Source organism: Maylandia zebra, linkage group LG4, assembly GCF_041146795.1.
Source record: "Maylandia zebra isolate NMK-2024a linkage group LG4, Mzebra_GT3a, whole genome shotgun sequence".
Taxonomy (NCBI): domain Eukaryota; kingdom Metazoa; phylum Chordata; class Actinopteri; order Cichliformes; family Cichlidae; genus Maylandia; species Maylandia zebra.
The window spans coordinates 21,738,215-22,026,572 of NC_135170.1; the positions used below are offsets into that span (position 1 = coordinate 21,738,215).

Sequence of the window (288,358 nt, forward strand, 5' to 3'; positions counted from 1 at the left end):
CAAACAATTGCATTGAAATAAGGCCACTGAGGAAGGATTTTGGCTCTGTAAAATGTAGCCTTGATGACCTAGTTTCAGCAACTACCACCACTGCCTGTGTGCGTGAGTGTGTTTGATCATCTTCACCAACTATCGCTAATCACAAAGTTTACCATTAAATATGCAACAGCTCTAAACGCAGGCTCATAACTCTTCGTGAATTAAAGGAATGCCTTTCAAGTCATTCTGCCGTTGTAATTTGCTGCAGTGATGAAGCATAAAAGATTGGGTTTAATTGTGTGCTTTACCTAAAAAAATATTCTCAGCCTCTTTGAAATCGGCTCCTCAACAGTTTCTGTCTGATCCTCCTGATCAGACCCTTCTGTAGCGCCCCAATCTCAACCAGGGCTGTTTGATGTTGTCTGAGCTGATGTGTGTTTGTTTGCAGTTGGACTTCTCCTATTGATCACAGCAGATTGGACCCAGTTATGTTTGCTCAAGTGTGCAGACATTAGAGGACCTCCTCATTCTGATCACACCGCTGAGAGAAATATGGGCCGTAACAGCAGTAATGATGGGAAAACTCTCCCTTTTGTTTTTAGTCAGTATCAAAGGGATTCTGCAATAGCTCTCAGGTTTCCTTTATACTTTCCGTTTAGCATGGATATAAGCTGACAGCAGTTCAATCAAAGAAACATCACAGAACAAAGACTTACATATCTACAAATTCCTATAAATAATTCAGTAACACATATGTTTTAATTAGTTCTATGTATTAGAAATACTAAACTCCTCTAATCTATCACTTTGGTTTGAAGCAAGTGATTTACTTTTTTGCTTCACATCCTGCTGAGGAGTCAATCAGGAAAAGGCGTGCACAAGGCATCCTTTTCAGACGTCTGAAACACCTCAACTTGCTGCTTTCAATATGGAGGAGCAGCGGCTGTACCCCGAGTCCCTCTCGATCAGCTGACCTCCTCCTATCTCTAAGGGAGAACCCAGCCACCCTTCAAAGGAAACTCATCTTGGCCACATATATCCACAACCTCATTCTATCGGTCACTACCCAGAGCTCGTGTCTATAGAAGAGGGTCATAGGAATGTAGCTTGACTACAACAGATCTGCCCCAATCCACCTGTCAATCTTACCCCTCACACTCACTTATTAAATAATATTCCCAAAATATCAGCCAAGCACAAAAAAGAAAGAGCAAATCTGTCTTGTTATTTAGCTTCTGGTATCAGTCACTCAAAAACCAAACAAAAAAAGAAAAACATCCATTGTGTGGTTCTTTTGATTGACAGATGGCCCTGCTAGGCTTCAGCTCCACTACTTTGAGTCATTCAAAATGGACCTCATCAGAGTGTGTATGTGTGCTGCTGTTGGTGTCTTCTCAAGCATTTCTATTGGATCCTTTGATTACTATCATTGCCTGATGTCAGGTGGAGACTGTCTAAGACACAGACGCTCCACTTCACTTTTGCAGTTCTTTGTTGTCTTAACTTCACCACTCGACGTTGCTGTTTAGGTAGTCGAGGCCCAAAGATTATGTCACTCATAATATCTTGATGGCAGTGAAACGTGTCTGAAATAAAGCCTTTAAAGAAAAATTCTTGGTATTTCTTATATTCTGTTCAGTATCTCATTTATTAACAGGCTTTTAAGTTCATCGGCACTATTCACTCTCACTTTGTCTTTCTTCTCCTTTATTTTATTTTTTTTTTTTTTAAACTTCAGGCCTGTATTGTCATCTTAGTCGCCTGTGCTTCTGGTGTAGTTTTTGATGGTTTTATTCTTCAACTTCATTGCTATCTATCCGCACACCCAGGCTCTGTCTTGTCTCACAGCACCCTCTGGTGGTTGTTTTCAGTCATCGGACTCGGTACAAGCTGTAAACAGTGAGGGAGTCAGGGAAGGAGTGGGCAGGCGCGGATGTAATCAGGACTCGTTATTTTGGATCGACAGGCCCGATCCGTCTGCGAGGCCGCTGCGTGTCTCAGAACAACCGAGGCGAAGGAGCATCAGCCGGGCCGGCTCCTCCATTCAGTCCGGGGCGGTAAGTACGGAGCAGCACTGCTGCTGTGGTTGTTGTTAATGTTCGTAGAATTTCTCCTTCAGGCCTGCTGAGACACCCCGCCATGAAAACAGTGACTCTGCTACAGTGTAGCATCATGTAGGTGCCCAGCATCCTGTTTACTAAAAGGCGTAGATGCTGCTTTATATCGGTATTTGTTGCAATACCAACCATGTACCTCTAGAAAGAAGCATAAAAAGCCAAGACTGTACTAATAGAGCCATTAACGTGCTACCGAAAGCATATTGTTGTTTATGTTGGGCAGAGGCAGATGTTTGTTTATAAGTGCATTTTATGGGTTGGGCCCACGTTTGTCTCCAGAGCTGCTTTTTCTTCGTGTCATAGATTCAACATGTTGACATGATAGCATCACGCATTTGCTGCACATTTGTCAAATGCACATACATGATGTGAGTCGCCTCTTCCACCACATCCCAAAGGTGCTCTATTGGATTGAGATTATTGTGGAGGCCATCAGAGTACAGTGAGTCATTGTCATGTTCAAGAAACCAGTTTGAGGCGATCAGAGCTTCGTGACGTGGTTTGTTATCCTGCTGGAAGCAGCCATCAGTAGATGGGCACCCCGTGCCATCTACACCGTGGACATAAAGGGATGAGAAGCAACAATACTTAAGTAGACTGTGGTGTTTAAATGATGCTGGGTTTGTACTTGTGGGCCCAAGGTATGCCTATAAAATATTTCTAACACCATGGCACGACCAGCAGTAGCTGTAAGCTTTGATACAAAGCAGGAGGGATCCATGCTTTCATGTTGTTTCTGGCAAATTCTCACACAACCGTCTAAATGTCGCAGAAGAATCCAGACTCAACATCTCTAACCAGTTTCTCTAGCAGGTTGGTAGTGCTGTTGTATGCTCGCTTCAGAGAGCTCCCCAAATGAAGTGCTTAACTTTATAAAGAACCAGTGAGCCAGCTGCGGCCACTACTGCGCAATAACTGAGTGAACTACAGCTTCATAACACCCAGGCAGCGATTTTCATTCTTTCTAACTGACTGCGGCCTTCTAAAACATTAAACAGTGCCTACTTCTTTCTCTTCTGCATGTCCTTCTACTGCTTAATGTCTTTTCCCAGAAATCCTCATGCATCAAAAACTCTGCTTGTCTCTGTGTCTTTCTGTACAGCGGTCCCTGCATCACTGACACATTGCCTCAGAGCTGGGATACACTTCAGTGACACCATGCACTTCGTGACCACACCTGCTGCGGTGCTGTGTCTGCTGGCTGGGGCATCGGTGGCCATTCACGCCCCTGAGACAGGTAAGGAGGGCAGCATGGAGCCAGGGGACTCCACAGGGCTCAACAGCGGTCAGTTGTAATAAAAAGCAAAGATTTAAAGGTCAGGTTTGTGAGAGCAGACAGCAAATAACATGTCAGAGGGATTCAGTGCTAAGAAAGTCAGGTCAGTCGTTTTATGGAGCAGACGTCTTGGCGCTGGGTCAGTGAGATGCTGCTTATTTGGCTTATATTAAGTTAATGGTTAATGATCTGTTTAGTACTTCTAAGCTATATTGAGTCTTTGATGCTATGATATCTGAGACCTTATGTGTCCCCTCAGTTTTTTTGGACAAGGAGCAGGCAACCTCCTTAATCTCCCGTCAGAAGAGAAATACACCTTCCACTCTGGAGCAGGCTTGCATGGAGAAGGTGTGCAGCTACGAGGAGGCCAGAAAGTTCTTCCAAGACACATACCGCACGGTGAGCCCACTGTTAATCCCCTCCTCATTTCCTCAAACCTCCTTTGCGCCTCTGTTTGTAAAGAGAAAGCCACTGTGCAGCTCCAGATGTTTACTTGTGCCGTGTTATTTCTTCTCCAGGATATCTTCTGGTCAGTCTACGTTGGTAAGTGCATTATTAAAAGGATTGTCCATTACTGCCTATGCATTAGCACTGCATTACAGCTTATTAACTTCTCCGTGTTCAGATGGAGATCAGTGCGCAGAGAAGCCCTGCAAGAATGGAGCCATGTGTTCAGACAGCGTTGGAGGCTTTGATTGTGTCTGTAAGTCGGGTTTCACTGGAGCCCTCTGCGAGAAAGGTGAGAAGGAGACGGCAGGATTTCGCACATGAACATCATTTTTGATTTGCTTTTCAAGTTCTGCAAGCTTTCCACTTTGTTTTCACAATGCAGACGAGACTCTGTGCACTCTGGAAAAGGACCAGGGCTGCTCTCAGTTCTGTAAACCAGGCTACATATCCTACGAATGCTCCTGCGCCCGTGGGTGGAAGCTCAACACAGACAAGAAACAGTGTGTGCCTCAAGGTACGTCTGTCATGTATTGAAATTACTTTTTTCTGCATGTTCTTTGTTCGAGTTTGAAAAAAAAAAATCCGTGTTTTATGCCTGTGTCTATTATTTACTGAATAACATGGCAGATTACTAGTTGCCAGTGATTGTGGGTGGTGGAAAACCTTTGGCAGTACATCAAAACAATACATAAAGGTTATCCATCCATCTTCTGCCACTTATGTGGGTCTGCAATAAAAGCAGTCTAAGCATAAATGCACAGACCCACTCAGTGAGCCACCTCCTCCAGCTCTTCAAAGATCACTAAGGCCAGCTGAGATATATATAATAAATAATCTCTCCATCGTGTTCCTCTTTGTAGGAAATAACAGAAATACTTCACCTAGGAAGCACCACAGTAGATATACTAAGGACTCCTCGATGTGGAGTGGTAGTGGCTCCACTCTGTGGCCCTCCTGAATGACAGAGCTCCTCTTGCTGTCTCTAAGGGAGAACCCAGCCACCCTGCCGAGGAATCTCTTTTCCATTCTTTGCATCCAAAATCTCATTCTTTCTGTGACTACAAAGATTTTGTGGCCGTGTGTGAGGGCGAGAATGTAAATCAATCAACACTTAACTGTGACACTTGGCTCTCTCTTCAGATATACTCATTTTACTTTCACTGCTGAAACTGCACCAATGCATCTGTCAGTCTCCCCGCTCCACCCTTATGAACAAGACCCTGACATATTTGAACTCCCTCTCTCAGGTACCAGTTTTTCCCTGACCTGAAGTGGGAATCGTGGCCTCAGACTAGGAGGTGCTATCTGTCATTTTTGCTGCTTCACACTTGGCTCCTAACTGCCCCAGTGCGAGATGCATGTCACCTACTAATGAAGCCAGAAGAGAGGTGATGCTGAGGCCACCAAAGGGCAAGTGGTGGAGGCCACCCTCCACCACTTGGCTGTGTTTAGAAATTCTGTGACCATTTTTACACTGCATAAAAATGAGGTCACACCAGGGTACCGCAGTCGATTTAGCATCTCTGCTTAATCTGACAATCTGTCTTTGGGTTGTGGGAAGAGGCTGGAATACTGGGGAAAACCCACAGGGACAGTGAAAATATGCCAGCTTCACACAGCCTCCAACCAACCAGCATTGTTGCCTCAAAGCAACATTGCTGTTATTAGGTACTATGGAGGACCCCTACACCTCCATAGTGCCTCATGAAGAGCTGAATTTATTACAGCACAAGGGTTTGAAGTGAAAATGGCGTTTAGAGCAGGAAAAAACAGTTTTCTCTTAGAGGGCATAGACAAGAGACCCATCTGCCCATGTTTGTTTACTTTTTCAGTCATTTTTCTAACATTGTATCGCTTACATGATGCTGTCAAAGATATAATCAAGACACCCATCCAGCCAGCTCAGATGAAAAGAGGATTTCTGATATTTCCCCACAGACTGCTTTTGACTACAAAAACTATTGCTAGATATGCCCGTCGTACTTCAAAAATAATGTAGTCAAAGAAATAATCATAATCATCTCCTTCTGTCAGTCGAGTACCCCTGCGGTAAGGCGGTCCGTCTACAACAGTTGCAAGGCAAATTGTCCAGAATCAGCACCAGCAACCCTGAAGGAATTGCCTGTTTGTCATCAGAATGTCCGTGGCAGGTAGGAGGACACTTGTTAACATAAAGACACAATGATTTCAGTGTGTGGGTGTGCGTTTCTCAAAGGTATGAAAAAGAGATGCAGGGTCTTAACTGTCGTGCTGTTTGCAGGCTGTTCTGGTGAGTTCAGAGTCTGCAGGTTTCTGTAGCGGAGTCATACTGAAGGAGAACTTTGTCCTGACTACAGCTCAGTGTGCCAAAAAATACTCATCCTTCCAGGTGGTTGTTGGTGAGTAAACAAAGATTATACAAACACTGCAAGTAGGTAGTGATTGATATGTATTGTACATTTTATAATACACAATTAGTTTTCCATTGCCCCCCAAAAATGTAATCTAAAATAATAATAAAAAATGTACATAATATGTATACAAAATGTTTAAGTATAGATTCAAAAGGGGGGTGTTTGCATTTGTAATGATTTCCATCCTGTATGAAGGAAATCCATAACATATCCTCCTGAGAACCAGCCAATTAGTTTATGTCCTCTGTAATGGACATTTGTTTTCTGTCTTTATATCTTCAGACTCATTTAAGCTATCCTACTAAATCCTGATGTGTTAAATAGAGGACATCTTGGGCTTTCCATTGATATCTAATGTGTTTGGGTGACCTCTTTCAGCTCCAAAGAGGAAGGACATCACAAAAAAATTAAATCCAACAATTAATTTTCCCCTCGGTTCTCAGGAGGATAAATAATAACAGTACCATAGATGTTACTGTGTGTGGAGGGACCTATCCAAGCTTTCCTTTCAGATTCAGAACAAATTTGTCTCTTTTTTGGTTTATGTTACATGTCCACCTGTGATGATATATTATAATTTTTTAATGGCATGAAAACACATACATGTCAGCACATTGTATAGAAGCCAGCATGTGCCTTAAAATATAAATATTTAAGTGAAAAGTCTTTTCAGTCAGCAGACGCAGCACAGTTTAGGTTTATAACTGAAGAAAGCACAAGACTTCTGGAAACAGACTAATAAGATAAAGGTGGAGATAACTGGCCAGAATGCACAGCATTGTGTTTGGTGAAAACCAAACACAGCATATCAGCACAAACACTCACAGTAAAAACTGTAAAAACTGTTTTATTATCAAAGACCGACATTTATTTAGCTCACATTGTCTGCTCAGAACAAATAGCATTTACCTAAATAAACACAAATCCACAAATTGAAAAATTCTACCATTTTATAATCGTTGTTAAATAAAATTACAGAATAAATCGATCAAAAAAAGAAGTTTCCAAAATTGTCATTTTATAAATCATGAATATTACATCAGCAAATTAGTGTTCATTTAAATATGGTTTCTTTTGCTGTTTTAAAATGTAATAAAATAATTATAATCTAATAATTATAATAATAATAATAATAATAATAATAATCAAGCTATTAATATAATTATTGCAACAGCTCTGCACTGAACTCGAGCACAGAAGTGCAGTAAATCTTGTGCTGCATGCCGGTTTTTCGATTTTTAGAACTTTTAACATCATCGCCCTTCCTTATCTCCTGCACAGGTAAAGACAGCAGCAGTAATACTGACCAACAGACGCTGTATGTTAAAGTGATTCATGTCCACCCGCGCTATGTGGAAGGTCGCCCTGAAAACGACCTGGCTGTGATTGAGCTCCGCGACCGCATCATCTTTAAAAGACACATGATTGCTGCCTGTCTGCCAGAACGAGACTTTGCTGAGAGCGTTTTGATGGCAGGTGACTACACAACGGTGGTCACTGGCTGGAAGGAACCACAGCAGGGGTCTGCTTTCCAGGGCTCGCTCACTCTTAACACCCTGGTGTACAACAAGCTTCCCATGTGTCTGGAAACTCACGGAAACTTGATGACCAACAAGATGGGCTGCACTGCACCTCGTGAGAACGCCGGCTGCACCATGAGCTCCGGCAGCCCCCTGCTCACCCTGTACAGGGACGTGTTCTTCCTCACTGGTGTGGTGAGTCAGCCAACAGGGGCCGACTGCAGCAAAGGATACATCTTCCAGAAGGTGTCGCGCCACCTCGGCTGGCTGCGGCAAAGAATAGGTTCACGTTAGGAGCGGTAGTCAGAGAGCACACTGAGGTTATTGATCATGGAATAGGATAATACAGGTTAATAAATAATAAAACAGGGAAACTGAATATTTTCCTCCTTCTAACTTAGTCTCTTCTTTATCCTTGTCCTTGTGTATTTAAAAAATTTTAATAACTAACATAACATATATGCTGTCATCTCCGTTCCTCTTTGGTGTGTCTCGTTTATCCACAAGGTGGCTCTCTGGTTACATAAAGACAGAAGCTTTCATTACATGTATCCTACAACTACAGCAGAAACGGTGAGAGATGTGTGAATTATTCAGCATGTGTTTTGTGATGTGGACGTACCGTTTTAATAACCTCTGAGCGCTGTACTCGTTGACATGCACCTTATAAGACTATTACTCATCACTGTTGTATGAATGTAATAAAGTGTAACACCACACCTACTGTCAGCGTTGTCATTGTGGTTATAAGAGGTTATAATTATTTCAGAACTTTACATATAAAGCTTGAGATGTGTCATAGTTTGTGGGAGATCATCAAACACAAGAACGTGGGCATTACTATTAATGTCAAATGAATATACACGACTGTGCAAAAGTCTTGGGCTGATCCCTGTTTCTTTATTATTCTTCAGCACAGTCTGAACTCTCTTAGGCTGTTTCTTCTAATTTCTTTAAGGAGTGTTCAGGAATAGGTCTCCAGGTTTCTTGAAGAACATTCAAAGCTCTTCTTTGGATGTTTGATTCCTTTTGTTCCTCTATCTGTCAAGAAGATAGCAGTAATGTTGAGGTCCAGGTTCTGTGGAAGCCAATCCATGACTGATAGTGTTTCAGTGTATGTTTTTTCCATCCAGTTATGCTTTTTACAGCATTGGCAGTGTATTTGGGGTCATTGTCATGTTTAAAAAGGAAATTGTTCCCAATCAGATACTTTCCAGATGGATGCATGATCGTACTTTTCTGTGTTCATACCGGTAATTCCATCAATTTTGACAAAATCTCCAACAAATGCAGTTCCAAACTATGACAAAGTCTCCGATGTTTTACAGATGGCTGTAGATACTCACTGTTCTATCTCTGTCCTGACTTTCTCTGTACAAATTGACCAAAAATGTCTAATTTGGATTAATCACACCATAAGACTTGTTGCCACTCATTTACAGTCCAGTTCTCCCCACTTCCCTTTCCTAAGTATCGCTGCTGGAGAGCCATCCTTGCATTGAGACCAACTGAAGGGCCAGATCCATCTCTCAGGTCCTGTTCATGCTTGGACAACTCCTAGGTCAGTGTTAAGAAACACTCCTCTGAAAATTATCAGGTACAACAAGTGTACTGAAAATCTGTAAAAAAGCAGCCAATGTCCAAAGAAAAACTTTGGAAGACCTTCAGAAAGCCTGGAGGATTGTTGCTCTGGCTCCTTGGAAGTAAAATATAAAGAAATGACGGGTGGCTCAAGACTTTTGCCCATTACTCTGTAATACATCAACAACAGCAAAGAATCTAAAATTACGAACTAATACTTAAAATATAATTCTGCCACACCAACCACATTTCCACCACGTTTCATATTGAAGCTCTGTGATGCTGTGCTTTGAACACATCTTTAAATCGGCATGCTAACACGGTAACAGCATGCTGTTTATCATGTAGAACCAAGACTGACATGTTAATTCAGCATATTAGCATAGTATTTGCTCATTAGCACTACCCACTCTGGCTGATGGGGGTATCATTAGTTTTGTGGCCATTTGGTTAGAAGCCAAAGTGTCATCAGGGTCATCGTCTTCATGGTCTGATGAAGAGCAGGTGTGCAAGTGGCTTCTTGCGGTATGCGAGCTTTCAGCCCAACACCTTTTCTGTTTTTTAAACATTAAAGTTGGCAATACAGAAACGCTCAAAATAACAACCACTGCAGCCTGAATTACTTTACTTTGATCAGTGATCAGCACACTATCTCAGAAAACTACTTGACTACATTTATGACGTCAGATCAAGACTTTTAGTTTCGTTATGAGGGATGATTTACACATTCGCTCGACAACCAAAAGGTCTCTGGATCGAATCCAGCTGGAGATGCAAATCTCTGTTGGGGTTACATCATGAAGGGGATCTGGTGTAAAAACTCATGTTGACCTAGGAGACAAGAGGAGAGCTGAAAGTATCTCATTCTTATAAAGAGGAATCATTACCTGTCTGTGTTTGTAGCAGGGGAAAACAAGGCGCACATGTGGTCAGGTTGCTTGTCCATCACAGGCTGACAGACAACCACAGAGCTGTGTGTATGGTTGTCTGTCAGCCTGTGATGGACTAGCATTGCTGGCTGGTGGACCACAGCCCGTTCAGAATCAGCTTGCCTTTGGACTTTAGTTAGGAAGCCAAAGTCCCTGGAGAGAAACCAAGCATGGGAAGGGCACAAAAACATGCATGCTCTGCAAACAACATACAAACAACCAGATTAGCTATTTAATGCACTACTGTGCCATCCTCAGGGTAGAAGCTCCTCGGGAAGGGAGGAGTGAAGTGCAACATATTATACTGCTAAAACAGCTCCCAGTCCACACACAGAGTCACCATCTTCCACCATCCGCCATCTGCAAATAAATAAAAAATGCACAAGTCACATTAACTGTATGAAAAACAACCTGACAAGCAAAACCAAAATCAAAAGCTCAGAAAGTAGTGAGATTTCAAGACGTGATCTTCCCACAAAATAGCAGGATGTTTAGAAAATTAATTTCTCTAAAGTAAAATATTTAATGGGATCGTGAGGCAAAATTAAAAGTATGTTTGAGAACAAGTACAAAGTCTTGAAGCTGACAGACTTGAGGGAATCAGGGCAGTTATTTTATACGTAAACTAATTTACAGGCATGTTGGTTTGTGTTTAAATATGACGCTCTGTGGTGTGAGTTAAAGCGTTAAATTTGCAGTTTGCATAATTTACATACCACAGTAGCGGACTATTGACAATCTGACAATCTAAACGTCTAATATACCCCTTTCCCCCCACTTAGACAATATTAGCTTACCCTCGCTGTCACATACCCCTGTGTTGTCTGGCAACATTTTCCCACAGAGCCTCTCCCTCTACAGTCTTCTCACAGCCTCCCTGGTGAACAAGGCCAGGCCCATGTCACAGAGGCAGAGAAAAGGAGAGGCAGAAGAATGGCCAAGAGAGAGGGTAGGAGACGCCACATAACAACAAAAACCTGGCCTGCCACTTTTGATTGGAAGCTTGAAAAGGACAGCTCGGAAAGCTGGGGCCCACGTTGGCTGTTGCTATGGCACTCACCTAGGAGATGGCTCCTTGCTCCCAAAAATGGCAGCGCTCCTTTTGCTGGGCCATCCAGCGGAGATTCATGTGAGCAGAGCTCCTTCCTTCCTGAGTCTGGTCCCGCTCTCTCGTTCTGACAGTTCCGTTTATGTGATCGAGCTCACAGAGCCGTTCAAAAACACACACCGAGCAAGGTGTAGGCTAAGGAGTGCAGCTCTCCTCTGAGCTGCAGAACTGTGAAATGTATCAGTTACATATCAAACAGTCACTGCATCTTACCCCGAGAATAAAACCTCAAATCTGAGCAAATGGGGAGACGAGGACGTGATGGGAATGCTGAGAGGGAGGAAGATGTTTGAGAAGTAAAGTGCTGAGGTGCAGAAATGGAGAAGGACGCAAAGATGAAGAGCAGCAGATGAAGAGATTTGCGGTGTTGATACAGAAGAGATGACTGCTATTGTGCTGATGGATTGATGGACTTAAAGTATATTAGATATGAATGAAACATTAACAGGGTTGTTATTACTTAGGGAAGCTTTTACTCTACACAAATCAAATGTTACTTTTATTGGACAGGTTTGCTGTGCACTGTTATTCAGACTACACTGTGTCAGTGGTGTGTGTTTGCATCTGGCCAGGGTACTAAATCAGTAACACCCCCAAACCCAAAGAGCATTTGCATGCTGTGACCCCAAATCCTTGCTAGTGTGTGCAAGAACATGCATGTAAGTATGCATAACACATGGATGCCTTTTTTGGGGATGGGGGGTCGACATCAAATGACAGACTTTAGGAAGGATTATCTGTCTGTGTGGTGTCTGATCCACACATGGGGGGTTAGCATTATGTCTGCACACTGAAAGCAGATTGACTGTGTTAAAATCTGATGGGCTTTGCATGCAATCTGTAAAGGCATCCCTGTGATCTCGTCCAATAATCCCCCACCCCAAAATCCATGTCCCCAATCTTTTCTCACTTCAGGACTTCACACATATGGAGAACTCTCCAGTCAGATTGGGTGAAAAAAAGGAAAAGAAAAACAAAAGCTTTCCCCCTCCACCCAACCCCGCCCCTAACCTACCCCTATGCAAACTCATCCGCACGCCAAACACAGTAGCTTCTACTTCATTGGGTAATTGTGCAGAAGAGTGGAGGTAACGTGAGACCTCGAGAGGTTACAGCAAGGGCTGAAAGAAGTGTTTGAAAGAGAAAATATGAGACAGGCTGTAGACTTTTATATAACTCTGCAGCAGTCTCCCTGATATCAGCTCAGCTGTTTGTGTACAGCCACGCTAGTGCTTCTGTGAGGCTGTTTGTGCTAAATACATCAGCGTGTTCACAGTGACTATAATGAGGGTATAATGCTTACTATGTTTACCATCATGCTCGCATGCTAACATATGCTGAACAGAAGAAATGCTACAATTATATAGTTACTAGGGGTGCAACAATACTCGTATCGATATTGAACTGTTCGATACAGTGCTTTCGGTTCGGTACGCATATGTATCGAACAATACAAAATTTGTAATTTATTTTATCAACTTTCCTTCTGACGATCCTGTCTGTGTTGAGCGCTCAGTGAATCTGCGTTTGACTACTCCGCCTAGGCTGCACTGTCGAGCGCAGATCCACTGAGCGCTCAACACAGACAGCATCGTCAGAAGGAAGAGCGCAGGGCAAGCTAGCAAGACAGAAGTTAAGCTCTCCTTGCAACATGGCAAATTGAACCTCCCCCACCCTCATTCAGATCTGGCGTTTGGAATTATTTTGGTTTTCATGTGACATATGACCCTGAAGGTAAGCGCGTCATGGACTAAAGTAAAACAGTATGTTGGATGTGCCACGCAATGCTCAATTACATGGGTGGGAACTAGTGTGTTAGCGCAGTTAGCTCATAAACGTGTTGGCTGTCTAGCCCCACGCAGGGGTAGCTCGTTAACGGATGTAACACCTGCTTAGTATAGTAGGGTTAAACTTATAGACTAGATTCGAGAGGAGTAAAATAAATTTGAGAGAATTGAGTGTTGAACAGCCGGCAGATTTATTACAATGTTACAGTGGTGCAATAATCCAATGTAAACAGCATAGAAAATTAACAGAAGATCAACAGAGAAGAGCGCTCTTTTGAAAATAACAACAAAATAAAATAAAATAAGTAGTCTCTTTAGACCTGACTCCTGATGAGCAGGATATTGGGAGTTCAATAGTTTCCCAGAGAAACAATCCGTATGAAGTAAGCAGTTTTTGCTCTTGCTTATCTGAAATCCTGCGATTCGAAGTAATTCAGACTGTAGCTCTACTCCTGCATCCAGAACAGCTGGCCACACTGCTTTTGGATTCGCCAAGAGTTTTCACAGGGTCTGGCTCGCCATCCATATCCAGAACCACTTCAGATCCAGGATCACAAAAAACCAGTCTGCACATACAGTACAGAGCAATAAACAAAATAGTTCTTAACAGTTTTTCTAAATAAAATGAGATCTCATAAAGTTTTCAAAATCAAGTACACTGTCGTTTTAACATTGTTCTGTCTCTATGAATTCCATTTGTATTGCTTTACAGCATTACAATCAATTGTATTTAAATACCCCTTTTTAAGGCATATGTAATCACATCATGAAATGTTTGTAACGTAACTAGTTTTAAATAACTTATTTACATGTATTAACCTATAACTGAAATGACAAAGTGCAGAAAAGGCACTGGACAACATTTATGGCTAAAAGAGAAGTGCATCCTGCATTAGTTTTGCACATTTGTGAAGATGCCCAATCAAATAGACAATAAAATAAAATACGACATTCCATTTCACACATGATTCAAGTACTCCGACTGGTTTTTAGCTTTTTTTAGACAATACGGAATTCGCACTGTTGCAGTGTTTACCACATGTAAAATTAGCATAAGTTTTCCTGCTAACTTATCATCTCTAGTAACTCACCGGAATTCCCAAGAAACAAATACACGCTCTGCCTGGTTTTGGTCGAGAGTAAAACACATAAAGGCCTCTGAAAAGTACATAACTTTAAGTTAGAGACTGTTGAAAATACTTTATAACACTTATTTTATACCAAAAGACTCACTGTGTAGCTTGTTATTTGCTCTCGGTGTCTTGCTCCGTTTTGCCTAGCTTAATGCAGCAACGTGCTTTTGTTGCATTCACTGAACTACGGAAAATCAAAGTGTGTTCAAGGGGTGTCGGAAATAATAATACCAGGTAAAAACAAGAAAATACTAGTAACCATGTCTATAGGGGTTACACGGAGATTTGCCGTGTTGTGGCGTTAACGTCATTTCAACGAGATTAACGCTGACAGCACTAGTGGGAACACAACCAATATGACTGCACATTTACGCTGACATCATCCTAGTGCAAAGACAAAAACAACAAGCATGCATACTACAAACTTTACCCGAGTCATTTAGACAGCCGTTAGCACATGATTCTCCTTATGGGAACCTGATATGTTTAATATTGTGGCGAGCTCAGACAAGGAGGAGACGGAGGTGTTGTTTGGTCTTGCTTCCCGTGAGCTAGCCAGGGAGCACAGCCGTTTATTGACATCTGCAGAAGAACACTGCTGCTAGCTAACTGCTCAGCGCAACCGCACAGCAACAACAACACACAGAACGCCCTCTGACCCCGGAAGGACACACCGTCGCAGCGAGAAGGCGTCACCCGTCACTATGGCAACATAAACAAAACATAACTGTACAAACAGAACCCCGAACAGCCCTGACCCGCTACATAGCCCCCACCTAAGGGGTCAGTCGTCCCCGACGACCCCATTACCCCACACAAAGTCCTGCAAATGTCCAGGTGCCTTCTTTTGGCGCACCGGCCGGTCACGACCGGCGGGGGAAAAGTCACTCGGGTCAGAACATGGGGTGCCACCATCATCCCACTTCTGACACCAATGTGGCGAGCTCAGACAACGAGGAGATGGAGGTGTCGTTTGGTCTTGCTTCCCGTAAGCTAGCCAGGGAGCACAGCCGTTTATTGACATCTGCAGAAGAACACTGCCGCTAGCTAACTGCTCAGCGCGGCAACCGCACAGCAACAACAACAACAACACACAGGGCGCCCTCTGACCCCGGAAGGACACACCGTCGCAGCGAGAGGGCGTCACCCGTCACTATGGCAACATAAACAAAACATAACTGTACAAACAGAACCCCGAACAGCCCTGGCCCGCTACAATATGCTGCTGAGAATATAGCCCAGAAGAAGCGTATAGTATAGCTTTTATTTTGGAAAGAGCCATTTCTCTGTAATAAACTCTCTTTTCCAAAGATGAGTGATTCCTCAATCAGATGCAGGTGTTACCGCGCCAGATCCGCGGCCCCGAACCGTAGTAAGGAAACCTCTGGCAGTTACTTGAAGGTTCCGTAACTGACTCGTAGCCGGCAACAGCTTACTATACAGGTCAACTCCGCAAGCAAAAAGATCGAAGGAGGCGTAGGAAACTGCTTCACCGAACTTTATTTCTTCTCTAAGGCACGAACACCGCGTACAGTGGGCTGAAACAGTTTACTCACAGCGAGCATCGCCGACACAACTCTGGCTGTCGAGGGAGTTATTATATTCCTTTTATTTATTTTCTTTTCGTCTCTTCTGTAGCTAACCGTTACTTTTTCCCCTTCTCCGCTCTCTCTCTTCACACACACACCAGGCAGTCCCGCTACACACATCCCGAATACATTTTCCATCAGGTTTCATCCTTAAAGGGCCATGCCTGTAACACAGGGCTTGCAAAATCGCTAGCCCGACGTCCCGGGGCTAGCGATTTTTCCAGTCGGGCTACCAAAATCTATCTCTGCCCTGCCCGTCGGGCTATTGTAGGAAGGAAAAATATATGTCAATGCTTTTGCATTCTTTCGGAAATGTAGCTGGGTAATTATGTCATTGCATCGGTGAGCCACTGTCAATATGTGACATATTGAAATCGCGTTTGAATTTGCGCTTGTTTTTTGCTTTCACTTTGCAAATGTCCAGGTGCCTTCTTTTGGCGCACCGGCCGGTCACGACCGGCGGGGGAAAAGTCACTCGGGTCAGAACATGGGGTGCCACCATCATCCCACTTCTGACACCAATGTGGCGAGCTCAGACAACGAGGAGACGGAGGTGTCGTTTGGTCTTGCTTCCCGTGAGCTAGCCAGGGAGCACAGCCGTTTATTGACATCTGCAGAAGAACACTGCCGCTAGCTAACTGCTCAGCGCGGCAACAGCACAGCAACAACAACAACAACACACAGGGCGCCCTCTGACCCCGGAAGGACACACTGTCGCAGCGAGAGGGCGTCACTCGTCACTATGGCAACATAAACAAAACATAACTGTACAAACAGAACCCCGAACAGCCCTGACCCGCTACATAGCCCCCACCTAAGGGGTCAGTCGTCCCCGACGACCCCATTGCCCCACACAAAGTCCTGCAAATGTCTAGGTGCCTTCTTTTGGCGCACCGGCCGGTCACGACCCGCGGGGGAAAAGTCACTCGGGTCAGAACATGGGGTGCCACCATCATCCCACTTCTGACACCAATGTGGCGAGTTCAGACAAGGAGGAGACGGAGGTGTCGTTTGGTCTTGCTTCCCGTGAGCTAGCCAGGGAGCACAGCCGTTTATTGACATCTGCAGAACACTGCCGCTAGCTAACTGCTCAGCGCGGCAACAGCACAGCAACAACAACAACAACACACAGAACGCCCTCTGACCCCGGAAGGACACACTGTCGCAGCGAGAGGGCGTCACCCGTCACTATGGCAACATAAACAAAACATAACTGTCCAAACAGAACCCCGAACAGCCCTGACCCGCTACAATATGCTGCTGAGAATATAGCCCAGAAGAAGCGTATAGTATAGCTTTTATGGGAAAGTGCCAAAAACTGGAATTCCTGCAATGGCCACACGAGGCTGGATCCAAAACTAAAGAATCATGTTAAAAATGGTCATATTTACAACAGAAATTAACATATCCAGGCACCCATCCATTTTTGTTAACTTCTTATCCAATCCATGTTAATCAGTTTAACTTCAGCGGCACACTAAATGATTTTGGTCACTAGAACTAATTATCCCAGTCACAACATTTGAATTATGGTTACATTTTAACATTTTGGAGCTGCTACAAGTTTATCTAGGCTTGTAGATATGCCTAGTTAAGGATGTGATTGCCTTGATTGACAAGTGGGTGTGATTTTATTTTGTTGACTATATTCGGTTGCACTAAAAACATTCAAGAGGTCTGCTGTTCAGCTTTTTCCAGTAAGTGTTTTATTTTTTTTTTATATTTTTTGTTCTTTTTTTCCCAGCTGTCTGAAGGCTTCAACATAGAGTAATGCCATAATGACAATATCCATCGTTTATATACAGTCTCTAGATAAACTGTAAACTACCATAAACTAAATAGAAACACTAAGAGTCAATTAACAAACTTTTCCGTTCTTATCATTTTGCTAACATTGTCAGATATGTGGGATAAACATGGAGCACAGCTGGGGAGGATGGCAGCATTGCAAGTTTTGTATTGTTTTCATTGTTTTCAGACTGCATGGGTCAACATGCCAAACAAGCACACTCATTTATAGAATACCTCATTCAGCAGCCATTTCCATTGTACCACATATCACACACATACATTACAATATGAATTATTTTTAACATATAAGAGGTAAAAATGTTCAATTCTGTAAACTACTCACAACATCAGACCACCATCCTTTAGTCCCTGTGTGCAGCAAATTCATTGACAGCGCTGATCAAAGTCCTGGCAGTTTTCTCCTCCTGCTATATTCTCTCCTTCCTCTTTTGAGCACTACTTTATTTTTTTCTACTTTTTTACTACTCTGTGTTATTTCTGATAATAAAAGATCATCAACTTTAGGACACACCTACAAAAAACCAAACAAATTAAGACAAGATCTTAATGAATTTGACAGCACCGGCAACGTTTCTATATTTGCTTTTCTTTTGTCTACTCCCGTGGGCTTCCTGTAGTTGCAGGTCTTCTGAAACCAGACCCAGTCCTTGAAACAGGCTTTAAAAACAATATGTCACTTTCAGCATGTGGGCGCAGTGACTGTGGATGATAGAGGAGGAAAGGTAAATCCTGGAGCTGCCTTTATTCCCCTGACCTCACCCTGACCTTGCAAAGGTTAAACCATAAAGCCACTGAGAAACCCGAGGAGCTGAAAGAAAGATCTCCAAAGCTCACTGGGTGAAAACGAGCACACAAAAGTCCCTGTTGTGGTCTTTGAAGAGGTCAGATAAGAAGAGGTGTGTGTGTGTCTTTGTTCAGAGTATCCTGATATACTGTATTGTTTTAAGATGACATGACTAGTTGACATATAGATGATCTTTGCCATTAATCCTCTTTCTTCGGGGCAAGGTTACCTCAGAAGGCCATGACCTCTCAGGTTTAAGGAGGGTTTATGTCAATGTGGTGGACAGATAGGTCTGGATTATGTGCAGAATGTACAACCTTTGGTGATGTAGTTTGCAATTTGCTTAAAGTTAAGGCTATGATGAGAGCAGTATTTAAAAAATAAATAAATAAAGGAGGGGCTGAGATATCTTAATATTTATTCCAAAGTATTGGTTGAATATGAGTGATGTAATCCAACTGTTAAAAACCTGTCTTTACAAGGTGCAAAAACCACCCTTCTACAGCAGGCATTCTGTTGAACGTACACATTACAGGAACACTTTTTAATCAGAGTATAGCATCAAGCCAGCTAATCTTCTGGGATATTGATCTGGTTAGTTAAGAAGCAGAGGGGGTTGTTAATCAGTTTCAGCTGCTTTGGGGTTAATGAAATTAGCAACAGGTGCACTAGAGGAGCAACAATGACACGACGCCCAAATCAAGAATGGTTTTACAGGTGGAGGCCACTGATATTTTCTCACTGCTCGTGCTTTCTGGCTGTTTCTTCACTAGTATTGCATTTGGAGGTTGTACAGATAGTCCAACTCTTCCACCATGCTGCATTGATTAAGTGCCATTGTCAGAAGGTTTGCTGTGTTTCCCGGCACAGTCTCGAGAGCGTGGAGCTAGGAAACATTGTGTTGCCTGTAACATCAGTTTTGTGGTTGGTCGGTGATGGTCTGGGAGGCTTATTCATGTCATGATGCACAGACTGCAACAGGCATACTGCAACAGGCATTTGAAGGATGAAGTCCTTGGACCCGGTGTGCAGTGGGTCCTGGGTTCCTCGTGGTGCATAATAACACCCGGTCTCATGCTGCAATAAAAGTTTGGCAAAACAGACTAGCCTGCCTCATCCAGCAAGGTTTTTTTTCCTACTAAGGTCCGATGTGTTTTCAGGGTGTTCCTTTAATGTTTTTGAGTATATTTTTTGTTAGAAGCATTCAAGGCCAACTCCAAGGATTGGGTGTAGTTATACAGATAAACCAGAGGAGCAAAACTGTAACAAAACGACACAATATAGATCAACTTCAACATTTCACCTTCTGTTTAGAAGTTATTGAATAAAACCTCATAGATATTTGTAAATATACACAATGTAAGAGTTCAGCCAAGGTTTTTTCCTCACCAGACACCCCGCCTAGCACACTTCACATCCTTTGTCCCTGTTTGATATTTTTCAGCCAGTTTAAAATAGGAAGTGAGGCTGGAAACAAAGTGTTCTTTAAAATTAGACTCTTCCCGCTAATTTTGGACACCTGCATCCTGCCATAGTTAATACATCCTGTGTGGTCATGGACTCTCATTCTGACGCTCGTCACTGGAAACAGATGCAACACATGTTCTGTATGTCAGCCACCCTGCTGTCACTGTGAGGCTTATTGTGTGCAACCCAGCGGGGCCTTGACAAGGCAAAGCAATCTCTGAACAGCATGCAGGCACTGTAACATACTGTATATGCGATATAATGAGCAAACCAATAGGAATTATGACCGACACAAGGAGGATTATAACTCAGAGTCAGAGCCAAAGTTAGTCTAACTGCCTGTCAGTAATGTTATATCAGAGCAAGATTGAGACTCACACTGATCCAGAGTTGCCTTGTCACCCTCTATGAATACTTAAGCAGGAATTTTCCACTGGGTGCTTTCATCTGAGCCTCACTGTAGATGTAACTGCACCTATTCTGTTACAGTCTTTGCTTAATTTATTCAGCAAGTTGTAGATCGAGACTGCATTTGAAAAAGAGCGACTATAAAGCCTGCACAACATAACGTCAAGACAAATTACTCAGACAAAGCACCCACTGTACAACATCAATCACAAACTCAAAGAGATTCAAGGACCTACATACATAACGCAAAAGAATTAACCTAAACTCTTATAATTAGGTGCTATGGTTATCACCTCAACTGAAAAAAAGATGATAAATAAGTAAATCAGCAACATATAAACCACAACAATTTGAGTTTATTACATATAACAAATATAATAAATAGACCAAAATCAGGAAATTTAGTTTTTGGTTTGAATTTGTTTGAAATGTTGTGTCACATTTGACCTCTGACCTCTCCTTCAAGGTCAACAGTTGGATCTGAAGGGGAAAGTGACAATAATGCTATATAGAGCTATTTAAAACTATGTTTCTTACTGCTATTGTTTGTATTGTGAATATATGAGTATACAGGGAACGATATATGGGGATTCTAAATATCACGTTACTTATGACCTCTGACCTCTTCTTCAAGGTCAAATTAGGTCAAACTTTCATAAAATGCATTTTATCTTTAAAATTTGTCAGGGATTCTAAATATTGTGTCATAGTGTGCATCCGTATCATGTGACATTTGACCTCTGACTTCACTTTTACATTTCATATCTGCCTTTCCTTCAAACTGACCCCAAAATGTGTTATATCTTTAAAAAAGTATTGTCAACAGAAACTACTACTTAGGACTTACTAATATTATATAAAAAGCTCAAGTTATTCATGTATTCATGTTCTTATTTATCTACTTATCATACAAATCAATTCCTATTATCTGTTACCCTTTCAGCTGCAACGCCCTAACGCAATCAGCTATCATCTAATGATAATCTTAGTGCACACAACAGGAGGTGCCTCCCTACGCTCCTTATAGCCTTCCTGTTGCTCCCAAAGACTCTCAGCAGTTCCCAGATTATCTTACAGTACTCTAATGAAACTATGTTTAATTTTAGAGTGACAGACAGGTTTATCCCTTGGACTTTTTAGCCTACCACAATTAACGAATTCCTTGGGATCTCCGGTTTTGGCTTGGCAACAAGTTGCCAGAAGATTAGTCACGTACATAATTAGTCCCTGTGAGAATAAATCTAAATAGCTGCCGTTTGTGTTGAATAAATAAAAGACTTCTAGCGTGTTAACTACTTAATTTCGGAGTTGATGATAAGTTGATTTCATTCCACATATTTCTGAGGCTGACACGACAGAGGTATCAGTCTTCTCAGCACTCTCTTTTGTGTTTATGAACTCTGCGGCTCAAAATGGTGGCCTAATTACCCATCCCAGCTCCACACTCAGGAATTACATGGTAATAAACCTCTTAATTGGACTATTACTCTAACCAGATAAGGTATTCACATCGGGATGTTCTTTAAAATCCATTTCTTGTGATTAACTAGGTGTGATTATATAACGATTTCCCTGCCTATTCGCAGTTGTCCATAAAAACGATGAGAATAAAGATGAAATTGATGTTGTCTGCGGATACCGGAGTGAGAGGACCGTTAATCTTCTCAGTCCTTCTGTTTTGAGCTGTGACCCCCTTCCTCTTCCTCCACCCCCTCTTCCCATGCTGTCACTCTCCCAGCCTGCACCTGTCAGATTAGTCTCATATCCTCAGCTGCTACTCCATGTGATACGCCTCCTTACTGCCCAGAGCCTGCATGTCATTTTACTTTGCATGTATTTATGAGTCGGAGTGCATGTGAAAGGAAAAGCGGGGAAAAGGGGGAGAGAGACCAGATAGAGGCCAGTCCCATGGAAAATGTATAAAATGTGAGTGTTGCTGGTTGTTGCTTCCCAGTTTCTTCCTCGTGGTGCAGCAGGATTTGGCTTAGTACCATTAACATGCAGAAGCCAAAATTTAGATGAACACCGCCCCCCAAATTGCTGGATTACCTGCAATCTAATAAAACTAAACCTTTCTCTGTGAACGGATATTTTGCACCAGCTCCACACTGCAAGCATTACCGTCACCTGGTCAGACGTGTTAGGCTGCTTTTGGGGGTAGAATGTTTGTAAAATGGAAATCCTTCCCCATGACTCGCATCTTGCAACACTAATAAAACAGGGAATCCAAGACGAGGATGAGATGGTAGGAGCCAGTGGGGGTGTTCCACCAGTCCAAGCCTCCCTGGAAGATGGACTGGAGCAGCTGAGACAACAAGCATGTGATGTGAGCGAGAAATAATAATCACCACAATTTGTTACCGTCAAGATCCCCAAGATAACAAAAGGAATCCCGGAAAGTGGATCGTGTAACTGTAAAAATAAGAGTCACAAAAAAACGGTCCACGAGAACAGAAGTCGGAGAGATTTAAAAGTAGTTATTATATAGGGCTTTTCTACTCTACAAGGAGCACTCGGAGCACTTCGTAAAGCATGCCTCATTTTTACATTTCAATCTGCTTTGATGAATAAATTGAAGAGCAACTTAGGGTTCAAATATCTTTCCCTAGGATACTTTATGGCATGCAATCCCCCAACCTCCCAATTGGTAGATAACCCGGGATACCTAACGAGCTATAGCCATCAACCTAAATGCCATTTCATTCGTCATCCACGTTATTAAGCGTGTTTATTACTACTATTTATTACCTCTATTGGAATAGAGGACATTAGCTTGAGAACTTTATTCTGAAAGGCACAGTCGGAAACGCATTGGATAAGTTGACGTTGCATTGGTGTGTTTTCTGTGAGCTCGGAACAGTGCCGCACCAGCTGGATGTGACAGAGTTGCATGTAGAGGGTCCAATCTGTGCTCACAGGCTGAAACAGTGACAGAGATCTTAGGTGGAGTGGAGTGTGCGCGTGCACGCGCTCGAGTCTCGTCGTGCAGCGAGCTAATAAAGCGTGCACGTGTCAGTGATCAATTAATCTGTCACGGTTACAGTGAACGAGGACAGAGACGGCGGGGACTGTGGCGGCTGTGGAGAGCTGTCACTTTCTCTGTGCGCGTAGAAGGATTATCATTACGCACGTTATGCGGAGCGCAGCTTCGGTGATGCGCTGAGTCGGGAGAGGTGCAGCGGGGAGCAGCGAGAGTCAGCCCGGACATTCAGCGGCATAATCAGCGCAGTAACTGGAAGAGGGGGATCCGTGTTGTTATGGGCATCGCAGGATTCCGACCGGCCGTCTGTTTTATTTATTCCGGTGAACACTCCGACGTTGGTGCCGAATCAAAGTCAAATATGCGCACTGCTGAACAAAGGATTTAAAGGGAAAACGATAAAGAATCTCTTAAATATTTCAACCCTTAAACCCGGTTTGTCTCATCCTCTCTCTTGTTTTTGGACTTCCATTCATGCACATTCTGCCGCTGAGGAAAACAGACACGGGCTGAATAACCGGGTACCTCTGGTGTGGAACCAGGAGCAGGAGGAATCCTCTGGTCTTATCTCATAAGGGTCCATGTGGATGGAGAGAGAATACGCAAACCCAGCGAGCGGAGCTCATTACGAAATGTGACATTTTTATTGTGTTTCCCATCAAACCTGACAACTGTGCACCCGTCTTCATCCTCGAACATCTTTAATTTACGTCGTTCAAGGTACGTGCTGCTCACCATGTCGCCTACAGATACTGATTTTTTAAGGGGAAAGGGGGGGCAGGGGGAGTTATCCTTGTGGAAATGTGTACGCACGACATTTACTGAGGGCTGTTTGGCTGAATACCCTACAGGGAATCACTGTTTATTTGAATGCACCTGCGTCTGTACTGTATTAAGGCCGATTTTTTTTAAAGGGGGGTTTATCAGCTGAGAAGGAAGTTGCATCACTGACAGCCGTAGAAAAAAAGGCGATGCACCAAATGCAGGTGTGGGGAGCAGAGGGCAAACATGGGTTGAGCATTTTTGCAGAAATGTATATTCATGCACGATGCTCAGCTCATACTGTCTCGAGCTTAAGGCAAATTAGGTAAAAACTAAAGAAAATGACTGAAGCAGTTCGACTGGTGAGACATTTGAGGTTTTTTTCTCACGAGGATAGAAACGCTGCTCTCTTTTAGTGGCAGCGACTCCATTTTCATCCCACAACACACTGGGATATTTTGGGAGTGTCAATCACTCCGCCGTGCTTTAGTTCGGAGGTTAGATGTCATTCTTTTATTTTTGGAATCACACACACATTCCCCCCACCCCCCAGGATAACAATGGCCTTACTTCTGGTCCCTCAAACAAACACACTCTTCTGGAAGCCCCCAGGGATCCTCCCATGTGGTCGTATTGTTAAGAGAGAGGGGGATGCTGAAAAAAGGAAAAGAAGAAAAGGGCATTCTCTGAATTTGTGTTTGCATTAAGCTGCTTCTTTGGCCAGCTAAAACACAGGGGTGTCCCTTTTAGTAGACTTGAACCTCTCATGCTGGCCTTGCAGACAGGACACAGTGCCCTGGATGTCTAACTTGACAAGAAATCACACTTAAATGACCTCTTGAGCCCAATTAGAAAAAGGATCTTTGCATGGAAACTGATGCCAGTTTATGGATTACCCTCCTTATTGATCAGTAGATAGATGATACGCGAGCTCTGAGCGCAGGATTGTGTACCGAGTAAGCTCACTGGCCTGTTTTGGAGTGCTTTGTTTTCTATCATTAATCAATATTCAGCAGGCTGAAGCTGTTTATTGTCAGACTGTGAATTCATGAGTTACTTAGCATCCTCTTGGGGAAAAATAAAGCTACAGTTTGTCCTCTGGGAGGACGCCATATGTGCCGTGTTCAGATGATTGTAAACGTGTATGTGTGTTTGTGTGTGTAGCTTCATGTACACATGAAGCAGCTGACTGTATAAAATGGGGTATTTTTGTCACTTACATGGGAACTCCTTGCTTCTCCTTTTATATGTGTATTTGTGATCATGCACCTCCCACCCTTTCCAACATACACACACACACACACACCCACACACGCTCCAGGCAAGAGCCTCGCTCCAATTCTTCCTCCGCATATCCGGCTGTTCCTTCTTCCTCTTGCCTCTCTGATCACTATCACGCTCTCTAACCAAATCTGATCTCCCTGGGCCCCTGTGACCACCCCCACCCTCCAACCCCAGCCTCCTTCATCTCCACCCCGGGTCCCATCAAGTTATCTATAATGGATGCAGCTCATTCGTGTCACACGGAAGCAGAACACGTGACACCAGATGTCCGTGGCTCTAGTTTCAGGGTACACTTTGGGGTTTGGCATGCCTTCACATCTGACCCGTCACCTCACGCTTGTTGTTATTGTCGGAGGGAGAGAGACAAGATAGTCAAGGGAGGGGAGTAAGGGTTGAGAATAAACACTGGCGCTCTTAATTGCCAAGTCAATTAGCATATGGTCTCGCTGCGAGTCCAGTCACATGGTAATGAGGCCTAATTAGGGTGGCCAGGGATGTCTGAAGAGTCTTGGGAGAATACTTACACTGTCAGATTCTTCAGTATGGCACCCAAGAGCTTGGTGTGGCAAATGTATCACGTCTTTTCAGGCTCTTCTTTCAGGTTTTTTTTTTATTCCTAAACCTGTTTATATATGTTGTCTTTGAGGGTTTTTTTTCCCTTAACTTTGCCTTTCCAACTTCTTCCCACTGTTTTAGCACCCACATGTACATCACAGTGCAATAACACATCACTTCCCTCATTTTTCTCTTTAAATTTCCATTGTTTTGTCTGTTGCTACCAGCTGGATTATGATCGAGCTCACAAATGTCACAAGACTGTTGACAAACGCAGTCAGATCAGATGATGGAATTCACTTTTGGCTATTTTATGTGAAGTAGGAGGTTGGATGCTTTCCAGCAAATCCATTCCCTCGCATTTGTTTATGATAAACCTTCATCAAAAAAATGGCGTCATGAATGGGTAACAGTTGACCGGCTACGACAAAAATCTTGTCGGAATACTGAAGAAAGCGTGCTGTACTTGCAGGATCAAAGCTGCTGTAGATGTCTCCAATCCATGCACAGGAAACTCTAGGATGTCTGTTGCTGTGTCGCTGGGATCTCAGGTCTGTTTATTTCAGCAGCCTTGCAGGAAGTACAAAACTTGGAAGTATAGAAATATATATTCGTGCATGAGACTCAGCATATAAATTGGCCACATATTGGCGGTTTTCATCATTGAATGTCTGTGACTCCGGTTAAATGCACTGGTAGAGAGGTTGTCTCTGGTCATCTTGTCAAAGTGTTCTCAAGAGAGAAAGAAGACTCGTCGCTATAGGAAATAAAACCAAGTCCAGCCAAGCCAAGTTTAATTTAAAACCCTCTCAGATCCTCTAAAACTGGTTGATGAAAACTGGAAGGAAGAAGATGTTCGAGCCAGCCCTCTCACTCAGAACGTCTTCATCTGTAGACCATGTACAGTCTTAATATACTTTTACACTACAGCACTAGGTCCTTAGAAAGAATAGAATAAAACTAACTCTTATATTAACTGGTTATAATGTACTTCATTTAATAACTGAAAAAGTTACAGGAATAAACACCTGTTATTCAAATGGTCAGTATTTAAGTAATTTATAGATTTTTGTCAATGCACTATCCTGACTTTATTTGTTTTTTTGTTTTTTTTTGCTTGTCAGCTAGTTATTATGTAGCAAAGATTTTTATATAAACAACATTATCATTATTTTTAAAAAAGGCCCTGAAAGGATCTAATTGCAACCTTCATAATATTCTATAAGGATGAATCAGTGGAGAGGGACAAACACGAGTTGCTCTTTCAGACCAGGCTTTCATTCCTGAAGCCACTGCAGGCCTGGGTTCATATTATATATATAACCCCAGCTAATAATGTAAACGTATGCAGTGTTATAAGAAAAGGTGGATAATGCTGGCGGTGTCACCAGCAAGCAGATGGCAGGACAAGACGTGCAGTTGACCCGCTCACCTCAACAGCTGGATCCATGCGTTTCCAGATGTATACCTATGCATTTAAGCCCTCGTACAGACACAGATTCATCCCCATTCAGATTCAAATTCTCGGCATAAGACTCAAAAAATGACAATTACTGCGGGTTGTCAAATCGTAATAATCCTCCCAATTATCACAAGGGTAATTAGAAAGCATCTGCTCGTGAGCTACGTCTGATAATTGTTGGAGCTTGTAATTGTACAGGACAGCTTGTTTCTACCCCCCACCCCCCCAACCCCTATCCCCCTCCCACCCCCATCCCTGCCTATCCAGCCTGGGGCAGATCTGAATGACTGCAGTGCTGCACATTTGCACTCTCATGCTTGTATTCCTGTTGCGTTTTAACAGCAGCGCTGTAAGGAATTGCATGCTGCATTCTTTCCACAATCAGTGTTGTGTCACAATGTGTTGCCTTCTCACACACACACACACACACACACACACACACACACACACACACACACACACACACACACACACCCATAGTAAATGCCACCAAGCTGGATGTTGCGTGAACATAATGCCAGTATGTTTATGCGAAAGCAACACATGTAACACTGCTAGATGGGAAATGAAGGGGACTAAGATGGACCTCTGGTTGCCAGCAGGCTTCTTGGCACTGAGGAAGATGAAGCCTGAGAAACAGCAGCCATGCAGCAGAACTGGCAGGAGCTGGATCCTTCCCTCAGTTACATAAGATACACAGTGAAAATAAAAGGAAAGGAAAGCAGGGGGGATGAGGAGGTGGAGTAGGAAGGCGCGAGGGGGCACAAGCAGAAAAGGGGAAATGATGCCAAAATGGAAGCAAGACGGTGCATTAGGGATTAGACACTGGGTAGCAAAAGAGGGGGACTAGTCGAGGTGTACGAGGCGCATCTTTCACAGCACGTCTTTTTTTTTTTTTTTTTTTTTTTTTTTACTATTTAATTTGTAAAAATGTGTATACACACACACACACACACACACGTAGGAAAATATTTAGTATACACATCCAGAAATGCATACACTATTATATATTGTACATATATTTATTAGTTTCAGGTTGGCCATTCTTGTATTTTGCTCGTTTGTGTTGTTGTCTTTGCACATCTCTGTTGCTTGTGGGGCTCGCACACAAGAATTTCACTCGCATGTGCTGTGCCAGTGTGCCTGCACATGTGATGTGACAATAAAAGTGATTTGATTTGATTTGATTTTGATTTGACGTCTTCAAATACAGCAAGTCGAGGCCGCTCTGGCTGCTCTGGAGGAGCGGTGGCATTGAAAATCCAACAGAATAGAGGATTTTTTTTTTAATGGAGGGGAGGGCAGAGATGGCTGCGTGATGAGTGACAGAGAGAGAAACACGTCTAGAGAGCGAGGGGAGGGCGAGACGGCGGCTACATCCTCTGTGCTGCACAAACCAAAAGGCCAGACAGTTTCGCTTCTAAAACCACTCGTGTAAAGCTGAAGTAAAAAAGAGGTGTCTGTAGGTGTGCGGCATATTCTGCGTAGCATTTTGCACATGCACGTCTCGCTGCTTGTGCATGTGTGCAGCCATTCTCTCTGCGCATCCTTCAGCTTTGCAGCTTACCGGTCTGCCAAGCCACTCAAAAAGCAGCCAGAGCAACCATCTGTGTGAGAGGGGGGTGACGAGATGGCGAGCGAGTCAAAAAGTCACGAGTGTGCAGGCCACAAGCTCCAGTCCCTCCGTGTCCTGTTGTGATGTGCACTTGTCTCGAGTGCAAAGCGTTAATGTCCCAGTAATTACAACGTGACAAAGGATGTGTGGAAGAAAGACAAAAAGAAGGAGGAGGAGCAGGCTGCTTGGCTTTTTGAGGATGAGCGAGTGAGGTTTTAATTTCTTGGCTGCTCTCCCTTGTTCTTGTAGTTTAGTGACGGAGCATAAAAAGCGGGATGATGTTAGGAGGAAACATGAGTGTTTTTGTGCGTTGAGGCGTGCATGATAATGTCAGGTGTTTTTGTATGCACAAAAAGATCCAGCTCTGGATTTTTATGTGTGTGTGTTTTGGTGAGTCATTCCTCTGTAAGCACTGATTGATGTTAATATAGACCAATAATAACCAGCGGCTAAGAGCTGCTGCAGCAAGGAAGGAAGGATGGGATGAGACAACAGGAAATAACAAGCAGGAAATGAGGGAGCAAAGAATTTTATTAATGAGGAGGCATGAAGAAGAATTTTGGAGAGTGTAAATCTCTGAAGGATACATGAAAGGGCTCGAAACACATGAATATGCACAACGCACATATATATATGCACACATCTTTCACTGTTATGCCCTCAGGGGAGGGGGGGGGGGGGTGAGAAATAAATAATGCTATTTCGCAAACTTGTAAACAACTGCTCTCTTAAAAAATCCATCTTAAATGTATATGAGGAAAGAAACATCAAAAGCTTGTAAATAAATGGATGGTCCAACTATGCAGGCAGGGCGAGAAGGAAGGTCTGGAGAAGAATTATAAAGCAGTACATATTGTGTTTTTCAGTTTCTTATAGAAGATTAATAATCCTTTTTTTTTTTTTTTTTACATCTTTATGACCTTTTTTGTGGCAAAATAGGTTTGAACATGGGTGTTATTGGTCTTTTTTAAATGATGTGTAAGCAATCTTAGCTACAGTTTATAATATAATTCAAAGATGTAGAGAATCTGGAGAAATCTCTTTCTGCAAAGGACAAGACAGAAAACTAAAACAGTGGTGACCTTTAGGGCCTCAGCCTGTACTTCATTAAACTTAAACTGCAGTACTAAAAATCACTGCATGGGCAGTAAATATATTTTCTATGTGATGTAAAACTGTACCATTAGAAAAAAAGACCTTGACTAGTGGGTGCTGGTACAACTCACCAAGCAAACCGCATGCCATAGGGCTACTGCTCTTTTTCTCTCTGTCTCAGCTTTAGAGACAGAGTGTCTGTCTGTCCCCCCACCCCCATCAAGACCTTGATTAACCACTGGCTCCTCACTGAAGAGAGACCACTTGGTTTGTTATCAGCACACAGTTCAAAAGTCAGCATCCTTGATGGTATGGAGGTACATTAGTGCACATGTCACGGGTGACCTGCACACCTAAGAAGACACTGTTAAGACTAAGTGACATATGACGTCCACCCATCCATGTCCAAACACATTCTGCGTGTGTTAGAACAACACGGCTGCATAGGAGAAAAAAGAGCGCAGGCAGTTAGCCTGACCCATCCTACAGTCCAGATCTGTAATGCACTGAATTAATTTGGAGCAACACAAGAACTGTTAAGTCTCAGATGATTTATTTGTATTAATACAGCATTTAAATTATTTCAAATCTGCTTGTTTTTATTGAGATTTTAGAGCACGTCCAATGTTGCGCTCTAAGCTGTGACAAACATGTGAGCAGTCAATTTGAGCTTATCTACACATCCAGCCATTATGAAGCAACTTAATCATTAGTTTAGAGTCAACCTGCTATATTTAAATCTACTGTTGAGTGTCCTTTTGTCAAAGGAGAGTTAGAATGAGCTCTTGTTAGAAGCTAAAAGTAAATGGCACCGGTAAAGTGGCAGACAGACATCTGAACAATGAGCTGAAAGTCAATATAGAGCAGCAGAGAGCTGCAGGACTCCATGGGAATATGAGCGATGGTTTTTATTTAATGCAATGTTGTTAAAAAATATTGATTGTAGCTGGTTTCCTCTTTACTGTCATACCTTACAGGAAAGTCAGAAATGTCACAAAGACAGTACAGCCCAAAGTGGGGCTACACTGCTACTTATTGACTAGACTTCCTCGTATTTTCCAAATGTCTTGAGTCTATTTCTCTCTTCTTCCAGTCTGCTCTATTTAATAACTGGTGTGTTTAAACCTAGTACTCTCCTCTATCGCCCCAACCATATGACTCATCCCAACTTACTTGATATAGAGAGACAGAGGACATGAAGCTGGAAATATCCAGTGTTCACTATGTGGTATGCAAACACTGTCTATTCGTGGACACAGCGAGACGTTCGTGGCGGACTCGCACTGTGACTAAAGTTCTCTGAAATAAACAATCCAACGTGCAGCTGTAAGCATGGAGAGGATAGAAAAGAGCAGTGTGCATGAGCCAGCCTGGAAAGAATGCCCGAAAGCTTAGTGACAGCAGCCTGGCAGGAAGATATGTTTGTGCGCGCGGTGTTGTGGCGCCTTTAAATACAGATCAACCTCCCATAAAACACACAGCTTTGTCAGGTGAAACGACAGCGCTGATCATCCCAGCAAAGCCCACAATGAAATGAAAGATTGTGTATTTTTATGTGTGTTTGTGTGGCTGACAACTGTGATGAATAAAGGAAAAGGGAGACTGAGACGGCATTGATTTTGCAGAGTGCTTATGTGGGTTTTTTTGTTTTTTGTTTTTCCCCTCACTGGGACACTTTTCTCAAAAGTACACAAATGTTTGTACTTGTGCTCGAGGTTCTGTTGCTGTTGTCTACAATAGATTGTCGCTAGGTGCCCTTAGATGCCTGATAGTGAGCCAAACTGAGTGTACAGTAGTTCCTTTCTCTGTTTCTCTTGTTTTTTTTCATAAAAATATGCATGATGGTTCAAAAAAAAAGGTTCAAAAAAGGTCTGGCTAAAGGCTATTATTGGTGAAACAGGACGTGTGTGTGTTAGAAAGGCTTCAGTCATTCACCCTGCACGAACTACTGTCTTTTGTTCCCTCTCTAAAACACAGCAGTGGCCGATTGTCTTTATTGTCACACAAAGGAATGATTGCTGTGGGAGTGACTGCTCAGCTCTACAGCTTTGCAAATGTTATTGACCAGAATGACTTACTGACTTTCTCTCCCCTACTTTTCTCCACTCTCCCTCATTGCCCCTTACCTCTGCATCATCTCGCTATCTGTCTTCTCTCAGAGATGGCGTTCCCACCAGTTCTCCTCCTGCTGCTGCTGACTGTTGCTCACTGTGCCAACAGCGAGCCAGAGCCGCTCCCTAGAGGCTGTGGCTGGGGCCTTGTGCGTCCGTACACCCTCCTCTGTGACCTGGACTCCATATGGGGGGTGGCCGTTGAATCTGTGGCTGCCGGTGGGGTGCTGGCTGCCATCTTGCTCGCCCTAGTCCTGCTGTGCCGTTTACGCCACATCAGTGAGGGCGAGAAGCGCAGCGGCGTGGGACCTATCCTCCTTCTGCTTCTCGGTATCCTTGGCTTGTTCGGCCTGAGCTTTGCTTACCTGATTGAGCGGGATGAGTCACTGTGTCTTCTTCGCAGGGCCCTATGGGGTCTCCTTTTTGCTGTTTGCTTCTCCTGCTTGCTGGTTCAGGGCGTCCGCCTGCGCAGGCTTGGCAGGGAGCGTCGCAGCCCTGGTGGCTGTGCCTTAACCGGCCTGGCACTGGGTTTGAGTGCCGTACAGGGCATCATTGCTGCAGAGTGGCTGCTTCTGACCGTGCTGAGGGAAGGAAAAGCTGCCTGTCAGTATCTTCCTCTGGACTTCGCACTGGCATGCAGCTACGTGCTAGCCCTCCTACTAGCTGCGCTGACCGCAGCCTCCCTGGCCCTGTGTGGCAAGACACGTCAGTGGCGCTGCAGTGCCATCTGGCTGCTGGTCACCTGCCTGATGTCACTGCTGCTGTGGGTGGCCTGGGTGGGCTTCTATCTGTATGGAAACAACTGGCTCGGCAGGTCTCCAGAGTGGGATGACCCAGCGCTGGCTATTGCTTTGGTTGCTCAGGGCTGGCTGCTGCTGATCTTCCATGCCATTCCCGAATCTCACGTCTGCCTGAGACCCCCACCCCAACCCACTGCCCCGGATTATTTCGACACATCCCAGAACTCAACGCGGATGAGGGAGACGAGCTTCGACGATGACACCCCTCTATCTCACAGGCAGTTTGTGGAGAACCAGGGCTATGGATATAATGACGAGAACACTGCAGGTACAGCACAATCTGATACTTTTGAGCAAACAGGCGTAATTTAGCTTTGTAGGAGGAATGTAGGCCAAAGTGACTAATGCAACTCTTGGACACATTTGTATGCTTGGCTAGTAATAACTGCAGGAGGACATTTCTGCAAGTGTTTCTTTGGTTCCTCCAGACAGTAAGCCGAGTGGTGAGTCAGGGTGAGTAATCTCTGTCCGTCTCTTCCACGCCAGGCTTGAGGAGCAGTGGCGGTGCCGGGCAGCACAGCAGCAACACCGGTGCCAGGCCAAGCGCTCCTTTCCGCAGCAACGTCTACCAGCCCACCGAGATGACCATGATCCTGAACGGGGGAGCGGTGAGTACATCCTCCCAGTCACAGGTACACGCCGCTTACACGCCGCTCTCTCATTCGACCACGCCGACAAGACTGCATGCACATTTGTGCGTTCTGGACCATACGTCATTGCACAAGAATGAGGGAGAGGTGTGAGAGTGTGTGCGTGCGTACTCAGTTTGTGTTTGGAAACTCTCAAGCGACTGTGTTTGTTCCACGTGCATGGACGGATTTGTCACAAATGGTCACTCATCTGACATTGATCTGTGTAAGGGTGATTGTGAGGAAGCTTCTGCTTCTTATTCTGCTGTCTGTGTAAAAATATAATACCAATTGTCCCCTTAATGATGCCACCGTCAGGTGACCCAGCAAGATTCATTGTGCAGGATGAATGGTCACCATGGCTGGTGCAGGTAAACTGCTTTCCAGCCACTGTGCTATGAATTAAGCAAACCCAACAACACCTAGCATATTACAGAAGTCTAAAAAGCTGAAACGACACTCTGCTGACAGAGATAATTTGTAGTCACTATTCCTAGAAATTGCAGCTGGGCGTGCTGATCGAGCTGACAAAGGGAACGGAGAGGCGTCTCCTTAAGCTGCTTTGCATAAAATATCACTAGTCTGCATGAACGGTGTTGTTGTGCACCCCCATTAAAGGCAGGCAGCGTTTATTTGTACAGCCGGCTCAGGGCGCTCTGAAGGAACCGATTTGCAGAAAGCATGAAATAAAGAACCTTTAACAGCAGTTTTAAAGGATACTAAAACAAATACGAGCACAAAGAATTAAATAGAAAACTGCAGGATTGTATTGCAAGGTTGATAATGGTCTAAGTACAGTTTGACATTTTAGGAGACTGGCACATTCCCCATCTTACAGCAAGTAAAACAGGAAAATCAATACCCCTCCATTCTTTACAGTAAATATCAATCATCTGCCAGGCTGAAAGTGGAAACATGGAAACATTTAGCCTTTTTTAATACATTAAATCAGTCTTTGTACTAAATTAATAAGCTCCTGCTTAAACCCACATATTTACACTTAACATAAGTGTAACTTTAGCTAAAGTGCAAGCTAAGTTGCATTGGCTAAATGTGAAGGTGGCCTGTGCTGGAGGTAAAGCTTTATTTCTAATTCTCTCTGTGTGATGAGTCATGTTCGCCCATTTGTCACTGCAGCACTATTTTTGTATAAAGCCTCACTTTCAGATCCACTCCACTTTCTGTTAAGTTACTCCAATGATAAAAACACAGCACTTTCCAAAACCCTTTATTCCTAAATAAGAGTTTTATTGTGAACCATCTGAAGGAGTAGGGAACCATATGTGACGACATCTGGCTGGTATTAATGGATGACAAACCGAAATGGATCAGAATCAACAAATTAAACACGACAAAAAGCAACAATATGATTGTACCGTTGGATTTTTTTTTTTTTTTTAATTGGAATGCACATTTTATGACAGGCACTTTGTTTTTTTCCCGGAGGCTGGTCATTATTGGAGACCAGGCTATTAACTGACCACAGTGCATTTGGGGAAATATAATAGCTGCTATAATTGGATTCGTGTGGCTTTAAAATTTAATAGCAATACAATAATATGAGCCATTATTTTCCATCAATAAAAACATTATACTTTTTGACGGATAAATATTGCATTTGTTCCCTTACGGCAGAGAGCAGTATCATTTACTGCAGTATCTTTGTTAACACTTTCCACAATGACGTCCCCTGTTTCCTTAATGACTAGTTCTGACACCTCAGGATAGATCACTAAAGATGTGGTTTCACAACCATTAGAACAGTTTCTGGGGGGGTTTAAGGGTAGCTGCACAAGCTAACTTCTTCTGATGCGCACCTACTCATTTTGTTCTACAAGCAGGCCTGAAAGATGTTCATAAAAGAGCTTCAAAGGTTACTCCTAGTAGGTTTTCAAAGGGTGAAGAGTTAAATAGCATTTTTATAGGGAATATTAATTATGTATTTACAAGAAAAAGAAATGCAGTTTTTAGCTTTTCTGGAGCCCTGAATACAGCCTGCAGGTTTTCCACTCAGGTTTCAGGGTACAGCTAGTCTCTGGCTACGTCCACACTAATGCGTTTTCGTTTGAAAATGCATAGTTTTCTCTCCATTTTGGCCTCCCGTCCACACTGAGACGGCGTTTTCCCCAAGGAAAAACGCAGCGTTTTCCCCAAGGAAAAACACAGCGTTTTCCCCAAGGAAAAACACAGCGTTTTCCCCAAGGAAAAACGCAGCGTTTTCAAAACCCTCTCAAAAATGCATACATTTCAAAATGGAGCTGTCCTGTTGCAGTGTGGACACTCAAAAACGATGACGCATTTTAGTCATGTGATGCAGTCATGTGACCAATTAAACAAAGATAGCGGAGTGCATTATACAGCAGTTGTTTTGTTTGCTCTCAATTTTGACAGCCCTAAAACAGATTAATATCGGTCTGTACATGCTCCAAATAGCTTTTCTTCAAATTCTTTAATTCTCACTCGCTTGGCAACTTTGTACTTTTGTGTTACTCGCAGCAACAACTCCACCTCATTGTTAGTCCATTTAAAAAACTCGGTGCTTTTCCTCGACATTTTGCCGCGACGTTTCAACGAGCCCGAAAGTAAATAAACGGCAGACAGAAACGAGGCAGGCCGAATCTTCTTGCGTTTCATGCATGTGCAGTACTGGAACGTTAGAGTTTTCTGCCGTTTCAATGTGGACGCACAACTCTGTGAAAACGACTGAAAACGCTAGTGTGGACGCGGAGCGTTTTCAGACGAAAACGCCGTTTTCAAATCTATCCGGGCTAGTGTGGACGTAGTCTCTGTGTCACCTGAGAGGTCAATAACAGGGCAAAAAAGCCAAAGTAGCTTCAATTCTGTGAATGGCATAAGATATTTGCAATTTACCTGGATTGTGGCAGCTCGATAGCCTGAAGAGAGAATTCATATAGACTGGTTTTAGTGTGTAAATACATCTGCAATGGCAAAAACATAGGCATTTTGTTTTAAAACACAGAGAGGTGTCCACATAAAGTGTGAATGGAACGTATGCAGACCCTGTAACCATGTGAATTAACATGCATGTCTAAAAATGAGATGCTTTCTCGACTGCTGACGGTTAACAAACGTAACTTTTTCACCTACAGGTGCCCTCTGCCCCTCCTACCTACACGGGGAGGCAGCTGTGGTGAGCGAGAGGTTTGGAAAGAGGCTGTGTGATTTAAAAAGGAAAAAAAAAGGACGAGATGAAGAGGGTGAGGAGGGAGAATGAGGGGGGTCCAGGACGAAGGGCCCACCTCCCTGTCTGGCTGGACTGGACTAAAAGCACGGATGCCTACATCGACCTTTCACTCTGTGTACAGACTTTAACACTGACTGTGTGCCAATCAACTACTGTTTGAGTGTGTGTGAGATTCAGAGAGAGCAGGATATGGAGGACAGAGCTGAAGGTTTTCTAGAAGAGTGGAAATATGAAAGAAAGTAGCAAAAAAAGAAAAGAAAAAGACTGATCTGAAAATGCCGACATGCAGTATTCCTTTTTAGGTATCATTATCTCCTGTGACACTACAACATTGTAGGCATCCCTGAAAACTGTGAAATAGATTGCTTTTTCCTGCTCACTCTCTCTTTCTGTCAGGCAGGATGTCTTTTCTGCAGCTCCACACAATGAAGGCGTTCGAGTGGAAACATTTGGCTCTGTCCTCCATCCCTCCACACCGTAGGTGTAGACAGAGCACATGGGCAAACTGTACAAGTTGAGCAGAGCCCTCCTAAAATAACCCTGCCTCTGTAGGTGTGAATGTACAGCATATAAGAGGAAAGTGTGTGTGTGTATGTGTGTGGTCCCTATAACACTCCAGCAAACCTTTCCTCTCCAGACTGTTACCCCCCACCCGACAACTCTCAACACCCCAGACCTGTCTCCTCCCTCTCTCTCACCTCTGTTAGGGTTAGGGTTGCGATCAGAACCATCTGTGAATAAAACACATAACTCTTCTCACCTTCCGCCATCCTCCCACCTGCATGGACACTTTGCAAACACAAACTCTGAAGCCTGAACTGTGACTGGAAAGGAAGTTTCCCCAATGACCACAGCTGCACCTGAACAGCGCTGCCCACAAACCGCTTTTAGATGTACGATAAAGCAGAGCGGATTATGATTGGACAAAGGGAACGTCAGTCATGACCGGGCGAGGGGGGGGGGGGGGGGGGGGGGGGGAGAGGCGCCGCTTAATGAATCGAGGTCAGACAGCTGTACGCACCCACATCTCCAGAGCCACTGGCGTTTTGAAGCAGCCAGGAGAAACTGTCACTTTATATCAGCAAGAAACGGAGCGAGGAAATGAAATGGTCTCCCGTTCTCGGTTCCTGTATTTGTGTTTGTGTGTGCGTACGTGAGTGTTGTGATTTCACGAGTGTCGACAGGGGAGAAAAAAAAAAATCTAAGTCCAGGTACATTTCTGGTGCTAAATATTCCTCGACCCTCCAGTGAGGCACGGAACTACAAAAACAACACTTATATTGATACAGTAGTCAAGCTGTGAGTGACAAGACTATATTTAGAGCTGTGGCTGGTGTTTGGAGATATCCTAGAGCCTCAGAAAGATCAGATTAACAGTGCAAGGTAGAAAGAGGGGGATCAAATGGAAAAGGAGGAGGAGGAGGGTGGCGGTGAGTAGGAATGAGATAGCACGAGACGGCCCCAAAGGGAAGTCTGTGTGACAGTGAAATCTCTGAGACTTCCTTCACTCAGCCTCCAATCTGTATGAGAAAATGGCTCCCACGTCTGTACGTTTGTATCCATGTTCCTCTTCTCTATGTCGTTGTCTTCATTTCTGTTTTCTTTTTTTCTGGTGGAGCGTCTCTTCCTCCTCCTCCTCCTTCCTCTCCTCCTCCAGACTCTTTCTGTGGACAGCTATAGCTCAAGTCTCTGTGCCAAGAAGGACTCTTGTTTCACTGGAGTCTCTGTTTCACGCCCTTTCCCTTCATCATGGCACCAGCTCTCTCTTTCACCCGAGGAGCTGTGTACATAGTAGTGCTGTAAAGCTTTGCTTGCTTGTTTACCTTTTTTTCCCTTTTTTTTAAACTGTAGGCTGAGTTTAGATATCAGTGATTCATTGGAGAACTGACTGACCACTGCAAACTGATTTTATCTTCTTTTTTTAACTGGTTTGCTTTGTGTTTATACATTTGCCTGTTTGTTACATTATGCTTGTATTTTTTAAACTATAGCATTTTGGAAATGTTTCGCCAACACTAGATGTGCTTTTATTTTATTTTATTTCATTTTGAATTTTTTTGTTTGTTTGTTTGATTAAGGAAAAAATGTGAGTTGTCAATTATCAGGATTTATGTTGGTTGTACCTCCCACACTTTGCTGTTACGGGGATGCAAACGTGATTATGTTCAAATTTTCAAAAAGACAACAATGCCTATTGATAATTTTGCCACTTCATGCAGTAAATCATGACTTAGTCTGTGATATATTAGGGATAGCTATAAAAAAAAAAGAAAATGCAAAGCAGGCAGGGCTCAAGCCCACCAATAGTCAGTGCGCTGGCCCCTGATCTTACTAAGAAAAGACAAGGGGTCAATCCTTGACTACTGCTGTATGTTTATGTCTTACACACTGGCTATTCTAAAATAGGACTGCTACTTGCAGGCCAGCTTCATGCCCAAAGACAGCTTGTCCTGTTATACCAGGCTCTGTTTGGGCAGGCCTGGTCTGAAACAGGCTACAAGCCTCATATCCATGCAAGAAGAACTGTCCTCAGGGTTTTAGATGGTCAGCAGCAAAGAAACAAAGCTCCTGAGTATCAGCACTCAGAGCTGAGGGGGAGGGAGGTTTCAATTCTTGTGATGTTTTCACTCTATGTGGAGTACATAAAAAAAAAAAGAATAACATGATGTGACTTTGTAGACTTTGCACTCGTCAACTACCTATCTGTGCATGCTTATCACCATTTCTACATATATGACCTTTCTCAGACCTACTTTTGAATACTAACTATTTATGTAAAAGGTCATGTGGCAACAATCATACTTTCAGTGTATATCAGATGACACACTTAATGTCTGTGCGAGCTGGTTCTTGAGAAACAAAGGGAAATGGTCCAAAGCAGTATGATTCCCCAAAAGGAACAAAATGCCATCATCACTGGACCTAATAATAACTTCCTCTGTTAGTTTAAAGAGTTGAGGGTAAAAAAAAAAAGTACAAAAAAAGGAGAATCGTCCGACTGATATTGTCTGTGTTTAAAATCAAATAGACTGTGGTGAGATTTTGCACACAACTTCTATGTTAAGTTTGTCGTCCCTGGGTAGCCCATTTGAAAACCCTTACTCCCTGGGGTTGACATGTCCTTGCCTGTACTCTCCTGATTTGTCTTGCCTTCAGACTGCTCCAGTGGGGCAGCTGACAGGGGTAATATTGGTTTTCACAGCTATGACTGTGCAGTGACGCAGCATGCCTATGTATAGAACTTGATTCCCCTGGTTAGAAAAAGACAAAAAAAAAAAAACCAACAGTTAACTCTCTTGTTTCTGTAACCAATTCAGGACAAAAAAAGTTAAATAAAGGTGTCATATTTGTAGTTAACTTTTAAATGGATGTTGTGTTTTTTTCCTGATGACACATGGTAACAATAACAGCCAGGTATTATGGAAGAATAAAAAACTGCATGTGCTTTTCCCATTTTTGTCAAACCTTCGCAACGTTTCTGTCCATACAGATAAACCATTGAGTCATTGAATGTTTTTGCTTCTCATTCTGTAACCTAAAGCAGTTGGTTAGCCTAGCTTAGCTTAGCACAAACATGCGCAAAAAGGATGAAACCATTAGCCTGAACAAAAACGTATTCATGTGAAGTAATTTAATGAGATGCAACATGTTCAATTGTAAGCTTTAAGCATGTTTTTTGTTACCTTTGAACATGGACAGGCTAGCATAAAGAATTAGCATAGTCTTTATGCTAATTAAGCTAATAGGCATACAGATTCCATCTTTAACAGATAAACTACCCAATCAGACTCTTGACAAAAAATGTTCACTAATATCTGTAGCAAATTCTTGAATCACCCCTTGAATTCTTTACATTTTGCTTCCAGGAAGCTACTTTCTTGTAATATTTTAAAATTGTCTTGAGCAATAATTCTCCAAGTTCTTCTTTGGACACTGGTTGCTTTTTCACTCATTTAGTCCAGTCCTTGTACCTAACCATTTTCAGAGGAATTTTGTTGTTGTTGTTTGTTTTTGTTTGTTAAGCTACTTAACTCAACCTACAAGTAATTAAGCATTACAAAAGGCACCTAACTCAAAGGATGAACCAGAGGTTTGTCTATACATAACAGACAACTTCACAAAGAATTCTTTTACAATTTCTTTAGGCATCTTTAGGCACTTTGTTACTATTGCAAAAACACATAATTAGTTTAAATTTCTTTACTTGAATCTAGAAAAAAATTGCAAAGACAACACAGTTTGACTGGCATAAAATATTATTTCTCAACCAACAAGATGACTTACAAAGAGCTGTTAGCTGAACATTTGGCATATCCCAGTAGTTTGCAGTGTGTCCTCAAAAAAATGAGAAAACTGGAGTGGATAGGAAAAAATCCAGCAAATACCTCCCATGTGAGCAATGCATCTGACCCTTGATCCATCTACCATTCACCAAAGCCTCATCAGAAAAATAAAGTTCCATCAGATTTTGAGCTACAATGCAATGCTATGTGGAAAGCATCTGATTGGCAGCAGCTACATTTTTTAGCATGACAATGATCCCAAACACGATGCCAGTGCAGTAAAACCATACAAATAGAAAAGCATTGTGGAACACAGTCCGTCATGGATTAGCCTCTCCAGAACAACTTTGTTGAAGCAGTGTGGGGTCATCTTCACATCTTCAATGTGTTGAAGAATAAAGGGGGTTTTATAAAACACTGACTTTCATGCTCACCCCTATCCTGCACAGATTTCAATAAAATCATATAATCTACTTCCCATTTTCCCAGCAAAATATAAAGAAATGAGGGATGGCTCAAGTCTTTTGCACAGTATTGCATTTTCATAAATGGCTACTTTGTCCTTTGATGATAAAGATGGAAATATGAGTCTGTAGTTTAACTTTGGGCTACATGTTCTGGGTATTTGTCTGTCTGACATAGGCTTCTTTAATACATTCAGTGCATTCATAAGATCTTTTTGTTTTTACATTTTAAATGTGTAAACAAAGTTTTAACTAACACATCAGCCTGGAATCACAACCCAGAACCAGTTGTTATTTGTCTATGCTCTGACAGCTTGATGCCGACACTACCTTCTGCTGCTGTGTGATCGGGTTTCAGTTGGGTACAGTTCTGCCAGACTTCATGGAGCTGGCTCCTCTATCAGATGTCCCCAGAATTAAATGGGCCGTTTTATCTCCTCACCCAGTGGCAGCTGTCTTCCAGGCATCCACATACCTGCAAAGGGAGATACATGACCCTCCCCATGACTCACTCTGAGGTGGTATGCTTCACTTGGTTAAGAAGCAGTTCATCATGAAACAGAAGATCAACCATCAGTACCCTCTCAGGTACGCTGGGTTTGTGGCGAGATGGAAAAATGCCAGGAGTGCACTTTATTCTTTCACTTTAATTGACACCCATAGTCAAGAGAAAACAGCTATAACCCGGACAGTCTTACAGGAAGAAGAACTGTAGAGTCACTTGAGCAGCAGTCTTTTAATTTTTGCAAATCAAATTTCATGATTTCTGAGGCTGATTCAAGATAAATATTTGAATGCCAACAGCTAGAAAAACAAACAGCTGAAGGTGGCAGACTCAATGGGGATGATGCAAAATGTGCGCCTATTCGACACATTAGGCAGAAGACCAAAACAGCAGTAGGAAAATACTCCTACTAAGTAAGAATAAACAAAAGTTAAATACACCTCATACATCTATTTTTATGGCGTTATTTCATGTTGTGCGTGTAATGAGTAGCCAAGCCATCCCATGTTTCTGTGGCAGAAATGTTAAGTGACTTACTGATTAACAGGGTTTTATTTTTTAATCTCCTCAGCTGTGTTATTATATAACTATACATATATATGCACATATTCTCATATTTATTGTTATACAGGGCAAATTTACTTTAACCCTTTAATGTAATAAAAATCTAAGCATAATATTAGAGATTATTGTTTTTTTGTCAGATAGTTGCCAAATACAAACCAGTGATCTAAGTGATGTTTTTCCAATTCTCTTTTATTCTCAGCTGTCTGACATGTCATTTCCTTTCCTGATAAACAGGATATAAAGCGGTGTGCCGTGTGCCGAGCCACCTTTGACTCTGGCCTCAATTTCTGGCTTGAATGGAAATGCTATGACCTCTTTTGTGGAGTGATGTCTATTGCTAAGGAAAGAGGAAAGGACAGATCAAGGAAATATGGTTATCTTCCACTGAGCTGTCATCCAGAGGTGCGGAGAGAGAAATTATGACGCCCGTTACAAGAGGTTTCACTCCTGACAGTATAATATGTGAACCGTGCTATATGGTGTTCATTGGCTGGGTGAGACTCGTGAAGGGAAGTGATCCATCAAAAAGGCAATGAAAGCAATAAACTAATTAGACACGGATCTCAGACCATAAATCCTGGCCTGGCCATATCAAATTGGTTACAGGCATCTTTTTTATTCTTTTCTTTTTTTTCCTTAAACAGGGCTTGTTTGACTGATCACTTTAGGTCAATTTGACATCAGCCTAACAGAGTTTAATAGTGTTTAAACAGCAGAAAAAAAGCTTTTACACAAGGCTAATGATTCCAGTTACCAAGTCCCACCAGGGTAGCTCAGGTTGTGAGTTCCTAGTAACGATGGAGACCCTGCGATTAGTTTGTTGGACACAGACAGGAAATTAGTCAGACATGTAGAGGCTACTTCTTCCTTGACGTGCAGGCTGGGTCTGAGCCACTCACCAGGCTGTGGGCTCATATGGGTGGTGGGTGTGTGGACCGCGGTGCTCTGGGGAGTGGGGGAAACCACCTGGATGGACACATTGTTTCCAGGCTGGGGGCTTTCTGGAAGATCTGTCATAGCCGAACCCACTGGAGACAAACAAGAGATGTTCGGATATGTTTTCCAGGCAAAAAAGATCCTTACAATCTTTTAGGAATTTGACAGATTAGCTCATTTAAATAACAGGTTAAAAAATCTTGAATGTGTTAGCCTTTAAAGAATTTAGCAGAATTATCTGTTCCTTGCATAAAGGTTTTAATGATATCAAGCGAGTTCTTTTCAAGTGCAGTTTTTTAAGCAGAATAACTTGAAAAATTATGAACAGAACACGACTGAGACAAGTGCTGACACTTTCTCACTTTCACAGCTACAACGCTACTCTGGTTGCCTCTGCTGCTGCTATTGTTGTTATCAGTCAGTAAAGAGTGACAGCTTTGACACTGTTAAAGTAAGCATATCTATGAAAAACAAAAGCCGGTATCACTTTATAACAAATAATGCTATGAAGCATTATTAACGTATTAGTAAGGTATGTGTAGTTGCTTAATTTATCATTTATATAGCATTACTACTCTTCAGTATGCCATTTATAAATATAGATATATCATTATGACTAAAATTAGGATAATTACTAGCAGTGATAGCTGTACACAGTGTAAGAGTAACAGATGGATAAACACATCTGTATTTATAAATGTCAAACTAAGGAGGACTAATGATATATAAATGATGAATTAAGCACTCGCTAATACCTTACTAATGCTTAATAGTATGACATTATTATCAAGTGCTACCCAAGAGGCTGTCATGGAGTGCAAATTACGGTATCGTTTGCCCCTCACTCCAACCGGTCATGGCAGATGGCCACCCCTCCCTGAGCCTGGTTCTTCCTGTTAAAAGGGAGTTTTTCCTTCCCACTGTCACCAAAGAGCCTGCACATAGAGGATCATATGATTGTTGGGGTTTTCTCTGTAGTATTATTGTAGGGTCTACCTTACAATATAAAGTGCTTTGAGGTGCTTTGAGGTGACACTGTGATTCGGTGCTGTATAAATAAAATGGAATTGAATTGAACTGTTTTATTTACAAGCTAATTATTGAAAAAGTGTGATGGAATTGCGGTTTTGGAAAAAAAATAACTTTTTTTTTTTTTTTAAGATTTCAAAATGCATCCGTACATATAGAGAATCCAAATATGCAGTGATGGAGCCCTTCAGTATTTTTTTTGTTTTATCATCTGAGAATCATTTCCCTGATTCAGATCCCATGACTTATCTTTTAAAAAGCTGTAGTTTGGCATGGCGGGTGAAGAAAACCAAACCAAACAAAACAAAACAAGGGAGAAGGCCAAAACAATTAACAGATTTCTGTTGCTACTTCATTTCATGTTGATCTATTCAAAACAATGTCACCAACCACGTGATGTCACAAGCTGTTTTAACAGGGCTTAAACTGACGGTAAACAAGCACCAGTCAAGGACAGTCGAGGTGATTCATGAACTGCTGAGAGCTGCACCTGTCTAGTGCGATGTGACCTTTTGACATATCAGTGTGTGCATGTTCTTTGCTCTTTGCCTCATTGTTTTTCTCTCCATCTCTGACTAATTCTGATTTCAGACTATGAAGCGGCAGAGGAGGTATTGTACGCCGGCTTTCTCGGGTCAAATGAGATGAGCACAGCTGTTGTGGGACTTAAAGAATGAGCGTACAGTTGGAAGGGGAGCTTCCCTAAATTATTTCTCGCTCTCTTTTTAACTCTGCAAGTGCACCAAACATGGGTCATTTATGTGTCACAGTGCAGGAAGGCGACTTCTATAACATCCAAAAAACAAAAACAGAAGAAGCCGGCAAACAAACTGCAACTTCTGTCACTTTCTGTCTTTTTTGTTCTCTCCTATTTTCATCCATTGTAGACTCAGTTGAAAAGGTTGGAAAATGGTTTCCATGCAGGCCGACAGTCTGGACAGACGCTCATGCACTCTCTTACGCATGCACACCCATCCCCAGGCCCCCAGCTAGAATGTCAGGTCAGCAGTAGCAGCAGCGGCGGCGGTTAGCAGTGGCAGTGTGGCATGGCTGTCACACGCCCGTGGAAGAATGTTCGTCGGCCGCAGAGAGCGCCTTTGTTGTGTGGAATGCGTCTGTGGAAACAACCTGTGCTCATGATGCCACTGTTCTTTGTTTCTGAGCGACAAAAACTGAAACACTACCATGACTAGCGTTATTAGAGGGTGTGTGTGTTTATCATGACACACCGCCACACCCCCGTCAGATGGGCTGAAGCACGCCTCAGTGTATGAATGCTCCTGTATCTGGGTTAAATGCGAAGAGCAGAATAGATTAAATATAGATGTAATTGCTTCTTGAGGGTTTCTTTTTTAAAAACTATTTTCATATATTATTATCATATATTATTATTTTACAAAGCTTACATCTGGCGGTTATTTTTATCCTCCCATCTATAAAAAGTTCACCACAAAGTGCAGTAAATTATCAGGCAATTACACAGATTAGAGCACCAGAGTAAAATGTAGAGATTGTAATTATTTATGGATTCATTCAAGAAGACAATTCCCAGTATTGCTCCAAACAGTGTGATGTTGACACACATCCATCCCTATTTATTTGTGGGTAGAAGATGAGTGTTGCCTCGTTGAATATATCAGTTCCCTAAGGGGGAGACAATACGACAACATTACTGTTGAGCTGTCTGCTGTAAGCACGGTGTAATCGGATTTCTTTCCTTCTGTGTCATTAGTCCTATTGTGCATGTAGGAGTTGCACCTTCTGTATCCTTATTATCGAAATGTTTGAAATCATTTACGTGGACCCGCTGGAAAAGTAGACAGCTGCAACAATGCAAAGTAGAGAGAAGCTTCTTTTAGTCATCTTTTGTTCTTTGCCATGTGTTTTGATTTTTCTGTCCACTTGCTAACTTGTTGTGATGCACCATGATGGTACAGCGTTCCAGTAGGCGCGTGGAAAAATAAATACAATGTCCCTAAAAAAAGACCAAGAATCTACCCCCGCTAGCTGCACAAAGACAGACAACTATTCGCACACATTCAATCTGGAAGTGCCAATTAACCTAACTGCACTAAGTGTGTATGTCTTTGAGTGTGGGAATAAGCTAGAGTACCCAGAGATAACCCACAAAGACACAGGCAGAACATGCAACTCTGCATGCAACACCCCAACCAGATTGCAGATTCAAACCAAGAACCTTTTTGCTGTGAGGCTAGAATTCTGATCATTGTGCCACCATTGCTGCTCTGCTGTTTGATGCATATTCAAAAAAATGTGACTTGATTTGCATTTTTAGTAACTTCTGGAATCAGCAGGGGCAGGATGCACCTAAAGGTGTTTTTAGCTATGCTCACATTCTGAAGAAGATGAAGCGAGGACAGCAAAAGCTACACATGGATGATGGTGCATTTAGTGGTCTGCCCCCAGTTGTTTGTAAGAAAGGTCTGGGTCTGCACTGCAGGCAGGCCGTGTTTCTTCTACTACAGTGCTGGCACAGTGCTGTTATAGAGGCAGTATGTGGTTTGGCATTGTTTTGCTGAAATATGCAATGGGAGAATGTGTTGCTCTAAAACCTGTATATACCGTTTAGTATTGATGGTGCCTTTCCAAATGTGCCAGCTGTCAATTCCATACACACTGATGGGACCCCCATGCCATCAGAGATGCAGGTTTTTGAACTTAGCACTGGTCTTAAGCCGGGTGGTCCCTCTCATCTTTAGTTCACGGGATGCGCCATGTTCCAAAATAAATGTCCAATTTCAGTTTGTCTGACCACAGAGCAGTTTTCCATTTTTTCTCAGTCCATTTTAAATGAGCTTTGGTCCAAAGATGACAGCAGCATTGTTGGGTCATGTTCATATGTGGCTTCCTTTTTTTGATGATGGAGCTTTAATGTTTCTTTCATGTCCATCAAAGAATCATGCCTGTTTTTAATGCCTGGGTGACCTGAAGATCACAGGCATCCAATGCTGGTTTTCAGCCTTGTCCCTTGTACACGGAGATTTCTCTTGATTGAAGTCTTTACAATTTTACATTTAGGAACATTATTCTAAAATTGGTCCACAATTTGTAGAAACAGTTTTTGGTAAACCTCTGCCCAACTTTACTTCTGAGAACCTCTGCCTCTCTAATATGTTCTTTTTAGACCCACTCCTGTTACTGACCTGCTGCCAATTAACCTAATTAGTTGCAAAATGTTCCTCCAGCTGTTTTTGTTTAGCACAGCTTCCTTTTCCAGTCTTTTTTCCCCAACATCGCCAATTTTTTAAGATGTGTTGCTGTCATGAAATTCAAAATGAGCTAAGATTTACTTAAAATGGTACATGTTATACCTCATAGGAATGTTAGTAGGTTACTCTGCAACCATCCTGACATTTCAGTCTATGTCCTGTCAAAAAAAATACAGCATTAAAATTTGAAATAAACACTTGACCATATCATCTATTTAAAATGACTTTTTGATAAAGGAGTTGTTGTTTGAGTCCACTGTATACTCAGTTTGTTTTGGTATCAAATTAGGTATCTGTATTGGTATTGTGGCATCCTCATTGGTGACTATATCAGTGAATTCAGCTCAGTATGCTAATTTGTACAAAGCACAAAGATGATAAGAATTTCATTATACTAGCCAAAGGTATCAAGGGTATGGTGATGTTAGAAGAAAAAAGTTGGAGGTTCTCCAAAGTTCTTTGGCTTCTTATGAAGCCCCCACAGAAAATCCTGTTTGTGTGCTTGTTTTTTTTTCTCTATTCTTTATTAGTACAAATAAATTTCTTTTGCTGAACTTTGCAACAGTCGTGTTTTTTTCCCTGCAAGCCTACTTGGATTTAAGAAAGTGCATGTACAGTGTACCACTCTGTTCTTATGCAAGCTTCCAAAGACAACGTGTAGTCATCATCCTTTAACTCTAATGCTTGTCAGTCACAGTGGACATGGGTCTGCATTCTCAGCTGCTCTTCCCTGTCCTTCATATGTGCACAGTGCACACATAGACACACACACTCGCCACAGGCAAAGACGTACACATCAATTTACCCTCGTCTCAGACTTCATCCCCTTCCCCTCTACACTCTGTTACTCCGCTCTTTCCACACATGAATCCCCCCCCCATCATCTGCCGTCGCTGTCACACAAGCGTAGCCTGAGCCCTCAAGACATTTTCTTTCTCTTTTTCATTTGCAATCTTCTCTCTCAATTACTTACTTTCTCCCCATGTCTGCTTCTCTTTCTCCGTCACTGCCCTCATTCTCTCTGTGTGTCACCGCTCCCAGAATCCTCGTCTTTCAGCTTTAAAAATCAAAGCCCTGTTGGCGTGAATATCTCTGCAGCCGTTTATATGTGTGAAACTCTATTTGTGCACAGGCTGACACACCGCACTGTATGCGTATTTATTTTTGTAAATCTGAATATTGTATGGACTGATTTCTATGCAGTCTAGTACCTTTGTATGAATATCAGCAGCTTTTGTCAGGCACTGAAGAGAATTTGATAGTAGTAGATATAATGCTACTAGCAAGCCTGAGGGCTGGCATTCAGTGATATCATGTGAGTGTGTGTGTAAGCGTATGTGGGCTTACCTCGTCTCTCTTGTTTCGCCCAGAACTGCTTGACAGTTTTGCCAATGTCACGGGTCTCTCTCAGTTTTTTCTGCCACTGGCGCATCTCCTGAACATCTGGCTGTGCCCTGATCTATAACAATCACAGGACACGTGCAAAGGGCGCACATGCATAAATTCACATGAGCAAACATCATCAATAACTTAATTGAGCCACAAGCTAATCAGTGTTAGTAAGCTGTTAGGACTGTTTAAAGAAGGTTATTTAGAAAGTCTGTTACAGTATATGCTTTAGTTACTAACATTAAGAACATTTCCAGGGAGGGTTAAGTAAATAAATGTTCTTTTTAAATGATTATTTCATTTATTATTGGAAAAAAATATCCAAACCTACCTGAATTTTTGTGAAAAAGTCACTCCTTAAACTAGTTGTGCCACACTTGGCAGCAAGAACTACAGTCACACTTTTGCGATAACTGGCAAAGAGTCTTTTTCACTGTGGAGGAATTTTGGCCCACTTTTCTTTACGGAATTGTTTTAATTCAGCCAAATTGGAGGGTTTTTATGAACGGCCTGTTTAAAGTCATGCCAAAGCATCTCAATCAGATTCAACTCTGGACGTTGACTAGGCCACTCCGGACATTCTACTTCAGGATTTTCTGGTACAGAGCAGAATTCATGGCTCCATCAATTGTGCCAAAACCTGCTTATGTAAGCCATTTGGTCAGATCTCCATGCAAATATGTGGTCCAGTAATACTGATTGCACTGTGGTTGAAACACATACTGCAACTTACACATCTTGCCTACACCATGCTGCAAAAATAAATGAAAACAATAAGCCAAGCAAGTGATAAAATCCTATTTCCTATTTTAAATTTAATTAATTAATTAATTTTAATGCATTTTAAAATGTTAGGCCTTACTATGAGATTAATGAAGAGCTTCTAAGGATTCACAGGAACCCTGATTCAGCCTAATCCAGGCTGTATGAATTATGCTTCTGTTCTTGGATGAAACTACTGCAGCTGTTGTGTTTGGTTTTGTGTGTGTGTGTGTGTGTGTGTGTATGTGGGCTGCAGGACTTCCTGAAAGATTACCGAGCAAGTTTGATGTTGCAAATGTGAATAAAATATCTGTAAAGGGCTTCACCTCCTGTTCATATTTATCCCTCCTCCTTCTATTCTTCTCCCACTAACTAGTCCTCCTACTCCTCCTTTTTCTTTCCTCTATGCTCTTTGTACTCAACTATCTCTGACAGGCTTCTTTCTTCCCTGGGTGGTAGATCTCTCCTCAGATACTGTCTTTCATACTAACACATTACTCTCCCTTGATTCCCCAACACATCAGTATTTCTTCCCTCTCCATCCACCTCTCTTCACTCTGAATTCTCTCCCACCTCTCTTCTCACCAGTCTCCTTTCACTCTGCTCCATTCAACCCCAACTTTCTCCTAAGTGCCTGGTTATGTGGCAACAAAAGTGTTGCTATTGTACAAAAGTGGGTCTGTTATATAAGCCTGGTGATAGGTTTAGGAATGGGTAAAACTAGAGCGCTCCAATAGTTCATTCACGGGGTGTCACAGTGCTGCAGCAGCCTCTCTGCTGATGGGAGCAAACCATAGAAATGGAAATGAGGGGTGAGGGTCAGAGGGAGGAGGGGTGGTTAAGTCTGTTGTGTTTGCTCACCATCGCTTGTGTGCTTTATTTGTGTCTGTGTGCCATTTCTTCTCTGTCACTCTTCACTGATGTCCTCCATAAATCTTGTATTCTCCCTTTCTGCTTCTGATGCTGTCAGCTTCTCCGAAATGATGGAAATGGAGCAAAAATCAAAGTCAGTTCTTGGAAAGCTGACTTTATGAATACACTAGCTTTCTGCAGGATGCTGACAGCTTGTGTATGACAGCAGGAGACAAAGGGCTGAGTTGTATGTGTGTGTGTGCGCCTGAGTTTTCTGAAGCCTGTCTGTGTGCATCAGCACAGCTGATTTGCAGGGCTAAGTTATTTTGACCCTGGGCACGAAGCCTGGTTAAGAATGTTGACGTTTTACTTGTACTGCGTGTTAGAATATATGCATCTCAACTTCATCGTTTTTCACAGTTATTTATACTCATTTGAATTCTTAGTGAAACTTCGCTAACGCATTATCTTCTTGATATAATCATACGTGCTGATGCACTGCTCACGTGGCAGAGCCTAGTTTTGTGTGCATGTGACTCAGTCCTCTCATGCTGTATGTTTGCATGAAGGCTGGGATTAGAGTGATTAGAAAAATTACCGAGACACTGCAAGGGCCACTGTTATCACACACCACATTATCCACAATTGCATACAACATTATGGTGTGCACGCACACGTTGCAGTCTCGTAACTCAGCCTTTCAAGCTGCATTCCTTTCCAGTGTAAAGCTGACTGTGAGACTGAGCTCCTCACCCGGGGAAGTGGCTGCACGACCAAGTGCAGAAAGACACAGCCACAGTCTGCTTTATTTTCCCTTCACACTCCACCCATCCATCATCTTTGTGTTCACCACAGCTTCCTTCAAGGCTTAACCAGCCCAGTGACCTGTGGCCTGTATTCATGCCCCTGTAGACTGAGTCACAATAAGCAGTTGCACTGCCACCCTACTGTCCTAAAGGTAAAAAAATACTTACATTTAAATAAGAACTAAGACAAATGTAGGCACAGATAAATGCACAAGTGAAAATATGAGACATCAGCCCATTTACAGGAGGGTAAGCAAGGACCAAGCCTGAGACATATCTTCTGCATGAGTGTCACTGCACGTGGTACATCAAATTGACTTAACAGCGAACCACATTTAAAACCATTCATCTATTGCTGCCCTTGGACCATTGAACTGGAATCATAGACCTACTTCTACTGTTGACTATGCAGTACTCTGGGGAGGGGCAAGTGTGTGTGTGTGTGTGTGTGTGTGTGTGTGTGTGTGTGTGTGTGTGTGTGTGTGTGTGTGTGTGTGTGTGTGTGTGTACATATATGTGTGTGTTTCTTTCAACCAGCTCTATTCGTTTATGTCAGGAGGAATACAACTCAGCAAGTGCCCCATTTCTTAATATCTGAAGCTGCAGTACAAGAAGGAAGGAAAGGTCTATTAAAAGGCCTATGAGAAAGAAAGCCGATGAAACCCAAGATTTTTGCTATTCTGTTGAATTAATTCTACTTATGTGGTGCCAATTTACAACAACAGTCACCTCAAAGCACTTTGTATAAAAATGTCAAGACCCAAGAGAGAAATAGAGAGAAAACACTTTTGAAAAGTAGCACTCCATTTTCACAAGCAGAGACCTCAGGCAGAACCAGGCTCAGGAAGTGGCAGCCATCGACCACGACCAGCTGCCGGCTGGGGATAGAGGTGACAGATAGGAGAGGAAAAGTAGAGTAGGAAAAACGACACATTCTGGAAGCAGACAAAAATTAATGCATGAGGAATGTAAAAAAAGGGAGTATCAGTGAGAAAGAAGATGTATGAGCCTTTTAAAAAAGTTTTTAAGATGACATCATCAAACATTGTTGAAACATGCACAAGAAAGAACGTTTTTCACTGTTTGGTTGCAAAGTTGTATAAAGCCTACTATATGTCATATACGTGGTACAGTGTATACACTGCATAATGACACCAACGCTGTCTTGGACTGGACAAAGCTAGAAGTATTCTGGCTGGTTGCAGCTAGCTAACTAACTGCCTTACATCACCCTTCACTAGAAAACATCAAGTTTACTTTTTACATTTTAGCCATTCTAAGTGTCACAAAACCAGATTTATCCAGGAGGTGCACATTGGGTAACAGGATAGGGCTGGCAATTAGTTAGCCAATGAATGCCGAATTTCACGGTCAGCTCTGGCCAATGCTTATCACATCTGGTTTCAAAACAACAAAATCATGACAATGAAAACACTTCGAAGTTTCAAAATAGGACAGGTGATGTCACGGTGGCTACATCCTTGTTTTATACTGTGTGTGGTTGTATCAGACTTTTCATCTACCAAACTCTCCAGTGGAAATCAACTGATGGTATTTGTTTCAAGTTTTCACTACAGAAAAAGGACCCTCCCCCTCCCCCCAAAAAACTGACTTAGGTTTGATTTTTTTTTTTTCCAGTCAGATAAAAGGTGCGCTGCAGCTGAGATAAGGCCAGCCACATAAATAAATCTGCAACTGGAGCCAGTGGAAATGGCAGTGATGATGATAAAGGGCAAAGCTACCAGACCACAACCCACTAATATTGACAGTCTAATTGCAATGGGAATTTATTACACTACAGCCACACTACTCTAGCTCAGCTGAATAATCCTGAGAAGTCTTAGTGATCAGAGGAGACTGTGTATGTGTCCATGCTTGCACATCAGTGTGCATTAGAGTAGCAGGCATGGATGAATGGATTATAGTTAGGTTAAGGTACACGGTGTAAAGAAGATTATATAATATGTTTAGACCTAGGAGCTCTTAACAGTTATACGTGAGTGAAACAAAAGACAAACGCACTGTCTGGGTCATGAGTTTGCATCTGTGTCTATGTGTGTTTGTGTGTGCGTCTGTGTGCGCTCCAGCACTGCTCTGCTTCAGCCCTCAGCGTTTTGATGAAAGCGATTAATAATGGAGGGATAAAATTCCACTCTGCAAAAATACTCTCATGCCCCTTCCTAGTCTTCAGTCTGTCTGTCTTTCTTACCAGAACACTCACGCACACACGCACACACACACACACCCTCTGCAGTCAGCGCTGCGTCAAGCTGGTTATATAACAGCCGAGGGTGTAAGTGTGAGGGGGGGAATGGGGTGCGTGTGGAGGCAGATGGGGGTGAAGTGAACAGAGTGCACTGATCTTATACTGACTATATATTACAGGAAAATCCCACAATCCTATTATGCTCTAATAAACTATCCTCAAGCACATAAAATCAGACAGAGAGGCAGATTTGAGTGAAACATTCCTTGGAATTCTTTACTTAGAAATTAGATTTGTGAGCTACGACATCTTGATTGCACGCTGGTGTAAGAATAATTCTGTAATAGTTATGTTTAATGATCCCAGTAGAAGTTTAACAAGGCACTGGTGCTTTACAGTTCACTCGGTTTGTGCTGACGTGCTCGTCCCTCCTCTGCTGCCCACTCCGCTGTTAACTGCCGTTTTTCTCAAGTCAAGGTGAGAGCAGTCGAAACACACTACAGTGCCTGTCAGGACCAAACAAAAATTCTGCTCCACTCCATGTAGCCTAAATAAGTCATGATCCTAGAGGCGTCTTCCAAGAGGCCAACGCTCAGCTGCAGACCCTGATTGTGCTGCATCTCTCTCCCTTTTCCCACCCCCTAGAAGAACTGCATCTTCCTACTCTGACACCACTTTGCAACATCAGCTCGCCTCTTTCCTCCCGTTTGCCATCCATGCGAAAGTGTTCCAAACATAGACCAACCATCATCCTTCCTCATAATCCTCCCATTCCCTCACTCTGTCTCTACCCACTCTCTCTCTCTCTTTCCCTGAATCCCTTGGGGTGTTCAGCTGCAGTCCTATCAGTGGCCCTGCTGAACCTCTTATTTCAGGGTAAACATACAGCAAGGAGTGACAGACAGCTGGCTCACTGCTGCCACCACATGTGGGCAGAGATCAATTATATTTTGTTGTTCATGGAGAAAATAAAAAAGGCAAATAAGAGGGAGTGCTGCCCTCTGCTGGTGCCCCAGCAGTTCACGACACACATTCGATCCATCTTTTTTTATGCCCGCATCCACACTTTTATCTTCAGGCCCACATGTGCAAGAACATTTTCAAATCATTCAAATGTAATGCAATTGTCCACGTCAGTGCAGCTGGCATCTTTTCCTCTCAGTGGTTTGTGCAGCCACACTAAGGCTGAATCCTCCCACAAGCACTTCGGATAAGAAACGCACAAAAGAAGAGGTTCTGTCAAGACAAACAAAACATGACCCTTGCTTATCCTTACACCACAGGAGCTGGCGTTTATCTGTGTGTGTGTGCGTGCGTGCGTGTGTGTGAGGGAGAAAGAGTGACAGAGAGAGATGCTGCTGTTTGCCTCTGGAAGTGTCTGTGCATATCTATTTATATCACAGCACAGAGTGCTTCAGACCACAACACCCACACAGGAGGGATTTAAAGCCTGGCATCACTGATGACATAATCAAGCTGCTGAATGAAACTGCAGCCCCTGTGGAAGAGGGGGCTCTTTAAGGGGATGGGATTATACAACAAGACTGACAACAACAAGACTGTTGGCCGATGCACGCTTAGCGGGAGCCTATTGTAGCCTAACAGACACGCACACACACAGGGTCGCTGTGCTCTTGTGGGATGATTGCCGGACTCCTACACACTTTCTTCTTCAAAATGTTATCTTATGTCCACACTGTGAATTCTTTGATGAGTTTGTGAAGTTGGTCAAGGAGGCAAAGCTAAAGTTGTGTGTCAGTGAAATGTAAAATGCATCCAAGACTATGCAATGCAACCTCTTCATTCCATAAAACGTCCCTCAGTTCTTAAAGTTTAGGTTTCCTGTTTATTTTTTCACACTTTTTGGTGCTTTTCAGACCTGTCATTCTGCAAACCCCAGCCCTTTTTATAAATGTTGGGACAGAAAGCCTGTAAAAAGCACTCAGCTTCCAGTCATGTCCAACATACCTTGTATCCTCTCCAGAAAGCCTGGATGAGCAGAGCAGCCTCGCACTCAGTGAGCCGCAGAAACAGAGGAGTGGGCGGCCTGGGACTGGAGGATGGAAGGAAATGGAAAAGAAAGAGTGATGAGACAAGAAAGGAGAGCGTACATGGAGTTTGTGTGTGTGTGTGTCATAGCTTATAGTTGCTTTGTGCTATAAACCATAGATGTCAAACATATTTTACATCGTGGGCCCATTACATCCCACTTTGATTTTAAAGTGGGCCAAACCAGTGAAACGTGGTGTTGTAAGATTGGCCATGGGGGAGCTCTTTATCATGCTGCAAAACGTTGGAAGATAGAATTAAAAGTCCTAAATTTATGCTCACCTTCACATTTTCTAGAATTGCCCATTGGGCCAGATTGAAGTCTTTGGAGGGCTGATTCTGGCCCTCGGGCCTTATGTTGGACACCTCTGCTACAGACACTGGATTAAAAACTGTACACTGTATGTTTTTGTACAATAACTTCAGTACATGTTATGAAAATTTCACGTTATTTTACAAATACTAAAGCTAAGAATATTCCCTTGAAATGTTTATTCTATTTTAGTCAGTTTTGCAACTCCTAGCATTTTTATTTTATTCTCGTTTACTAAAATGTTTTTTCACACCCAGTTTTAGTTTCGTCTTTGTTAGCTATAATAACCATGGTGTGCAAACTGAAGAGATACTCACTGCATCCCAAGCCAGTCCTTGACAAAGGGGATGTCATGAAAGCTCACTGGTTCCTGTCCACTCCTGCGAGGGTTATGGCTGAGGAAGGATGAAAAACGTGAAACGTGCAGTGTTTCACATACACAGCACTTTCAATGTGACATCAGAGAGAATCTATGTGGTGAGGTGAGGGTAGTACTACAGAGTGCAGAGTGAGGTGTGTGTAGGAGGACTCTTACTTGTAGAGCCACTCAGTCAGAAAGTCACATGGGTTAAACGCTGTTATTTTCCTCTGAAATAAAAAAGAGACTGCCCTACATTCAGCATCTCCCTTGACTATAAAGCAGCAAAATGTACAAGCGTTAAAACAACAAAGCTCCCATTTTGGTGTCTGTAAGCACTGAATTGTTTTTTAGATCCCTCTACTGGCTAATTATTCCTGTACAGCATTTAAATTGATCAGACTACCGCCCAATGTCAGGTTCATGGCACAGATGCACTAAACTAATTACTCTTAAATATTAAAATATTATTGTTGTTATCCGTGAACTTTCAAATTTACCATTTTCCTAAAGAAAAGCAGAAAAAAACCAATAAAATTAATTATTAGCTTTTGATTAAGATGTCAAATTATGGTTATTTACTTCCTGAACAGAAAAAAAAAATATTTTAGTGGTTGATTTTTATCCTTGATTAATTTCTGATTTCTCAGAGGTCCAATTGTAGGATTACAATTGATTTTTATTAAAGACACTTAGACCTTAAAGCAGCCATTTTTCTGGGCTTCTCTTAGCAAAGCCTCCAGTCCAGGTACCAACACTGGAAACACTTTCTTCTCCAAGAAACGCGTGACAGGATCTGACACAAGCACAACATTTTAAAGACAGAATTATAATGATGGCAAATATGTATTAATACTTACAGTTTCACATTACAGGGAGAGCAGCTATGTATCTTACTTTCAGGGACTTGGGGAAAAGGTGTAGTTTCAGCAGTTGGGGGGCGATTCTGCCGTGAAGGATGAGGTCCTTCTAATGCAGAGTATCCAGGGAGAGCACAGCAAACATCGGGCTCATCCATAAGTACCTAACCAAAGCAATCATTCAACTTTCATGAACAATTTAGACTTCAAAAATAGTTTAAAAAATAATTTATTTTATAGTTTTCTGTTATAAACCATATAAAAATGGAGGAGCTATTTTGCACTTCAAGCAATATTTATAAATCCCCATCAGTTAGGTTCACATTTTGTCTCAGGGCAGCTGTAATTTACACATCACATGTATGTGTTAGGGTTTTGCGCATGACGGAGAATGCATTTGAATACCCAGCTGGCCCAGTTATCTCAAACGAGGCTGACACAGGATCCAGATTAAATCCCACAGATTTGTATTTGCACACATCACGTCGTCTGTGTGTACTTACGCTGTGCCGGGAGAGCTGGGTGCTCACAGAGCTGGCCTCTGTCCACGCAGGGCTGGGACCGCTGTGCTGTTCGGCCTCAAACTCTACAAAGACACAGTGAACACGTGAACCTTTGTTTTTCTGTTTCACCACAGGGACAAACACATCAGGCCGTACCTTCACACATTTTCTGCAAAAATGATTTCTTAGTACAGATGATCTCTGCCATTATCTATGTTAACTCAAGCGGTTGCCATGGAGTCACCGGTAGGTGTGCTCACGTGACTTCCGGTGTAAACAAGTCCGACACAGCGCTTCAGTAATCGATGAAAATATACTGAAACGATGCAATGCATAGAAAATAAACCGAGTCGGGGAGGGGGGTTGGCCCTAAAATGCTACTGCTGCTTTTGTGGTTCTCATATCTTTGTTTTAAACTTTCAGCTGTTGCAAAATTAGGAAAATGACTTCTAGTTTCCATGTAACCACTGGAGGGCAGCAGATAACTACATACATGTATCGATCATATAACTCTTAGATTAATGATAGGAGTTAAGGAGAAATAATCCTATAAAGGCGTATTTACCTAACAATACTGCGAGACTCAGAAAGAAATAGTTCAGCAAAGACACACTGAATAATGGCAGTCACTAAAGAGTATGCCGTGTTTTTTAGTTTGTTTCCTAACAATAATAAAGGAGTCAACGTGCGTAAAAAAAAGAAGAAGACTGTTTTTGAATAATAAAGTACTATGCAAGTTTTGAGAGACCACTCATTTCTATAAATCTTGCTTCCAAGGAGACAGACTTTCTTGTACAGGTTATCAGAAAGACTTTCAAAGCTTTTCTTTAGACACTGGCTGCTTTTTCACTAAACACAGACCTATGATTCATTCACAACCCTAACTCCAGGGATGAACCAGAGCTGTGCCTACAGTTGATTCTAAAAAAAATGCCAAAGATAACACAGCTTAGCATTTTTGCACCAGCAAGGTGACTCCCAAAGAGCAACTGGCCAAAACTTTCTATCTGTAAAATACAGATAGTATTTGGGGTCAGTTTCAGCCAATGATGTTGAAGATCTTGTCAAAACTGATGGAATTATGAATGCAGAAAAGTACAATCCGATTTTGATCTACAATGCAATACCATCTGGAAAAAACTTGGCAGCAGCTTCATTTTTCAGCATGACAATGATCCAGAACACACTGCCAATGCAGTACAAGCGTACTTGGATGGACAAAAAAAACCCCCAAAAAAACAAAGACACACAATGAAACACTATCAGTCATGGATTGGCCTCCCCAGAGCCCAACATTATTGAAGCAGTGTGGGATCATGTCAATAGATAACAGAACAAAAGGCAGCCAACATCCAAAGAAAAGCTTTGAATGTCCTTAAAGAAGCCTGGAGAATTATTCCTGAAGACTGATTAAACAAAATTACAAGAAACCTTGGCTCAGAGAGATCAGGTGGTCATACCAAATATTGACGTTCAAGCTCATTAGAACTGTGCAAACTCTATTTTTGCATTTCATGCATTTCTAATTTTCCTCTTAAAATATGAAGAGATGAGCAGTAAAGACTTTTGTACGTGATTATATATGCCTCAAAAGTATTAAGGTAAAACACATGCATATTATTTTTGGTTAACTCAGAATTACTCAGGCCTGTTGATCCTCAGATTTTTGCTTGTAGATGCTCCTGCTAAATGATGATGTAAAAGATCAAACAAACAACAACATATTCACTTAACCGTTTCCGCTGTGAATATAAACGAGGAAAAGTTAGAGCTCATCATAGTAATTTTTAGCCATGATGTATTTATTTCTTCAAAATTAAAGTCTTTATTGGAATATAATCCAAAGCAGTTAAGTCATCTCATGACTGAACAAAAATAGCCATTTATCTTTAAAAAAACAAAACAAACAAACAAACAAACAAAAGAACTAAGATGGTTCCAAAATGCACTGAACAGCTTTTAACAAAATATACATTGCAGGAAGTCTTACCTTGCAGCCACTAATTGACTTGTTAATAAATAAGATTGTGAACAAAAGTCTTTTTTTTTTCCTTTTTACACATAACAATTTAGACTTTCCCGTATTTTGAACCAAAATTGATGAGAGAACCCTTAATTTTAAAGAAATTGTGAAGACCCGTGCCACAAACATTTGTCTAACAAGTTCTTGCAGAGCACCCTCTAAAATGAACACCCCCAAAAATCAAATCAAAGAAGTAAAACACCACGAGTAACAGAAGAAATAATAGTAGTACAATTATAATGACAGGATGTTGGTTTTTTATAAAGCAACACTGATAAAAGGAGATATTATAAAGGATCAGCTATCAACAATAAAATATACAGATTACATTCCTTCAGGGTTTTCAGAATAGTGGGAGCTCATGTGAGGAGGACGATTAACTGAGCTAGAGGGAGACAGTGAACCTCTTCTTGATAGAAGCAGAACAGAAAAAGCGAAATTATTGACAGGAGTAGTTCAACATTGGTAATTTCATGGTGTAAAAACTACGAGTCTCTACATAATGAGACGTATAGTGAGTATCCTCCTAATACTTTAGTCACATAGAGCTCAGGTCAGTGGTTTTATAATGTTGCTGTGTAGTTAAAGGAAACTTGCATCAAAGCCGCCGCTTCAGAAAACATTCAGCGCTTATCCATAGGCAGCATGTTCAGTTCCAAAATAAAAGTCTTAGTTATGGCTATATGGAAGCATGAAGCCAAGATTAGAATGTAGTGGATATAACGCGTCGAGTGCAGACTGCCCAAAACAGTTCTGTAGGAGTCACTGTGGAGACATGACAACAAATTGAAGTGACATGCCTGGATATCATCTCAGGCAAAGGTGCAGTGGTCTTCATCCTGAAAATAGTACTCTGATGTGAAACATTAAAAAATAAAAGTTAAACAGAGATAAGAAGAAAAATCAGACAGATACGGTGTGTGAAGAATTGGTGGAGATGAGTCTGTAACCCCGCCCCCCTCCTTATGTCAAGCATCCACCTTCTTGTCGAAGGTGTTGAGGAGGGACTGGTGGGTTTGTTGGCTCCCACGAGCCTTGGTGCCCTCAGGGGTGGGGGCTGATTCAGTGCAAGAGGCCTTGAAAAGGGTAGCAGTGGGACTTAGCTTCTTCTGTGGTTCAAATTCTCCCAATCTTTAACAGTCTTCATCCAAACTTTTCTGTGATTCTTTCAAAATTACGCAAAAAACTACGTTCATGACTCGGTCTGAGCACAATGCTTTAAACAATCCACATCTTCTTTGCTTTTCATACAAAAACATCCACAAACTTCCTGCAGAGTCCCTTCAGTTTTACGGGTTTAAGTCAGTGAGAGCTATGTACAGATGGGGTGGTGCATCATATATAAGTGAGTATGGTTGTGGTGGTGGTTGGTTCAGTGAGGTCTAGGTTCTCCGTGGACTCTGAAGCGGTACAGGCAGGTGTATTCGGGGTGACCCCAGTTGGACAACACCCTCACTTCGATTATCTGGAACGTCTTGTCATTCTCCTCCTGAGGGGAAAAAAAGTGGAAGATTTCAGGAACTGCTGACAAACATTGAGGTGATTATTATTACTATTTTTACATTTCTAATCATGTTAAGAAGTGCCTCTAAAGTTACCATAACCGGGAAGATCTGCAGTGACTCCCCATCGTCCTGGTATGTGTAGTGTCCCAGCAGCTTTCCCTCTTCTTGGTACTCATCATCTAGACCCTGAACACAAACAAGCAGCCTGTGATCACCTGGGATGTTTGCTTTAGAGTAGAAGGTGTCTCATTACATGGTTTTCGTTGGTGTGTTTCTTACAAAGACGGTGAAGTTGCGTGGGGCGCTGGTGATGTTTCCAGTTGGGGAGAGGGTCTTGGGGATGTGCTCCACAGCAAAGGATGTGGGCAGGATCCTCAGGGACAGCCGGATCACCAGATAGCCCTGAGAGCCTTTAAACGCCCAGCAGTTTCCAGGATACACATCAGGCTAGTGGAGGAGTGAGAGAGACTGGCTTTTAGATCAGCAGATTCTATCTATTTACTTGTTATATTTGGTGCAACGCAACTTTATTCAGCTCATGGCGAGGCTCACCTGAATGACAACACGTGGAGACTGGGAGAAGTACCAGAGTGGCAGGCCAAACAGACTCATGAGGGCCGTCTTGGTTTCATAGGTCTCAGAGCAGCGGGTACTGAGGATGCTGCCACCTTAACACACACACACACACACACAATCAGAAATTATACTAAACCGGAAGTTTTCGTTCTCAAGTCCACAAAAAAAAATCATTAATATTAAAATACACCATACACAGTGCTGTGAAAAACCTAAACCTTTCCAAACCTTGCTGTCAGTTCCTAACAGTTTTTCAGACAGCGTGGAGCTTATTGCAATAAAAATTGTACTTTTAAAAAAATGTCTTGCTACTTTGCTTTAAGGCAAACTAGTGGTAGCGGTAACAATTATTTCAGACATGTCTGAGCTCATTTATGGAACTGATCACAACTTAATATACTGGCATGTTGCAATCCTGGGTTAAAAAAAAAAAAGGAGATGCCAGTCATTCACATTAAGGAGGCAATGTGTGGCGAGACAACAGGATGAATTTATTGCAGCAATCACCAGCAAACTGTGATGCTCTCTGCAAACTAGTTGCCCGGGGGAACTCTCCAACCACTGATGTTACGTGAACTTTAAATCTTTGCACAGTGTGTGAGCGACTCAGTCATGGCGATACCGCTTTTAACAGTTAGAACATCAACACAACACCAGGACTGCTTTTACTGATCGCCATTACTTCTATGCAACTAGAGCATTACAATTAAATAATGTGCATTTTTCTTCTATGAACGTGTTACAATGTTTCAGTGCACACACACGCTGAAGTCACCGGCCCATATAGGTCAACACTCTGCTTAGTGGCACATTTCACAATGGAGATTTTGGCATTAATACCCTGGTGTCCTTGAGCTTGCTAATGCCTGCACTCGTATTGCATAAGAGACGTGTTGCAATTAAATATAATGTGATTTATGCAGCGTTCAGATTTTACAGTGTACTTTACCTTGCAACCTAAAGTTTTTATAAGAGTAGTCATGTACCAAACATCAGTTTGTTGATACATTACTGCACAGACGTGAGTTATGTAATAACCAGCCTGATGAGCCGCACTGGCTTAGCTACTGACTTGTGTAAAGGATGGAAAGATTTCCTCCTTCTTACCTCCAGACTCCAGGGCATAGTCCACCTGGCCTGTCCGATCCTGGGAGTAGAGCTTCAGAGCATTCTGCACAATCAGCTTCACTTGCTAATAAGAAGCAGAGATAAAAATGACATGTGAGCCTAAAAAAACAAAACAAAAAAAACATTGCAAAGTAACAGTCTTCAAGACTGAGCTCAACTAGGATTATGTAAATGCAACTGATGATGCTGATGGTAAGTGTGCACACATTACCTCTTCTGTCAGTCCCTCGGCAGCAGAAGCGTGCCGGACAGTTCCGGTTACTGTCTGAACAATGCTCTTGGCTTTGGACTCAGCCTCAACCACCGTCTGGGTCCTGCTGACCTCCAGCTGCTGGGATATGTTTCTCAGGATGCTAAGCTCCAGTGAGGCCAGAGAAGCCTGCAGGTCAGGCGTGCTCACGTAGCGCTGGGACAGCCAGTGGATCAGAGACTCGGGCACCTTGCCCTGCTCCTCTCCGGAAGCACCAACACCAAAGAACAGAGCCTGCAACTCCTTACGCAGCTGAGAGGACACCTGGGCTGATATCTGGGAGCGGGACGGGGACAATTTTAAAAACTCATACAAGAGGATTCACAGAACAAGCAGGCTAAGCTTTTATTGTCTTACAAAACCAAACAAAAGTCAATATTTGACTTACAGTGTCTTGCAGCGTGTCCAGCTGCTCACACCTGCCCTTGCATCCTGCAACGCCCTGCAGGTCCTGTCTGATTTTACTCAGCTCTACCTCAAGTCTCTGTACTTCTGTTAGCAGAGCGTCATGGTCCTCCTGCTTCACGCCCACACTGATCGGGAGACAGAAACTCAAAATGTAAACAGCACAAACAACAAAATAAAGGGAAAAAAGTGGACTGTAAGGTTTATTTATTCTCCTTTTTTTTCTTGTACCTCACAGGAGCCGTGTCTGCAGCTGAAGTGACAGCTTCTTTCTCTCTTTTCTTCTTCTCATGTTCATACTGCTGCTGCTTCTGCTGCACCTCCTGCCGCACACATATAAAACAGTTATGGAAGCAGTGAAGAAAATATAAAAACAGGAGGATTCGGTTAGCATATTTAAAAAACTGCAAGTGACAAGATACATACTGGATACTATTTTTTCAAGGAGGACATGTGATTTTGTCCTGTTGGCTTTCACAGTGAGAAAGTGCAAGTTTAAATATTTCACGTTGCACCACTGTTCCCTTTATACAGACTTAACACCAGGGCTGCATTCTTACCAGCTTGGCTGTCTAACCCATTTTTCCAACACTATACAAATATTATAGTATTTTAACTGTTTGGCACTTAGTGTTTAATGCTCTTTTATAAGTTCTCAGTGGCAAAGCAGTAAACCTGCAGTACATACCTCAGTCTTGGCAGACAGAGCTTTGAGCAGTAACTCTAAATCAGCCAGTCGTGCTGCCTGACTCTCTTGCTGTTGTTTTTGCAGCTCTGCACCCTGCAAAAAAATAAAATGAAAAAATGTAACTCTTGTAACTCTGTTCTTGAGCTTTCAGCACTAACTTGCGTTTTTGGCACTGTGTCATCCACCTACCTGCGCTCTCTGTGTGTTCTCCTGCTCCAGCTCTCCTCGCAGCACACCGATTCTCTGGTCCAGCAAGGAGGCCACCCACAGTCCTAGGCTGTCCCTGTCAGTCTGCGTATGGAGCTGCTCCCTCAGGGTGCTGTAGAGACCCAAAATGTTATCATGGCGCTGCTCCTGCTTCTGGTTACCCTGCTGGACTCGCTCCCAAAGCAGGGCTAGCTGACGCTCGACGCGTTCAAGACGCTCCATGTCCACACTGGAGACTGCCACAGGGGGAAGGACTGGCTGAGGAGGGAAATAAATCAATGAACATCAATCAGTGATTATAATCATGTTGTAGTGACATGTGTGTATGTGTATATATATATATATATATATATATATATATATATATATATATATATATATATTCATTCATTCTCCCTTACCGATACTTGTGAGACTGGGGTGGCTGGGGTCTGCTCCATGGGAGCCTCTGGTGCAGGGCCAGGTACAGAGGCAGGAACTGGTACCAAGTTTGACAAGAAGGTGAAGGGTGACGCAGGACGCCACTCTGTTAGGTTTATGGCTGGCAGGTAGGCAAACAGGGCAGCAGTGGACGGACCCCACAACCACAAAGCTGCACACAAATCACAGATAACACTGTTAAATCTTATTCAACACACTGATATGAGCCTAAACCCTACAGAGTCAACATATCAACATTGTGGATACAAAACAGTCCAAATTGTGGGTCATGTGTATAATACAAGGCATGAGATATTTGAATATTCACATTTATAAGTGAAGCTGCAAGACTACAGTGGCTAAATATTTCCTTCCCTCATTTACAGAAGCAGCAGTAAGCAAGCCCATCGTGATGACAATGTAAGGGCTAAGCCATGTACACTAAGGAGTATTTCAGCAAGTAAACAAAGGATTAATAAAATGTGCTTGTGATTTACCGTTATGTGAGTAGAGCTTGTGTGAGCAGAGCTCAACCACAGCACAGCCCTGAAAAGGCTGACCTGAATCTGCTACTTGATTTGTCCCACACTCTGGGGATGCGTGCTGGTTATAACATCTACCGCCACACGATCACTTTTTCTATATGTGCTCGCTAAATAGGTTAGATATTTGATAAGGCACTCACCAAGGAGAAGCAAAAGGGGCAAAAGTAACAACAGGAGCTTCCAGAGTTTGGGAAGGCATCTGAAACACAGAACATACATACATCAGAGCAACGCACAACTGACAGGAGGACATGTGGCATGAATGCAAAATCCCCAGGTAATAACTCAATATGTTCTCACAGCTCAGGAAATGTGGCTTTATGAGAACTGCAAATGTCTTACTCAGTGCAGTCACTACTGCTTGAAGATTATGAGCTGTGGTCACTCGATGGGAGTGAAAATAACAACATAATAACCTAACTTGGCTTTAGAGAGTTCATAGAGTTTGTTAACAGAACTTCCAGCACTTTCAATTAGATATGCAACGTGTATCTGCACTGCTGAGGAAAGCCTAGGATAAAGCTGTCACATACTTAATTGCTAGTGGAGGTCAGACCTGATCGTACTCACTATAATGATTCTCAGTTGAGCCTGACAGCTCTTTGTTTGACCAAACTGTGTACACAGCAGTTACAGGGCATCATTAGCATTTATCTGGTGTCTTGTTTCTGGCTGCATGATGAAAGTCCAGTGTTCACTCTCTTTTAACACCGTGTTTGGCCTCTACTACCTCCTGATGAAAATAAGTTCACCTTTAGCAGCTAAAATGCAGAAATCCATCCCATTATATTATTGCACAGTTTTATCTTAGAAAAATCAAATGTAGATATTTTAGTATTTTGAAAGCTGTTCAACAGATTAAATGTTAAACTCTGTTCTATTCCTTGCGAGATTCTGAAAGACAGCTGAGGAAGGACGACTCTTACCGGGTTAGAAAGAAGACGTTGAGCAGAGACATGAGAGACACCAGCTGGTACCATCCTGTTGCAAGAAACCACAGAAGTCCTTTGCCTGCCTTCACTGTTGAGAAAGAAAAATACAAAACACACAGAATGAGAGGGCAAGAAAGAAGTAGAGAATGAACATTTCTAAAAAGATGAAATAAAAACAAGAGCTACTGACCTGGAGCCGCCAGGAGCATCCAGAACAGTGAGAGCACCCTTTGTGCTGCCGTCCCTACACCTGAACCTAAAGCTTTGCCTGCTCTCATCACACAGTAACCTGGCTGGAGGAGGCAGTGACCTGCAAAACAGGGTAAAAGAGGGAAATGTTTAATTCACTAAACTCAGCTAAAGCAATAAACTGATCGAGCTGCAACTGAATGATCAAAACATACATGTTCCTGTAAATGTATACGGTGTGATCAACAATAAGAGAAGTGCTGGTTAACCTGCATAAACTAGGACGCTCCACAGTGCCCCCGCCAGTCGGCGGGACCTAGACGACTGTTTGAGGAGGACGGTGTGTGTCTCAGAGACCTGCTTCCCTTTACAGTCATCACCTGTGTAAGCCCAAATGATGGACAGCAGGCACGCAGAATGAACAGAAAAAAAGCATGTGTGAATGAAATCATACAAAAAAAAAAAAGAAACGCAGTCGGGCAAATTATCAAAGCAAAGCAAATTAAAATAAAGAAAATGAAAAACAAATTATATTATAATTTTTTAAAAAGCCATGAGCATGCATATTCTATATAACTCTGCAATGCATGAGATGCTGCACCATGCAAAGCTGCGTTTCCTGACTTAAAGGTCGTCTCTAATTATTTAAGAATTTATTCAGACTCAGAAGAACAACTGAAAATGGTATTTGTCATATTTGTTTCTTTTATTCTTAATTTTAAAGACCATTGTGAAATCCAGCAGCTACTTCACCTATTACTAGTCTAAAACAAGATGCTTTTCAACCATTAATTTGCTTTATTTCTTGGACCATGGTCAGTCATGTGACGTTTTTGTGTAAACTGATGGCTCGACATTAGTCTGAGGCACACATTTAAGACAAAGAAACATCTGCAGGTCACGTCGGTCAACGGGCTTCAGACCAGCTAAATCAGTTCACACAACCTTTGCTCGCTGATCTAGACACAGGTCACGCATATCATTAACTCTGTCAATCATGCTACGTGTGAGAAAATGAGCACATGCATGTGTGTGAGTGTGTGTGAGTGCCTGCTTACACAGGGAGCCATTGAGATTAAGATGTGACGCATCTTCAGTAACCAGATCCTTCACATTCATGCTTCCACAGTAGCTCGAGTGAGCTGCAATATACACACAGGGCATGTATTAGCAATATTATCAGTTGTGTGAGAAAGTTATGATGAAAAGGAAGGCGGAGTGTGAGGATGGCAAAATGCACGCCACTAATGTGACGATGAGGAGTCCTCGTGAAGGAAATGAAGAGCAGTAGATAGAAGAGTGAGGAGAAAACACATGTAGTGAAAAGGTCACAGTTGATAAAGTTCTGCAGCTGTGAAAAAAAACAGCTTAAATCAGCAGCAGAGTTGGAAATAAATTTTTTTTGCTAATTAAAACTTTTGATTGCACATTGATAAAGTGGCTGGAGTCAAAGAGCCTTGTTAGTTCTGCTTGACCAGCCACATACTCGACACTTGACAATCAGGCGATGGTTGTTTTGATTTTAATTTTGTGTTTAGTTTACTTCCTCCTTCAGAAACAGAAGCCAAAAGTGTGAAAGTGAAGGTTGAGACATAAACACATGAGGAAGAGATTCTTGAACGTCAAAAAAAATCTCCATTTGAGGCGCCTTTCTCCTTAAACAAACAAAACAGTAAGAGCTGAAGAAGGAAGGAAGTGATAAAAAAGAAATTATAACAGGAAAGTTTATTAACACAAGAGCAGGTGAAGATGTCAGGAGCTGCGACCTTTAACCTTTGCCCTTAGTAGTAACAGTGGGTACCTTGTCCTTCATATCCATTAGCCCCATGGCCCATCATCCTGTGGAGAGTGGTCTGCTTTAATAGCCACAGTTGGGATAAACTTGAGGACGTCGCTTGTCTCACCGAGTCCGAAAACGATGTCAAGGCACCTGGTGACACACCGGTCCGCATTCTTAGTGTTAGTCAAAAATGCACACACTCAACAAAAAGCTACAGATAAATATTGGTGATAAGACGAGGAAGAAGTGACATTAATGATAGAGGAGTTTCCCCAAAGATGCACTTGGATAAAAACAAAACAGGAAGCTATGGAAAGAGTCCAGCAAGAGGAAAAGGTAATAAGGTTACACATGAAACACAAAGAGAGTGAGACAGAGTGATGGTGACAGGGCTGGTGAGGTAGAAATCACGAGGTTTCAAATTAGCTGCACACATCTCTAAAAGCTCCTGGAGTCAGTTCTCTCTCAAGATCACCAAGAGTCTCACTCTAAGCGGCTCAGGAAGTTGGGACAAACGATGAGAGAGGAAAATGTGGAAATGACGGGAAAAGAATGAAGAACAAAAGAATGTCTCTTTTTGTGTACCTTTTCCTGTTTGGCTCTTGGCCCTTGAACCCAGCCAGACCACACTGTTGAAGAGCACAGTGACTAAGGACACTATGGGGGCCAAGGCTTGTTTGCTGTAGCGTATACACGTGTTAGACATGGAAGCCAGGACACCTGTAGAGAAACACCACAACTGATTACATTCTCATCATTTCACAACTTAGTGAAAACATGCATTTAACCTCCCAGCTCAGTTATCCAAGCAATAAAAACAATGGCTGTATTTAAGTACGACATTTCTCACCCGTCTTGTTCCTTCGACTCCTGTCTCTGCTGTAAATACTGGTGAAAGGTGATGATGTTGACGAGAGGGCATCGGTGGAAGGTTCGGCAGCTTGAAATGTTGACGACGATGATGACGATAATAATGACGATGCGGACTGTGTGACAAAGGAGTCCGTCTTCTGAGAGTGTACAGAGCAGTCTCTGCAAATGTAGCCATTGGAGAGCGCGGCGTGGGACTTTGACGTACTGGCATCGCCGTTGACACTTGATAAACTGTGGCTGGGAGTCTGCCCTGTAGGAGGAGAGCGTGTTCACATGTTTATGAATCATTCATTAACAAACACAAAGGAAACCATTAAACTACTAGCTACATATTCTTTTCCTGGTGTTAAAGTAGTTGACTGCACACAGCAACATTAAAAACCTACTGTAGCAGAAGAAGGATTAAGATCTTTTACTCTCTCTTGCAAGATTGCATAAATCTGCAGTAAGTGTGCTGGAGTACACTGCTGTTAAGATACATTTTTTGGTATGGAGTTCTGGAAAAGTCCTCTTAAAACAAAAAACAGGTCTCTCCAGATTACAGGCTTTTGCGCCCCTCAGACTCAGTGATAGTCAACAGTGAATATCTGAAGCTTCCGCGAGCATTAATGATAATGTCTGAAAGTGATTTTACGTCAGATGTCTGAGTGGAAATGATCAGTCAGAGAGAAAGTTAGAAGCAACAGAATGTCTCCTGTTATTCTCTCGCACAGTAAGCGGCCTCCATCTGGCTGCTTTAGCTCGCTGAACGATAGAAAGGAAGTTAGAAATGTGCCTCACTCTGTGAGAGACGTTTTTATAGAAAAATGAAATTTGAAACGATACCATCCACAGATCTGTGTGCAGCTGCTTTTGAGGGAGTTTCAGGGGATCTCAGGTGCCCACGTGGAGCATGTAAACATGTTCACATTCAAAAATAAAACTGATACTCAAATGTCTGAATTAAGTAAAAAAAATTAATAAAACAAACAAACAAAAAACCCTGCAATTACCCAAACATAAATATTTGTTTTATATATTCTCATTTGTGTTGTAATAACATATCTTTTACTTGACTGAACATTTTGTTTTACCATTACTCTGCCTCATTTTCTCAACCAACTCAGCAGTTTCACTTCATCCTGTCGTATCTCCACTCCTGAGCAATTATTCTGGGTATGCAAGATTATCTAATATAGGGTCAACAAAGAGCAGTTACCCAAGATAAGCCTCAAATTCTTTTTGATAGAGTCTTTAGGAACTAAAAAAAAAAATAACATCTGTCATTTTATTTTTTCAGAGAGGAAGTTCAGTTGTATATTCTGCCCTGTGGAATCAAATAAAATGCTTAATTAAAGGAGATTTTTCAGAAGTATTCTCTTTCGCGATTGAGTCTTTATTGTTATGTAGCTATTTATTCCAACTTACCCCAGTGTCCATCCACATAAGTTGTTGTTGTGGTAGTGACAGTGCGTTGCCTCAGATGGGGCTGCTCCACGATGGCTGTGATCTGAGCGGCATCAGACGCTGTGCTGCTTTGCTGCAAGCTGCTGCTGCTGTTAATGGGGGTACTAGCAGCTGAGAAGGCGAGGGTTTTCCTTGGTGTGGCGGCCTGGCTCAGGGATAAAGACAGGGAGTTGGAACTGGACTGTTGCTTTCTGCTCCGCAGCGTCCTGTGTTAGCAGAGAGGGGAAACAGAGCTGTGAGTTTGGTAATTGCGTGGGAATAAAGAAAACCCGCAACTGAGCTGTGGTTTCTTTTTACAGACATGCAGTCAAAAAGTGCTGCAGAACAACTACTATAAATACCCAGCAATAATCACAAGAGACATACAATAGAAAATTAAAACACAGCTAACAGCAATACAAAACTGCATTAGAAAACAAATTAAATACAGATAATAAAAATTACGTGATAAGAAAAGTCCACAGAATCAGCTTAATGTAGATGGAGTGGCAGACTATTCTGAAGCTAAGCCATGAGACACAAATCAGTCTGTGTTGGTATTCAGAATGACCAAACGTAAATAAACAACATAAATAAATCCACGATTGCCACGCTCAAGAGGTGTGTGTTCGTCTTGTAATCGGAAGGTTGCCGGTTCGAGCCCCGGCTCGGACAGTCTCGGTCGTTGTGTCCTTGGGCAAGACACTTCACCTACCGCCTACTGGTGTTGGCCAGAGGGGCCGATGGCGCGATATGACAGCCTCGCCTCTGTCAGTCTGCCCCAGGGCAGCTGTGGCTACAACTGTAGCTGCCTTCACCAGTGTGTGAATGTGAGAGTGAATGAATAGTGGCATTGTAAAGCGCTTTAAGGGTCTCGAAAAGCGCTATATAAATGCAATCCATTATTATCATTATTATTATTATTAAAATTCTTCTTTTACTCTTTGGTTAGTTAAATGTTAGAGTCAAAGAGGAAAAGTGCCCATTGCTGGTCTCACCGTGTCTCTCTCCTGGTGCTGGTGTTGGTGTAGCTGCTGCTGCTGCTGCTGCTGTGGTGGTTCTGGGAGTAATCAGCCAGGTTCTCGTTTCCATAGTGACTGGCACTGGTCTGGAGACGCAGGCTCCGTCGTGACATCCTGGGCGACTCGTACACAGGAGCTATCTGGTGCTCTTTCTCAAACTCTAACGCTGCTGTTGAATAGCTGGAGCTGAGAGTGAGAGCGGACAGAGAAAAGCAGGAAGAACAGAAAGAGCGGGAATGTTAGAAAATTGGGAAGGAAAACAAAACTGTTCTGTGAAAGAAGGCACTGCATGACAGTTAATTACAAAGAGGGCGTTTCTTTTATCCACTGCATGGGAATCCTTTTGGAGACAAACAAGCCCCGAGAGTGCCTTTATGCTTCAAATCAATACTGAATGGGGATATCCTGCCTTTTTACTCATGTCTGTCCCTAAGTTAGTCAACTTAGAGACACTTTTTTTAAAAAAGAAAAAACAAACCCAGTCCTTTTTACAGAGCTGTGATGCTTTTGTTCCCTGCAACTGGCAGAGCTCCTGACAGGAAGTGACTCACTCACCACGGAGAGAGAAATATAAGAACAGGCACAGAGTGTCTCTGAAAGTAAAATTAGACAAACAAACCCAGTAAACATCCAAAGTATGCGAGAAGGCTAAACACGAGACTCTTACTCCCCTCCCTGTAAAACCAACTGAAAGTCAGAACACACTATGAATGTTGTTTGCCGTGCTTCGCTGTGACTCACAGGGCCACACCCACCTGGAAGAGTAGGCACTAAGCCAGGACAACATTCAAACAACTGCAGACTACACTGGAACACTATGGAACTTGCTAATGCCTCTGGGCTGGTGCGAAAAGAAAATACCTTAAAGTACAACTGTTCCATCTTTCTCTGTAATAGTAGAGGCACTAATGCTTTACAAGCACCACAAACATGACTGTAGGGTCTGAATGACTCATCAAGGAACTCGATTATAACAAAACCCTCAGTGCAAAGTTTTTGCTACATCTAAAGAAGCGCTGGTGTACTGGACTGGACTCATTTCAAGGCTTTAATAACAATATTTTTAAAATTTGCATTAACATAAAATATTTGTTTAGGCATTTAAGAAAATGTTTCCTTCTAAAAAAAAATCTCATTTTAATATGACACATATGAAATGAAAGGTTTTTTTTTTGACAGAATTTACAGTATTCAAAAGGCGTCTCTTTTAAATATTTATTATTGCTGATTAATGAGACAAAAGCATTTTATTCCTCCTTTAATTTATGAAATAATCTATTAAATATTAGATTCCAGCACGATCTGTAAAGTCTGTCCACAAGTGGGGAGGGTGGAGCTCTGGACTGAGCCTCTCAATGGAGGACGGGGAATAAACTTCCTGTTACACTTCAACAAGGAAACTCTGTAAATGTGTAAACACGAGTTTTATGGCCTGTCCATATCTCTTGCAGAGCACACGCGGCATATGATTTCAGAGGAGACTGACCAAGCCAGCAGTATGTGCATGCATTTGTGCACGTTTATATCTTATGCAGGTTGCTCTGTGTCCCTCCCTCGGTCTCTAAAACCCAGAGGATTACACACTCCCACTGAGAGCCAATTAAGTGCTTTTGTCCTCACTCTGCCTCTCGCCTGCTGATCCAACTGGCCCTTCTTTGAACACATGACCACCGGGGCAGTATCCTGCTGATCTGAAATTAACCTATCTTCTAATGCAAAGCATATACACAGGATTGGTAGCAAGGAGAGGTTTCTGTAAAACACCAAAAAGTAAAAAAAATGTTACAAATCTTTCAAAGCAAAATAGGTTTTAAAATGCTATAATGAGCACTGTCATTAGTGCACTAATTAGTAGGAGGCAAGAGTAAAATTTGAGTAAAATCCAAACTAGAATCAAAAGTTGGAAACATTTTTGTCTCAAATCATTGTCCACTTATGCCTACAGCACTGATATCCCTGAATAAGCATCTGTGCTGTGAAAATGACCAAACAACAGACCCAACAGAGCTTCAGTAGAGACTATAAGGACTCTGCTGGACACTGTCTAATCAAAGGCCTGAGAAAATAGTGCGTACTGTAACACAGGCAGGCTAAATATCAAAATAACAATCAGTTTTCCATCACACCTGCACCTCTTTTTATCTTATTCAAATTTTAAATTTAAATATTGGGAAACAGCTGCGTGGCAGTCGAGCATTTGCCTTTCCAAATCAACTGCGAGTCCCAAACTCTGACAATTCTCTTTTTTAAAGTGATCCAAAAATGACCGAAAGGAGTTAATCCAGTGATTCCGGTCCACAGCAAGAATGTCTGAATGCCACACTTCAACAGCTGCAACATGGAGTGGATAAAATGTAATAACTGTTGCTTCCAGGTTACATTCTTATCAAAACACAACTTCATTCCTATTTATACAAGAACTCACGCACACACAGAAGTGTGTTTTTCATACCAAAGCATAATGATTCAGGTTTGATTAGTAACGTTTCTGTGGGGTGTGGAAGCAAGTGTTACAGGGCAGATCAGGGTGTGTGCACGAGGAAACTGTCTGCATAGCCTACAGCCAGGTAGAAGCTTCCTAATAACCTTCTGTTCTACCTGGAAACCCCATGTGGGCATATTTTAACAGAACAAACACCATTTGGGTTTTTATAAAAACAAAGCTTTTACCTCCAAACAGAGCTGGTTACCACCCCCTCCTTTAGCAAATTTAAAAAAAGTTTAAAAACAAGCGATTCGTTTCATCGGGTATCCAAATTCATTAATGTGCCGCTCTCTCCCAGGCGGCTTCCACGGCCCACATCCGTGACAAAAATAGAGATGGACACAGCAAAGGAGACAAAGATGAAGAGCCATGCAGTACATTACAGAGAGAAGACACTTCCATCCTGACATTCAGCTTCCTGGAATCTCTCCTTACATAAGACTAAAGCTTTATCTTCCCACACTCAGTGGGCGCAGCCAAACTTTCTTACAGCGCACAACTGCACATCCAATCTGATCAGACTGGAATCTACATTTAACCAGCTTAAGTTTGCCTTGTTGTTACTTTGGACATTTGTTATGCAGTCGAGCCGTTTATATTTGTTATAGATTACTAAAGCTCAGCCTTCAATCAAGTAAAAATCACAAAATATATATTTTATGTCATGACATTCATTCATCCGGGTGTAAATGTAGCTGGGTGAGTCTGTTTACTATGCATGATCAGTGCAAGGAAATTACAGCTCATACAGGAAGCATTTGTCCATGGGACGAAAGACAGGTCTCCACTGATCCCACTTAATAAAATAATCAACTGAAACAGAAAACCAATTGTTTTTTTAGGGTTTTTGTTTTCTTTTATGACAGTGCAGAAATCGCAGAAGCTGCCAAAATAACTCAGGAAATTGTCACTTCTGGTTTCATCTTCATCTATCCAGTGATATATGATCCCGCCACACCAACAGAAAAAAAAGTTACTCCTGTGACATCACCACAGGTGAGTCTACACCCCCAGTGCTAGAATTTGTTTCCCATCTCTAAATAGCCTCCCACATGAAGCCTGCTTTGCGTAGTGTATGCAAAAGTATGAAATCTCATCATACAAAATACAAAAGGAGACACTTTGTTGACACCAAGCAAATAAAATGAGCATATCCATTCAGTTATTATAAAAATAATAATTCCGAATACTGGAATGAATACATAAAGTCATTTTTGTGATCAAGCATCATGCATTCACATACAGCAAGTAAATGTCTGTAAGTAAATGTGGCCATCTTCACTACTAAAGAAGTTATGAGGGCTCAGAAATGCTGGCAGCAAATAAAAAATGACATAAATAAAACCCCAAAACGTATAAACCCATTAAAAGCCCCATGTTCTCCAAGGGCCTTTAATCTGGAAAATATTGATACCATCAAAGTCAAATTTTGCATGGTTTCATTAAAAACACTAAAAACTTATTGCACAAAAAAGAAAAAAAAAAAAAAGATCAGCTGGGAGGCACTAATTAGTTTTTTTCCTTCGTTTTTCATTAACCTTATTTAAAGTCCAGCAATGAATGATTTAGCTCACCTTGTTTAAGGGACATATGTGAACAGATGTAAGCTAAGGGCTAAAAGTTGTATTATACTGTAACGTTTGTCTAGTTCCTTTATCACTTTTTAACTTCTTTATAGTTTTTATGAGCCTTTATAGGAACGGTTAGCTTGTAAGACATTAAAACTATAAAAATGTAACAGTTGTAGTTTTTTAAAAGTAAAAGAAAAATGTCATTTTTACCAATGGCATTCAGACCTCAAAGATATCTCAGTTTCATCTGCAGGAGAAAATGTGAACACAGCATAAAAGAGATCAAAGCAATTGTGATAAGTGCAGAAAAAAAAAAAACAGTTAAACACAGCAGGAAGTCTGCTGCAATATGTCCAGTTAGTAAGAACCCTGCCCCATGATGGCTACCATTTGCACCCTCTGTCTAACACTAACACACACAAATCTTCAACAGAGGTTATAAAAACCATTTGGGTTGTAAATCTCAGTGTGGAAACCACAGTTGTGGCTGCAATGCTTTGTCAAAAGCTTGCCAGGAGGTTTATACACACACACACACACACACACACACACACACACACACACACACTAATAAGAGGGGCATGCTGACCTGATTTAAACTTTCAGAAAAATGAAAAGTCCTAGTTAAAGTCGTCCAAACAAATATTTTGTTAGTTGCCCAGTGCACACCTGAATGTCTTAAGTACTGTCCTACCACGTAAAAGAACCATTTACATAGAACATCACTTTCGAAAGGAAAAAGGTGGATTCAGACATCAGATTTTCTAATTGAATTTGTCCAATTTTCCATCCGCAATCTCATAAACCAAAATTTCTTTGGCTGGCACTTTAATCTAATCACAGCTAAACATTACATCTCTTGTAAACAACACAAAATGTGTTATATGGGAATGCTGCAAGCCCAAGAAAATTGAACCTACTGCAAGTTCTACTACTGAATGTTCATGGGTTATTAGATTGGTGCCAACAGCAAACTATTTCAGAGACTTGGGATGCTGTTATTTGGCTGACGCTCGTTTCTATTTCGTTTCCATTATTCAAATCTCCTCCCAGTGATATTACAGGATTGTGTTGATTGTGTTTACATTGTATTCCTCTCAGTTTTTTCAGTTGGAAATTCAGTTGTGCGAGCCTTCGAAAGTCTGTGGGGAGAATATGAAATCAGAGCACAATTGTAGCCCCCTCTGTCTTCCTGTTTTGTTCAACTGAGCCCTTTAAGTGCCAAGGCCTATAGTTACCAGAATCCAGGATCTGAGAGTCTTCAAATTTCCATCCAAATATGTTTGGGTGGGTTGGATTTGGCACTGAGATTAGGATCATTTGAGCCCACCCACAGACAGTACCTCCCTCTGCCCTGCTGTGTGGTGTCCTTTTCCTATCCGTGCTATAACACCACAGTGTGCCAATTTATGTTGCTGTTGCTGCCACAGAGACCGTCCTAAACAAATCTCTGGCTGGAGAGAGAGACTCATCAGAAGCAGAAGCTAGATATTTACCACGTCCACAGACAGATGCTGTGATGCAAAAACACAATACAGGCCAGAAACAGAAGTGCTTCTTTTATGCAGAATCATATTCATCACGCACTTAAGATTTAAGGTTCAAATTTCTACTTTTATTCGTTTAAAGAAACAGAAATGTTTGGATAACACTCACAAGAAAAGCGGAAAGCTAACTCTTAAACTCTTAAAAATCCAGCTGCTGTCATTTACTTGGCACTTGTGCAGCAGTGCATGTAGTTAAAAAAAAAACAAAAAAAACAGACCACATGTCAAAACAACTGCAGCAGCACGGTGAGCAACAACTGTCCAGCTTACTCTCAGTGCACTCAGCCCCACCCTATTCATGTTGTATTCCTGAACCTGGTCTTGCAGAGCATGACTAGCAGGCACAAATCTGATGAGAAAATGTGCTTTGTATGTTCTTGCAGATTTATGTTTGCATCAATTTGCTTAACCAAATTAATAATAATAAAAAAAATCTGTTTAAATCTGTATTTAAAAAAATGTTTCCATGGCTAGAAGGCTGAGTTTCTATCTGTTATTGTCACATTTATTTATTTATTTTTCATCGCTTATGTGTAGCTAATGTTTGCAGATAGCACTATATAGTATCAGAGTACTCAATCAAGCCTGCTGCTTACGGTTTACACACTTCAACCATCACTTGATGGAGAAAAAGCCCCCAAACAGAAGCCCCAGCCCTACTGACCTACTTCCACTTCTATAAAATATGGAGGGTCTCTAAGAGTCAACACTTACAAACACACCTGCTTTCAGTGCATTTTTCTGGAGGTGGTGCAACTAAATTCTCAGTCACAGCCTGTAAAGTGCAATTGTTCTTGTTTGCCATTTATCAAGTCAAAAGGCTGAAAAATGTGCAAAAAAAATCTATGATGTTAAACCTTCAAGCTTAGAATATGCAGTTATCTGAAAAGGCTTCAGAAATAACAAAGAGGACTGAGTCTACATCACTATTCCTGGGCTAGTCACATAAATATCACCCAACTCTAAACAATATTTCAAGAGAAGACATAACACAAAGTCTGTGGTGTTTTGTACTTCAGCCTTGTTCACACATGCAAAAGCTGGTTTTTTTTAAGCTTACCTTTACCTTTTTCCCTCTTCTCAACAGTTTTAGGACACTGAATATGGACCTTTTAAAAAGTCCTTCAGCTGTGGTTTTGGTTTGCTGTGTCACTCCTAACAGCATGCTCTAAGCTTCAATTGTATTTTTGCATTTTTATATGGATGGAGGGTTTTTCTGTTTGTTTTTTGAACAAATGTTTGTTTACATTTTTTAATATTGATGACAGCAGGAAAACCCTGGTTAAACTCTCCAGGAAGTTGATTCTGATCATCTAAAACAGTGTCAAAAAGAATGGAACCAATTTTCTGAGGTATCATAATCAGGATTACGGAGCATGAATCAAAGTATCCTGATTTAGAACATAAAAGAAAAGACTATTGAGAAGTCTCTTTTTACTGGACTGAGGCTCACTCTACATTGTAGCAGCTGTGTAGGCACTGGGGAATTCCCCAACTTAAACCTTGTCTGGTGATAAATTAGATTTGCACGAGCATTTCTCTCATTGGGAGCACATACAGTATTACTCAGACTGCTGGGTCCATGTTGTAACAGTCTCTTCCTGGTAAGAGGGAAGCCCCTTCCTCTAGCACTATCAACTGCTACAAAACTTGTCTCTGCTCTTTTGAGTTTTGACAACAGATGGGCCAACGGTTTCTGTCACCTGACCCTGTCCCTCTCTGTGCTATTCTCTTGCATTCACTGTAGACCATGCACACTCAAACACACACACACACACACACACACACACATTGAACACATGAGGGGCTATTTGCAAGCGCCAACATTTAGTGCCTCTGAGCTGCAGTAGACACAGGCTAATAAAAACAACAGATCAGTCAACTAGCTAGTCAAGCAGCATAAACTGTTAGCCTAATCCTGAGATCACGGGCACGGCTTTGACTGGGAGGTTCATTAATAGCTCCCCAGCTGACTGCATTCAAAGGAACATGATTAGCGTGTTTGAGCCCTTCAAGTCTACCTTGCAGACTTGGGTGAGGAGTCAAACAAGCTTTTGTACATTCTTCTTATTTGGCCTCAGTCTAGAGACTGTGACTCATGAGACTTATTACTAGGAAAGGATTTCACACAACTTGAAAACACACCCTGTGTGCCACAATCCTGACCTGAAATCTGAAGAATGTTAATATTTTGTCATTTTCATTATAATACAGCATCAGAGATTACTTGCTACTCTAAAAGCTTAACGTAAAAAACATCTAGTCAGCCAACTACCACTGTCCATAAATACCAATCCCACCTGCTGACACATCAAATACATAATGAAAACAACACAACTTAGTGTGACACACATTTACTGAAGCTGCTGTTGACTTTGTCTTGCTGGCTGGGAAAGAGCACATGGATCTGCTTAGTGCACTTCTCACCATGTGATTTGCATTTCTGCAAGAGAAGCTGTAAACCAAATGAGGGGTCTTTGTTCGAACATGACTTTTTACAAGACTCTCTCATACTCTCATATTCAATTGAGAAGCTCCTAAAAGTCATGCAATCACTCTCCCATTGCCTAAAGCGAGGAAAGGCACAATGAAGTTACAATTTCTTGCTCTGCAAATGCTCCTCTGTTCTGAAAGCAATGAGTCGTAGATTCCTCCACATACCTTACTGATGTAATGTCAACCACGCCCAAGCCAGGATGACTGACAAGAAACAAGGTGTGGAAGAGGACCACGATGGGAGAGGCTGGTGTTACATGCATGCACACGTATGGACAGCATCCTCTCCGACAATAAATTCAAAACACCACGACTTCTTCTCTGTTCTTCTAAAAATCATTGAAAAGTTTTAAACTGCCACGCTGATTTTGCAATATAGCGAAAAGTGCGTACAGACAAGACAATATATTTCTGCGCAAGGCTTCTCAACTGCTCACCAAGCACGAAATGCACAACTGAACTGTGAGGCTGACTCATCAAAACCACAACCAGATGATATTTTTACAGCCACAGATTTACTAAAACCTCAAGTTCAAGCACAGAAATGTACTGAGGAGCAAATACACTTAACAATCTCATGCTGTTCTTATAAATGAAGGCATTTCTATTTTAAATGAAAAGCAAATCATGTGCATATTCTCAACTTTCAAACAGCTGAGGGACAGATGGATATTTTCAGTAAGGAAATAAAATCGGATAAAATGCAAGTCATAACCAAGTAGACAGAAAAATTATTACATGAGAATTAGAGTTTGACTTCAAGCATATTCTGTTCATGGACTAGAGCAAACAGAAGAGAGAGTATTTGGACAACTCTGATTAAAATGCACCAGTAGGATCTCAGCAGCCACAAATGACATGCAAGGTGTGAATGAAATGCTGTGGGCCTGAATGTTTGATGCTGCAGCAAGAGTACCGCAGCGAGTCTACGGCAGCGCAGCGCTGAAGTCTCACCTGAGAGAGTAAGTATAGCCGGTGTTCTCTGGAGCACACTGTGGTGGCGTGTATGTGTGCAGCTGGGAAAAATCCATGTTCAGACTTCTTTGTTTAGACTGCAAGAGTTAGGATTCAAGGCAAAGGACTATTTTAGCCAAGGACAACAAGAACAGACCAACTTCACAGACACACACAACAAAATGCAAAACGCTTTGTTCAGTTTGTCTCTGGCAGAAATGATGAGCTCGAGTTGCGCCACAGCTTAACTGCATTTCGAGTACAGATTCAGAACTGCATCTACATTTTATAAAATAACACAGCACTAGCAAATTTCCTGCCTCTTCCCAAATCAATTCAAGCTCCATTCACTGGGCTGTTCTCCAAGAAAACACAACCGCCAGTAAGTGCTGTGCTGCACAGCCATGTGCGGGCAAGACCCTAATGAGAGCTGCTGGACATTCCTTTTCCTCTGAAAAACAATACTACTGTGTTTCTGCCTGTGGTTGAGAGTTGGCCAACCTCTTCCTCCATGCTGGCTCACGCTGGTAGATGACAGAAGCTACGGACACCAGTGAAGCTGTAGCGAATGACTCGTCTCGTCTCCTCCGGACACAAAGAAAACAAGCAGCTGATCGAAAAGGCTGGTAGAGACAGGCCAAAGAATGACGATCCTCTTCCCCTTTGTAATAGGAGGACTCCTCACCAGCACAGCTACAGCTACAGTGAGCACTTGAGTAAGCTGAGTATTATGAAACCCAGTAAAACACAAAGGGGTGGGGCTGATTTATAAGGCAATGGGCGGGAAGTCTAAAGCCAAACGGCTGGTCTTCTTAGTGAAACCTGCATTGTGTGAACTGCTGAACAAATACTTCGTTCCACATGCTCACAGTTGAAAGTTTCTCAGGTTAACCAAGGTAAGATTAATGCATTCCAACACAGCAGTTCTGCAAATATTCCTACTTTGGTGAACAGTTTGAAGAGTTGTGTATTGTTGCGAGCATGTCAATATTAAAGTGGACCCAATGTGTCCGTAGCTTAGATTTGCATTATCATGCAGAATTCAAATACTGGGCTGTGATGAAAAGCTGCAGTCCATCCACGGCCTGAAACAAGCCATCTTAGCTCCATTTTTAAGCCTGCTTTCCGTCAATGGCCTCACACTTGCATACGAAAGGTATGACTGGCAAGTGGGTGGGACTGCTGAGTGTCCCTGATTGCTGTAGTAGGGATATGCACTCTAAATGATATCATACAGAGCCAAGGGTAGAAAAAGCTGCCTGCAACAGAGCATTTAAGCAAGCTGAAGAGTGAGATTTTGGCTCAAATGGATCACTTCCACGACCTCACCACACAAAGCTATATGCAGAGTATAAGGTGCCTCAGACAGCTTTAAATGAGATAACTGATGCAATAACAGTGTCCGATTGGAGGTTTCTGGCCACAACAGAGCAACTATTCTAGATGGCATTCTGTGCATGTGGCAGTCTGACTCAAACTTCTGTTCAACAACTCAAAGACAGAGCAGCAGAATAAAACAGATGGCCATTACTGAAAACCCAGCACCAAACTCTCAACACCATAATCTTAATCATGATTTCAAATCCACATCCAAGTCTCCAAGCCGAAAAGCGGGATAAAAGGAAACAAATTCCCAAAAGCCAAGGGGACTACTTAAATTCAGCCAGGATTAGTTTTGGGTTGTTGTTTTTTTTTCTTTCTTTCCTTTTTTGCAACATGTCAGCACTGCGCTGAATCATGACGCAGGCGCTGAATGTGGACACTCCGAAATTAAATAATAATCTCCCCTACGGTGCATTAATCCACCAAGAGACAAGCTGAACAGTAACAAGAGAAACAAACACATGCAACACAGTGACACCTTTACACCTTTCCCACAGTACTATCGCACATCTCCCTTTTTATTTTTTTGCTGCCTCCTTTACGCAAACTGTGTGCGACGAACAGCGCAAACAGCTGAGTCCTGTGACTGCTCCAGCTACTGTCAAAACACAGTAATACACTAACACTGTTTACAGCACATGTGTACTCCTGTTCTAACTGTATTGCGCTCAGGCCCGATGACATATCAGCCCCGTTACATTCGTGCTAAATTTAGAAGCTGGATGTATTTAGACAGCGCCGTCACTGACTTACAGGCTTGTGCAACGACGCGCTAATCACACTGCTCATCGTGCAGGTCAACTTGAGATTTATCTGTAAAAACAACACGCATTTACTGATCACTACTAACCACTGAGAACGCATCTAACGTTTGATACTGTCGCAGATGTAATAAAACGACCGTAGAAAATCAGGCCTAAAATTGCGCACACTGTCAAAACTGTTGGCAAAGGAGCGCAGCGAAGATCCGAATTTAAAAAAAAAATGCAAACACACTGTCACTAAAAACAGTTTCTACATTAATATGATTTTCAAAGCAGCTGGTCAACTTGCCCGCGTTGTTAGGCTCCATTTATGCTGTTATTCTTTAAGAGCGTAATCCAAATGAGTAAGATCCACACAGTACTATCAGGGAACATGCGCAAACTTCTGCCAGCATCCCGACGCGCGGAACCCCCAAAAGGCTTATTTATGACTGCGGATCCACAAATCCTTCAACGCTATTTTCTCACAGAAATACGCCAAAGTTTACAAGTGGCGAGAGACTGCTGTGCTAGTGCACAACAAGCAGATTTCCAAAATGGCTTCCCGGGCGTAACAAAGCCAGAAGGATCGCTGCTGAGCTGATCCTCCCACTCCCAGACCATCCATTGTCGGCCAGAGCGCACACTTTAAATCTATTGGAGGAAAAGCGGCGTTGCAACGGCATCTGCTGAGCCACTGCTCGGTGTTCCGTGCACTGACGGAGATCACGCTTTTGTTTCAACTAGAAATCCCTGCATGACACCTGCCGCTTAAAGGAAGCTCGATCCATTCATGACAGCGCTGCTGAGGCTCTCTTTATAATAATTTTGTAATATGAAATATTAAATAAGAAAAATAAGACTCGCTCATTTTCACTGACCTCCATATAAGTTATTGTTTAACATTCTATTCCACCACTTGTATTTTTTGCTCCATGTGAAGGGTGAAAGAGTGGAGATGAGCAGGTGACAAAGGGGGGGGGGGGGGAATAGCCAATCCTGACGAGGCTGGTGAAGGAAGTGAGAAAATGCGGATCTTAACGATTATATTTAAAAGCACCAGACTTTTGAGAAGCCCCGTCTTTTTTTATGCACCATTAACAAACTTGTGAAGGGAAAGGGAAACGCTGGCACTTGCTGCTGTGCTGTTACTACAAACCCTCTAAAGCAGGATTACACCAAAGTTATTAAGGTGTTTTTGTGCATTCAGTCATGTTGAAACAGCACAATGACTAATGCCAACACAAAAAAGTGTTAGTCTGGAAATGATTAAGTGCATAAAGTCACTGCTTATAACAGCCTGCATGTCTGCACGGGTTTTCTATTCAGGATATTTCACCCTGACTAAAAGAAAGAGTCGGTATGGTTGCATATCTGGAGCTGAATTTATCTAATCTATCTATCATTTACACAAACCAATACTATCAAGTGAAGGTCCACTGGTAGCTTGCCTCATAGGCGTAATAAAGACAGTGTGGAAATGCATGACACTTGTAGATGTATGGAAGAAAATAAACTCGTTAAAATACTCATAACTAAACAAAATAACCCAACCACCAGCTTGTAAAGCAAATCCCACACTTTCTACATGCAAAAATCAAAGATCAGCCATTTTTATTACTTTATTGAGCCTCGTGAAGCTCAGTGCTTCACAAGTCTCATGCAGTAAAGAGTTAAAGTGAAAGGGTGTGGCTCATTTTAGGCACAAGAATAAGAGAAGTGAGAATATGGCAAGAAAACCTACAAACAAGTTGTAGGTTTTCAGAGACATAAGCTTCATCACTACCAATACAGTCACTCACACTGCCAAATCAAACAATCCACTTTACAATCAAATCCGGATCATGAGTAATTACACTGCTAAGAACCTTGTTACCGTTTAATGCAGCATGCGGCAAAGAGAGGAAATAAAACACAGCCCAATTCACAGCAAAATGGAAAGGTTACTGTAAGGGGGATTCCTACAAAGAGTCAGGTTTGCACGATATATACTGTAGGTTCTCAATTTGTATAAGACAAATATCCCCAACCCAACCCCCCTTCAAAAAAAATGAACAGGTGCATATATATATATATATATATATATATATATATATATATATATATATATATATATATATATATATATATATATATATATACACACACATACATACATACACACACACCAACCATTATAATTATTATATAACCCTATATATATAATATATAACCCTATTCCTCTGTGGGGCAACCTGCATATGGCCAATAAAGCATTCATTCATTCATTCATTCATTCATAATGTTTGTTAAATAAGTTTTACTCTTCTCAGAGTTGTTCAGAGCCATACTGAGGATTTTGTGTTTCAACATGCCCTAGAATTATTATGTTCCTGTATGAAGCCACCGAAGTTTCCAATCATGTCCAACAGGAGTCTGGGTTAGATAAGAGAAACAGTAGACATAAAGCTAAATACTATACTGTGCAAAAAGAGGGGATTTTGCACCATAATCACTTTTACCTTTGATTTTTTAAAACTAAAACCTACCTGTATAATGCATGTTTTGGAAGCTAGTGGCACTTATCATTCAACATCATAGTCTTATCTCTGCAGACGATAAGCTGAAAGAGAAAGCTCCCACAGAGGCATATCAGACACCTAAAATCTCTATCCCATTCTGAACAGGCGTGCTTTAGAGAGGCACCATCTGCTGGACAGTCTGCTGCACAGCAACAGTGTATTCACCTTATGGGAGCTTTCGATACGATCTAATTGTAAGTTTTAGCGTCAAGGGCGACAAAAGGTGGGCTCAAGAACTAAGGAGCAAGCCCACTCACTTCCGGTTTCATCATTAAATATTAATGATTAGTTACTATGTCTCGTGCAAGTGCGTTTGAGATCAGGAAATAGAAAACAAAACTTGTAGAAAATGTGAGTGTGGAGGACCCATGAGCAAGTCAGAAGTGGTTGTCGTAAAATAAAAGGGGTTTGACAAAAAAAGAAAAAAAAAAAAGAAAACAAAGTCCGAGTGTGTGGCCACTTCCTACGAAAACGGAAGTGTACACTTGTCAAGTCTCTCGCTTCTTCACGTGGACCTTTTTGCTCTGCTAAAGGTTTGTGGAAGTGTTGGTTTAACTACGCCTGCGTGGAAAGCTCCTGATAATATGCAGTTGGTCTGTGTTCAGTTCACGGACCAACTGCCCACAATCACCATTGTGGAAAGAAAAGAAGAAGTTAGCCTCGCTTGTCCTGATGTGAGCCTCTATAATAGTCAGTCGTGCCCACAGGCGTCATTTACAGTGCATACATTATTTGTATTATTATTTTTCTTTTACGACTAAATATTTCCCACCAGTAAAATTCTCCACAACGCAAAACACCAGATGGATGCAACACGGAAGCAAGTTTAATACTAGAGATCATCTGTGTAGCTTCCCATGAGAGCTGAGAACAGCACGCCTAAAAGCAGCACACATCATTCGCAGGGCAGAGTGTACTCACATGCTGAGAGTGACTGCGGGTTACTGACGGTAAAGTCGTGGATGGTCTATTCATGCAGCCGGCTTACAGCTTTCACAGTTGTACCTTCACATTCCCGAAAAGAGGACCCAGCTCTAACGTTCGCCTTTCCCGCACACGGTCACTTTTTCCGTTGCAGCACGCGCGTCACCACCGTCACTCCATATATGGTAAAAATGACCATATACGGGAGCCAGCTCGACCGCCCATTCAATGGGCGGTTGAAAATAGCGTCACTTACACGTGCGTGGATAAGAAAGTTAAAGCTGTAACATTTGCCCTGTTTAGTTTAAAGGAATTCGCTTGTCAAGCAACTTACTGAGTAACTTAGGCTACGTTCACACTGCAGGTCTTAATGCTCAATTCCGATTTTTTGATCAAATCCGATTTTTTTTACTGCTTGTTCACACTACAAATAAAATGCGACAGCAAACGTGCTCTAGTGTGAACGCTCAAAGCGGCCCGCATGCGCAAAAGAATATGTCACACACAACGCGCTCTGTTTAGACCCAGAGCAACAGTATTGTTTGACTGATGGCCCTTAATATAAAGACTTCGGACTTCACGTTTCCCAATTTTTGCTTTAAGTTATTTTGTTATTTACATAATAATGTAAATAACCTAATAATGATCCTTATTGCTGTTTAAGAGAGGAGCGGTGCTTCAAAGGATAGCTGCAGATTTCTGTCAGAATCTGCAGATTAAACAGTACAAATAAAATGTTTACGTTGTCTTCCCAACAGTTTCACTGACATCTACGCTGGATGGCCAGGAAGCGTTCGCGATGTCGTATCGGGTGCTTCTCCGGCGCTGATAATTGGCTTCAGTCTTGTGTCGGTGACGTAAAAGACGGATTTAATGCAACTTGACCGTTCAAACAGCAGTCGCTTTCTAAAACATCGGATATGTATCGGATTCAGTACCACATACGAAAGTGACCCAGATCGGATTTGAAAATATCGGATTTGCGCCGTTCACACTGTCATAGCATGATCAGATATGGGTCGCATAGGGTCAAAAAAATCGGATTTGATGCGCTTTCGCCTGCAGTGTGAACGTAGCCTTATTAACAAAATCGGTGCTTAATACTAACTTTTTCAAGGTGAAGTGTTAGTGATACAATTGCTTATTTAATCTAAACTGTACAACAGATAACATAAAAAAGGGGACACATTTTGGTCCATTAATTTTTATATTTACTTTTAAATACTGATGAACATTAATCCACAATCTCTCTCTGTGGTCTTCCTCGTTTTTAGCTCCATAGTCAACATCCTTTGTCCTGAATATATCAGATATATCAGTATATATCATATCTGATATATGCTGATCAGATATATCACATATAGTATCTATCTATCTATCTATCTATCTATCTATCTATCTATCTATCTATCTATCTATCTATGTGTGTGTGTGTGTGTGTCTGTGTGTGTAGATAGATAGCTAGATAGATATAGATATATCAGTGTGCAGTAGCTTTTAATCAGACTGTGCAGTCCTCTATGCTCTGTCTTACTATTAACATTCAACCATTGTACTATGCAGTATTCCATCTTGCTGCATACACACACACACACACACACACACACACACACACACACACACACACACACACACACACACACACACACACATATATATTGTAAAGTGTACATTTGTCTCCACTGAGGTATAGTATTACTCATATAGGTTATTTTTTTTATTCCTGCTCTATTCATTTTGCTGCTGTAATAACAGGAATTTCCCAACCATGGGACAAATTCGCTTATCTTATCTTCATTTCTAATCCTGTCTCTGGGTGCAAAGACTTATAATTAGCATTGTCTATCAGTGTTGAAACAAATTTTTTAATAGAGTTTAATTTACTCTTTTTGTTGTAAAAAAAAAAAAAACCATGAATGATGATGAAAACATGAATAGCAAATGATCAATGAACAAATGCACCCACCCCACACCTGTTATTAAAAGTACTGTACCTCTTAATTCATCTTTTGACATTTAATATTGCATGCATTTATCAAGCCTATGCTAAACTGTGTTCTTCACAGACCCCTATCCAGAGCAGAGTGAAGACTCCGGGCAATATTTTTAGAAAAGGAAAACCTGAAAAACAAGACACCTGTCACTTGTGGAATGGTGGTGATGTGATCCCATTGTCTCTAAGATCACGTGACAACATTTTATGAAAGGGAAGACAGCTGGGTGCAGTTGACTTCTTCTTGTCTGTTTCGTAGTGTGCAGATAGCTGCTACAGTGTTCACAGTTTACATGTTTGGTGTACAGTCACCATGAAAATTGCTATTTTTGTGCTGTTTGTGTGCCTTCTTCTTCCTGTGCAGCCTGAAGAGATAGATCACTGTAAGTAAACACTACAGTCACCTTGGTTTCCTCAGTCATCAGATAATATGTAGTTCGGTTTCTGCTGAAGAGTGCCTCTGTTAACTGTTCTATTATTAACAGACACCTACTGTGAGACTTGTTTAACAGTGGCACAAGGTATGTTGGACAATAAATCATTATGGCTAAGAGCTTTTTTATTAATGGTTTCTGATAACCCAGTAGCACAATCTAACAAATGGGATAGCCAGGAATACAAATAGAAAACAAAAGACAAAAGAAAAGGGGAAAGCAAGTCACAGTCTATAAATACCTTACAGAGCTTGAGAAATCCATCAAGGAAGCCCCAGTTAAGAGCAGAAACACAGTTGTTAAACGCCTCATCAGTGGGGCGTTGTGTGAGAAACCTCTGCCTCACAGTCACCATGTCTCTAAGGACAAACTGACATCAGCCTGCAGACACTTGTTAGGTAAGGTAACATCAGATATGTCAAGTAATTTATCTTGTATTCAAGAACTTATTCTGGATTTGCCATTCAGAGTCTCACCGTGGCCAGTTCTATGAAGCTCTGGTGAACAAAGAGCCGAAGAATCTGGATATAGCTCTGTGTTATGAGCACTCCAACTCATGTGTGGGGGTTAAACGCCAGACTTTTGAGGTAAGCTGTCAGTGAGCGAGTAGCCAGTTGTGAAACGTGAACTTCGTGTTTTTCAAGTACACAAATTTGCTCTTAACATTTTGCTTTTGTGGCAGGATTCTAAAGGCGCTTTTACTGAAAGTGACATTGATGCTTTACTTCGGGACAACAAGGAAAATGTTCGCATTGCTCAGCCGATACATTCAGGTTCCCCTGTGCACACAGGAGATGAACTCTGAGAATTTCAGCATCATTTACTGTTTACTACTGTAAATTCTGGACATCAGTAAAATAAATAAATCACTAAAAAAACATAAACCAATAATTTTGTCTTTAAATTATACCTTATGCTGTGTTGAGTTGTCACTTTTCTAAAGAATTTATTCAGCCTCAGATAAGGAGTGTATATTCATTAATGAACAAATTATATAAAATTGATAAAGGGGAAGTTTATATTTCAAGCCTTGGGAAGCCCTCACTTTTCTCTGACAGAAATAGGAACTTCCAAAGTGCATCTGAAGTGATTTAGCCTGTTTTCCTATGTCTTTATTAAGATAATACGAGGTCTGTTGCCTGCTGGAAAATGAATCTATTCTTTGCCATTTGCAGTCACCTGTTTACAATAGGAATTCTAAAACATATTTAAGGTGCTCCCACTTGTCTTCATTCTTTTCTTCTTTATTATTCTTCGGGATGTTACTAACCATTAAAACAACAACAATTTCTAATGCACTTCTTTCAGAAAATTCATAGAAAAATGCAAAACTCCAAAAAATAAAAAATAAAAGTGGGACACAAAGGAAGACATAAGGATGTATTATTGCACTATAAGCAATTTCATCACAAGTGTGCAGATTCAATATCTTCTTCAGAAAAGTAGTTTGCCTTTTGGACACCAAAAATCCAGGCCAGGCAAATACAACCACAACAATTAAGAAATTCAGAAATTCAAGGTATTAACAATAAGTAATAGTAAAAACAAACCACAGCTGTGTGCAAATCACACCCATATAATATCAGCTGTGTTACCTTGGGATGGTTGTAACTAAGGTGGCTCAGGTAAACTACTAACCGGAAGGTTGGTGGTTCGATCCCAGTCTGCTCCATGCCAAATATCCTTGGGCAAATACTAACATCATGGTGCTCTCTGATGCATCTATTGGAGGTGTGAATGTCTGATATGAAGCACTTAGGAACAGCATAGAAAAAAGTGCTTGTGTGAATGTACAAGTTGCTCAGATAGAGTAAAAAAGCGCTATAAGAACCAGTCCATTTACAAGGTATAAAAGTCCTCTGGGCACACAATACATACAAAAGTGGTACCCTGTACTTCTGTCATGATGTTAGCAAGGTGTCTTCACGATGAAGAAGGTGTGACACATTGCTAAGGATACATCACCCCTTATTCACCACTCAGGACTCCCAAAGGTGAATCGTACTGTGTTGTAGCTGACCTCAAATCTTTCTGTCCATGTTTGTAATCCTACTCAGTTTGTTCTTGTTAACTACAGACAGTGAAAAATACCATGCAATAAAACAAGAAGTTAGAATGCTCTCTGCAAAAAAACAAACAAAAAAGAAAAAGAAAAAAAGCGTATGTCTGTCTCAAACTCCTCTTGAAGTATAATCATTGTAATCTAGCTTTTGAATCCTGCCAGTTTTTCTTCAGTCACTGTCCCTAAGTACTTGTATTCTTTTACGTCCTCAGTACAGTCACCGCTAACTGCCATCTGTTGATCAAGGACTCAACTCATCTGATGATTTTGCTGTTTACCTTTAGCTATGACAACCTATGCACTGACCTTTGCAGTCTTACAGTTTTTAATGCATGTGTAACATCGATAAACATGTTTCATTTTATGTGGTTTGGAGGACAGTGTATTCTGTGTAATACACACAACAGAGCATCTTCTTTGCTCCCACCCCCTTTATATGCGCATAATTGGTTGTAAAATGTGAGAAATTTGTTGTACACATTACTAGAAGGCGCACCTGTTTTGTCACTTCATATTTAGTGGTTGTCTTGCAGAAGAGGACGATTAAAATAGGACTTAAATTACATAAATTCATTAATTCATAAAGTTTCAGACTACAAAACGCTGCACAATGTACAGTAAGGAGAGTGGTACATAAATTACATTATTTTCCCCCAAGATCATCCAGTTTTTTTTAATACTTGGCACATTAAATAATTCATCTAATCACTCATAACAATAAATAAATAAATTACATACATTATAAAATTTTAAACTGAGATTTGTTTAACACAGTAGAGAATAGCTGCAAGCAGATCATATTAATGATATTTATGTAGACTCATTTGCCAAGAACTCGTTATCCTCTTGAGCACTATTAACTCGAGGCTATGAGCAGATAACAACATAGTAAAACAAAGAGCGTGTGATAAAGTAGCCCTGCTAGGATATAGCCTAATTCTATTGCATTCACTGAGAAATGAAGGGGAAAAGAGGGCAGGTGGCATTGAGCTTATTGGAACGAGAGCCTTTGACTTGCTCGGGGGATCAGATTGGAACGTGGCCCGCGTGCTGTTGCTAGGAGGCGCTGTTGGAGCCCGGAAGAGTTGAGCATGGTGATGAAGACGATCGAACCGAGATTGAGGAGAGAGACGTGAGTCTCACCGATAAAGCCTCCAGTTTGTGTTTCCCTGCGACATCTGTCCGTGTCTGACAGTCCCTGCTGGAAGACAGGAGGGCGATATTAGTGTTTCTCCACTGAGTAGGTAAGAATAAGCGCCGGGTATCCGCTGTCATTCTGAAGAGGGTATCTGCACTAAGACGTCTTTTTTAGCTTCCAAAGACAGCAAAACTGGATAATGCTTAAATATTAACATAAAAGCTGCCGAAGTTAAGCTTTCTCTGTAATACCAGATACACAAAGAAAACGATCCCCACCTCTGCTCTGCCGGATGGAAGAACAAGCGTGGATTGGCTAGTGTAATTAGGCGTCTGAAGACCAGCAGCAGCATCATTAGGACCTGCTGGTTGAATTCAAACCTATCCAATAGATTAGATATGCTGCATAGAGCCAGTAACACTCACGCTTATTTCAAAGGCACATTGTTTTAATTGAATCCACACAGGAGCTGTCTGCTTATGCAAACGCCCTACCTGTCTGTGAGTAGTCTGCAGACTACTGTCATTTGCTGACAGACATTTCAGAAATAGAAACAGTATTGATCAGACACACGAGTCCCTTTTGCATTTCCACAAAACATGGAAATGGAAGACAGGCACCAGCAATGTATGACAGAAAGCAAAGGAATGGCAGGAATGTGATGAGTGTGATAAAATCACAGAGGACAGACAGACTGGCTATTGTTGTAGGTGATTTGTCACATTTACCCACATGGTTTCGGCTCGTCGGTCAAACCCCAGTGTAGTGCAGCCTCACACGGACCCTCCCTTTTAATCTCTCGCTCTCCATTTAATTTAACAGCTCGGCCACGAGGCTACATGGTGTGTGTGTCCTACTCAGAGTGTGGATGTGCGGGTGTCCAGAGATGGAAAGCTATGAGGAGTTCTGTCTGCGGAGTCTGGCATTATTGCAGGAGGAGGGGAAATTCAAGAAGACTACATGCGAGCCATCATGTTCCCTGAAGGCTCGCTCTGTCATCCACTTCTATGGAAGAGCTGCGCTTTCACCTCTGGTAAGGAAGAGATAGACAGGCTTGGAAGCCCATGCTAAATGGATTACACAAGATGTAGATGCATGTGAGAGTTCACAGTTTAAACTGAATGAAACATCTGTTTGTGAGCAAATCTGATGAATGAATATATGAACTGCTTTATGACAACAGAGCTTCTCACAGCAGACTTTTTGGCTTGCCATAAAACTGTAAAATGCATTCCATTTAGGTAAACTTACTCGTGCATCCATTTCATTTACTGCTAAGACAAGCCAAAGCCTCTGCTGTGGGAACAGCCTGTTAGGTCAGCAGCTGGCAAAGGGAAACAGTGCGAACGTGGAACATCAGGGCTGTTTGATGTTTGTTAGAAAAATCTATTCGCTTGTGATTGCTGACTAAATAAGTTTGCAGGAAGAGTCCAGCATCAGTCTCTCTTCCATCCAGAAGAAGATACACAAAATATACTGGAAGAAGGCTGAATTCTTCCAGTATATTTCTCATCTGTAATAACATTTTTAGGTACAAAGTGAAAAACTGTGCCTCTTTCAGCTGAATAAACATGCGTATTTTTGAAAATTAAATGCTGAAAAACAAACAACAAAAGCCGCAACCGAATGTATTTTCATTTTCCAGCTGAATGCAGAGCAGTGGAACGAGATGTGTGGCTACAGACAGAAGGCGGTCCAACTGGAAGTGGACAGACAGAACCAGCAGAGGAACAAGCTTTTGGCCAGGATTCAGGGCATACTGGATCAGGCTCAGGTCAGTTGCACACTATGGTCACAGGTCTGGGTGTCATCTGGTCGGGTGAGAGGCCTATTTAGGATAAGATCAAAACATGCTTTGTGAGTACAAACCCAATTCCACACTTTGTCAAATGTAAATGAAGTTCTACCATTTTAAGCAAAAAAGGAGATTATTTAGATTTTGATGGCAGTAACAAGTCTCAAAAACTGTGAGAGGGCCATGTTTACCACTCTGTAATGTTGTATTATACGCAGCATGCATATTGTCATATTTTCCGGAAACATAAAGTGCCATTCCATCTATACGCAGATGGCTGCCAGCTCTACTTACCTTTTAGTCATTCTGATAGTCTCCCAACTCGACCTCTGCTTGACTGCCTTACTGATGTCAAAGCATGGATGGCAAAAAGCATTTTAAATTTTAATGATCTGAAGACAGAAGCAATTTTATTTGGCCCAAATCGTTCTTCTCATACTCCAGATGTTGATCTTGCAGCTTTGACTTCCCAACTAAAGAGTTCGATCACAAAACTCAGAGTTAAAATTGATTCTGCACTTACCTTTGATGACCTTTGATGAGCATTTCATCACCTCAGACGTTTATCAAAGGTTAAGCCCTTTCTTTCCCAGCGTGACTTGGAAGGTGTTATTCATGCCTTTATTACCTCACGTTTAGATTATTGTAATTCTCTTTTAATAGGGGTTGGGCAGGGCACTTTGTCACACCTGCAATTAGTGCAAAATGCTGCGGCACGATTTTTAACTGGCAGAAGAAAATTTGATCACATCACTCCGATTTTGGCCTCTTTACACTGGCTTCCAATTGAATTCAGGATCCGTTTTAAAGTCCATTTATTGGTTTTTAAATCTCTAAATGGTCTGGCACCTGTTTATTTGTCTGACTTGTTGAAGCCCCACGTCCCCACTCGTTCCCTTCGGTCAGCTGAGCAGTCGCTGCTTTCGGTCCCAAAGTCACGGCTGAAACTTAGAGGAGGCCGAGCGTTCTCTGTTGCTGCGCCCATGCTTTGGAATAACCTTCCTCTCCATATTAGACAGGCTACATCAGTGCCAGTTTTTAAGTCTTTATTAAAAACCTATTTTTATTCCCTGGCTTTTAACTCTGTGGGTAACTGATATTCTTTTTATTTTTTTTATTGCTATGTCTGGTTTTATTACTATGTGCATATTAGTATTGTACAGCACTTTGGTCTACCAGGTGTGTTTTTAAAGTGCTATATAAATAAATAAATGATGATGATGATTGTCTTGCTAAAATATGCAAGAAATATGCAAGACCTTCCCCCAAAATACATAGATAGGAGTGTGTGTTGCTGTAAGAACTGCATACACCATCAGAGATGCAGGCTTTTGAACTGAGTGCTGATAACAAGCCAGATGGTCTCTTGCCTCTTTAGTCCAGGTGTGGCGTCCATGTTTTCCAAGAAGAATTTCAATATGTCTGACCACAGAATTGTTTTCCACTTTGCCTCAGTCTATTTTAAATGATCATGTCCATATAAAGCTTCTTCTTTGCATACAAGAACTTCAACCTGCTTTTCTGGAAACCTTCCTCTAAACCTTTTAATGTTATTAGTTGTGGTCCCATGTCCCACCTTGTTTTTAGGTGTGGTGCTGCTATCAAATTCAAATTTAGCTAATATTTTTGATTAAATAGTAAATATATTTGATATGTTTTCCATGTTCTGTTGGCAATGACATATATGAAAATCATTGCATTCTGTTGTATTTATCTTTTACCATCATTCCAACTTTCATGGAATTGGGGTTGTATAATGTTATGTAGGCACTCTGAAAAAGTGCTGGACTCTCGTGCTAATATTATTATGCTGACATCGCGTCCTGCTTTTACTGAATGTAAATAGTTTTGGGGCTTTTGACCTATAGTATATATTAAATAGGTTTGTGTGCCAGTCCCATAATGGAGCACATAAAGTGAATTACAGTCTGTCCTGTTGTCTCTGGTGACATACTCAGAGTTGAATACAGGTTATCTGGCCTAACATTTTCCCCAGTGTGCCGTGCTATTTTTTACCTGATGACGTGTTTTCATAACAGCTCAAGATTCAAAGCAGTATTGTTCATTTACTCAGTGTCAGATTTGCTCTACTTTCGTAATTCCCAGTCTTTGAACAAATGTGATCTAAAGATTTTGTCTGTTATCGTTCACAATGGAACAACCAAAACTCAAGCATGTAATCACATTTTCATTAAAAAACTAACATCAACAAATAAGCTAATTATTTACAGACCATAATTATCACTTGATTTGCCTGTATGCTGAGCTTACATGCGTTTTAATGAAATTCTTTGGTGAAATACTGCTTTTTATGTTTCACAGGTGCCAGATGAAGAGGTTGACAAGTTGCCAGTTTCTAAATCTGCAACAGTCAACGGCTACACTCTGGTCACTGACTTACCTGGGCTCCCCAAAGATGCTGCATTTGGGGTTCAGACAAATAGTCATCGTGCTGCTCCATGCTCTGAGATTCCTGTGCTTAATGATTATAAGGCAGTGGAGGAAGTGAAGGTGGATGCCCAAGAGAAGAGTGAGGAGGAGGAAGAAGAGGATGAGGAAGAGGACATTAGTTTGGACAGCCTTCTTAAGAGATCAAGGGAGTATGTGAAGAAAGAGCAGAGTCAGCAGGGATCAAAAGCTGTCCGCGCAATGACCCAGTCTCCCCCACCTGAGACTGACTCTGTCAGTGAAGATAAGAGCTGCAGCCCTGTGACGGACACAGGCATTCAGTTTGGATTCAGTCTGCACCACAGCCCTGTCGGCCCGCCTCAAATCCAGCATCAAGTGCTGCGTGACCCTAGTCCTCAAAAGTCCATCTGCCTCTCACCTAGTCTACCAGAACCATTTTCTTGTCTCCCCAATCCAGAGACCAGCATAAGTCCTCGTCCACAGAGACGCAAACCACGCCCAGTTTCCACAGGCAACATCCATTTTTCATTTCCCATCGGCCCAGCAGACCTTATCGCTCGAAGCCCAGGACGGTCAGAGGAAGCCATTGGTGTGGCAGACTGGGGAGATGCTTCAATGTCTCCATCTCACTGGAGCTCAGTGGGAATAGAGGGCGTCAGCCAGAGTGGCATTCGTCGATCCAGCCACTGTGGAACCAGTCCAGTGAAGGAGAACTGTAACCCTGTCAGTGCCTCGGTGCCCAGCTCAATGGGTGATCACCTGGCTGCAGGTTTTCGCCGGCGCTGCCACACTATGGACAGCCAGCTGCATACCTACCATTCTGGAGCGGAGCGCATAGACCGCAGCCAGGAACGCCTCCCTCGCTTCATGGCAGGAGTTACACTGTTTGCTCCCAGTCGGCGCACACCTGCAGCCCCTTTAAACCAGTCGTATGATGTAGAGAGTCCTTCACTGCCTCTGCTGAGGCCCTGTGTGACTCCTGCAGACGAATCTCCGGGGCCAAACAATGGCAGGAAAACACCGACTGTCCTCAGACATGCAGCTGAAGCACAGGCCCGCAAGACAGGTGAGTGCCTTTGATGTAAGCTATTTATTTTTTTTATGTTTACAACTGTGTAAGTCCCACTGAGATTTCTGATTCCCACATTTATATATTTTATGTTAAGTGAGTAAAACTTTGACATGGTAAAAGACAACTGATTTATTTGTATGCATTTGTGCTTATTAACAGATGAGACCCAGTGGCGAGCGCAGGCTCTGGAGGACATGCAAAGACGTCTTGAGAAGGAGCATGCTTTGCAGATGTCTCTGCTCCTCGCTGAGCAGGAGAAAGAGCAACAGCGCCTCCACCTGGTCAGCACATGGAATTTAACAGTGACCATTTTATATAGAAGTAGATCAGAAAAAAAGTGTTCTTTTTTTAAATGACCATGAAAAGCTACACCAAAACCTAATATGTTTAACTACAATGCCAAACTTTATTTTCTTTATTTTATTTTGCTTTCTTTGTGTGTGTGTGTGTGTGTGTGTGTGTGTGTGTGTGTGTGTGTGTGTGTGTGTGTGTGTGTTTGTACATCTGAGTTTTATATGCCTTTTTAAAAAGATTATGAGCAGAGCATTAGTGAAATACAAATAATGTTGTGTGCGGTGTGTTTAGGAGCTTGAGGAGACAGAGAGAAGGCTGAAGGAGCAGGGGTCTGTACGTCCTCTAAGTGCGGATGCTTGTGGCTGGAATCGTAGGTCTGTGAATGACTGCCATCCTATCATGAGCCCCTCGTGCCCGGGACTAAGTCCTGTCCACACACCATCAGAACGATCACCTGGACACAGTATAGGTATCGTTTTAATAAACTTCTGTGCTCAGGATTGTAAAAAGTGTTCACAAAAGACACATGAATGTCATGGTTCATTTTCACCCACCCCTTGCTGAAACAAAATGTTTAGATTATAATTGTTAAAAGTTAACTGCATTAAGCTAAGGTTAGCTCAAATTCAGTACATTGACATATTAGATGAAGTAAATTAGGAGAATATTTAAACTGATGAAGTGCATAGAGGCACTTGACATGTTAGAAAAACCTAATATGAGCCATTGTTGAGATATAGAGCACACCTATACAAACAACTAATATGCTGAACCCTGTATGCAACAGCTAAAATTATAAGATGGAGAAGCTAAATTAAATATGAAAGTCACTGTGCAAGTCTTTGCCACTGTGTGCAGCAAAGCACGCAACCACTGTGTGAGGTCACTTCTGAGCTGATGAGCAGGCTACACATGATCAGAGCAGGAGCTGGCTGAGAACGCATCAGAGGGAGGCAAACAGAGCTATGATAACTCGAGCATGCAGCTATCTGAGAGTTCAGTTTCTTCCTCACACCTCAGATGCGCAGCAGTTTTCTTGCATCTAGATTCATGTGTGTAGAGCGTTCATAGCATCAGCATCATGTTTTTGCTTATTTGTTTTGTTGGGTTGAAAAATAACTAAATAAACTTGTGATCATACTTATGGATCACCATGGAGCATACCATTGGCCATGTGAGTTATTTATGCAGAGGAAAAAAGTGAGTGTGAATGTGCCTGACGTCGCTCCAACTATGAGAGGTGATTCTGCAGGTCACCAGCTATCGTAGTGGGGAAAAAAAAGAAAAAAAGAAACAAAATTTACATTGTTGATGAAAAATAATAATAGGAAAACAGTTTTGTGTTTCTCAGCCAAGAACAACTACAATCTCATTTTCTGTTTTTAAGAAAGGAGAGTTTAAAAAACAGAGAGAGAGATGTGTGTTGTTTAGGCAGTAATGAGAATAATGAAAATGTCTTAGTTTTGTCACTTTTAGGTGAAAAGCAGACCTGGATCAATTTTCCACATGCAGTGGTTGGAAGAAAATTATAGGTTAACATCATTGGAAGTGATCAGGCCAAGTTTCTGGCTGAATTGTTTACAGCGTCATGTGTCCCTCAACCTAACAGTTACTATCATAGGCTACCAGAAAAAGGGTGGTGAAATGACCTTTTAAATGAACCAGAACTGTCCCTTAATTATATACAAGACAGTAAGAGACATAATGTTTTTATTAATATAAGGATGGTGTTTTCCTCACTAAACTGGAAGTGCATTTTGTTGTTAGAGCTTTTGTTTTTCATACAAACAGCATTTCACACACAATAGCTTAGAGGTGATATCAACTTATGAAGTCAGGGAGTAGAGAAACAGATCAGATACACTGACTACTCGCTGAAGAACAACAGTGATTACTTTTTAATGTTTTCGGTCATTGTTATTGTCTGTTATTTGCCTTCTAAATTCTGTGTCCTATAATATCAATAAAAAATAAAATGCTAGTGTTTGTTGATGGGATATGCTGCTCGTTTCAGCTGCGTCTTTAAAATATCTACTGTTTCTTTCTCCAGGTTTGCCCAGTCCTGTCCCTTCTAGTGCATCCTCTCCATGTCTTCAGCCTCCTCTTTATCTGTGGGGTTCCACGTGGGGGGCTAACAAACCTCGGGCCAGGCAAAGTCTGGTGTGTAAACACTGCAAAACAGGAATAGCATTTGCAGCCAAATCCAAACTTCAGCACACTGGCTGAGCTCATTACACCTTTAAGTACATGTAGTATATATACTGTAAAGTGTATATAATAAGTGTATATAAATCTGATTTATATTGTAAGTACCATTGTTTCTTTTACTCTGTTACATCCATAACGCTCTGAACTGTTGTAAGTCTTCAAAGCAAAGACCAAATAGAAGCTAAAAGTCTTCTTGGTATGCAGTCTTGCAGCAACCTTTTATTGTAATTGAGTCTATTTTTTGTCCATTAAATCAGAAAACGTGTATGTATGTGAAGACTGATATCATTTATCTTAATATCTCACATTTTCTCCATGTTCTTCATTACTTTCTCCCAGGTTCTGACAGCTGATCAGCAGAAAGCATTTTGCAGAATTGGTGCTATCACTCGCGGCTTCCTCACACGCAGACTGCTTAAAACGGAGAAAGTCAAACACCTCCGCCAAACCATCATGGTGAGTTCCATTTCATACCTTCATACACAATAAAAGAGTTACAGGAGTGTAAGGAAGTTTCATTTTAGATTATGACGTTAGTGACTGAGTGTGTCTAACTGTGCACTCTCTCTGTATTTATATGTGTGCCTTAAGGATACGCAGGAGTTCATCCGTTCATTTCAAACTGAAGCTCTACAGAAGAGAAGCGCCTACACAGCACAAGATCTCGCCCTGCAGGAGAGAGTTAGAGCCCAGGTATGACTGTGTACTAAACCTCTATAGCCAGCAGAGGGCCATCTTTATTCATGTTTCTCCTTGTTTGTTGTTCCCTCAGTTACGTGCAGCCCTGTATGACATCCATGACATCTTCTATGAAATGCCTTTGGAGGATCGCTTAGCATTACTGCAGCAGGACAGAGAGCTCCGTGTGGAGAGGAAGCTACGAGACATGGTAACATGAACACAGTCAAGTAAATAATCAAGTATCCAGATTTAATCAAGAGAAGGTGATCGTTATTGTCACTGAAAATATCCCTCTGTCCTTCTAGAGCCTATAAACTAAGCTTTAGTTTGTTCAAACACTGGAGAAAGTTTTATGAAGCCATGCATTCTGTGTCTGGAAAGGTTCATCCAGACACTCGTGGCTTATCTTGTTGTTATTAATGCATTGTTTGTAATATAGCACCTTCTCACAAAAGCAATTGTAAGAAATTGGTTTGTGACTGTCTTTGACTTTTTCAGTATTCTGAGTTGTTTTTTTAAATAAACTATAAACTACATTCACTCCAACAGGAGAAAGCCAAGTGCCCCAAAGAGAGAGTGGCTCTTTCTGCTGCCACACAGAGGTCTCTGGACAGGAAAAAGAAGTAAGACAAGAAATGAAAACACGTGTTTTACGTTCATGCTGTTGAGATCCAGTGATCAGTGGTGTATCTGGTGCTTCTTTAGGGTTGGTGAATCTCCAGCACAGACTAGGAAGATGCAGCAGAAGCCAAAAAGCCCCACTACCAACAGGTGTGAGACACAGCTGTGGGATTTTATTACTTTTTAATTCATTTTGTGTTTCCCTCGATGTAATTTCTAGATTTTTGTCCCCAGACGTTGTTTAGATAAATTCATTATTCCTTTCCTAGAGTCTTGAAGCCAAGCCAAGGACAAAATGCCTCTGTCCCAGGACAGCTTAACCGTCAGGGGTGAGTCTGTACTGGTACAGATTGTAAAACACTTTTTATAAAACACCAATTGCCTGAATCGCATATTCATGAAAACAGCAGTCTTCAGACACACCCTGCTTTTGACGTATTTAAAGTCACCACAGTGACTTTTTTCTCTTAGGAGCTGGTACAGAAAGACCCCAGAGGAGAGGGTGAAGCGCACAGAGAACCTGAAGAAGCAACACTCGCTGGGCTAATTCATGACACAACATGCCCCGACCTGTGAACTTGAATATTTAGTATTTTAATACAAACCTTGTACCACTGAACTTTAGTCAGCGCTGCTAACCACATGATTGTCCTTCAGTTAGCTTTGGAAATTCACATGAATGTATTCACACACAAAAACAGCTGATTGTTATGATGAAGAAAAGAATAAGTAGCTGTAGTTAAATGTAAGCCACAAGAAGCTCAATTGACAACATGTAAAAACATTTCTGTGCCTGAGTACTCTGCCTTTGTTGTCTGTCATGTTTTAGCATGCATATATTTAATATCAAGTGCTTATAGCTGTAAGTTGCACACAGACAGTCACATAATGTAGTTGTTCTGAAAATACAATATTTTAATGTATATGATTTATTCCTTCAAGGGCTTTAATTACCAGTTCGTGCATTGTTTTGTTCTTTATGCTGAGTGTATTATAAAATGTATAGTACTCTGAGTCTGACTCTGAGTCGTATCAGGGTGTTTTAGTATTTGGTTTAAATGCCTAATGAAACGGAAAAAAGATAAATATCTGTGTTTACACTCTGGCATGCTGTTACATTAATGTAGCTTCACACGACCACAGATGCACAGCCGGCATTCAGTGTGGACTTTGTTTCAGAAATGACTGAAGAAAAATAAATTTACAAGACCAAGAAACAATATAAGACATTTTAATGAAATAGTATTTCTGAAATATTGTGTGAACTGATGCGTTCACTGCAGCACCACGCTGACTTCATATTTGTGCACTTGTAGCATTCAGCATTGATGTTTTTCTCCCACATTGCTGTGTGTGTCTTTTAAAGGATGATTTATTTCATTTAAAATGTCAGATTGTCTTTTTTCTTCAATGTCCAGAATAAAATCTGAAATTATTTAAATTTTCATGGAATTTAATTCATGATACAGTTAAATTATAACCTAGCTAAACTAAGCTAACTATAACTTAGCCATAAGTTTTTGACATGAGCTTCTTTTCTGTTGTTTGCTTTACCGATGTTTCATGACCCAGTAAATACGTTCAGCATGGTTTCAAACAAGGATCCTACTTAGATATTTAATTCTGGCCCATGATAAGGTAATAAAGCCAAATATTAACAGTGGTCATGTTTATTTTTCATAAATCTCTAAAAATAATTTACTGTATTTACACATCCTTTTTTTGATGAAATTGACTATATTTTAATCTACTCTGAATACCACCACAAATCCAGAGTGAAGAAGGAGACCAAACAGATTTTTCTAGGCATATTTACAGCAATAAGACTTTAATTATAATATTTTTATGTTGCAGGATACAAACATTCTTGAGCAAATCAATCTGTATTATATTCAACAGACTTGCACACATTCCAACATTAAACAGAATAAGTCTCATCATTCATTACACAATAAAATGTGGTAATATGAAGCTTTGTGATCCATTTTCTCTGTAATAGTAATCTGTGTCAGGATGCAGCTAAACCATATTCATCTAGTTGGCCTGGATTTTTAGCCTGCATGCAAAAAATGTTTTTATGTCACAATAACATGAATTTCATTTCGAAAAGAGGCACAACTGCTATATATTATAAATACATGGTGAATACAAAGTTAAAAAAGGCAAGCTTGTGGCTGTTTACAAATAATTGCATAATCTACAGTACGTGTCTCCTCTATATGCAAAAAATACGCATATAGTAATGAGTGATATAATCCTACATTGCGCTGACTACATTATCTCCACACTGTCACACCAAAAGAAAACGTAAGCCACAGATCTCGCACACATTTGAACAAAATGGCTCCAAACTGCTTTAAAAAAGTTAAATATGCGTAATTTTTCTAAGATTGTGCAAGAAATTTTGTTTTTCATTTCTTCTACTGTCATCAACATAAATAAAGGTTTTTAGTTTCCTGTAGTTAAAACAGCCATTTGCCATGACAGACAGCGACATAGCTGTGCTGGAACTAGAATACCTCTCATATGAGTTTGGTAAAGACACCAGCCGACCATCCACATATATGCATTTACACCTAACATCTTTCAAGAAGAAGGCTTTGAGTCAGTTTTCACTTCCACAAAGATATTCTGTGATGCACTGTCAGGAATCATCTAGCTGCCCTCTGCATCATCCATCCATCCGTCCGTCCGTCCATCTTTTTTCACTTATGCGGGGCCGGGTCGTGGGGTCAGCAGCCCAAGCAGAGAAGACCAGACCTCCCTCTCCCCAGCCACCTCCTCCAGCTTGTCTGTGGTAAGACCAAGGCGTACCCAGGCTAGCCAAGAGATACAATCTCTCCAGCGTGTCCTGGATCTGTCCCGGGGCCTCCTCCTGGTGGGACATGCTCAGAACACACCTCACCCAGACTTGCACACATCCTTGTAAGATGCCCGAACCACATCATCTGGCTCCTTTCAAGGTGAGCCCCTCCTGGAAGGGAGAGGCCAGCCACCCTTCGGAGGAAGCTTATTTCCGCCTCTGGTATCCACAGTTTTGTTCTTCAGTCATAAGCCACAGCTTGTGACCATAGGTGAGGGTAGCGACATGGATCGACCGTTTGAGAGAAATTGAGAACTTCGCTTTTACACTTAGGAATAAAATTATTAAATAAAGTTGTCATGGTGATTGTTATGTACACATTGCAATTCTGCTCATTAATTAGTTGGCACTCTGTGTAATGAGGGTTGTTGGGAAATCAGTTTTACCCCAGTTCTTTTTATTCCTCGAGCATCCAGAGATGGCACCGGACTCAGTAGTCATTTTCACAAAATCTTTATTCATCTTCATTTAAGCATGCACTTCTAGAAGGGAAGACGAGGCCGGTGTCCCTCTCCAAAATCTTCACTCCTTTGTCTGTGAAACACAGTTTTATAGAAGCGACCCCATCATAAACCCCCCCCACGGTGGGCCGCAAACTCTGTGTCTGTCTATGTGCACGACAGAGGTGGGACCAAGTCATTGTTTTGCAAGTCTCAAGTAAGTCTCAAGTCTTTATCCTCAAGTCTCAAGTCAAGTCTCAAGTAATGTCAGGCAAGTCAGAGTCGAGTCTCAAGTCACTGGTGTAAAAGTCCAAGTAAAGTCACAAGTCTGAAACTTTGAATTTCAAGTCCTTTCGAGTCTTTAAAAAAAAAACGAAAAAAAAGAATGTTGCAGTTATGCTAAATGTAAATATTAGACCATGTAATTTTTTAATCTGTGTTTTTCTCAACACATGACAAAATAGTGAACTTAGAAAATATACACAAATTGTGAAATTGCACCTCTTTAAAATGCAGCTCAATTAAACTTAGCTCCAAGAATAATTTTCACCGACAGTTCTGAGATAAGCTGCATGTTATTCTTGGATGCGGTTGTAGGACCGGCTTTGAAATCGCATGACAAAAATATCATACATAAATAAATGATTTTTTTTTTTTTAAATATCATTAAAAAAAAAACTGCATCACCAACGTAGCCTGGAAAACATTTGCTAGTTAGATGAAGTCAGCTATCTCATCGTAGCATATTTATATGCATATTTATAATTAGATGGTTCTTGGAGTGAGTGCACACACTCATGAAGTTTAGTAACTTCAGGTCACTGCAACAAGCCCAGGTACAGTTTACCGACGGATGGGTGCAGGACCTTGAAATGCACCGTGTAGAAAGTAAAGACCATCGTACGTATCATAAGTTTACCAGTCTCACAAATCGTCTTCATAAATACACATTCCTTAACCGTTTATTAATAGGACCTTTGAGCTCAACGGTAATTAATTAGTAGTGGAAATAATTTCTGGTAGCATCACAGAAATGTAGCAGTGACAATAATACTGTATGCTGTAATCGTACTGGACAATTAGTGATACAAAAAACCTGTTTTATCCTGTGAATAAAAGTATATGTTTTTGTCAATGTACCATAATAACAGAAGCGAAACGCAATATTGTGTCAGGACAATTCACTATTTATGCACAATAAACAAAGGAGCATAGCGCGACCATTTCTGTTCAGCGCCAGACTTGCTTGTAACCTATATCACCAATTATGTTATGAAAATGACGTATTAACTACAACAGCAGACTGACCTTTGTGTAAATGCTTGGAGCAGACTAACCTATGAGCTGGAGTGTTCTGGGACGTTATATTTGATCTTTGAATGGCTGCAATCCAGGCCATCCGTCGCCTCTTTGTTACTTCGGAAACATGGCTCGAACAATTTCTCTTCAACGACATAATCCGATAACAACCGATCTCTTTACCCGTCGGCTTCCCGTGGCTGTCATGCGACCGGCTATTGCAGTTAATAATACAACAGCTTCTTGACATTTTTGTGTTTCTTTTTATCGCTGTGTGACTGATTTTAATTGAAAGCCTGCGTGCGCTAGTACCGCTTGCCACGAGTTCCCAGAATCCTTTGCGGTTCTACCCGTGAATGACGTCACATTTTCAATCTCTATATAATATGCATGTTAAATTTTATATTTGGGGTAAAATATCAAGTCTTTTCAAGTAAACCGGTTCAAGTCCAATTCAAGTCCCAAGTCATTGGTGTAAAAGTCCAAGTCAAGTCACAAGTCTTAGAACATTTTTTCAAGTCAAGTCTAAAGTCATAAAATTAATGACTCGAGTCTGACTCGAGTCCAAGTCATGTGACTCGAGTCCACACCTCTGGTGCACGAGCACATGAATGCCTACATGTGCGCATTCCCTAGTGTCTATGTGAGTGCTCGTGTGTGACTGTGTGCACATGAGTGATTGTGCGTGACAGTTAAAACACTGTGGGTGTAGGTAACTCCCTAGAAGTCATAAAACCCCTCTCACTTCCAGACCACAGGTATCCAGTTACAATGTTGAGACCCCCCCCCCCCCCCCCCCCCCCCCCCCCCATACATCCTCTGGGGAATTTCCACTCAGCATTAACTCTTCTCTGTTTTACTGTCACAGCTCAAGTGGGGGAGGGGTACAATCTACTCCTAAGTTCACGACACAATCAGCCTTTACTATATTGAGGGCAGTGTCAGTGTCTCTACAACAGTTCTACATTCTATGATAACACATTTCTAAACTCTAAATCAGCTAAATATTCTACAGGGTCAAAAGCATCAATTCAGTGCTAAGCTTGAATTGAATTATTGAGACTGACATAATGAGCTGTAGAGGGATTTGCAAACATGCAAAAATTCTGGGCCAAGCGAGTCTGAACAGAATGTCCGGACTTAGATAATAATAAGAATCAATAGGCAGTGAATTGCCAGCTAATATTAATACAGCAAGGCTAGAGAGCGAGGTGTTTTTCTTTCTCTATTTTGTTTCTTGGAAAAGGAGCAGATGCAGACAAGGTCAGATGTGGATAGAGTGGGGGAGAAGATCCACTCGGGAGACAGCAGAACCGGACACGTTGTTTCCCAGAAGAAGTAGTCATAATAACACTTGTTTTTGTTGTGGTATAAAATTGTAATACCTGCTTACAGGCTCATCATTTTTGTGAAGCAGACCTCTGGTTCACATTGAGGTCTAGCATGCTGAAACTTCAAGTGCTGAAATGAATTTAATCTTTTAAAAGACCGTTTCTCTTTCTTTAAGGAAGCAGAGGAGAACTCCAATACACTCAGCTCTCTCTTCACCAAGATGGATCGGTACAGCTTCTGCATCACTGCAGCCGCAGCACCAATCCGTCTGTCAGTCTCCCGCTCCCCTCTCCTATCACTCGCAAACAAGATACTTAAATTCCTCCACTTGGGCCAAGAACTTGTCCCTGATCTGGAGTGGGCACTCCACCCTTATCCAGCTGAGGACCATGGCCTCAGATTTGGAGGTGCTGCTTCTTATTCCCACCACTTCACAGTCAGCTGCAAACTGTTCCAGTGTGAGCTGGAGGCCATCACTTGATGAAGCCAACAGAACCACATCATCTGCGAAAAGCAGAGATGAGGTGCTGAGACCATCCAAGTGAAAGTCTTCCATCACTTGGCTACGACTAGAAATTCTGTCCATAAAAATTCCGAACAGAATCGGTGACAAAGGGCAGCCCTCGTGGAGTCCCTCATCCACCGGAAACAAGTCTGATTTATTCCTGGCTATGTGCACCAAGCTCTTGCAACAGTTCTACAGTATAAAGATTGAATGGCCCGTAGCAATGGGCCAGACACCCCATACTCCCGAAGCACCTCCCACAGGACACTCTGAGGGACATAGTCGAATGCCTTCTCCAGGTCCACAAAACACATGTAGACTGGTTGGGCAAACTCCCATGGATCCTCCTCAAATATCATTAGTTGGGTAATTCTGTTAATTTATGTTGATTTGAAGAAATGTTAAAAATAGGTTTCCAGCAACATTGTGTGATGAAATTGTGCAAAGAGTATCTCAGTTATCATAGTTTTTGAAGGAAAGATTTAAAAATTATTTGAAATGACAGTTGTTGTGTCATCTTTGGAGTTGCTTTACACAACAAGTAAACTGGAGTTTATTTTGTTGATGATGTAGTCATCATCTGCCTTAGATTGGCCTCTCGCCCAATGGTAGCTGCTATAGGTTTCTGAAACCCTTGATAAAGATAAGCGTCAGAGGATGGACATAGTTATCATTAACTGATTAGGCCTGTGGTAAAAAGGCTGCTTCTCTGATAGACGACAGAAGAACTCGTGATAAAGTGAAAAGCCTACTTACTCTAAAGTGAGAGGCCATTCCTGTCTGAAAGGTTTACAAGATAAATCTTAAGGGTCAAGAGATGATTAGTTTTTCTTAACTGGCTTGGCACATTTCTCCAAATATTTTTAGCTCCCTCAACTGTTCATCAATGCAGTAAAACACCATGTTTAACCACAAAAAGACTCCAACTTAAATAAGCAATGTTTTCATGTCAAATAATAAGTAATTGTCACAAAAACAAGAGGCTAATCTAAGACTATGTAAAACATCATAAATAAAATATAATAAGGACAAAAATAAAATACTGATATACAGAAAATGTCTTTAGTTTTAGATTGTAGAGTAATTTTTGTGTAGTGTTTAAAACTACAGTAGTGTGAAAACGTATTTGTCCCCGACCTGATTTTCTTTTTTTTTCTTGTATGTTTGTCACATTTTAATGTTTCAAATCCTCAAACGGGGGATTTAGGAAGGAACGCTGGTTTGAATGGGGAGTCGAGGAGGGCATTTACGTGAAAAGGCAAAGATCATCTCTGAATCGAGGAGGGGGAATAAGGGTACATCTTTCGCCATCTTACAATGCTGTGATTGTAGACATTCCCAAAGTCTGTGATTGGTACTCAAGGCAACTAATCAATGGTCATGACAATTTGCATATTAATGATCAAGAAACTGACCTCGCAGTCCATTGTTTATTCAGTGGGCTAGTTTCAGTCCTTGTGCAATGTGCTGTTTATAAGGTTGGAGAAACCTGCAGTCAGCTGAGACTGAAGAAGTCACTTGGATAAGGATGTTTCTCCCTCTGACGCTACGTCCAGATGAACAGAATCAACCTTTTGGGACCTTCATTTAGAAACTCCATTTTGTCTTTACTAGTATTATTTTTGTTTGATTTGTAAATTTGTTTGCTGTTCTGAAACACTGAAGTATGACAAACAAGAAAATAGGAAATCAGGAAAGGAGTAAACACTTTTTCACACCACTGTATGTTTGTCACGCAATGCAATAAATTTTTTGGTGATTTTAGGGTAAAAAGATCTGGGTTAAAAACAAATTTCCTATCTAATGATTACAATAAATATTTGCTTGCACGTAAGATTTATTGAACGGTATACAATATCAAATGCATGCATTCTTTTAGAATCAGTACAGATAAGGAAGCAAGAAAGCTAAATGATATACTAGCTGCATCACAGTGTGCTGGATTAATTAACATTTAAATGCTCTATGCAACAATCTCAGTTTGGTTCATCTTTTTCTTCAACAACTGTATGGTCACTTAAAATTATGAGATGTAAATATCTTTGTATCACCAGTGTAATAAAGGAAGCACCTTAGTACCTTTTTGTAATGACATTACTAAGGTTACAGGAAACATGACAGTAAATGCTAAACGTGAATGAACTGTTTCATGAAGAAATAAAGTATGGTGGGTGGAAGAAACACGAGAGAATTACTGAAGACAAAAATCAAAACAGGAATTTAACAATATGCACAGAAGTAATTAAAATTTTAAACATTTAACGTAACAAAAAATAACAAAGAAACAACCTGAACCTAAACTCAAACTGTAATATATTCACCAATAATTCCAAACCCAGAAAAAGCAAAATGGCAGGGAGATGACAGAAGTAGCTGATGATTTCCTGCAGCTTTACTTAGAGCCATTTCTCACTATTTGTCATGTACACATATTGTATAACTGCAACAAACAAGTATTTGTCATTAGAACTGTGATGTAAAATTGGTACCTTTTCAGTGCTGGATGAGGCTCAATGTTTAACTGATAAGCACTTACATTAAAATAAATGTTCCCGTCCCAATGAACCAACAGTATACACATCAACTTAAAACATTAAATTATGATATTTAAAACAAGCAAAAAAATCAAAATGCTTTTGGAAACCGTAATCTCAGACTCTTACAATTAAAATCATAAATCTCAGGTTTGAATGGAGAATGCATTACATGTCTTCACGCTCTGCTATAAGTGATTAAAAACTACAACAAATTTTTAAAAAGAAAGAAATCAAAACATGATTTAGACCCTCGTGATTAACACCTTAATATTAGCAGTTTTAATTGATATCTATAATATTCAAGATGCTTTTTGTATAAAATTCATTAAAAAGTCAAAAGTACACATCAACACAACATTAAAAGAGAGCAAAACAAATATTACTGTGATAATATGTAAAGACCTCGTGTCTCTAATCAGTGTTTCCTCAGGGATGTCCTGTGGGTTATCAGGCCTCAGCTGTTTCTGTGGAGCAAATGAAAAATGGGTGCTGGATGGATCAGTTAAATTTAAATAAAAACCAGTGCTGTCACCGTTAATCTCGTTAACGTGAACCGATCCATGTTAACATGTCAAAACTGGCAAATCCCCGTTAACGAGTTAACGAAGATTAGTCCCTGTGAGGGGTTAGAAGTTCACGCTAACGCCGTCATCACGACTAACACGATTAATAATTAACTCATCTGGAGAACAGACTGACTCAAAATCCTCTGAATGTTTCTGTCAACGCATTTCAGGCAGTTTGTCCGAAGTTTGTCTATTCTGCACTACAGATGGGTTGAGTGCATTAAAAATGTTTATCGTGTTAACTTTGATGACGTGTATTAACATGATTAATGCTAACAGCACTAAAAACATTGTTGAAAATAATCAGAAAAATAGTTCATGATCACAGCCTTTTAAACAATTTGTGACATTTTAAGATTTACCCAGTGTGGTTACTTTTTTTCATCTTGATCGCCATTAAGTTCATCACAGTGTTTTTTCACCATCTCAAGATCTTCCAAAACATCTAAAAACAAAGTATTTGTTTTTATTAAATATTTATTGTTAGTGTTTGTATTGAGAGGATTCCTAACACTTTATATATTCTGTTTACCTGGCAGTGAGCAGGCCTCAGTCTTGAGTGAGTGTTCAATGGAATCCTCCATGGTTTCCTCCAGTGTCCTCAGGACAGTTTCCTAATTTATCATCAAAACATTTGTTACTTTTTAAATAGGCAACTATTGAATCCAAGAATAACTGGACAAGAGATAAATTATTGGTTTGATATGTTTCAAGACTGCTTGGAAAAAAAAAAAACCTTCAAATCGTTCAACTGCTCCAACATGGCATTTTTTGCCTCTTCAAACATGTCCATCTTTGACTCCACATGTCTCTCAATAGTGTCCCTCATCCTCTTCAGGGTGCCTTTTTTTTCAAATGCTGCTGCTTCTACAAGGAGACAATCATTTTCATGCACAGTTGAATAGAAATACCGAATTTTTCTAACCATAAGACGCATCGGATCATAAGGCGCATTAAGCAAAACAAAACAGTAAGATAAGTCAAACTTTACTCAACTCATTCTTCTTGCTTCCTCCACTTCCGTATGTGAAATGTGAAAATGAAAATTACCTGAAGCGCCTCAATGCTATGCTTTATATTAACCAAAATGTCATATAACTGTATAGTGTAGTATTAAGTGGACACGGCCCTGATAATAAAGGCATTAGACTACGTGTCCTTTAGTGGTAGAATGTTGGAGACTCTCACCCACATTTGTCTGTAGAAGTAGATAACAGGGAATCATCTCTCAGTGGAAATGTACTAGAATACTGTGGTTTAGACTAGAGTGAGACAGACTGTAATAAAACTGTTAAGCGCACACTGCCATTTGGAGATTCACTGCAGTGTCATGTAGGACGCATCTCCCTTCTGGAAGTAATAAAAGTGTAAAATGGTCTAGTGAGCAGTGTGTTGTCTTCCATTAGATGTGGATGTGTTGGTTTATTTCATTGGATATTTTTGAGTTTATATTAGTTTAGCTGCTGCTGTAATATATTCAGTCTCATGGCAATTTATTTGTTACTACAGACTGCTGGCAACACTGAGCATCTGTTGGCGATAAAATGGCCGGCGGTGACAATCCAGCAAAGTGGAAGTGTCTTGTCCTCCTTCCTGTATCCTGACCGATACACCATCTTGTTAGCTGCTAAACCTAAAAGAACTAGCTCTCACCTAACACTTCTCAACATTCAGTAACCTTACAAAAGTCACTGCTGTTTAGTTTGCTCTTTTCATTTATGTCTGAAGTGATAGCAGAGCTGTACGTTTTAATTTTTTGAGAAATCTCTCAGTCAGAACATGGTATATCATATTTAGGTGGAAACTAGTGAGCTAACTTCCTGCTAGCTTCTAACCCAGTTAAATTTAATAAATTTTGTTTTCATGGATGTCTGGATGTTAAACGGATTACGACTGGGATTATTCTGACTATGGTAGTCGTAATGTTCCGACAATCCATCAAGGGGTGCGGCTTCCTTGCTTACCAAAGTCGTACTAAAACATTTTTGACAGATTTTTGAATGCCGTGTACCACATGAAATGGTTGGAGGTCAGTAAGCACAACCAGAATTCATACATAAGGCGCACCGGATTTTCGAGAAACTAAAGGATTTTAAGTGTGCCTTATAGTGCAAAAAATAAGGTAATTCACCTCTTTCTTACCTTCGTAGCATCCTTTCATGTTATTCTTGATTGTCTCTGTCAGACTGTTGTAGATCCATTTCTTTTGTGTGAGGATGATTTTGTTGAGCTTTGTCTTCATTTTTTTTTCCTTAGAAACATGAAATACAGATTAACATTATTTAAAACAGCATTAAGGTAAAATAACACAAGTTCAGTGTTTGAATGACTTTCTAATAATAGCTAAGCTAACAGGTTCATGGATAGGGAAGTTCTTTTACCTCGGTCTGGAGAAATGTCAGTTGCAGTTCGACATTTTTGTACTTTTCAATCAGTGAATCAGTGCTGAGTGAAAACGCATCAATGGCCCCATTGAAATTTCCACATCTTAGGTCGTTTCTGAATGGGGCAAAGATGTGGTTTATAATAGCAGTATTAGCAAGTTTATGATATAGTGCAATTTGGATACATGTATTGTTGTACATATTGATGCTGTTCAGAATTAGATTATTCTCACGGGAAGGTCTTTCTGAATTTTTCATCAATGCTTTCAGTCAAACAAGACGCTAATATCATGTTGAGGTCTTTTCGCTTCCCTTTTTTTGGTTTCTGGATGCCATCATTCCTAACTGCAAACTTTAGCGTCATGTGAAAAGCTCCGCCACTCGTTTTCTGAAACAAAACAGAATTTTTTAATTTTTTTTTTAAACACATGGTCACAAAGTATCCTTAGGTTTTGTTCCAGTTGTAATTAAAACACATACACTGGGGTATAAGAAGGACTTCAGTTTTCTTTCACACAAATTTTGGGATTTTTCAACTCCGTCACATAGGTGTTGTTCAAAAGCTTTTGTAATGTCTTCAATTGCTTTTTTGACTCGATTAAGTTGGATGCTCAAGTTTCCCTCAAGGACTGCACACACCTCGTTTTTTTGTTCAACCTGAAAAACAAGAAAGATCATTATTTAAAGCAGCAAAACATCACATAATGGCTCTCTACTCGCTTTTGAGGCGGTCTTGACAAACCCAAGTTTACTCTAGACTCTAGTCCAATGATTTTTTTTTTTTTTTTTGCCTTCTGCAGGCCAATCAGTCTCTATTCTCTGTGCTTTTATATGCTCTCTGTCATTCTGCCTTACAGACTTATCCATGCAACTCGCCTCCTCCCCATCTTCACCTCACCCTTCACTCAGAGCTAGGGCTGGGTATCGTCACTCATTTCTAGAATCGATTCGATTCCGATTCACAAGGTCCCGAATCGATTCGATCCACAATTCGATTCAATTCGATTTGATTCAATTTGAATCGGGAAATTTTGCCTCAGACATAATTCAGATCATGCATCAGTACATTTCTATATTTTTATATCTATAAAAAGAAATGTGACACTTGTGAGACATAATCAAAGGTGTGAGCGTCACAGCAGATGCCTTTGTGTCAAAGTAGTTGAGGATAAAACACAGAAAAACATGAAGGTGATTTTCCTGGCCCTAGATCTTATAAAAATATTCTGCAGTAGATCAAAAACGAAACAAAACCATTAATAACCATATGAACATTACGTGATGCTGCTGACATAAAGCAGAGATTTATTAGAGACACAGCTGAGCATTTTGCAATTTTGCATAATTTTAACAAGTTTAAATTTGTTCAGCATTCAACAGCAGAAATGAGGCTTTCTTTTCAGAAGTTAGGAAAAAACAGCAGCCGACAGCGCTGTAAACAACGGTAGATTTGTGCATAACAAGCAAGCGAATAATGCAGAAAAAAGATTTTTAGACGGGAAACTGATCTTGAAGTACAGAGAGAGAGAGAGAGAGAGAGAGCTGTGCATGTAGTGTGATTTTATCGAGGTGGCAGCAAAACAATAAGAGGGAATTCATGACGATGTTTATATGAAGTGTAGTTTGCTGCTTCTTTTGCTGCTGGTTCGGTCAATATTGTTTGGAGAGAGATAAAAGCTGCAGCTTCAGAATCAGGACAAAAAGGGCGTAAACACAAAGCGTGGACCCGCCGTCGGATCAGAATCAGCGAGCTGTCGGCTTTCAGCCCCGACTGTGTCCGGGCCGTCGGGTGAGAAAGGCGACATCTCACTGATTCTGATCCGTCGGAGGCTCCGGGCTTTGTGTTTACGTCTTTGTGCAGAATTCGTGTTCCTGCTCTCATTTACTGTTTTAGCTGTTTGGTGGTTGTTGAAATTTTGTGAGGTTTAACCTGAGATTCTGGCATTTCGGGCAAAATAAATTTATATTAAAAAATCGATTCAGGATTTTAATGAATCGATATCACGTTATCCAAGCGAGAATCAATTTTAATCGATAAATCGATAATCAAAATCCACCCCTACTCAGAGCCCCATCCAAACTACCATCTTCACTACCCCAACAATCTAGACTCTCGGGGTCCTGTCCTAACTCCCATCATTTCTGTGCTCGCATTGGTTCACTGGAGTCTCATTGGTAAATAACTATTTAATCAAATTCTGTATCTCAATAAATAATATTCAGTTCTTCCAAATAATCTCTCCTCTTTCAATCACTAATAATAAATTACCACATATAGATTTATGATGTCCAGTATCCCACATTTTCAGTGAAGGTCAGCATGTCTTACAATATATGTTAGTAAACTTTAGTGAACATTTTATGAACATTTTTATTTTATGACCTTTAAGAAGATTATGAATGAGGCTTTATTGCCTGATCTTACCACTTCTCTGCTTTTGGCTCCTTGAATCAAAGACAGAATCCCATGAGCTCCAGACACATAGTTTGAGGTCTCTGAATGAGCGTCATTTAGATTTTTCAAAATTTCCTTGAGTTTCAGTATTTCTGTTATAAATTGAAAAAGAAATATAAATCTGAGCAATACATTTTCTGTTACACAAAAACATACCATCACTGGTAGTGACTTCACCTACCATTGACATCTGGATTTACATTCTCCCCTTTGAGGAACTCTTTGGAGCTCACTGTGAAGACTTGGAAACTATCCTCACTGAAGTGATTCTGAGAACATTTTTGTTAGTCAGTTTTTATTTTTGGACTGTTTAAGAAAATAATTGTTTTAGATTTTGCTGTCAGATTGTACATTTACCGTAATCGTTTTCCGCTTTTTAAATTCCTTCATCACTGCTTTCTTGACTTTGTTTCTTTTAGAAAGGAAATAAAAATTGGATGTAAAAGTAATTTATTGTTAGTATTGTAATGGAAAATTTCAATTATTCTTATTTAAGGTTCAAGCATTTGTGTGCATACTTAGTTGTGGCACTGTAATGAAAACTTCCACTGAGCAGTCTAAAACTAGATGAACTTATTTCAGCCTCAGTAGTTGAAAAAATAACTCCTTTTGCAGGTGGTGATAATGCCAAGAGCACGAAACAGGATACGCATTGTTCAGTTAGGTTTCAGAGCGAGCTGCGTCATGTGCTGTATGATCACTTTCGGACTTCCTCACTTTTTTGGGGAATAAATAAAGGTGTGAGAGCTGCACGGCGCCTGACTGCGTGTGCTCTCTCTCATGCGCATGATAATAACGAATGTTCATTACAGCCGAATGTGTCTGTGGACTTTGTTAATTAAATTTCTACAACAGCATTTATCTATTTAGAAACTTATTAAAACACATATACATAGATTTTTTTTAAATGTATAACTTTTAATAATGACTTTTAAACAACAAAGCAACAAAAAAGTGAAGTGTATGGTCACCATGTGTATCTGTGCCAAACTTTCTTTGTAATTTGATTTTTTTTGTATATTTGACTTACATATCATCTGGTTTTTCATGATCTGACTTGGTGCAGATAAAATGAATTTGCTGACACTCGCCACCATTTCCCAGCAGGCTGCTGGCACCTTCCAGGATGTCCCAGGCTTCTCTTTCTGATGCTGCTCGAGTCATTTCAGTCACAATCCAAACTGTAGAACAACTGGCAATAAACTGAAAAGGAAATGAATACATGTAAATTATAAATAAATAATGCTTTGAAGAAAGATAACATGACTTCTGTGAATTACCTCTTTCCACATTTGATCTCTGCTTCTGTTAAAGTCACCGTTTCCAGGAAGGTCCACGAGTGTGACATGATCAAGAAAATCATTGTCTGGCACTTTGACAGTCACACACTTCACAAGTGGCCAGTACCACCTCTTTACTTCTTCTGTCTCATTTGACTCACTTCTTGTATATCTCACAAATTCTTCAGACAACCCTTCAGCCTGCAAAAACAAACAAACAAGATAAATATAAGCCAATTGAATGTATGTGCCCATAACAAAGGTTTTAATGATTGCATGAAAAAGAAGATGGGAAATTAAAATAAGACATCCTATCTCAAAAATCTGAAATGAAAACCAGGAAAATAAATCCAAAGTAATTAGATTTTTTTATTTAAAAAAGAAAGAAAGAAAGAAAGAAAGAAAGAAAGAAAATAAATAAACCTTTTTTATATTTTACTGTGGATCACAGTAAGTGGCCTGGTTCTTATATAGTGATTTCTTCTACTGCATGTAAACATTTGAAGCACTTTATAAAACTTACCTCATTACCCCAAGCACTTTTTCTGGGTATGTTATTTCTAGCTAACATTTACACACATTCATTCTCTGATGGATGCATCGAAGATCAGCTTTACAAATGTGAAACTCTTCAACACCTCCACAAAGAAAACTGCAAGCTCCATGGTAACAGGATAATCAGACAGCAACAGGATAGTAAACCATAAAATTTTAACCACCACAATTTCACTTGTTTTTTGTTTCTTGTTTGATGGATGTCAAACATTTTGGAAATGAGGCACATCGACATATCGCCGACATATATCTGCTCAGCAATAAACTACAGCAACATCTGCTTCACCAATGCTTTGTCTCTGTCTGCACTCTCCATTAGGGTGGCATTACATAGCGTGGACATCTTCCTGCTGCAAAGGTGCAGCATCAGGGTAGCTTAACGCTGCTTGGGTAACTATTGACTGCTCATTATGTGATGTTCATAAGCCACACACTGTTATGTATCTCACCCAAACTGTGGTCTAATACAGTGGTCCCCAACCCCCGGGCCTCGGACCGGTACCGGGCCGCGAGAGTTGAGGCTCAGGTGTGAAATGTATGGTTTTCAGGGTTTTATCGGTTTTCAGCGTTATTTTGTTATCGTTTTTATCGTTAACTCGGTTTTCCTGGGTCTTTTCACGTGTGTTATGAATAAATCTTCTTTTTTTCAGTACCGGTATTAGTTTTATTTTGTTGTATTTATCCACAACACCTTAAAGGCCGGTCCATGAAAATATTGTCGGGCATAAACCGGTCCGTGGCGCAAAAAAGGTTGGGGACCCCTGGTCTAATATATGCTTTAAACTGCAAGTATTCCTTTGTTCTAGAAGAAGAACCAGATTTTATTTTGGTCTGTATTACTGCACACTTACTGAGTCACTTTCCAAAATTTTTATCTTGGGCTTTAGAAACTCTGGAATATCTCTGAAATATTTGTTGTCCATGAGGCTGTGAGTTGATTTTTCTTTCCACTCTTCTCCATACAGCGCTGATAACTTTCCATCAGGGTCAAGACAATCATCATTACCACCATCATCATCATCATCATCTTCTTCAAGAGCCAGTTTTAGGGACTGCACCTCATTTTCCCAATCCTACAAAAGATTATATCTTAATTTTAGTAAAGCAGTTTTTGTATCTACATTGTAACACATTACTTCAAAAATCACCATATTCATATTTCATTCTACCTCTTTTGTAATGAACTCGATGTGTGCCTCATACTTTGATCCATTTGTAGCCTCCACCTTTATCATTACTGAGGTACATGCACTGACACTTCCAGAAGGCAACAGGCCCTCCTTATTCATGATGGCATTGATTAAAGAGCTCTTTCCAGCCCCGGTTCTACCAAAGACACCAACCAGGTGTCTCTTTTCTGTCTCCAAATCTTCAATTTTATCCCTGTTGAACGGGTTTAAATATGGATTAACTGACCCATTCTCAGAAATATCAAACTGAAAATGCAGTAAAATCAGAAAAAAATTGTTTTTTAAAATGTGTTGAAAAAATTCAACTTACTACTGGAACAAACTACACAGCTCCATGCTGAGCTCTGACTGAGTTTAAATCTTTAGTATGTTTATTATACCAAATACCAGCAAAATGTTACAGACTGTCCCAACTTCCTGGGAAATGGTTGGAAGAACATCCAACAAAAATAGAAAATCTTTATTACTCACTTTAGGAAAGCGCTGAGCTTGTCACGGCCATGTAGTCTTTCACTGACACGTCTCATTATGTCTTTGACATCAGACAGTATTTTTGTTTCTGTCAGAGAAACAGAAAAAAACCCTAATAAGTAGGAACTTGGAACCAGTGTAATGCAAATATGGTCCACTGATATGCAAATGTAACCCATGGTTATTTTATTGCCAATTGTATTCTGTTTTTATTCTAATTTTAAGTGTTACTGTTTTGTTAAGTTTTCCCATTTTCCCATGAATGCACCATAGCGCTGTGCGTGGTGACTTTCTTTCCCTGCATCCGCCTGCATGGAGCTAGATGCGCAAAGCTGTGTGGAGATTCAGTCCTGCAACGTGTTGCGCTACAGAATTAATGTTTTCTTTGAAGAATATCCTGGCTGTTTTTTTTAAGTAGTAGAAATCTGCTGCAAGGACCGAGCGGTGCCATCTAAGGACTGGATGCCACTAGAGGTGCCTAGAAAGGACGTTCTTAATCTGAAGGCCACCTGTTTCCTTGGAGAGTGGTAGGATACAACGATTTGTAATTTTTTTTTAAGGATTAACGTTTTTTAATGAGCTACTTTTTTCCTTTTTGGGTCAGATCTGATTCCACTTAACACAAAACCTGATGCACCAAAAAGCAAAACAGTGACTAAAGACAATTCAAATAACTTGAACACTTACCACATACTGAACACAAAGTGCACTGAACTGAAATGGACAGCATGCCTGACACATTTATGGACACTTGAAGTGATATGTTGTACATTGTTGAAGATAAAGGTTTGTTCATGTCTATGTTTTGGACCATTTAAATGTTGAATACACTCAAATCACTTTTTTCCTTAAGTTGTTGTCAGTGTCTCATTCTGAGTGGAAGGTTTTTCCCTCTTTAAGTTGAGTTACCACTGCCAGTCTCCTTACGATCCTAACTGAACCCAACAAGAGGAGATTCTGAAATATTGTTTTTTCCTTGACCTTGGATGACAGATTACTGTGGATTTGACTGATTTTGACTACTCAGTTAAAAATGGTGACACAAAGCAGGAATAAGTGTGAGGATTTCATATATGTGTGTACCTGACTGTGATCCTGCTGCACAGTTGTCTTGTCGTTTAGGAGATGGTTGCCATTCGCCAAACTCAAGTTCTGACTTTCTTTTTCCTTTTTGGATTTAAACAAAATAATACAATTTAAAAAGAAAATCTGAATATTGAAACTTCTGATTATGGTGTATTTTAGATGTTGCAAAAATAATACTGTGAAAATAAATAAATAAATTAGATGTATTAAAATGAGAGTGAGATACATTTTTCTCACCTTTTTCACTTATGGATGGCAAATCCTGTGGAAGCATATAAATATTCAACTTTCACATTTGAAGTTAAATTATTATAAATTGTACATGTATGCATAATTGAATTTACAGAAGAAATCATTGCTCCTGTACAGAAACAATTTGTTCTTTAACAAACTGTCAAAAACATTCACATGCACTTTTTAAAATGTACACACTTATATTTACATATATTCTCAACTAGCACAGTGATTAAAAAAAAAAGCTGTTAGGTTAAAATGTGTATTCCAACATCAGGCAACTACATCAGTTGTTTAGTGGTTGGTGGAGGTTGTAAGAACTTTAAGTCGCAGGGTGGTCAGGCTTGTGTGACTGGGGCCTTGCTTTGACTCAGGTCACCTTAGTGTATATTTATGAAGAATGAAGGCATGCTGCTTCATTATCCGATTTCCAATAACCCTTACCTGATCCAAATCAGCTGTTGCTATCACTATGTAGCAGGGTGTGGTTTTTGCAGGGTGACACGATAGGACTTTCATGAATTTCCCCCATGCACATTAGTGGTGTGAGATACTGCTGGATTTGGTATTCCTTTTATACTAAGTAAATAAAGGCCCAGTATCAACGATTCTGATACAGATACTGATGCTTTTTAATAATTATGGTGGATGGTGGATCAAACTGCTAAATCAGAATGAATTTTCATGACCTATAAGTGTTTGGGGGATTTTCTTTTCTTTGGATTATTAATTAAACCCAAGGACAGAAAACATATAATGAGAAGTCTGTATCACATCTACTTGTAGTTTAAATATAGTAACTGCACAGTATCCCTTTTACAGTTAACACAAAGGGGTTATGATATATTCGGGATATTTGTTTCAATCACAATAAATGTTATTGTGACACTTGAAAGCAGCAGCACTTAGATAGAGGTTGCCCTTAGGTTGCCTCTTTGATGATTCTAGGAGTAACAAAGAAACAGAAACCAGTATCCCAAAAAGTTAATTCTGTTCATCTGGACTGTTTTCAGTGGGAGAAACGTTTCATCGCTCATCCAAGTGACTTCTTCAGTCTCAGCTAACTGCAGGTTTCCCCAACCTTATAAACATTTGCACTTTATATAGTTGGGAAAACTTGGGATTTACTTACCTGGATGATTGAGTATGTATCAAGACAGAAACTAATATCAGTCTCATTATGCTCCTATTTATCAATATCAAAACAAACTTTGGCATCTATGTTTTGGTTTGATCCGCCCACCACCAGGGCCATGCAGAGATGTTTAAAGGGGCGGGTGCTCAAAGTTAAAAACAGGCACATAGAGCCAGGCTGAACAACAACACACATTCTTTAAGAATCTAATACGGAATCGCATCATACTATATCACTGTTTTACCTGATGGGGTACAATGTTGCTGTTGAGGAGTTTCTGCTGATCCTGCTCCTGATAGTGCAGGAGGAACGGGCTGTGTTGACTAAAGAGTACGCTGTACACCTACTTACTGGCTTTTGTTGCATCAGTCTCCTACAGCTCTGCACCGCTCAGACGGCAAAAAATGCGCGTGCTCTTTGCGAGTTCGTTCCTGGTTCGTAACCAGCGCGCTCTGCCATCAAGGGCAATCATTGGTTAATGGTAGTCATGTGACTGATGGAAACCACATCCTTTTACTTAGCAAAACTATGATTAATAGTTAAATATTATTGTTGAGGGGAACAGACAGGACTCCACACGCACACAAAAATAAACAAAAAATAGTAATAAAAATAAAAAATAAATAAAAATTATACTCAAGAAAAGGGCACTTGGGGCACCCATCAGGAAAGGGGCAGGTGCTCAAGCCCCCCCCCCCCCCCCCCCCCCCTCGCACGTGCCTGCCCACCACTAATACACACATCTAACCTTCACCAACTCCTCCAACAATGAGTAGTCTGCGTGCAACCCCAATTCCCTGTCGTACAATCCCTTGGCACCTTACCAGAACGCTGTACATCCCTCCTCGACCAAAGTTGGGTGTAGACATCCCGGTAACACTGTACACCTGCTGCACCTCCATGGCGTCCTCCTGGCATTCCTGTTGAAAATGTCCCAGGTCCCCACACTGCTCACGCACCTGTCCCTGTGTCTGTGCAGCCACCAATGAGCCAGGTACAGCGCCTGTCGCTGCCAGGACCTGGGGATAGAAAGCAGAGAGGAAATGGTTGTTGGAGCGTAGCCAGTGGTCCTCAATGGTCAGTGTCACTGGCACAGGCACGGAAAGTTTGCTCCTTGGGGCCAGTAGGGTACCAAAAAGTGATCATCTGCCAAAAAGGGGTTTCCAGCATTTGTCAAAAAGTTTACTGCAGGAATTTAAGCTGTTATAAATTACTTGTTGACTTAAAATCTGTCAAAAATATTGCTCATGATGAATATCAAGTAACTTCAAATCAGGGTAAAACGTAATTGACAATAACAATGTTTTTTTCAAGAGAGAGCTAGCCAAGAGGGCATCAGAAATAACAAATATAACATCACAGTTCTATAATCAAAAAGAACTGGATTGATGACAATATGGGTACAAATACGCATAAAGTCATAAAGATACTTGGAAGACAGATCATTTCTTTATTTTATATACAACCCCTTCATAAACCCTGTTGACTAAAGTGCATTTACTAACATAAGTAAAGATATTAGACTTAAAAAACCAAAACATCAAAAATCACTCTTTTGCAGATGCTCACCTCCCCTGGCTGCGATCTTCTGGGGTTTTCCGTCCGCGCCGCCAGGTGTTCTTCAGCCAGCCTCACTGCCGCCTGCAGATTGGGTGGCTTGCGACACTTGACCCAGTCCGCCATTTCCCTTGGGAGCCCCTCCACAAACTGCTCCAGAACGACAGCCTCCAGCAGCTGCGCCTCCCCTTGTGTCGGGCCAGGATGCAGCCACCTCCCCGCGTCGTACAGGAGCTGCTGGGCAAAAGCCGAAGGCCCTTCTTGTGGTCCCATGCGGCAACCACGGAAGCGGCGACGATGGTCTTCTGGAGAGAGTTCCAGGTGGAGCGGATTCGCAGCGGCCCCAGACTGAGGCAAAAGGTTTAGTAGCATCTGCATCTGCCGCTGGTGCAGTACTGCCTGCTGCTGCTGCAGTACTGCCTGCTGCTGCTGCAAGTCCGCCATGTCGGCGAACATTTGAGCCAGTGCGCGACCTTGCTGTAGATTCTGTGGGTTTGACATGTCGTAGCGGCAAGCTGGGCACCACTGTATCACTCTGTTACTGATCTCTGTTATGACACACACAAGGAGACAGTTCTGCGTCACGTTTCACTAATAGTTTTTATTTAGTTCACAACTCGAAGCCACTCGTTTCACACCGTGGCAGGCATCAGCTCTTTCTCCCAGCCTCCCCTGCCGCTGTCACCTGAACTCGCTCTACCCCTCACCTGATGCTAAACCACAACCTGCCACAAAATGATATGTTGAAATTTAATGTAATTAGCGCACCATAAAAGTTCTAAAACAAACTCACCTGTATGTATTAACGTAAGTGACACTTTTCAGATGAAAGATAAGAAATAACAAATTAATTTCACTCTGGGTCCAGCCAGGCATGGACTGGGACAAAAAATCCGCCCGGGCATTTTGACTAGAGACCGGCCCACCAGGTTATATAGGAAAAACCACAAAGCCTTTGAATGAAAACAAACACTGTTGTCACAGTGATGTACACTGTCTTGTTGGTATATATGTATCAATCTAATAAACTTAAACCTACACCATCCTCCCTATTCTGGTATTCGAAACAGTACTTAATGGAAATATTAAACAACCTAACTAATAGGGTTGACAAATCCTACCCCCCCCCCCCCCCAAAAAAAAACAAAAATAGGGAACCACCCCCCACCCTCCGCCTCGTGATGCTTAATTGACATAATCGTCTTTAATTTAATGCACATGTAAAAACAAATGGACAGAAATCAATTATTAACACATTACAATAATTAAATAATAATTTCTTCAACATAATTGTAGACTGCACAGATGATACCTTCAGAAAGGAAAAACTACCATAGCTTAGAGTATATATTAGACTTAATATTTACTAGATACAATAATGGATTTTTATACATTTTACATCAAATGAAAACTTTGTTTGTAAGATTCAGATAATTATTTATTAAAAACCAGACATTTTAAATGAGAATTTCCCGGTTAATGCCCTACCTGGCCCCCCGGCAAAACTTAGCTAGATCCGCCCCTGCACAGTTACTAGCTGTCAACTACAAAGCATCCTGGTGTTATTTGTCTCTCAGAAACAGTTCATAACTTCCCTTCAACTCATTCATGTCACCTAAAATGTAAACCTGTTTCTCCATCACCTGTTCAGCTCTGATGATTCAGTAAGGACATTTCCTGGTTTCATCTTCATGTTTCCCTCTCACCACATATCCAAACTGATATCATGACCAGCAGCTTTTACAGCTGTGTTTGCAGCAAACATCAGCTGATACTAGAAAGTAATATTAAATAAATTCTAACAACAGCTGATCAAGCTTAAACGTGCTGCTATTGTTTAGCTCGACATCCGCTGGTTTCCTCTTTCTGGCGCAAAGTGGGTGTCAGGCGTTGTGAGGCGAGGAAGAAGGAACCCAAGCGCAGGACTCGCAGGTAGGTGCAGATTTATTATGAGGAGTGGATGAACAGAACAAAGGGAGAAAATGGCTGGCTGGCTGGACAACTGACTGGACAACTGACTGGAAGGGTGAATGGCTGGCTGGCTGGCTGGCTGGCTGGCTGAACGCAGACGGAAACGACAACAGAACATCACATGAACATCATCAATGACCCGACACTGAATGGGTAGAACAGAGGGCTTAAATACACAGACTGGTGATAATGATGATAATGAGAGACCGGTGAGTACACAGCTGAACATAATGAACTAATGATAATGGGAAGAGGACCGAACATAATACACACAGACCAAGGCTAACACAATAAAACAGGAAGTGGAACAGGCAGTAGATAAACAGTGAACGTGAACTGAAAATACTGGGTCACCGACCCAGGAACCCTGACAGTGGGCAAGCGAGAGAGACGGGACAGAAAAGACGATCAGCTGATCATTGATCAGTTTCATGACTGAAGTGCCAAACAGGAGAGGGAGAGAGAGAAGGAGAGAAGAAGAGGCAGCTGTGCAGCATAAAGACGCAGAATAACTCCAGCTTTCTGTCTTTTTTTTATTCTAGCTGAAGTACGGGACAAATCGTGTTCCTTTTCACCTCAGTACCATTTTCTTATATTTGTCTGCAATAAGACTGCATTCGGAGCCATTGCCCAAGCAAGGGGGAGGGTGCATCCAACCTCCTCGGCTGTAATTGGTCCAGCCCAGAGTTTATCATGACACTTTGGCCAATCCATGAACTTTCATTGTTTATACCGTTACAGAACAAAACAAAACAAACAAACAAAAAAACATCTGCCCATCAAAAAACGAAAAATCACCGCCTACTGGGCAAATGCCCGGTATGCCCAATGGCCAGTCCAGCTATGGTCAGAAACAAAGTAAAACCTGATCTGCCGATCAGGGAATGAGAAAAGCAGGAAGGGCTGACGAGAGTGGCTGGATGTTTGTCAAATGTAGAAACTGTCTTGGTTCATTGTTGTCTGTATGTCAAAGTTCAAATGAGTTAAAGGGGTCAAGTAGAAAAAGAAAGAAAAACAAAAAAACTTTGCAAAAATGAATAATAATAAATTAAATAAAAATAACAAAGAAGAAAAAGTTACATCACTTACAACAGCAACAATGAGTTTGGTGACAAACAGAGGTGCTGTTTCAACTTATTCAGATTATTCTCATGTACTATTTCATCAGAAACACACATTGTTGACAAAGCAGAACAAGAGGATCTGACTATCCTTCTTCTGACAATAAGAGAAGTAAATTAAAAAAACATGCAGGGAGGCACACACTGGAACAGGGTGAAAAGAAAAATCTAGCTAAAAGCAAAAGACCAAAAACAAAACTGAGACTCGGTTTTGCAAAAAGGTGTAGTTGACTGTTTGGCAAAAGGCAAGTGAAAGTGGATCTCTGCATATAACACAACGCTAAACCTAGACAGAGTAAAGTGGGTGTGCAGGGAAAAGCAGAACTCAGAAAACAAAAAAGGGGCTGGGGGAGATGAAGAAGTGGTGTTGATGCATGACTATCCTTCTTCCAGAGCTGTTTAGATAGATAGGCATAGTCAAAAGATGCTTATATTTAACTCTGTGACGATTAAACACATAAAATATGTAATAAAATAGCCTTGTCCAGATAACAGAAAAATAACTGCTATGGAAAGTCACACGTAAAGCAAGGTCAGGAAGCCTGCGGGAGGCAAAAAGTGTCATGTTCTTAATGAAAGAGTACGACAATAAGACTCACTTTCAGTTTCTGATAAAAAGGAAATGAAACTGAACTAAAGATTAAATCCTGCCATCTTTCCATTTACAGGTTTTCATACACAAATCTCTCTAATGCAAAACTTCCCAAAACCTAAATGCATTCACCAAATTATTTCTGGTTTTCTTTATTACCAGTGTTGGGGAGTAACGGAATACATGTACCGGCGTTACGTCTTTTAAATGTTATACCTCTGAAAACAGTCGTTTATTGCAATGAAAGTCAACATAAATATTTCACATTCTGTACTTCTCAATGTCACAGAGTGGAAGGAAAAGATAAATAATAAACCAAAATAATAAAGTGCTAACTATATATATATATATATATATATATATATATATATATATATATATATATATATATATCTGAGCACGTTCCCTCACAAAATGGCAGCAACACCTCAACTGAACATAATGTCACTGGAAACAGAATAAAAAATATTTCTGACAAAATACTTAAAGACTTTTGCACTTTAAGAACGGAAGGAGAGGAGAGTACTTTTTCTCAGACTTAAGCTGAGTTTGATAGAAAAGTTCTAACGGTCTTAAGTTCTCCGTTCTAAGACCTCCACCCATTTTGTGGATGAAAAAGTTATTTTAGCCACAGAACATCTGATATGATTTTCTTGGGTGTGCGGACCAATCAGTTTCAGTTTATACTGTTTATTCTTGTGCTCTGTGTACAGCTGGGTTTGCTAGTTCACAGACTTTATAGAGCGCATTAGATCATGACAAGAAGGAATGCAATGTACATTTTATCTCTTACACCCTAAACCTCCCCACCCCCAACTTCCTGGCGCATCCCACAGCTCTGGAGAATGTACAAAATGTTTACATTGGACTGCAGAACAATGTTGCAGCACTTTTAGTAAAAGATTTTATGTTTCACAGTTAACATATCACAGCAGTATCAATATCTGTACCCATCAGGGACACATTTCAATACTTCACCTTCAAATCTCTTCAGCCACTTACTTAGGCCCAATTTTTTTGCACAAAATTATCCATATGCAAGAAACTAAAACTAAAAGATAAACTGTAATATTTAATTTTAAAAGTACTGCTTGAAAATGAGGCCTTTGTAATCAACTGCTCCTTAAATGCAGTGACTCTGATTCTATATTCAGATAAACTTTTATTCAATTCAGATTAAAAGTTTAAACTACTTACCTTTGGTTTAAAGTAATGCAGAAAAGACAGTTGACAATAAGAGAAGTAAATAAAAAAAATGCAGGGAGGCACACACTGGAACAGGGTGAAAAGAAAAATCTAGCAAAAAGTAAAAGTCCAAAAATAAACTGGGACTCGGTTTTGCAAAAGGTGTAGTTGACTGTTTGGCAAAAGGCAAGTGAAAGTGGATCTCTACATATAACACAACGCTAAACCTAGACAGAGTAAAGTGGGTGTGCAGGGAAAAGCAGAGCTGAGAAAACAAAAAAGGGGGTGGGGGAGATGAAGAAGTGGTGTTGATGCATGACTATCCTTCTTCCAGAGCTGTTTAGATAGATAGGCATAGTCAAAAGATGCTTATATTTAACTCTGTGAAGATTAAACACATAAAATATGTAACAGGAAAACAGGAAACAGGAAACAGGAACAGGAAACAGCTCAGGGTGTATGTATACATCTCACTTACACCCTGAGCTGTTTCCTGTTGTTTTCATTATGAGGCCCATGATCATGAGTTTCACATCCTGAGCACATCCTGTACCAAATTTACCATATGCAGTTACAAGCAGAAAACTTCTTTTAATACCCTATGATTTGCACATTTATTAACTTCTGGATTACTATGTATGTATTATATTACTATGTACTATATAGCTATATATATCTATCTATCTATATATATATATATATATATATATATAAAAACACCCAGCACACCCCTGCGGGCGGTTTATCCTTTAAGCTCAGGTCCTCTACCAGAGGCCTGGGAGCTTGAGGGTCCTGCGCAGTATCTTAGCTGTTCCCAGGACTGCGCTCTTCTGGACATATATATATATATATATATATATATATATATATATATATATATATATATATATATATATATATATCAAATTCTGAATATATAGAATGATCTTCTGAATGTATGGAATGAAACTTGATGTCAAGGAGGCGCTTGCGCCATCTAGTGTTTTCCTTGTTTGTAACTGCGAGGAATGGCACTATGAGCCAGTCCGCACGGAGTCTTGTGGCTCAAATTCTAAGTAATGAGGATCTAATTAACAACCTGGCAAATGCATGTTCTGGACAACCTAATATTTGTACTAGCATGCCGCACTGTACTACTTATTAAGAAATTTATTCACTTTTTCATCGTGGAACATAGCTGGACTGGCCATCGGGCATAACGGGCATTGCATGCCGGGAAATCGTGGCGAAACAAACCAAGTACCGCATCAAATGCAAGCATTTGCAGCACCGCAAAACGTTCATTCTCCGGTTCGAATACCTTCTTGTTTTTTCTTTGCCGCACAAAAAAGGAATGTACAAAACAAAAGGAGAACAATGCCGGTCCGTACAAAGACAGACTCGACGAAAAGACAAAGAAAAGATACGAGGAAAAAATCAAAGGAGTGACAGGGTCAGACCCTTACGAGCACACCGAGTGGACAAAATACGTTAGCGTGCTGCCCAACTTTCACCACGCTCATATTTATAATTATACGGTTCTTGGAGTGAGTGCATACACTCATGAAGTTTAGTAACTTAAGGTCACTGCAACAAGCCCAGGTATAGTTTACCGACGGATGGGTACAGGACCTTGAAATGCACCGTGTAGAACGAAAGACCATCGTACGAACAAAGGTAAGTTTACCAGTCTCACAAATCGTCGTCATAAATACACATTCGTTAACCGTTTATTAATATAACCTTTGAGCTCAACGGTAATTAATTAGTAGTGGAAATAATCTCTGGTAGCATTACAGAAATGTAGCAGTGACAATAATATTGTATGTTGTAATCGCACTGGACAATTAGTGATACAAAACAACTGTTTTATCCTGTGAATAAAAGTATATGTTTTTGTCAATGTACCATGGTAATAACAGAAGCGAAACACAATATTGTGTCAGGACAATTCACTATTTATGCACAATATGTCACGGTCTGCAGAGACAGGCCGTGCGGTGGTGTGTGTAATGGACCCAGGTGCGTATACAAGTGAGCAGACGGGAGTGAGCGTAACAGAAAGCGAGCCGTTTAATATGGCTGGTAGAAAAGGTACAAACAAAGGGCAAGGCAAACTGAAGCAAACATTAACACAAACCTAAACTGGGGAATCTAAACAAATAATAAGAAAAACCTAGACAAGAAACTTGGAAGCATGGCATGGGAAACATGGCGTGGACAACAGACCGGGCATGGAGATACGGAGGGTGGGAACACAGACGACGCGACACAGACTGTAAGAAACACAGAGACTAAATACACATGAGGGATGATCAGGGGAAGTGGCCACACATGGGAACGCAGCTGACACACATGAACTTAACGACAGGACAGGAGGAGTGAAACTGAATACACAGACAGTGAATGCAGGCCTTCAAAGTAAAACAGGAAACATGAGACATGAGACATGAACCGGGGAGACGTAGTACAGGGGGAGGTGACATAACTGACAGCATGAACTTGACAGTACAAGACACACAGACATAAACACACGAAGGGCAAGGGAGACGTAATGCAAGGGTAACATAATTACAAATGAGCTGGAATAACTAATTGAACCTAAACAATCAATAAACATCAAAATAGACTAAACATAACACACTGGGTCACACGACCCAGGACCATGACATAATAAACAAAGGAGCATAGCGCGACAATTTCTGTTCAGCGCCAGACTTGCTTGTAACCTATATCACCAATTATGTTAAGAAAAATGACGTATTAACTACTACAAAACTCTGACCTTTGTGGGAATGCTTGGAGCAGACTAACATGTGAGCTGGAGTGTTCTGAGGCGTTATATTTGGTATATCCAAGTCATTGGTGCACAACAGTTGTTTAATTGTAGAAACAAGCAATTTCTATAATATTTCACATCCCGTAAGCTTAATCTGCAAACATTGTGTAAAAGCAAAGCACATCATTCAGTTGTTACAATACACAGTTTTTGGCAGTATTTAGTTTAATGAAACTTTTTTAAAGCAACAAAAGGACTCCGTGAATTCAAGAACTTTTTTTTATGTGATTGTTAAATTTCTCCACCCACCCATCCCACTATCTTCCATCATCTATCCATCCATTCATCCATCCATTCTCTTGCACTTATCCAATTCAGGATTCCAAGAGCCTATCCTAGCTACCATGGGGCTAGAGGGTGTTTATTAATGCAAATTGGACATGTGTACAGCATGGTGTATTTTTTTTTAAATCAAATATACTTCATTGATCGGAGGAGTGTGAGTATATTACATGCAGAAATGTTTACTTTGCCTTTATCCTCTATTAGGTTTCCAGCACAGCTAAACAGGTCACATTCTTTCACCAAAGAAGTGATTCTCTTGCAGGACCATCTAACTGCACATGTGCCAAGGCGTAACAAAAAAACTTGGCTTTTTGAAAATGGAAATTTAAAATCTGCACTGGAGTTTAGCTGTGACTGTGACTCAGAAAAATTAATGCAGGCAATAAGGACTGCCTTTCAGCCAGTTGTTGTAGGATGCAGGCAAGCTTTAGATCCTTTTTCATAAAAATATATTTTTTTGTTACTTAGATTATTATACTATTAAAGGTCAACTTTGGGTATTTCCAAAAAGGATCTGGGAGCACTGGTCGGATGACTGGATTGATATCTTTTAGAAACCTTTTAATGTACTGTATTGTATTGTAGTCTGTTAGCCTTAACAAAAATTTTAAATACACTATGTTTTCTTCCTCCCCTAGGCTACAGATTTGCTGGCATGCCACACCAAACTTGTTGAGCCATCACTCACTTCTAAACAGACTTCGAATGGAGACCTTGTGAAAAAACTGTTTCATCAGAAGTCAATTTATATCAGACCTGACAAGGTCATCTTATGTGAGGACAATGAATCAGTAAGTAATCCTGAGCATTTCAGAAAAAATGTATGAATGTTCATAAAATGAGAGTGAAAAAGGCAAAGATGGATTTTAAATTCCCTTAAACATTGTCACTTGTATTATGTTTTAATACATAATACATAAACATAATACAAATGTTTTAATTTACAGACATATTCTGATGGAGAAAGTAGTCATACAAGCAGGCAAGATTTCACAGAAACTTTAAATTCTGACAAATGTGGTAAATATTCCTATCTAAAAGTCACTCCAAATGAAATGGAAAAGAAGTTGGTTCAGTGTCTGTTACTTTGTCATCTTAGGCATTGTGTCTTTGGTTAAGTGTCAAGTCTTTGTGAAAATTATATTTAAATTTAGTTTAACATTTTGAGCGGAAAGAAATGTACCCCTAAATACATGAAAAGTAAAAGCTATATATGTGGTTAGATGTTATTCAAAAGTTAAACTCCTGTTCTTTGTATTCTTACAGCTGAAATTTCTAAAAAGTTACCTCAGCCATTCCCATTGTTAACACACAGTCCATGTCTGTTGATGATGAGTTCATCTGGTGCCTTTGTACTGTTGAATCTTCCATCTCTGCTGACACCCTCACAATGTCCACCAATCCTTCTGTCATTGCTACTGATGAGTATGAGCCTTACTCCAGTGGAACATCTGCCACTGTCAGTGACAACACACCTGGCTTATCAGTGGGTTCTTCTGCCAGTATTACTGGTGACACATGTCTCTTCCCTAGTAACACCTCCAGTGTGTCCAATGGACCTCCCCAGCCAAGTTTATCCAGCACATCCTAAAATTATGTTTTGTACATGTTTGTATCCTTTAATCTTTTGAGCTGTATTGTGCAAAAGTCATGAGCCACTCCTCCTTTCATTGTTTTTTGCTGGAAAAATAGGAAATAAGCGCAGTGATTTACTGAAGTCTATAAAATGATGTCTACAAACAGACATGGAAGCGCAGTATATTAGCGTAGAACAAAACTTGCAGAATTTTAATGAGCTTTTTTTTTTTTGTCCCGTTTGGATCTTTAGCCATCAGAATTGCCAAGAAAGATGCCAAGCGGATTTACTTTACCAAGTGGATCATCATGGCCTTGCCATATTGGTCCATTTGATTGACCTTCATTATAATTATGCATTTATTTTATTTTATTTTCAGTTGTTACAGACAGGACAGACATGACTGGGGGATAGGACAGGGAGAAAGAATGAAAGAAAGAGAGGGAGAGAAAGAAAAATAGAGGGGAGAAGAGATGGTGAGAAAGGGGAGAAGAAAGAAAGAAAAACAAACAAAACACCTGGATCACCTGTATGGAAAAAAAAAACAGAAGAGAAAACAAACAAAAAAGAGCAACATAATAAATACACCACCATCACAATAAACTAGCTAGCAGTAGATACTAAATATAAATGTTATTGTGCAGCACACAAGATAGACAGCGCACAATGTGCTTTGAGGCAGCAGCCAAGAAAGGTGTAGTTTGTGTCTGTGAACACCCGTGTGTACACCTGTGTGCTGTGATATTATTCTGTTATCATATGGTACCTTATATATGTAATCAAAGTAGTTGAATTATGATAACAGCTGTAGGACATATATTATCCTTTAGTTTAGATGGTGTGCTGTGTATGTAGTTTAGTCCTCATTATACTTTTGGGTTAAAAGAATATAATCATTTTTGTAGTTCATTAGATAAGTATGCATCACTCTGTATCCTTGATCTGCGGTGAATGTGTTACACTGTTTTCTTGACATGCTTTACTGTTGAATCATAAAAAGAAGGTTGTAAGCGGAGACTTTGTGTCTAGGGCAGAAGAGATAGACCACATTCCATGCCCCCCACCTTACAGAGAGCAGAGGAGTAAGGAGTCGAGGCCATAACTTAGGCGCCGTAAGAGAGAAAGAATGTGAATGTTTAGGCTTTTACGACTAGGTGGGGGCCACTAGGAGCTATAAGAGGCTGTGAAATCATCACCATTTTGAGACCTGTTGCGAACCCTCAGCAAGCAGCTCTCCCGTCTAGACGTTTTAATGCTCTTAAGTGATGAATTGTATGAAAATAAATGATTGTTGACTGAGCATTTATACACTGAGTACTGTCCTTCCTTCAGCCCAAAGATTCAAAGAATTGGGAGATCTCAACAGTGCATACCTGTGTGGATCAGCACTAGGGGTGGGTTTTTATAATCGATTCATCGATTAAAATCGATTCTGGCTTGGATAACGTAAAATCGATTCATTAAAATCCTGAATCGATTTTTTAATATAAATTTATTTTGCCCGAAATGCCAGAATCTCAGGTGACATCTCACAAAATTTCAAGAACCACCAAACAGTTAAGACAGTAAATGAGAGCAGGTACAGGGATTCTGCACATAGACTTAAACACACAGCGCGACCCGCGGATCAGAATCAGTTAGATGTCGCCTTTCTCACAGTCGGGGCTGAAAGCCGACAGCTCGCTGATTCTGATCTGTCGGCGGGTCCGCGCTTTGTGTTCACGCCCTTTATGCGCTGATTCTAAAGCTGTTAGTTTGATGTCTCTCCAAACAATATTGACCGAACCAGCAGCAAAAGAAGATCCAAACACTTCACATAAACATCGTCATGAATTCACTCTTACTTTTACTGTTTTGCTTCCATCACGATGTGCAGCTCTCTCTCTCTCTCTCTCTGTACTTCAAGAACAGTTTCCCTTTCTTCATTATTCGCTTGCTTGTTACGCACAAGTCTACTGTTGCTTACAGCGCTGTCGGCCGCTGTTTTTTTCCCTTTTACATTCTTCCGAAAAGAAAACCTCATTTCTGCTGTTCAATACTGAACAAATTTAAACTTTTTAAAATTATTCAAAATGCAAAACGCTTAACCGTGTCTCTAATAAAACCGCTGTAATGTCAGAGGTAATGTTCATATGTTGATTAATGGTTTTCTTTCGTTTTTGATGTACTGCAGAATATTTTTATAAAATCCCAGGCCAGGAAAATCACCTTCATGTTTTTCTGTGTTTTATCCTCAGCTACTTTGACACAAAGGCATCTGCTGTGACGCTTACACCTGTGATAAAGTCTTGCGTGTGTCAGCTTCCTTTTTATTGATACAAAAATATGTAAATGTACTGATCTGAATTATATTTCTGACTGTCAAAATTTCCCAGATTTAAATCGAATCGAATCGAATCGAATTAAATCGAATCGTGGATCGAATCGTGGATCGAATCGATTCGGGACCTTGTGAATCAGAATTGAATCGATTCTAGAAATCAATGACGATACCCAGCCCTAATCAGCACGCTTGTATTCCAAAGGTTTCTCCATGTAACAATCTGCTAGGGAGTGTGGGGAGCCATAGCCCCGTCCACCAGGGCATGAAGCAAGTATGGAGGAGATCCAGGCCCCAGACATCCAGAGGCCCCAGAGTACGAGGACCCAAGGAGGACCACCAAAGGGGGCAACCGTGCCACCCTCCTGGGAAGACCTGAGTGGAGCCCCAAATGAGAGGTCACCCAGCAGCCACGTTGCAGAGGCCAGAGGGGGTTGCAGTGGCGTGCCCGCAGGCTCTGCCAGGCCACAGGCGCCAGGCCCCGCCAATCGGCCACCAGGAGTGAGCCGGTACATACATGAGCGCCCAGCCCCAGTCGACAAGAACCACCAACACACCAACGTCTGAGGGCATCAGCCACCGGCAGGGAGTGTGGTGAGGGGAGATAGGCCTCCGTACTTTGGAGGGCCTGAGATGTTCCCAGAGAGGTCGAGTCTAAGACACAACCTGACATATAGACACAGACGAACAGGCGCACACAGACACAAACGTGCATTCCCACCCCCATATACACAACCAAATACTCGGCACTCACCCAACGTGTAGACAGACACAAATAGACACTGCACAGACAGCCACACTCCCTAAACATACTCTATATCCCAGGTCCAGGTACCCCCGCCCCCAGAGGGGCAAGCCGCACCTAGACCCAGGAGATGTAACCCTTCTCTCTGGGGTGGAGGCAAGCGGACCGCCTCCTTATCTGCAGTAGCAGGAAGGCCCCACATCCCAGACCCCAATCTGATGGCCAGCACCTCCTCCCAACCCCCCAGCCCTGACGGTCAACAGAACCGGGGTGAGTGAAGACCCCAAATCCCCCTCCGCCCGCTGATATGTAGTGTTGCTGTGTGCTGTTCTAAAGTGCATTTAAAACACAGGAGGGCATGGTGCTTCCTGCCAGAGAGCAGCACGGCTCCTTCCGAAAAAGGAAGAGGGAGGCAGCTGAGGAGGGGGAGGGGAGAAAGGGAGGGGCAAGCGGCCCCTCCCTGGGGCCAGCTCCCCCGCTGACCCCAGTAGGCACCCCCACAGTCTGGAACCCACCAGGGCAAGGGGGCCCAGGCCCATCCGGACCGGGGCCCACAGCAGTAGCACCACCCAGCCCCACAGAGTCTGGGGCAGCCCACCCGACTCCATCGCAGAGAAAACTGCACCCACCCCATCATCCAATCATCTCCCAAACTACACAAGACAATAGACACCCAGGTTGAGTTCATTCTCTACCTCTCCTATATCTCTCCTCCACCTGCAGAGTGAGCCCCTGTAGAGAGGAGACCTCCTGCAAAGATATAACAGAATTTTAATGAGCTTAAAATTAAAAATGTCATATGAGCTACTTTAGTCTTCAACACAGATTGAACTCTCTTAACCAAGCTTTCTGGATGGTGATGTCTTCTTTTTATTGAATTTCTTTAAGCATGGTTCAGGAATAGTTCGCCAGGCTTTTTGTTCTGTTCTCTGTCAAGATGATCCCACACAACTTTAATAATGCTGAGGCCAATCTATGCATTGTGATAATGTAATTATGTCATCATCATTTATATGTAATTTAACTAAATAATTTACAAAACATTCTGGCTTTGCAGTAAATATCTTTGCCTGTTTGAGGAAGAATACCAGTCAGATGACCCCGAGCTCCAAGAAGCCATTTCAAGGTCTTTAGACTCAAGTGCATGTGAAAGGTCAGTACAAGAAAAGCTTTTACTTGTCATGTTGAAAGGTCAACATATTAACCGTTATTTGATGTTTGTTGCAGAAAAGGAGTCACTTACTGGCTAGTTTTGGATCAGTTTGAATAAGCAAACTACAAACTGCAACCTGTGATTTGAAGATTACCAAGGCCATCAGATTAATTATATTTTACTTGATATATGTTTTGTTTTTTTACTTTTTTGAATGGTGGTTGGTTGTCAGTGTTGGATCTTGGTTTTTTTTGTCTTGTTCTACTTGTATTTATGTAGTGTATTTATATATATATATATATATATATATATATATATATATATATATATATATATATATATTTATAAATACTAGTGTATTTATGACAAGATAATTTTTGACAAGATTTGTATCTCTTGTTTGTTAAATTACAGTCGGTGGTACCTCATTAGTCTGTTGGTGGGTTATTGCCATTGAAACAAGTATATTTCTTTACCGGTTGTGTGTGTGTGTGTGTATGTATATATGTACCTATACATCTCACTTACACCCTGAGCTGTTTCCTGTTTTTCTCGTTATGATCTTGAGTTTCACATCCTGAGCACATCCTGTACCAACTTTACCATATGCAGTTACAAGCAAAAAACTTATTTTAATACCCTATGATTTGCACATTTATTAACTTCTGGATTACAATGACACTTACTGAAATACTGCTACACAATATATATATATATGTATATATATATATATATATATATAACTTAACACCCAGCATGCCCCTGCGGGCGGTTTATCCTTCAAGCTCGGGTCCTCTACCAGAGGCCTGGGAGCTTGAGGGTCCTGTGCAGTATCTTAGCTGTTCCAGGACTGCGCTCTTCTGGACAGAGATCTCCGATGTTGTTCCCGGGATCTGCTGGAGCCACTCGCCTAGCTTGGGAGTCACCGCACCTAGTGCTCCGATTACCACGGGGACCACCGTTACCTTCACCCTCCACATCCTCTCGAGCTCTTCTCTGAGCCCTTGGTATTTCTCCAGCTTCTCGTGTTCCTTCTTCCTGATGTTGCTGTCATTCGGAACCGCTACATCGATCACTACGGCCGTCTTCTTCTGTTTGTCTACCACCACTATGTCCGGTTGGTTAGTCACCACCATTTTGTCCGTCTGTATCTGGAAGTCCCACAGGATCTTAGCTCGGTCATTCTCCACCACCCTTGGGGGCATCTCCCATTTTGACCTTGGGACTTCCAGGTTATACTCGGCACAGATGTTCCTGTACACTATGCCGCCCACTTGGTTATGGCGTTCCATGTATGCCTTGCCTGCTAGCATCTTGCACCCTGCTGTTATGTGCTGAATTGTCTCTGGGGCATCTTTACACAGCCTGCACCTGGGGTCTTGCCTGGTGTGATAGACCCCAGCCTCTATGGATCTTGTACTCAGAGCTTGTTCTTGTGCTGCCATGATTAGTGCCTCTGTGCTGTCTTTCAGTCCAGCTTTGTCCAGCCACTGGTAGGATTTCTGGATATCAGCCACCTCCTCTATCTGCCGGTGGTACATACCGTGCAGGGCCCTGTCCTTCCATGATGGTTCCTCGCCTCCCTCCTCTTTCTTGGGTTTCTGCTGCCTGAGGTATTCACTGAGCACTCGGTCAGTTGGGGCCATCTTCCCAATGCATTCTTGGATGTTCGTTGTCTCATCCTGGACTGTGGTGCTGACACTCACCAGTCCCCGGCCCCCTTCCTTCCGCTTAGCGTACAGCCTCAGGGTGCTGGACTTGGGGTGAAACCCTCCATGCATGGTAAGGAGCTTTCTTGTCTTTATGTCAGTGGCTTCTATCTCCTCCTTTGGCCAGCCTATTACCCCAGCAGGGTACCTGATCACGGGCAGGGCGTAGGTGTTGATGGCCCGGATCTTGTTCTTACCGTTCAGCTGACTCCTCAGGACTTGCCTGACCCTCTGCAGGTACTTGGTGGTTGCAGCCTTTCTAGCGGCCTCTTCATGGTTCCCATTTGCCTGCGGGATCCCCAGGTACTTGTAACTGTCCTCTATGTCTGCAATGTTGCCTTCTGGTAGTTGAATCTCCTCAGTTCTGACTACCTTCCCTCTCTTTGTTACCATTCGACTACACTTCTCCAGTCCGAACGACATTCCAATGTCATTGCTGTATAGCCTGGTAGTGTGGATCAGTGAATCGATGTCTCGTTCACTCTTGGCATACAGCTTGATGTCATCCAACTGACAACTGCTCCGTTCCGTAGTCGGTATCCGCAGCCAATCTTGTTAATGATCTCACTGAGGGGGTTCAGGCCTATGCAGAACAGCAGTGGGGACAGAGCATCTCCTTGGTAGATCCCGCACTTGATGGTGACTTGTGCTATGGGCTTGGAGTTGGCCTCTAGTGTTGTACGCCACATCCCCATTGAGTTCCTGATGAAGGCTCTTAGGGTCCTGTTGATCTTGTACAATTCTAAGCATTCCAGTATCCAGCTGTGGGGCATTGAGTCATAGGCCTTCTTGTAATCAATCCAGGCAGTGCACAGTCTTGCAGTCTCGGCTGACTGTTCTGTCTACCAGTGTTTTGCGCCTCTGGTATTCTTGCCAATCCCTTTTCTGTGCCCCATTCATGTATTGACCCATGTGCCTGTTCATCTTAGCCGATATGATGCCTGACAGGAGCTTCCATGTAGTACTGAGGCAGGTTATTGGTCGGTAGTTGGATGGGACCGGTCCCTTCTTGGGGTCCTTGGGGATCAGGACCGTTTGACCTTCGGTTAGCCATTCTGGGTGTTTCTCGTTAACTAGCAGCTGGTTCATTTGTGCTGCCAGAAGCTCGTGGAGTGCAGTCAGCTTCTTCAGCCAGTAGGCGTGAACCATGTCGGGCCCTGGTGCTGTCCAACTCTTCATACTGGAGACCCTTTCTTGGATATCTGCCACTGTGATGGTTACTGGACCCTGTTCAGGGAGGTCGCTATGGTCTGCCCTCAGATCCACTAGCCATTGAGCATTGCCGTTATGGGTTGCGTCCTTCTCCCATATGCTCTTCCAGTATTGCTCCGTCTCCGTCTGGTGCTGTTCTCTTATTGTTCCCTTGCCACTGAGAGTACACCTTTGCTGGTTCTGTGGAGAACAGCTGGTTTATTCTCCCTTCTATCTCTCTGGTGTACCTCCTCAAGCGGCTGGCCAAGGCTGTGTCTTTGCTTGGCAGTTTCCAAGGTCTCAGGTATGGACAGTTTGCTGTATTTCTTATGCACCTTCTTTGCCGCACCTTTCTGCAACTCCGTTAGTTGGCTAACCTCCCTCCGTGCTACTTTGATCTTGCCCTCTAGCCTCCTTCTCCATGGAGGGTACTGCCCCTTGTGGCTGTTCAACTTGTAGCCAAGCATCTCATCTGATCACTGCTGCCGTATTGTAGATCAGCTTGTTAGTGTCGGTAATCGTGGTTGTAGGTATCGTCCATAGTGCTGCATTAACATCATCTAGCAGACCTTCTGAGGGTACTTCACGTAATCTTGGTAACCGGCTACAGGGGATCCAGGTTTCAAGCTTGGCCATGATCCTATTTTTCAGGTCAATTCCTCTCGCACTCAACGATTCTTCTCCTATCGCACTTGGGGCTATGTACCCAATCTCAGGTAGGGGTGATGATATCTCCCCCCTGACCTGGCGTCCTGACTCCTCCTTGCCGTAGCATTTATGTTGTACCTCGTCAATCTCTAGCTGTCCCTTCTTTCGAATGTTGGAACACTGAGCTACTAGTTGTTTCGCCGTCATTGTGGATGTTGGGTATCAAAGAATCCATAGGTCCCTCATCCTATTCGTGTAGCCCCTTCCGCTAGGGTTACTTGCGTAGTAGCATTTCAACAACGCCCTGTTTTCGTCTCTTGCCCACCGATGCCTCCTTGTTCCAGTAGCCCACTTGTCATCAGGGTGCCCTGGTTCCTCAACACCTTGTTGGTCCGGGCGACGTCCGAGCTGGCATGCCTTCATATTTATCTGTCTCGCTCATGTCTGCGGTAGGCTCGCTTAGCATAGGGGGTCTAGCCTTAGGACCCTTACTGGATACAGACGCCCCAGGCAGGAATCGAACTTGCGATCCTCTGCTCCAAAGGCGTGTAGTGTAACCACTACGCTATCCAGCTGCTATTTATAGATTCATAGATTACATTAGCTTAGATGAAACTTTATTTATCCCTCGGGTGGGTTCCTCCGGGAAATTCAGTTTCCAGTTGCACAGCACCGACAGAATGTGAGCAGAAATATACCATATATACACATATATAAATACAGAAAATACAAAAGGGATAAATAGAATAAACAGGAATAAGAATATACAAGGGAACGGCACATTTCAAGTATCGTGAGTCTATTACACCGTTGGTTATTAACAAAAACTATTGCACAGTGAAAAGGCACTACAGCTTACTTGTTCCCCCCTCCGTTGTCCCCGTTTCCCCTCCCTCTCCCCTCCAGCGAGGAGTTTAACAGTTTGATGGCGTGTGGGACAAAGGACTTTTTAAGTCTGTTGGTTCTTGTCTTTGGGAGAAGCAACCTGTCACTGAACAGACTCCTCTGGTTGTTTATGGCCATGTGCAGAGGATGTCCAGCATGGTCCATAATGTCCATATTGCACCTTAATTTGTTTTTATATAAGTGCGTGAAATGAGTCTTCAGTTGAATGTTTTTTAATAGGCAAAAAATACTTAAATAAGTAAATGGCGAGTCGAAGTTTTGTCTTTTTTTTCTATTTTTGCTGATCCAATCCGTGACTTAAAACCGTGATCCGATCCGAACCATGAGATTTTTGATCCGTTGCACCACTACTCGACACCACCGAACAGAGGCAGCAATATAACATAGCTAACATTAACAGTGCAGTGAATCCTGCTTGTGCCGTGATATTCAGGACTGCAAACCGAGCAGCATCACTGACTTTCAGCTTGTTGTGTTTGTGGATATATGACTGACTTTAATTATCCACAAAATCATCACATTCTCTGTAGGATTAAGGTCAACTAATGGACGGTGTATATTTTAAAGCAATTATTTTTGTTGCTGAGAATTTTAATTGTAATTTTTGTATTATTGTTTCTCAACAGTACTTGTTTTAATTTGTTTACTGGTTTGCATGCACTTTTTATTTAAGATTTGTCACCGCTACTGCACATCACTACCCCTCAGTCTGTGAGTGAGACGATAGATAGCCGTGAGGAGGAGAGTGTGAGTGCATTGCAAAAACATATGTTACCCGTACACGAAGCAGCGTCTGGCTGCAGTTTTAAAAAAAGAAGCAGATACTAGCTAAGAGGAAAAAACGGATAAGCCCATCCAAGCTGAGGCATTTGATTTTTCTGAATATCAACCTGCACTGAGGACGTGCTGTTTGGCTAATGAGCTTGATTCTGTTTCAGTTCTCTGAATTTGTTTGCAGTGTTTTGTTTTTGTGTTAAATTAAAATGAAAAGTTTGATTAAAATATTAAACAAAAGTAAGAATGCCTGCTTTTGTAACAAAACAAATACACAAAATTAGGCAATAATAAGGCTTCTCATAAAAACACTAAATGTAAAACACAAAGCTTTCACATTTGCCAAGTAAAGCTAAAATATGAGGCTGTGGATGATAATAAATTAGGAGCCATTTGGGAGCCAAAAGAGCCAGCTCTTTTTTGGGAGCCGTGACAAAAGAGCCAGCTCTCTGAAAAGAGCTGAACTTCCCACTAAGTGGCTCTACTATAGCCCCTCCCTGATGGCTGAATTCCTCATCCTATCTCTAAGCTTTTTCATTTAAAATAAATATGAATAAGGTTATCACAAATCAATAGGGAATATTTCACAGTACAAACACACAATCTCTCATATTAAACTGTTAAGGTGAGAAAATATCTCTGGGATGTTTAAAAGTTTAGGCTTTCTTTAGCTTGTTCCTAAAGCTCAGCCTTTCTCCGAATTATAATGAGTTAGCTAGCTTTAGTCTGATAAGTCAGCATCAAGACAGGTTCATCTGTGCTCTTGAATTAAACAAATAAGATTAAGTTGTATGCTTCAGTGGCACAATAAAAACCAATAGGATCTCCTTAGGTTAAGAAGGTGATCAGGTTAAGGTTTGGCTTATCCTTTCCTTTATCAAGGAGAATCCCAAAGATGTTTCCATGGAATCTCAAACCCCAGCTACTGATAAGTGACCAACAAGAAGGCCCCAGGACAAGAAATGAATAAGTTCCAGCATACCCTTCAGTTTGTAATCCAGTCTTTTATCAAAACAAATCCATATAAATCCTAATTAAAACAAATTGTCCTTGTGGTATTATCTGATTATTTTAAATGTAAAACCAGTCCAGGACATTTTAAAGGCCATTTTCTCGAATTTTAACCGGCTTCAACCTACTGCAACTGTGTCCCGCATCCTCCTTTCTTCCCATTTTCTCTCTCTTGAATCTTCTTTTCTCTCCCCTTTAAATAGAAGAGCTGAAATCATCACCAATCAACTACTCCCTGTATTCATCTTCAAATAGCTGGCAGCTAGACTAGAGTGAAATGTCCACTCCCACATGGGTGTAGCCTATATCTCACACAAAAAACAAAAGCTTGCAATAATTAAAATAGAAAATAATGCATCCAATGTTTGTTGGGAGATTCTCTCTATTATTCCACCATGCCACTTTCCACTACATTACAACAAGGATGTTTTTGCATGAATATAAAACATGCCTTTTTCATGTTCATGGGATTAGAAAAAACGGTTCTTGTGACTACACATGCTTTTAAACTCAAGTTATATTTTATTATAACAGCAATACAAAAACGAAGCACATGCATACATTTAGAATTAGTATAGATTAGTAACAACAAAATTCAAAATGATATTGTAGCTTAAGTAAAAGTTGATAGTAGTTATTTGCTACCGTTTTATTAATCATATGATACTCAAAGTCTGTATTGCAGAAAAGATATATTTGTATTACAAATTGAAATTGTCATTCTTGTTCACAAGGTTAAATCCAAATACCTAAAAAAAAAAAGTACCCACCTAATGAAGCAAAACTAAACATAACATATTTAAACACAGTATAGGAAGTAAATGAAATAATTAAAATCATGAAGCTCTGGATCTTCTTTTGGTTTAGACCCTTAAAATTAAAACCACAACAGAAATACAATGCAAATATCCCTGGTTGACATGAACCAAGAATGTTTGCATCGTAATCCTTTTACCTTTTCATTTCTCTCTAATTTTCTATCTACCTCAAGTCCACAACTAATTAAAAAGCTACTACCACTACAAAAGCAAAAAAGCAATCAGATTTTAGATACAGTATTTCCATTTTGTTTTAGTTCTTTATGATTAAAACCTTGCCACTGCTGGTTTGAATTACTATCTAAATATGTCTTTATATGAAACTGTGTTGTTAAGCGATGGCATATGAACCCTGTTTCTGGGTCCAAACAAACACTGCGGCAATACTGAGAGTTAAAACTGTCTATATTCTTTCATCTTTACTAAAATTATCAGTGTGGCTGCTCTACTAAGTATGACAAAGCAGTTTAACATCCAGACATCCATGAAAACAGCATTTATGAAGTTTAACAGAGTTTGAAGATAACAGGAAGTTCGAAGTTAGCTCACTAGTTTCAACCTAAAGAAGTTATACCATATTCTGACTGAGGGATTTCTGAAAAATTAAAACGTAGAGCTCTGCTACCACTTCCGACATAAATCAAGACAGAAAACTAAACATTAGTGACCTTTATAGCGTTACTGAAGTTGGGATAGCTGGTATATGATGATGTGCTACGTCATAGGTGTCAAACTCTGGCCCGCGGGCCAAATTTGGCCCGCAGCCTAGTTACATTTGGCCCGTGAAGCCATACCAAATTATTATTAAAGCTGGCCTACTGGTATTATACAGCTAATATATATATTGTTTAGTATTAAGCTTTGCTTGTTCCATATTAAGTTTTTCAGCAAAACTTGTTTGAGTCCATAAGAAGAGATTCATTCTTAAATCTGGAGGAAGATTTTTTTTTACAATAAATATTAATGTTAGCCCGCGACCTTGTTCCAGTTTTGAATTTTGGCCCACTGTGTATTTGAGTTTGACACCCCTGTGCTACGTGGTGGCTAGCTACACAGCTATGGTTAGCATACTATAAAAACATTAGCACAGTGAAGCTGGAGGATGAACACTAACCTTCTTCCACTCGCTAAAAATTAACGCGAGGGTTCCCGATGGTTCGGGACAAATGCAATTGCATGGCAGGATGTTGTAAACTGACCAAACTTCAGTCAGGAGAACAGCTGAGATAATCCATCCACAATACGAGGTTAGTCATTAATGCACTGCTGCATGGGTTGGGCTGTAGTTATATCATAAGGTTTTAAAAAGTGCTGCCGATGAATAGGGCTAATAAAACCCAGAGACGGCAACAATGACCATCGACTTTTTTCAGGGGTTTGTTCAGATTAAATAGAACAAGATACAAAGCATGAAAACATGTTAAAACACAAGTGCCTTAATGAATTGGACCTGAAGCACAGTTTGTATCAGGAAACGGCTAATGACTTCAGATGTAAAGACTTGATTGAAAGTCAAAAGTAAGCATCAGCATAACATTCAAAGAGAGAACACAAAACAACTTGAAAAATGTGACTGAAGATATCACGGGTGACCTGAAATATCAGAAATAATTTTTTGAAATAATCAGAGAGATAAATGCTCAGCCATTGAGGACAAACAGTAAAATCCCCCTAAAATTTGCATAAGAAGTGTTCATAAAAAATGTTCACACTAGTGTTGTTTTTGTGTTCTTCACAAAAAGTCAGCTTCACTAAAATGGAGCCGTATATACACCATGGATTTAGAGCAACTGCTGGGTGGATCAGTTCACATTATTTAGCACAAAAACATTTTATCAGTATTTACCCAGTTACATTTTTTAATGTTGACTGCTTAAAAGTTCATCATGATGTTTTGTCACTTTCTCTAGCTCTTCTGAAACATCTAAAAAAATAAATAGATAAAGGTTAAAACAAAATAAAGCATTATCATTCTGTATATATATTTATCGTTAACGATGTGGAGATAGTTAATGCTCAGTAATAATTATTTACTTTAACATATTCTGTTTACCTGGGAGTGAGTTGTTGTCAGTCCTGAGAGAAAATTCAATGGATTCTGTCATGGCTTTCTCCAGCTCCTCCAGGATGGTGCTCTAATTGAACATCAAAAATTTATTGCTTTCAGCAGAGACTAACAGGTCAAAAACAGCCAGAAAGAAAATAAAACAAGACAAAAATAGAACAGGAAAAAATAGCAACGACTACATAACATACATTTTAAAATGTGACAAACCTTTAAAGCATCCACCTTCTCCAACATGGCATTTTTTGCTTCCTCATACATTTCCTTATTTGAGCGTACATGGCTCTTGATAATGGTCTTCATATTGTGTAATTGGCCATTTCCACCACATTTTGCTGCCTCTACAACGATATAAAATTGGGCCAGAATAACTATAGGAATCATCATGATTGTTTATTTATTTATTTGTTTATTGTAAATATTCATTGTCTTTTTTGCTAAATCTCGATGCTTCTACAATGAGAGAAAAAATCAAGTAAAATGTCTATACACAATCAAGGTGAATACATTAAGAAGAAATAATTATTTCATTCTCTGCTGAATGAATAAAAGAAATTAACAGTCTCTAATTGTATGACTGTTTAATTTTAGTGGAAAGACAGAATATCAATCACAAATCTAGAAAAAACCCCCACATTATATAAAACATCTAAATTGATTTGGATGCCATCGAGTGAAATGGGTATTTGATTCCCTAAAACCCAGCCAGATCTGGTGCATGTTGCATACAGATTATAATTAATCAATTGCAAATACTTTTGATCTTAACTCATTATGTATATTAAGCACCAAAGGTGGAAAGTAACGAATTACATTTACTTGCGTTACTGTAATTGAGTAGTTTTTTTGTGTATTTATACTTTTTAAAGTCATTTTTCAAGTCGGTAATTTTACTTTTACTTAAGTATATTTTTTTAAAAAGTATTGTACTTCGCTACATTTTCAATCACACCTGTTACTGAGTAAATTAAAAGAACAAAAAAAAAACCCCAACATTGCGCTTCGGAAATACTGCAGGGAATGATGGGTAATAGAACAAACTGGCGTTGGGTCACGATAAAGATGGAGTCTGACATCGGTGGTACGGATCCAGCGAAAAAAGAAACCCTGTCGAATTCTGCTGACCCTGAACTCGAAGAAACCGATGTGAACCCCTGGCCGTATTTAAGGGACCATTTCGGCTTCAAGTGCAAGAAAGGCAACAGCTTTATTATGCAGTGTAAGCTGTGTTTGCCCAGAGAGACTGAGTTAGCAGCTTTTAAAAATTCCACATCAAACCTGCGCAAGCATGTAGAGGTAAGTTAAATGAAACTTGTACATTTATTTTAGCAAAAAGGCTGTCCTCAAGTTAATCACATTAAGTTAAGACATAAGCTGTTATTGGGCACGTTGTTGTCCACGCAACTTAAATTTTTTTTACTGGATTGGTAAATTGCCAAAAGAAAATGTGTTTACTTACATTTTTCCTGTTTGTTAATAATAATAATTTATTTTAAAAAAATAGTTAAATTAGACAGAAGACAGAAGCGGCTACTTTCTTACTCAACCCACACATGTTCACACTGCAGGCAAAAGAATAACATGTGCTATGTGCACAGAGGTGTTTTTTTCTGTTCTCAAACTGATCTCCCTGTTGGAGCTCAGTCTGGGGGGAGTTATTTTTTTCTCCTTATTTTTCCTCATGTTGTGCATTTTCCATTGTTATACCTCTCTGATCTGTCTTCCCCATGTGATGTTTGTGTAATGTATGTATGGTCAGAAGAGTAAGATTGCGCTGGCAAAGGTCAGCAGCCTTAACCCAATTTCCTTTGGGGTCAACCTTCAGGATCAATAAAGTTTTATTGAATTGAATTGAATTGCTCCTCAAAATTAACAGAGCAGGGCCAAGTTTAAAAAATTAAAACACATTTTTATAGCAGCTGCCGTACAGCTCAATTCAGTACTTGTTCTCTTATTTGACAGTTTAGAACACATTCTCATGTAAAAGAATTATATGGTTTTGACAGGTTGGTTGGTTTGGTGACCATTATCCATTTTGATGTATAGACTTGCAGTTTAACTGCCAGTGCACTTTAATTTGTAAAGTTTTTCTTTTAATTAAAAAACAACTACTTTGAGATTTATCCCATTGTCTTTTTTGCACTACTCAGAAGTAGGGATGGGTATCGAAAACCGGTTCTTGTTGAGAACCGGTTCCCACTGTTTCAATTCCTTGGAATTGTTTGCCATTTTTGCAAACGATTCCCTTATCGATTCCAGTCGCCCTGAATGACGTCACCACGTTGCGGAGCGTCATTTACCTGGCAGGAAACATGGCGGCTCAAACGCTAAAAAGTTTGGTTATACTTTACAAGAATGGATGACAACAGGGCAACTTGCAATACTTGCAAAGTAGATACTTCATTTAAGGGAGGAAACACTACGAATATGCAAAAGAATTTGCTCACAAAACACGTGATAACCTTAAATGAATGTCGTGTTTTTAATTCCGCTCCGGACTCGTGAATCTCAACCCAGCAGCAGCGGTAACGTTTGCACGTCCTCTCCCGTTAATGCGGCAGGTAAATAATCAACTAACAGTGCATATTATGTTAGCGCGATCTGCCTTATCTGCCATTACTGTGCGTTTAGGTGACCATGATGAGAGAGACAGAGTCTGGCTGGCGCTCGCTGGCAGTTCTCGCTGCAGTCTACCGGTAGCATCTCCTTTCAAGCCAGGATAGACTAATGTTACCAAGCAGTGACTAAGTTTGTGGTCAAAGGCTTGCACCCATTTGCCACAGCAGATGCCCCCGATTTTCGGTAAGTGAATGTGTTTAATTGTAGGCAGGGACATTACTGGATATTCTTGTGTAATTGCTACAGAATAATTTATGTTATACTTTGTTATTGCTACAGAAGAATATTTATTTTATTATTTTACATTTACAATTTTTTTCCCCGGGGTCCCTGTGACACCACATTGAAGAGCCATAGGCTGTGGATCTCTTAAGATCTCACTGCTGGGTTTGTAAGGCCATGTTACGCCTACATTTCTATCTTGTTCAAAGAGAAGATATAAAACAAAGTTCTAAGCTAATCGACCTTAGTGTTCTCCTTTTTTAAAAAGAATCGATAAGAGAATCGATAAAGAATCGAATCATTAAACAGAATCAATCGTGAAAATCTTATCAATACCCATCCCTACTCAGAAGAGGCTGTCCTCCTGCTGACAAAAAAGTAACTATGTAACTTTTACTCTGAGTACATTTTAAATGAGCTACTTTTTACTTCTACTTGAGTAAATTTTTAGACAGATAATTTTACTTGTACTTGAGTAAAATTTCAGCAAAGTAATAGTACTTTTACTTGAGTAAAATATTTTAGTACTCTTTCCACCTCTGTTAAGCACACCTGTCCACAGAATCAATTTTTTCTATTCCACTTTCTCCGTTACTATGGACAAGACCAAAGAGCGGTCAAAGGACATCTGGGACAAGATTGTAGGCCTGCACACAGCTGGAACGAGCTACAAGGAGGTCAGCGAGAAGCTCGGTGGGAAGGTGACTATCATGGTTCGGGTGAGAGGATGTGTTTTTTCACTAAGCTGTGGTCTCCACTATGGATGGACCGATCCGATATTACGTATCAGTATTGGCCCGATACGAACTTAAATTACTGGATTGAATATCGGACAGAGATAAAAAATTTAATCCGATCCATTAACAATCACAGAAACATCTCACAAAACTTGCGACATGGCGTAACCCAGCTCATGACCTTAGCACGTCGGAGCAGTATGCATCACATTACTGAGCACCTGTGGCGTGCGAGACCTGTCGGCGGTCTGGTGGAGCATTTGGAGCCTCGCTATGCGATTCCAAATCATGGCATTTCATCTCAGAGAAAACTATCCTGGAGAAGTAAAGCAAGTGTGTAAGTTTATCTCTGAATGTTTGTAAAGCCATGTTAAGCTTAACAGCCAATATCAAGAGCGACTGTCTTTTTTTTCTCTCCCCTCCCCTCTCCTGCTGCTACTTCAATCATGAAACTGATCAATGATAAGCTGATTGGCAATTCTGTCGCAAGTCCTGTCTTTCTTGTTTGTATATCGCCCACTTTGCCCCAGAAAGAGGAAACCAGCGGATAAACAACAGCAGCATGTTTAAGCTTGATAAACTGTTGTTAGAATTTATTTAATACTACTTTCTACACCAGGATAATTTTCTACGTAGCTTATGGCTGGTAACTGTGCAGGGGCGGATATAGCAAAGTTTTGCCAGGGGGCCAGGTAGGGTATTAACAGGGAAAGGGGGGCACAAAGACATACTTTTCTTTCTTATTCTCTTTAATATGTCTAGCTTTTCATAAATAATTACATGAATCTTACAACCAAAGTTTTAATCTGATGTAAAATGTATATAAGTCCATTATAGTATATAGTAACGTAATAACTATTAAATCTAATGTACACCCTAGTAAGCTATAATACTTTTTCCCTTGGGAAGGTACCATCTGTGCAGTCTGCAATTCTGTTGAAGAAAGATGTTGAATCTATTTAATTATTGTAGAAAAATAATGCACATGCATTAAATTAAAATTGATTACGTTGATTAAACATCATGAGGTGGGGGGTGGTTCCTTATGTTTTCCCCTATGGGAGTTGGCAACCCTGTTAGTTGGGTTGGTTAATATTTCTGCTAAGTACTCTTTAGAATACCACAATAGGGAGGATGGTGTAGGTTTAAGTTTATTAGATTGATCAGTATCGCTGGACTATGAAATATTTTGCGTGTATTTTTCGCATACAGGTATAACAGAATAGCTTAAGTGTTTTGTTTTTTAAAACTTAAGTATGAACTTGCAGCAAGATATTTAAAAGTACAGTTTTATTGATTATAAAATACACTACATCGGATTCATATCGGTAGATATCCAAATTTATGATACTGGTATCGTGCCATCTCTAGTCTCCACCTCATCATCCTGCCTATTGTCCACACCTGATGGTGAATTAGTTGCCTTTACTTAAGACCAGCGCACTCAACAAGTCTTTGCCAGATCGGCTGCCAACCTGCATTAGTGTTGGGCTGGTAATGTTTCTGGAAAACTCATTGTCCCTCTGTTGCAGTGATTTAGATCAGCGGTCTCCAACCTTTTTAGCGCCACGGACCGGTTTATGCCCGACAATATTTTCACGGACCGGCCTTTAAGGTGTCGCGGATAAATACAACAAAATAAAACTAGTACCGGTACCGAAAAAAAGAAGATTTATTCATAACACACGTGAAAAGACCCAGGAAAACCGAGTAACCGATCAAAACGATAACAAAATAACGCTGAAAACCGATAAAAACCCTGAAAACCATACATTTCACACCTGAGCCTCAAGTCTTGCGGCCCGGTACCAAACGAGCCCTCTATAGCTCCCACTTCATGTTCACAACATCAAGCACCTGACTCCCACCATAGTTCGTGGTTCATGTCCAGAACTCTAAGTAAAAATGTTCTGATTGTTATTAAAGCTTTGTCATTAAGTCTAACTCAGTGCCTCTGTCTGTATCTGCATTTGGGACCACTTGGATCCTGGCTGCCCTGCTGAAGTTTTTCAGAAATGAAAGAAATATAAAACGGCCATTAACCACGCTCACTCTGAAGCTCCATGCAAAATCTTGCCTGGTGCACCAGCCCAAAACTGCAGAGGCACATGTTGATGGAAGCTTTGGGACCATAGTCACCAAGAACAGCATTAGTAACACACTAAGGTGTAATGGACTGAAGTCTTGCAGTGCTCACAAGGCCCTCCAGCTCTAGAAGACATATGCACAGGCCCATCTCAAATTTGCCAGTGAACATCTAAATGAATCAGAGAATACTTGGGAGAATATGCTGTGGTCAGATAAAACCAAAATAGAGCTCGTTGGCATTAAATTCAACCTATCATGTTTGGAGGAAGAGAAGCGTTGAGTATGACCCACAGTCAGGCATGGCAGTAGAAACATTGTACTTTGGGGCTGTTTTTCTGCTAAGGGTACAGTACAGCTTCACTACACTAAGAAGGCAATGAACAGATGGGATAATGTACAGAAAACTCTTGGACTAAAACCTGAAGCTTGGAGTTCCCAAGCTGCAGTCAAGAAATGTAGAGGATTTAAGGAGTTTCATTAAAGGTGAGTTGAGAAGATGTCTTACCGCTGTGCTTGCCAACAAAGGTTCCTTAATAAGTGATGTTTGGCTTGGGGATTAAACACATATTTCATTGAATGACATGCAAATCAATTTACAAATTTTATGTTATTTTATTTTTTCATGGATTTGTGGTTGATATTCTGTCTCTCTACATTATAATGAAACTGATATAAAATATAGGTAGTTCATTTTATTGTAATTAAAAAAAAACTTACAAGTAAAAAGTCAAATAATTACTTCCGAGATTATATTATGAAATGTTTAAGTAGTGATACATTGACCTCCTTTCTTACCTTCATAGCATTCTTTCATCTTTGTCTCAATTGTCTCCAACAGACTGTTGTAGATCATTTTCTTTTCTATCCGGATGGTTTCGTTGAGTTTCTCCTTAATTTTTTCTTCCTTAAAAACATAAAAATGGATTAAAATGAGTTTAAAAAATCATTAAAATAAAAAAAACAAACAAAAAACAAATCAAGGCTATTTTGGGAGTATTTAGGTTCATCTGTTGACTATTCTGTTTAAAAGGAGAGTTTAGACTTTTACCTCCATCTTGAGAAAATCCAGTTGTAGTTTTAGATCTTTGCACTCAGTAGTCAGTAAATCGGTTCCAAGCGAAAATGCACTAATGGATCCATTGAATGGTCTGAAATATGTTAAATCACTTCAGAATGACAGTATTGAGATGTTTATTAAAAAAAAGATGTAACTTATACAAATGTATACCCCCCGGTCTGGGGTGCTGGCCGGGCCTTGGGAGCTTGGGTCCTGGCTGTTGTGTCGCCGGAGCAGTGGGCGGGTGGGTGCAGAGGGGCTCAGCCCCAGTGCAGGGGACCTCTGGTGCATCGGCCCTACTAGGGGGCTCTCTAACTGGTGGGGAGGTTGTTATATCTTGCAGGTGGTCTCCTCACTACAGGAGCTCACTCTGCAGGTGGGGGGAGAGATATAGGAGAGGTGGAGAATGAACTCAACCTGGGTGTCTATTGTCTTGTGTAGTTTGGGAGTTGATTGGATGACGGGGTGGGTGCAGTTTTCTCTGGGGTGGAGTCGGGTGGGCTGCCCCGGACTCTGTGGGGCTGGGCGGTGCTGCAGCTGCGGGCCCTGGTCCGGATGGGCCTGGGCCCCCTTGCCCTGGTGGGTTCCAGAGTGTGGGGGTGCCTACTGGGGTCAGCGGGGGAGCTGGCCCCAGGGAGGGGCCACTTGCCCCTCCCTTTTTCCCTCCCCATCCTCAGCTGCCTCCCTATTCCCGCTCTACCACACCCACCCACACACGCAGGGCTTGGGGTGCAGGTATCTCACCAGGGTACAGGGGAGGCACTCCCCCTCTGTCCCCTTCTGACCGCCTGTGCCTCAATTTTATCCTGCAACCTAGACATCCACATTACTCACACTCTCACATAACACATACATATAGGGCCTTGGGGGTGGGCACGTTTTACAGCATCCAGAGGATGGTCGGTGTACTCCAACCCACCTCTGGCGCTGGTGCCCTACCCTCAATTTTAAATGCATTTAGACACTAAAGGTTTTCGGGAAGAGCCGTGCTGCTCTCTGAGAGGAAGCTAGTACCATGCTCTCCTGAGTTTTAAATGCACTTTAGAAAAGCACACAGCAACACTACATATGAGCGGGCGTAGGGAGGTTTGAGGTCTTCACTCACCCCGGTTCTGTTAGCCGTCAGGGCTGGGGGGCTGGGAGGAGGTGCTGGCTGTCAGACTGGGGTCTGGGATGCGGGGCCTCCCTACTACTGCAGATAAGGAGGTGGTCCGCTTGCCTCCACCCCAGAGAGAAGGGTTATATCTCCTGGGTCTAGGTGCGGCTTGCCCCTCTGAGGGCGGGGGTACCTGGACCTGGGATATAGAGTATGTTTGGGGAGTGCGACTGTCTGTGCAGTGTTTATTTGTGTCTGTCTACACGTTGGGTGAGTGCCGAGTATTTGGTTGTGCATATGGGGGTGGGAATGCACGTCTGTGTCCGCGTGTGCCTGTTCGTCTGTGTCTATATGTCAGGTTGGGTCTTAGACTCAACCTCTCTGGGTACATCTCAGGCCCTCTAAAGTACGGAGGCCTATCTCCCCTCACCACACTCCCTGCCGGTGGCTGATGCCCTCAGACGTTGGTGTGTTGGTGGTCCTTGTCGTCTGGGGCTGGGCGCTCATGTATGTACCGGCTCACTCCTGGTGGCCAATTGGCGAGGCCAGGCGCCTGTGGCCCTCAGGCCTCTGGGCCTGAAGCTCGGTCCTCTCTGGCACAGCTGGCTGCCGGCAGAGCCCGCGGGCACGCCACTGCAACCCCCTCTGGCCTCTGCTTCGTAGCTGCTGGGTGACCTCTCCTTTGGGGCTCTACTCAGCTCTTCCCAGGAGGGTGGCACGGTTCCCCCCCCTTTGGTGGTCCTCCTCGGGTCCTTGTACTCTGGGGCCTCTGGATATCTGGGGCCTGGATCTCCTCCATACCTGCTTCATACCCTGGTGGACGGGACTATGGCTCCCCACACTGCCTAGCAGATCGTTACATGGAGAAACCTTTGGAATACAAGCATGCTGATCCACACAGGTGTGCACACAGGTGTACACACGGGTGTTCACAGACACGGACTACACCTTTCTTGGCTGCTGCCTCAAAGCACATTGTGCACTGTCTATCTTGGTTGCTGCACAATATCGTTTATTATTTAGTATCTACTGTTATCTACTGCTAGCTAGTTTATTGTGATGGTGCTGTTTTTTTTATTATGTTGCTCTTTGTTGTTTGCTTTCTCTTCTGTTTTTTTTTCTCCATACAGGTGACCCAGGTGTTTTGTTTGTTTTTTTTTTGTTTTGTTTTTTCTCTCTTCCCCCCCTTCTCACCGTCTCTTCTCCCCTTTGGTTTTCTTTCTCTCCCTCTCTTTCTTTCATTCTTTCTCCCTGTCCTATCCCCCAGTCATGTCTGTCCCGTTTGTAGCAACTGAAAATAAAATAAATTCATACTTATAATAAAGGTCAATCAAATGGACCAATATGCCAAGGCCATGATGATCCACTTGGTAAAATAAATCCGCTTGGCATCTTTCTTGGCCTTAAGACAACAATTCTGATGGCTAAAGATCCAAACGGGACACAAAAAACAAAAAAAACAAATGTATATGTATATTTTTGTGTAATAGTTCTAGTAAGTATTTTGTTTTTTCTCCAAGATGGACAAGTTTTAAGCCCATATTAGGTCCTTCTTTTTTCTGTTTTTTGTATTGTACTTCTATGCTAAACACCAGAGAAATGGACAAAGACTTTGAGGTTAAACAAAACTAAATGCAAATAAGACTAGATAAATAAGAATAATTTAACTTAAAATGTGTGTTTGCGTGTAGTGTATATTTACTTGTATGTAACTGCAGGATTGATTCGTATAGTGTCAGACCAGGAGGCACACCTGATGGGAGAGAAAACAAGGGGAAAATTTTAAAAAAGTGCCAAAATAATCATATTGTTGTTACAGGCATTATTCTTTCCATCATCATCATCACAACTCCAAATAAATCAGGCAAGAAAAGTACTGTCACGCACAACAGTATAGTGAGGAGAGAACACATGTTGGATGGGTGGCAAGGTTAGTCATGGCACTTGAACAATATATAAATATGTATATGTATATATTTTTTTAATTTTCTTTGAATCAAGAATAAATGTACATCACGTAGGTATAAATTTTGTGCCCAGTTTTAAACCAAATTTTGAGTTGTTGTCTTAATTCTTATTGTCTGTAGATATTTTCCTTTGTTTAATTTTGGTTTCTTTATGAGTCTTGTCACGATCCCTGTAGGGAGCTTCCTCAAAAGGGTTGATCCCTTCAAAATTAGGATTAGGGGTAACAGTTTAATAAACCATATTATTATCTACCATTTATAGTACCATTGTTAACACTATGATCATCTTTTCCATTAATAAAAAGAAATTGAAGGTATAAATATACAGGATTCTTACGGGAAGATCTTGCTGAATTTTTCATCAATGCTGTTAGTCAGGCATGAAGCTAATTCCACGTTGAAGTTTATTTCTTTCCTTGTTTTGTGGACGCCACCTCCCAAAACAACAGACTTTAATGTCTTGTGAAAACCACGGCCATCCTCTTTCTGAAACAAAACAGAAAACAAATTCCTGAACATAAGGCCATTTGAAAGGCAAAATAAGTAGTTTTAATGCAGTCTTTAAAATAAATACATACGTCCAATAACTTCGTCAATTTTTTTTCATCTTCTTTTTTGGAGTTTTCAACCCCCTTGCTAAGGCATTTTTCAAAGGTCTTGTAGACCTCTTCTATTTCTTTCTTGATTTGTTCATATTTGCATCCCAGGGTGTTTTTAAGTTCTGCACACACATTTTCGTTTTTATCACCCTGAAAATAAAAACATAATAGAAAAACAAAATTATAAATGCCAATACCTGATGGAAAATGCAGTTCTAGATTCAGTGTCAGTAAACTTATTTTAAGGTTTTTTTGTTTTGTTCTTTTAGAAAAAAGTAAATAAAAAATACAAAAGCTTTCAGTGAAAATATATATATATATATATATATATATATATATATATATCACTTATTAACCTTTGCTTTTGATAGGTAATACAAATAGAAGAATTTTATTACTTGAGTATCTTACTGCTTTTTTGTGTTTGGCATCTTGAATCAGAGACAGAATCGTAAAAGCTCCAGACACATAATTTTTTGTCTCTGAGTGAAGGTTGTTGAGCTCTTTCAGAAGTTTTTGAAGTTTGGGTATTTCTGTTGATAATAATTGAATAATTCATTTTAACATTAATTGTAATAAAAATAGCCATTATTTGAAATTAAACTAGACTACAACAGCAGCATTTGATATCTGCTTTATGTCTAGTACATGCTCATATCAGGGAACTTCACCTACCAGTTTCTTCTGGATCTAGATGCTCTTTTTGTAGGAACTCACGGGAACTCACTGTGAACACTTCGAAACAGTTATCACTGAAGGGTTTCTGGAGAAAATTGAATACATTTTAAAGCTTTCTTGCTATTGTTTTTGGGTTAGATTTTCACTCTACCTATAAAACTCACCTTCTTATTTTTTATTTTTTGCTTTACTTGTTCCTTGGCTTGTGTGTTTCTTTTAACTATGAGTTTATGGACTTCACCTGGCAAACTATAAGAATACATGTGTGTTACCCAGCATTAAATCACTGAGAGAAATGCCAGCACATTCTTGTTGGTCATTGATATACTATTTTTCCTAAAACTTTATAGACCCTGTACAAAGGCTATCATGCCACTGTCTGCCTCTGTTACACCCCTGAAAACAGGGGGAAAAGAATCACGAGAGTGATTATGACTTGCGTCTCTCATGCAGTAGTTTATTGCAGTCAAAATGAGCAGAAACGTTTCACATTCTGTACTGCTAAATGTCACATGGTGGAAGAAAAACACCAAACAATAAACCGAAACACCAAAGTGCTTATCATACATATACTTGAGCAGGCCTCCTGATAAAATGGCTGACAACCGCGGCGTTCTTAGCTCCTGCCGTTATCACAATGGCCATTACACAGTACAAAACACAGCTCAAAACCGCCACGTATATGTGCACAAAACTGCAATGTAATGCTTCTAACGCTTACAAAACAATGAAGGATTACCTCTTAAATATCTTAACAGTGTACACATTGGAAATATATCAACTTTTAAACACTTTTACCTGAAAACAGGGGGAAAAGAATCACGAGAGTGATTATGACTTGCGTCTCTCATGCAGTAGTTTATTGCAGTGAGGAGAACGCGCGAAAGCCCCCTAGTGGAGAATAGAGACACTACTAATCGAGCCCAGAAAAGGCTTACTAGCCGATCACTGATGTATAGATTGTAGTTCTCTTAAGTAACATGAAAGCCATTAATATAACATGAAAAATAATAAACTCTTAACCACTTTCTTACCATATTTACATTATTTTCATCCTTATATCAACAGATATGAATTAGTATTAACTGAACAGTTTTATATGCAGTAGTCCTTCAACCTGTCACACTCTCCCCCACTCAAAAAATGTCGTCCCGACATTATACCAACAAGATGCTTTTCAGTCTATATTCTCTTGTAGTCAGGACATCAACAGTAGAGTGAACCAATGTCCTCAATTCTGTAGGTTTAACACCTGTTTCACCACAGTCCATCACTGGTGACTGAAGACAAAGTCTATAACCAGTCCATATGTGAGTCTTCACAAAGTCTATTGTCTATGGTTATAATCCACAGATGGGGAAAAGTTCATGTCTTTTTCTTGATGACAGTCTGTAAGTACAGTTCTCAAGTCATCAGTGAAAAAGTGTCAACTTACATTTGCTGGAGTCCATACAAACCAATGGGCTGGGTGCAGTATGACTGCACAGCTGGAAACCATGGAACCAGGCCCGGGTACACAGGAAGCAGTTGCGGTGCTGGCTGAACACTGTAGCAAGATGGGGTGCCCAGTTGGTCATACGTCATCCGTCTTGGCGGGTGTCTCTCTCGCTGTGGCCGCTGAGGTGTCTCCTCCTCAAGTACAACAGGTGGAGGAGGGGCAGGTATGTCACCTGCAGTGGGCTCTGCCTCCTCACAAGTTGTCTCCACGGCAGCTGGGTCAGGCGCCTCCAGATGGTCTCCAGCAAGAGGCTCTGGTGTTGGTGCAAGAGCAGGGACTGGAGCTGCGGGCTGAGAAGTTGCTGTGAGAAGTTCTTGTTCTGATGGCTGGGACACAGGTTGAGGTGGTGCGTAATGACAGCGGTATTCATCAACACTGCCCTCATCATCAGAGTCTGGCACAACAGCGACGGGTTTATCAGTCTTTTTCTGTTCATGTCTTGTACGATTATCCTTTTCAGGCACTTTTTCAAAAGGTAAGTGGTCACATGACATAAGCAAGTTTCTGTGAAGCACTCTAGAGCGCCCTCTGCCTCTCTCCGGTCTTACCTCATAGATAGGGAGGTCAGGCCCCATTTGTCTGACTACTGTGTGAACAGTGTCCTCCCAATAGTCTCTCAGTTTCCCTGGGCCTCCTCTAGGTGTCAGGTTTTTGACCAGAACTCTCTCGCCAGGTTGTAACACAGAACTCCTTACTTTTGTGTCGTAGTGTCTTTTGCCCTTTTCAGCAGCTTTCTTTGCATTCTCATTTGCTATAGAGTAGGCTTGTTCCATGCTCTTTCTCCATTTTTCAACATAGTCTCTGTGGTCACTAAAATCTGTTTCTGAGTACAGTCCAAAGAGCATATCTACTGGTAGCCTGGGTGACCGTCCAAACAGTAGGTAAAATGGGGAGTAGCCAGTGACTTCACAACGTGTGCAATTATGTGCATACATTAGCTTATTGATAGATTCCTTCCAGTTTGACTTTTGTGTTTCAGTTAGCGTTCTAAGCATTTGCAACAATGTCCTGTTCATACGTTCAACTTGACCGTTCCCCATTGGGTGATAGGGTGTTGTCCTAGAACCGGCCATGGCACACAGTTTCTTGAGCTGACTGAATAGCTGATTTTCAAATTCACCTCCTTGGTCATGGTGAATGCGACAGGGGAAGCCAAACTTTAGGGCATAGTCATTGAATATCAGGTTTGCAGCAGTTTTGCCTGACTTGGAGGTGGTGGCATAGGCTTGGGCAAAACGTGTGAAGTGGTCAGTTATCACTAGTATATATTCATAACCGCCTTTGCATTTTTCAAGATGGAGAAAGTCTATACACACCAGCTCAAAGGGCTGCGTAGTTACAATGTTTGTTAAAGGAGCTCTTGTTTCATGGCTGGGCTTTTTCTGCTTTACACAGGAACAAACGTTGGTCACATAATGCTCGATGTCTGCCTGCATGTGTGGCCAAAAGAAGCGTTCACGTATCAAAGACACTGTGCGATCAACACCTTGATGGCCCATATTATTGTGCAGCTCTTCAAGTACAGTCTTTTTGAACTGATCTGGCAGGACTAGCTGTTTCCGGGCAGAAGTGAGTCTGTACAAGATGCCATTGTTATCTAGTCTTAACTTGCCCCACTCTCTGAACAAACATTTTGTCTTAGGGTCAAATGTTCTTAGCTCTTTGGGCAGTGGTTTTGAATCTGTCTGTTTACACTGTAATACAGGGCTTATAACAGGATCAGACTTTTGCGCTTCATTAAGCTGTTCTTTTGGTATGGGTGTGAATGTTGCTTCTGCTGGCTCACCGTCTGCTGTGACTGACATTGCTGCAGCTGAGAGTGTCCATGCGGCAGGTGTGTCTTTCTGTACCTCAATGGCCTGGATAGCAGCTGCGATAGTGTCCGGTGGCACTTCCTCAGAGCAGTCTCTCATTAAGGTTTCGACATCAAGTGGCATTCTTGATAAAGCATCTGCATCACTGTTTTCCTTCCCTGGTTTGTACTTAATGGTGAAGTGAAAATCAGCGAGCTCAGCAACCCATCTTGATGTGGTGGCATTCAGTTTGGCTGTTGACAGAATGTACGTTAGCGGGTTGTTATCGCTGTAGACAGTAAATGTTGGGGCATAGTACAAATAGTCTCTGAATTTGTCAGTGATAGCCCACTTCAATGCTAAAAATTCTAGTTTTCCTGCATGGAAGTGGTAGTTTTTTTCAGCCGCTGTTAGAGTACGGGAGCCATAAGCAATAACTCGCAGCTTACCATCTTGTCTCTGGTACAACACTGCGCCTAGCCCTTTGTGTGAGGCGTCTGTGTGTACGATGAACGGCTGTGTGAAATCTGGGAACCCCAGCACTGGTGGGTGGAGCAAACAGTCTATTAGTTCCTCAAGCGCACGTTGATGCTGGTCAGTCCACACGATTTGTTTTGAGGAGGGCACAACTTGACTGGCTCTCTTTGGTCTTGCCCTTGTCCCTTTTGTGGTGTCTGAGTTCTCTGTGGTTTTGTCAGCTTTTAACAGTTCATACAAACAACCTGCTTTTCTGGAGAAGTCTTTTATGTATTGTCTGTAGTAGGAGAGAAGGCCTAACATTTTTCTGAGCTGACCAACATTTTGTGGTTTTATACCTTTGAGTGCTTTGACTGCTTCAAAATCTGCAGGATCCACTTTACTGCCCTCTGCAGACACTATTCTGCCCAAATAGCGCACCTCAGACTTAAACATGTCACACTTACTTGGCTTAAGCTTTATACCAAAGCCTCTCAATCTCTGGAGCACTTTTCTCACGTCCTCCAAGTGATCTTTGAACGTTTTGCTGTAAACTAATGTGTCATCCAGATAGGGGATGCAGATGTTGTCGCGCAGCCCATCCAGGCACTCTTCCATACAGCGCTGAAATGCTGCAGGGGCATTCATAAGTCCAAAGGGGATGCGAATCCACTCATATAATCCCCAGGGGGTCACAAAAGCAGTGAGTGGACGACTTTCTTCTGACATGAACCCCTGGTGGTACGCTTTCCCCTGATCTAAAAGCGAAAACCAGGAGTTTCCACCCAAACTGTCCATAATGTCCTGGACGCGTGGGATGGGCTGGCGATCAGGATGGGTTTTCCGATTCAGGTCTCTGTAGTCTATGCACAGTCTTAAAGTACCATCTTTTTTTCTAACACAAACAACTGGTGAGGAGTATGACGAGTCTGACTTCCTGACCCAGCCTTGTGCTATTAAATCATGCAGGTAACTTTTCATCTCTTGGTAGAGCGGCCGTGGCACAGACAGGTATGTGCGTTTGACTGGTTCGTTGTCTTTGAGTGATATGGTCATTTTCAGTTTTTCAATACAGCCTATATCATTGTCTGTTTTAGAGAAAGACTGGCATTCCTCTCTGAGCATCTGTTTTGCTAATACTCTCTGCTCTTCACCCAGGTGGCTAAGATCTACAGGTGGGTCCCACTCTTCGCTAGCGCTACACTGGGCTTGTGTATTTGTCTGGTTAACAGTAGCTACAGATGTGGCTTTTTCAAACACCTGGGCAGGTAAAACAGCTGTAATAGTCTGAACCGAGCCAACTAATGTACGGCCTGGAATGACAATTTCATGGTCAGTTGGGTTAGAGACACCTAGTGTTATGACAGGTAAAGTACCCTTCTTAACTTTAACCAAAGTGTCAAAAAACTCAAGATTGTCTGGCCACTGGGGGTTTAAGTCTGGCTCAAATATCATGACCATGTCTTGTTTAAATGGTCCTGCTGCTATACGACCCTCAACATGCATGTGGCTTTTTTTTGGTACAGTAATACAGTCTTTCTTTGTCATCACTTTGTACTCGTCAACTGCATCTGCACTAACAGCCTGTATAAAAGCTTTCACCTTGTGTCTTTTGAGGCTGGGAAATGCTTTTCTCACTGTGCTGTACAGTTTAGCTTGGTCAGTCTTATTCACAATGTATTCAATTACATTGTAGCCTATAATAGGGCATGTGAGCTGGAAGCCTTTCATTACCAACATGGGGATGGTCAATTTCTCAGTTTGTTCAGTTCCGGAAACAAGTTGGAAGGTTGTCTCAACCCACCCAAGATATGGCATGTTGGTCCCATTTGCTGCGGTCAGGGTGAGTTCAGATGTGTCCATAATATCTGCTACATCTCTCAGCTCTGTGTGTGGCAGATAGTCCTTTTTCCACTTCTCATCGATGATTGATACCTGTGAGCCTGAGTCCCATAGAGCTTGAAGCCTGTGGCCGTCCAGAAAACACTCAACCAGACATTGCCTGCCCACCAGAGATGTGACTTTGTGAGGGGAATTTACATGAGCTGGCGACAGTGGTACCTGGACAGTCTCATTTTCTTTCTTAGTCTTTAAGCCAGTGCATTGTCTCTTATGTTGTCTCCAGTGTTGTTTCTGGCATGTTCTTGAACAATAAAGTGCGTTTTTACATGCTGAACACTGTCTCATGCCTGACTTTTCTTGTTTACAGTTGGAGCAATGTTGGGACTTGTGGATGATGGGCATGGTTAACACTCGTCCCTCGGTGGTAACCATTGCTGGTTTAAATGTTTCTCTTTATATGGTCTCATACCTCTGCTTCTACATCCAGCCTGAAAGTGTTCTCTACTCCCACAGAGGTAGCAGTGGGTGCAGCGCTCGTTGACTCCATTCTGCTGGCAGATGTGGCACCTCCTCTCACGGCGGGCTGGACTACCTGTGTAGTGCTGTACAGGATACTGAGGGGGTGGTGGCCTTTGACGGGGGCCCTGGAAGCTATAATACTGCTGGTCCCTATCATACTGCATAACTGGTGGTGGGGCATATGACTGAGGACCAGCCACCGGCTGCTGTAGAGTCTCTTTAATCTGAGCTATCTCTGCACTGAGACCTTTCAGGGAGGCTACACCTGTCTTAAGCTCCGCTAACTCAGTTAAAAGCTCGGGTGGTATCTTAGCTTTAACTTCTTTCACAGGGTTCTTAGCTGGTGACACATCATCTGACTGCACTGCACTCACACTTGTAGCAGTCTGTGATGCTAAACATCTCTTCTTGTTTTTCCTTTCTGCCTCATTGGCACAAGCCATATTTAACCTCTCTAACAGGAGTTCATCAGGTGTCTTAGAGTCTAACAGGAGTGGCTGCATATCTATCCTGACACTGTCACTCTGGAAGCCTGTGAGTATGGTGTGCAAACACATACGCTGAACTAAAGCTGGGTCGTATTTGAGTCCTGACTCAGATTCTTGGGAAGCAAATAAGACTTTCTGCTTTAGATCCAAAACTCTCATCAGGAAGCTTTGAGCAGTCTCTTTTGGGGTCTGTACCTCAGAGGCAAGTTGTTTATACAGTTCGGTGGCGCTCTTCTCCTGGAAATGGGAGCGCAGTATGCGGCGTAGAGTCGGAAGGGTGAGTTGAGCTTTTCCCTCCAAATAGCTGCGTAGTTGTAGACCTGGCAAGATAGCTCTGATGACAGCATCTACAATGTCAAGCTCTGAGTAACCTCTGCTCAGTCCATTTTCGATCTGGTGAGCAAGACTGGAAAATGTCAGTTTGTCTTTTTGACCTGGTTCGCCAATCTGGCCTGATATTTTGAAATCTTTCTGCCAGTAAGGGCTTGGTCGTTGGGTGGTACTTGACACAGATGAGTTAGGGACAAAGCGATTACCTTGGGAGTGAGAAATAATTGCTGTGTTAACTGCATTAGCTGTCTCTGTTACCAGTGAGGTTGCAGTATTTGGTTGCTCTCTGTGTCCTGAATCACCCTCTTCATTTGCATTTGGTTCAGTCTCAACAATTGTCTCTTTCATTATTTCAGCAATCTTATCATTAAGCAACAACAGTTCTGACATTCCTTCATCCTCAAGTACTGTTATACCTTCTCTCTCAATGTGTATTTGGATGTGTGTTAGCAGTGACAGTCGTGTTTTTCTGCTAACATCTATTTTCTCTGCAATGCCAAGGAACTCGCAGATTGACACTAGTTGGTCTTTGGACAGAGTGTGCATTTCACGCACAACCTCTTCTCGCAGCTCTTCCACCGAAGACATTGTGGCAGTAGGCTGGAAGAATTTTGCATGTACGGGTGACGCTGAGCTGAGTCGCTTTTGCAGCCCCTGATGATCTCTGGCTGGCCTCAGGAAACATGCGCTAAAACACAGCTACCAGTTCGCCTCGACAGCAACACTTTCCTCACTGCAGTCTGCCTGGGTTGTAGTGGGGGGGATGTAGCTGGCTTGGACTACGATGTGCAGATTGTGGACACCGGACATCTAAGCAGCTATCCCAGCGGTGCCTCCAAATGTTACACCCCTGAAAACAGGGGGAAAAGAATCACGAGAGTGATTATGACTTGCGTCTCTCATGCAGTAGTTTATTGCAGTCAAAATGAGCAGAAACGTTTCACATTCTGTACTGCTAAATGTCACATGGTGGAAGAAAAACACCAAACAATAAACCGAAACACCAAAGTGCTTATCATACATATACTTGAGCAGGCCTCCTGATAAAATGGCTGACAACCGCGGCGTTCTTAGCTCCTGCCGTTATCACAATGGCCATTACACAGTACAAAACACAGCTCAAAACCGCCACGTATATGTGCACAAAACTGCAATGTAATGCTTCTAACGCTTACAAAACAATGAAGGATTACCTCTTAAATATCTTAACAGTGTACACATTGGAAATATATCAACTTTTAAACACTTTTACCTGAAAACAGGGGGAAAAGAATCACGAGAGTGATTATGACTTGCGTCTCTCATGCAGTAGTTTATTGCAGTGAGGAGAACGCGCGAAAGCCCCCTAGTGGAGAATAGAGACACTACTAATCGAGCCCAGAAAAGGCTTACTAGCCGATCACTGATGTATAGATTGTAGTTCTCTTAAGTAACATGAAAGCCATTAATATAACATGAAAAATAATAAACTCTTAACCACTTTCTTACCATATTTACATTATTTTCATCCTTATATCAACAGATATGAATTAGTATTAACTGAACAGTTTTATATGCAGTAGTCCTTCAACCTGTCACACCTCCATGCCTCTTTCTTCACTTTTTTCTCTTTTACCGCTCATTGCTCTCCAGCTGTTCCTCACCCTTGTCTTTCTTTCTCTCACTGAGTGTAATGGGAAGGCCACTATGAGGTTTTGGTGGCATGACCCCAGTCAGCTCTTGGCTGGTACACCTGCCTCCAATCTATGTACTGTGGACTGTCTGTTGCAGTTAGTCAAACTCAAAAAATCTCTGTTTTCTATGTCCTGGGCTCCCCTCAGTTAGCCAGACAGTCTGTTGCATATCTCTGTCACTCTCTTTGAATCAAACTTTCCCTTTGTAATCCATTCTCTGAGATTTTTTTAAGGAAATGTTTCCCTGCACTGCCATTGCTAACTTAACTCTCTTCTTGCCAAGGAATTCTCCACCCACTGGTTCAATAAACGTGCTAAACTTGTACCTGCCTCTGAGTCTGCTCAGTATTAATATTCATGTTTTTGAGATTTGTCTCATCTTTAAGGAATTACCCTGCACCTAGATACAACATGCTTTACTATCTAATTTCTTTTCTTCTTCTTCTTTTTTTTTTTTAAAATTCTTGACATCTTAATTTACTTACCGGCCATGTGAAATTCCAGTTACATCAGACTTGGAGCAAATAAAGCAAATACGCTGGCACTCGCCACCATTTCCAATGAACCTACTGACACGGCTCAAGATTTTCCAGGCTGTCTCTTGAGATGCTGCTCTTTTAATCTCAGTCACAATCCACACAACGCAACAATCACCAACAATCTGAAATGGAATAATAGTCATATTAACAATTAATCGTTAATCATCAATTCTTGACAAGATGTCATTTCTGGTTCAAGATAACAAAGCAGTAAAAGTGAATAAATGACCCTTTTCCACATTTCATCTCTGCTCTTGTTACAGTCACCACTTCCAGGAAGGTCCACAAGTGTGACATGCTGGAGAAGATCCTTGTTTGGCACCTTGACAGTCACACACTTCACTATTGGCCAATAGTACCTCTTTCCTTTTTTGCTCTGAGAAGGTAAAGGGCTATTCATTGTGTATGGGGTAAGTTTGCCAGATAAGTCCATAGCCTGCAATAAAAAAAGACATGAATGTATAGTGCCCCTTCAACATCACAATAACCAGGCTAACTGGTTAGAAATCCTGTAGAAATCCCAGAGAATGTCAGAGTGTTAGTATTTTTCAACAACAGGTCCTGAAACTATGTCAATAATCAAGTACTGCACTAATTGTAATGAAGATTTAGTTTCTGAAATTGAGTATGAGTTTCCAAATGCAGAGCACCACTGTAACTTAACCCAACACTTATCACCTTGAATTGTTTAAATATCCTGTCTAGGAAGTAAACCAGATTTTGCACAGCCAATGCTATCGTCAAGATAACGTCATAGTGATAATTTCCAATAATAAAACAGTCAAACAAAAATCTTCACTTAATAAACATTCCTTTTCTAATGCTGTTAGAGTCAAATTGTTGAATGTTGTCATTGTGTTTCTTAAATTTGTAAAGTCTTAGTTTAAACTGTGTGATCAACGACATTCCTTTGTCCCCCTCCCCAGCCTGTTAAGGGTTGGGGGGGGGGAAGCTGTAGTGTTTTATCACAGATACATCCCATGTGAAGGTTCTGTTTGATGTTTGGTAAGCTTCCTGCCCTTTTATGGCTTCACCTGTGTTGTGTATGGTGAACCAATACAGGAATTGAGCCTTAAATTGGGTGTGGGGGAGATTACCCTCTTTATGACCAAGGATGTTGTTAAAAACAGTTGTGATCAGGAGGACACACACACACGTGCTTACACATACACACACACACACACATAGTGCCTTATCTTTGTAACCAAGGGAGGTTTTACAGTGGGAGGTGCTTGTGTTGTGTTATGTTGTGTAAATTGTAATGGAAATAAAAAGGCTACGAGGAGGGCTGCTCTTTGAAGGACTTGGACCAAGAAGGACTGACCAAGCTTCCCTCGTTAGCGAGTAAAGGACTGGTTGAAGATGTATTGTGTTGTTTTCGTTCTTCATGAGGAATAAGTCTCTAAACTAGTGGGGCCTGTGGAAACACAGACTCAACAAATGCCAGTGTGGTATATCATGATTATTGTGGGAGGTTGACCAGTCTGATTACAGTACACAGCAAATTCAAAAGTGTTAGATTTTTTGGTGTTAATAGTCTCCTTGCAAAAGTAGAGTTAATTTTACTCTAAGCAGAGTCACATTCTTTTAATGTAACTCTGAGGTGTAAAATGATAGTAGTTAAAATCGAGTGTTAAAAATGAGTGTTTCTCTGTCAAATCTGGAGGTGTTAAAATGGAAACATTAACTCTTGACCTCTTAACTCTGAACTCCTACAGGGGCTATGACACCAACAGAGTAAATTCACAGACTCCGCCCCCAGCACGGCTCCAATCGAAGCTGAAGTGAAGCCGTTTCAGAACATTTTGCTCTACATATTTGAGTTGTTTGCCATGCTTGGTAAGTCATTTTTTTTCAAAGATTGTTTCAATTGTTATTATGAGCTTTTACTTCTGTGGCTCTTTGGAGTTGAGACAAAGCTGTGTGAAAGGCATTAGCCATGTTGCTCGCTGATAGCATAATATTCTGTTTTAGCTAGCTGAAAGGTATTGTTTGCGGGCAAATACCACAGCCTTGAAAAAAGCTTGCATGTGAATTTTCAGTCAAACGTTTGGTCAAATACACCTAAAACAATGTCTAGAATGTGAAATGTTGGTATAATGGTGCTACTTGAAGCCTGAAAACGATCGCCCATAAAATAAAATAAAAAACGAGCAAACAGCAGTAGCAGACGTCCTGACTGGGTTCTACGTTAGCATTTAGATCCCTCCAGAGTTTTGTGCACACGGTTTAGGTAAAAATGAAAAAGGTTGAGGTTTTACATTTAGTTCAGTATTACCTGTTGCCTGTGTCTTTGTCTTTTGGGAAAATACTTTACACAAGTAATGGCTCAAAGAGGATTCCTTTTTTTTTTTTACTGTGCTGCAATTGTTAACTGGATTATTTGTGCCATTAATTGGTGTCAACTAATTTTTATTCAGTCTCCACACAGGATATGCTTGTGAAGATGGAATATGGGGGAGAGCAGAAGTGCGTTGAAGTTCCACAAAGGGATGAATGAAGGACATGCATATTGTATTGAAGAAATAAGTGATGAGAATGCTGTTATTTGCATTTACCATGTCAGACCTTTTGATAAACAAAATTCTAATGAAAGTGAGAACATGTATACTGTTACATCTTTCAGAAAATGTTTTGAAATTGTGGTGCACAGTTCAGAATAAATGTTTTTCAAAAACCATTGCATCTTTTTAGTAAATGTTTATTTCCAAAAGAAATTTCTAGAAGTTCAGAAGAGTAAAATTCCCGCTTTTTAGAATGAATTAGAAGATAACTCTTACGTAGTTAAACTAAAATGCTCTTTGAGAGTTAATATATAAACTCTTAACACCAAGTGTTAAATTATCAACTCCAGACAGATTTGGTGTTTAACACTAAATCAGAGTTAACGTACCAACTCTCCAAAAAGAGTTAAATTAACACTCTCTGGTGTGGACCCATATAGACACTTTAATAGTGTTGAAATCAAATCCGACAGTGTTAATTTGGACATGCTGGATTAGCTGTGTAGAGATTTAAAAATAGGTTCTTATGTGCATATACACTTTTAGTATAATTTCTAAACCGTTTAATCCACAAGACTCTAGAAGTCAAAAGCAAAGTAAAATTAAGTGATGTTTAAAAGTGATTTTAAAAAAAGCTGTCAAAAAACACTGAACATTAATGGAGTAAAATAAATTAGATATATGAAAAGTCACAGAAAATAAAACAGAAAATGAAATTGCTAGTACTAGCCAAACAAAATCAAGTTAAAGCACAAGGTAAAATAATTACTTTAAGAACAGTAAATATATACATATTATCTAATAACTAACTTTGAGGGTTTGGGCAGATAGAAACTGGCTCTGTTGTTTTTTGTTTGTTTTTACATTTTTTGTTTGCTGGTTTATTTTCTCTGTGTGCTCTCAGGGCAGAGGTGAGGTATACACCCAGTTGCATTGGATCCCCCTCAATAAGACAGCATACCTAAGAGGTAGTCCGTGGGGCAGTTCTTCACCTGATTATTAGCTTATTAGCCTCCTAACTGAGTTCTATGTTATAAATGATTTTTATCTGTGATTCCTCCAGTTATCTGACTATAGGGAGAGAGATAGATAGAGAGAGAAAGAGAGAGACAGAGAGAATTTTTGACTTACAGTTTTACATGTGAAAGTCTTCGTCCCAGACTTAAGAAGTTCATGAATGTCACTGAAACATTTTTTCTCCGTTAGGTCTTTAGATGAATTTTTTTTCCATTCTTCTCCGTACAGTGCTGACAGTTTGTTCTCAATGTAATCATTACTGTCATCATCATCATCATCATCATCATCATCATCATCAGCTGTTTCTTCATTGTTTTTATCTCCAGCTGACTGAAGCAAATACCACAACTCATCGTTCCACTCCTAAAATACAACAACAATAATAATAACACTGGTTTTATTAAATAGAATTTATTGCAACTACAAACTGTCTTTTTGCAGTCGTAATGAGGCTCTTGGATTAGCATATTAATTAGCTCCAAGTAACAATAAACATATGACTTTACCTCTGTTTTAAGGAACTCAATGAGTGCCTGATACTTGTCGTCCACTGAGGCCTCCACCTTTATGATGACTGAGGTGCATGCACTGGTACATTCATCAGAAGAGGGCAAAAGATTTTCCTCATCAATGATTGCATTTATCAAAGAGGATTTTCCTGCCCCGGTTTCACCAAAAACACCGATTTGTACCCTCTTGTCTTTGTCCAATTCTGTTATTTTTTTCCTAAAGAACAAGAATAAACATGGGTTAATCAAATCAAATAAATACATCAAAAATGTAAATATCAATGTAATAACTAATTTTAAAATGTATATAGTAGAATAATAGCTATGCTTATAATGTGAAAACAATTGCAAAAACGTTCATGAGAAAAAAAACAATTTGTAATAGTATAGAAATATTTTGGTAACAGTATGAAAAACTGCTACAAGTAAAATTGCATTAGCTGTGCAGTATTTGGAATTTGGAGTAGTGCCTTAGTAGCCTGTTAACAATAAGGTAATTAAATTTATATGTTTAATTTTTTATTTGGATACTATAAGCACATTATAATGCTGAAATAATCATTAATAATTCATTTGTATTTGGTAATAATGGCAATAAAATAGTAATTAACTGTAATGATGTAAATCAGGGGTTTCAAACTCCAGGCCTCGAGGGCCGGTGTCCTGCAGGTTTTAGATCTCAACCTGGGTCAACACACCTGAATCACATGATTAGTTCAGGCCTCTGGAGACTTGTGTTGGACCAAGGGCAGGATCTCTAACCTGCAGGACACCAGCCCTCGAGGCCTGGAGTTCGACACCTGTGATGTAAATATTATGTGCTGTGGTTTGTCTGTAGTAGTTTCTTGCCCATAAAACAGGGCTTCAAATATGAAATGAAACTGTTTCTATGTAACAGTTTTTAAAATTAAAAAAAACATTGTCAGTTTTACTGATGATAGCTTCAGGTTTAACCATAGAGGCATTAGACTGAAATAAAATGTATCCACCAACTTGTGGTCTTTTTTGTTAGAACAGGACTTAAACACACACAAACAAACTTTATTTGTCACATAATTGTAGAGAGTACAACATGTAGTTAAATGCTCACGTCCGAACTGCGGACAGGCTGCGAATGTAGCCGCGCCATTCCGGGGCTTGGTTTTTTAGCATAGGGGGTCTAGCCAGGACCCTTACTGGATACCAGGTGGGAAACAAACTTGTGACTCCCACTTTAAAGGTGTGTTTTGTCTATTTGATTAATAAATAATTTTGATGGACAAACGTTCCTTGTTTAAACTTTTTCTTGTGACTTCTTCATGTTTTTTCTTGATGTTTTTTTTTATCTATAGATAAAAGAATACACTATATATATTATACAACTGTCAGAATTAATAATTTAAGATTGTCATTTGTGCTAAGATATATACAACCATACTTTTATGTGTCTTAATATGGTTGTCATTATGTAAAAAGAGCTAGATCAGCTTTAGTTCCATTGCTTGTATGTGTGCTGATTAAAATACTAATGTAGCTTTGTGCAGACTGAGGATCAGTCTCAATGCTATAATTTTCCATTATAGCTTTAGAAACCAGAGTGTTCTCTTCTATTAAAGTGCAAGATTTCACACCTTTAAATGTTCATTTGAGATATGACCTGTTGCAAGTTCCTGTTTTTATAGTTTAGCGAGATGCTCACTTCTGCTGTTCCTGCATGACACACTCTGTAAGAGGGCAACTGGAGAGATTAATATCATGCTTTGTATGGTGTCAGGATGTCTCACACACACACACACACACACACACACACACACACACACACACACACACACACACACACACACACACTGTGATGGCTGCACTTACAGCCACACAGTGGTAATACCCACCATGTTAGTGTAGAGGCTTATAAGTAACATTGCATTCACATGTCTTTCTTTAAATATAGGAATTAATTTACAGGACAATAAATAACTGGTTTTGGTTTAGAGTTAATTCACATATCCACATAACACTGCATTCTAAAATAAGTGCGCACATTTTAGTTTACACTGTTATGTATGATTAATTTTTTGTTTTCTGAGTTACCTTAGTTGCAGCTGTTCCAGTCCCTTGATTAAGGAGCCAAGAGGTGGAAAAGGGGCGGAGCGAGCTTTAAAGGAAGACTACAAATTGGTTCACGCCATAACTCAGGACCATGGGGGGGAATTGGAGTTCATTATGTTTGGTTTAGTTAGGTTTTGTGTGTTTTACCCCTTCTCCTGTTTTTGTGGGCTGATCAGCCACTATTTAAGTTTCCCCTTTGTCTCGTTAAGTTAGGTCAGTTTGTTTGAGTTGTCAACTTTGAGTAGAGTTCTGTTATTTTGACCTCTTTTATGGGCCCAAGATTTTGATTCTTTTTGCATGATTTAACCAATTATGTTTTTTGGGTTAAATAAAAAATAATTTCTTTGGACTTTAACCTGTGCCTAAGTTTCTTTCACTGATCGGTCCATCACACACACACACACACACACACACACACACATGCACGCACACAGGTGTATGCTTTGCTCACACACACATGCCTGCTTAAAACTGTCACATGGTTAACTGAATTGTGTTTAACCTCTGTTGTCAATAAAACAGTGAGACCCGGACGGAGAGGAGTGTGAGTTGCTTGGACAGGTGAGTGGCAACACTGCCCTCCGTGAAGCTCCCCTTGCAAGTGAAATGGACACTAGTGTCTGTGTGGCTGCTTTCAGTAACAGCTTCTGTTTACCAGCAGGGTTGAGTTAAACCCAACACAACACAATTTTATATTAGGTTTGGAGAATGCTTTTGCTTTGAGATCCCTTTCCTTCACGTGAAATGTAATTAACAGTGGACAGGTACATTTATATATAATATACTATAACTTATATCTATATGTGTAGTATATTTCTTATGCAGGTGTCAGACCTGGGGTTAGAATTGCTTACAAACTGGTTTTTATTTATGAAAAAGTATATAACATTCTACTTGAATTAACTTATAGACATTCTTTGTTTAAATGCAAAAACATATTAATGTAAAATCACTGTTAATGTACAAATATCTTACATAAAATTATTCAGAACGTAATCATGTGAAATCCAGTTTTAACTCACTGGGTAAGTCACCTATTGCAATGTTCAACTGTTTCGATTTAATGAGAACTGGAAAAACTACAACAAACACAAAAATAAACATTAGATTCACTACACTACAAAAATAATGAGATATACAGTAGTATGAGCTCAGCATTGTAAAAAAAAAAAAATAGTATCATAGTATATGTAAAAACATTCACTGTTAATTTATTATTGCGTTACAAATTAATGTCCCTATATTAAAATGTTTAATTTCAAATACTGCACACAATATTGTTAAATATTTCTACACTATTTCAGTTAGTTTTGCCTCATGGGTTTTGGGAAATGTTTTTCCACTTACTAGTCTTTGCTTTTATTAAGTTACATAAATTCAAATCTTTTATTTTATCACTATTCTATAAGGGAAAAGTCTAGATGCTGGTGTCATTGAATAAAACTTGATTACCACTAAAACATAAAGTGTTACAGCTATTCTATTGTTTTGTTTTTTTATTATTTTGTTTTGTTGCCAATTTCAGGGAAACTTTTGAACAAAGTAACAACAACCTCTTAGGGAATGATTCATCTAACATAGAATATACACAAGTTTATACTCACTTTAGGAAAGCACTTAGTTCATTTTGATCTTGTAGTCTTGCCGTGACCTCTTCCATAATGCCTTTAATATTAGGCAGTATCACTGCTTCTGTCAATGTAAAAGTAAAAGATTAGAAACCAGTGGAAGATGTGAGGTGCCATTGTTTAGAGCAGGGGTCTCAAACTCAAATGAGCCGTGGGCCACTTCTGGTACCGTCATCTCATTGGAGGGCCACTTTAGTGTCCAAGTAGTACAAAAAACCAAACACGAAAACACCCTCTAATATTTTCCTAAAATGTAGTGTTTTGTTTGTTTTATTTAATTCCAAATATTGTGTAACAAGACAAAATTGTAAACATGAATGAATTTTTTTTCTCACTCTTAACTATCTGAAGCCTTTCAGTTTAAGTTTCATTTGTCATATGCAAGTTAGCACAGGGTCAACATTGCAATGAAATGTATTTGACGAGCAGAAGACAGTCACTCAGCAGTATAGTACAGTATAGTAGAGTAGTTTCATTGAACTACCAAATAAACAGCTCTTTCTGGCCAGACACATGGAAGCACTTTTGCTACAATTTTGTTTGTATTTAACAAAATAAAAATGCAGGTATAAGCATACACATTAGTTTTCGACTGCAAGTGAAAATTGTTTTCTTTCCAAATAAACCTCTCACTGAACTAACACAGCTCTCAACATGTTTGCGCTCTCTTGTTACCTCGGCCAGGTCCGCGGCTCCGAACCTTGGTAAGGAGACCTCTGGCTTATACTTTGGGTTCCATGTCGGGCTCGTAGCTGGGAACTAGCTTTACTGTCTGGGTCAACTTTGCTAGCGAGAGACAGAAAGAGGCACTGAAAGGCTGCTCCAGCAGAACTTTATTGTTTCGGAGGAAAACACGAAAACAGTGTACAGTCGAGTCTTAATAGCTTACTGGGCTCATCAGGCACTCTTTTTGGGACTCATCAGACTCATCAGACTTTCCTTTTTCTCCCTCCCTCAAGCTCACACTGCGGGAGGGGCAGTCCCACACGTTCTCCCTGCAGCAAGGACTACACCGCCCATGAGGCTACAGTCTTAAAGCGCCAAGCATGTAACGCTCTGCCGTCGTGTTAAATCATTTTTCGTATAATAATAAAAAAAAAAACAATTTCTTCATATCAATATGCAAGTAGAGGTGACGTGGGCCGCAAATGGCCCGCGGGCCGTGAGTTTGAGACCCCTGGTTTAGAGAAAAACTAAAATACCTGAGTTTTTTCCTGGTGTAGACACACGCTGTTGTTTAGCTGCTGGCTGCTTGCTAGATTTGCCCTGAGGATTGGACTTCCTCTTTCCTATGTGGATTTAAAACAACAACGAGGACGACGATGACAACAAATAATAAATAAATATTAAAAATACAAAAAAAAAGAGAAGAATGCATTGAAACTTTCAGTAATGAAACGTGTTGTCAGCAGATTTATTTAGTCCAAACAAAAATATTACTGCCTTGAAAACTTGGATGAATTTTAGATCAACAAAACTAATTAACACTGTACATGTATCTCACCTTTATTAGATGTGGATGGGAAAACCTGAGGACAAACATAAACATTTGACTTTTAAACAGTATAGAAAAAACACATTAGTCTTTAAAAATTGTGAGGCGTTTAATAAATCCCTACCTCATGCTCTGAAATGTAAAATTTCAATCCAATCTGTGATGAAATTGTCAAAATTCTGATTTTCAATTTATAAAATCAGCTTTTTGCTTTTCAGTAAAAACTGTATTAAAATTTGTTAGACTTCAGTTACCCCTGTACAGGAGGTCTGGACCCACTCTCCATCTAACGGGTCAGAGTCTTTATATCACTATGGGTATTTTATTAGGTGAACTGAGACTGGTTTAAGACGGCAGTGAGGAGGACTCGCTTAACTTCTAACTGCTTTAATCCAGGCGCCCACCCTGCACATCCTCTGACTCTGGGTACCCACCAGCAACCCTTAGTGAGACCCAATTGACAGCCACATGTTGAAGGCAGCTCTCATCTAGATCTATGGCACTTGTTATTTGCTAAGTATATTTTAGAGACCCGGACAGACGGTCCCAAGGGTGTGTTATTTATTAATTGACTAGAATAACCCATAAGAACTCTAAACTGTTATCAAAGTATAACCTTTTAATCTTGGATGAGAACCATACAACGAATGTCCACAAATTTAACTGCAGATAGGAATTTTATTTAAGCAAGATTTTAGCAGGGTCAGCTCAATTACAACACTTAAAATCACTTCATACTTAACCATCCTACAATACTGTACTCTCTCTATCCTGTTGCTAAATATCTACGACTTTGTTTGCAGTGGGTTTTGGAAAGGAAGAAAGACCATCCTGGCCACGGATAAAATCATCTTCCTCCTGGGCTGGAAGGAATCCAACTTTAAGAAATTGTGCAACCCTGTACAGGGCTCCCTGACTTCCTCTTCTCGACTCCAGTTTAGGTCAGAAAACAATGAGCAGGAAATCCAAATTCTATCATCAAATTTATACATTTCCTGTTGTGTTCTTTTCTGACAGTTCCTCTTTTTACCACACCCAAACGGTCACGGTCTAATTTCCTCATTATGTAATCACTTAAACACTGAGATTAAAAATACAGACAAAATAATTTCTCAGGATGTATTTCTTTTTAACTCCAATTCATTTTCAATATTCAATACATTATTCTTATGACTCTGTGTCATTATTCTTATGACACAGAGTCATTATTCTTGGTTTTACCACCCATGGAGTTATACCAGGGAATCTCACACTCATCTGACAAATTAAATTGAACATGCCTTACCTTGTCCTGTTTCCTTTAAAAAACTCTTCAGGGCAAGACCATGTAAAATGTTCAGATTTTGAATGTGTAATCTATGTTACAGATAATATGAAATCAGAATAAAACTGCATTGAACTTACTTGAGTTGCAAAACTGTCCATTTCCTGACTTGTGTATTGTTCTTCCTAGCAAAATGGAGACAGTTTCAAATCCATAACTGTATAAAATGTATAAATTCTAGTAAATTATTTTTTCAAAATTATAGTTTTCAATAATACATAGTTTTTAGTGTGTGAATACCATGATAACTTTGAAGTCAGCAGCAAGGTGCCAATCAGTAACACGTAGTAAAAACAAAAATAAGGCAGTCCAAATTCAAGCTGGAATGGATGAAGCCCAAAGGAGTTGTCACGGCCGATCAGGGGATTTGTATGTGTTGAGAATCAAGTGTTGAGAAAAGTAGGAAGGGCTGGTTTTATTGCAGGGCGGATGGGAGTGGCTCACAGGCTGCAAAAAGACAAAGAAAAAATGCCTTTGTGAGAAATAGAAACAGAATTTCTAATGAATGAAACTAATGAAACTATGTAATTTCTATTCTGCATATGTCCAAGTCAGCAGACTGTGTTAATTATAAGGCTGAAGAGTTTACAACTGAAAGGAAGCTTTGATAGCTGATGAAAAATTTCAAATGTTAAGCTAAGCTCAAAATACATATGTTATATTGTTTTATGTTTTAGCAGTTCCAAAGACTGGTAACCATTGTAACCTTCCTGAAAGTAAAGCTTACCTGAACTCAGGCTTAAATTTACTTTAAGACAATCATCTTTGTATGGACATGAGTAATAACATATGCAAAACTAAAGCCATGTTAGAATAAGTAAATCTGATGTATGTATTTAGCATTTGTATTTTAACCTTTTAGTCATTTCTTATGGATGCATGTTGTTGCTCTTGTCGACACTTGTAAGCTCTTGGTTTCCTTTTATTAGTAAATTACATCAGCATTTTGCACTCAGTTTCAACATACTGCAGTGGCACCAGAAAAAAAAAACTTGAGATAAAAAACAGAGGCAGTTTCTTCTGCCCTCGTGTGGTGTATCATGTAATTACAATGCAGGTATGCGCAACTGTAACATTATTTGTGCATAACTGAATTGTAACTACTTAAGTAAAGCTAATTCTGGGAAGGTAACTTTGTCATTGTTAGTATTTCCTGTTCTCCTACTATTCACCAGCAACCGCAACATTTAAAAGAGAACATAATAGCTCTCCCTAAGAATAAACTGGTGGAAAAACAAGTGCTTTCAATGAAAACGTTGGAAAGCATGAGACAACTTCACCTGCTATAGCCAGTGAATCATTATTGTCTTTTAAACAGCAGAAAGAGTTGCTGTTGATCAAGTTGAAGCACATTTAAACAGAAAATCTAATGTATGTTTTCAGGATTTTGATTTGTTTGTTTTTTTATAACCTTTTTATTATTTTGTATTTCCAATTTCCAACTAACAGAGTTGCTCTTAAGATATATTGATCTTTTTGCGTATTATTTTTGTTAAGTTGACAGTAAAGCTAAATCAGAGTGCCCTCTTCAAAAGCTGTGTTTACACTGACAGACTTGCTGGTTGGTCCAAAAAAAAAAAAAAAATAGGTATAATAAACTTTGTGAAGAATAAATGTAGCTCATGTGCTACAAAAAGAAAGAAAAACAAACAAACAGAAAAAAACAAAGAACAAAAAACCCCCCAAGTATAAGATCACAATTATGTCACACATAAAGCAAGGTCAGAAAGGTTGCAACAGGAATGCCTGGATGATGAACAGAAACCAAAACTATGATCATGTGCATGTTTTAATAAACAAAACCATCTAATGCAAATCTTCCAAAAAGGTATGGAAAGTTTCCATTTGCCAAATACATGTTTGTTTCAGAATCCTTATCACACACTGAGTAATTAGGTTCATATCTTAAAATCTCTTACAGGTATTATTGGTATATAAGTATCTTATAGGTATACATGTTTGAGTCTGTATGTTTTCTTCCTTTCACATAGCAAAATTGGTATGTCCCGGATCTGGCCCACACAATGTGCTTACACATGGCCCACATACCGCAAAGAATGACGGCCCTTTGGTGGCCCAGATTTGGCCCACACTGGTGGTCCTGTACTGGGCCACGTGTGGACTACCTCTGGCAAACCTGATCTGGGCCACCAAAGGGCCGTCATACTTCGTGGTATGTGGGCCATGTGTAAGTTGTGTGCAGCCCAGAACAGTTTCAGCTCTGGCCCCAGATGTCAGCCCTAATGTGTACCTTAATCAAACCATGTAATAACAAAATGTGCCAGACAGTGAATGGACTGACTTATATTTACCACTTTTCTAATTTCCCGGCTTACTTAAAGCACTCTATACATAATGCACCCAATTGCACACTTTCTCTAAATTGAGTGCTTCCTAATTACATTCATACTCTTGACATGCAAACTGGAGGAGCCAGGGATCGAACCACTGACCTTGCAATCAGTAGGTGACCTCAGAAAACTGTCAAACCTGTATTTGAAACGTTGGCTACCATAGCAGTATAGTATTGCAACATGGGATTTGGGTCTTCTAACTAAAATAGGAAAATAGGAACATAAATAGTGCCATCATTGCCAGACCTGGACCACACCTGGTTGACATACACTGTGCCATGACACTGGTCAGTCAGAAGTGCCAGCTTGATGCCAGATCCAGGCTAGACATGTTTTCTATGAGCATGGGCCACATAACCCAAACCAAAATCGAGCCAGATATTGGCTGTATCCCAATTCAGGGTCTGCAGCCTTAAAGTACGCAGCCTCAACGGTCCTCAAGGGCCGCGTACTCAAAGACCGCTAAGGCCGGAAGTGTGAGGCTTGTGAAATGGGACGGTCTAGCCTCCGTCGTGCTGCCCAGGTTGCCTAGCAACCATGATAGCTGGAAACGTGTGGTTGACAGAAAAGAGAACACATTTTGTTCGTTTGTTTGTTCCTACATGAGCTTTGTGTGATTTAATAAGTATCTGTGGCTGAGACCACAGGACTGTGAAACATGATTGTTGGGCTTCATAGCTGTACTGAACAAAGATTAGCTAGTAAATAACAATTAGTTAATGTTGTTCATGAGACTAAAGTCAGTGTAAATATGATATGGCCAATATTATAGTTATTATACTAATCATTAGTTATTACAGCAGTGAGTTTGAACTCTCAAATCAAATCACTTCTATTGTCACATCACATGTGCAGGTACACTGGTACAGCACATATGAGTGAACTCTGTGTCAAATACGGAGCTTCAGTAAAGATTCAAGTTGCAGCTATTCATATGTCCTATCACCTTAAATCTTCACTCAAAGACACTCAAGTATCTTTGACAGTGTATATATAGATGTATTATATATAAGAGACAAATGTTGTTCCTTCAGTATGTTGGCATTATTACGTTTGGCTCAATGCTTACATATATATGTGTAAAAAGCAAATGTATGAGCTGTGATAACTGTGAGAATGAAGAGTAGACTGATGTATTAAATATTCCTTTATTGGGTGAGAAAATCAGACCATGTCATAACTGTTTTAAGTCATACAGAATAGATATCAGAGCCTTAAACAGGCTGACTTCTGCTAAATGGGTCAAACTGGACAGAAAGTATACAAACACATAACATCCTTATAGAATATGATGTAACACTATAGATCAACTTACCTCAGAATATATAAAGCATATAAACAATTACAGCAAAATGATGCAACAAACACAGCAGTACTACTAATCCAAAATACTCAAAGCTTCACAGAACTGAAACAAACATTTATTTTTAGGTCCATTCTGCTGCAGATACATACTTTAGGTTTCTGAATATTAAACTTGTTGCTGCCTTTCATAGTGTGTAACTTGAAGGCCCTGAGTACTTTCTCCCACACTGAAAACACTGGAATGATAAAATTATTTGAACATTACCTAATAAGACTGATTCAGGACAGACAATTAGTTATTTTAAACTTTTCTAGCAGTCCTTCACAAACAGGGAACAGTCTGTTTATTCTCTCCATCTGTCAGCTGCTGCTGGCTCTTCCTCCTCCTCTTCCTCACACACTGCTGAGTTTGTCCTGGTGGATCATCAGGGGTGCAAAGCCTCACAGATGATGTGCAGCAGTGGGTCCCTCAGTCTGTCCTCACTCTGGACACTTGCAGTTGTCACACATGGAAATCAAATGTGTGATAAGCTGCAGGATTCAAACACAAGTGTAACTTATAAATACATGTTCATACTTTTATTCCACAATCAGAGAGAAAGAAACAGAGAGAGAGTGCAGGACAGACAGACGGGTGGCAGTCTCAGGTGTACACACTGCTACAAAACAGCACAAAAGAAGGAGGATTTAGTGTTTGTGTTATTACGAGTGCTAAACAAGAAGAGTTCCCAGATGGTACAGTGGACACATGTGTGACTCCTGTGATTAAAGAATCTTTCTTTCAGCTTAACGAGTGAACCGTCAGCTCGTTCAAACACACGTTAAAGTCCGTTTGGCTCGACACCACCGAACAGAGGCAGCAATATAACAGAGCTAACATTAACAGTGCAGTGGATCCTGCTTGTGCCGTGATATTCAGGACTGCAAACCGAGCAGCATCACTGACTTTCAGCTTGTTGTGTTTGTGGATATATGACTGACTTTAATTATCCACAAAATCATCACATTCTCTGTAAAATTAAGGTTGACTATTGTATTATTATATTTTAAAGGCTTTAAAAGCAAGTAAAAGCTGAACGTACAAACATCGCTAATGGCAAATAACTTTGCCGACATGTGGCCAACAGTAATGTTTTCATGTTCCTCATTATTAAACATTTGCACATAAATAAGTGACATAATATTCAGTACTTACTTTTCACAGTTTACTCTTCGGCCGCTCCGCTTCTGCCGTCTGCGGCAGAATTATCCACACCGACTGCCGCGCTATGAATTGTGGGATATATGGGACCACGAAGTCTACACTGCCACAGCCTTAAAATTCAGGGAAATGAAGGACGCATTTGAGGGCCGCATTTCGAGCAGCCTTTGAATTGGGACAGCCTTCGGCGCACCACTGTGACATAATTGGCCTTGAAATGCAGCCTTTAAGGCTGCAGACCCTGAATTGGGATACAGCCATTGTCACGGCTGCCGAGGCGAGCTGTGTGGTGTTGGAGGGAGAAAGGACCCAAAACGCAGGTAGTAGATGATAATGCCTGTGATGTTTATTTGCACAGTGGCGTAGTGGCAAAACAGGCAAAGAGGGATAACAAAACTAAAGAAACCTAAACTGGGAAAACTAAATAACCAACCTGAGATGACAGGGTGAGCGGCAGAGCGCCGCAGACAAGGAACAGGACACCGTGGAACACAGACGAACCAGCAACAAGCAGAAGAACACACAGGGCTTAATTACACACAGCAGTAATCAGGGGATGAGAGACAGGAGGGCAACACACCTGGGAGAAATCAGAGCCGACGGGACAGGGGAAACGTAAATAGAACACACTCACATGAGACGGGGACCTTCAGAATAAAACAGGAAACTCAGACACAGAGAACCAGACAAGGCACTGAACTAAACAGACAGATTCACAAACAGACAGTGTGACACCAAAGACAGACAGAACACAGAAGTGGGACCAGGTGAGGCACAGAACAAAACCTAACAAATGGCAAATCATAACAGAATACATACTGAGAATAAACAAAAGCATAAAGAAACACAAAACACTGAGTCAGTAGACTCAGGACCATAACAGATACAGTGGGGCAAAAAAGTATTTAGTTAGCCACCGATTGTGCAAGTTCCCCCACCTAAAATGATGACAGAGGTCAGTAATTTGCACCAGAGGTACACTTCAACTGTGAGAGACAGAATGTGAAAAAAAAATCCATGAATCCACATGGTAGGATTTGTAAAGAATTTATTCGTAAATCAGGGTGGCAAATAAGTATTTGGTCAATAACAAAAATACAACTCAATACTTTGTAAGATAACCTTTGTTGGCAATAACAGAGGTCAAACGTTTACTATAGGTCTTTACCAGGTTTGCACACACAGTAGCTGGTATTTTGGCCCATTCCTCCATGCAGATCTTCTCGAGAGCAGTGATGTTTTGGGGCTGTCGCCGAGCAACACGGACTTTCAACTCCCGCCACAGATTTTCTATGGGGTTGAGGTCTGGAGACTGGCTAGGCCACTCCAGGACTTTCAAATGCTTCTTACGGAGCCACTCCTTTGTTGCCCGGGCAGTGTGTTTTGGATCATTGTCATGTTGGAAGACCCAGCCTCGTTTCATCTTCAAAGTTCTCACTGATGGAAGGAGGTTTTGGCTCAAAATCTCACGATACATGGCCCCATTCATTCTGTCCTTAACACGGATCAGTCGTCCTGTCCCCTTGGCAGAAAAACAGCCCCATAGCATGATGTTTCCACCCCCATGCTTCACAGTAGGTATGGTGTTCTTGGGATGCAACTCAGTATTCTTCGTCCTCCAAACACGACGAGTTGAGTTTATACCAAAAAGTTCTACTTTGGTTTCGTCTGACCACATGACATTCTCCCAATCCTCTGCTGTATCATCCATGTGCTCTCTGGCAAACTTCAGACGGGCCTGGACATGCACTGGCTTCAGCAGCGGAACACGTCTGGCACTGCGGGATTTGATTCCCTGCCGTTGTAGTGTGTTACTGATGGTGACCTTTGTTACTTTGGTCCCAGCTCTCTGCAGGTCATTCACCAGGTCCCCCCGTGTGGTTCTGGGATCTTTGCTCACCGTTCTCATGATCATTTTGACCCCACCGGATGAGATCTTGCGTGGAGCCCCAGATCGTGGGAGATTATCAGTGGTCTTGTATGTCTTCCATTTTCTGATGATTGCTCCCACAGTTGATTTTTTCACACCAAGCTGCTTGCCTATTGTAGATTCACTCTTCCCAGTCTGGTGCAGGTCTACAATACTTTTCCTGGTGTCCTTCAAAAGCTCTTTGGTCTTGGCCATGGCGGAGTTTGGAGTCTGACTGTTTGAGGCTGTGGACAGGTGTCTTTTATACAGATGATGAGTTCAAACAGGTGCCATTCATACAGGTAACGAGTGGGGGACAGAAAAGCGTCTTACAGAAGACCTTACAGGTCTGTGAGAGCCAGAGATTTTCCTTGTTTGAGGTGACCAAATACTTATTTTCCACCCTAATTTATGAATAAATTTTTTACAAATCCTACCATGTGAATTCATGGATTCTTTTTTCACATTCTGTCTCTCACAGCTGAAGTGTACCTCTGGTGCAAATTACTGACCTCTGTCATCATTTTAAGTGGGGGAACTTGCACAATCGGTGGCTGACTAAATACTTTTTTGCCCCACTGTATGCCATGCCATCGCATAAACAGTGGCATCATTGCCAGACATGCCCCACACCTGGTTGACATACACTGTGCCATGACACTGGTCAGTCAGAAGTGCCAGCTTGATGCCAGATTTGGGCCAGACCTGTTTTCTATGGGCCTGGGCCACATATCCACACCACAATCTAGCCCAGGGATGGGCAATCTCAGTCCACGAGATGTCTCTGCAGGTTTTAGATCCCACCTTGGGTCAACACACCTGAATCACATGATTAGTTCATGCATGTATGTGTGTTGCATAAAATTTTCACTATGTAATAAATGTCCCCTACAACCACTAAGAGGTCGCATGTACACATAAACATTGCAGTACCAGACTGTGGTCAGACAGTGACTCAGTTTGCTTTTGGATAACCAGGTTTCATATTTGCATAAGGAAATATGCAAATGTTGTGACATGCAAATATAAAGTACAAATGATTTGGGAACATGATGTCCTCCATCCCCTCTTTCCAACCACATTTATGCAAATGTTCTCTGCCACCACTGCACACACCCCAAATATTTTCACTGTGATCCTCTTTTCTTTGATTTTTTGCTCCCTGTTAGAATTTCTGGATGCAGTTAAAATGATATTGTGTGATGAAATTGTGCAAAAAGAAACTGACTTATCATAGTGTCTGAAGGAAAGATTTAAAAAACATTTGACATAACACATAATCACCACAGATAAATAGTAATTTTTGGTTCACCGAAGCAAACGTTTTTTCTATCCATTCATTAAAAGTGTCAATACTTGAACTGGGTGTCCGATATATACAACTTATTATAACATTTCTCTTTTTTTCATTCATAATCTCAATAGTCAAACATTCCAAAATTCCATCAATAGCCATAGACATAGTTGTTACAACATTATATTTTATAGAGTTATGAACATATATAGCAACCCCGCCGCCCGCCTTATTTAATCTATTCATGTATTTTAAATCATATCCATTCAAACAAAAATCTATTCCTTTATCGACATTGAACCAAGTTTCAGTGATGGCTATAACACTAAAGGGGCGAGAAAATTGTTGCAAATAGTCCTTAATGAAATCAAAATTAGAGTACATACTTCTGCTGTTAAAGTGAATTAATGAGAGCTTCCCGTCTAGGTTAATTTCTTTTTCATATTGTTCCTGAGTGAAATAATTACAATTTTTAACAAAAGAAGAGAGAAAGTTACTTTCAGAATCTATTTCTGGATCTATTATATTATGCTCCTTATATTCACAATCTAGATCAATTACTTTCTGTTGAAGAACTAATTTCAACGTGTCCATGTCATTTCCTGGTGTAATTGATACATTGGTGTCAGTTATACTTGTCCAGATCCTCCATGTTCCTCACTATCAGTACTTTTGCCTCTTCTGGTGTCCCGTTTAGCTTAATGAAAATCTTACAGTTTGTTACCCATGTATGTTGTATTTTACCGTTCTTCTTCAGTTGCCTTGCCTTCCTCGCGATGTCTGCGTTTTTTCGTGTCAGATGCTCATTAATGAAAACGTCCGTGCCTTTCAGTTTGCGTCCTTGTTTCAGCAGTGCGACCTTGTTCTTCCGATTGACAAATCTCATAATGATGGCCGGCAGTCTGTCACTCCTCCTGGGCAGTGAGTGACATGCTTCTATGTGCTCCAGGTCCATCTCTATCCCCTTGCTTTGGAGGAAGGACGCCACCTGTTGCTCTACCGAGCGGGTCTCCTCGTCGCTGGGCTCCCCGACGTTCCCGGCCACCGCGCGCGCGTACGAGCGCGGCTTGATTTTAATACCGCTGATGACCACGTCGTTCGTACGGGTGTACTGCTCCAGCTCATCCACCCGCCGCTCGAGATCCATGATCCGTCTGTCCTTCTCGGCATTTTGGAGGCGTAGCTGTTTTACCTCCTCCAGAAGCCCCAGAAGCAGCTCCTGCTGTGCCCTGACGGCGGCCACGTCTCCGCACAGCGCTCCGAGGGAGGTTTTAATGTCCTCAACCTCCTCTGGTGTTGGGCCTTTCTTGGGTGGCATACTGAAGCGAGAGCACGAGGCGGCCACCACGAGGGACCCGGAAGCGGAATTTCTGATGATGGCGCCTGGCTAGGCCTGCTGGCTGATGGTGGAGCCTGGCTGTGGCCTACTGGCTGATGGTGGAGCCTGGCTGTGGCCTGCTGGCTGATGGTGGAGCCTGGCTGTGGCCTGCTGAGCCTGGCTGTGGCCTGCTGGCTGATGGTGGAGCCTGGCTGGGTCTGCTGGCTGTGGCCTGCTGGCTGATGGTGGAGCCTGGCTGTGGCCTGCTGGCTGATGGTGGAGCCTGGCTGGGTCTGCTGGCACCCTCCAAGGAAACAGGTGGCCTTCAGATTGAGAACGTCCTTTCTAGGCACCTCCAGTGGCATCCAGTCCTTAGATGGCACCGCTCGGTCCTTGCAGCAGATCGTTGAGTCGATTGTGAGGTAGTGTAAAGATGAATGAATCGGCCGGGTTATTGCACGCTGTCAACTGTAAAATGTGTCGATAGCTGACAAGTACGCCAACCACAGGGACAGCAGCAGCCAGAGGAGCGGCTGGATGTGTCATTTGATCTTGGATGTAGTAAGCGAGGTACGAAGAACGGACCCCGTAGCACAATATAATTTATTGTGTTCTGTATACGTCACTACAATGTGATTTTGGAAATATATATACAGACAACAGGCTCTTCCGCGGCAATCTCTTGTCGTCAATAAGCAACATTTAGGGAGCTCTATAGTATTCAATGAGAGGACCCTGCACGTCAATTCTTGACGCGAGGGGGGTACCCTGCACGTCGATAAGTGAAGCAGAGGGAGCCTAACCATGCGTCACACATTTGACGAGTTGGGAGTGAGAACGTGTTGCAATTAAAGGAGTTGAACTGACTAACAAATCTCAGTCACCTAAACTAAGACGAAAGTTTAGACAACATGTGATTTTTCATTAAGATAACAATTGGTTGTGTTACAAGAACAAACTCTATTTCTTGACTTAACTTAAAAATTTAAGGCAGCCCTATTTTTAAGTTGAAACAACAAGTTATATTTTACAGTGTAGGAAGGCAGCAATCCAAATACAAAAAATTACTGTTGATATCCCAGAATAGGACAAGTTCAAATCATTTGCACACATAATGACTCGTTTGCACGCATGATAAATGGTGTTGGTGGTGCAAGACGTCATTGGTTTTGAGGAAAATTAGGCCACGTCTAGTCAAACTAGTGTGCAAATCACTTGTATGTACTCCAGGATATCTACAGCAGCTTTTTGCCTATCCAAATAAGAAACTTCTTTATTCTAAAAAAAACCAAACAAACAAAAAACAACCTTGGTGTGTGCCACAACTCTCTGGTATCTGCATTAATTTCAACACTTTCTGTAGCATTTCTAACTCTACACATCTAAATTCAAATCCCTTGGATGAGTGACAAAACGTTTCTCCCACTGAAAACGCTACATTCAGATGAACAGAATCCACCTTTTGGAATTTTCCTACCTGGATGACTCAGCATGCATCAAGACAACTCTGTTGTGACTTAATGTCACACTGAAGGGGTTTATTATTGTCATGTCCAGGAAATAAAGTGTTTCAATCACCTATATGGTCACAGGGGTATAAAACCAAGCGCCTAGACATTTAGACTTATCCTACAAACATTTATGAGACCAGATCACCTTTGTGATGAACTGACTTTGAGACCTATCCCCTCCATCACAGACGCACACTGCAGTACCAGTCTCTGTGGCCAGACAGTGGCTCAGAGTTTTTGTTTAGGATAACGAGGTGTGGCATTAACCCGACCCGACGACGTTCAAAACACTCGTTAACACCTTTTATTGCACACTTTTTTCACACTGTTGCCGTTCATCTTTCCAGCTGCCAGCCACACACCACCACCACCAATAATAATAATAATAATAATAATAATAATAATAATAATAATAATAATAATAGCAGAGAGAGCACAGACTTTAAGCCGGCGAGGCGTAATTGACGATGCCACTGCAGGTGCATCCATCACCCCTGCAGCAGCACCGCAGACCACGCCCTGTTATACCAGGTTTCATATTTGCATGGGCAAACAGCTGCTTTGATTCCCTGAAATATGAAGTACAAATGATTTGGGAACATGATGTCCTCCATCTCCTTTTTCCAGCCACATTAAAGCCAATGTCCTGTTCCACCCACTGCACACACCCAAAGCAAACAACCTCATGCAAACAGAACACACCATATTTAGTCAGAAGAAAAATACTTAAAGCTTAAACCACTTGCTGAACACAGGCCATCTGATTGCCTGATATCATACCAATAATCTCAATCTAATATTCTCTATCAGTCAATATTTTCTTTGTAATCCTCCTTTTCTCTATTTTTTTGCTCCATGTTATCGTTTCTGTTGAGAGAATTCACCTTTTGGGACCTTCATTTAGAAACTCCATTTTGTGTTTACTTGTATTATTTTTTTGTCTAATGTTTTTATTTGTTTGCTGTTCTGAAACACTGAAGGGTGACAAACACAAAAAAGTAAGAAATCGGGAAGGGGGAGCACTTTTTCACACCACGATATGTTGGTCCTGCAATGCAAATTTTTGGTGGCTTTAGGGTAAAAAAAAGTCTTATGTAAAAAATAAAAAAATTGCTTGCACTTTGGATTTATTGAACAGTATACAATATCAAATACATGCATTCTTTTAGAATCAGTACACATAAGGAAGCAAGAAAACTAAATATTATAAAAGCTGCATCACAATGTGGAGGAGTAAAAATCCAGATGTGTGACTCCAACAGGAAGCAAAATAAACAATCTGACCACTAGTGAGCTTTATTAATTGATAAATTGTCAAGAGAGCTTCTATAAATCCTTGTCGAGGAGGAGATATTATTATAGCAGTATAATAATCAAAACATATGTGTGGCTCTAACAGTTTGTTATGCCAAAATAAAAAAATATAAAAATGAAAAGAACACTTATAATTAACATTTAAATGCTCTATGCCACAAGCTTAGTTTTTATAACCTAGTTCTTCAACAACTGTCTGTCACTATAAATTACGAGATGTAAATATCTTTATTTCACAAAGGAGGGTTCAGTGTATCCTAATCCTGTATACTGAAGGAGGTAAAAAAAGGAAGCACTGAAGTACCTTTCCCGAGCATTTTTAAAAATCAGTCAGCTTTTATAACGACATTACTGAAATAAGATTACAGGAAACATGAAAGTAAATGCTAAACATGAATGAACTGTTTCAGGAAGAAAATACAGGAAAGCATTATCAGGGGAGGAAACCCGAGATAATTAATCAAGACAAAAATCAAAGCAGGAATTCAACAATATGCACAGAAATGCTTAAAATGTTAAACACCTAAAATAACAACAATAAAACAACCCTGAACCTAACCCCAAACTGTAATATATTGACAAATAATTCCAAAGCCAGAAAGAGCAAAATGGCAGGGAGATGACTGAAGTAGCTGCTGATTTCCTACAACTTTACTTACACCTAGTCTTTTGGTTTCTTTGTTAGAGTTCTGCTTTCTGCGTTCCTTAGTTGCTCTGTCTCCCCTGTCTGCTGTATCCCCTTGTCAAGTCTGCGTCTCTGTGTTATGTTTCCTGTTTTACTTTGAAGTCCGTGTCTCAGGTTAATGTATCAGGTTTTGCTTCCCCTGTCTCGTTAGCCCTGATTTGCCCCAGCTGTGTTTCCCTTCTGTCTCTAATCCCCTGATTTCTCCCTCTGTGTATTTAAGCCCTGTGTTTTCCTGTTTGCAATCTACTATGCTGTGTGTTCTGCTTGTTTATGCTTAGGTCATGTTTTCCAGTTTAGTTAGTTTTTTGTTCTTTTTTGCTATCCAGCAATAAAGTTGAGTTTAAGTTTGTCTCAGAGTGTCTGCACATTGGGTCCTTCTTGCCACCATTCCTGCCTGCACATCAGCCTTCACATAACATAATCAGCACAAAGAGTTCATGATCAAAGCCCTCAGAACAATTTGTGAGATTTCAATATTTACCCAGTATGGTTATTTTTTTAATCTTGACCACCATAAAGTTCATCATAATGTTTCTTCACCACCTCAAGATGTCCTGAAACATCTAAAAACAAAGCATTTGTATTTATTATACTTGTATTGTTACCATTTGTATTGAGAGGATTCCTAATGCTAACATAAATACTTTACTATATATTTTTGTTTACCTGGCAGTAAGCAGGCCTCAGTCTTGAGTGAGTGTTTAATGGATTTCTTCATGGTTTCCTCCAGTGTCATCAGGACAGTTTCCTAATTTATCATCAAAAACTTTGTTACTTTTTACAGAGGCAACTATTGAATCCAAAAATAACTGGACAAGAGACAAACTTTTGGTTTGATATGTGCTTCAAGACTGATTGGGCATTTTTGTACATACGTAACAAACCTTCAAATCGTTCAACTGCTTCAGCATGACATTTTTTGTCTTTTCAAACATGTACTTCTTTGACTCCACATGTCTCTCAATAGTGTCCCTCATGTTCTTCAGGGTGCCTTTTCCTGTAAATGCTGCTGCTTCTACAAGGACACAACAATTGTCATGCACAGTTGAATAGAAATACCTTAATTCATATCTTTCTTACCTTTATAGCATTCTTTCATGTTATTCTTGATTGTCTCTGTCAAACTGTTGTAGATAAATTTCTTTTGTGTGAGGATGGTTTTGTTGAGCTTTGTCTTCACTTTTTTTTCCTTAGAAACATGAAATATGAATTAACATTATTGAAAAGATGATTTTCTAATAACAGATAAGCTAACAAGTTAATGATTAGGGAAGTTCTTTTACCTCTGTCTTCAGAAATGTCAGTTGCAGTTCGACATTTTTGTACTTTTCAATCAATGAATTGAAAACGCATCAATGGCCCCATTGAAATTTCCACATTTTAGGTTGTTTCTGAATGTGGCAAAAATAATGGCAGTGTTAGCAAGCTTATAATACAGTGCGATTTGTATACATGTATTGTTGTACATATTGGTGCTCTTCAGAATTAGATTATTCTCACGGGAAGGTCTTTCTGAATTCTTTATCAATGCTTTCAGTCAAACAAGACGCTAATATCATGTTGAGGTCTTTTTGTTTCCTTTTTTTTGGTTTCTGGACGCCATCATTCCTAACTGCAAACTTTAGCGTCATGTGAAAAGCTCCGCCACTCGTTTTCTGAAACAAAACAGAATTTCTATTTCATTTTTCAAACACATGGTTACAAAGTGTACTGAGGTTTTGATCTAACTGTAATTAAAATACATACACTGGGGTATAAGAAGGACTTCAGGTTTTTTTCACATAAATTTAGAGATTTTTCAACCCCCTCACTTAGGCGTTGTTCAAAAGCTTTTGTAATTTTTTCAATTGCTTTTCTAACATCATTAAGTTGGACGCTTAATTTTCCCTCAAGGAGGTCATACAGATCATTTTGTTGTTCAACCTGAAATAAAAGAAAGATCATTACTTAAAGCAGTAAAACAAAACATTGTTCTTTACTCATTTTAGAGAATTAGGTTTTGGATAAGTTCAGTCAGATAAGTCTGTCATCATTCGTCTGCCTCTGTCTATTCTTTATATCAGTTCTATTTTCCCACACTATTGACCTCATTACTCTAGTCCAATCATTTTTTTTTGCCTTCTGCAGGCCAATCAGCTTGTGTTCTCTGTGCTTTTATCTGCTCTTCTGTCATTCTGCCTTTCAGACTTTCATTCATGCAACTCGCCTCCTGTCCATCTTCACCTCAACCTTAACTCAGAGCCCAATCCAAACTACCATCTTCACTACGCCAAGAAACTAGACTCTTGGGGTCCTGTCCTAACTCCCATCATTTCTGTGCCCTCATTGGTTGACTGGAGTCTAATTGGTAAATAAATATTTCATCAAATTCTGTTTCTCAATAAACACTATTCAGTTCTTCCAAATCATCTCTCCTTATTCAGTCACTATTCTTTTTTTAATTGAAAGTTTTGTAATTATGACAGTCACCCACATGAAGAAAACAAAAACAGCAAAAAAACAAAAAACAAACAAAAAACCCCCCAGAAAAAAAATATACCATTCTATATATTTCCTCCATTATTCCTATCCAATCTTTCTTTGTTGGGGGCTCTTTCTCCAGCCACCTCCTGGTAAGCGCTTTTTTGCTCCCAACAGGATGTTTATCAAATATTTGTCCTTTAAGGAGGCTGCTGATGGGATATCGCCCAAATACACAGTACAGAAATCCAAATTTAATTTGAGACCAGTCACCAAGTAAATTGATTCGACCACTTCACTCCAGTATGGTTGGATTATTGGGCATTTCCAAAATATATGAAAATGATCTGCCATGTTTTCCCCACAGTTTCTCCAGCAGTATTCAGTCACTATTAATAAATTATCACATAGATTTATGATGTCCAGCATCCCACATTTTCAGTGAATGTGAGGATACCTTACAATACATTAATACACATTAGTGGCTATGAACATTTTTATTTTATGACCTTTAAGAAGATTATGAATGAGGCTTTATTGCCTGATCTCACCACTTCTCTGCTTCTGGCTCCTTGAATCAAAGACAGAATCCCATGAGCTCCAGACACATAGTTTAATGTCTCTGAATGAGCGTCATTCAGATTTTTCAACATTTCCTTAAGTTTTGGTATTTCTGTAAAAAAAATTGAAAAGAAATATAAATCTGAGCAATAAATTTTCTGTCGCTGTATGTTCATTCATAAAGTGACTTAACCTACCATTGACATCTGGATTTACATTCTCCCCTTTGTGGAACTCTTTGGAGCTCACTGTGAAGACTTGGAAACAATCCTCACTGAAGTGATCCTGAGAACATTTTTGTTAGTCAGTTTTTACTTTTCAGGCAGTTTTAGAAGATATTTGTTTTAGATTTTGCTGTCAGATTAAAAATTTACCTTAATTAATTTCCACTTTTTGAATTCCTTCATCACTTCATTCTTGGCTTTGTTTCTTTTAGAAAGGAAATAAAAATTGGATGCAAAATTATTTTATTGTTACTGTAATGCAAAATTCAGATTATTCTCATTTAAGGTGTAAGCATTTATGTGCATAGTTGTGGCACCGTAATGGAAACTTCCACCGAACAGTCTAAAACTAGATGAACTTATTTCAGCCTCAGTAGTTGAAGAACACAACTCCCTTTGCAGGTGCTGATAATGCCAAGATCACCCAACAACATACCCATTGTTCAGTTAGGTTTCATAGCGAGCTGCGTGATGTGTGGTATGATCAGTTTGTAACTTCCTGCATTTTCTTGAGAATACATAAAGGAGCAAGAGCTCCACTTCTGTTTCAGGGACTGCATAACGGAGCCTTGTTGTGTGTACTCTCTCATGCATGATAATAAAGAGTGTTGATTGTAGCCAACTGTGTCTGCAGACTTTGTTAATTAAATATTCACCACAGTATTTATCTAATTAGAAACTTATTAAAACAGATATACATAAATTTTTAAATTTATAATTGTAAACATATTTTTAAGAATAATATTCATCATATATCATGATATTAGGAGTTATATCTGATAGAATGTAATATTAATAATGTCTAATAATGTTGTATTAGATAAAAAGAAGTAATTGTTGGGTCTGTGTTTCCACAAGCCCCGCTAGTTCTAGAGACTTATTCATCATGAAGAAAACAAGACAGTCAGCGATCGATCGATTTTCCTTGCAAGGGAGGCCTCGTCTGTGTCCACCACGAAAATGACCCCAAATCCAGCCTCCTCCCGCTGCCTTTTATTGAGAAACGGTTCACACAAAACACATCACAGCAAAGCAACGCCCACATGGTTCCAAGACAAGGCATTGTATGTATATGTGTGAATGTGTGAACTTCTGTATGTAAGTAAGAATGTGTGTGTGTGTGTGTGTGTGTGTGTGTGTGTGTGTGTGTGTGTGAGAGACCTCCTGCTGGGCAGGAAGCTTACATCAAAAAAAACCCTCACAAGGATGTGTCTATAATAAAAGACTACAGCCCCCCACCCAGAACCTTGAAAATCTGGGGAGGGGGACAGTGGAATTCCTTTTGTAGAGATGACAAGGATAAAAATGGCAACATTCAACAATTCACTCTAACAGTAATATTAGCATACCTCTAAAATGATACATAATAGTTCTTAAATTAATTTGTCATTTTTCTGAAAGAGTGGCCTACTACAATGGGAGAATTTAGCTTCTGTTGTAAAGGACATCCTCACTCTTAAAATAAAAAAAAAAGTGAAGTATATGGTCACCGTGTGCATTTGTGCCAAACTTTTGGCATATTTGACTTACATATCATCTGGTTTTTCATTATCTGACTTGGTGCAGATGAAATGAATTTGCTGACACTCGCCACCATTTCCCAGCAGGCTACTGGCACCTTCCAGGATCTTCCAGGCTTTTTTTTCTGAGGCTGCTCGATTCACTTCAGTCACAATCCACACAGTTGAACAACTGGCAACAAACTAAAAAGGAAATAAAAGCATATAAATTATAAATAACTGATGCTTCGAAGAAAGATAACATGACTTCAGTGAATTACCTCTTTCCACAATTGATCTCTGCTTCTGTTAGAGTCACCATTTCCAGGAAGGTCCACGAGTGTGACGTGATGAAGAAAATCATTGTCTGGCACTTTGACAGTCACACACTTCACAAGCGGTCAGTACCACCTCTTTACTTCTTCTGTCTCATTTGACTCACTTCTTGTATATTTCACCAATTCTTCAGACAACCCTTCAGCCTGCAAAAAAATAACAGTATGAATACAAGACAATTTAATGTATGTGCTCATAACAAAAAATGTAAAAACTGCATGAAAAGAAGACAGGAAATCAAACTAAGAAATAATATCGCAATGCATGCTATCAACACATTTCTTGAAAAATGTATTGATAGCAATGTTGAATATTCTTACACACTAAAAAGAAAGAAAGAAAAACTACACACAAAAAAAAAAGACATATTCCCAACATTTATCTTAGCAATAGACTGCTGCAACATCTCCTTCACCGGCGCTTTGTCTCTGTCTACACTTTCCAAATAGGGAGGTATTAGATAGCATGGACATCATCTTCCTACTGAAAAGATGCAGCTTTAATGCAGCTAACTGCTGCTTTAATGACTTCCTACTACTCTCTATATGATGTTCATAAGCCACACACTGATCTTCCTTGAATCTAATGTATGTTTTAAACTGCAAGTATTCCTATGTTCTAGAAGAAGAAGTGAATTTTATTTTGGTCTGTAGTACTGCACACTTACTGAGTCACTTTTCAAAATTTTTATTTCGGAATTTAGAAACTCTGGAATATCCACAAAATATCCTTTCTCCATGAGGCTGAGAGTGGATTTTTTTCCCCAACCTTCTCCATACAGCGCTGATAACTTTCCATTAGGGTCAAATAGATCATCATCATCATCATCATCATCATCATCATCATCATCGTTGTCATCATCGTCGTCATGGTCGTGGTTGTCTTCAAAAACCTGTCTTAGTGATCGCACCTCATCTTCCCAATCCTTCCAAAAAAACATCTTAATTTTAGTAAAGCAGTTTTTGCAGCTAGATTGTAACACATAAATTTTCTTTAAGAATCATCATATTCATATTTCATTCTACCTCTTTTGTAATGAACTCGATGTGTGCCTCATACTTTGATCCATTGGTAGCCTCCACCTTTATCATTACTGAGGTACATGCACTGACACTTCCAGAAGGCAACAGGCCCTCCTTATTTATGACGGCATTGATTAAAGCGCTCTTTCCAGCCCCAGTTTTACCAAAGACACCAACCAGGTGTCTCTTTTCTGTCTCCAAATCCTTGATTTTGTCCCTGTTGAAAGAGTTTAAATATGGATTAACTCACCCATTCTTAGGAACATTAAACTTAAAATGTGGCAAAATCAGAAAGATTTCCAAAAGGTTGATTCTGTTCATCTGGACTTGGCGTTTTCAGTGGGAGAAACGTTTCATCACTAATCCAAGTGACTTCTTCAGTTTCAGCTGACTGCAGGTTTCCTCAGCCTTATAAACTAGCCCACTGAATGAACAATGGGCTGTGAGGTCACTTCCTTAATCATTAATATGCAAATTGTCATGACCATTTATCAACAACCACTGATCAACCAATGGGATCTACTTACCTGGATGGTTGAGATTTCTTTTTGAAAATTTGTTTAAAAAAAAACTATTACAATGCTTAGACTTGATATTTATAATTTCACGTCTCTGAAGACTACATGTGTGGAAAAACATGAAATATTAATCAGTATTCAAAAGCTACTGATCACCTCTGAAGTGTGAAATGATGGATTCTGGTACAATTCACCTTAACAATGGAATGAACTGAATCACAGCTCCATGTTGAGCTCTGACAGAGTTTAAATCTTTATACCAAATTACAGCAAAATGTTCCTCCAACTGTTTCTTTTTGCAAACACTTACTTTCTAGATTTTTTTTTAATTTGCCTTCCTAACCTTTCTGAGACATAGTGACATCAAACACAAAATTACCCAATTACTTCTTAAAATGGTGCATTTTCTCAGCTTAGGAATTTGATATGTTTTTGTGTCCTGTTGTCAATAAAATATTAGAGTACGAGATTTCATGAATATTGTTTTTATTTTCATTTTACAGACTGTCCTAACTTTTTTGGAACTGGTTGGAACAATGTCCAACAAAAAAAAGGAAACCTTTATTACTCACTTTAGGAAAAGTTTGAGCTTGTCACGGCCATGTAGTCCTTCACTGACATGTCTCATTATCTCTTTGACCTCAAACAGTATTTCTTTTTCTGTCAAAGTGAAAGTAAAAACTAATTAGTAGGAAACAGGAAGCAGTGTAATGCAAAATGTGGCCCACTGATATTCAAAAACAGTAAAGAGTGTGGATTTTACAAGTTCATACTATAGCTATTATATTAAAAAAAAAATGCATATTAGTACTTTTCAAATACCTGACTGTGATCCTGCTGCACAGTATTGTCGTTTAGGAGGTGGTTGCCATTGGCTGGACTCACCCTGAAAATGATCTGAGTTTCTCTTTCCTTATTGGATAAAAAAAAAATCTTTCAAGATTGAAAATTGTGATCACGGTGTATTTTAGATGCTGCAAAAATGATAAAAATAAATACATCAGATGTAATAATATGAGAATGAGACAAATATTTCTCACCTTTTTCACTTATGGATGGCAAATCCTGAGGATAAATGTAAATATTTGACTTTCGTATTTGAAATTAAATTACTACACATGTATGCATATCTGAACTTATACAGGAAGCCATCGCAACTGTACAGAAACAGTTTGTTCTTTAGCAAACTGCGATTAAAAAAATGGAAAACTTTCATATTCTTACCTGTTAATAAACATGATTGCATGAGTCAACTTTCCAGCCTCATTCAGTGCCAGTGACACAGACCTTGAGAACAGTTGGTGACCACCCCATCAATGGCAACCACCAGCTGTCAGGGCAGGGGTAGGCAACTCCAGGCCTTGAGAGCCGGTGTCCTGCAGGTTTTAGTTGTACTTGATCCAACACAGCTAATTTAAATGACTAAATTACACCCTTAACATTTCTTTTAGTTCTCCAGAGGCCTGGTAATGAAGTAATCATTTGATTCAAATGTGGTGACCCAGGGTGATATCTAAAACCTGCAGGACACCGGCTCTCGAGGTCTGGCGCTCCCCACCCCTGTGTTAAGGTAAAATGTGTATTAGGTATCAGGTAACTACATCAGTTGTTTAGTAGTGATGTTCGATTCGTGAACGAATCGTTCAGTACTCGAGAATCACTTTACTGACTCGTGAATCATGATTCACAAGCCCAACTGACTCACTGACTCATCCCTGTTGCTGTTAGCAAACTAATTCCATTAGTAGAAATATATCTAGCTTATAATTAAAATTGTGGGGGGGGGGGAGAAACAACAGCCAGTTTCTTAACAAAAGCATTTCTGCTCTGAACTGGAAGAAAAAACCTTGAGTAGAAACCTCACATCAAGAAAATAGCTCCTTGGTTCACTGTAGCATCGCTCAGCTAACATGCTAACAGCACATTTGAGTTACTCACCCCCTCCCTTGCTGTGCTGAATCGTAGAGTAAGCGAATCACTCAGGACTCACCCCCTCCCTCCTGGCTCACCAACATTAAGGTACATTAGCGCCCCCTGGTACACAGCTCAGTGGACCCTCATGCTTCATAAGACACACTCACCCCTCGCTCTCGGTTATCAGCTGTTGAAACTCAGAGCGTGTTACCTTGGAAGAGTCGCTCCTTCACTGAAGACGAAGTCCGATAGTCTGACTGACGCAGTATAACATTCAGTCTACACTTTGTTTTTTTGAAAAGATCATAAGCAGACTTAAGGAAAAAATATATGAACTCAGTTCCACCACTATTAAAAAAATAAAAATGCTCAGACTCGCATTCTGCTGCTGCAATAATGTAAGTTAAATAATTAGAAATTCGCTATTTCACTAAATTATTTAGATAAGAAAATATATATGTGACGTGTTTGAGGAAAATACTACTAATAAAAAAACAGAAAATTCTAAAGGTGTTTGTGTTTTTTTCCACGTGTATGGGGCAAGGGGGCAGTACTACGGTGTTGTTTGCCGGCAGTGCGAGTTAATGATACGAGGAAAAATGGATAGTCGTCGAAGAAGCGATATTTGGATGCATTTTCAAATGAAAAGTGCAACACACGCACAATGCAACATTTGCAAGACAGTTTTGTCTTTTCGAGGGGGAAGTACATCAAATATGAGAAGACATCTCAGTAGCAAGCACCACACAGTTATGCTACAACAACAGCACAGTCAAAACCCAGCTACTAGCATTGGACAACCTAGCAGCTAACAGCAGGAGCAACAATCTTCAACAGCAGCATTATCAACAGCGGTCACATCACCTGTTTATTCCAGCAGCACATCAACAAGTACTCAGCAAGAAAATACAAGCACACACACAGCAGGGCAAGGACAACAATCAGCAAAAAGAAGACAGAGGCAGTCTTACATGGGAGCATTTGTGTCAAGGCCCATGATGCCACTTCAGCAGAGCAAGGTTGACCAGGCTCTGGTTAAAATGATTGCCCAAGATTTTCAGTCCTTTTCAATCGTTGATGACAGAGGATTTAGGGAATTCACCAAGGCACTTGATCCTTCATATGTTCTTCCCATTAGAAGTACAGTATCCAGACAGCTGATGCCCGATTTGTTTCAGAAGATAAGAGCTGATGTTCAGGAAAAAATCAAGACAGCAACTGCTGTGTGCTTAACAACTGACTGCTGGACCTCCAGCACATCAACAAGTTACATGTCTGTTACATGCCACTATGTGGCCGAGTTTAAGCTGCAGTCAAACTTGTTGGACTGTTTTGAATTAAAAGACAACCATACATCTGAAAACCTGGCTAGAGAGCTGGAAAGGATTGCAACTGAATGGGCCATTATGGAAAAGATAGTTGCATGTGTAAGTGATAGTGCAGCCAATGTCAAGAAGGCTGTGGGTGACATTCTGCACTGGAACCATCTAAATTGTTTTGCACACATTTTGAATTTAATTGTCAGAAAGGGAATCCAGCAGTCTCAAATTCAAGAAATTATTAGAAAGGTAAAAGCAATAACTGAATATACACGCCGCAGCACAGTGGCTTCTGCTAAACTGAGAGAGACACAGCAGCAGATGGGAGAGCCCCAACTACGACTGAAGCAAGATGTGCCAACCAGGTGGAATTCCACTTATTACATGCTGAAGCGGATTGCAGAAGTGAAGGATCCCCTCATTTCCACCCTGGCCTTGGTAAATCCACAGCTGCAAACCCTGTCACTTGAAGAGTGGGAGATGGTCAAGAAAACCTGTGAGGTCCTGCAGCCTTTTGAGGAAGTGCTAGAAGGCTAGACCGTCCCATTTCACAAGCCTCTCACTTCCGCACTTCTCGTACTTATAGTACGCACCGTACGTAGTACGCGTAGTGCACGTACTTCAAGCGTGCGGTCTCTTAATTGGGACACAGCCCCTGTCTGCCATGTGCCCTAAACAGTGAAAACCGTGACTCATCTGTGAATAGAACACCTCTCCAACGTGCCAAACGCCATCAAATGTGAGTGTTTGCCCACTCAAGTCGGTTACAACGACAAACTGCAGTCAGGGCCAGACCCAGATGAGGACGACAAGCATGCAGATAAGCTTCCCTGAGACGGTTTCTGACAGTTTGTGCAGAAATTCTTTGGTTATGCAAACTGATTGTTGCTGCAGCTGCCTGGGTGGCTGGTCTCAGGCGACCCTGGAGGTGAACATGCTGGATGTTAAGGTCCTGGGCATGTGGGGTCACACGTGGTCTGTGGTTGTGAGGCCGGTTGGATGTACTGCCAAATTCTCTTAAACGCCTTTTGAGATGGCTTATGATAGAGAAATGAACATTCATTTCATGGGCAACAGCTCTGGTAGACATTCCTGCAGTCAGCATGCCAGTTGCACACTCCCTCAAAGGTTGCGACACCTGTGGCATCGTGCTGCTTGATCAAACTGCACATTTCATGGTCGCCTTTTATTGTGGGCAGTCTAAGGCACACCTGTGCAATATTCATGCTGTCTAATCAGCCCCTTGATATGCCACACCTGTGAGGTGGGATGGATTATCTCGGCAAAGGAGAAGTGCTCACTAACACACGCAGACAGATTTGTGAACAATATTTGAGAATCATGGGTCTTTTGTGTATGTAGATAATTTTTCAGATGTTTGAGTTCAGCTCATGAAAAATTGGAGCAAAAACAAAAGTGTTGCGTTTATATTTTTGTTCAGTGTATATTTTCACACATACATAACTTGATTTTACCTCTTTTCTGCGCCTGGCTCCTTCAATCAAAGACAGAATCCCATAAGCTCCAGTCACATAGTTACATGTCTCAGAGTGACAATCATTGCAATTTTGCAAGAAGTCTTGAAGTTTGGCTATTTCTGTAAATAAAAGTAAATTGAATATTGAATTAGATACTTTGGTTTTAATCTTACAATCCATTTCTGATTTATGAGGAAAAATAAAACAACATATGCACCGAACAATATATTTTCTTTGAATCACAAAACATCTTGAGATTCTGACTGCCTACCATTGACATCTTCTTTTACACCTTTTCTTTCTAGGAACTCTTCAGCACTCACTGTGAACACTTTGAAGCAGTCCTCACTGAAGTGGTCCTGAAAAATAAAAGAAAGAGTTTTAATCTTAAAGAAGCTTTGGCTCGCCAAACAATTTTTGGAATGTTATAAAACTCACACTCAGACTCTCATTCAGTTCCCGGAATTCACTCGTCACTTCTTTCTTGGCTTCCTTGTTTTTTATATCTCTTAAATGGGCAGGAAGGGAAATAGGATCAACATATAGCTTAATCACATAGCAACATATCAAGAAAACAGCTGAGAGGTTTTGTTTTTGAGGATTTGCACATGGAGGGCAACATACCATGAAAAACTTTGAAAACCTTTACCACTTTCAACATGATCAACATTATTAAAGGACTGACCATTTCAGGCCCTGCCCTCCTGCTTTCTTTTTATGTTCTGATGGATCTTGCTTTCTATCCTGTAGATTTCTGTTTTCCTCATAATCTAACATCATACAGTGTAACAGCAGTCTGGCGAGGAAGGAGCGGCTAGCAGGTCCAGCGAGCATGTGGTGTGGAGGTTAGCCAGATAACTCGAAGCCAGTTGGTTAAATCAAACAACAGACCTTTATTCAGTGTCAGCAACATTACACCTTACGAGCCAGGTCTCCACGGCTGTACTCGTCCGTGCATACATGAATGGAGATCGGTATCGTACAACAGTACGGTTTTCTGAGAACAGAACACGAGTGGCATGTAATGGCTGCTGCTAAAAACACACAACCACTAGGAGACTCCCACAACTATTATAATAGTAGGGCAACCCCCCCTCCGCCCCAAGGGGTGCTATAACCCAATAAGGGTTGTTACAACAGCTCTGCCTCATCTGAACCTGTACCACACAGAACAACTAGACTAGTACAGCAAAAAAGTCTGCTACAACAGATAGAGGTTAGTGTGAAGTAATTCAAATTAATTTGAAGTAATGTGAATTAACAATTATTTAATCTTATTGAAGTTTAATTAATTTGTCCTTGTATTAATTGGAAAAGTTAAAGGTAAAACCCAGATTTTATGTCTCAGTATTACCTAAAGATTGAATGTGCAATTAGAAAATTAAGTATTACAGTTTTTCTTTTGCGTAATTATCAAAGCAGAAAAGTAATTTTCCCTACTGAACTCCCAACCCGTAGTTCTCAAATCAGTAACACACTTCCTCACTCACTTTTGACATTCTCATTGTTTTTTCTACACATACTTTACTACTAAAAATATTTGTCACTATGTTGATATTTCCTACTTAAATCTGACAGCTTATAAAAAGAGTTATTTTTTCTTATATTTCGTGAATCTGTGCAAAATGTAGCCCCAGTTTCCTGTTTATAGCTAACAAGAGTTGTCTCAAATGTGGTCTTCTTTTGTTTTGTTATGTTTAGCGGGAAAATCCCAGTCCATCAACAACGCCTGAAATAATGACACCAGCCCATCTGACATCAACAACAGCGTAGTGTTCAATCATCTTTCTTTCTTATTCTAATGTTCAGTTTGAACTTTGCTTTTCTCAATTTAATAAATTTTGTACCATTACCAGAAGTTCCATGACTTTATTTTTTGTGTCTTTAAAGAGTAGTGAATGGTTTTTATGCAGTCATGGGTTTTTTTTAAGCTATTTGGTCAAAGCTCACATACCTTATACTAAAAAACATGGTTCATTGATTGATTCATTATCATACAACTGTTAAATCTTAAGATAAAAAGTAATTACTGTAACAACTGTGTTGGGTTTAAAGAGCCTTTTAAAAAGTTGAAAATCCCTGCCCATGAAGTAACAACAAACACACATGTGACAGGGTGTGGCTCGAGGCTAAGATGCAGGGAAAGGGTGTAGCAGCCGATTGAGGGGGCAGGGAAGAGTGGATGTCACAGCTGGTTTGTATTAATTCCATCATGTGTCCTCTATTTGGAAGCATGCTGGGGCCCGGGCAAGAGAAGTTAAAGTGGACTGAGTAAGCTGTAAAGAGTGTGAGCACACCGAGAAGCTGAAAGGCCACACAACTGTTGCTGTACATAAAAGCACTGTGAATATGTAAGTTTTTTTTGTTTGTTTTAAAAAAAAGAAAAGCAGCTGGATAGTGCAGTGGTAAGTCTACTCACCTTTGGAGTGGGAATCGCAAGTTTGATTCCCACCTGGTATCCAGTAAGGGTCCTGGATAGACCCCCCATGCTAAAAAAAACAAGCCATAGAATGGCGTGGCTACGTCCGCAGCTTGGACACAAGCATTTCACTACATGTTGTACTCTCTATAATTGTGTATGTGATGGGAAGAACGGTGTTAATTTTTTCAGTAACGAGTAATCTAACTAATTACTATTTCTATCGGTACAACGCCGTTACCGTTACTAACAAGAAAAAGCGCTTTACTATTTTTCAACAAACAGACGGTTGAAGCTGTCTTCAGCTTACCGCACCTTATATCATTTGCACGGAAGTAGCTGTCTGCGTAAGTAATCTGGGCGCTACAGTTTTAAGCAGTTGCGCGCGCTCCCGCGGACGGCAATCACTTTCTGGCAGACAATCACTTTTTGGCACCTAGAGCTAGGGGGCAAAACAATCTCGTGAGTGCTGCTGTTTGGCTGAGGAAGAATAAAGTAGTAGTGGTAAACCAATCACATGACCACTTCAAGATGCCAAAGTAACAAGGTGCTATATCACAGTTTTTAAATTGTGTTGATAGGCCATGTAAAACCAGAGTCATGATAAACAATATATACGTGGTGTTTTTTCCTGAATACTTTCCTCATGTTTACTGTCCAAGGACAGCGCTAGCAAGCACTCTCTGCTTATGACCAAAAAATAAAACAAAACGAAAAACACCCATTTCGTGTTTGTGGAAAAATGTACAATGTCGACCAATTAAAAATGACATGGCAGCATGACATTTGGTTGTTTAGGAAGAGGGTGAGTTTTAGGAGTGACGGCGAGAGAGAGAAAGAGAAAGAAAGAGAGCTGAAAAAAAGAGAGCAAGTTTTGAGATGTGAGAGATTTGTGACGTTTAGCGTGTTTGGAGTGTGTAGTTAGTGTGTTGTCTTGTGTAGTTAGTGTGTAGTGTTGTGGATAGTTGTGTGTTAGAACAATGAGGTGACTGCTGAATGTTACAGGTGCTGCAAAAAAGGCAACAAAGGCAGATTGCAGTGTTAATGGTGTCTCCAGGTAGAAAAAAGGGGGAGTGATACATCTCCTCTTGTCAGACCTGCAGGTATCAGGCTTGTGATATTCTTCTTTATAGTGGACAGAAATTATTTTTGCAGTGGCCCAAATAATTTGTGTGGCATCTTATTTAATGTAGAACACCTGATTGTTATGTAAATAGTTTGAAATGGTTATTTAAAAAAAAAAAAGGTAAATGGCTGCAAATTTGCAGCTAACTTGTGTCATGGTCCTGGGTCGGTGACCCAGTGTTTTGAGTTTTGTGTCATTATTGAATTTTGATTTTGTCATAGTTTATCTTTTCTAGTCTTTCGGTTCCTGTGTTCCAGGGTCTGCTGTATTCCCTAGTCAAGTCTGCGTCTGTTATGTTTCCTGTTTTACTTTGGAAGTCTGTGTCCAATGTCAGTGTCTTTAGTTTCACTTCCCCTGTCCCGTCTTTAGGTTCATGTGTGTCAGCTGTGCTCCCATGTGTGACCACTTCCCTTGATCATCCCTTATGTGTATTTAGTCTCTGTGTTTCATTCAGTCTGTGTCGCGTCGTCTGTGTTCCATGCCCTATGTCATGTCAGGTTTCAAGTCTCTGTGCAGGTCATGGCTCATGATGCTTATTCTTATATTTCACAGTTCCCTCATGATCCGGCACAGTCTTGTTCATAGCCTCACTGTTATTAGTTTCTTCCCAGTTTAGGTTCCTGTTTAGTTGTTGTCCCTGTTCAGTTCTCGTTTAGTTTAGTTCATGTACTCCAGCCTCAAATAAAGGCTCTCCTTGTTTAAACATGCACCATGGTGTGGTCTTTCTTTGCTTGTGACTTCTTGATGTTGGTAAATACAATAATTGAAAAATACCACGTTACATATAATATATACATATAATAATGTACAACACATTATGGAGTATGCTTCTGCTGTGAGGTCTTGCCTCCATGCACGTATGCATTTAATCGCTAGACGGGTGTATTTATAAATAATATTATATTAGGGAAATTTTCCCAGACATATTTTTGACCTGGGGGTAGAATTGATTGAGAAATGGAAACGGAAAATGCTTATGAACTTGCAAATTAAAAACATGATGCATTTAAGGTAACCCTTTTCCATTTTTATTTAAAAAGAGAATTTGTTCTAGTGTGCGATGGCCGAACCTGTTCCTTTTCGTGGAGATAATTTCTCCTGCCTTAAGGAAAATCCCTTCACATGGCCCAGAAGAGGCTGGAGTGCAGAGAAACTGGTAGAGATGCAGTTATACAGTCTACCTGGGCCCCACAAACTATCAGCTAAAGAGAATGAATAAATTCAATTGCTGCACATTTGGCAGACTAACATTTTCAGATTAATTAAACAATAAAATATATATTTTTACAACATTACATGTAAAGAATCAAGTGGAAGTTTTTCTAAAGTTATTTAATGATATTTATATTATGGAAGCAGATGTTTGACATTTTACCTTTTTCCCATTTTCAGATATAATAAACACGCACAAAACAAAAGCAAACAGCCAGAACACAAAGCTGGAAAACCCACCCGATTGACAAAAATCAACTCAAAATTCTCCCACACAAGAGAACCTCCTCTATTCCTCGCTGGCTCCAAATCTCTCAGTAGAATGATCAGTGGTTCGCTATCTGTCACCAGTGTTGGGGAGTAACGGAATACATGTACCGCCGTTACGTATTTAAAATACAAAATATGAGTAACTGTATTCCGTTACAGTTACCGTTTAAAAAGGTGGTATTCAGAATACAGTTACTTTGTTGAAATAAATGGATTACACTGCGGTACTTTCCTGTTTCATTTTGTCGCGGGTCAGGACTGTTTGGGTTTTGTTTGACAGCTACGTTCTGTTGTTCCAGGCGGCAGCGTTACGGTTGCCATGGTTACAGGGCGACGCTCTCTCTCTCTCTGCGACTGTGTGTTTCCTGGGTGAGAGAGCGCCTTTTCGTTGTTGTTGTTGTTGTGCTAAGCTAACAGGCAGAATGCTACAAGCATAGCTCTAAAGAATGTAGCATCATGGGCAGTGTAGTCCGTGCTGCAGGGAGAATGGACTGCCATACACGTTATGGGTCTGTGAGCGCGAGGAGGGAGAAAAAGGGGAGTGGAAAGGTACGAGTTGTCATCGAGGAAAAACGGGAGCTGGAAGCATGTAAATATAATAATAACCACTGCAGCCAAGAAGAGTGCCTGACGAGCCCAGTTGTAAGTAAGCTATTAAGACTTGACTGTACACCGTGTTCGTGTTTTCCTCCGAAAATAATAAGTTCCGTTGGAGCAGTCTTTCAACGCCTCTCTCTGTCTCTCGCAAGAAAAGTTGACCCACACAACAAAGTAAAGCTATTTTTTGGCTACGAGCCGACAGGGACCCCGCCGTATTAGTCAGAGGTCCCTTTACTACAGTTCGGAGTCGCGGACCTTCAGTAATAGTAATAAATCACACAGCAATAGTACATTCACGTTGTTGTAAAAAAAGCATGATAATATATTAAGTAATCCAAAGTATTCAGAATACGTTACTGTCATTGAGTAACGTAACGGAATACGTTACAGAATACATTTTGGGGCATGTATTCTGTATTCTGTAATGGAATACATTTTAAAAGTAACCTTCCCAACACTGTCTGTCACCATCAAAACACTCCACAAATCCCGCGAATGATTCACCTGCTTATAAACCATTGAATCAGACACCGAAGCAGTAAGGTTCTAAATGAAGCTTCGGACGTCACTGATCACGTGACTCTGGCCAAACGAATCAAGCTTCGACACAGTGCTTCTGAAGCAGTGTGTTGATTTTTTTGACACACGCACCGGAGCTTCAGCTTCAAGCGGGCCATCACTACTCCACACGGTCAGCCACTGCGAACCGTTACAATTTGTGCATGGGATTTTAAGATTTACAATTTATATTTGTATTTAAGTTATGAAATATGATTCATTTAACATGTTTGTGGTTGTTACAGCATAAAATATGACTTTTTCTACTCAGATTTTATGTTTGGTTTTTTTTGTCTGATTTTTAGATCAGTTGTATTAATAGAGTATGTCAAAATGCAAACATAACTGTAAATTCAGATATGTGAGGCTGTACTGAAAAGAATGACACCAAACAAGGCAAAGTAAATAGTTTTTAATGGTGATATGTAAAGGTCAAATTAAAAGTAGTCGAAAATGGTCAATTATACCCGGGACCCCAGAAGGTTAAAAAAATTTTTTAAAGTAATGCAATAGTTACTTTTCCCAGTAATTAATTACTTTTAGAAACTCAGTTACTAATTTGGTTACTTTTTGAAAAATAACTAGTAACTATAATTAATTACTTTTTCAAAGTAACTTGCCCAACACTGGTGACAAATAAAGGCTGTTTGTTTTTTTTTGTTTTTTTTAAATACACCATTATTCGCTGTGAGTTGGGTACTGACTTCACAAAGAATTTTACCAGTACTGTGTTAGTGTTGAGAATATTATATGTTTTTAGTAAATATCTGAATGCAACTATTAAATATTTCTCCAACAAGATTGATCAGTATGTGATTTTAAATTTTTTTAAATTATGCACTTTGACATCTTAATTCACTTACCGATTGTCTGAAGGATCAGACTTGGTGCAGATAAAGTGAATTTGCTCACACTGACCACCATTTCCAATGAGGCCATGTGCACTTTTTAGAATCTCCCAGGCCTCATTCTCTGATGCTGCCCGAGTAATTTCAGCCACAATCCACACAGTAGAACAATCTCCAACAATCTGAAATAAATTATAGCTCGTCAATTATAAATAATTAATACAAAAGATGTTAAAACAACACCAGAAAAACAACAAGAAGTTGATGTGAAAAATTACTTGTCTCCACATTTCGTTCCTGCTCTTGTTGCGATCGCCATTTCCAGGAAGGTCCACAAGTGTGACATGCTGGAGAAACTTATTGTTTGGCACCCTGACAGTCACACACTTTACTAGTGGCCAAAACCACTGCTGTGCTTTATATCCATCTTCCTCCTTTGGAACACACTTTGTATATTTAAAAAGTTCTTCAGATAGCTTTTCAGCCTGCAATAAACAAGATAAATAAGATTAATACATTTACAATTAAATCAGTAAATTTAAAAAAAGAAACCCAAATTGTAGACTAAATTTTTATCTTGGGAAACATTTTAGATTTTTTTTAATGTTTAGATTTAAGGATGATCAAACTTAGGCACATATATGCACACAGCATCACAGACGCATTTGTTAATGCAGCTTCCCTAGTGTTTTATGTTTACAGCTAACAGACGCCCTGTTTGCAGACCTATAGTCTTGTGATATCCAATGGAAATTGTTAACTTATTTGCACGAGCAGTTGAAACTGTTCCTGTTATACCCTTAAACTTTTACATTCATACATTTCTATCATCATACAGGCCTGAGAATTACAGTAAAGTGACAGAGCGTTGTGGTAATGGCTCCTAGACTCTGGAGCTCTCACCCACTGAGACGTGTGATTTGCGTTAAAAAGCAGCTAAAAACTCAACTTTTAAATTTTGGTTTTGTGTAGCTTTCTCTCTTTATGCTGCCAGCACTTTGGTTCTGAACTACATTGTAATATTTATTTCAAAAGTTGTAAAACGGCTTACTTTTTACTTAACATTACAAAAAGTTATTACTTATGAAAAATTGACATTCTTCTGGAGAAAAAGTATAGGATTGACATCAGTAGCTAGTATTGACCCCTTTAATCCTAAACTAGAGATGGTACGATACCACTTTTTTATGACCGATACCGATATCATAAATTTGGATATCTGCCGATACCGATATGAATCCGATATAGTGTTTTTTAATCAATAAAAATGTTTTTTAATATCTTGTTGCATTTTGTATAAGTTCATACTCAAGTTTAAATAAACAACAACACTAAAGCTATTCTGTTATACCTGTATGTAAAAAATACACTGCACCCAAAATATTTCATAGTTCAGCAATAGTGATCAATCTAATAAACTTAAACCTACACCATCCTTCCTATTCTGGTATTTTAAAGAGTACTTAGCAGAAAAATTAAGCAACCTAACTAATAGGGTTGCAAACTCCCAGCAAAAAAAATAGGGAACCACCCTCCACCTCATGATGCTTAATCGAAGTAATCAACTTTAATTTGATGCAGTGTGAAAAAAAATGCACAGAATTAAATTATTTTTCAAGAATAATTAAATAGATTCAACATCTTTCTTCAACAAAAATGCAGACTGCACAGATGGTATCTTCCCAAAGGAAAAAGTAGTATAGCTTACTTGGTATATTAGACTTCACAGTTACTATATACAGTAATGGACTTCTATACATTTTTCATCAGATTAAAACTTTGGGTGTAAGATTCAGATAATTATTTATTAAAAGCTAGACATTTTAAATGAGAATAAGAAAGAAAAGTATGTCTTTGTGCCCCCTTTTCCCTGTTCATGCCCTATCGGCCCCCCCTGGCTAAACTTTGCTAGATCCGCCCCTGCACAGTTACCAGCGGTCAGCTACGTAGAAAAGGATCCTGGTGTAGAAAGTAATATTAAATAAATTCTAACAACAGCTTATCAAGGTTAAACGTGCTGCTGTTGTTCAGCCGCTGGTTTCCTTTTTCTGGCGCGAAGTGAGCCAAAAACAAAGAAGAGAAACGTGAGTTGCGACAGAAAAGCCGATCAGCTGATCATTGATCAGTTTCATGATTGAAGTAGCAACAGGAGAGGGAGGAAGAGAGAAGAGGCAGTCGCTCCATATATCGGTTGTTAAGCTTAACGTGGGAATGCTTTACAAACATTCAGAGATGAACTTACACACTTGCTTTACTTCTCTCGGGGATAACTTCCTTGGAGATGAAATGCTGGTTTGGTAGCGAGGCTACAATACACAAAGCTGCTCTATCATGTGACGCACACTGCTCCAACGTGCAACAATTATGAGGCAAGTTATGCCGTGTCGCAAGTTTTGTGAGGTGCTTTTTTGATATTTAATGGATCTCGGATTACATTTTTTATTTCTCTCCGATATCCGATCCAGTAATTTACGTCAGTATGGGACCGATACGTAATATCAGATCGGTCCATCTCTACCCTAAACCCAGCAACTTATGTCTTTTAAAATTATCCACCAATCTCTGACATTAACCTATTGAGAGATTTAACTACTCTGTTGTGCAAATATCTTTACAGCCATAAAATGCTTGATTATTTTCTCAGTTACTGTTACAGTTACTGTGTGATTCAAATTTCAGTAGGATTCAATATTCACTAATAATAATAATAATAATAATGGATTGCATTTATATATCGCTTTTCGAGACCGTCAAAGCACTTTACAATCCCACTATTCATTCACTCTCACATTCACACACTGGTGGAGGCAGCTACAGTTGTAGCCACAGCTTCTTCGGGGCAGACTGACAGAAGCAAGGCTGCCATATCGCAAACTAAATGCTGTGGCCCCAGAAACGGAAACACTAGGAAACGTGGAACACGGAACCAGGAACGATTGAATAGGGACATACGGAGAAATTTAAACCACATGGGACAAGGCGACAGTGGGCAGAGGAAAACACAGGGCTTAAATACACAAGGGAGTAACAAGGGATTGAGACACAACAGGAGAGCACAGCTGGGAGTATTCAAACATGACGAGACAAAGGGGAAGCATAACTCAAAACACTGAACACAGGACATGAGGCTATCAAAGTAAAACAGGAAACACAAGACAGGCATGGAGAAGCAGACTTGACAAGGAGGTATGGCTGACAGGGAAGACAAAGCAAACATAGAGCACAGAAACAAGAGTAACAAAACATGGAAAACAGGGAAAGAAAGGTAACAGAAACCTAAAGACTAAAACTAAGAATATATTTTAATGTGTCTGGGAAAGCTGACCAACACAGCTAATCTCCATCAACTAATCATGCATCTGGGGTGCCTTCAGCACACGGGGTAGAACCGGTTGTCCAATAATCATAAGGTTGGTGGCTAGATCCCTCTAACTTGGGGCAACATACGCCAAGTTAGAGCTATATACGAATCAATCTCTCCTATTTAAGTAGGATGCTGGGACCTGACAAGGGAGCTCAGCTGCAGGAGGCAGCTGGAAAATGTAAATAAACATCCACGTGCCTTGGGTCCTTTTTCCACATCTAGTTTTCAAACCAGTCAAAAGCAGCACTGAAGTTTGATAAGGCAAGAACAGATTTGTTTTAATATTTTGGTCTGCACATTCTACTTTCCTTTTATATTGTTTTTTTCTTATTTTTTTAATAACAGAATAGGCTGTCTATAAATTATATCATATTATATCAATGCAAGCAAATTCCACTCATTGAAACAACAAACATGGAAAAAAAATGAAGTAATAGAATAGTATTTGAACTTACTGTGTCACAATGCAAAAATTTCCTCTTGGGCTCTAAAAATTCTGGAATATTTTTGAAATACTTTTTTTCCAAGAGGTTTTCAGGGGATTTGTCTTTCCATTCTTCTCCATACAGGGCTGACAGCTTTTTAACCATGTCCCGATAATCATCACCTTTCTTAAGATTCTTCAGTGACCATAATTCATCATGCCACTCCTAAAAGACAAAAATCATTGCATTTTAGTTTTATAAATGATAATGTAAAGCAAATACCTGCTGTATTTTTGTAAACGCATATACTGTAGCTTTAAATAAAATATTTAATTCTCACCTCCTTCGTAATGAACTCAATTTCTGCCTCATACTTTGGGCTGCAAGTGTTAGCCTCCACCTTTATCATGACTGTGGTGCATGCACTGATTATTCCAGTGGCCAAAAGATTCTTCTCATTAATGATGGCATTGATTAAAGAGCTCTTTCCAGCCCCAGTTCTTCCAAAGACACCAACAAGCTCTCTCTTGTCGGTTTCCAAATCATTAATTTTGTTCCTGTTGTACAAGTGGGTTAATTTATTCAACCATGAAATGTGTTGCAAAATGAGGAAGACACCTTTCTGTGCCCAGATTGTTAAATAATAATTTAAAAGTCATTATATTATTATATTATTATTATATTATACTTTTAAACGAACAGTAAGATGAGCTATGCACATATGTAATGTACATATGTACAGTATGTAAATGCTCACTGGAATTAGTTGGCTTGGTGGTTCATTCTTCTTGTGTGTTTAAAGTTTTACGATCCAATATTTAACCTATTAATACTACAACAGTTTGGAATGAATGCTTTTGTTCTAATTATCTTTGTGTATATATATATATATATATATAAAATCTGTATATGATTTTCTTTCACCGTGATTGTTACTAAACTAAAATGTTTTTTACCCAGATGTTTATGTAACAGAATAAGGGAACATTGATACTCACTTTAGGAAAGTACTTAGCTTGTCTTGGCCATGGAGACTGTCACTGACATCTTTCATGATGCCTTTCACCTCAGATAATATTCTTGTTTCTGTCACTGTGAGAGTAAAGAAGTGTTTAGCAGGCACCAGTTTAATGCACAATGTTATACACTGATAATGAAAAACTGGACTATATCACTTATTAAAGGAGCAGTGCATGGCAGTAGGTTGATTACTTCATTTAAATATTATTTTATTGTATGCCAGACACCAGCAAACCAATAAGAAAGTATTTTCTGTTTCTCTGGTAAAGTCAGACACATGCAATACAACAAAAGATTCACTGCATAGAAGTTTTACCATACAGTGCAGTGAAACTGTCATTCTTTGGAAACAAATGTAAAAACCTGAGTCACGTTGTCTTTTAGTTGGTGATTGCCATTTGTTGGATTGCCCCTGAAGATCTGATTTTCTTTTTCCTTATTAGATTAGAAAACACAAAAGGTTAGGTTTGTTGTCTCTGTCAGTGGAGGTATTTGGTCAAAATCAAAGTGTTTCTGTCTTAAAAGATGAATATTATAAGTAATTCATATGTGACATGTGTCTCACCTTTTGAACTTGTGGATGGTGGAACCTGGAAATTAAAATGGACATTTAGTTTTTTTTTTTTTAATGCAAAGAAATGAAAGCTCTTCACACAGGTATCATTTAACTGCATTTTTAAGAACATATGTCTGAACACATACTTCCGCAATCCACGCAGTGAAATGCAAATTTACTTTCTGTCTCATCTGGGATTAGAAATATTAACCCTTAAAAGCTAAATACAGAAAATGGACAATGTACATCAGCTGTATATGCATGAAGAATAAAGGCGTGTCTTGAAATTTAACATAATTCTGACCTGAACCAATTTTGTTGTTTCTTCATTCTCCTGTTTACAATAAAGATTAAACACACAGGTGCAAGATCATGTAAAATTTTGAGCAAACAGTGAAAGTATGACTCCTGGTAAAAAATCATAGCCAATCAGAATTAAACTTCTTAACTTACCTGAGTGGAAAAATCAGGTGTTTCTTGCCTTATGCTTTGTTTACTCTAGCAAAAAGAAAATCCATAACTGTAAATGAGTGATACAATTCTAGAAAATGCTATTGTTGTCACAAAGATATAATCTCAAAAAGCTGATCGCAATTATTTATGAGGGCTAGAAGGATCACGTGAAATGAAGCATTTTGTGCTTTAATTAAATGTGCAGTTTATTATGGTTAGTAAATGTATTTGCAAATCCTTTTTTAAATTCTTTTATTTATTTAAACATTGCTAAACTCAAGTTTATAGAAAATTAAAAGGGTAATTGTAAATCCACACTTAACTGACTTATTAATTAATTAACAAATACTTAAAACTACAAGTGGATTTCACAAAATACAATTGAACTGTCAATGAAATTAAACCCTTTTTGAATTGAACCTTTTTTTGCCTCTAAAGAACACCTACCTGCCTTTGGTCTTCATGGTAATTATAAAATGTTCTCTAATATTCATTGATTCATATGATCTGTTTCACAATGTCTATAGGTTTTACAGTTAAGCACCAAAAGTCACTACATGATTGAAGTACAAACTTCATGTCTCTGTAATAAATATTATACATTTATGCACACCTCACGTTTTTATTGAGCAAAAACAAACAGTTCATCTTATTTTTTTATTTTAGTAGACAACGCCGACACTTTATAATAGACAGCCAGTTAGCTGTTTAAATTTTTTTTATGTGAATTTTAATTCAGAAATGAGTATGGCATTCTGAAATTGATGCATCCTCAGGTTTTATTGCTGTTAGAGTAGCAGGAAGTGGCATTTTAAAAAAAGTTGGAGGTTTTTTTAACAACATTTGCGCCTAAAAAAAAGTTAATTTTGTGTAATAGAAATAGCAATCATTTTTTTACAGTTTAAAGTTATCTGCCATTGCTGGTTTGTGACTTTCGTATGAAATGCATTGTGGGACAATTGGCTGCACCAAGAAGTGTGGGTGCTTGTACCAAGGCTATTTGTTCTTGGGATTCACATCTTGGGATTTTTAGCTGCTGTAAGAAAGCAACTAAAAACTGTAAGAATCAGCACTGAGCCCTCTTAGAGCAACCTACAACCTTTAAAACATGTTCAAAATGCTGTCTGTAAAAACATCGGTAGAGATGTTACCACATTGATTTTTAAAACTCTGAGTTAAAAGAATTGAGACAAAAAATCTTTTAAATAGATCATCAATTTTAGATATGAAGTCTTTATTTTTTCCAGACTTCTATCTGAGTTGGCCTGACAACATGCAGACGAATAAAGGTCATGTGTTAAGCTTATAACAGTTTCTTTAATACTGGTTTTAGCATCTTTGCATTCAACGTCTTGTATCAGTAAGAACGTAATCACTTCACTTTTTTCTTTTCTTGTCTAAGCTGCTAAAATAAGAAGTGTTTCCCCCTCTTTAATCCACCTTGCTCTGGATCAGGTCGAGACTGGAACAAAAATTCAGCCCTGACATTTTTGGTCCAGGTGGTCTACAATGATCAATCAATTGCCCACCAACACAAATGGTGGGCAACTGAGTTAAACCTGTGCATATATTTGTACAGTTTGTAAAATCAATGCTAAAGCTGAATAGTGCAAGCAAAAAGGGAAACAGTTATCTTTCTTACCACTGTCATTACACTTTCCTCCATGGTTTCCTCACTCTGTTGTTGGGACTGCTATCTTTCCTCATGTATTTCTCCACAGTTAGTGCTACCAGTAGTAGCCCGACTAGTGATGACTAACTAACCTGTGACTGTGAATTGTTGCTCTTGGTGGTGCAGCTGCAGCTTAATGTGACAAATTTTGCAACATCTATTTCAAGTTTATTTTTTATTTTCCTCTCTTAGCTTTTCACCTCCACCTGTTGTTTCTCAATTTCTATCAACCACTTCTTCCACACTAAACTCTGTCTTACAAGTGCATGAACACACAGGCATGGTAAAGGAGGGGCTGGTTGTGTTTAGAGATTTGACTGGGAAATTCAGTCATAGTAATGGAAATGAATCATCATGGGCTGATATCATGCTTGTAAGGCTGGTGTGCAGCAGCCCCTCAAGCCGGTCTGTAGCCTTTATGATTATATTGACACAGAAAAAACAAATGTCAAATTGTGGCGGACCACCAGGTGGCTCCACTCACACCCAAGTTGAAGGGAAGTGCTGGGGTGGAGATTTTGGCGCTTACTATATGTGAAGTTCTGAGAGTCAGTTAATAAAGTTGGAGTGAGACACTGAGACCTCTCCTGTCGTTACTACATACCTCCACATTGGTGACCCCTGTAGCGAACATGCTAAGGCTCGACGACGAAGCCAGCTCCGGCCTGGAAGCATCGGCTGCCGCCGGACTTTCACCTCCGCCGGTGGCGCTTAAATTGCCGGATTTTTGCAGTGTTCATGGCATCTAACAAAAGCACTTCTTACTTTCTTTGCATACATATAATCTAATTTGGATTGTAAACTGTCTTTATCTTGATAATTTAATACGATTTTATCACCGAATTTCACACGAATCACAGATCACATAATTTCTTGTAACAATAAAGCTTTCTTTGTTTTTTTACTTTAAACATTTTTTTAGTTAGCAATATTTAAAATAGACTTTTTTTAATTTCAGAAATTCCCATTTATTATAGTTGGTACCCAAAGACATAAAGAATAAAAAATAATTTGGAAATAAATTGACCAATGTTTATTTTGTTGCACAATTTATTATTAAACCACAAAACGCTTTATGTTGATGCATGTGACTCTTCTGCTCCTCCATATTTATATGAGATTTTTAAGACCAAATGTAAAATTACATAAGCAGACTTTTTTTTTTTTAATTACCTTTAAGTCCTCAAGTCTCTTTCTGAATCTTGACCTTAGACCAACTTCAGGGATTAACTCAGTTATGTCTTCATTGGTAAGACAGAAAAGGCTTTCCTCTGTAACTTTGTTAGCTGTAATTAAATATTAAATCTCAGTTATAGAGATGCACACAATTTCAAATTTCATTAGAAATCCACTTCATGAAATAAAGTGAAATAGGCATGGTTATTTCTTTTAAATGCCACTGAGCCTTTTTTGTAATACATTTTCTGTGATGACAGTGTAGAAGTGGCTATAGAAAAGCACTTCTCTTCCAGATGTGTAAAAGACTCAACAGCTCTCTTTAAACACAGCGTAAAATAGAAAATATTAGTGTTGTACAGCACAACCATATCAAGAGATTTTTAGTTTGAGATATTTAAATCTTTGTTTATGAAGAATTAATTATAATTTACCTTCAAATCGTTCCTCCAACTCTCTTAGCCCCCATTCAAGCAGTTTGCTTCTTATGAAATCGGCCATGATCAAGAAATGAAACTGAAAAACGTAATATTTAACCAGACAGTACTGCTTTACAGATTAGACCTTCGTGATCACCTTCTGCCTCAATGCATATATAATCAGAGAGGCTAACATTAAATTTAAAGTTCAAACTGCTCACCTTTTGTTGAAAGTAATGCAGGAAAAGGCTGGTGAGGGAGATGCGAAGTAAGCAGTGAGACACAAACAGGTGGGAAAAAAAGAAGTCAAATTGCAAAAAAACCCAACACCACAAAAACACTGAATCCAAGGACAGATACGGTTAAAAACAAACTGGAACTGAGTGGCGAACTGAGAGAGAAAGGCAGGAAGAGCTGGTTTTGTGCAGGGCAGATGGGAGTGGCTGAGAGAGGGGGTAACAACCTGCCCCGCAGCAAGTGTAACAAAAGTACTTGTGTTGTTCCCTTATTAACTAAAGGTCATCACAACAGACAGCTCCACATGTTAGGAATTTGTGCTGTGAACCAGGATAAAAACAGGAATCACTTGTTTCTTAGGAAAACTGAAAAAACATTACATTGTGGAGCCATTAACATTAGGCCAAGGTTAAGCTGGACTGGCCATCGGGCATACCGGGCATTTGCCCAGTGGACTGATGGTATTTTTTTGTTTTTATGAGCCAATGTTTTTTTGTTTTGTTTTTCGGTAACGGTATAAACAACGAAAGGTGGTGGATTGGCCAATTTGTCATGATAGACTCTGGGCTGGACCAGTTACAGCCGAGGTGGTTGGCTGCACCCTCCCCATTGCTTGGGCAAGAGCTCTGAAAGCAATCTTATCACAGACAAACAAAGAAAATGGTATTGAGGTGAAAAGAAACACAACTTGTCCAGTAGTTTAACTAGAATAAAAAAAAAGAAAGACACAAAGCTGGAGTTATTCTGCATCTTTACGCTGTCAGCTGCCTCTTCTTCTTCTCTCATTCTCTCACCCTCCCTCTCCTGTTGATACTTCTTGAAACATGAAGTATCTCTCATGAAACTGTTCAATGATCAGATGATTGACTTTTCTCTCTTGTTTGTTTATCTTCTTTGTTTATCACTTTGCCGCAGAAAGAGGAAACCAGCGGATGTCGCGCTAAACAACAGCAGCACGTTTAACCTTGATAAGCTGTTGTTAGAATTTATTTAATATTACTTTCTAGTATCAGCTGATATTTGCTGGAGCCACAGCTGTAAAAGCTACAGGAGCACGTTCCGTGAGAGACTGAGATTACCAAAAAGCACCACTGAACAACACAGGAAATCCTTCCTGCCCATGGCCATCTCCCTGTACAACTCCTCCATCTAATACACTATATACACTGTAAACACTGCAATAGTTACAGCCTTTTTTGCACACGCTCTTTTCTACTCAGTAATGTTGCTGTCAACATTCACTATAATCACCTCTGTCAATCCTTGAGATTTATTCAGTGATTTGTATATATTGTGCTATTTCTTAAAATCTGTAAATCTGTAACATATTGTATTGTTAAATAGTGTTGTTTGTTGTTTCTGTTACTGTATTGGAGCAACTGTAACCTACATAATATACTTAGGGATTAATAAAGTATTCTGATTTTGATTAGCGAGATAGCAAAAGAGAACGAGAACAGCACCATAAAACACAACCACCTGGGAAGGTGAGAAAATGAGTGACAGAAACACAGTAAACATTTGCACTGATCATACAAAGATGGGCTTAAACTGTTACCTGGATTCAGATTTTTTTTCTTTTTGTTTTACATATTTCAATTTGTATTTTCTTGTTTGATGTTGTTTCACTGTAATAGTTTAAAAGGCCGGGAGAAGGTGATTGGACTAGACCAGTGGTGACACAAACTGCTTGAAAGCATGGGAGTGATGCTTGCCATTGTAAAAATATACACTTTCTCAAAAAAAGTCCCACCAAGATGCACAAATTTACATAGTTAAAGACCAAATCATTGCACGGCCTAGGGAAATAAAGGATGTGGCATTTTGAGATGGCACATCTCAGCTGTGGTAATAAGGCAGACCTGAAACATAGGATGAGAAAGAGCTCTCTCACATGAGGTGAGCACCTAGAGGTAGAGCTGGGTGATATGAGATTTTTTCATATCACGATATGTTTTTTTCATTTCAGGCGATAACGATATCTATCACGATATAAGCCAAATAACTATATTTGTAAGATTTAAATGTGCCGTTGCTCACAAGTAAAATGTGAAATAATCAGCAGCTTGTTTTTATTTAAATATTTATTTCCCATAATAAGTTCAACAGGGTAGATGTACTTAAGGAACATGAGACTTTTTCAGATAAATAAAGGCAAATATTGCAAACTACACAAAAGGCAGCCGCTAAAGCGTTTAAGTTTCAAAATAGAACAAACGAAACAGACTACTAAATTGTCAATTCCACTTAGAAACAAAATATTAATTCTAAAAATAAATCTTAGTTTGTTTTACAGAAGAACAGACAAAACTGACTAACTTTTGTCAATATCAAATAAACTGAGAACTAAAAGGAAATTCTCAATCTCTCCTTGTTGTATAGCTGAGCTTTTCAAACAGTTTTAACAGTTACTTTAGTCTGACAAAAGCCGAATGACGAATTAGCGCTTCCAGTCAGAGACTGAGGCTACGTCCACACGTACACGGGTATTTTTGAAAACGGAGATTTTCCGTTTTTGTTTTAAAAAATAATCCCGTCCACACATAAAGACAGAAATGAAGGAAAACGCTGCTATGAACATGCCAAAGCAGCAGGTGGCGCTAGATTCCTAACCGTGCAGAAATGTTGGCCAATCAGAAGTCTAGAAGCCTCGGTGGGAAAAAGTAAACAAAGCTGGGGCATAGAAGCAGAACAGAGTCGTATGTGTGGACGGACAGTAACTGTGTGTATATGTAAGCATTTAAACACTGCAGAGAGTAGAATTAACAGTAACAGTATTGTAGAAATTCATTTCACCAAAACAATAACGTGGCGCACAGTGTGACGCATGCACCAGTTTATTGTATTTCCAGACTTGCTTTCGGCACAATTTACAGTGCAGGCTACTCTGTTTTTTGTCAGACATGAAATAGCCGAAATACCTTCACACTACGGAACTTCTTTGGCTCTTCCGTTCGACAATCTCTCCGGCATTGGAACCATCATCTGTTTTCTCTTCGGTCACACTCGGTTGATTTTTCTAGTCGGCACACTCATTTCCTCCATTACGCGCTGGCTCCATTACCCGCTGGCTGCTTCCCAAACAAACACACGTGCGGCTTGGCACTTGTGCTGTACGTAACAAGTCACGCGACGTGACGCTGATTGTTCGGCTCTGCGCTACTTAATTTGGATCGGCTGACCTTTTTTTTAAGAGGACAAGAGCGGCGAGGTCTATCGCGATAGCTTAATTTCTCTATCGAGTAAAAGTTATATCGCGATACATATCGTTATCGTTCTATCGCCCAGCTCTACCTAGAGGTCAGCAACTTTAACACCCTTCTTGTACACAGCATCACTGTTGGTCCTCCAGTCCAGTCTGTCATTCAGGTGAACACCCAAGTATCTGTTGTTGTCCACCGTTTCCAGAAATTCACCCCTGATGCTGATGGGCCTAATTGCAGTTTATTTTTCTACGGATGTCAGCCACCATCTGTTTTGACTTATATTTAGAAAGAGGAGATTTCTTCCAGACTATTCAACAAAGTTCCTTACCAGCTGCCTGAACTCTGACTTCTGCACCTCATAATACACCCAACAACTGCAGTGTCATTAGAGAACTCCTTCAGCTGGCATGTTTCACTGTTGTACTGGAAATCTGAGCTGTACGAGGTAAACAGGACTAGAAATAGGACAATCCTTAGTGGTGCCCAGTACTACTAAGCACCACATGAGAGAAGGTGTTCCCCAGTCATGCAAACTGAGGCCTCTCTGAGAGAGAGTCAGCAATCCAGGAGACAGTAGACGTGGTGACGCCTATCCTGAGCAGCTTCTCACTCAGCACAAGTGGTTGGATGGTATAAAAGGCATTGGAAGAATTAAAAAACATGATTCTGACAAAGCTAGCAGTGTCATCCAGGTGAGAGTGAACACACTGCAACAGTGAAACCAGCATCATCTACCCCCACATGAGGCTGGTAAACAAACATGAAGAGTGTCAAAGCCATGCTTCACCTACAAACTAAACCGAGCAAGAACCACCTCGGGCACCTTCATGACATGTGACATCAGTCAACAGGTTTGAAGTAGGCAGACTCTGGTGCTACGGCCAGGCAGGCCAGTGTGTTTAAAGTGCCATTTATTTAGGCTGTGTTGTGGAAGTTTTCCATTAAATAAAGCCTGCAGACGAGCGGTGAGTGGTAGCTAACATTCTTTAATCAAAACACAAAGAACAGACAACCAAGTTGGTGGAGAGCCTGCATGACCGCGGGGCAGACGGTCAGCATAGTCTCTCTGAGCTTAGCATGGCTCTCAGTTAAATACCTTCCACAGGAACAAAAGGCAGTACACAGCTGTTTCACACCTTAAGGTTCACACTCCCTTGCTGCCTCCCAGAGTCCTCGAAGAGACAAAAGACTCTTCCTGTGGAGTTGTCTGCTTTCCCCAACTTCCTTACTAGACCCCCACCATTTGTCTTACTGTATGAGTGTGAGACATGTTAAAATCCAGTGGCACCAAGGCATTATACAATAAAATAATGTGATTAATACAAAAGTAAAAGAAATTCCTATACAGCAAAACAAAACAGGGCGTGGCGAACTGAGGGAAAACTAAACCAAAATCTAAACTGGGAAGAGGTAAGATTACCTACGAAGACTGTGACATAAAACATGATCATGAATCTCAACTGGAGCATGCAAAACCAAGACTTGAGGCAGTCAAAACATGAACCTGAACAGAAACATGAAAAATCCTGAGACCTGAAATGACATGAATCGAGACAAACAGATAAACCAACACTGAGCAGGGGGAGAGAGGACTTAAATGCACAAAAGGGTAATGAGGAAAGTGAAAACACCTGGGGAAACGGAGCTGACACAAATGAACCTGATGCCACAGGGGGTGCAAAACTAAACACTTCGAAACACAAGACTTTCAAATTAAAACAAGGAAAGGAGCATGAGAATGGGTAAGGGAGAGGCACGAGAACAACTAAAAGTTATACATAAAGGACAAAACAAACTTACACAGAAAACAGGAAAAGACTCATAAACAAGCAGACACGGACGATGACATTGACTTGACTAAACCCCAACTAATATTAACACAATAACTTAACATAAATACAAAATAAACTCAAAATGCTGGGTCACAGACCCAGCCCCCTGATAACAGGTTAAAGAGAGACTGTAGGATGGGGTAGTGCAGTAGTAGATTGTTTGATGGATAAGGAGGTGTTTAGATTCTTGGTATGTGAGGAGGGCCAAGAGTGGGTCCTGTACTTGTATTTCATTATTTTTTAACAGATTTTGTGTGTTTTTTCACTCAATGTAATTTCCAGATGATTATTGTTCCCATGGGCTATTTACATACTTTCAATATTTCTTTACTAGAGTGTTGAAGCTAAGCCAAAGAAAAAAGGTTTCTCCCCCAGGACAGTTTAACCTTCTGTACTGGTACATACTGTAAAACACCTTATACGACACACCCATTGCTAGGGATGGGTATCGAAACCCGGTTCTTGTTGAGAACCGGTTCCCACTGTTTCAATTCCTTGGAATTGTTTGCCATTTTTGCAAACGATTCCCTTATCAATTCCAGTCGCCCCGAATGACGTCACCACGTTGCGGAGCGTCATTTACCTGGCAGGGCGCCTAAGCGGCTCAAACGCTAAAAAGTTTGGTTATACTTTACGAGAACGGATGACAACAGGGCAACTTGCAATACTTGCAAACTAGATATTTCATTTAAGGGAGGAAACACTACGAATATGCAAAAGCATTTGCTCACAAAACACGCGATGACCTGAAATGAATGTTGTATTTTTTATTCCGCTCCGGACTCGTGAATCTCAACCAAGCAGCAGCGGTAACGTTTGCACGTCCTCTCCCGGTAATGCGGCAAGTAAATAGCGCGATCTGCCTTATTACAAAACCTGCCATTACTGTGCGCTGCATTTAGGTGACCATGATGAGAGAGACAGACAGAGTCTGGTTGGCTCAGATGCTGGCAGTTCTCGCTGCAGTCTACTGTTAGCGTCTCCTTTCAGGCCGGGATAGACGAATGTCACCGAACAGTGACTAAGTTTGTGGTAAAAGGTTTGCACCCATTTGCCACAGCAGATGCCCCCGATTTTCGGAAAGTGAATGTGTTTAATTGTAGACAGGGACATTACTGGATATTCTTGTGTAATTGCTACAGTAGAATATTTATTTTATTATTTTACATTTACAATTTTTTTTCCTGGGGACCCTGTGAAACCCCATTGAAGAGCCATAGGCTGTGGATGTCTTAAGGTCTCACTGTTGGGTTTGTAAGGCCATGTTACTCCTAAATTTCTATCGTGTTCAAAGAGAAGATATAAAACAAAGTTTTAAGCTAATCGACCTTGGTGTTCTCCTTTTTTAAAAAGAATCGATAAAGAATCGATAAAGAATCGAATGGTTAAACAGAATCAAAAATGGAATCTGAATCGTGAAAATCTTATCAATACCCATCTGTTTCAGTTCAGTTTCAGTTTTATTTGTCATATGTAAGTTAGCACAGGGTAAACATTGCAATGTCACTCAGCAGAATGGTACAGTAGAAAAAAATTAATAAAATAAAATAATAAAAAATAAATAGAAAAATACTAAAGAGCAAAATATTAATAAGATGTAGTAAAAGAAAAGAGATTTTCAGTTAACTGACTAAATATATATATATGTATATATAAATATATGTACACACTAGTGATTAAATAAAGAAAATCTTAAATAGGAATGTGAGGGGGGCGGGGGGCAGATGGGATATTGCACAGGAATTAGCAGCAATACAAACTAAACAGTACAAAAGTTTTTTTTGTGGCAGTTGTTACAGTATTGCACTTTTTAAAATATAAATATCAATAAAGTGGAGTGACCAGTGCAGATTGTACAGAGTACTTGTGAAGCTGCAGGGTAGCTTCTGAGTGCGTCCTGTGTAGTGTGCTGTGTGTGTTTAAGTGTTGTGGTTGAGGTGTCGTATGGCTTGATGGTAGAAACTGTTTTTAAGTCTTGTAGTCCGAGCAGACAGACTCCTGTAACGTCTGCCAGATGGTAAAAAGGAGAACAGCTGATGTGCTGGGTGGCTGTGGTCCTTGATGATGTTGTGTGCTTTACGGAGGCATCGCTGAAGATAAATGTCCTGAGTGGCAGGAAGCCTCGTGCCAGTGATGTGCTCTGCTGCCTTCACCACTCTCTGTAGTGATTTACGGCTGCTGGCAGAGCAGCTTCTGTACCAAACTGTAATGCAGCTCGTCAGCAAGCTCTCGATTGCAAACCTGTAGTAATTTGAGGTGATGTTGGCGTTCATGCCAAACTTCCTCAGCCTCCACAGGAAGTAAAGCCGCTGGCGAGCCTTCCTGATAGCAGCGTCTGTGTGAAGGGTCCAGGAGAAGTCCTCGGTGATGTTGACTCCAAGGAATTTGAGGCTGCTGACCCTTTTGACCTTGACACTGTTGATGTGGATGGGCTGGTGTTCCCTGACTGGTCGTTTCCGGTAGTCCACTATCATTTCTCTAGTTTTGCTGATGTTGAGAGTCAGGTTATTTTCCAGACACCACTCGTACAGTGCCATCACCTCCTCTCTATAGGCCGTCTCATCATTGTCTGTGATGAGGCCTATGATGGTTGTGTCATCCGCAAACTTGATGATGATGTTGGACACGTGTTTAGAAACAGTCGTGTGTGAACAGGGAATATAGGAGGGGGCTAAGCACACAACCCTGTGGCGTACCTGTGTTTAGGATGAGTGGTGAGGAGGTATGCTTACCAACTCTCACCACCTGGGGCCTGTTTGTGAGGAAGTTTAGAATCCATCTGCAGATCGGTGTTCCCAGCCCAAGGTCGACGAGCTTTGTGGCAAGTTTTGAGGGGATGATGGTGTTAAATGCCGAGCTGTAGTCGATGAAGAGCATCCTTGCATATGTATTCACTTTTTGCAGGTGAGTGAAGGTGGTGTGCGTTGCCAGGGCGATGGCATCCTCTGTGGCTCTGTTTGTCCGATAGGCAAACTGAAGAGGGTCCAGTGTGTCAGGGAGGGAGGAGCAGATGTGACCTTTGACCAGCTGCTTGTGGCACTTCATGATGACGGATGTCAGTGCAACAGGACGGTAGTCATTCGGACAGGAGACCACTGATTTTTTGGGAACAGGAATGATGGTGGATGCTTGGAGGGATGTGGGGACCACTGACTGCCTCAGGGAGAGGTTGAAGATGTTGGTGAACACCTCTGCCAGCTGGTCGGCACACACTCTGAGAAGCCGCCCTGGGATGCCGTCCGGTCCTGGAGCTTTGTGAGGATTGACCTTTTTAAAAGTCCATCTCACAGCTTCTGTTTTCAAGTTAAAGTTACAGCCTCACTGTCCTCCTGAGGGTAGAGGATCTGCTCTCTGTTGTCTGCGTCAAAACGAGCATAGAAGTTATTGAGCTCATCTGCGAGAGATGCAGTGGGCTGAACACTGCCTGTGTTGTCCTTCTTTTAGTCAGTGATGCAGCGCAGTCCATTCCACAGTCGCCTGGTGTCAAAGCTGTGGTAGCTGGACTCCATTTTGTCCCTGCAGTCCTTTCTGGCCTTTTTTATGAACTTTCGGAGGTCATACCTGGCTGCTTTATATGCATCAGCATCCCCGGAGTTAAAGGCAGAGGTCTGCACTTTTAGCTTGGCGCGAACATCTTTATTTACCCAGGGTTTCTGATTTGGATATATGCAGACAGTGGTTTTTGTGATGGTATGATCCATGCACTTTCCAATATATCCAATGACAGAGTCTGTGAGTTCATTGATGTTGCCATCAGCTGCATCCACAAAATCTGCTGCATCCCTCCCCATTGCTTGATGTAATTTTCTGGATAACCATTCTTTCCCAGCTCAGTTTCCACAAAGCTTTAAATGTTTCTTTTTTGTTGTTGTTTGATAATTAATTACAAATCTAACAACATCTTAATCACATATTAATAAAAGTAGCAGTCTTTAGACAAACCTGTTTTCGACATATAAATAAAGATATTTGTTTACACACTGGCATCCTGTTACATTAATGTAGCTTCACACAAACACAGATGTACAGCAGGCCTTCAGTGTGGACTTTGTTTCAGAAATGGTCATGATGTCGGTTTGGATATGTGGTGAGAGGAGAAACAGGTTTACCTTTTAGGTGACATGAATGAGTTGAAGGGAAGTTGTGAACTGTTTCTGAGAGACAAATAACACCAGGATCCTCTGTAGCTGACAACTGGTAACTGTGCAGGGGCAGCTCTACCAAAGTTTTGCCATTGGGGACAGGTAATGCATTAACAGGGAAAAGGGAGCAAAAAGAAATACTTTTCTTTCTTATTCTCATTTAAAATGTCAAGCTTTTAATAAATAATTACCTGAACCTTACAACCAATGTCTTCATCAGTTGTAAAATGTATAGATATCCATTATTGTACACAGTCATTTTTTTCAGGGTCCCATCATAATTTCTTCAGAAGTAAGTACTGTATATGTTGTATATGTCCCACATTTTCTAGATTCTGTACCAGTACTGTGTGTAAAATGCCATCAAAAAGTCAATGAAGTGTTATTCTTCCTCACCTTCTGTCTCCTTTCACTTTTTAAAGGTTGCCATGTTAGAAAAAACATTTTGCCCTGCCATGCTGTTAATTGATGTGGTAAATAAATAGTTTATGAAAATATCACTAAATCTGTCAGTTATTATTTTTAATATTCAGTAATGATCATGTCTCACCTCTTAGTCTCCTCTGTCTTAATTTCAGGTTTCCAACATGTGTTGTAGATAGTTCAAGAGGTTAACGCGACCAAGCAGGCTTCGGGTTTCAGCTAAGTACTGTTTAGAATACCAGAATAGGGAGGATGGTGTAGGTTTAAGTTTATTAGACTGATACATATATACCAACAAGACAGTGTACATCACTGTGACAACGGTGTTTGTTTTCATTCAAAGGTTTTTATTATAGTGGTGGGCTGGTCTCTAATCAAAATGCCCAGGCTGATTTTTTGTCCCAGTCCAGCCCTGTATGCAGCTCATCTGCAGTCTGGAATTACCTACATCTTCCTACTCGGAAGGCAGAATTTCCGAGTACCGAGTACAATCAAAAGTACCACGACTGCAGTTTCCGTGTTGGACGTAAAAAGCACACGTGATGCTGTGACGTAGGCTAGAATCATGGCAGAAGTCGACGACGGTCCAGGCCTGGGATTTCTCTCGTGGTAATATGCACATTATTTTTTCCTTTCTGTTGGTAGGTGGCACAGTGCAATTGTGGCTAGACAGTGCTAACATGTAAGCAAGCTAGAAGACTGGCATCCTTGCTGGGTATCCAGTTAGGGAAGCAACTCATCAACACAAGAATTCTGAGTAAAACCAAAGTTACTTTCCCTAGTAACTAGTTACTTTGAAAGTATCGATTAACTTGAAGTAACTGAGTTACTTTTGATAGAAGTAACTGGTAATCTAACTAAGTTATTAATTTAAAATAACTTACCCAACACTGGTTTTCAGTTCTTTGAGTCATATCAAAGTGTTTTAGTATTTGGTTAAAATGCCTTATGAAAAGGAAAAAAGATAAGATCACTGACATCTTCAGTATTCTGAATATTTTTTCATGAACTATAAACTACATTCACTCCTACAGGAGAAAGCCAAGTGCACCAAAGAGAGAGTGGCTCTTTCTGCTACCACACAGAGGTCTCTAGACAGGAAAAAGTAGTAAGACATAGAAATAGAAACACATGTTTTACATTAATGCTGCTGAGATCCAGTGATCAGTGGTGCATGTGGTACTTCTTTAGGGTTGGTGAATCTCCAGCACAGACTAGAAAGATGCAGCAGAAGCCAGATGCCCCGCTACCAACAGGTGTGGGACACGGCTGTGGGATTTTATTACTTTTTAATTCATTTTGTGTTTCCCTCTATGTAATTTCTGGATTATATTCCCCAGACGTTATTTACATACATTTAGTATCCCTTTCCTGGAATCTTGAAGCCAAGCCAAGGACAAACAATTTGTGCCCCCAGGACAACTTAATCGTCAGGGGCAAGTCTGTACTGGTCCAGATTGTAAAACAACTTTATAACACAACCATTTCCTGAAGTCATTTTCTAGATAATCATTCTTTCTCAGTGCATTGGACACCAAGATTTAAATGTTTTTTTCTATTAATTAATTAGAATTGTAAAATCATTTGTCACATATTAATAAAAGTAGCAGTCTTCAGACACACCCTGCTTTTGACTTAATTAAAGTCACCACAGTGTGACTTTTTTCTCTTAGGAGCTGGTACAGAAAGACCCCAGAGGAGAGGGTGAAGCGCTCGGAGAACCTGAAGAAGCAACACTCGCTGGGCTAATTCATGACAAAACATGCCCCGACCTGTGACCTGCTAACCACATGATTGTCCTTCAGTTAGCTTTGGAAATTCACATGAATGTATTCACACACAAAAACACGATCACAGCGCTGTTGGTTTCTGTTGGTCACTGTTGCTACTCACCGAAATTATTAGTTTCAACAGCTGATTGTTATGATGAAGAAAAGAATAAGTAGCTGTAGTTAAATGTAAGCCACAAGAAGCTCAATTGAAAACACGTAAAAACATTTCTGTGCCTGAGTACTCTGCCTTTGTTGTCTGTCATGTTTTAGCATGCATATATTTAATATCAAGTGCTTATAGCTGTAAGTTGCACACAGACAGTCACATAATGTAGTTGTTCTGAAAATACAATATTTTAATGTATATGATTTATTACTTCAAGGGCTTTAATTACCAGTTCGTGCATTGTTTTGTTCTTTATGCTAAGTGTACTATAAAATGTATAGTACTCTGAGTCTGACTCTGAGTCGTATCAGGGTGTTTTAGTATTTGGTTTAAATGCCTAATGAAACGGAAAAAGGATAAATATCTGTGTTTACACTCTGGCATGCTGTTACATTAATGTAGCTTCACACGACCACAGATGCACAGCCGGCATTCAGTGTGGACTTTGTTTCAGAAATGACTGTAGAAAAATAAATTTACAAGACCAAGAAACAATATAAGACATTTTAATGAAATAGTATTTCTTTTTTTTTTTTTTTTTTTTTTTTTTTTTTAATTTTAATCATCCTTTGTCATTTTTTTTTTTTTTTTTTTTTTTTAATAAATAGGACAGGGGGAATGAATGAGAGAGAGAGGGGAAGAGAAAGAAAGAAAACCAAAGGGGAGAAGAGACTGTGAGAAGGGGGGGGAAGAGAGACAAAAAAAAAAAAAAAACTCCTGGGTCACCTGTATGGAGAAAAAACAAACAAACAAACAAACAAACAGAGGAGACAGCAAACAACAAAGAGCAACATAATAATAGAGAAAACAAAGCACCATCACAATAAACTAGCTAGTCATAGATATCAGTATTTACTAAGTAATAAACGATATTGTGCAGCACGCAAGATAGACAGCGCACAGTGTGCTTTGAGGCAGCAGCCAAGAAAGCTTTAGTCCGCGTCTGTGAATACCCATGTGTGCATACCTGTGTGGATCAGCATGCTTGCATTCCAAAGGTTTCTCCATGTAATGATCTGCTAGGGAGTGTGGGGGGGGCCACAGCCCCGTCCTCCAGGGTGTGAAGCGGGTATGGAGGAGATCAAAACTCCAGACATCCAGAGGCCCCCAGAACACAAGAGACCATGGAAGACCAACAGAGGGGCAGCCGCGCCACTGTCCCAGTAAGAGCTGAGGAGAGTCCCAGATGAGTATTTCTGAAATATTGTGTGAACTGATGCGTTCACTGCAGCACCACGCTGACTTCATATTTGTGCACTTGTAGCATTCAGCATTGATGTTTTTCTCCCACATTGCTGTGTGTGTCTTTTAAAGGATGATTTATTTCATTTAAAATGTCAGATTGTCTTTTTTCTTCAATGTCCAGAATAAAATCTGAAATTATTTAAATTTTCATGGAATTTAATTCATGATACAGTTAAATTATAACCTAGCTAAACTAAGCTAACTATAACTTAGCCATAAGTTTTTGACATGAGCTTCTTTTCTGTTGTTTGCTTTACCGATGTTTCATGACCCAGTAAATACGTTCAGCATGGTTTCAAACAAGGATCCTACTTAGATATTAAATTCTCGCCTATGATAAGGTAATAAAGCCACATATGAACAGCGGTTATGTTTATTTTTCAAAAATCTCTAAAAATAATTTACTGTATTTACACAAACTATGTAAAACATCATAAATAAAATATAATAAGGACAAAAATAAAATACTAATATACAGAAAAGGTCCTTAGTTTTAGATTGTAGAATAATTTTTGTGTAGTGTTTAAAACTACAGTAGTGTGAAAACGTATTTGTCACCTAGCTGATTTTCTTTTTTTTTTTCTTGTACGTTTGTCACATTTTAATGTTTCAAATCCTCAAATGGGGCATTTAGGAAGGAACGCTGGTTTGAATGGGGAGTCGAGGAGGGCATTTACGTGAAAAGGCAAAGATCATCTCTGAATCGAGGAGGGGGAATAAGGGTACATCTTTCGCCATCTTACAATGCTGTGATTGTAGACATTCCCAAAGTCTGTGATTGGTACTCAAGGCAACTAATCAATGGTCATGACAATTTGCATATTAATGATCAAGAAACTGACCTCGCAGTCCATTGTTTATTCAGTGGGCTAGTTTCAGTCCTTGTGCAATGTGCTGTTTATAAGGTTGGAGAAACCTGCAGTCAGCTGAGACTGAAGAAGTCACTTGGATAAGGATGTTTCTCCCTCTGACGCTACGTCCAGATGAACAGAATCAACCTTTTGGGACCTTCATTTAGAAACTCCATTTTGTCTTTACTAGTATTATTTTTGTTTGATTTTTAAATTTGTTTGCTGTTCTGAAACACTGAAGTATGACAAACAAGAAAATAGGAAATCAGGAAAGGAGTAAACACTTTTTCACACCACTGTATGTTTGTCACGCAATGCAATCAATTTTTTGGTGATTTTAGGGTAAAAAGATCTGGGTTAAAAAAAACAAAACAAAACTGTTTCTATCTAATGATTACAATAAATATTTGCTTGCACGTAAGATTTATTGAACAGTATACAATATCAAATGCATGCATTCTTTTAGAATCAGTACAGATAAGGAAGCAAGAAAGCTAAATGATATACTAGCTGCATCACAGTGTGCTGGATTAATTAACATTTAAATGCTCTATGCAACAATCTCAGTTTTGTTAATCTTTTTCTTCAACAACTGTATGGTCACTTAAAATTATGAGATGTAAATATCTTTGTATCACCAGTGTAATAAAGGAAGCACCTTAGTACCTTTTTGTAATGACATTACTAAGGTTACAGGAAACATGACAGTAAATGCTAAACGTGAATGAACTGTTTCATGAAGAAATAAAGTATGGTGGGTGGAAGAAACACGAGAGAATTACTGAAGACAAAAATCAAAACAGGAATTGAACAATATGCACAGAAGTAATTAAAATTTTAAACATTTAACGTAACAAAAAATAACAAAGAAACAACCTGAACCTAAACTCAAACTGTAATATATTCACCAATAATTCCAAACCCAGAAAAAGCTAAATGGCAGGGAGATGACAGAAGTAGCTGATGATTTCCTGCAGCTTTACTTAGAGCCATTTCTCACTATTTGTCATGTACACATATTGTATAACTGCAACAAACAAGTATTTGTCATTAGAACTGTGATGTAAAATTGGTACCTTTTCAGTGCTGGATGAGGCTCAGTGTTTAACTGATAAGCACTTACATTAAAATAAATGTTCCCATCCCAATGAACCAACAGTATACACGTCAACTTAAAACATTAAATTATGATATTTAAAACAAGCAAAAAAATCAAAATGCTTTTGGAAACCGTAATCTCAGACTCTTACAATTAAAATCATAAATCTCAGGTTTGAATGGAGAATGCATTACATGTCTTCACGCTCTGCTATAAGTGATTAAAAACTACAACAAATTTTTAAAAAGAAAGAAATCAAAACATGATTTAGACACTCGTGATTAACACCTTAATATTAGCAGTTTTAATTGATATCTATAATATTCAAGATGCTTTTTGTATAAAATTCATTAAAAGGTCAAAAGTACACATAAACACAACATTAAAAGAGAGCAAAACAAATATTACTGTGATAATATGTAAAGACCTCGTGTCTCTAATCAGTGTTTCCTCAGGGATGTCCTGTGGGTTATCAGGCCTCAGCTGTTTCTGTGGAGCAAATTAAAAATGGGTGCTGGATGGATCAGTTAAATTTAAATAAAAACCAGTGCTGTCACCGTTAATCTCGTTAACGTGAACCGATCCATGTTAACATGTCAAAACTGGCAAATCCCTGTTAACGAGTTAACGAAGATTAGTCCTTGTGAGGGGTTACTCGGCATTAGCGTGTTCACGCAGACGCTTTAACGCCGTCATCACGACTAACACGATTAATAATTAACTCATCTGGAGAACAGACTGACTCAAAATCCTCTGAATGTTTCTATCAATGCATTTCAGGCAGTTTGTCAGAAATTTGTCTATTCTGCACTACAGATGGGTTGAGTGCATTAAAAATGTTTATCGTGTTAACTTTGATGACGTGTATTAACATGATTAATGCTAACAGCACTAAAAACATTGTTCAAAATGATCAGAAAAATAGTTCATGATCACAGCCTTTTAAACAATTTGTGACATTTTAAGATTTACCCAGTGTGGTTACTTTTTTTCATCTTGATCGCCATTAAGTTCATCACAGTGTTTCTTCACCATCTCAAGATGTTCCAAAACATCTAAAAACAAAGTATTTGTTTTTATTAAATATTTATTGTTAGTGTTTGTATTGTGAGGATTCCTAACACTTTATATATTCTGTTTACCTGGCAGTGAGCAGGCCTCAGTCTTGAGTGAGTGTTCAATGGACTCCTCCATGGTTTTCTTCAGCGTCCTCAGGACAGTTTCCTAATTTATCATCAAAGCCTTTGTTACTTTTTAAATAGGCAACTATTGAATCCAAGAATAACTGGACAAGAGATAAATTATTGGTTTGATATGTTTCAAGACTGCTTGAAAAAAAAAAAAAAAAAAACCTTCAAATCGTTCAACTGCTCCAACATGGCATTTTTTGCCTCTTCAAACATGTACTTCTTTGACTCCACATGTCTCTCAATAGTGTCCCTCATCCTCTTCAGGGTGCCTGGTCCTTCAAATGCTGCTGCTTCTACAAGGAGACAATCATTTTCATGCACAGTTGAATAGAAATACCGAATTTTTCTAACCATAAGGCGCATCGGATTATAAGGCGCATTAAGCAAAACAAAACAGTAAGATAAGTCAAACTTTACTCAACTCATTCTTCTTGCTTCCTCCACTTCCGTATGTGAAATGTGAAAATGAAAATTACCTGAAGCGCCTCAATGCTATGCTTTATATTAACCAAAATGTCATATAACTGTATAGTGTAGTATTAAGTGGACACGGCCCTGATAATAAAGGCATTAGACTACGTGTCCTTTAGTGGTAGAAAGTTGGAGACTCTCGCTCACACTTGTCTGTAGAAGTAGATAACAGGGAATCATCTCTCAGTGGAAATGTACTAGAATACTGTGGTTTAGACTAGAGTGAGACAGACTGTAATAAAACTGTTAAGCGCACACTGCCATTTGGAGATTCACTGCAGTGTCATGTAGGACGCATCTCCCTTCTGGAAGTAATAAAAGTGTAAAATGGTCTAGTGAGCAGTGAGTTGTCTTCCATTAGATGCCTATGAGGAATCGAAAGAACTCGGTGAAGTGTTGATATTTAACACGTACCATTGATTCATTATTGTTGAATTCTCTCACAGCTGCTCTATTCCCATGTTGTTGCACTATATTAATGACTAACCTCGTATTGTGGATGGATTATCTCAGCTGTTCTCCTGACTGAAGTTTGGTCCGTTTACAGCATCTTGACTTGTGAATGCATTTCTCCCTAATCATCGGGAACCTCCACATTAACTTTCATCGAGTGGAAAAAAGTTAGCATTCATCCTCCAGCTTCACTGTGTTTATGTTATGCAAACATAGGTATGTTCCTAGCGATTACGTAGCACATCATTATATACCAGCTAGTCCAACTTCAGTGTATAAAAGGCTCTGAGATTTTATGTCCTGCAATATTGTTTGGGGTGGAGTTGTGGGAAATGACATAGGCAGAGGTTTGAGGTACTGCACTGCTGCTCCAGAAGGGAAGATTGTATTTCTGAGTTAGTTCTGTTACCTCCTCGTGTAAGTTTTGTTCCTGTTTGCCATTCTTCACCGTGATGCTCCGAGTGTTCAGTTCATGACTAGAAGTAAATTTCCTTAAATATGTTATTTGGCATGTGCCACTGGCTGCTGCCATTATGTAGTAGTTTATTTGGCCACACGACGGCACCAAAGTTCCTTGTCAATGGTTAGGGTGAATGTTTCTGCTTATAGTATCGCATTACCGCTGTGCTTAATTGGAGTTATTATATATTATGTCATGGACGTATTTATATGGATGTGTTGGTTTATTTCATTGGATATTTTTGAGTTTATATTAGTTTAGCTGCTGCTGTAATATATTCGGTCTCATGGCAATTTATTTGTTACTACAGACTGCTGGCAACACTGAGCATCTAGTTGGCAATAAAACGGACGGCGGTGACAATCCAGCAAAGTGGAAGTGTCTTGTCCTCCTTCCTGTATCCTGACCGATACACCATCTTGTTAGCTGTTGAACCTAAAAGAACTAGCCCTCACCTAACACTTCTCAACATTCAGTAACCCTACAAAAGTCACTGCTGTTTAGTTTGCTCTCTTCATTTATGTCTGAAGTGATAGCAGAGCTATACGTTTTGATTTTTTCAAAAATCTCTCAGTCAAAATATATATGTGGTATATCGTATTTAGATGGAAACTAGTGAGCTAACTTCCTGCTAACTTCTAACTCGGTTAAATTTAATAAATTGTGTTTTCATGGATGTCTGGATGTTAAACGGATTACGACTGGGATTATTCTGCGAGGCTGCTGATTATGGTAGCCGTAATGTTCCGACAATCCATCAAGCGGTGCGGCTTCGTAGCTTACCAAAGTAGTACTAAAACATTTTTGACAGATTTTTGAACGCTGTGTACCACTTAAAATCAATTCGAGGTCAGTAGGCATAACCAGAATTCATACATAGGGCGCACCGGATTATAAGGCCCACTGTTGATTTTTGAGAAACTAAAGGATTTTAAGTGTGCCTTATAGTGCGAAAAATAAGGTAATTCACCTCTTTCTTACCTTTGTAGCATCCTTTCATGTTACTCCTGATTGTCTCTGTCAGACTGTTGTAGATCCATTTCTTTTGTGTGAGGATGGTTTTGTTGAGCTTTGTCTTCATTTTTTTTTCCTTAGAGACATGAAATACGGATTAACATTATTTAAAACAACATTAAGGTAAAATAACTACAAGTTCAGTGTTTGAATGACTTTCTAATAATAGCTAAGCTAACAGGTTCATGGATAGGGAAGTTCTTTTACCTCGGTCTGGAGAAATGTCAGTTGCAGTTCGACATTTTTGTACTTTTCAATCAGTGAATCAGTGCTGAGTGAAAACGCATCAATGGCCCCATTGAAATTTCCACATTTTAGGTCGTTTCTGAATGGGGCAAAGATGTGGTTTATAATAGCAGTATTAGCAAGTTTATGATATAGTGCAATTTGGATACATGTATTGTTGTACATATTGGTGCTGTTCAGAATTAGATTATTCTCACGGGAAGGTCTTTCTGAATTTTTCATCAATGCTTTCAGTCAAATAAGACGCTAATATCATGTTGAGGTTTTTAGGTTTTCCTTTCTTTGGTTTCTGGATGCCATCATTCCTAACTGCAGACTTTAGTGTCTTGTGAAAAGATCTGCCACTTGTTTTCTGAAACAAAACAGAATTTTTATTTAATTTTTTTTAAACACATGGTCACAAAGTATCCTGAGGTTTTGATCCTGTAATTAAAACACATACACTGGGGTGCAAGAAGGACCTCAGTTTTCTTTCACATAAATTTTGGGATTTTTCAACTCCCTCACGTAGGTGTTGTTCAAAAGCTTTTGTAATATCTTCAATTGCTTTTTTGACTCGATTATGTTGGATGCTCAAGTTTCCCTCAAGGACTGCACACACCTCGTTTTTTTGTTCAACCTGAAAAAAAAGAAAGATCATTATTTAAAGCAGTAAAACATCACATAATGGTTCTTTACTCATTTTTGAGGCGGTCTTGAGAAACCCAGGCTTTTAACAGGAATCTCATGCATAAGTTCAGTCAGATAGGTCTGTCATCATTTGTCTGCCTCTGTCTATTCGTTATGTCACTTCCATTTTTCCACACTATTGAACTCATTACTCTAGTCTGATCATTTTTTGCCTTCTGCAAATCAATCATCCTCTGTTCTCTGTGCTTTTATATGATTTTTTGTCATTCTGCCTTTCAGACTCTCATTCATGCAACTTGCCCCCTCCCCAACTTCACCTCAACCTTCCTGCGGTCACTCAGAGCACCATCCAAACTACCATCTTCACTACCCCAAGAATCTAGACTCTGGGAGCCTGTTCTAACTCCCATCATTTCTGTGCTCTCATTGGTTCACTGGAGTCTCATTGGTAAATAACTATTTAATCAAATTCTGTATCTCAATAATTTTCAGTTCTTCCAAATAATCTCTCTCCTTTCGATCACTAATAATAAATTACCACATATAGATTTATGATGTCCAGTATCCCACATTTTCAGTGAAGGTCAGCATGTCTTACAATATATGTTAGTAAACTTTAGTGAACATTTTATGAACATTTTTATTTTATGCATTTTTATGACCTTTAAGGAGATTATGAATGAGGCTTTATTGCCTGATCTTACCACTTCTCTGCTTCTGGCTCCTTGAATCAAAGACAGAATCCCATGAGCTCCAGACACATAGTTTGAGGTCTCTGAATGAGCGTCATTTAGATTTTTCAAAATTTCCTTGAGTTTCAGTATTTCTGTTATAAATTGAAAAAGAAATATAAATCTGAGCAATACATTTTCTGTTACACAAAAACATACCATCACTGGTAGTGACTTCACCTACCATTGACATCTGGATTTACATTCTCCCCTTTGAGGAACTCTTTGGTGCTCACTGTGAAGACTTGGAAACTATCCTCACTGAAGTGATTCTGAGAACATTTTTGTTAGTCAGTTTTTATTTTTGGACCGTTTAAGAAGATAATTGTTTTAGATTTTGCTGTCAGATTATAAATTTACCGTAATCGTTTCCCGCTTTTTGAATGCATTCATCACTGCTTTCTTAACTTTGTTTCTTTTAGAAAGGAAATAAAAATTGGATGTAAAAGTAATTTATTGTTAGTATTGTAATGGAAAATTTCAATTATTCTTATTTAAGGTTCAAGCATTTGTGTGCATACTTAGTTGTGGCACTGTAATGAAAACTTCCACTGAGCAGTCTAAAACTAGATGAACTTATTTCAGCCTCAGTAGTTGAAAAAATAACTCCTTTTGCAGGTGGTCATAATGCCAAGAGCATGAACAGGATACGCATTGTTCAGTTAGGTTTCAGAGCGAGCTGCGTCATGTGCTGTATGATCACTTTCGGACTTCCTCACTTTTTTGGGGAATAAATAAAGGTGAGAGCTGCACTTCTGTTTCAGAGACTGCATGACGGCGCCTGACTGTGTGTGCTCTCTCTCATGCGCATGATAATAACGAATGTTCATTACAGCCGAATGTGTCTGTGGAATTAAATTAAATTTCCACAACAGTATTTATCTAATTAAAAACTTATTATGCTGCCCTCACGACACGTGACCCTGTGAGGTTAGACAGCTAGCGAACAAATAGAAGAGGTCTTCCACACAAGGCTTGACTTTCTTGTTTTTATGTAACTAGAACATGAGGAAAAATGAAAATGAATCGCTGGTTAACACACATCTTAATAACAACTTGCCGATTAGCCTAGCTTAACATGTACATTACATCAGCATACAGTTCGCTCCATGTAAACACACATAACGACTGTCTCTACACATGTCAATACTCACAAAGACGAACGTTTTCCGAGGTGCGAACGTGTAGAGCACTCTTAGCGTGAACATGAACTAGTCCCTATTTAATAACTGCCGGAGCACTTTTTCACGACATCATAAGCGAAAGGGTACATCAAAGATAGGTTAGTGAACAGGACGCTCCCTCGCTCCATTTCCGCACATAGGATACAAAGATCTCTTGTGGAAATGATGTCTCACTCTGAGCTTATTTATCACTCTGCTTATGTGGCTCAATCAGCACACACACCAACCGCTGACTTTTGACTCAAGGGCATAACACTCCCCGCTTGATATACACACATTATATCACAATAAACATCAATACAACATATTCAAACATCATCTAGCATTGAAGAATATTCATTCAGTCTCTGCAAGCAAAACAACAATCTCTGAAACTGGTCTGAGAAACATTTTAACAGTCCCATCTTTTACAGTCCGCACTTCCACTTTTCGGACCTTCTTGTCGCTGCTGGGGAATGTTTTTACTATTAGTCCCATGGGCCATTCGTTCCTGCTGGCTTGGGGGTCCTTTAGCAGGACCACATCTCCTATTTTGACATTAGGTCTAGTCTCTGTCCATTTTGCACGACCTTGTAAGGTGGATAAATACTCTCCCTTCCACCTTTTCCAAAAAGTGTCAGCGAGGAGTTGAACATGTTTCCATTGTTTCCCAAACAGCTGCCCTGATGAGAAGTTCCCAAGTGAGGCGGACACAGCACTCATCTTCTGCGTTAGTAGCACTGCTGGAGTGAGTACTGCAGGACTGTCAGGGTCGGTGGATATGGGAACAAGAGGCCTTGCATTAATAATTGCCATCACCTCGGCCATGAAGGTGCACAACACTTCATGAGTAAGACGTGTTTGTTCAGTTCGTAACAACATTGCATCCAGAATGCGCCTGGCAACGCCTATAAGGCGCTCCCACGAGCCTCCCATATGAGACGCATGAGGGGGATTGAAAGTCCAAACACACCCTCTCTCTTGCAGGTACTTTCCTACTGCTTTGTTTCCTGAGTTTAGGTCTAATTCCTTACAAGCGCCCACAAAATTCGTGCCTCTGTCCGAGCGCAGAAACTTGGCCGGGCCCCGAATAGAGAAGAGCCTTCTTAATGCATTGATAAAACTATCAGCAGACATAGTCTCTATCAGTTCGATATGCACAGCCCTAGTTGACATGCATGTGAATAACACAGCCCAACGTTTGTTCTGGGAACAACCACCTCTTGTACGACGCGTCACAATAGTCCATGGCCCAAATACATCTAGGCCTACAGTGGTAAAGGGTGGTTCAGGGGTGACTCGGTCTGCAGGCAAGTCTGCCATTTTCTGGATCTGCATTTTGCCTCGCAACTTGCGACATGTGACACACCGATGAATGACAGATGACACAAGCCGCTTCCCTCCAATTATCCAGTACCCAGCACCACGGATAGCTCCTTCAGTTATGTGTCTTCCTTGATGAGCCACTCGTTCATGATAGTGAGTTACAATTAGCATGGCGATGTGGCTGGTAGATGGGATAATCAGAGGGTGCTTTTCATTCTCTGTGAGATCGGCAGCGGAAAGACGTCCACCGACTCGTAAGAGACTGTCTTTGTCCACTACAGGATTGAGCTTTTTGAGTGCATCAAATATGCCACTGACCTTCCTTCCTTTTTTAATGTTTTCAAGCGTCCCTTTGTAAGCTTCTTGTTGGACGGCTCGAATAATGACTGCTTGGGCTCGGGTGAGTTCTTGGACGCTCGGTGTCTCACTGAAACCTTTCCATCCCCTTCGCCCACTTGTCTTTTGTGCAAAGGATGTAACTACATGAATGAGTCTGGCTATGACTCTGCAAAGTGTGATCCAGTTTGAGTACTTTTTGAAACGGTCAGAACCCAACTGTGGCTCTGCTACAGTAGTTTTCATTACTTTTATTTCCGGATGTATCTCTGTCTTTTTCAGGTTCGATGAGCGTGAAAGGACCAGTGTGTGGTTCTGTGTGTGGGTCAGAGTACAGAAAGGGTGGACCTGAGAACCAGGTACTGTTCTGCAGGTCTGCTGCTGGAATGAACCGAGTGGCCTGGTCAGCTGGATTTAACTCACTTGGTACATAATGCCATTGACTCGGATGGGTGGATGCTCTAATGCGCGTAACCCTGTTGGCAACATACATGTAGAATCGTCTGGAGGTGTTGTGTATGTACCCCAACACAATCCTACTGTCTGTGTAAAAAGTCACATTGTCTACTTTAATGTCTAACTCGTCTCTGATGAGCTCAAACATTTCCACCGCGAGCACAGCAGCACATAGTTCCAGGCGTGGTACAGTGTGTGCGGGGCGGGGTGCGAGTTTAGACTTCCCCATCACAAACCCAGTATGACACTGTCCTTCACTGTCAACTGTACGCAGATAGACTACTGCACCTATAGCGACAGTGGAGGCATCACAGAAAATGCAAAGTTCTTTCGCTTTCGTTGTGCTTAACGTACCTGGGCTGTAGCACCTTGGTATTTGGAGGTTCTCAAGGGCTTGCAAAGAGTCTTTCCATAAGTCCCACCTCTCCTGTTTCTCAGGGGGTAAGAGTGTGTCCCAGTCTTTTCCATCAGATGACAGTTCCCTGAGTAATGCTTTGCCCTGCATTATTATGGGAGCAGCAAATCCCAAAGGGTCATAGAGGCTATTAACTGTCGACAATACTCCCCTCCGTGTGAATGGTTTGCTCTCATTTGACACCTGGTAAGTGAAGCTGTCAGATTGTAGGTTCCAACAGAGTCCCAAGCTTCTCTGAACTGGAAGAGGGTCTACTCCTAGGTCTAAATCTTTCAGGTCCTTTGCACGATCCTCAACAGGGAAAGCTTCCATGACTTTACTGCAGTTTGATGCCACCTTGTGGAGGCGCAAGTTAGACTCTGCCAACATGTTTTGCGTTCTTGTGAGCAGGTTGATTGCTTCCTCTGGCGTGGCGACTGATGTGAGACCATCGTCAACATAAAACTGACGCTCAACAAACTGTCTTGCATCAGATCCGTGTTCTCGTTCTCCCTGCTGTGCTGCCTGTCTCATGCAGTAGATGGCGACAGCTGGTGACGGGCTGTTTCCAAACACGTGGACCTTCATTCTAAACTCAACTATGCTCTTTGTAATGTCATTGTCCTCATACCACAGATAACGCAGATAATCTCTGTGGTCTTCGCGCACAACGAAGCAGTAAAACATTTGCTGCACATCGGCTGTCAGGGCTATGGGCTCTTTGCGGAAGCGCAACAGCACTCCCAATAGGGAGTTGTTCAAATCAGGTCCGCCAAGAAGCACTTGATTGAGCGAAATTCCATCACATTCTGCGCTTGAATCAAACACGACTCGTATTTGTTGTGGCTTCTGTGGGTGGTATACCCCAAACGTGGGCAGATACCAATGTTCTTTATTTAGTGGCAGAGGAGGGGCAGGCTCGGCTTGGTCGTTATCCAACATTTTCTGCATGAATTGGATGTAGTGATCTTTCATTTCTGGTCTCTTTTCCAAAGTCTTTCGAAGAGAGCAGAGGCGTTTTAGGGCTTGTTCTCTGTTGTCAGGGAGCCTCCTTCTCTGTGAGCGAAAGGGTAAAGGTGCAACCCAGCTGTTCTCTTGGTTTTGATAAACTTCACTGTCCATTATTGTCAGGAATGCTCTGTCGTCGATAGACATGGCTTGTTTGTTATCACCCTCAGATCTAACAAACACAGAGTGTCCCAAATCGTCTGTGATGCAGGTTGCATTCATAGTGACCCCATAATTCTCTTTAACGTGAATTGTGTTTGGGCAAGGCTCAAAATAGGATGCACGTCCATTATCTAAGGTGTGTGTTTTATAGACATTGACCTCTGACTGACTGTGCACTTTTCCTAGACACACCTCCCCCACAATAACCCAACCCAGGTCTAGCCTTTGGGCGTATGGTGCATCATTGGGTCCGTTGATTTGCTCACGTACCTTATGGACCCTGATGACGTCCCTTCCAAGGAGTAAAAGGATTGGGGCGTGGTGGTCGACAGGTGGGATGTTATCTGTCACTGGAAGAAGATGTGGGTGATGCTGGGCAATCTCTGGAGAGGGTATTTCAGATCTATTGTCTGGAACAGAGTCACATTCAATTAAAGGGGGTAGCTGGATGTTGACTTCTCCATCCAAAGACTCGAGGAAGAAGTTTACAGCTCTCCTACCTAAGGCTTGTTCTCTGCCAGAGCAAGTCTTTAAGGTGTATGGAGTGGGTTTGGCATTGATTTTGAAAAGGCTGAAAAACTCTGACTTAACCAGTGACCTGTTGGACTGATCATCTATTACTGCATACATTTTTATAGCTCTCTCTTTTTGGCCTGCGGGATACACTTTGACCAAACTGATCTTAGAACATGAACGTGGGCTATCACCTTGGCCACATACCTCTGTGCACTTCGACTCGACTGAAGGTGAGCTCTCGATTTGCTCTTCATTGTCGTTGTTTCCTGGTGTAGTACTCTTAGGGGCAAGAGTAGGACCAGGATGCATTGCAGATAAGTGTTTGAGGCTGTCACATTCAATACACTTAACCATTGCTTTACAGTTTTTTGCAATGTGTTGGACAGACCCACAGCATCTGTAGCATATGTGGTGCTCTTTGAGATAGGCTTGTCTTTCTTCAATAGGTTTGTCTCTAAAGAGCTTACACTTTTTGAGTGGATGTGGTTTTTTGTGGATTGGGCACTGGCGATCCGGTTCCTCCATTTTCTTTGGACTGAGATTATTCTGGTCCGGCTCTGCCGTAATGTCCATTTTGTGTGCTGACACAGTAGGTTTGCGACTATATGACCTCAGTTTTTCTGTGGGAGAAGGGACATGGGTGTTGGCCTTGGACATAGCAAAGCTTGGGTCATTCCTCATTTTCGCTTGCCGCTGGACAAATTGTGTGAAAACTGAGAAAGGAGGAAATGACACACTATGAGTCTCCTTGTACTGTGTTCCTACAGTTGTCCACTTTTCCTGTAGGTTGAAGGGAAGTTTTTCCACTATTTGCCTGACTCCTCTAGCTGTGTCCAGGTAAGCAAGTCCTGGGAGCGCGCCATCTTGTTTAGCACACTGAAGCTCCAATAAGATGTCACTAAGTTCCTGCAGCTTAACATTGTCTTTGTTTGTGAGTTTGGGAAAGTCCTCTACCTTTTTTAAGAGTGCGTCCTCAATAGCCTCAGGTGAGCCGTAGCACTCTTCAAGGCGTTGCCAGACCATCTTCGCACCTGCAGCAGGATTGAGGGTGTGTACAGCACGAATGCGCTTAGCCTGTTCGGATGATGTTGGACCCAACCATTTTGTTAGCAAGTCTAATTCCTCTCTTGGAGACAAATTTAGGTCTTTGGTTGCGCTGATGAATGAGGTTTTCCATGCCCAATAGTTTTCAGGTTTGTCATCAAATTGCAAAAGACCTGTGCTAACTAGTTCTTTGCGAATTAGGTATTTTGCAAACTGTTGCATTTCACTTGATTCAGGTACGCAGTTGTTAAGGTTGGGGGTGTGCTTTGTGGAGTTGGACCAGTACGTGTCGACTACACCAGTGTTCACTGTTTGCTCCTGTTTCCTTTCTCTATTTACAGGTGGTGTTTTCGTCTGAGTGTTGGTTATAAAAGGATTAGTTATTTGTGTACTGTCTTGTGCATCTACTTCATTGCAATTTCCTTTAGGAGGCTGTGCTGAGTCGTGCTGAGTGTCTGGGTAGAGTAACTCACATTGTTGTTGAACATATTCGTTAGTGCGGTGCACTGTACTGATGGGCTCAGCTTCCTCACAAAGTTCTCCGTAGAGCTCCCCGCTCTGAATCTCTGCTTCTTCATAGGCTGAGGCCTCTGCTTCAGCTGCGGCTATTGCTTTTTGGCACTGGAGGACATGTAGATGAGCATCCAGTTCAGCTCTCTGTTTCATTGCATTAGCTTCCTTTTCAGCGAAGGCCAGTTGAGCTCGTGCTGCTTGAGCTTTGGCGTAGGCCCTTGCAGCTGCAGAAGCTGTTGATGAGGATGTCCGTTGAGAACGCCTTGTCGAGGTTCTGGATTGCTGCGACTTGGTGTCGAATGGTTGAGACCGTTGCTGCGTTGTAGCTGGTTGAGTGGCAACGTCTGGTTGCTGTTCACCACCGGCTGCTTCGTCTAGCTCTTCAGCAGCGTAGTCTTTTAGGTAATTTCTTCCTGAGCGTAGACTCATGTTGCTTAAAGTAGCTCTGTATGTTTGAACCCGCTGAGTAGGCGTCTTTTCCTTCGTCTTTTTACTATGCTGCCCTCACGACACGTGACCCTGTGAGGTTAGACAGCTAGCGAACAAATAGAAGAGGTCTTCCACACAAGGCTTGACTTTCTTGTTTTTATGTAACTAGAACATGAGGAAAAATGAAAATGAATCGCTGGTTAACACACATCTTAATAACAACTTGCCGATTAGCCTAGCTTAACATGTACATTACATCAGCATACAGTTCGCTCCATGTAAACACACATAACGACTGTCTCTACACATGTCAATACTCACAAAGACGAACGTTTTCCGAGGTGCGAACGTGTAGAGCACTCTTAGCGTGAACATGAACTAGTCCCTATTTAATAACTGCCGGAGCACTTTTTCACGACATCATAAGCGAAAGGGTACATCAAAGATAGGTTAGTGAACAGGACGCTCCCTCGCTCCATTTCCGCACATAGGATACAAAGATCTCTTGTGGAAATGATGTCTCACTCTGAGCTTATTTATCACTCTGCTTATGTGGCTCAATCAGCACACACACCAACCGCTGACTTTTGACTCAAGGGCATAACACTTATTAAAACACATATACATAGATTTTTTTAAAATGTATAACTTTTAATAATGACTTTTACACAAAGTCTTTTAAACTTTTAAAGCAACAAAAAAGTGAATCATATGGTCACCATGTGTATCTGTAACTATCTGTGTAACTTTCTTTGCAATTTGATTTTTTTGTATATTTGACTTACATATCATCTGGTTTTTCATGATCTGACTTGGTGCAGATAAAATGAATTTGCTGACACTCGCCACCATTTCCCAGCAGGCTGCTGACACCTTCCAGGATGTCCCAGGCTTCTCTTTCTGATGCTGCTCGAGTCATTTCAGTCACAATCCACACTGTAGAACAACTGGCAATAAGCTGAAAAGGAAATGAACGTATGTAAATTATAAATAACTAATGCTTTGAAGAAACATGACATGACTTCTGTGAATTACCTCTGTCCACATTTGATCTCTGCTTCTGTTAGAGTCACCGTTTCCAGGAAGGTCCACGAGTGTGACATGATCAAGAAAATCATTGTCTGGCACTTTGACAGTCACACACTTCACAAGTGGCCAGTACCACCTCTTTACTTCTTCTGTCTCATTTGACTCACTTCTTGTATATCTCACAAATTTTTCAGACAATCCTTCAGCCTGCAAAAACAAACAAACAAGATAAATACAAGCCAATTGAATGTATGTGCCCATAACAAAGATTTTAATGATTGCATGAAAAAGAAGATGGGAAATTAAAATAAGACATCCTATCTCAAAAATCTGAAATGAAAACCAGGAAAATAAATCCAAAGTAATTCGATTTTTTTATTTAAAAAAAAAGAAAAAGAAAGAAAAAAAGAAACCTTTTTCATATTTTACTGTGGATCACAGTAAGTGGCCTGGTTCTTATATAGTGATTTATTTTACTGCATGTAAACATTTGAAGCACTTTATAAAACTTGCCTCGTTACCCCAAGCACTTTTTTCTGGGTATGTTATTTCTAGCTAACATTTACACACATTCATTCACTGATGGATGCATCGAAGATCAACTGGGGGTTTGTAGATATTTGGCATGCAGACTTGAGGGAGCCAGGGATTAAACCACCAACCCTCCGATTAGTAGGTGACCTGCTCGACCTTCTGAGCAGGAGTTTTACAAATTTTAAACTCTTCAACACCACCACAAAGAAAACTGCAAGCTCCATGGTAACAGGATAATCAGACAGCAACAGGATAGTAAACCATAAAATTTTAACCACCACAATTTCACTTGTTTTTTTGTTTCTTGTTTGATGGATGTCAAACATTTTGGAAATGAGGCACATCGACATATCGCCGACATATATCTGCTCAGCAATAAACTGCAGCAACATCTGCTTCACCAGTGCTTTGTCTCTGTCTGCACTCTCCATTAGGGTGGCATTACATAGCGTGGACATCTTCCTGCTGCAAAGGTGCAGCATCAGGGTACCTTAACGCTGCTTGGGTAACTATTGACTGCTCATTATGTGATGTTCATAAGCCACACACTGCTATGTATCTCACCCAAACTGTGGTCTAATATATGCTTTAAACTGCAAGTATTCCTTTGTTCTAGAAGAAGAACCAGATTTTATTTTGGTCTGTATTACTGCAGACTTACTGAGTCACTTTCCAAAATTTTTATCTTGGACATTTGAAACTCTGGAATATCTCTGAAATATTTGTTGTCCATGAGGCTGTGAGTTGATTTTTCTTTCCACTCTTCTCCATACAGCGCTGATAACGTTTCATCACGGTCAAGACAATCACCATTACCACCATCATCATCATCATCTTCTTCAAGAGCCAGTTTTAGGGACTGCACCTCATTTTCCCAATCCTAAAAAAGATTATATCTTAATTTTAGTAAAGCAGTTTTTGTATCTACATTGTAACACATTACTTCAAAAATCACCATATTCATATTTCATTCTACCTTTTTTGTAATGAACTCGATGTGTGCCTCATACTTTGATCCATTGGTAGCCTCCACCTTTATCATTACTGAGGTACATGCACTGACACTTCCAGAAGGCAACAGGCCCTCCTTATTTATGATGGCATTGATTAAAGAACTCTTTCCAGCCCCGGTTCTACCAAAGACACCAACCAGGTGTCTCTTTTCTGTCTCCAAATCTTTGATTTTATCCCTGTTGAACGAGTTTAAATATGGATTAACTGACCCATTCTCAGAAATATCAAACTGAAAATGCAGTAAAATCAGAAAAAAATTGTTTTTTAAAATGTGTTGAAAAAATTCAACTTACTACTGGAACAAACTACACAGCTCCATGTTGAGCTCTGACCGAGTTTAAATCTTTAGTATGTTTATTATACCAAATACCAGCAAAATGTTACAGACTGTCCCAACTTCCCGGGAAATGGTTGGAAGAACATCCAACAAAAATAGAAAATCTTTATTACTCACTTTAGGAAAGCGCTGAGCTTGTCACGGCCATGTAGTCTTTGACTGACGCGTCTCATTATGTCTTTGACATCAGACAGTATTTTTGTTTCTGTCAGAGAAACAGAAAAAAACCCTAATAAGTAGGAACCTGGAACCAGTGTAATGCAAATATGGTCCACTGATATGCAAATGTAACCCATGGTTATTTTATTGCCAATTGTATTCTATTTTTATTCTAATTTTAAGTGTTACTGTTTTGTTAAGTGTTGAGTTTTCCCATTTTCCCATGAATGCACCATAGCGCTGTGCGCGTTGACTTTCTTTCACTGCATCCGCCTGCATGGAGCTAGATGCGCAAAGCTGTGTGGAGATTCAGTCCTGCAACGTGTTGCGCTACAGAATTAATGTTTTCTTTGAAGAATATCCTGGCTGTTTTTTTTAAGTGGTAGAAATCTGCTGCAAGGACCGAGCGGTGCCATCTAAGGACTGGATGCCACTAGAGGTGCCTAGAAAGGACGTTCTCAATCTGAAGGCCACCTGTTTCCTTGGAGAGTGGTAGGATACAACGATTTGTAATTTTGTTTAAGGATTAACGTTTTTTAATGAGCTCTCAGGACACCTTATGTTGCTACTTTTTTCCTTTTTGGGTCAGATCTGATTCCACTTAACACAAAACCTGATGCACCAAAAAGCAAAACAGTGACTAAAGACAATTCAAATAACTTGAACGCTTACCACATACTGAATACAAAGTGCACTGAACTGAAATGGACAGCATGCCTGACACATTTATGGACACTTGAAGTGATATGTTGTACATTGTTGAAGATTACATGTTTGAAATTATTTAAAGGTTTGTTCATGTCTATGTTTTGAACCATTTAAATGTTGAATACACTCAAGTCACTTTTTTCCTTAAGTTGTTGTCAGTGTCTCATTCTGAGTGGAAGGTTTTTCCTTCTTTAAGTTGAGTTACCACTGCCAGTCTCCTTACGATCCTAACTGATCCCAACAAGAGGAGATTCTGAAATATTGTTTTTTCCTTGACCTTGGATGACAGATTACTGTGGATTTGACTGATTTTGACTACTCAGTTAAAAATGGTGACACAAAGCAGGAATAAGTGTGAGGATTTCATATATGTGTGTACCTGACTGTGATCCTGCTGCACAGTTGTCTTGTCGTTTAGGAGATGGTTGCCATTCGCCCAACTCAAGTTCTGACTTTCTTTTTCCTTTTTGGATTTAAACAAAATAATACAATTTAAAAAGAAAATCTGAATATTGAAACTTCTGATTATGGTGTATTTTAGATGTTGCAAAAATAATACTGTGAAAATAAATAAATAAATTAGATGTATTAAAATGAGAGTGAGATACATTTTTCTCACCTTTTTCACTTATGGATGGATAATCCTGTGGAAGCATATACATATTCAACTTTCACATGAAGTTAAATTATTATAAATTGTACATGTATGCATAATTGAATTTATAGAAGAAATCATTGCTCCTGTACAGAAACAATTTGTTCTTTAACAAACTGTCAAAAACTTTCACATGCACTTTTTAAAATGTACACACTTATATGTACATATATTCTCAGCTAGCACAGTGATTAAAAAAAAAAAGGAAAACTTTTGCATTCTTGCCTCTCAGTAAACATGATCCCATGAGTCAATGTTTCTGCCTAATTCAGCACCAGTGACACAGACCTAGAGACCAGTTGGTGACCACCCCATCCCTGGCAACCACCAGCTGTTAGGGTAAAATGTGTATTCCAACATCAGGCAACTACATCAGTTGTTTAGTGGTTGGTAGAGGTTGTAAGAACTTTAAGTCGCAGGGTGGTCTTAAGGCTTGTGTGACTGGGGCTTTGCTTTGACTCAGGTCACCTTAGCGTATATTTATGAAGAATGAAGGCATGCTGCTTCATTATCTGATTTCCAATAACCCTTACCTGATCCAAATCAGCTGTCGCTATCACTATGTAGCAGGGTGACACAATAGGACTTTCATGAATTTCCCCCATGCACATTAGTGGTGTGAGATACTGCTGGATTTGGTATTCCTTTTATACTAAGTAAATAAAGGCCCAGTATCAACGATTCTGATACAGATACTAATGCTTTTTAATAATTATGGTGGATGGTGGATCAAACTGCTAAATCAGAATGAATTTTCATGACCTGTAAGTGTTTGGGGGATTTTCTTTTCTTTGGATTATTAATTAAAACCAAGGACAGAAAACATATAATGAGAAGTCTGTATCACATCTACTTGTAGTTTAAATATAGTAACTGCACAGTATCCCTTTTACAGTTAACACAAAGGGGTTATGATATATTCGGGATATTTGTTTCAATTACAATAAATGTTATTATGACACTTGAAAGCAGCAGCACTTAGATGGCCAGGTTGCCTCTTTGATGATTCTAGGAGTAACAAAGAAACAGAAACCAGTATCCCAAAAAGTTTATTCTGTTAATCTGGACTGTTTTCAGTGGGAGAAACGTTTCATCGCTCATCCAAGTGACTTCTTCAGTCTCAGCTAACTGCAGGTTTCCCCAACCTTATAAACATTTGCACTTTATATAGTTGGGAAAACTTGGGATTTACTTACCTGGATGATTGAGCATGTAACAAGACAGAAACTAATATCAGTCTCATTATGCTCCTATCAATATCAAAACAAACTTTGGCATCTATATTTTGGTTTGATCCGCCCACCACCAGGGCCATGCAGAGATGTTTAAAGGGGCGGGTGCTCAAAGTTAAAAACAGGCACATAGAACCAGGCTGAACAACAACACACATTCTTTAAGAATCTAATACAGAATCGCATCATACTATATCACTGTTTTACCTGATGGGGTACAATGTTGCTGTTGAGGAGTTTCTGCTGATCCTGCTCCTGATAGTGCAGGAGGAACGGGCTGTGTTGAGCTGCGACTGGAGACTGTAAAAAGTCCATAGGAGAGATGGTAGCTGATTAAACAAGTGCTATGAGATAATAATAAAAAGATTGGTGAAAGTGCCATGTCAGCAACCATAAGGCAACAAAACTGTGAAAAACAAACTAGGCTCTGCCTATTAATCACTCTTTGCCTCTCTTCTTCCGCCCATCTCCTCATCTCATTTATCACTCTCCACTTGCTGTCCATCTGAGGCACAATTTACTATTGCAATAAACTATTATTTAATTATCCACACTTAAAAACCTCATCTATCTATTCTATAATAAAATTGTTTTTGACTTACTTGACCAGAAGTATTGACGGCTTCTTTTTGTGGTTGAGTTGTATTTTGCTCTTCCTAACATAATGAAAACATGGCAAATCCATATTGGCAAAATATGTGAATAATATAGCTATCATAGACACACTGATAGTTAAGTAGTTTATGCACCATAATAATTCTACAACAAATTCATCTGTAAACTTTAACACGAGTGAGGTTTTCCAGACAAAAAGGAAAGAAATCTTAAAGGATTTAATTACCTTTAACAGCTTTAGTTTATCCTTGAATTTTACTCTAGGTCCAGCTTTTGTGATCAATTGATCAATTTCCTGATCATTGAGAAGATACAGACTTTCCTTATCAATTTCTTGAGCTGTAATAAAGTTAAATAGCAGAAATAACGATTATTTATAAAATTACTTCAGAAACAGTTTTTTAAAGGAGTTCTGCATTGATGTATGATTTGAACACATTTAATTCCCTTTTATTTTAAGCAAGTATCACTTTCCAGTCTTAGGACATCTTCTCTTGCACATTTTGTGTAGTAAATATGAAAATGTGTATTAATAGGTATTATTTTTCAGAGTTAACAAAACGTATAAGTATCAATATCTGTACCCATCACTGATGCACAGTAATAATTTACCTTCAAATGCCTCAATCCAGTCACTTAGTTTCCATTCAGTCAGTTTGTTTCGCACAAAACCATCCATGACCAAGAATAGAAACTGAAAGAAATTGTAATTTCTGATCCTGTCAAGGTGAACGAGCAGACTCTAGCGCAGAACTAAGGTTTTAATTAAAGAGAGTTTATTTACAGTGACACCAGGCGCTATAAACAACAGTGCAGGGCAATTAGTGCTCCCGGGAATCCAGGGAAAAATGAACACGTCCAAAACTCCTCTTCTCAATCGCCAGTCCCTCACACGTCCTCTTTTGTACGATACATGACGTTCACATACGAATATCCTAACTCACGTCAAAGACAAGGGAAAATAGGGAAGCGTCCAGTAGGGTCTGTACACGGGAAGAGAACACAAGTTAGACATCCACAGAAACACGAGCGCCACGATCCAGCGACAAGTAACACAGAGCCGCCGCCCTGCGCAGCAGGTGAGTGGAATAATTGCAGGTGCGCAGGCCAAGAGCGTGGACCAATGACTGTAGAAAATGTGGGCGGCCTGACAGCTCCCCGTTATGCTGGCTGCATTGTAGATCATAAACCCCGCCTCCTCCGTGTTAACGGATGGCACTGGGGTCAGACCGACTAAAATGAAAGCCTTCTCCTCAGAAACCTTTTTTCTAGAGTTCCATCTGCTATTTTAAGTAGTTCTTATAACATTAATTTGGGTTTAGGGAGTCATTTTTCTCACAAATGTATTTTAATGATAACTAGATGCTGTAATGATAACACATTTATGCACTTAACATATAACTATAACATCTATGATGAATGTGGTTCAATTCAACACATGCGTTGAAGGCATTGACACATTGACTATATGTGTAAATGGCCCAGACGTGGTGCTGCAAAGTCAGATTTAGTCACTTTGCAAAACTGAAATACCAAAAACCTCCACCCCAGAGAGAAGGGTTACATCTCCTGGGTTTAGGTGTGGCTTGCCCCTCTGGGGGCGGGGGTACCTGGACCTGGGATATAGAGTATGTTTGGGGAGTGCAACTGTCTGTGCAGTGTCTATTTGTGTCTGTCTAAACGTTGGGTGAGTGCTGAGTATTTGGTTGTGCATATGGGGTGGGAATGCACGTTTGTGTTCTCGTGTGCCTGTTCGTCTGTGTCTATATGTCAGGTTGGGTCTTAGACTCAACCTCTCTGGGTACATCTCAGGCCCTCCAAAGTACGGAGGCCTATCTCCCCTCACCACACTCCCTGCCGGTGGCTGATGCCCTCAGACGTTGGTGTGTTGGTGGTCCTTGTCGACTGGGGCTGGGCGCTCATGTATGTACCGGCTCACTCCTGGTGGCTGATTGGCGGGGCCTGGCGCCTGTGGCCCGGCTGGGCCCCTTCCGGGGGATGGGATGCCCTCTGGCCTCTGGGCCTGAAGCTCGGTCCTCTCTGGCACAGTTGGCTGCCGGCAGAGCCCGCGGGCACGCCACTGCAACCCCCTCTGGCCTCTGCTCCATAGCTGCTGGGTGACCTCTCGTTTGGGGTTCTACTCAGCTCTTCCCAGGAGGGGAGCACGGTTCCCCCCCTTTTGGTGGTCCTCCTCGGGTTCTTGTACTCTGGGGCCTCTGGATATCTGGGGCCTGGATCTCCTCCATACGTGCTTCATACCCTGGTGGACGGGGCTATGGCTCCCCACACTCCCTAGCAGATCTTTACCTTTGGAATACAAGCATGCTGATCCACACAGGTGTACACACGGGTGTTCACAGACGTGGACTACACCTTTCTTGGCTGCTGCCTCAAAGCACATTGTGCGCTGTCTATCTTACGTGCTGCACAATATCGTTTAATATTTAGTATCTACTGTTATCTACTGCTAGCTAGTTTATTGTGATGGTGCTGTTTTTTTTTTTTATTATGTTGCTCTTTGTTGTTTGCGTTCTCTTCTGTTTTTTTTTCTCCATACAGGTGATCCAGGTGTTTTTATCTTTTTTTTTCTTTCTTCCCCCCCTTCTCACCGTCTCTTCTCCCCTTTGGTTTTCTTTCTCTCCCTCTCTTTCTTTCATTCTTTCTCCCTGTCCTATCCCCCAGTCATATTTGTCCCGTTTGTAGCAACCGAAAATAAAATAAATTCATAATTATAATAAAGGTCAATCAAATGGACCAATATGGCAAGGCCATGATGATCCACTTGGTAAAATAAATCCGCTTGGCATCTTTCTTGGCCTTAAGACAACAATTCTGATGGCTAAAGATCCAAACGGGACACAAAAAAAAAAAAGAAAAAAAAAAGAAAGTAATACCAAAAACCGGCAAGCTGGTTCGCGGACAGATTACCAAACTGATCCATTTTTATGGAGAGTAATGTGCAATACCTGATGCCTTTTAGTGGTGAATGAGTTATTGAAATTATTTCCGATTGTTATAACATATATTCTAATTCAGACTAGATTTGAAATATATATTTGAAAGTAAACAGCTTTGACCAAACAATATAACTAAAATTTGATTTCAGGTACAAAAACACGACGAATTGTTCAGCCCTAGTTTTCATTATCAGTTAGTAAAAGTTATTCCTCAGTTGCCCATGGTTTACAGTCTGCTTAAACAAGATTGAATCATTAGCAGAAGAAATTTCTCTTGCCACTGCCTGCAATTTTTAAATCACTGAAATGAATAGTTTTATTGCACTTTTCTGTAAATAAGTAAAATAGATTTTTTTTGTACACCACCTTTATTGTTATATCTATAGTGTCAATTCGAGATTTCAAATTGTTCCTTAGAAGTTTTATGGTTTATTTTCTTGTCGAAATTAAAAATCAGAGTATGTTTTGCTCTCAAGAGTTTGCATTGTGAATGTTTGTGTAAATGTTTAGGAATTTAAAAAAACTAAACAAAATTTCAGTATTTGAAATTCAAAATGTTTATATACAATGTTATTGTTTAAATGTTAGGTTTTTTTTCTTGTTTTGCTAATGTATTTTAAAGATATGACAAAATAAAAACATTAAAAAAAAAGAACAAGAAAAAGCGCATATTGTTTGGTCACAATTTTCTATCTGTTTTTTGTCCTGTCTCAGTTTGTCTTGATTGCCAAATATGTCTTGACCTGTGTTGCCACTCAGTGAAGCCTGCAATTGCATGAAAAAGTAATATGTTGAGGAAAGAGAAGTCACTACTGAGTCAATATGTATATAATTGGCTTTTCTTAAAATTGTAAATCTTAGAACTTACATGCAGCTTTTAGTCTTATTTACTGTCCTAGCATAAAGTGCCAAGTATTTAAGTCCTAATTTTGTTGATCGTAGACTGCAACTTTTTTTTAAATATATGAAAGGTGTATGTGAAATATTTTTGCATGTTGTCTTTAACAACATTCAATAAAACAGGGTATAATCAAAAGTACTGTTGTTTTTCCACATAGAGCATAAAAAACTGCAGAATTTGTGTCAGTAAGAACAAAAAGAGGGAAGAATTGTGACATCACTGAAAAATTTGATAGCTGGCCTGGCATAAAAACAAAATCAGCAAATGAGTTCAAAACAAAAACAATTGGACGACACGGACTCAGGCGCTGTCATTGTCCTGGGTGTGACCCAGTGTTTTGTGTTATTTGTAATCATTCCCAGTATTTAGTGTTCTCTGTGCCTCCCTTATGTTTGGTCTCTGTGCTTCTCAGTTGATCTGTCTCCCGTCAGTTGTAGCCCCAAGTCAAGGCCGCGTCACTGTGTTACGTTTCCTGTTTTACTTTGAAGGTCTGTGTCCTGCATGAATGTACTTCCCTTGGGTCTCATCATGTCTGATTTCACCAAGCTCTATTCCCCTATCTATGTCTCAGTCCCCTCGTTATTGCCCATTGTATTTAAGCCCTGTGTTTCTCTGTGTCAGGGTTGTGTGTGTGTGTGTGTGTGTGTGTGTGTGTGTGTGTGTGTGTGTGTGTGTGTGTGTGTGTGTGTGTGTCCCATCATGGCTATGTTTCTCTGCGTGTTTCCCCGTGAGTTTAGTTTATTCTTTTCCAGTTTAGTTTAGTTTTGTGTTGTATGCCATTTCCTTTGCCTGCAATAAAGCTGTAGTTTTTGAGTTCATCCCTCGTGTCCAGGAGTCTGCATTTTGGGTCCAACTCCTGCCTGCACAGCCAAATCTTGACAAGGACAGACTGGAATCACAAGTTAACTGTTCTTTTATTTACACAAAAACACCAGGTGCAGAATATATACAGGTGGGAGGGAAAGCCAGGGGTTCCAGTGGTCTGCGGGGTAGGGTCGGGGGAGAGAAACAAATCATTGTCACTCATTCTCTCCGCTTGAGAGATCCACACGCACGACACTCTTTCCACAGTTTGAGATGTCTAAGCACAGTTAGTTACATACACAAGCACACTAGAATTCACCAAGCTGGATTTACACTAATTTATCAAACTCAATAGTCCAGCAACAAGGAGATCAGAGCCACTGCCTTAAGTAGTGGCCAGAGAACAAGATGAATCACCAGTGTGTGCTTAGGAGCAGGTGCGTGGGCCAAAAGGGAAAGTTCGCAATGAGCTCCACCCAGGCAGAGTGATGAAAGAGAGGGGGAGGGCGAGCACAACCAAAACAAAGGCTTGGAAAGAGGGCACACCGGGCTGGAGCATACAGGCTTGACTTGGGACACATGGAAAATATTGGAAATGCATATATTGCATTTTTGGTCTCCCAGAAGATGGCCCCGACCAGGTAGGAAGGTGCGAGAATGAGTCCGGGGTCTTCCTCCTCCTCTGTGGTGTTGAACTGCTGGGAGAGCGCATCCAGTTTCACGTTCCGTGATCCTGGTCTGTAGGTGAAAGAAAAGTCAAAACAGGTGAAAAACAAAGCCCACCAGGCCTGCCTGGAGTTGATACGTGTGAATGACCAAAAGTATTCCAAGTTTTTGTGGTCAGGCCATACAATGAATGGTTGTGCGGCCCTCTAGCCAGTGCCTCCATTCCTCCTATAAAAGTTTAATAGCCAACAGCTCCCAGTCCCCGATGTCATAATTATACGTTGTGGGGGAGAATTGGCGAGAGAAAAAGGCACATAGGTGGAGCTTGTCATCCTTTTGTTGAGACAGGACCGCCCGCACCCCAGAGTTAGACGCATCCACCTCCACAATAAACTGCTGTAGGATGGGAGCTGTAGAAAACCTCTCTTTCAGCTGAGTGAAGGCTTGCTGAGCCGCTCTGTCCCACTGACATGGAACTTTTGGTGAGGTTAGTCTGGTGAGTGGAAGTGTGATCTTACTAAACTCTCTGATAAAATGCCGGTAAAAAAAAAGCTAAAGCTGCTGGTGATCGGAGGGTTCGGGCCACTACACCACTGCATGTACCTTTACTGGATCAGGTTTCAGATTCCCTTGCTCAATGATGTGACCCAAAAAAGCCACAGAGTTCACATGGAATTCACATTTCTCCCCCTTCACAAAAAACCTATTTTCCAAGAAGTGAGGGAGGATTTGCCTCACGTGAACCTGATGTTCAGCAACTGCCTTTGAAAAAAAGAAATCCCATGCTACCACAGGGGAAGATGAAGAGCGGATGATGCCTGTCGTGAGTGATTCAGTTATGTATTTGTCCATTCCTTCACTCTCGGGCTGAGAGAGGCTTAATAAACAACTGGAGGGAAGTGGGGCTCCCGCCCAGCGGGATAGGTCTGGTGTTTCCGATTATTTGACTTTTTTGGGGGGCGAGGCAGGCGGAGTAGCATCTCACAGGCAGTTCAAATGGTGATCAGTCATCTGAATTAACAATGAAAGAACAACAAGAAGAAAGAATGTCTTCATTTACCTGCAAAACCAGAACTTAATTTTTAATCATTTTTAAATCCATCTTAACCTAATCCAAATATTGTATTTAGGAAGAACATCCTCCTGAATAACTTATTCTGAGGTTTTATGAAAATACTAGATAGTTTAATGCAGTTTAGTGCAGGCTAAGCTGGTTAATTTGCAGTTCTGTGATGAAGTTTGTCTAACTGGCTGTCATTGCTGTGAATTTCCATGTAACAATGTATCAGACATCAATCTAAATTTAAGCTGATATAAATATAACCTTTATATTTGCTTCATACTATTCAGGGGTTGGAACTCAGCCTTGATAGCTCATGTAATATTTGCTTGTATCTTGTTGAATTCCAGTGTGTAAATCCACAATCAGGAGTGAATCCCAGATCAGCGAAGATCAGCTGATCACATACTGTAAAATTCTACTGGACATCCCAAAACAATTTATTGTGACTTAGTTTAAGGTCATTTTGATTTTTTTTTTTCTTTACACTACAGCGCCACACCAGGCATCTCCCATTTTCACCTCTGGACTTCCAGGTCATATTTGGCACAAATGTTTCTGAACATATGCCGCCCACTTGGTTATGGTGTTCCATGTATGCTATGTCTGCTAGCATCTTGAACCCTGCTGTTATGTGCTGGATTGTCTCGGGGACATCTTTACACAGCCTGTACCTGGGGTCTTGCCTGGTGTGGAAGACCCCAGCCTCTGTGGATCTTGGGCTCAGAGCTTGTTCCTGTGCTGCTATGATTAGTGGCTCTGTGCTGTCTTTCAGTCCAGCTTTGTCCAGCCAGGATTTCTGGATGTCAGCCACTTCCTCTATCTGCCGGTGGTACATACTGTGGAGGGGCCTGTCCTTCCATGATGGCTCCTGCTCTTCCTCCTCTGGTTTCTGGTATTCACTGAGCACGCAGTTGGTTGGGGCTATCTTCCTTATGTATTTGTGGATGATCGTTGTCTCATCCTGGACTGTGGTGCTTGACACTCACTAGGGCATGGCCTCCTTTTTTCTGCTTAGCATCCATCTAGCTTTAGGGTGCTGGACTTGGGGTGAAACCCTCCATGCAGGGTTAGGAGTTTCCTGGTCTTGATGTCAGTGGCTTCTATCTCCAGGCCATCTTATTATCCCAGCAGGGTACCTGATCACGGGCAGATTGTGTTGGGGAGTAACGGAATACATGTACCGGCGTTACGTATTTAAAATACAAAAAGTAATTGTAACTGTATTCCGTTACAGTTGCCATTTAAGAAGGTGATATTCAGAATACAGTTACTTTGTTGAAATAAATGGATTACACAGCGGTCTTTTCCCATTTCATATGTTAGCCTATGCTCTCTCTATTTTTGGTAATTCCACGCCGGTGGAAACCCAAACTAAACACACATTAAGAGGCTCTAATGCCTGTGTTTCAATCTCACAGCCCATGTCACCTCTACTTGTTTTTTTGTAAAAAGTTTTTTGTTATAATGTATATTGTATATAATGTATATTGTAATAACATGATATTATGTTGTTCAAATGTGAAAAGTATATTGTGAGAACAATAAAGTTTTCATATTACATGTGATATAGCTCTATTTTTCTTTTGCCTGGGTGGGAGCTCTACGCTTTCGTAATGTTTCGCTTTGAAACCAGACTGAAATGTTTCTGAGATATCGTTAATTTCCAGTAGAGCCTGGAACTGAAGGAAGACATTTTTTTGCAGGATTTTGGACAGGAAGGAGAGTTTAGAGATTGGTTTAAAATTTGAGAACACTGCTGCATTGAGATTTGTTTGTTTTGTTTTGGGTTTTTTTGAGAAATGGGTTCACTATGGTATGGTTAAGATCGGCTGGGATGGTTTTAATAATGGTTAAAACTTTAGGTCCAATAGTGTCAAAGACACTATTATCTTTGACATTATTAAAAGAGAGAGGGGATAATAGTGTCACAGGACATTCACAGACACATTTACACCTAACATCCTTCTAGAAAAAGACTGAGTTAATTTGCCCTTTCCACTTCCACAAAAACAGTCTATAACGCACTGTCATCTTGTTGTTATTAATACATTGTTTGTAATATATAGCACCTTTTCACCAAAGCAATCGTCAGATAAGATATTCATTTTTGACAATCTAAGACTTTTTTCAGTATTATGAATATGTTCTCATAAATTATAAAGTCTAAGGAGCTTAGAAAGAAAAGCGTCTGGACTTCTTTAAGTTGCTTGAAGACATTTCACCTCTCATCCGAGAAGCTTCTTCAGAGTCCCAGATTTAAGACCAATGGGAGTGTCCCCCATGGGTGTAAAGGGAATCAAAACTGGATTATAGATGGCAGACAGTTGTAGACCGTGTCGTAAGCCACCGCCTCTGTTTACCCTCTGCTTTACCCTCTGTTTACCCTCTTTGAACAGAGGCGGTGGCTTACGACACCAATTGTCTGCCATCTATGATCCAGTTTCTAGATCCCGTGCCTATGCACATCCTGGTTCTTCTGACCTCAGGAGATCACATGATAGGGTGGGGCTTGGTTTCACAATGAGTTCACCCGAAACTTTGGCTGATTGTGACCAACACCTGTTTTCACACCTCGGCTCATGTGATTAGGTAGAGGATCAATAGGGGGTCCATGTCCATCTTAGGGGATACTCCAATAGGGCTTGACTCTGGGACTCTCCACCATTTGACCCAGGAATGAGAGGTGAAACATCTTCAAGTCCAGACGCTTTTCTTTCCAAGGTCCTTAGACTACGATGACCTGGATGGCTGAGAACCCCCACAGACATAAACTATATTCGCTCCTCCAGGAGAAAGCTAAGTACCCCAAAGAGAGAGTGGCTCTTTCTGCTGCCACACAGAGGTCTCTGGACAGGAAAAAGAAGTAAGAAATTAAAGGGAAACACATGTTTTTATGGCAATGCTTTTTAGATCGAGTGATTAGTGGTGTATGTGGTACTGGAGTTGGTGAGTCTCCAGCATAGACTAGGAAGATGCAGCAGAAGCCAAAATGCCCCACTACCAACAAATACGATATTACTTCATTATTACTTTTAATTGATTCTAAATTTCACTTGATGTTATTTCTAAATGATTGTCCTCAAAAGTTATTTACATACATTCATTACTCCTTTCCTAGAGTCTTGAAGCCAAGCCAAAGACAACATGTTTGTGCCTCAGGACAGCTTAACCGTCAGGAGCAAGTCTGTACCGGTACAGATTGTAAAACATCTATTATAACACACCCATTGCCTGAAGTCATTCTTTCTCAGTACATTGTCCACCGAGGTTTCAATATTTTTTATTATAATTAATTATAATTATAACATAATTTGTCACATATTAATAAAAGTAGCAGTCTTCAGACACAACCTGCTTTCGACGTATAAATAAAGATCTTTGTTTACACACTGGCATGCTGTTACATTAATTGTAAGGGGCAAGTTTGTACTTGTCCAGTAATTATTGTACCAGTATAGTACCAGTAAACATTGTAGTCATTCTTTCTTAGCTCAGTGTCCGCAAAACTTTAAACATTTTTTGTTTTTTATAGATAATTAATTACAGTTCTAACATTATTTTAGTCACATATTCATAAATGCAGCAGTCTTCAGACGCACCCTGCCTTTAATGTATTTAAAGTCATGCCCTAACTGGAGTTTTTACTCTTTTAATGCAAACCTTTCACCACTAAGACTTTAGTCAATGCTGCTAACCACACGATGGTCCTTGAATTAGCTTTGAAAATTCACATGAATGAACTGTTGCTCACCGAGTAGAGCCGTATTGTGAGAGGGTCACCATGGCTATTAGCCAGGCCAGCTTCTGGGAGAATGGTTCTGGCCCGTTTTTTTGTTTACAGTGTGATGATGTGAGGGGAGCCGCGGTGGAGCAATGGACTCCAGGATGAGATGGGGATAGGAGGGTTCTCCTCTTCTGCCTGGGACGAGGCTGGTCTGGAGCCTGCTCTGAAGGAGGAATTTCGGTCCTGCTTGTGAACACCTAACAAACATTTATCCTTTGTTGTGGGACAGTTACATTGTGGGACAGGGTGGGAGTTTAGCGAGCATAGAACATTGTGTTTTATATGTTTTTTTGAAATTGGGATTATTTATTTCTGGGGATTTTAGTACCTTGACAACATTTTATTGCTTGTTTTTAGAATTGTTTTTCATTCTTCCTCCCTGGTTTGGAAATAAGCTGTTTCTGATGAGACTTACATCATCTATGTGCCCTGGGTTTCTGACTCGCGCACTCTCCCCTTGTATCTAAAGAACCAGCCTCTATAGTAAGACATTCGCACCAGCGTGTCTACATATTCACGAACAAAAACATCACAGTGCTGTTGGTTTGACTGTTGCCACTCGCCAAAATAATTTGTGTCAACAGCTGATTGTCAATGAAGGAAAAAATAAGTAGCTATAGTTAAATGTAAGTCAAAAGAAACTAAATTGAAAACACTTAAAAACAGTTGTGTACCTAATTACTCTGGCTTTGTTATCTGTCATGTTTTAGTGATGCATATATTTAATATCAACTGCTTATAGCTGTAAGTTCAGTTTTATACAGACAGTCAGACAATTTAGTTGTGGTGAAAATACAATATTTAAGTGTGTATGATTTATTCATTGCATTTTTTTTTTCTTCAATGGCTTTAACTACCAGATGCATGCTTAATCATCAAGGTAAGTAAATCCCAAATGTACTGTTTGGGAAAACCTGCAGTCAGTTGAGACTGAAGAAGTCACTTGGATGAGTGACAAAACATTTGTCTCACTGAAAACACTACGCGCAGATGAACACAATCAGCCTTTTGGGCTATAGTTACCAATTTGTACATTGTTTCCTTCTTTATCTATGCTGAGTTTTCAGTTCTCTGAGTCATATCAAAGTGTTTTAGTACTTGGTTTTAATGACTTATGAAAAGGAAAAAAGATACAATCTCTGACATCTTCAGTATTCTGATTATTTTTTCATAAACTATAAACTACATTCACTCCTACAGGAGAAAGCTAAGTGCCCCAAAGAGAGAGTGGCCCTTTCTGCTGCCACACATCGGTCTCTGGACAGGAAAAAGAAGTAAGACAAGAAATGGAAACACATGTTTTGCATTAATGCTGTTGAGATCCAGTGATCAGTGGTGTATTTGGACTTCTTTAGGGTTGGTGAATCTCCAGCACAGACTAAAAAGATGCAGCAGAAGCCAAAATGCCCCACTACCAACAGGTGTGAAACACGGCTGTGGGATGTTATTACTTTTTGGTTCATTTTGTGTTTCCCTTTATGCAATTTCCAGATTATATTCTCCAGAGGTTATTTACATACATTCAGCATTCCTTTCCTAGAGTCTTGAAACCAAGCCAAGGACAAACGGTTTGTGCCCCCAGGACAGTTTAACCGTCAGGGGCAAGTCTGTACTGGTCCAGATTGTAAAACAACTTTATAACACGACCATTTCCTGAAGTCATTTTCTAGATAATCCTTCTTTCTAAGCTCATTGCCCACCAAGGTTTAAACTGTTTTTTCTATAATTAATTATAATTTTAACATCATTTGTCACATATTCACATAAAATGTCACATAAAAGTAGCAATTTTCAGGCACAACCTTGTTTCAACGTATAGACAAAGATCTCTGTTTACACTCTGGCATGCTGTTACATTAATGTAGCTTCACACAACCACAGATGCACAGCAGGCATTCAGTGTGGACTTTGTTTCAGAAATGACTGAAGAATAAGAAATTGATGGGACCAAGAAACAATATAAGACATTTATATAAAAAGTATTTCTGTAATATTGTGTGAACTGATGCGTGCACTGCAGCACCACGCTGATTTCATATTTGTGCACTTGTAGCATTCAGTGTTGAGTTTTTTCTCCCACACTGCCATGTGTGTCTTTTAAACGATGTTTGATTTAATTTAAAATGTCAGATTGTTTTTTCTTTTTAGTTTTAGGTCAACTTACGGCATAAGTCTATATACGAGCTTCTTTTCTGTTGTTTGCTTCACCGATGGTTCATGACCCGGTAAACATGTTTAACATGGTATTAAACAAGTGTTCCACCCCAGCCTAGGCAACCGGCGTGCAACACAGAAAAAAAAAAAGGAAAAAAAAAAATACTACTACGGTTCTCCACCAAAATCCCAAAACGAAAGTATCGACAGCTATTTACATCAAAGCAAAATAGGACATTTATTTACATCAAAACACCAAACTGTTTACAACCGGGGGGGAAGATCGCAACCATGACAAACTGAAACACAGGGCTTAAATACATAGAAGGAGCAATCAGGGAATGGACAACAGGAGGGAAACACAGCTGGGGCAAATCAGAACTGACGAGACGAGGAAGCGTAAATTGAACACACTGAGATAAGACAGACTTTCAAAGTAAAGCAGGAAACACATAACAGTCACGCCTAAAACAAAACACTGACAACACCGAATCGTAACACAAGGGTCCTACTTAGATATTTAATTCTGGCCTATGATAAGGTAATAAAGCCACATATGAACAGTGGTCATGTTTATTTTTCAAAAATCTCTAAACATCATTTACTGTATTTACACATCCTTTTTTCTTTTTTTTTTAAGGAACGACACTAAAATTTGAATTGACTCTGAATAGCAGCACAAATCCAGAGTGAAGAAGGAGGCCAAACAGATTTTTCAGGCATATTTAAAGTAATAAGACTAATTATAATCATTTTTATGTAGCAGGATACAAACATTCTTGAGCAAATCAATCTGTATTATATTCAATAGACTTGCACACATTGCAACATTAAACAGAATAAGTCTCATCAGCCATTACACAATAATCTGAGGTAATATGAAGCTTTATGATCTGTTATCTCAGTAATAGCAATCTGTATCAGGATGCAGTAAACCACATTGATCCACTCACCCCGGATTTTTAGCGTTAATTCACGAAATGTTTATGTGTCACAATAATTTGCATTTCAGTTTGAATAGAGGTAAACTGACATGTATGATAAATACGTAGTGAATACAAAGTTGGGAAAGGCAAGCTTTTGGCTGTTTACAAATCACTCCATAATTTCCTCCATATACAGATAATACACATACAGTACTGAGTGATATAATCCTACATTACACTGACTACATTATGTCCACACTGTCACACCAAAAGAAAACGTAAGCCACAGATCTCGCACACATTTGAACAAAATTACTCCAAACTCCTTTGAAAAAACTTCATCATCGTTCATTTTTCCAAGATTTTCACTGTAGTAAAAACAGCCATGTGCCATGATATACAAGACAGAGAAAGCACCTTAGCTGTGCTGGAACTTTAATATCTTTCATATGAGTTTGGTAAAGGCACCAGCCAACCATTCACATACATGCATTTACACCTAACATCCCTCAAGAAGAAGGCTTTGAGCTGAGTTATCCTTTCCACTTTCACAAAGATAGTCCTTGATGCACTGTCAGGAATCATCCTGCTGTCCTCTGCATCACGTTTGATATAAAACAGCTGGACCACAATGACTGAAATAGCCGAGCACACACAGTTGGATGTGCAAACACAGTTCTCTTTAAACCTGACGATGAACTGTATTTCTCCATAGCAGCCATTCTTGAGTTTTATGACACAGTCTCTTGTCTCTTCATGGTTTACAGAGTAAACAGTATTTCTGTTGATGAAGCTGTCAAAGGCTTCCACTGATCTGAATGAAACAGGTCGATTTAAGAGCTCTTCTATTGCTAGTTTTATGGATCGTGTGATATCCAGATGCCGTGAATTTCCAAGCAGATTGTAACAATCAGTGGTTTCATTTACTGGTGAAATGCTGGCTAACGGAGAATTTCCGTTAGAAACAAGGGAGCGAAGGTGACTCGGCAGGCGCTGCCAACGGAGAAACTTGTCTTGAATTTTTTGAGGATTGTAGTTTATGTTGCTAAGCAGTGCCCTTAAATTTGCACTGTTCCTCTCAAAACTGAATGCTGATGTTGCCCAGAGAGGCCCCCAGTTACGCACACAGTCAGCTAAGTGGATCAACTGATGGCAGTTGAATGAAACGTTTTCTTCACCATAGAGTTCTTCCATGTTTCTAACAAAGAGTACCAAGTTCTCATGGGCCAGCTGAAGGTCATTTTGGGAGACTGATTCTTGTAGCAGAATGTGAATGCTGATCGACAAACAAAAAAAATGTTGGAGAAATGAAGGCTGAAGGATGCCTGGTAGGACACTAACAGCATAAAATAAAAGGAAAGCTCGCCACTCAGATGCTTTCCAAGTGTCCCGACCCTTCAGTGACTGTAGAGATCTGCTCATTTCTGATGGAGGCTTTAACATTCGGAGATAAGAGTCCATCTGTGAAATCTGTTGACCTACATACCAGTCTTTCTTGGAGTTCTCTGAGTTCAGCCACAATCCAATAAGTTGCTTAGTCACACCAACTAAAACTGAGTGCATATATTCTGGTACAAATCCAAACACAATGTCAAACAAAGGAAGTCTGGAAAGTAAGGACATTCCTTTTACACCATACTCTGAGGTGTTTTCAACAAACATATTTTTTGATCTTGATGCTTGTTTAGTTTCATCATATCGATATGACCTCACAGATCCAGAGCCCTTTGGTACCACTGTGCCAGGGTGTAAACACCAGTCACAACCATATTCTCCATTGAATTGTTTGCAATTCCGGAGAAGTGGCCTCGCCACAGCGTCAGAGGAGCAAACCAAGCAGAAGACTTTTGATGAATGAAGAGTGCCTCTGCTGTCTCTCCACTGAAATGGATTTTGGGCTAAATCACAACATTCATCCACAAATGGTTTCAGAAATGTGTTCATATGAGGTTTTCCTTGGCCAAACCAAAATCCAGCAACTATCATATTTTCCTGTCTTTGTGTGTAAGGAAGTTCATTAATAACAAACTGAAGGGGCCAAATTGAGTATCTGGTGGTGCTAAAAATTGGTACTTCATCAAAATTCCATGTCAGTGTGAGATCATCTGCAGCTAGTTTACCCTCTCTGAGGAGATTCTGGTACATCATCCCATCCATCACATCTTTGATGTTATCATGCTCATCTTTAACTGTTTTAGGTAACAACTCAGTGCTGTGGTTCTCAAGGATACCTTTCAGAAGGTCTTTCAGGGATGAGTACAGAAAGAAGTTTCCATTTTGAATGCTGCTTGCTTTGTTGAACACAGAGGCACAGTGAGAACAACAAGAATCAGGATCGTTTCCCATGAAGTTTTTACACTCTTGACAGTAAAACATTGTAAATGTGGTTGGACTTTGTCCTTGTGTCACTGTTGCCCAGGAGCGAATTGGTTCGTTACTCTGAAAAGACAAACAAACATGTGTTTTATATACACAAATAATATCGGCATAACAAAATGACTTGAGGAGAAACATCAATATTCCTTCTTACTGTGTCACTGCCTCTGTCAACTGCTGAAGCAGACTCCAACTGAAATGGAAAAATGTTGTGGTCCTGCATCTAAAACAAGGCCAAAACATCAGCCAGGCCTACCTATACTCTTAATATTTCATATTCACTTGATGAAGGTGCATTTCAGATATGTATATTAAACAAATTTAAAGCAGTTTGCATTTGTTAGCTTCATTATTTATTGCTCCTCTTAATGCAGCATTATGGAGACAAAATGTTTGTCTGCAGATAAAATCATTGTAAATCACTGGATCTTCAACCAGTTTAAAAATATTTTTTCTGACTTCATTTCTTACCGTGTCTCTGCCATCTGTTGTGTCAGACGCTGAAGCAGATTCCAAATGTTGAGGAAAAATGTTTGGCTCCTACGTGAAAACAAATACCAAATAATTATCCAGACAAGGCACAGGCCTTCATGTTGTTTACTCACAGTTTGTGAAAAACAGTTGAGCTGTGTTGGAGAATTCTGCAGAGGACTTAGGTAAACAGCTAACCTGGTTCACTTTGCTCATATTGACACCTGTTTTACTCTAAAGATATGAGTCCTTGAATCCATCAAAATGTATTTTTATTAGTGCTGTCAGCATTAATCTCTTTAAAATGACGTTAACGCCATAATGTCATTTTAACTTAATGGCGTAAGCGGTTAGCTTGTTATTGTTTAGCGGCGTCCAGCTCCACGCATGGGGAGATCCACGGTAACCAGCTAACGTAGATTTGCTGCGTTAATGCGGCTATGGTGTCAGGACGTCAAGTCTGACATCCTGTCAAGTTCAGGGTTCATTTTAAGATTATAATCATGACCTATAGGGCCCTGCACGGTGTAGCTCCAACTTACATCAGTGATCTTCTTCTGCCTTATCGCCCCAGCAGGTCCCTAAGGTCTTGTGACCAGGGACCAGGGCTTGCTGGTTTTCCAGCATACAAGGTTAAAAACAAACAGTGACAGAGCGTTTGTATCAATGGCTCCCAGACTCTGGAACTCGCTCCCTTTGAGTTCGAGATCTGTGGACTCAGTCATTTCATTTAAAAAGCAGTTAAAAATGTATCTGTTTAAACTTGCTTTTGGTTGCTTTTGTTTGTTTGAGGTTGTATGTCCATTTCTGCTTGTGTGAAGCACTTTGTGATTTTATCTTGAAAGGTACTATTTAAATAAAATTTTACTTACTTACTTTACTTAAGGAGATTAACGCTGACAACATTAATTTTTCTATAATAACATGATGACATTAATAACAAAAATGATCAAAGATTAATCACTCAATAATGAACCATGTTCAGACACAATGAGATCATACCATTTCTGGATTGTTCTCTTGCTCTGCGCTTGTTTCCATCATGTCAGCAGAATCATCATTTGTTCTATTCAAGTCCTGCAGTGGTGAGGGATAAATTTAAGATGTATTTCGTATAATAAAAGAAGTGTGATCAGTTTTGTTATATTGATACCTGCCAGTGTGAAATGCATTACATGCACAGTAAATGCTACATTAAATACATTATCTTGTACTCGAGTATTGTGAGGTTATTTTTCTGAATGTCACAGCGCTCACACACAACCTCCACTCTGATGCATTGCATACACTATTAATCTACTGATCTTAACCGCCATTTGTTTTATTAAAAAAAACAGTATATTTAAACTTTTATGGCTTTATGTTCCAGGATTTTTTTGTAACATTTAATAAAACATTACCTGTAAGTATTCTCTGAGCCTCCTTTTAAACTTTACTCTTGGTCCAATTTTTGGAATCAAAGTATTGATTCTGCCTGACTCGAGACTTAGGAAAGCTTCTTTGTCAATACCTTCCTCTGCAACAAAACGAAGTATTCAAATTGAAATTAGACAAAAAAAAAATATCAATATGAAATTACAGTACAGCAGTAATTTATGAAGGACCAAAACCAAACTATAATAAAATACCTTCAAATCTGTGAATCAGCTCACTGAGATGCCATTCAGTTAATTTTTCCTGGACAAAATGACATATCTCCATCTACAGAATCAAAACAAACACATCACACATTAATGAAACAATAGACCTGCTGATATAGAATAAAAAATAGATGCCTTACCTGTAAGTAATCTTTCAGTCTCTTTCTAAACTTTACTCTTGGTCCAATTTTAGGAAACAGTAAATTAATTCGGATTGAATCTCCAAGGTTTAGAAACGTCTCCTTGTCAATGCCTTCATCTGAAATAATGCCAACAACAAAATAAAATATTCAAAAGTCAGATGAAGCTAACACTGCAAAACATTAATATTCATCAACTTTGAATATGAAAGACTTTTGTTTTCTATTACAAGTCATAAATCACAGGAATATCCAGACTGACTTCTAAATCAGTAAATTACGATGCTGTTCTAGTGCCATTACAGATACAACAATTCCCATTAAATAATAATAATAAACTCATACCTTTAAATCTCTGCATGAACTCACTGAATCCCCATTCAGTTAGTTTGTCCTGGACAAATCCAGATGTCTCCATGGAATTTGCTGTGGGGACAATCAGCAATAACTGATTTATTCATATTTAAAGTATTATTCACTAAATAAGATCATTTACTTTCCTGTGGGGTTCTGAAGTGTCAGAGGTTTAAGTTTCTATGTATCTCAATAACCTTTTTCATGTGACAAGAGGAGGTAAATGTTTTTGTCTCTTAGCTGGATTGAACTGTTGCAACTTTTGCGACTTCATGTCACTCTGTAGAGTTCATCTAAATATCTAAAGTTTCCAGTTTAGTGAAATGTGTTTACACTGATACAAAGGTTTAAGTTTTATTTTTCATTTGATTTCATTTGATTTGGAATAATATGATTTTTACAGAGCCAAAGTTTTTTAAGGGGCAAAAAATGTGAAATTAGCAGGAAACTGTTGTAGCAAACATATTGACATTTTCACAAAAACATATTCTAAAAGATCTCATTAGATCTTATTAATTTCAGCGTTGATAGTTTACATACACATAATGTGCTACAGGCACTGTTTAAAAAATGTTTTAGTCTCCAGATGTCATTTATATAAAACGTATTTGTGATATCTTGTTTAATCTCTCCACTCACCTTTGCTGTCATCAACACGTTGACAAAAGCATGCATTTTTGTCATTGGCACTAAAACTATAGAGACTAAAGACCTGATACTTTACCATCAGCATACTTTTTTCTTCATACAAGGAAGCAAAAGCAACTGAACTACTCTAACCTTCATTTCTTACTTAATAGTCAACAGGAATAAAAACAAACAATAGGAAGGACACTGTCAAGACTGACAGGCAGGCAGGAGTAGTGTTGGCCGTATGAAACTGATGCTCCCACACAAGCTTCAAACTCAAAGTTACATTTTCCTTGAACCACTATTTCAAAGGTTGCTTCATTGTGGAAAATCACATGTCCCATGTACATGATCACACCCCACCCTAGTTACTGAAACATGCCCTACCATCCCAACACATCCTGTTCCACCAAGGACACCTTCATCTACCTGCTACATTACATAAGTTTACAGAATCAACTGACCAATCAATCCATCGTTACAAAATTGTATTTATATCATTCACACAATGAATGATATAAATACTTTGATACAATCAGCAAATGGAAATTGAGATTTCATGTGCTGTCTCCTATTTCATTACTAGATGTCACTGAACAAAGCTTTGAATGAATGAACCAATTTTCAACAGGACTGATCAAGTGGTTCAATAGAGGTTCATGGTTTTATTTGCACATCAGGAGTTGGACCCAAACGCAGCATTTGGAAGATGGAGTGGTAAACTAAAAAGTGACCTTATTAACTTGAACTACGTGCAAAATAATTCAGATAAAAACAAAACAAACAAAAAACAAACAAACAAGGAGATCTGAATCTTCGAGGAAAACAGACTACACAAGACTAAGGAGCTTGGAAAGAAAAGCGTCTGGACTTCGCTTGAAGACGTTTCACCTCTCATCCGAGAAGCTTCTTCAGGTCTAAGGTTAAATAGTGGAGAGTCCCAGAGACTCCCAGATTTAAGCCCTATGGGAGAGTTCAAATAGTGAACAGAGGCAGTGGCTTACAACACCAACTATCTGCCATCTATAATCCAGTTTTGAGATCCCTTCCCAGACACCTCAACACCCACACACATCATAGGGCCTTCTGACCTCAGGAAATCACATGGTAGGGTGGGGCTAGGTTTCACAATGAGCTCACCCCAAACCTTGGCTGATTGTGACCAACACCTGTTTTCACACCTTGGCTCATGTGATTAGGTAGAGGATCAATAGGGGGTCCATGTCCATCTTAGGGGACACTCCAATAGGGTTTAAATCTGGGACTCTCCACCATTTAACCCAGGAACTGAAGAAGCTTTTCGGATGAGAGGTGAAACGTCTTCAAGCAATTTAAAGAAGTCCAGATGCTTTTCTTTCCAAACTTCTTAGACAAGCCTGACCTGGATGACTGAGAACATTCACAGACATACTACAAGAGACAAAACGTCACCAAAATAAGACAGGAAATGTCTGAGATTTACCTGGACTAAAATACATGCGCTTCACACACACAGAAGGCAAACTACAGAGACACGATAGGCTTAACAAAAGAGACACTAAGGACAAAACACATAAACAAGACTAGGAAACAAAAGAGAACCAACAAAATTAAACAAGAAACCGGAGACTATAAATATAGATAACAAACCTCAGAACCCCTGTGAAATACTGAACTCTGGGCAAAATAATGCAAAGTATCAAGTGAAATTATTCCTGAGATTGAAGAAAAAGAACCATGAGTCCATAACAACAACAAAAAATGCTGGGACTAAGACCCAGGACAATGACAAATATAATACAGACTGTTTCAGTATCTACTTACATGTGGTCTCTTCTACTGAACTGAAGTCTGTTTCTTCTGTGTATTTTGCACTATGTATGAATAGTCCCCTCCCACCACTGACACAGATCACATGGTGACATATTTTGTGTTACGCAACAGAACAGCAGATCTTAAACACTGCGTCATTACTCAGATAAATCTGTTGATTCATGTTGATTAGAAGAAATAGAAAAAAAAAAATCATTCTAGCAACTTGAGTTTAGATGTGTGGAGATATGTTACAGAAGGTGTTGAAAGTAATGTAGATACCAGAGAGTGAAGCCAAGTTGCACACCCTGAAGGTTTTTTTTTTTTTTTTTTAATAAACTGGTTTCTTATTTGCATAGGCAGAAAGTTGCTGTTGATATCCGGGAGCAGGTAGAAGTGATTTGAACACTAGCTTGAATACCCACTCCTAATTTTCCTCAAAACCAACGACCTCTTGCACAACCACCACCAACACCATTTATTATGCGTGCAAACAAGTTATTATCTGTGCAAATGATATGGTATCCCTATCCTGGGATATCAACAGCAGCTATGAAGACTATATAGATGTGCTCATTGCTGATGCAGGCCTTAACATGTGAAGACTGCTGTTGTACCTACATGCATTTAAACCAAAGACACACACACCAACTAAAACTGAGTGCAAATATTAGGGTACAAATCCACACAAGGAAACACAATGTCAAACAAAGGAAGTCTGGAAAGCAAGGATACTTATTTTACTCCGTACTTTGATGTGTTCTTTTCAGCCTCTCTTACATTTTCAACAAACATATTTGTTAATCTTGATGTTTGTTTCATTTCATCATATCGCTGTGACCTCACAGATACAGAGCTTTGTGCTACCACTGTGCCAGGGTGTAAACACCAGTCACCAGCAAATTCTCCATTGAGTGGTTTGCAATTCTGGAGAAGTGGCCTTGTCACAGCATCAGACGAGCAAACCAAGCAAAATAATTTTTAGGAGTGATCTATGAATGGCTTCATGTGTGTGAAACGTGTTTATATTAGGAAAATTTTAATGGCTTTATATTCCAGGATTTGGCTGTTTTTTGTTTGTTTTTTAAAATTACCTGTAATATTCTTTTTATAAACTTTACTCTTGGTCTGATTTTAGGAATCACAGCAATCTAAGCTAAACTGGCACTGGAAACTAAACACAAGGCAACACAGGCTTAAAACGTGACAAGAGAACCACAGCACAAAGAGAGGGTACAACACCACACAGAGCAAACACAGGGCTTAAATACACACTGGTAAATAATCAGGGAACTGGAGACAGGATGGAAACACACCTGGGAGAAATTAGAACTAATGAGAGAAGGGGAAGCAAAACTAGACCCACTGCACGTAGGGCTGGGACTATCAAAATAAAACTGGAAACAAAAGACAATTCACAAAGACACGGACTTGACACTGAGAGACAGACTGAAGGAATATGACACATGGAACACAAGGAAGACACTGACTTAAACTAGAAGGCAGAACAACAAATAACATCAAGAGAACAAAACCATGAGTAACTAATAATCAGGAAGTAGAACTTAAACAGAAAACACTGGGTAACAATCAGGACCTGAAACCTGAAACCTGACTGAAACTCTTCAAATAAGCCATTCCTCTGCAGATGATCTGTTAGCTGTTTGACAACTACTCTTTCAAGGATTTTTGATATGAAAGGAAGGTTGGAGATTGGCCTGTAATTAGCTAAGACTGCTGGGTCTAGAGATTGGCTTTTTGAGTAAAGGTTTAACTACAGCCAGCTTGAAGGCCTGTGGTACATAGCCGATTATTAGAGATAGGTTGATCATATTTAAGATTGAAGCATTAATTAATGGCAGGACTTCTTTGAGCAGTTTTGTAGGAATGGGGTCTAAAAGACACGGAGGATTGGAGGAAGTAATTATAGAAGTTAACTCAGAAAGATCAATTGGAGAAAAAGAGTCTAACTTAACATCAACGGTACTAAAAGTAGCTGTAGATAATGTTACATCTGTGGGATGATTATTGGTAATTTTTTTCTCTAATGATAAGAATTTTATTTGTGAAGAAGTTCATGAAGTCATTACTAGTTAACGATGGTTGGCTCAAAAGAGCTCTGACTGTTTGTCAGCCTGGCTACAGAGCTGAAGAGAAACCTGGGGTTGTTCTTATTGTCTTCAATCAGTGACAAATAGTAAGATGTTCTGGCTTTGCGGGGGGCTTTCTTATAAATCAGCAAAATATTTCTCCAATTATGATGATCCTCTAAATTTGTGACACGCCATTTCCTCTCCAGCTTACGAGTCATCTGCTTTAGGGTACGTGTTTGAGAATTATACCACAGAGTCAGGTACTTCTGATCTGAGACCTTAGTTTTCACAGGAGCTACAGTATCCAGAGTCATATGTAGTGAGGAGGTAAAATTATTATTAACAAGATAATTGACCTCTGTTGGGGTAGCGTTCAGATAGCTGCTCTGCTCTGTGTTGGTACAGGTCATTGAAGATGATAACAGTGGGTGGATTACATTCTTAAACCTAGTTACAGCGCTTTCAGAAAGACATCTGTGATAAAGTCTACTCTCCACTGCTGTGTAATCAATTATTGTAAATGTAAATGTTATCAGGAAATGATCAGACAGGAGAGGGTTTTCAGGAAACACTGTTAAATGTTCAGTTTCTATGCCATATGTTAAAAACAAGATCTAGAGTGTGATTAAAGTGGTGGGTGGGTTCTTTTACATTTTGAGAGAAGCCAATTGAGTCTAATAACAGATTAAATGCCATGTTGAGGCTGTCATTTTTAGCATCTACATGGATGTTAAAATCACCCACAATAATTATTTTATCTGAGCTGAGCACTAAATCAGATAAAAAGTCTGAGAAATCAGAGAGAAACTCTGTGTAAGGCCCAGGTGGACAATAGATGATAACAAATAAGACTGGTTTCTAAAATTTTTCAGCTGGGGTGGACAATGCTAAGCATCAGGCTTTCAAATGAATTAAAAGTCTGTCTTGGTCTTTCATTAATTAATAGGCTGGTGTGAAAAATTGCTGCCACACCGCCCCCTCGGCCTGTGCTTCGAGGTTTCTGGTAGTTAGAATGACTCGGGGGTGTTGATTCATTTAAACTAACATAATCATCCTGCTAAAACCAGGTTTCTGTAAGGCAGAGTAAATCGATTTGTTGATCAATTATTAAGTCATGTACTAACAGAGACTTGGAGGAGAGAGACCTAATATTTAATAATCCACATTTCACTGTTTTACTCTTTAGTTAGGATGTGGATACTGTATTGTTCTTTCTTTGTAATTGTTTATGTTTAAGTTGTTTGTTGCTGGTTTTTAGTTTGTTTTTTGTCTTTTTGGAAGCTGACACAGTCTCTATGGAGATGGGTTTTTGGGGGGGTAGCAGGAAGAGAGAAGCTGCAGAGAGGCGTGTAAGACTGCAACTCTGCTTCCTGGTCCGAACTCTGGATAGTCATATTATGGGGGGTTTAATTAATTTGTCCATATTTCTAGAAATGAGAGCTGCCGTCTCTCCTTATAAGACCAGGTTTCCTCCAGAAGGTTTGCCAATTATCTATGAAGCCCACATCGTTTCTGGGACACCACTCAGACAGCCAGCAATTTAAGGAGAACATGCGGCTAAACATGTCACTCCTGGTCTGATTGGGGAGGGGACCAGAGAAAACTACAGAGTCCCACATTGTTTTGGCAAAGTTACACACCGATTCAATATTGATTTTAGTGACCTCCGATTGGCGTAACCGGGTGTCATTACTGCCGACGTGAATTATGATTTTACTGAATTTACGTTTACCCTTAGCCAGCAGTTTTAAATTTCCTTCAATGTCGCCTGCTCTGGCCCCTGGAAGACAATTGACTATGGTTTCCGGTGTCTCTAGCTTCACATGTCTGAGAACAGAATTGCCAATTACCAGAGTTTGACCCCCGACGGGTGTGTCGCCGAGTGGGGAAAAACGGTTAGACATATGTATGAATTTGAGGAGTGGACCCAAAATGCTGACACAAAGGAACGTGAAAGAAAATTTGAATATTAACAGAAAGCAAGCCATTTATTAATCTCTACTTTTAAGATTAGGCTTCAAACTTTCCTTTTTGCTAAAGCATATAGTTAGGGCTGGATCAGGTGACCCTGGATCCTCCCTTAGTTGTGCTGCAATAGACGTAGGCAGCCGGGGGATTCCCATGAAGCACTGAGTTTTTTCCTTTCCAGTCACCTTTCTCACTCACTGTGTGTTAATAGACCTCTCTGCACTGAATCATACTTGTTATTAATCCACAGCATGTCTTTGTCCTGTCTTCCTTTTCTCACCCCAACTGGTCACAGCAGATGCCCGCCGCTCCCTGAGCCTGGTTCTGCTGGAGGTTTCTTCCTGTTAAAAGGGAGTTTTCCCTTCCCACTGTCGCCAAAGCGCTTGCTCATAGGTGGTCCTATGATTGTTGGGTTTTTCTCTGTATCTATTATTGTGCAATCTACTGTACAATATAAAGCGCCTTCAGGCGATTGTTGTTGTGATTTGGCGCTATATAAATAAAATTTAATTAAATTAAAAGATTACAAAACAAAAGGCAGAGGTGAAGCTAAACAATAACCTAACCTGGGGAAAATATTTTTTATTAAAAAAAACAAACAAACCATGAAACCTGACATGGATACAAAGATACCTGGAACATGGAAACGTGGCACCAAAGACAACAGATGACCTGACACTGAATAAATGAGGACAGGACTTACAGTGGCTTGCAAAAGTATTCGGCCCCCTTTAACTTTCCCACATTTTGGCACATTACAGCCACAAACATGAATCAATTTTATTGGAATTCCACGTGAAAGACCAATACAAAGTGGTGTACACGTGAGAAGTGGAACAAAAATCATACATGATTCCAAACATTTTTTACAAATAAATAACTGAAAAGTGGGGTGTGCGCAATTATTCAGCCCCCTGAGTCAATACTTTGTAGAACCACCTTTTGCTGCAATTGGATTCCATTAAAATTGATTTGTGTCACGGCTGGGAAGGCGAGCTGTGTGGTGTGGAGGAAGGAGGACCCAAGATGCAAGCAGTGGATGAAAATGCTAGTGAAGTTTATTTACAAGGTGTAGTGGCAAACAAGCAGTGGGGCATGACAAATAACTGAAGACACCTAAACTGGGAAGAACTAAAATAACAGACCTGGGTGCATACGACAAAGGGATGCGCGGCAGCCGCCGAGCAGGACACCGAGTAACAGGCAGGAGAACACACAGGGCTTAAATACACACACCAGTAATCAGGGGATGAGAGACAGGAGGGCAACACGGCTGGGAGGAATCAGAGCTGACGGGACAGGGGAAACGTAAACTGAACACACTCACATCAGACAGAGACCTTCACAATAAAACAGGAAACTCAGACACGGGGAACCAAACAAGACACAGAACTAAACAGACAGATTCACAAACAGACGGGGTGACAGCATAGACAGAGACACAGACGCAGACTCAGAGGCAGACCAAATATAACACATAGAACTCAAACAATAATAATCATCATCATCATCATAATAATAATAATAATAATAAACTAAAAGCGCTGGGTCACCGACCCAGGACCATGACAATTTGTGTTTGTGGCAGTAATGTGACAAAATGTGGAAAAGAGGGACGAATACTTTTGCAAGCCACTGCAAGTACACAGAGAGATAATGAGGGGATGAGGAACAGCTGGGACAAGGGGAAACAAAACTAGACTCACTGCATATAGGACAAAGACTTTCCCAATAAAACAGACATCACAAGGGTAATCTAATAAACAAATGAACTTAGCAAACCTAAAGAACTTATAAATAAACATCGACATCTAAACAAACTAAAACTTACAACGCTGGGTCAACAGACCCAGGAAAGTGACAGTAAAATCATTTATTATACACATTATACTTATTTTCTTAAATTGCTTATCTATTATCTGTATTTTAACTTGGGGGTCTAGGGGTGCTGCATGTTTATGATAACACACTGACAATATCAGGACAATTTTAGCCTTACTCTATCAGTGAACAGCATGCCCATGCTAACTTAAACTAGACCGGCAAGCTAACCCCATGTGTATTAAGTGTTACTTCAGAATAGGAACCAAACAAATTAACGGAACGAAATTAACTGTAACAGCAGTTTGCAAAACATTGTGACAGTTCTCAAGTGTTCCTACCTCAAATCCAGCACGTGTTGCTGTGTTTTTGTTGTTAAATGGACGAGGAGAGACCGGTGGCTGGTGAGAGGATGCAGCATTTCGTCAGTGGAGCATAGAACGACGTCTCTGATTGGTCAAAAAGTGAGTAAAGATGCATCTGATTGTTCGAAAGCGTCAACCAAAGAGCTGCTGGTCACGGCAAGATACAAACTCGCCGGAGCTCTGCGTGAACGGCACATCCGGGACCTTCAGCACTCAGGAGAGATTTATCTTGAGGTATGTATTTACCTTTGATATCCATGCGTCGACGCAAGCTCCGTGAGGTAAAGTTGTATGTTTAACAAGCTAATTAAGGTTAGTTAAACGGAATTAAAACAATACACAACCGATTTGAACAAATTGAAAGTGGTGAATGATGATAAATGCTAAAAAATTACTTAAGATTTATCTTTAACAATAGATATTAGAAGTTAAATTTAACTGTTTTTAAATTCCCACCGGAGTTAAAGGGACCTGCGGCCTTGCATGTGCTCTGCATCTTCAACTGCAGAGACAGTCAGTCTAAGCTCAGTGTAGCTAACTGCAACACACTTTTTTTTTTTCAACACAAGATATGCTTGGGGGGATTTAAATGATAATATTAATGTTTTCTTATTCAGCACAAATCAATAATATTATAGTTATTTGCTCACGGTCTGGGTCTCTGGCCCAGCGTTTCTGATGTTATTCTAAGGTTTTTGAGTTTCGTATGTTTAATGGCGGGTTAGTTGAGTTTGGCTTAACGTTATTAATATCGTTTTAAGGAGTTTATGTTAGGGCTGTATATTACCACGTTTGTATTTTCATGCCATGTTTCCTGTTTTATTTTGAAAGAGTCTGTTGCGTTCAGTTCATTAATCTCACTTCCCTGTTGTGTCAATAGAATCATTTGTGCAAGCTACTACCCTGCTGTCCCTCTGTCGTGTCTCAACCTCCAACAGGAAAGTAGAAGTCCTCATATGGTAGGACCAGTGATTGTAGTGTGTGTGTTACACTGTCCTCATATTGTTTTAAGCTGTGAAGGACAGGAGTGTGTTTCAGTTGCCTTCCTCATGTGGTAGGACCAACAACTCTAGTGTGTGTTACACTGTCCTCATATCGTTGGGTAGCAGAACCGTACAGTGTTAAGTTTCTATAGAATCTGGTATAAGGAAGTCAGATCCTTCTGTAATAATATTCACTGATACAAATATGATCTGTAGTTAATTAAATAGTCAGGATTTATACTAGAGAATGTTTCTGACGTTATATTGTTGTCTTTTGTTGCAGACACCAGGTGCCGAGGTCCTGTCTCAACCTCCTTCAGACCAATTGGTGAGTGACACACCCACTTCATTCTTCCAACAGGTTACACATTATTTTTTTGTATTTGGCATCAAGTATATGTGTCAGTTGGGCCTAGTGCATAAATTAAGTGCCCTTTTATTATATTAAAATAATCAGTTTGATTGAAAGTTTCCCATATTCAACATTAGCATTACTTGTTTGTGAACATCTTAGGAGAAAGAAATTGGCATATCATTTGTTAGTCCTAACTTTCCCTTTAAAGCATCAGCTTGATCTTTATTCCTACTAAATTTGATATTTCTGTGTTACATTGTCCTCAGATTGTTTTAAGCTGTGAAGGACATAAATTTGTTTTTTTTTTAGCCTTTCTCAATTGGTAGAACCAACAACTCTAGTTTGTGTTACATTGAAACTGAACAGCAGGGATGTTTGTCATGAAGATAATAACACTCTATCCGATTTCAAACAATCACACTGTGATGAGTATTATTAGTAGATTATGTTCACATGTAAAATATTCATATCAAATGGTAAATATCCTATATTTATATAGCGCTTTACTAGTCCCTAAAGACCCCAAAGCGCTTTACAAATCCAGTCATCCACCCATTCACACAGACATTCACACACTGGTGATGGCAGCTACATTGTAGCCACAGCCACCCTGGGGCGCACTGACAGAGGCGAGGCGGCCGGACACTGGCGCCACCGGGCCCTCTGACCACCACCAGTAGGCAACAGGTGAAGTGTCTTTCCCAAGGACACAACGACCGAGACTGTTGGAGCTGGGGCTCGAACCGGCAACCTTCTGATTACAACTCTTGAGCCACGATCGCCCCTTAGCCCCTTAATGTAGAATTACACACTGCCCAACGCTGACTTTGCCTACAATGCAGAGAAAAAAGCAAACAGACCTATTGCATGCATTGATTCTCATATTTCACTGTTACTTTTCAAAGGCTCAAGGACCAAGTATTCCGGGGGTTCCAAGCCACACGCTTTACTCAGCTGCCCTGGACAACATGAAGGGCACCTCTGCCTCAATCACCCTGGACAACAAAAACATTAGCAACACTTCACCAAGAAGGGGTAAAGGCACCCAAATACAAAATGTTTTAGGTTAATATACTTGTGATCAAAGAACAAGTTTGTTTTCAGACATGACACTATTCAGAGCTTTTATCATAAATCATTTCATCTTATTTGATTCCCAGCAGAACACAGCACTTCAAATGGTTCATTCCAAGCATCCTTAAAGGAGCAATAAGCAATATCTTTTCACTGCTAGGTGTGCTGTTTTGCACTGCCTGTGAACCAAACCAAAGTCTATGGCTGGAGATCAACACAGAGAGAGGGATTGTGACTTCATGCTGTACTCCAGATGTAATTACACCTCTAGTTCTTCACATAGTCATTTTTAATTCCTTCAACCTAAGTATGATGAATTGTGCTTATTGCTCCTTTAAAGTGCTCCAGTAGAAAGCAAGGTTTAAGAACATTTTGTATTCACATTATAAACTAGAATATTTTCTATCTTTTCTTGCATTCACATTAAGATATTTTCTTTTGTTTCCATTTATGACAGCTGGGACGGTGAGAAGCAAGTGGACAAATGATGAAGTGAAGGTTGCTGAGCGGCACGTTTCACTTCATAAAAAGCTGCAAAGTACCAGGTAAAAAGGAATGTGACTGCTGCCTCCAAGCAGAGCCGGCAGCTCTGAAAGGCAGAGACTGGGTTTTCATAAGGTACTACAGCCACAACAGGATCATAGCATTAAAAGAAAGATGCAAGAAAAAAAGAAACAAGCAAGAGAGATACTTTGTTACTTCCACAGTTATGTCAGTATTGCAGTTTTCTGTATTGCATTGTTCTTACTCATAAATCTGTGGTTTATGCCGGGTGCTTTTTGCAATTAAATGATAAAAAAGGCAGATAATGTTCCACGTTTTTATTCACATGAACATTCACTACAAAATGAATTAATGCATTACAATATCAAGACTTAAAAAGTAGACTGACCACATTTGACCCATGTCTTTTTTTTTTTTAAAGTCTTTACACAGCTCAGATTTACTGTTTTATTAACACATAAATGTCTGATATTTCTGTCAGAAGTTACCCAACTGGTGAGCATTACTATTGTGCATCCATGTCTATTATATTGTAATCTCAAAAGGAGCCAAGCTAAAAATGCAGAACCTACCGTTACCTGGTCCTTATAAGTCATGTATACTTGAAAATTATGTGTTTCCATGGGCTTCACAATTCACCTAAACATGAAATATCTGTGTGTGACCTTATGGTACTCATAAGTCACATAAACCTGACAGTGTCCTCACAAGTAGCATTAAATTCAGGTTTGACCAAAATTTAGCCCTAGCCAAAATCTCAACAGATGGGTGTGTTCTTGGAAGCATGGGTCAAATTTTTTTGAGATTCCCATGCCTCTAGGACCTTCGGAAAGGCACGTTCCCATTTGTCACATTTTTGTCATACGTACTGATATATCACGAAAACACGTGTGTGTGTGTGTGTGTGTGTGTGGGTGTGTGTGTGTGTGTGTGTGTGTGTGTGTGTGTGTGTTACTGCTAATCAAAGGGTCCTATACGCACAAAGGCACACAACAAACATCCTTGGTCAGGAAGAGAGTAGACCCCCCCTCATCCTAGATAACACCGTGAGGAAGTCCAGCAGTTCATTTATAAACAAAAGCACTTAGACTAGAACAGACGCAACTACGTTAATCCTACCGTAAAACAATAAGACAAGGCACGAACTCTCGTGCCCTCAGTGTGCTCTCTAATACAAACAAAGTTTGCAGACTATTAAGTATGATCAAACCTCTACCAATCTAAAACTAATTATAAACTCTAAGCATATATAAGTAAATATTTCTAAGCATAAATGACAATCAAAAATACAAACTCTAACACTTGTACTCTGGGGCCTCTGGATATCTGGGGCCTGGATCTCCTCCATGCCTGCTTCATACCCTGGAGGACGGGGCTGTGGCTCCCCACACTCCCTAGCAGATCGTTACATGGAGAAACCTTTGGAATAGAAGCATGCTGATCCACACAGGTATGCACACAGGTGTACACACGGGTGTTCACAGACGCGGACTACACCTTTCTTGGCTGCTGCCTCAAAGCACATTGTGCGCTGTCTATCTTGCGTGCTGCACAATATCGTTTATTATTTAGTATCTACTGTTATCTACTTCTAGCTAGTTTATTGTGATGGTGCTGTTTTTATTTATTATGTTGCTCTTTGTTGTTTGCTTTCTCTTCTGTTTTTTTTCTCCATACAGGTGACCCAGGTGTTTTGTTTGTTTTTCTTTTTTCTTTTTTTCTTTTTTTTTTTCTTTCTTCCCCCCTTCTCACCATCTCTTCTCCCCTTTGGTTTTTATTTCTCTCCCTCTCTTTCTTTCATTCTTTCTCCCTGTCCTATCCCCCAGTCATGTCTGTCCCGTTTGTAGCAACTGAAAATAAAATAAATTCATAATTATAATAAAGGTCAATCAAATGGACCAATATGGCAAGGCCATGATGATCCACTTGGTAAAATAAATCCGCTTGGCATCTTTCTTGGCCTTAAGACAACAATTCTGATGGCTAAAGATCCAAACGGGACACAAAAAAAAGAAAAAGAAAAAAGAAAAAAAAGAATTTGTTCTCTGTGCATGTTCACGGGTGATGGGCAACGTAGGTATAAGTATGCAGTAAAGGTGATGCTGATATAAGAATGAGCAGAATGTCAAAGATATGCCCATAAAAGTTTGTATTTTAAATGTCCTTTCTTCTTCTTTCAGTCTTCTGACACATCAAATTTGATGGAAAATCACCATTAACCGTAAGTGACATTTTTCAGATGAAAAGTAACAAATGTGAAAGGATTTAATTAATTAATTTCACTCTAGGTCCAGCTCTTGGGATCAATTTCTCGATTTCTTGGGATCAATTTCTCGATTTGATCATCAAGATGATACATACTTTCCTCATCAGTTCAGTAGGAATAAAGATTATTCATAAAATTAGTTCAGAAATACTTTTTTAAAGGAGTTCTGCATTGGTGTATGAATTAAATGCATGTTAATTCTCTTTGTTTTAAACAAGGTGTTAACAGTTTACTCTTGCTTACACATTTTATGTATTAAGTATAAAATCCACAAGTGATATTTTACTCTCTAAACATGGACAACATTTAGGCTGACCATGTTATAGTACGGAACAACATTTTAAGCTCTATTAGTAGCTCTTATGTTTCATAGTTAGCGTTACATAAGTATATATATATGTACCCACAATAAATGAAACATGTTAAACAAAACAAATGTAACAATTCACCTTCAAATGTCTCTGTTTTTTCACTTAGTTTCCATTCAGTCAGTTTTCTTTGCACAAAATCACCCATGACCAAAAATCGAAACTGAAAGATAAATTGTAATTTCCATTAAACCATTCCTCCTTTATATACTAGACCTTTCAACTCCCTAAACTGATCAGTAGAGCAGTTACATATATGGAAAGATTCATCAGAACAAAAAAATTTTGTGTGTGCTCATCTGCTTTTAAAGTTAATGCGAAAATGGTCAGTTATGGAGGATGAAGTTAGCAGGCAAAAGGAGAAGTCCAACAATAAGCAGGATTACAAAGAATAATAAGATTCAGATTAAACAGAAAATAAAAAGACAGACGTGAATGAGTCTGATGACGAGTGTATGAGAGGGACTGGATGTTTGTTAAATGTAGAAACTGTCTCGGTTCATTGTTGTCTGTATGTCAATTAGTTAAAGGGGTTAAGTAGAAAAAGAAAGGAAAACAAAAAACGTTTTAAAATAAATAATAATATATTAAATAATAATAATAAATAAGAAAAAGTAAAATCACTTACAACAACTTCTGCTAGTATATGTATTTTGCACTATGTAAGAGTGGTCCCCTCACATCACTGACACAGGACGTATTCTGGGTTTTTTTTTTCTACAGTCTCATTTATTTAGTGTCTTAGTATAATATTTACATTTTGAACACAACAATCAAACTCCAAACACTCCAGTTCATTTCTGAAGCACTGTGTTTTTACCCAGGTAATTCTATTAATAATGTTTTTTTTTTTTTAGCAACTTGAGTTTAGATGTGTGGAGTTAGATATGTTACAGAAAGTGTTGAAAGTAATGCACATACCAGAGAGTGATGCAAAGTGCACCCCGAGAAGTTTTTTTTTTTTAAGTATAATAAACAGGTTTCTCATTTGCATAGGGAAAAAGCTGTAGATATCCTGGAGTAGGTACAAGTAATTTGCACGCTAGTTTGACTAGCCACACCCAATTCTTCTCAAAACAAATGACCTCTTGTACAACCATCACAGCCACCATTTATCTTGCATGCAAATGAATTATTATGTGTGCAAATGATTTGTACTTGTCCTATTCTGGGATATCAACAGCGGCTCTTTGTTCATGCAAATAAGAAACGTGTTTATCCCAAAAATACTAATAATTTCTTTCACTTTGCTGATATGTGTATTTCTTTTAACAACATGTTAAAACGACCAAGGTTGTAAAAAAAAAAAAAGTGTTTTCATCTTAAACCTAAAATAAATACAAATACTTTTATTGAGGTTTCAAGGTTTTCATGGACCATGTGAAGGTCATTTTTGGAAAGTTATTCTTGTTGCAGAATGTGAATGCTACCTGACAAAAATAAATGTTGGAGAAATGGAGGCTGAATAATGGACAGCAGAATACTAACATCATAAAATCAAAGGAAAGCTCACCACTCGGATGATTTCCAAGTTTCCATCATTTCTGATGGAGGCTTTAACATGTGAAGATGGGTGCCTATTTGTGAAATCTACATATTAGTCTTTCATGGAGTTCTCTGCATTACACCAAAGACACATACATCAACTAAAAGTGAGTGCAAATATTCTGGTACAAATCCAAACACAATGTCAAACAAAGGAAGTCTGGAAAGCAAGGACACTCCTTTTATTCCATCCTTCACGACCTAAAACTTCTCCACCTGCATAAGATTTTTTTTATTTTATTTTTATTTAACTGTTATTTAACCAAGATCCCATTGAGATTAAAAACCTCTTTTTCAAGGGAGACCTTGCCAAGTAGGCATGGGTATCGTTTAGGTTTTATCCGATACCGGTGCCAAATCGGTACTTTTGAAACTGTGCCGGTGCTCAAACGGTGCTCAAACCGGTGCTTAAAGAATGGAGAACACAAAATTGGTCCAAAAACATATTTGCATGGGCAAACAGCTTCTTTGATTCCCTGAAATATAAAGTACAAATGATTTGGGAACATGTCCTCCATCTCCTTTTCCCAACCACATTAAAGCCAATGTCCTGTTCCACCCACTGCACACAAAGCAAACAACCCCATGCAAACAAAACACACCATATTTACTCAGAAGAAAAATTAAGCTTGAACCATTTGCTGAACACAGGCCATCTGAAAAGCAAGAAAACTAAAAGCAAAATAAACAATCTGACCACTAATGAGCTTTAATAATTGATAAATCGCCAAGAGACCTAATATAAATCCTCGCTGTGAAGGAGATATTATTACAAATAATTAGCAAATAATACCAGGTGTTCAAGTTACCACACCTGACAGCATATGATAGGTTTCGTTTTGCCTGAATCGCAGAGGCGTGTATTACAGTCTGGCTGGGATGCATACACTGTGGTTTTGCTTGAATTTGTTCTCTGTGCATGTTCACGGGTGATGGGCAACGTAGGTATAAGTATGCAGTAAAGGTGATGCTGATATAAGAATGAGCAGAATGTCAAAGATATGCCCATAAAAGTTTGTATTTTAAATGTCCTTTCTTCTTCTTTCAGTCTTCTGACACATCAAATTTGATGTAAAATAAACATGTTAATATATATTCTGTGTGTGCATGTGTGTCTCCACATGTATGTTTTCATACATGCCTGAGTGTTTTTGTATTTGTGCATGTGACCGAGCTTTTTGTATCTCCGTGGGTGATATAAGTTTAGGGCTGTTTGATTGTTTCACCACCTGTGCCCGACATGTCTGCAGATTGGTACCTCCCACCCTGACACTCAAATCAAACACGGCTCAAGTTTCCTGAGCTGTCTTTTGTGTGGAGCGTGTTAAGCGATTTTTAAAGTGGCCCTTTCTGGTTTCTCCTCCAGGGCTGAGGGGGCACACTCCCTCTGGCTCGCTCTATCTCTAACTTTCTCTCAGTTTTGTTTTCCCTTTGTCAATTGCAGCTTCTCTCAATGTATCTACCCATCTTTTCTGTGTGTGTGTGAGGAATGAACACAGTGAAGAGAAAAAGAAGAATTTATTTTAGAAAGTTTTCTAATAAAAAAAAAAGTTTCCTTGAATCTTCAGTGGCTACAATAAGATGCATTTGGATTTTAGCAGTTAGTTCTCTGCATTCCACAGATGGTTCAAATACTCATATCTCACTTCTCATTAAGCATTTAGCTGGCATCCTATTTGATTAGCTGAGAACAGAGGGGAGAAACGTGTAGATGTGTATGAGGTGGCTAACGAAGTGGCCTGGAGATTGCATGGATGGATTCTTGCCAAGCAACGCCCCACCTGCTTGCACCCGCCACTTACTCCCAGTCGTGACTGCCCCCAACCCCCTAGCTCATTGAGTGTGCCCACTCTAAAAGCTCACAAATTCTGCTCCCTTTGACAATGGTTAGGTCAGCCTAGATAAAGCACGTCCATTAGAGGCAATCGAGCTGGCGGGACAGAGTGACAGAGACACACAGGAGGGCAAAACAGGAGGGGAAGGAGTAGGAAGGCTTTGACAAATACCAAAGGTGGCCATAACTCTGCTTGTCTTCCTGGGAAATTTTTGCATGCTTTTTTTTCCTTAGAGCTTGATAAGTGTTTCTGAATTAAATGGGTTTTAATTAGCAGTCATTAAGAAGTTCATTAGCAAATTGCCTGGCTGTTTGGCTGTTTCGATGGGGATGATGGCGCTGCTCTCCAGGGCTCGCTCTGTCTTTTTACCGTGGCAGTAGTGCGTTTGGGTTTAAAGGAGAGGAAGCAGACATTTAAAGAGAGAGTGTGGATTTAAAAAGGAGAGAAAGCACAAGAGAGGGAAAAATCTGATCTGGACACTTTGCACTTGTTTCTAATTTTTTCTGACCTTTCTTACCTCCTCTCATTCTGCACCTTTTTCTCTCTCACTTCTGCATCCTCCCCATTTTGCCCACATCTCTCTCTCACTGTCAGTGGTTACTTTGTGGTTATGTGGTGATGGAAGCTGATAGCTGGCAGTTGAAGGCTGTTCTCTAGGGCTTAAGAAGAATCCATCTGTGACTGCGCGGTTGCAGTTTAGTCAGATGGTGCAGACTGGCCTGCTGAGCTGGCGTTACAGAACGATACTCGAGATGAAAGCACAGGACATGGACAACAAAAGCCATGATAGTAGCACAGTTATAGAAGCAGATAGTATTTGGTGGCTAGGCTGTTGTTCTTACACTGCTTGAGAAATTGTGTGGAAATGTAGCATGGTTAAGCAAGACAAGTGACTGTGTGTGTGTGTGTGTGTGTGTGTGTGTGTGTGTGTGTTTGTTTTATGGAGAGGCACATGGAGACAAAAAAAGCTTCATATTTGTTTATTTACTTTATGGTTGTGGTTCACTCATGTCATAACTGCTGCTGTGTTTCTTTAATTCATTACTGTAAAATTGTATACAAAAGTACACACTATATTTAGTCTTATTTACTTATTATTAGTCCTATTTTTAGAGTTTTTTCAGTTTAAAATAATGATATAAAGAATATACAAATACACCAATTGTGCTCACCTTGATAAAAGCTTTGGTCACATTCTCCCACAGATAACCAGACCTATCAGCATGCACCAATATCTTTTATGAGAATGATTAGAGTTTGGAAATGAGGAAATGCGCTGGCTTCCCTCACATGAAGACATGTACAAATTAACCTTCCTTTAATCTCTCTTTCTCACTGCTGAACATACATGAATGCAAAGACATACTGAGCAAGATAAGTATTGTGAAAGGAATATATTTGCTGTGATTTGAATTGCATATGTGAGTACTGTGAGAGATCAATAGCTCCAGTTTCCCCTCCAAATCACCTATCCCGCATCCTCCTCTTCTTTCTTTACCTCTTTAAATCAGGCTTTTCAGCTCTGTTTCGATCTTTACCTTTATTTACGCTATCGTTTCCTTAT

General features: G+C 40.3%; 13 protein-coding genes and 2 long non-coding RNA genes across 27 annotated transcripts; 5 read left to right on the plus strand and 10 right to left on the minus strand.

The window, feature by feature from the left end:
* Positions 1–1,875: 1,875 nt before the first annotated feature.
* proza (protein Z, vitamin K-dependent plasma glycoprotein a) lies at positions 1,876–8,454 on the plus strand. The gene is made up of 9 exons (XM_004558294.4): positions 1,876–2,036; positions 3,199–3,333; positions 3,632–3,771; positions 3,891–3,915; positions 3,998–4,111; positions 4,205–4,336; positions 5,857–5,972; positions 6,083–6,200; positions 7,497–8,454. The coding sequence occupies exons 2-9, from the start codon at positions 3,255–3,257 to the stop codon at positions 8,027–8,029; spliced, it is 1,257 nt and encodes a 418-aa protein (XP_004558351.2). The 5' UTR covers positions 1,876–2,036; positions 3,199–3,254; the 3' UTR covers positions 8,030–8,454.
* A 4,853-nt stretch (positions 8,455–13,307) lies between these two features.
* Positions 13,308–14,678, minus strand: LOC106675604 (uncharacterized). Its single transcript, XR_001342002.2, has 3 exons — positions 14,374–14,678; positions 14,232–14,298; positions 13,308–13,706 (listed from the first exon to the last, which is right to left on the minus strand). It is a non-coding gene; the product is annotated as an uncharacterized LOC106675604 (long non-coding RNA).
* An 8,488-nt stretch (positions 14,679–23,166) lies between these two features.
* Positions 23,167–40,188, plus strand: gprc5ba (G protein-coupled receptor, class C, group 5, member Ba). 2 transcript variants are annotated; one of them, XM_004558292.3, is made up of 4 exons: positions 23,167–24,033; positions 32,246–33,265; positions 33,484–33,629; positions 36,737–40,188. In XM_004558292.3, the coding sequence occupies exons 2-4, from the start codon at positions 32,248–32,250 to the stop codon at positions 36,779–36,781; spliced, it is 1,209 nt and encodes a 402-aa protein (XP_004558349.2). In that variant the 5' UTR covers positions 23,167–24,033; positions 32,246–32,247; the 3' UTR covers positions 36,782–40,188. The 2 variants fall into 2 exon arrangements, with proteins under 2 accessions (XP_004558349.2, XP_004558350.2); XM_004558293.3 differs by having other exon boundaries at positions 23,169–24,033; positions 33,484–33,605.
* Positions 40,189–43,213: 3,025 nt separating this feature from the next.
* iqck (IQ motif containing K) lies at positions 43,214–58,230 on the minus strand. 3 transcript variants are annotated; one of them, XM_004558291.2, is made up of 10 exons: positions 58,100–58,230; positions 57,944–58,026; positions 57,478–57,604; positions 57,279–57,376; positions 56,758–56,810; positions 56,540–56,617; positions 55,829–55,913; positions 49,193–49,304; positions 43,550–43,678; positions 43,214–43,456 (listed from the first exon to the last, which is right to left on the minus strand). In XM_004558291.2, exons 1-10 carry the CDS (start codon positions 58,149–58,151, stop codon positions 43,401–43,403), a joined length of 873 nt encoding a protein of 290 aa, XP_004558348.2. In that variant the 5' UTR covers positions 58,152–58,230; the 3' UTR covers positions 43,214–43,400. The 3 variants fall into 3 exon arrangements, 2 of the variants coding, with proteins under 2 accessions (XP_004558348.2, XP_023009533.2); XR_013098345.1 differs by lacking the exon at positions 43,214–43,456 and adding an exon at positions 48,819–48,902 and having other exon boundaries at positions 43,556–43,678; XM_023153765.2 differs by having other exon boundaries at positions 43,214–43,678.
* A 1,494-nt stretch (positions 58,231–59,724) lies between these two features.
* Positions 59,725–86,723, minus strand: sun1b (Sad1 and UNC84 domain containing 1b). Of its 6 annotated transcripts, none has more exons than XM_004558284.6 (23): positions 83,401–83,688; positions 80,965–81,062; positions 71,888–72,097; positions 70,872–71,116; positions 69,442–69,714; positions 69,177–69,311; positions 68,613–68,741; positions 67,870–67,953; positions 67,081–67,191; positions 66,813–66,932; positions 66,617–66,710; positions 65,831–65,889; positions 65,127–65,317; positions 64,708–64,983; positions 64,519–64,611; positions 64,062–64,153; positions 63,814–63,958; positions 63,387–63,701; positions 63,155–63,239; positions 62,024–62,139; positions 61,751–61,918; positions 61,565–61,657; positions 59,725–61,455 (listed from the first exon to the last, which is right to left on the minus strand). In XM_004558284.6, the coding sequence occupies exons 2-23, from the start codon at positions 81,039–81,041 to the stop codon at positions 61,339–61,341; spliced, it is 3,228 nt and encodes a 1,075-aa protein (XP_004558341.2). In that variant the 5' UTR covers positions 81,042–81,062; positions 83,401–83,688; the 3' UTR covers positions 59,725–61,338. The 6 variants fall into 6 exon arrangements, with proteins under 6 accessions (XP_004558341.2, XP_004558340.2, XP_004558345.2 ...); XM_004558283.6 differs by lacking the exon at positions 83,401–83,688 and adding an exon at positions 81,466–81,622; XM_004558288.3 differs by lacking the exons at positions 80,965–81,062; positions 83,401–83,688 and adding an exon at positions 86,573–86,723.
* A 2,089-nt stretch (positions 86,724–88,812) lies between these two features.
* On the plus strand, positions 88,813–89,864 carry LOC143418513 (uncharacterized). The gene is made up of 5 exons (XM_076883589.1): positions 88,813–88,951; positions 89,054–89,089; positions 89,251–89,400; positions 89,471–89,589; positions 89,685–89,864. The coding sequence occupies exons 1-5, from the start codon at positions 88,882–88,884 to the stop codon at positions 89,805–89,807; spliced, it is 498 nt and encodes a 165-aa protein (XP_076739704.1). The 5' UTR covers positions 88,813–88,881; the 3' UTR covers positions 89,808–89,864.
* A 1,873-nt stretch (positions 89,865–91,737) lies between these two features.
* ccp110 (centriolar coiled-coil protein 110) lies at positions 91,738–102,897 on the plus strand. Its single transcript, XM_004558282.3, has 14 exons — positions 91,738–92,308; positions 93,025–93,235; positions 93,848–93,976; positions 96,320–97,472; positions 97,638–97,759; positions 98,064–98,241; positions 99,823–99,932; positions 100,320–100,436; positions 100,572–100,673; positions 100,753–100,869; positions 101,211–101,284; positions 101,367–101,432; positions 101,552–101,611; positions 101,754–102,897. Exons 2-14 carry the CDS (start codon positions 93,071–93,073, stop codon positions 101,827–101,829), a joined length of 2,469 nt encoding a protein of 822 aa, XP_004558339.2. The 5' UTR covers positions 91,738–92,308; positions 93,025–93,070; the 3' UTR covers positions 101,830–102,897.
* A 6,649-nt stretch (positions 102,898–109,546) lies between these two features.
* Positions 109,547–128,349, minus strand: LOC101477582 (nuclear GTPase SLIP-GC). 2 transcript variants are annotated; one of them, XM_076883159.1, is made up of 21 exons: positions 128,053–128,349; positions 123,184–123,719; positions 122,439–122,633; positions 120,483–120,507; positions 120,243–120,326; positions 119,160–119,247; positions 118,668–118,881; positions 118,350–118,571; positions 116,944–117,144; positions 116,694–116,866; positions 116,021–116,075; positions 115,845–115,932; positions 115,634–115,755; positions 113,689–113,865; positions 113,442–113,596; positions 113,206–113,323; positions 112,967–113,075; positions 111,561–111,691; positions 111,357–111,438; positions 111,200–111,269; positions 109,547–110,722 (listed from the first exon to the last, which is right to left on the minus strand). In XM_076883159.1, the coding sequence occupies exons 2-21, from the start codon at positions 123,670–123,672 to the stop codon at positions 110,713–110,715; spliced, it is 2,808 nt and encodes a 935-aa protein (XP_076739274.1). In that variant the 5' UTR covers positions 123,673–123,719; positions 128,053–128,349; the 3' UTR covers positions 109,547–110,712. The 2 variants fall into 2 exon arrangements, with proteins under 2 accessions (XP_076739274.1, XP_076739275.1); XM_076883160.1 differs by having other exon boundaries at positions 111,187–111,269; positions 128,053–128,348.
* A 15,329-nt stretch (positions 128,350–143,678) lies between these two features.
* LOC143418370 (nuclear GTPase SLIP-GC-like) lies at positions 143,679–177,191 on the minus strand. Its single transcript, XM_076883161.1, has 20 exons — positions 177,063–177,191; positions 176,903–176,947; positions 175,508–175,532; positions 175,206–175,292; positions 173,980–174,067; positions 170,288–170,507; positions 169,896–170,144; positions 166,490–166,696; positions 166,207–166,382; positions 157,287–157,371; positions 157,120–157,207; positions 156,856–156,977; positions 156,424–156,594; positions 156,183–156,331; positions 155,581–155,631; positions 152,774–152,873; positions 152,521–152,629; positions 146,270–146,400; positions 146,048–146,129; positions 143,679–145,918 (listed from the first exon to the last, which is right to left on the minus strand). The coding sequence occupies exons 1-20, from the start codon at positions 177,063–177,065 to the stop codon at positions 145,854–145,856; spliced, it is 2,253 nt and encodes a 750-aa protein (XP_076739276.1). The 5' UTR covers positions 177,066–177,191; the 3' UTR covers positions 143,679–145,853.
* Positions 177,192–188,768: 11,577 nt separating this feature from the next.
* On the minus strand, positions 188,769–191,054 carry LOC143418367 (uncharacterized). The gene is made up of 5 exons (XR_013098346.1): positions 190,997–191,054; positions 190,794–190,902; positions 190,598–190,728; positions 190,380–190,461; positions 188,769–190,276 (listed from the first exon to the last, which is right to left on the minus strand). It is a non-coding gene; the product is annotated as an uncharacterized LOC143418367 (long non-coding RNA).
* A 3,880-nt stretch (positions 191,055–194,934) lies between these two features.
* LOC112431572 (nuclear GTPase SLIP-GC-like) lies at positions 194,935–217,515 on the minus strand. Its single transcript, XM_076882792.1, has 17 exons — positions 217,384–217,515; positions 217,178–217,259; positions 216,741–216,853; positions 213,896–213,940; positions 213,747–213,776; positions 213,452–213,476; positions 213,250–213,321; positions 212,865–212,958; positions 212,207–212,423; positions 211,897–212,091; positions 208,356–208,562; positions 208,093–208,259; positions 201,483–201,552; positions 201,316–201,403; positions 201,042–201,163; positions 195,562–195,718; positions 194,935–194,939 (listed from the first exon to the last, which is right to left on the minus strand). The coding sequence occupies exons 2-17, from the start codon at positions 217,242–217,244 to the stop codon at positions 194,935–194,937; spliced, it is 1,674 nt and encodes a 557-aa protein (XP_076738907.1). The 5' UTR covers positions 217,245–217,259; positions 217,384–217,515.
* A 13,927-nt stretch (positions 217,516–231,442) lies between these two features.
* LOC101477015 (nuclear GTPase SLIP-GC) lies at positions 231,443–252,084 on the minus strand. Of its 3 annotated transcripts, XM_076883164.1 has the most exons (23): positions 251,745–252,084; positions 251,573–251,654; positions 251,187–251,299; positions 250,948–251,001; positions 250,553–250,645; positions 249,078–249,102; positions 248,838–248,921; positions 247,709–247,796; positions 247,217–247,430; positions 246,902–247,120; positions 245,713–245,913; positions 245,463–245,635; positions 237,691–237,745; positions 237,515–237,602; positions 237,304–237,425; positions 236,412–236,588; positions 236,167–236,321; positions 235,931–236,048; positions 235,691–235,799; positions 233,488–233,618; positions 233,278–233,359; positions 233,121–233,190; positions 231,443–232,624 (listed from the first exon to the last, which is right to left on the minus strand). In XM_076883164.1, exons 2-23 carry the CDS (start codon positions 251,637–251,639, stop codon positions 232,615–232,617), a joined length of 2,448 nt encoding a protein of 815 aa, XP_076739279.1. In that variant the 5' UTR covers positions 251,640–251,654; positions 251,745–252,084; the 3' UTR covers positions 231,443–232,614. The 3 variants fall into 3 exon arrangements, with proteins under 3 accessions (XP_076739279.1, XP_076739278.1, XP_076739280.1); XM_076883163.1 differs by having other exon boundaries at positions 251,573–252,084; XM_076883165.1 differs by having other exon boundaries at positions 233,108–233,190; positions 251,573–252,084.
* On the minus strand, positions 238,485–245,452 carry LOC143418371 (uncharacterized). The gene is made up of 2 exons (XM_076883162.1): positions 244,999–245,452; positions 238,485–244,842 (listed from the first exon to the last, which is right to left on the minus strand). Exon 2 carries the CDS (start codon positions 244,675–244,677, stop codon positions 240,364–240,366), a length of 4,314 nt encoding a protein of 1,437 aa, XP_076739277.1. The 5' UTR covers positions 244,678–244,842; positions 244,999–245,452; the 3' UTR covers positions 238,485–240,363.
* Positions 252,085–263,765: 11,681 nt separating the features above from the next.
* On the minus strand, positions 263,766–271,679 carry LOC101471017 (uncharacterized). Its single transcript, XM_076883147.1, has 9 exons — positions 271,630–271,679; positions 269,188–269,268; positions 268,843–268,961; positions 268,691–268,763; positions 268,463–268,578; positions 268,065–268,139; positions 267,063–267,131; positions 266,746–266,814; positions 263,766–266,654 (listed from the first exon to the last, which is right to left on the minus strand). Exons 2-9 carry the CDS (start codon positions 269,258–269,260, stop codon positions 264,651–264,653), a joined length of 2,598 nt encoding a protein of 865 aa, XP_076739262.1. The 5' UTR covers positions 269,261–269,268; positions 271,630–271,679; the 3' UTR covers positions 263,766–264,650.
* A 6,070-nt stretch (positions 271,680–277,749) lies between these two features.
* On the plus strand, positions 277,750–281,702 carry LOC112431116 (uncharacterized). Of its 2 annotated transcripts, XM_076883148.1 has the most exons (6): positions 277,750–278,098; positions 278,745–278,823; positions 279,131–279,175; positions 280,108–280,237; positions 280,437–280,531; positions 280,734–281,702. In XM_076883148.1, the coding sequence occupies exons 1-6, from the start codon at positions 277,974–277,976 to the stop codon at positions 280,743–280,745; spliced, it is 486 nt and encodes a 161-aa protein (XP_076739263.1). In that variant the 5' UTR covers positions 277,750–277,973; the 3' UTR covers positions 280,746–281,702. The 2 variants fall into 2 exon arrangements, 1 of the variants encoding a protein (XP_076739263.1); XR_013098347.1 differs by lacking the exons at positions 277,750–278,098; positions 280,437–280,531 and having other exon boundaries at positions 278,279–278,823; positions 280,734–281,575.
* The last annotated feature ends 6,656 nt before the right edge of the window (positions 281,703–288,358 follow it).

Bases quoted from the DNA above. Each gene is read 5' to 3' on its own strand.
- proza (XM_004558294.4), top strand. From the start codon at position 3,255: ATGCACTTCGTGACCACACCTGCTGCGGTGCTGTGTCTGCTGGCTGGG. The intron at 4,112-4,204 runs GTGAGAAGGAGA...TTCACAATGCAG, and splicing joins TGGAGCCCTCTGCGAGAAAG to ACGAGACTCTGTGCACTCTG. The intron at 5,973-6,082 runs GTAGGAGGACAC...TGCTGTTTGCAG, and splicing joins CATCAGAATGTCCGTGGCAG to GCTGTTCTGGTGAGTTCAGA.
- gprc5ba (XM_004558292.3), top strand. From the start codon at position 32,248: ATGGCGTTCCCACCAGTTCTCCTCCTGCTGCTGCTGACTGTTGCTCAC. The intron at 33,266-33,483 runs GTACAGCACAAT...CTTCCACGCCAG, and splicing joins TAATGACGAGAACACTGCAG to GCTTGAGGAGCAGTGGCGGT. The intron at 33,630-36,736 runs GTACACGCCGCT...TTTCACCTACAG, and splicing joins GTACATCCTCCCAGTCACAG to GTGCCCTCTGCCCCTCCTAC.
- iqck (XM_023153765.2), bottom strand. From the start codon at position 58,151: ATGGCAGAGATCATCTGTACTAAGAAATCATTTTTGCAGAAAATGTGT. The intron at 58,027-58,099 runs GTACGGCCTGAT...GTGTCTTTGTAG, and splicing joins TTTGCAGAAAATGTGTGAAG to AGTTTGAGGCCGAACAGCAC. The intron at 57,605-57,943 runs GTAAGTACACAC...TGCTTTGGTTAG, and splicing joins CCCAGCTCTCCCGGCACAGC to GTACTTATGGATGAGCCCGA.
- sun1b (XM_004558283.6), bottom strand. The intron at 65,318-65,830 runs GTGAGTGCCTTA...ATTTGTGTGCAG, and splicing joins GCCCCTTTTGCTTCTCCTTG to CTTTGTGGTTGTGGGGTCCG. The intron at 63,959-64,061 runs GTACAAGAAAAA...TCTCCCGATCAG, and splicing joins GCAGACACGGCTCCTGTGAG to TGTGGGCGTGAAGCAGGAGG.
- LOC143418513 (XM_076883589.1), top strand. From the start codon at position 88,882: ATGAAAATTGCTATTTTTGTGCTGTTTGTGTGCCTTCTTCTTCCTGTG. The intron at 88,952-89,053 runs GTAAGTAAACAC...TATTATTAACAG, and splicing joins GCCTGAAGAGATAGATCACT to ACACCTACTGTGAGACTTGT. The intron at 89,090-89,250 runs GTATGTTGGACA...AATACCTTACAG, and splicing joins TTGTTTAACAGTGGCACAAG to AGCTTGAGAAATCCATCAAG.
- ccp110 (XM_004558282.3), top strand. From the start codon at position 93,071: ATGTGCGGGTGTCCAGAGATGGAAAGCTATGAGGAGTTCTGTCTGCGG. The intron at 93,977-96,319 runs GTCAGTTGCACA...TATGTTTCACAG, and splicing joins GCATACTGGATCAGGCTCAG to GTGCCAGATGAAGAGGTTGA. The intron at 97,473-97,637 runs GTGAGTGCCTTT...GCTTATTAACAG, and splicing joins AGCACAGGCCCGCAAGACAG to ATGAGACCCAGTGGCGAGCG.
- LOC101477582 (XM_076883159.1), bottom strand. From the start codon at position 123,672: ATGTCAAACCCACAGAATCTACAGCAAGGTCGCGCACTGGCTCAAATG. The intron at 115,756-115,844 runs GTAGGTGAAGTC...AATTTATAACAG, and splicing joins TGTAAATCCAGATGTCAATG to AAATACTGAAACTCAAGGAA. The intron at 113,597-113,688 runs GTATGTGTTTTA...GTTTTGTTTCAG, and splicing joins AGTCCTTCTTATACCCCAGT to AAAACGAGTGGCGGAGCTTT.
- LOC143418370 (XM_076883161.1), bottom strand. The intron at 166,697-169,895 runs GTAAGTCAAAAA...TTTTTATTGCAG, and splicing joins AGACTTTCACATGTAAAACT to GCTATGGACTTATCTGGCAA. The intron at 157,208-157,286 runs GTGAGTTTTATA...AATTTTCTCCAG, and splicing joins AAAAAATAAAAAATAAGAAG to AAACCCTTCAGTGATAACTG.
- LOC112431572 (XM_076882792.1), bottom strand. From the start codon at position 217,244: ATGGCCGATTTCATAAGAAGCAAACTGCTTGAATGGGGGCTAAGAGAG. The intron at 216,854-217,177 runs GTAAATTATAAT...ATTTAATTACAG, and splicing joins GTTGGAGGAACGATTTGAAG to CTAACAAAGTTACAGAGGAA. The intron at 212,424-212,864 runs GTGAGTATCAAT...CTTGTACAACAG, and splicing joins AAGCTAAGTACTTTCCTAAA to GAACAAAATTAATGATTTGG.
- LOC143418371 (XM_076883162.1), bottom strand. From the start codon at position 244,677: ATGAGTCTACGCTCAGGAAGAAATTACCTAAAAGACTACGCTGCTGAA.
- LOC101477015 (XM_076883164.1), bottom strand. From the start codon at position 251,639: ATGGATGGTTTTGTGCGAAACAAACTGACTGAATGGAAACTAAGTGAC. The intron at 237,426-237,514 runs GTAGGTGAAGTC...AATTTATAACAG, and splicing joins TGTAAATCCAGATGTCAATG to AAATACTGAAACTCAAGGAA. The intron at 233,619-235,690 runs GTAAGAAAGAGG...GTCTCCTTGTAG, and splicing joins CATGAAAGGATGCTACAAAG to AAGCAGCAGCATTTGAAGGA.
- LOC101471017 (XM_076883147.1), bottom strand. From the start codon at position 269,260: ATGGAGACATCTGGATTTGTCCAGGACAAACTAACTGAATGGGGATTC. The intron at 268,579-268,690 runs GTATTTTATTAT...GTTTTGTTGCAG, and splicing joins GCTGATTCACAGATTTGAAG to AGGAAGGTATTGACAAAGAA. The intron at 267,132-268,064 runs GTATGATCTCAT...GTTTTCACGTAG, and splicing joins AAGAGAACAATCCAGAAATG to GAGCCAAACATTTTTCCTCA.
- LOC112431116 (XM_076883148.1), top strand. From the start codon at position 277,974: ATGCATCTGATTGTTCGAAAGCGTCAACCAAAGAGCTGCTGGTCACGG. The intron at 278,824-279,130 runs GTAGGACCAGTG...CTTTTGTTGCAG, and splicing joins AAAGTAGAAGTCCTCATATG to ACACCAGGTGCCGAGGTCCT. The intron at 280,238-280,436 runs GTAAAGGCACCC...TTTCACTGCTAG, and splicing joins CAACACTTCACCAAGAAGGG to GTGTGCTGTTTTGCACTGCC.